This window comes from Strigops habroptila, chromosome 13 (genome assembly GCF_004027225.2).
Source record: "Strigops habroptila isolate Jane chromosome 13, bStrHab1.2.pri, whole genome shotgun sequence".
In the NCBI taxonomy this organism is placed as follows: Eukaryota; Metazoa; Chordata; class Aves; order Psittaciformes; family Psittacidae; genus Strigops; species Strigops habroptila.
Window position 1 is genome coordinate 381,035 of NC_044289.2, and position 284,355 is coordinate 665,389.

The window sequence follows — 284,355 nt, forward strand, 5'->3', positions numbered from 1 at the left end:
TTGGGTTAGGTTTGCAGGGTTTGGAGGAGATACAGATGCACACAGGTTCTGCTGGCCTCTTCTTGTTTATCCCAAACCTTGCTCTTGGCAGGCTGCAGTAGAAATATGCTTCAGCGGCTCTCTGTCCTTTGCAGGCTGAAGACCAGAGGCTGGTCCCCCTTGCCTGCACCTTTGGCTGGATAACCCTTTCCATGCCAGGGGGGTGAAGTGAGCCTTCAGTACCGAGCATACTTTATGTTGGTCCATGTGTGGATGCATGCTCCAAGTTGTGAATGAACTGGTTGTGACTTGTGTTGAAACTGAATCTTTTGAGCCTTACCCAGAGTTTTAAAAGTCCTGAGGAGTGCGGTTATGTACAACCCACCTGTGCTACCTCCTGTCTCAGCTCTCTGTAGTGCCTGGACAATGCAGAGAAAGTTGCTATGATCTGTGGAGATGACTGTAGTAAGCCTTCTTTGGACACAAGAGGCAGTCAGAAAGTGGAATAATTGCCTTTTACTTATAACAAACCAGCAGAGCTGGCTCAGTGTTTCAAGAGAGACAATTAAAGATATTGCATTGTTTTCTTCAAAAGGAGAAATAGACCTGGGGTTTCCCTAATGACCCTCCTGATCCTGCACTGAGCTCTCAAAGTGCCTTGTTGTGGGTTGCATTTATTATGAGCCACTTATTATCCCTAATTATTTAGCAGGGGGGAGGTCTCTCAGTAACAGGCAAAGTTGTGCCTTGATGAACACTCAGCTGTCTGTGTTTAAGATAAAATTACTGTAATTAACAAATCGATCAACCCTACTTTCGCTTTGCCCGGCTGGGACAGAACAAATGGGGAGAAATGAGACCTATTTAGCACAAAGGTAGAGGAAGGGTTTGCAGCCCTCAGGATACACAGGCTTGAAGGCTTTTTCTTGTGGTTGGTTTTTTTTTTCCCCACACAGTGCTTTTAATGTTAATGTCACATAATTGTCTTTTGTTGGGTAATTTTGTCTCCAACAAAAAGCACACGTGCTGCACTTCCTTCAGCACAGCCCAGCACGACAGAGCCAGTGCCTGAACTGCCAGGTGGGTTGTTCTGTTATAACCTAAACCCTGAGCAGGGCTGTGGTGGACCCCCTGGGTGCTCTGCTCTCCTGTGACTCTTGTCCAAAGCCCCTCTCCAGGTTCCCTGGAGCCCCTTTAGGCACTGGAGCTGCTCTAAGGCCTCCCCTTCAGGAGCCTTCTCTTCTCCAGGCTGCCCCAGCCCAGCTCTCTCAGCCTGGCTCCAGAGCAGAGCTGCTCCAGCCCTCGCAGCAGCTCCGGGGCCTCCTCTGGACTCACTCCAACAGCTCCACATCCCTCTTGTGCTGTTGCTCCAGCGCTGGATCTGGACTGCAGGGGGGGTCTCCCCAGAGCGCAGCATTTACCATGATAGGTTATTTTCAGCCACTAATGAAACGAGCCAAGAGGTTTTACCGTATTTTTATTGTTTCACTGAATAAATGGATTTTAAATAAAGCATTAAAAATTTGTAAAAAAGTTATTAAAAGCCAGAATTCAGAAGTAGGATGCACATCAGTGACTGAAAAATTCATACTTACTTTTTGATACAGAAATAGGAAAGAAAAATATAAAAGCACACCTATCATCTGGAAAGAGATGGTTTTTTTTTTTTTACATTTCCTTCCATGTTTGAGAACTGACATTTGTCTTGTGAGAACCTCCCACCAACCTGTTTTTCACAGCATGGATTCACATTGTTTGGTGTTGAAAAGAAACCCCACTCATTTGTTATTTACAGCAGCAGTGATGTAGTGTTTCCCGTTCATGTGCATTGGAAGCCAGTATGCTTAACAGAACATCCAGCATATGAGGCATATAAGAAAATGCAGTGTTATGTGATTTGCAGGGATGTAATTTAGCTTATGAAGGATCTTTGAGCTTACACTGATACGTTTCTGAGTTAGGTATTTCTTACAGTATCGCATCTCTGGCATTTACTCCTTGCTAAGCTCCATCACTGCAACAAAGATTTCCACAAGTGATGAGTGAATAGGTACCATCGATTTTTAATGCCTGATTTTAAAGCAGCTTCGTCTTTCAAGAGACACAAATCAGCCATCCTTAAGGACAGGAATCAGGTCCTTTTGGGCACAATTTCATCCCTGTAAAACAGAGGCACCTCAAAAAGCCTTGATATTGGGGTTCTGGGTCAGGGTTGGGAGGCGGGTTCTTAGCAAGTTTCTATTATGGGTACTTAAAAAGACAGCTATGAAGAGGATCTCAGCACTCAGTGCCATCTGCATCATCTCAACCAAAAAAAAGTAGACAAACGCTCTAATATATGCATCATTTCAATACATCAGCACCACTCACACCACATTCACAAGAAGTGAGGAAGAATATGGGTTACGGCTCACCTGTTCCTCAACCACGGAAAGAATTTAACCAGAGAATGAGGTTCCCTTACAACAGAAACTGGGGCTTTGAGTTAATGAACAGGGGTAGCTATACATCAGCCTGGGGGGAAAAAAAAACAGAGGGGAAGTCCAGACTGCAATGGAAAAAAAATCCTTTAACAGAAGAAATAATACTGGAGATTGTCACTAGTGCAGCTAGGATCTGACAAAGGAAATATTTTGAGTATACACTTGCAGGGCAGCCCTGCTTCTGCCACGTGAATAAATATCCAAGAGTGCTTAAAAACCGTATATAAAAAAAGATGTTGTGATTTTCAGAAATGGTGCATCTTCCATCCCCTGTCACTGCACAGTAGGTTTCCTCTTGTGAGGTATTTCAGCGTCACCACAAAGGAAAACAATACTTCTGCACTCCTCTTCCGCAAGTGCAGTTTGATTTGAGGTCGTGTGATGGTTATGCAGTGATGTGAGATGCAAACCTGCTCTCAGAGTGGTGAAGGCTCAATTCAGTACCCACTGTGCAACCAGGTACAAGCACAGACCTCTTTGTTCAGCCACTGCACATCTTAGGGGTTTTTTGATTTGTTTCTAAACAGACATGTTCACACACAATCTTCCAAAAAGAAGTTCAGTTTCTGTGGCCAGGTCAGATTACTGACCTCCAATTACCTCAGAATATTTCGTTGGTTGCCTCTTGATATATAGGTTGTCCATCAAAATAAATGCAATGGTTTACCCTGATCAATGGCAACCTGTACGTTTGTTTTTGCATCACCAGCAGAGTTGTATGGGACAGGCATCTCTTCTATCATGCACACTGCACATTTCAAAGGCTGCTGTCCATCCCATACTTTTTCCAAGGAAAGTTATTTTTTTGGGTTGCATAGATGTATTTAATGGTAGCCATTAAATACAGGATGTTGGCTTCACATCCTGTCTGGCTGTTTGGAAACATCCTTTTTCATTCTCCAAAGAATGTAAGAGTATCTTATTAGTGAAACCGAGGCTCACAACTTTTTCTGGCGATATGCAAGAGTCAACAGTGGCTCTCACCTACGGGATGTCATTAGTACCGTTGCAGCATTTGACCCCCTCCTCTAAAATGTGGGCGTGATCAAAAGAAAGAGCAAATCCAGAAGAAACAGATTACTTCTACCATCTTCAGGAGGTCATTTCTTATGTTCAATCTTTGCTGCACAATCACTGTAGCTTTCTTTGCAGGGTTTGTTGGGGGCGGGGGGGATATTTCGCTTAAAAGTAATCATACCTCCTGCAAATCCTGCTACATGATGATAATTGCTGCTTGTTATCAACACCCCTGTAGCATGTAGGGTAGGGTACTCTCACAGCCAGCTGTCATGGAAGTAGTAAATAAAGCTGGTTTTCCTTCAAAGACACAAGCATTGTCCAGTCTGTGACTATACCAGGAACATCTCTATAGCTTTTCCACACCTTCCAAAACTTCAGTCGAATGCTTCATTTTGCTCATGCTTTCCTTAGAACACCCGAGGATAAGATGGGTTTTGCTTAATTATCCACTCAGCATGGGGATTGATGTGGTACAAGTCTAAGAGGTAAGTGTCCGGGTCCAGGCAATGTTCACCTATGAAATATCAGAAAAAAAGCATTTCTTATATCCTTAGCCCTATAGTTGCTAGGTTTTGGTGCTTGTTTTTTCGTTTGAGTATTTGTTCACATTAATTTCAATATCACAACCATTCACAAGTTTTTCCACAGATCTGGAAAATTTCTAGTTATTTATGTTTAAATGAATGTACATTTCTTAAAACTCTACTAAGCCCAAGCTTTGACCTTTGTGGAAAGGTTCTCTAACATTAATACTCCATAACTTTAGCACCTGAAAACCATCATGAAATATGCTAGTGATCAAATCCAGAGACTGAATTGTTTCCAATGACTGAGCTTTTCCTCTATAGATGCTATTAAGAGAAATACAAAGAGGCAGCCAAAACACTACAGTAACCAACAGCCTCCAGAAGCAGCTGTAACAGAGCATAAGAATTCCTTCTCATTTCCAGACACCCCTAATCTGCTGCTGCAATCATATTCTTTAAGTATCCTCTCCACTTGATGACATTACCCTACTGACAAGTGGAAACTGGTGACTAATGAACATCATCAACTTGTTTAACTACATGGTTTGAGAAACCTCCACCCAAGTTAGCACAGGCTCTTTTGTGAGGATGTGGATGAAGGCAGACAGGATTCACATCTGGTACAGATGCCATGTGCCAGCCTACCACACTTAATTAAAGCCCAGATAAGAGGCACAGAATTAAAAGCCTAGTGGCATAGGATGAAGTTTCCCCTTACTTAGAGGAATGTAGTTTACTGGTTTAAGTTCTACACTTAATTCCAAACATGAACCTTTATCGTTGTGGGGAGAGGGGCTTTAACACAGTACATTTAACAGAATGGATTGTTTTTAAGATTATCAAAGTTTTGTAAGTCTCTGTCCTCAAGACTTTTGGACTCTGAGTTTCCAGTTTTCTTGACAGGCGGCTTCTGAATAAGATCCATTATTGTTATGTAGAATCCCAGGCTGGTTTGGGATGGAAGAGAGCTTAAAGCTCACCCAGTTCCAACCCCCTGCCATGGGCAGGGACACTTTCCACTAAAGGAGGTTGCTCCAAGCCCCTGTGTCCAACCTGGCCTTGAACACTGCCAGGGATGGGGCAGCCACAGCTTCTCTGGGCACCCTGTGCCAGCGCCTCAGCACCCTCACAGGGAAGATTTATTTTTTCCCTTTGGAAGTGCAGAATTCCACTTTTCCACATACTTGCACTATAAAGGCTTTGCAGTGAGGGCTGGAAGACATATGAACTATCAAATCAAGAGCTTTGCCAGGTGCTGTTTGCTGTGGGTGAGATTGACAATTGTGTTCTACCTTTTGGAGCCCTGCTCCAAATCTCAACATTTTTGTAACTCCTTCCTAAGACAAGTTAAGCATAAATACTGAGTATCAGAGTCCTTATTTTCAGTTACCACTCAAACTTACCAATATTGCCCCCCACTTCATACAGCAGCAAGTTTGTGCACTCCATTGAGTTGTTACTGCAGAGAGAAAAACACACTGAAGTTAAAGCTCTGCAAAAATCAGATTAGGTACTTTAGCAATGTTTCTTCCAAATTAATTGCTTATGGTTCAGAAGCCAACAATGGTCAAGGAAGCTACAGGCCATGGTACAGAGACCTTGCTATTTGTCCTAACAGTGCAGCTCTTGACAGACACCCAAAATTGGGAAAAAAGAAACCAAAGCAGATATTCCTCACTAGTAGCAAGAAGCGCACTATATGCAAACACTGACTATTCAATAGGTAGACAACCAGCATAAATACCAAAGTTCACTGGCAACATTCCTCTAGAGCTGATGGCCTGTTCAAGAGAAGCTCATCTGCAGGAAGACTTTAGCAGCTGTAGTAGCTTATTAGTGACCCATATTCAGCCAACTTCCCATCCACATTCTCTGTCTAGACATCTGCCCAGGGACACAGTCAAGAGATGCAAAAACTAACACTTTACCTACTAAATACAGTCTGCAGGCATGGTGACAAGAGGGGGCAGGAATTCAGCTCATTTTTTTGGTTATTTCAGCGATTCACCACTGAAGCAGAGTTTATTTTAGGAAATCCCTATATTAACATGTTGGAAATACTATTCCAGGCAAATAATTTGCACAGGTCATGTTCTCCTCCAAGAGAGCTAGAGTTTCTTGTGCAGGGTCAGTGTTATTCCCCTTTCCCTCCCTCAGCAAGGATGCTAAAGCTCACCTGCCATCCAGCAGCCCAGAGGGAACTCCTGAGCTCCTGACAGCCAGAGCACAGTGATGGAATCACTCAATTGAACTAATATTTGCTTGCCCCATCCAACACACTATTCCCAAAGCTTACAGTAGAGGAGCAGAGAACAGTCTCCTAATTACTCATTGAGCCACCGCATAAGGTTCCTTCAAGGCCAGGTCAGATGGGGCTTGGAGCAACCTGCTCTAGTGGAAGGTGTCCCTGCCCATGGCAGGGGCTTGGAACTGGATGAGCTTTCAGGTCCCTTTTGACACTAACCATTCTAGGATTCTTTGATCAGCTCTGCCAGAAGACCGAAAACAGCAACTAGACCTCCTAGTGCTTCCTTTTCTTATTTTTTAATTTTTAAAAGCAAAGAAAAAGCTATTTACCACTTGAGGAGGTTGACAGTGTTAACAACGTTCCAGCCACGCTGGCACATGTTCTTTTGAAACTGCCTCAAGACATCAGCAACTCTCGTTGCATTGTTCAAATGCACTTCTAGTGGATCCTTCAGGAGAAGCGACGCATGGACTTTCACAATCTTGCAAGGCTAAACAAGGCAGGCAAAAAAGAAGAAAGTGCTTAAGGAAAGACTTTGTTATCAGCTAAAACATTAAGTTTCAAATTAGATTGGAGAACGTCAAGAATTAAACCTATCCCGCCAGCAGTTCAGAGAATTTAGGATTCTTTCTTATCCCAGACATTCTATAGGCTGGAAGCTTATAGAAGCATCAAGGTGAGCCTTATAAAGAATTCATCAGTACTTTGGTGCTGTGGTTGGGGAGAAAAGCAGCGCTCTCATTCAGCGTGCGCTGGTGCTCCCTGCTGTTCAAATACAGCACCGGCACCAGAAGCATCACAAGCTTTGATGAAAATAGGACTTGTCGGAATAAATTCTGACAAACTGTCAAGCTCTATTTTCTCAAGACTGTTTTCATCTATTCCTTCATGAAGAAACTCCTCAGACCTTTTGTAGAGAACACCAGGATCCCCCCTGATCCAGCTCTGGGACAACAACACAAGAGGGATGTGGAGCTGCTGGAGCAAGTCCAGAGGAGGCCCCGGAGCTGCTGCGAGGGCTGGAGCAGCTCTGCTCTGGAGCCAGGCTGAGAGAGCTGGGCTGGGGCAGCCTGGAGAAGAGAAGGCTCCTGGAGGGGAGACCTTAGAGCAGCTCCAGTGCCCAAAGGGGCTCCAGGAAACCTGGAGAGGGGCTTTGGTCAAGGGCCTGTAGGGACAGGCCAAGGGGAATGGCTTTAACCTGCCAGAGGGGAGATTGAGATGAGCTCTGAGGCAGAAGCTCTTCCCTGTGAGGGTGCTGAGGCGCTGGCACAGGGTGCCCAGAGAAGCTGTGGCTGCCCCATCCCTGGCAGTGTTCAAGGCCAGGTTGGACACAGGGGCTTGGAGCAACCTGCTCTAGTGGAAGGTGTCCCTGCCCGTGGCAGGGGGTTGGAACTGGGTGAGCTTTAAGGTCCCTTCTAACCCAAACCATTCTATGATTCTATGAAACATTAAACTGTTCTAATGGGGTCTGATCTGCAGCAAGTTAATTTTGCAATCCCAAATCCTCTGCAAAACCAGTGTATAACACTGAAACTGAGACCGGTGCTACTTAGTCCCAAGTATTGGTCATCTGTTTGACTGCCTGAACAGTACTTGCACTCTCTGAAATGACAGCTCCTTCCACAGTGAGATGCTTCCTTGACAAGGCAAATTTTAGGCAGATGTCATCTCAGTATCCCAACTCACACAGAAAGGTGGGGGATGTACTCGCTTGTGTGCTGGCTCTCCATGTATCATAGAATGGTTTGGGTTGGAGGGGACCTTTGAGATCATCTAGTTCATATTTAAGCATATTTAAGCTTTTTAATTCCACCTGCAGACTCCATCTAGCTTGTGTCCTTAGAGCATCCCAGTTGCACCACCACTGCTATGCAATACTTAAAATCCAGCACTGCATGAAGTAACCTACTTCCTACAGACCTACTTTTCTTAAGCAACAGTGTCAACCAAAGGAAAAGGCAGAATGACACCAAGGATCTTGTCTCAAATTTGATATTCAGATAGATCTGGTTGTAGCATCTGTTTAAAAATCTCAGTCTCCACCAAGACAAGGAGGAGCAGAACCATTTCATTTATCTCTCCTTTTAAGTGGAAAGAACCTTGTCCCCAAACTCTCCCACATAGATCAGCAGAATTATGGAGTAAAAAGAAAATTAGATGCAAAACATGCTTTTATACTGCTGTACTAGCCTAATTTTTTTCTTTAGGTTCACGAAATTAAGTCTGCATTTATTATGGCAGACATATCTCTCTAAACCCATGGGACACCTAAAGCCAGATGAATTCTGCTCTGCACATGAAGTAAAGACCAGCGTTTCTGCTTCTGGTCTCTTCCCCCCTCACCTGCAACCATGCAGCACCTTCATGAAGTTTTTTGTGGCATGAAATTTACTTAGTGCTCTTGCTGTTAGAATCAGGTTTTGCCACAACCTAGCCAAGAGGGAAGCTCTTTCTCACTGTTCTGCAGATTTTTCTCCCTCTTGCTCTTTAAAGAGCATCGCTCCTTACAGTTTTCCAAGTTCTCATGAAAGCATTGACACTCTTGTGAAAGGGCTCAGTTTTTCCAAGCCCTAGCTCACCTCTGCCTGGTTCTTTTTCACCTTGTCTTTATCAGCATGAATCTTCCGCAACAAATGTTTAATTCGCTTGTCACAGAACTGGTACCTTTTGCTATTGCTCTCGTTCAGCTTTCTCACTTGAGCTACCAGAAAAGAGGAGACCTGGGCAATGGAGAAGGGAATAAATAGGAATTAAATCAAGCAGAGATGAGGATGCCATTTAAGAACCTAAACTTTATGAAGCTCCTTAAGTAGACATGATATCTATATACTTTGAAAACAGTTAGTCTTGGAATTCAGCCAGAGACTTGGCCTATAGATACTTAACTCTGAAATTTCCAAGACTATCCCTTCCTCTATTCCAATTCTAACCAGACTGAGACACTGCTACATCATACCACAAAACACCAGGGCAACTTACTGTCCAAAGCAAATCCTGGTAATGGATCATCATCCGCACAACATCAGCAGCCCCCTCAGCCAGCTGCTTCTCCTTCCCTTCAGGGATCTTGTCTGGCAGTCCCTTGTGCATGAAGAGGTTTGGGGCCATGACTGTGGAAACGTTCCAGAGGTTCATTTTGTTGTTGTTCTCCCTGGCAACCACTTTGCTGAGGAACTCAAGTAGAGCCTAAAGAGAGGGGAAGAGACTTACGACATCCATTACTAATAATGCTCAAGAACTACTGTGGCAATTACTGGAGAGATCACTTAACTAGCGTTTTTTCTTGATACCTATGAGCAAATCCTATTTCTCCAGCCAAGAAGTTCAGTGAATAGTTCCTAACACTAGAATAGCAACAAATAACCACACCAAGCAGAGAGATAGTTTGTCCAGCATTCACAAATCAGGAGACACAGCCTGTGTGGGACGCACATGAGCTCTTTCTTACTCCTTGGCAGGTGGCAATTTACGACAAGTCCAGTCATAAAAGATACGGAATTCAAAGCTGCCCCTCCTCCTTCCCCCAAGTATCCTCTCAAAGCTATTCCCAGATATGGAAAAATAAACTCTTTTAGATCATCTCTTCTGCCTCATGTCTCCACCAAAGCCACGATGAGTGATAGATCATCTTTGACTGGATTCTGAATTCCAGAGTCTGCAGGGTGGTAACTCAGCCTTGCCTTTACCACCTGGAAGCTGAACTACTCAGGAGAAAAAAACCTCAAAGAAAGCAGCAGCACCCACCACATTTCTTCTAAAGCACAGAAGGGCAGAGGCTGTGCACTGCCAGCACAGCCAACCCCATCAGCATCTATTCTTTCAATTGAGAGGCCTCCTGATCAGAACAGGGAAGTTAAAAGCTTAACAGCTTTTTTGGGTTTTTTTGGTTTTTTTGTTTTTTAAATTGAAACTATCTTTCACAGATGATAATACCACAAACCATGATCAAAAGACTGAATTTCTTTCCCTGTACCTTAGCATGCCCACAGACAATGTAAGACCTGTGCATCTTTCACTTCATACTGAAATGCTTTAACACACTGAAGGGGAAAAGCATGTTTCTGAACACGATGCTGGATGCTGCAAGACCACATGGAATCCTACTGCTTTTCAGTTTGTACCTACAAGGCAGACTATGCTTACAGCTTACGTTCTCTGCACAGCCTGTTTGCCTGCTCTCCCCCATCATAGCTGTCCATTCTCAAGCCAGCGAAATAAAACCAAGGAGCATGATGTTTGTTATTTACAAAAACTGACAGTTTCCTCGAATAAAAACCTGGAACAAGACCACATTTTTCCAGTTAAATCCATAACAGGTAGTTACCTTTAGAGTGTTTCTGTTGGGCTCTGGCAGAATCAGGATCAGAAGGTTCAGAGCTTGCAATCTTTGCTTCAGATCTGGAATATCTAATGAGGGAGAGCAACAACTGGACAGAGAATTCAAGCTTCTGACATTTATTTTTTCTTTTGAACAAGGGAATCCCCCAAGGAATATGGCAATTACTTGTAATGTTTGCCACTAGGCTTTGAGGCCTTGTTTTACACAAGCAAATCAAACTCAACCTGCCCTTTACGAAGTGAACTACTTGTGTTTTAGAAGACTGGCTGATTTGCTTTGGAGTACACAGTCTACCAGCAAGTCTGATGCCCGTGAAGGGCACCAAAAGACCCCGTAATCCCCCATTTCTTGAACAACAGAAATTGTGCACTTAAACAGTTAGCTGAACACATTCAAACCATCTATTGAGGCACAAACCTCAAAATAAGGTACTTGCAGAACACTGCATTACTTGCAGACAATCCAAGACCCTGCACCCTGGCCAGTTGCCCCAACTCAGCCTGAATATCATTATATATTAATTTGTCCTAATTTCTAGTAGCAACCTTTCAGCCTCAAATGAAACAACGTAATTTAAGACCCCAGGACGGTGTTCCTATACAAAGATGTATGAAACCAGCCACCAGTGACTATGAATCTCAGGCTGATACACAGTAGTACATACAGCACCAAGCACGCTAAGTTTGGCTATGGTTCATATCAAAGCATCACAGACTGGTTTGGGCTGGAAGGGACCTTAAAGCTCATTCAGTTCCAACCCCCTGCCATGGGCAGGGACACCTTTCACTAGAGCAGCTTGCTCCAAGCCCCTGTGTCCAACCTGGCCTTGAACACTGCCAGGGATGGGGCAGCCACAGCTTCTCTGGGCACCCTGTGCCAGCGCCTCAGCACCCTCACAGGGAAGAGTTTCTGCTTAAGAGCTCATCTCAATCTCCCCTCTGGCAGGTTAAAGCCATTCCCCTTGGCCTGTCCCTACAGGCCCTTGTCCAAAGCCCCTCTCCAGGTTTCCTGGAGCCCCTTTAGGCACTGGAGCTGCTCTAAGGTCTCTCCTTAAGAAGCCTTCTCTTCTCCAAGCTGAACAAGCCTGTCTCCATAGGACATAACGTGCTCTGTATTCCTGTTGAATCCACAGGCTCCCAACACACCTGGCAGCAGAGCACAAGACCAGCAGAGCTCTGCAAAAACACGCAAACCAGCAAACTGATGCTTAACAGCCAAAGCAGGGACTCACTTTGTACAGCAGCAAAAGCAGGGAGGTACTCTGCTGTCAGCAGTGGGGCTGGCAGCTCCCTTATGAATCTTTTCAGTAGCCCAGACACATCATTCTGGTGGACTGCATCCCAGTGGAAAAGGCCAGTATAGAAGTCCCTTTCTAGCTTCTGTTCCAGACTCTATCCAGAAAAGATAGAATTTATTACATGCTTTAATAAGCAAATACAAGGGAAATTCTGTAGCTGAGCACTAGAAGGGCAACCCATCAAGTCAGAAGAGTGCAGAGATCCCCACAGCAGACACTCCCAGAATTCCCTCACAGCAGACACTCCCAGATTTTCCAGCAATGAAAGTTTCAGTTGTATTGGGAAGGGAGACGAGACAATTCAGGTTATTTAGACAACTGCTTCAGCAACATGCTCCCTGATCACCTCTGACACTTTCAGACACTACTGAAGAACTCATACCTTGATTCTGGTCTGGGATCCAGAAACTCTCAAAATGCCTTCTGTTTCAAGTCCTCTCTTTTCCAAGCAGGATAGCAGCTATTAAAGTGGAGGGGGAAAGAAAGCTCTTAGGCACAAATGATGAGAAGTCTGCCTTTCCTTATCGCAGCCTTCCTGACTGAGGATCACAATGAAACCAGAAGAGAACTTACTGCCTGGAGTATCAGAGGAACCTTAGTGTTGGGGAGCAGTTTTTGGTCATTTTCTAATAGGGTGTTGAGTGGAACTCCAAAGAGTCTTTTATCTACAACAGAAACAAGAGGCTTTAAGTCTGTATCACCTCTAATACAGGTGTAAGGAATATATCCACCACTGCAGACTAAGATGACACATCTTGTAAGCACAGAGACTGGAGAAAAAGAGAGGAAGAGTTAAACAGGCCAAGTGCATTTGGTAGGACACATAAATGAAGTGCCAGGTCTTGATGTCATGATCCAGTGACTTCCAAGAGAAATTCTGATAAAGGAAAACACACTCGTCACAGGGTTTCTTATCAAAGACTCTCTCTGTTGTAACATTTGAAACACAAACCTATGACAAGATCAGTGTTAAAATGAAACCAAACACCAAAGGCACACACACACAAAAAAAATTAAGATGACATACAACTAACCTGTTGTTTTCAGCTTTGCTGCTTTGTTTCTCTTCAGCTCAAAGCCCAGGATATCACAGAGAGCTGTTAGTTCAATAAGAGCCAGTGTGGGGATCTTCTTCATGTCCTGAGCAGACAGATCTCCAATCCTGGTTACTCCAAGTCTGCCCTTGGGGATCTTAAATTTCTAAGGAAACACATACACATCCAAAAGGTTCACTGCACGTTATCACTACTAATCCTACCAGTTATCAAGTTTTGCTGCATTTTTATCATTCCTTACTATAACCAGCCACAGAATCATAGAATAGTTTGGGTTGGAAAGGACCTTAAGGTCATCGAGTTCCAACCCCTCTGCCATGGGCAGGGACACCTAACACTAAACCATGTCACCCAAGACTCCATCCAACCTGCCCTTGAACACTGCCAGGGATGGGGCAGCCACAGCTTTCTCTGGGCACCCTGTGCCAGCGCCTCACCACCCTCACAGTAAAGAATTTCTTTATATCCAACTTGAACTTCCCCTGTCTAAGTCTGAACCCATCACTTCTTGTCCTATCACTCCAGTCCCTGATGAAGAGTCCCTCTCCAGCATCCTTGTAAGCCCCCTTCAGATATTGGAAGGCTGCTCTGAAGTCTCCACGCAGCTTCTCTTCTCCAGGCTGAACAGCCCCAATGTTCTCAGCCTGTCTTCATACAGGAGGTGCTGCAGCCCCTGACCATCCTCGTGGCCTCCTCTGGACTCGCTCCAACAGCTCCCTGTCCTTTTTATGTTGAGGACACCAGAACTGTACACCTATTCATTCTCCTGTTTTCAATACCAGACGAATGTCCAAAACTACTTTTATTTCTACTCAACCCACAGTTGAATAAATACTTTCTCTTTTCAGTATTGCTCTTTAATCACATTGGACATCCCAATTTATGTAAATTAAAGACAGCATGATACCCACCCTGATCCACCTGAACTTTGGAAGCAGCCCAGTACATTTGCGAAGAAAAAAACCCCATTAGAATTATGAGTAAGAAAGCCCAGTTATTCTCCTCTTTTCAGTGGGAATGACCTAGAACCACATCAAAATAGCTAGTTTCATGCATAAGCCTTACTTCTTTTGACCCTCCACTACACGATGGTTGTCCTTGCCCAACAGTGCATCGATAACTGCACTACCTGTCCAAAAATACCTAATATAGACCCACTGCAGCACTAGTCATAGAGGATGTTTCCAAGAGCTGATCATACACCTGAATCACGTCTTGTACCCCTCTCAACCAGAAGAGACTAATAAGTTCTAACATAAGAAATTCCTTCAGTGCTTACAGTTAGGGCGTTGCCATCCTTTAACTTCCTAGGTTCAGAAAGGAATGATCCCTTGAGCAGGACAGCTGCTTGCTCCGAGTAGGCAACATCCATGTTGAACATCTCCTCTTTTCCAGGGTTTCGAACTGTGCAGGAGTAATCCTGGGTTTCTGCTACAGAGGAGAAATTATCGTGAATTTCAGAAAGCCAGAAGGGTGAAGCTTAGAAAACAAGTGTGCTAAAAAAAGCTTGAGAGACATTTGGGTGCCACTGCTTTTAAAAAAATCCTACACACTAACATTTGAAAACAGTGTTCTCATCGCACAGTCCTGAGATTGCTCAGTAGGGGAAGGTTAACTTAAAGCCATAACATTACGGCTATAATCACCCTACAATCACCAGATCACTGGTAAGACATGAGCATAGCCTTAAATTAAAGGACATCCTATGGCTAATGTCTCTTCACACAATTGTCTGTGGTGTCTGGAGGATTTCACCACACGATCTTTGCTAGACTGACATTATTTGCATCTTGAATGGCTTTCTTGAAGAGTTATAGTTATCAGTTTGAGCAGCAATTCCTAACAACACTAGAGCCTGGAGAAGTCTGTGAAATCCACAACTGCGGATAACCATGTACGCAAAAATAAATTAACATTTTTTTTTAAAAATCACCAAAAAAAAGCCACCAAAAAACCCCAGAAACCCCCAAAACCACAAACAGGGCCAATGTTTCAGAGCCCAGATTAGTGTAATGTCCCTTCCAGTTCCAGCCCCACTTCAGATCCTGGTCCTGTTCACTCCTATTCCACATTTAAAAGCTTCCTTCTTACTTCTGTGTATATTTGAAGTCTGTCGACTGTGCCACAGCTGATCTGGGCTGGACTCCTTTTTCTCTGCTGCTGTCACCTGAAAAATAAACCAGAACATGTTTACCTACAAAAAAAAGAACTTATTATAAGACCACCTGGTTTTGGCAGAAAATCTGACATTGTCTGTTGGTCTAAGAAAATGCTGCTCAAAGGTCAGGGGTACAAGACCGTTCTGAAATTAAAATCATAATTAGAGGATTTGGCAGGCAAGTGGCAAACAAATGACTATCTCATAGACAGTATTTGTTGTAAATTTGCACATCATTAAACTCGTTCTTCCTTTCACACAATCATTAGCCAATTTCCTGCTACTAGTTCACTCACTGAGGGGCTAACAAACAGTGAACCAACCAAGCTACACAGGATCCACCCACTGCCTGCAATCACAAGATCTTTCACCAGGAAGAACACAAAGTAGACATCAGCACCTAAAAGCTTCCCTTCACTGGTTTCGTACTAACCTACCTCTTCACATCTAGAGAGAGAAACGAATCTTTAAAAGTGTAAGGAAGCATGTGGTGGGCAATTCTGTTAATAAAAACCTTACTGGAACTAGTTAGAATATAGGAAAGCTTATTTTATTACCAAAAGTTAGCAATTTTCCCAGAACCTGCGTATGACATGGAATTGTGGGCTGAGGACTGAGAAGAGAACACTCCTGAAGGGGAGACCTTAGAGCAGCTCCAGTGCCTAAAGGGGCTCCAGGAAACCTGGAGAGGGGCTTTGGACAAGGGCCTGTAGGGACAGGACAAGCGGAATGGCTTTAACCTGTCAGAGGGGAGATTGAGATGAGCTCTTAGGCAGAAGCTCTTCCCTGTGAGGGTGCTGAGGCGCTGGCACAGGGTGCCCAGAGAAGCTGTGGCTGCCCCATCCCTGGCAGTGTTCAAGGCCAGGTTGGACACAGGGGCTTGGAGCAAGCTGCTCTAGTGGAAGGTGTCCCTGCCCGTGGCAGGGGGTTGGAACTGGGTGAGCTTTAAGGAACCTTCCAACACAAACCAGTCTGGGATTCTGTGATGACAAAGTTAAAAGGAACCTGTGCAAAGTCCGTGCAAATAGGCAAAACAGTTAATCTGCACAGATGTATATTTTTAGGGTGGGTGCACAACTGAGGGGCTTGCCACAAAAGCAGAACCAATTCGTTTAGTGTCTGCAGCTAAAATACAGATCATGCAATGATAATGCCAGAGCACCTTCACATCCAGCTGCTGTATAAGCAGACCACAGTGAAGAGTAATACAGGGGAAATATGTGGAAAGGTTCTGATGGAAATACCAACAGCTTTGATGCCCGAGCAGCTCATGACAGAGGTGGATAGAAGGCAAACTGCAAATCCGCTTAAAACACTGATTGAAATAAAAACCCAAATGACTGACATATCACTGTCTAGTTCTTACAGCAATAGCGATTTATCATGTTTTGCGACATGCTTCAAACAAGTGTATATCAACACGAGGCATGTTTTGTCATATGGTTCCTGAACATGTCCTTCAGAGCTCCAAAAATTGTGCTTGGAACTGGGATGACAGAGCAAACCAGTACGGAAAATTAACCAAAAAGCCTGCTTCCCTCTGGGATTGCTCCAGGAGTTACTCAGTGGTAAAGGACTTCTGCTCAAAGCTTACATCAGTGTCATACCCTAACATCCCAAAAATTTACTGTTTGAAATAAAAATCACTCATTTGCCTAAGCTGAGCCTCTGTCACTTCCCATGAAACAAAGAGGGCAAACACCACCCCTTGGTGGTATAAAAGACAAGGAATATTGAGGTTAAGACGCTGGCCACTCAGTGAAGAAGAAACAGTCATATAGACTCATTTAAAATACATTTTCTTACTATCTCTAATTAAAAAGGGGTGAACCCCATCTTTTTTTGTTTCAGCAACATCCACTAAAAACTGCAGATCTTGGAGGCAACTGCAAAGCTTTAAAAAAATCACCAAACCTTTAAAAAAGTTGAGCCAAAGAAAATATGAATAATTCCAGCAGAGTTATTGGAAAAAAGAGTCCAGTGATCTTGCCCAAGTAATGAGTGAGATAAAATGCTTCACTATCAATCAAACTAAAGCTATCTTAAAAGACAATTTTAGCATCTTGGTATATGCTTTCATTACACCAAAATGTCATTTTAAAAGATCAAATTGGATTTCAGTTGCTTATCAAATGCAAATATTCATGACCTAGTGTGCGGACACGTAAGATTAAGAGCTCAAAAATCTCCATTCCTATACAATAGAAAGTAAAATTTTTTAAGAGATATAACAAGCTTCAATTTAATGTGCAAGTTTTAAAACTTATTGAATTTCAATTGAGGCACTTAAGACAACCTTGCAGCATTATTGCTTCTAAAAATGTCACCTTTTTGTCACCCATTCAAGGAGGAATGCAAGTAATGCTCTGCAAAAGAGAACCAACCATGACTCTGCCTCAGTGCAATTCACAGTAAGGAAGTAATCTGCACCTCCGCACTGGGCAGTTACAAAGAACACAACTACAGCAGTTTCCAGTGATGATGTAGACTGTTAGTGTCATTCCCTTAAGGCATTCAAGGGATTATTGGGGTATAATTAATCTCACTATAGTAAAAGAAGTTTCAAGGAGGCTCAGGCTGAGGAAAAGGAGTATTCAGTTCTGGCAGACAGCAAGGGTTCCATGCTACTCAAAAATGTAGACCTTGGTTAAGCTCAATACCTTCTGACTAGACACCTAACTGAGCAGAAAAAGTCACAAGGAGCCCTGAATGGGTTATTCTCCAGCGGCTCCTAGAAGAAATAAAGGTAATGTACCTGTGGCTACAACCAAAAGAGGACCAGCAGAGCAGAAAAGCAGCTGAAAAGCTAACGGCTATGTAGTGGCTAGCAAACACAAGAAAAAGGCAGGGGCTAGTTTTTCTTCAGGATTACCAGCTGCCCAGGGTCATCTTGTCAGAATGGAACTCAGGAAGTTCTCTTTTTCTGGCTAATAATAATTTAACGTGTCACTGGAATAAAGAAAACACAAGAGGGCTCCAAACGATACCAGTGCTCCATGAGGCTGCAGGGCTGTAGGCACTACCTAAGGTCTTCAGGCAGTCTCTAGGTAGCTTATGGAGGTTTTGTAGCAACTTCTCAATGCTGCAACCTGGATGCAGAATTCCTACCATCTCAGCTTCATTTCAGCTCAAGAGATGAAGTCTATTTGGAAATGACAGTAGCCCTAGACCCAGAAAGCCAACTTAGCTACTGCGATGCAACAAAGTCTTTCAGAAGATTCCACTAAACCAGCATACCTCTGAGTTGACCACTCCAAAAATGTCTCTGACATCACGCACAGCATGCTTGTTCCTCCTCCGAGACCGGGAATAGGTGTCCAACCGCCGCTGCACAGCAGCGGCCTGAGTCTTGGTCAGGGTGGAGAGCAGCACAATGTTGTCGTTCTCAGAGGCACAGTCCCCGAGGAGGTCGGACAGACCTGCGTCCTGGAGCCACTCAGCTTCAGCCTCTCCCTCTGCGACGCAAGGGGTGAAAAGGTCGAGTGAGATGCAGAAGGATAACAGCAATTTGAATGCTTGCAACACTTCAGAGGCAGAAAACCAGAAGCCTGAGCCACCCCCTCTCTGGGGTGGCAACAGGACATCACTGGAAGGGACCCACATCTTTGTTAGGAAGCCACTGATGTTCTCAAAGCCTTTGCCCTGTTCCCAGGTTCCCAGCTGGGTATCGAGTGAAACTGGAGGAGACACAGCACTCTAGGCAGCTATAACTGCCCGCATACACCCTTCTCCTCACCCAGGGTGAGGAAAGAGAAGAAAAAGCACAGATATTGCTGGAAATGCAAGCTCCCTCAGAAGCTGGGCAGAAGAGGGGGCACAAGTGTGACTCTGTGTGGTATTTAGCACAGGAATTGAACTCGATGGGGGCTTTTAGAGGATACAGCAGGAAAGCCAGATACACTTGCTTAAATCTGCCTTTACAAAGGGTATCTCTGGAAGCAGGCAACAGCACTCAGCACACTCAGAATGAATAGCAGTGCCTCCCTGGAGCACCCCTGCTTCTTTGGCAGCTTTGGGAATGGACAAAAAAAGATCTATGAGAAGCCACAACATCTGCATATTTGGCTGTAGGACTCTTCTCAATTATTTTGCTATTTATTTTAGTTTCTATTTATCTACATGCAGGCCTGTGCTTCAACTGTTTTCATTTTTCTTTTTTTTAATATCCAGACACTGCTCTGGTAGATTCACAATACATTTGCATAACTATTTGCCTGCACCATTCTCTACCATTTTAGGTGGACTGGTACCTGTACAGTAATCCAACAAAAGCAAAAATTATATTCTCACTCTGTACATTTGCTTTATGTCTGTGCCTATTCAAAACATCACTAAAACTAAAGACCATTTCAGCTCCAGAATGAAGTGTGAGAAGCCTGGAGACAGTACAGCAGCATTACTCAAATAAGCACAATTCCCCTTCATACTTCAATATATATTATGATGCACTTCAAACACAGAAGACAATTTTTTCCTTATAGGCTGCACCCTCTGTGCAGCTGAGAAAATGCCCTGAGCAAGACAGCTACTTGAAAGCCAAGAATAAAAGAAGCAATTTAGCAAGTGGCTTCAACTTTGATACAGTGAACACCACAAAGCCTTTAGCTTTTCAACTCTATGTCCCACATTCATTCACTGCAGGCAGCTCCAACACAGCTCTACCAATGGTTATACCGGGAAAAAGAAAAATCACAACTGCACTGAAACAGAGCTGTTCATTCCCACTTTGCTTTTCCTATGCAAACTGGTATCTCAGTTATCACAGCTGCTCAGGCAAAGCTTTATTATTGCTGCATCTAAAAAAAAAAGCCATTTAATCTCTTCTTAGAATCCTAGAATGGTTTGTGTTGGAAGAGACCTTAAAGCTCAGCCAGCTCCAACCCCCTGCCATGGGCAGGGACACCTTCCACTAGAGCAGGTTGCTCCAAGCCCCTGTGTCCAACCTGGCCTTGAACACTGCCAGGGATGGGGCAGCCACAGCTGCTCTGGGCACCCTGTGCCAGCGCCTCAGCACCCTCACAGGGAAGAACTTCTGCCTCAGAGCTCATCTCAACCTCCCCTCTGGCAGGTTAAAGCCATTCCCCTTGTCCTGTCCCTACAGGCCCTTGTCCAAAGCCCCATCCAGATTCTTGGAGATGAAATAATTTATTTTTTCTGGGGAAACTTCCGTATTCATGCAACTTGCAAAAATACATCGCGACTCCATTAAAACTCTTCTCAGCCTTCAGAGCACACTCTTTGTGCTCTTCGGTGCTGTACTTTTTTCAGCATTAAACCACAACAAATAGAGCTCGACTTGAAGTCAAGTATTTCCTTTAACAAATCTTCTAACAAACTGGCTAGCTTTCCTACTATGGTCTGAAGTTTTGGGCTTTTTCCATGTCTGGTTCTAGAGAAGCTAATACGTAGGGAAAAAATCCTTCCCTGTGAGAGTGCTGAGGCGCTGGCACAGGGTGCCCAGAGAAGCTGTGGCTGCCCCATCCCTGGCAGTGTTCAAGGCCAGGTTGGACACAGGGGCTTGGTGCAACCTGCTCTAGTGGAAGGTGTCCCTGCCCGTGGCAGGGGGTTGGAACCGGATGAGCTTTAAGGTCTCTCCCAACACAAACCATTCTGGGATTCCATGATCCCCTGGTACTGCTTGCTCAATTACAGCTGCTCACACACTGTGGTCCCGTTCCTGACTCCTCGCAGCAATCTGTGCTACACCCGTGGTTTCAGCAGCACAGCATGCAAAAAACTTCTGGTTTATTTTGCCTTTGGAACCAAAGGAAGTTAAGTGTATTGCTTGCAAATTTTGAAAATACCCAATTCCAGTCATAACAGGAAACTAATCTAATACACAGTGCTAAACAGCGGGCCTCAAATCGGATATTGTGTGAGCCTATGCTCCATTTGATGCCAAAGCACCAGATTTTAATTCATCCATTTAATGCTTTTGGCCCAGATACATTTGCCAGTAACACAAAAGGAAACGTGTAAAATAGGTTATTTATGGGGAGAAGGGGGAAATCGAAGAGAAACAGGTCAGAACCAAGAGGTCCACAGAAGCTGAGCTGCAGGTTTAGGCCTGGAGAGCTGCTAACATTTGCCTTGGGCGTTCCAGACAAGCAGCATTTCAGGTGGCCACAATTAGGAATAAATTTGCAAAACTAAAGAATCACCAGTTCCAAAAATTTACTTGAAATGTAAGCTAGCCAAAAATAGCATTTCTAATAACGGGGTTTATTTCCAAAAAGTTAAAAGGACAGCTTCAGTATCCTACAATTTCAGACTAAACATTAAACGCAACTTCCTACATAGTGTTGAAAGATAGAGAAGAATCACTCTTTGCTGACACTTCCCAGGCATGATTACATGCTGTAAGGATGCTAGCAGATATTTTAGTGGCACTACCACACAGAGCGCATACTTTACCAGCATGCTGAACTGCCGGACCTTGGAGAGAGCTGGATGAACAGCAAGGAAAGGACACTGCTGCTCTATTCCAGGGAAAAGCTCCTTCCTGCTCCCTTCAACTGTTAGTGAGGCCACGAGTGTCAGCAGCTCCTTTCAGCTGACCCAGTTCTGCAGAGTCACACACTGGCTTCCAGCTCACACCAGGCCACAAGCAGCTGCCATTACGCCATCCCTTACATGGGGCTCTCCAACCAGGTCAGCATCTCTGCAACACCTTATCCACAGGCAGGCTCCACGCTGCCCCTGCACTTTGCTTAGGATCAGCTCTGTGTCAGCCACGCCATCTCCAGACGGAGCTGCCAGCACCTGCCCAAGCACAACTTCTAGGGCTTTACACAAAGAGCAACGGGGCCTTTGGCTCCGAGGAGCCCTGCAGCCCCTGCCCGGCATTGCCACCTCACAGGGCTCCAACCATAAACTGCAGAGACACGAGAGCCAACAGGCACAAGCCAAACCCTGGATCCGCACCACCTGAAGGTCCCCCTCACCACTATCGCTGCCAGCACAACGCTCATTCGACTATGTTCCCTCGCAGAAGGCATCAGGAGCCGAGTGCGCACATCTCCTGCCCCAGCCTGCCGGGAAGGCTTCGCACCTTTGAGCACTGTTTCAGGTCTGTCTTGTTTCAGTGGCCAATTAAGCAGTCAGCTCTTGCCTGCTAGTTTAATATACAGCATTAAAAGACACTTTTCCTTGTGCCCTTGCTTACACAGAGGAATCATATTGCCTCTAGCATATGAGTCTTTTGGGTATCCCAGACAGTTTTTCATTCATGGCATTGCCTCTTTTCCAGAGTCTTCTTCCTGGCACACTCATTTTCTGAGTCACTTTTCCATCTCCTCTAGTTCTAAAAAACAAATTTACATTCTTTACAGAGGGACACTAACAGCAGACCTTAATGCTTACTGTATCTTGCCTACTATGGCTGACACGGATGGTGATCTCCCCAGAGATCTCTCCCAGAGACCCCTCTATACACCTAGGAGAGCTATTTATCCTTCCCAGGCACGGCAGCACATGGGACTTTCACTGAAACATGTTCCCATTACACCCATGGTTCCTTCTCAAGATTAGCAGTGTCCAAGGCCAGGCTGGACGGGGCTTGGAGCAACCTGCTCTAGTGGAAGGTGTCCCTGCCCGTGGCAGGGGGATGGAACTGGAGGAGCTTTAAGGTCCCTTCCAACACAAACCAGTCTGTGATTCTATGATCAGGCCAGCGCAACAGATGTAGGCTGTACAGGCTGCAAACCCAACCATTCTAGAGCATGTAGAGCCAACTAAACCCCATTCTTCAAAATGGTCCCAGGAAATATGTGATCCCAATCTGCTTATCACTGTTTATCATCCCTCCAGCCCCAGAATGCTGTACCTCCCATGTCAAAAGGCAATTGATCCAGTTATTCCAAAATACTGAATAACATCAGCACTACAGAGAGCCCATTACAAACACCTCATCTGGATGAAGCAGTCCTCAAAAGAAGGGGGGGGGGGGAAGGAGGCATATAAGAAAAACCTTGTATGGATGGACTCAAGTCATTTTGGATGTTTATTATGGCTTCTTGAAGAGCAAATTAGAGGGGGAAATGTCTGCCTCCTACCAAAACAACTCTCAGAAAAGCCACTCTGATGAAGTCTTAGAACCACATACACAAACAAGCCTTCCAAACCACCACCAACTATCATTGGGTGTTCATCACCACACAGCCACCTGCACAGGGAGCAAGAGGCTCCTGCTGGAAAAAATCTGGAGCCTTGAACGTACTCCTGACTGCCCTTTAGAGTCAGCTTTGTTTCAGAAGCTGAAACCAGGCCAGGCCAGCACTTCTCTTGAGCAGGACATTAGCCACCACCCAAATAAAAAGGTAGACATATCTGATTTGACTGGTAATATTCTAGCCATATTGCAACATGCTTCTAAATCATTCAGGTGCATAAGCAAGTTTTGTCTTTAGGATGTTCACCTTCCAACCCAAACCATTCTATGATTCTATGACCTTCCTCCCTTCACTCCCTACATTTTTGGCAACTTACCTTCTTGTGCTTTGACATCTGCAAGGCTGCATTCCTCTTGCTCCACTTCAGTGCTCTGTTTAATGTTCTCTACTTCCAGCCAAAAACTGTCCATTGACAAGTTGTCCAAAGACTCTACCCTGGAATTCGTGCCCTCTGACACCGGGGATGCCAAAAGACTCTTTGGAGGAAGCTGGCTCATTTTGCAAAGGCAATTTCTGGTACTGAGAGAGCAAGAGATAAAGAGAGACGTTAAGCTACATGTATTCACATCACACTACAGCAGCCTTCATTGATTAATGACTGCAATAAAAGCCAAACAGAGGTAAGTGCTAGACTTCGTTTGGTTAGCATTTAGCAATAACAGACAAGGTTGTGACCAAATTCCCTACAGAATGGGAAAAACTGCTGTCCAAACATGTGAAAGGATGCAGCATCAACATGGGTTTTCCAATGCTGTCATTCAGTGACCTCCAAGACAACACCTACGACTCCCACACTTGCTTCCAAGACTTCCCTGCAAACTTGCACAGATACCCTCAACATTGAGAGTAAACCAAGATGTTTCAAGCTTGGTGCACGTGTGCTCTGGTTATCTGGCACGCACAGCGAGCGACAACTCCCAGCCACGGTGGACTTAACCCAGTAGCAAAAGCCGGCACAGCTCCCTCTCCTGCATTTCAGATCATTCAATAAAGTTGGGTGTTTGAGGTCCTCTTTTCCTGCCCACACCAGTTTTTTAGCTGTGAAACCCAAACAGACAGTGTTTTCTTACCACCCTGCTGATTAATTCATGGGCAGCTGAAGTCCCAGACTGGCCTCATTCAGCTTTCAACCTCTGTGCAGAAAGTTGTGAGGTTGTCGCCAGATCATAGAATAATACCTCTCCTAAAATGAATTTTAATTTTCTTCAAAGGGCTCCAAGCCATTTAAACCTGGCTCGATCTGGTGAAATAGCTTTTTCAAAGACTTAAAAAAAAAAAAAAAAAGGTAAAAATTGGAAATTATAACAAAACACCTACAAAACGCAATTTAGCTCCTAACTCTAGAAAGGCTTAGAAAGTTAGAGAAGGCAAAATATCCACAAAACTTTAGCTCCTTTCATTCCAGAAAGCCATTATTAGCATTTTCATTCCAGAAAGCATTATTAGCCATTATTCTGGCACTAACCTGGCTTTTATAAGAATCCCAGACTAGTTTGGGTTGGAAGGAACCTTAAAGCTCATCCAGTTCCAACTCCCTGCCATGGGCAGGGACACCTTCCACTAGAGCAGCTTGCTCCAAGCCCCTGTGTCCAACCTGGCCTTGAACACTGCCAGGGATGGGGCAGCCACAGCTTCTCTGGGCACCCTGTGCCAGCGCCTCAGCACCCTCACAGGGAAGAGCTTCTGCCTAAGAGCTCATCTCAGTCTCCCCTCTGGCAGGTTAAAGCCATTCCCCATGTCCTGTCCCTACAGACCCTTGTCCGAAGCCCCTCTCCAGGTTTCTTGTAGCCCCTTTAGGCACTGGAGCTGCCCTAAGGTCTCTCACGAACCTTTGCTTCTCCAAGGTGATGCAGCCCAGCATCACCTTCTTATATGCTGATGCAGCCCAGCATATGGTTGGCTTTCTGGGCTGCAAGCATACACTGTCAACTCATTTCAACTCAGAAAGGGCTAACTTTGAAGATCTAACAACTAACAGACATGTTTTGCAGTATATTCTCTCTTGTATTTACACATATGCATGCATACTGTGCTCATACCCTTTTTCAACATGCACATAGGCAGCCCTTCCCTTGTAAAGGTCAGAACTAAAGCAATAAGCATCATTCCAGGAACATCTGGAGCCAGCCACAGCATTGAGAACAAGAACAAGGAGGGTTGGTTGGTTTGTTTTAGAGGAACACAAAAGTGAAAGATTGAAAATAGCTATTACACCACCCAGCCCACTTCTGATAAGGGCAGAGGGCAATCTGCTTTCTTAGTATGCACTTTTCCCACCACCCCACTTTCCTATTCCTGGATATCCAAATAACAGGCCTCCAGGTGAGATGCCACTTTATAGCCTGGCAGAGCACTCAAATAATTTAAGATTCTGATTTTTTTTTCTACCTACATAGTTCATGTCCATCTCCCTCAGTTCTGTTACAGTTACCATCTCAAATCATTGTTTCCCCTTTCAACTTTTTATTTGTATCTTTACCCACTAGGAGTTAAAAATTTAGGTCACATCCCTCACATTAACTCTTCATCTTTAGTACCCCTCTCCATTTTCTCACATTTGCTTTAAACAAAGCCGGCTTGCTAGCATCAAAAAGACGTTTAATACCTGGCCATGACATCTCACTAGAATTCTGTTACACACCAGTCAACAGAAATCATCACTTGCAACATGAAACGGACTAGGAGGATGATTTTATATTACCTTGAGGGATTTGGCTTTGGCCATATCAGTGCCAGAAACACTGGAGCCAAACTTACACTAAAGAGAAGTCTCCCAGCACACAACATTACACAGGCTAAGGAACCATCTTACAGGCTCTCTTAATTGCCCTACTGAAGGCACACAGTTACTCTTCTTGCCCTAAGTTACTGCCCTATACTACTGGGGATCTAGGTACTGATCAAAGCGGCTCTGACATACACCTTTCCTTCATGTTCAGCTTGGTTGAAAGCTGGCTCACCTTACACAGCTTACAGAAATCTCCATGGGTTCACACCAAAACAGAATGTAGGTTTGCAGATCCAGCAGAACCTACCCTAGACCTGAGCAGCACAGGTCTGCAGCAAGCCTGTGTCACACACAGCTATGACAGTCCCTTCCCCACATCTGCCACATGCCTGCCTGGAAAAATAACCCAAAATGTTAAGCCAACATAAATAGAGTCTTCAGGTGTTTCAAAAAGAGCGACTCTTGACTTTGATGTTCTGTGAGACTTACCTAGATACCAGGTTCTGAATGCAAGTTTTAGTCCAGGAGATACTACATCCAAGTGGAGTAATACTTACTTAAGGCATCAGGGCATATTCCTGGTGCACATTTGAGAAGGATCACAACATCCTTAGAGTCCTGGCTTCAGGTATAGACTTGCAAACAGCTGGTTTTGATCTACCAGCACCTTCAGTCCACATCAAGACAACAGAGTACTGGTGCAAGAACATAGTTTTGCCAGATGACAGTGAACTGCTGTATCCCATCCCACTCTGACTTGTGCCTCCATACCACCCACAGGTATTTTGCTTCCTTTCACAGCTGGAAATACAGATGATCTAGTAGTGCTTGCACAAAAAGCTCCACCACAGTCACATTATATGCCTACTGTAGGAGAGCCATATTTGAGTAGCCCAAAGCCATCCCAACTTTTTTCCTCAACAACCCCAGAGACTGATGCACTAAACTCTATTTGGACAAGGTGCAGGATGCTAATGTCACACAGCAGCTCTACACTAAGCTAGCGCTCTTGTTCCTGTTTCACAGAACACCACCAAAGCAAAGTCAGGCCTTTACATTTAGAAAATTATTTATTTTCTGGTCTAAATTTTCTTTTTTTTTGAACATGGTGCTTTAGAAATCCAGCCACCCAGGTGGAAGGTTAATTTTAGATACAGAGCACCTGAAAGATTGTTCTTCCTCATTGCATTCCCAAGTCACCAGAGGGCAATCTGTGACGTATAAACATAGCAACAGTTTAGATTGAAAGTGTAGATTGTTGGCTTAAAATGTTAATTGCTCAGTTGCAACTGGGCAAAAAGTAGGTGGAATAATCAAGTTCACTCAGCTGCACTGTCAACACAACAGAAAGCTTAAGATTGTAAAGTTTTAAAAATTAACCCAACAAAAAGCAAACTAGCAGAAAGATCTGGTTAAGAGCAACCATAAAGATTACTCTGTGGAAAGACTGACAACCCTACTGCAATAGTGCAACCTTGTCCTCCTGTTTAAGAGCAGAGCTAGTTTTAATGGGCTCATTCAGCTGACTTGTCTAACACCTTCAGCCTAACCCTGACTTAACAGTATTAACAGAGTTGCAAGAAATTAGGCTGTCACGGATCTTATACAGTTCATTTTCTTATTATTACTTCTATAAATCCCTCCACGCAGAGTGCTGGTAGCCCTGGACAAGCTCTGCATCCTGCACAGTGCTGACTCCAAGCGATGGTGGCTCATCAATCCTGGGCTAGAACCTAGTCTCAGGGTAGTTTTTGATCTGTTCCTAGATACTGTCAATGAATGGCAAATACATTGCAAACACTCATGCAACTCTCAGCCCTCTTGAATATCAAATAAAATAAACACTATTGCTATGCATCTGTTTATTCCAAGCTTGAATCATTCCCATTGGAGAGCTTCTGAAAGGATCTGGAGCTGCCTCAACTACTTCACTGCTTGCTCAACATCCTTCCCTCATTGAAATACCTCTCTAGCAGATGAAAAAATAAAGAGGTTCCTTCTCAAGCATTTAGAACAGAACACGAGGCAACAAGTGTAAGCCAAGAAAATGGAATTCCTTTAAAAGTGTTTCCAGAAAAACTAAGATGAGAAGAAGCCAACAAGAGCAGAAGAATTAAGTTACACAAGCCAGCTCCAGCCCTTTCACACAAGCACTTAGGTTTTTTAAAGACATTTCCAATGATCTAGAGCAAGCACAAAGGCACACATGAAACACAGAAACAGATGGAGCGAGTCTCAATTAACTTCATGAGCAAGTTAGGAGAAGCGCACCAAGTCACAGCATCACAGCAGTCCAGACCACTCACATGAAACACAAGCTCTTTTGAAAGAAAAGAAGGAACGTGAGACATCATTCTATCAACTGGTTGCAGTGTTTTGACAGATAAAGACATAAAGTCAAAGAACAAAATCCACGTCAGCATCTCATCACACATCTCCCCATCTTTCAATGTACTTCAAGGTCAAAAATAACTGTTGGATACAAAAGCACAAGATTAAAATAAACAAACAAAAAAAAAAAGCCCATGCAGGAAATGGTCCCTCTTCACGTTGCTTCCAAGTTGCTACCCTAAGCAAGCAGTTTAAACCCTAATGAGGAACTGTGTAGCTAATACTGAAAAGAGAGAATCACCTGAAGATCAGCCCACCACAGTTCATAACATGACAAGTTATATTGTTTAAAATCATGTAGTCAGATAAAGGCATCAGAAACAACAGAGAGGAGTATTTGAAAAACTGGATAAAATCCTGAAGCAGTAAGTCACATGTCTACAGCTGTATCTACATAAAATATATTTTGCTTACTGTAAGTATTGGAAGTTTAAACCTCAGTCTTTCAAAGCTGTCAATGCTAATATAAGAACAAGTCCCTGTATAGAAGAATTAAATCTGCTTATTATCAAAATCTTGCACGTAATATGCAGAATCAGCTATTTCATTCAGACACACAGAATTACACAAAACACTATTCCCAATACAGATAGCAAATTTATCCAGGAGAAGCCTTGTGGACAAATGCTCCATGACTTTTCTACCAAATGTCTAAAGAAAGCCCGACTGCAAATCTTTAAAGCCTGGCTTTGCTACCCTCACAGTCCCCGCAGTTCTGTACACAAACACCACAGACTACCAGTTCCTCCCTTCTCCCTAGAGCAAGAGGCAAAAAAGCACAACTGAAGTTTACTCTGAGGAGAAAATGAAAAGCACATGGCTGGTTCAAATTCCTTGGACCAGACAATAAAAGCAATGACAGACTAATTCTCAAATTACTGTGGCAGCAATGAAGAGTAACTTACCCCATACACTCTTACCATAAACCATAGCAGCTAAAGAGCCAGAATTAAAGTGATCTTAGAAACAGGCTGCCCCTGCTGACATGCATCTTTGCATATCTCTAACCATAGGGGACTTGGCCATACACCCAGCAGTTTCACAGAACATCTCCCTGTAAGAAATCATAGGGCCTTTAGCCCGGGCTATTTTATATGGCACTGCTGCCAACCACCACTCCTGTTTGAATTAAAGCATTTTATCACGGAATTCACACCCATAGGACAGCACACTTGAACGTTTGTCTCTACAGCACCAGCAAGAATAGCTAGGATGTCACTGCTACAGCTTACTAATAAGATTACAGCTTGTTTTCAGTAACACAGCAATCAGTTCATCAAGATCTTCATTATGCAAGCAGCTCTGGGAGCAGCGTCACTTCAGGTTGTTTTGAAGAAGCCTGTTCTGCAAGTGATAGAGGACGTGCCAGGCAGCTCTGCATGTGTGGAGTCCTTCGCTCCAGCCTCCGCCCCCCTCCACAAGAAAGTGACACTCCCCAGCTCTTGTCCTGGCATCCCCAGTGCCATCAGAAAGACAGAACAGGGATCCTTCACCCAGTGCTATGTGGAGTGAAGGACGCTTGTGTGTAACTCCCTGCTCTGCCTTAGCACCTCCATTATTTTCTGTGTTGGATGCAAACTCCAGACATTACCTCCACCATGGCACTGGAATTCCTTAATTAAACCGAAGTTATAACTTACCTGACAGTAAGTGTTTCTACTGAACTATTTAAGGGCAAAGAAACTCCATCTCAACATCTGTATCTCAGGCCTTCATCTGGTATAGATTTGTCTCCACTTTGTCTAGAAAGCTAAGGACTAGTGAAAGTTGCCTGTAATTACAGATCTGCCTGGAGGTGTCTCAGACCAAAGCTCAGAGCAGAACAAACACCAAATTGATAAACCCATGCAGATACAGCCAAGTTAAAAATGTTCAAAGCCATGTTTAGTTTAGTCTATTAGCCGGGTGTCTGCCCATCATACTAGGGATTGTTTTGGCCTCAGAAAACATAAGCTATGCTCTCTGTACGTGTTTTTTTGTTTCACTGCAAGGTCACTGCCAATGAGCCTGTTGTTCACTTTCCCTGTGTTAGCATGGAAAGCCAAACAGGAAAAGGTTTTTCATGGACACAAATCCGGCTGTGAGAAAGGAGTAGCTGGCCAAAGCAAAGCTTTAGTAGTGCTGCAATCTTTAATGCAATTGTGAATTGATAAGCCTGATATATGGGATGATTAGACAAAAGTCATTAACAAAAAGGTGGCATTCCCATCCCTATTTTCCTCCTCACACACTCCATTGAATCCATGGTCATCTAAACACAAAAGCAACTGTATTTGTCCAGCAGTAACAAGGTACTGCTTTGCCTTTCAACTTGCGCGTATCAGCACGACATCAGATGTCAAACCGCACAGACCATGGAATCATCATAGACTCTTAGGATGGCTTGGGTTGGAAGAGACCTTAAAGCTCACCCAGCCCCAACCCCCTGCCATGGGCAGGGACACCTTTCACTAGAGCAGCTTGCTCCAAGCCCCTGTGTCCAACCTGGCCTTGAACACTGCCAGGGATGGGGCAGCCACAGCTTCTCTGGGAAAAGTCTGTGCCAGCGCCTCAGCACCCTCACAGGGAAGAGCTTCTGCCTCAGAGCTCATCTCAATCTCCCCTCTGGCAGGTTAAAGCCATTCCCCCTTGTCCTGTCCCTACAGGCCCTTGTCCAAAGCCCCTCTCCAAATTTCTTGTGCCTCTTTAGGTATTAGAAGAGGTCACAAGATTAACTTGCTGACCAGCACAAAGCAAGGAAGAGTGATGTGCTGGAATCCAGATATGCTTCACGCATGAGAGGCTTAAGGATGCAGGAAGACAGGAAGCACAGTCATAAGCTCCTTGTTTGGATTTCACAGGTAAGATTTATTAGAAGACAAAGTGCTTGGCTATTACATTGCCATGAAAAGTCTGCCCCTGGCTGAGATTTATAAGTAATTCTGTAACTAATACTGGAGTGCCATCTCTGAGCCCAGCCACAAGCCACCTCAGGTACCAAACCTTTACAAAACTGCAAAGAAGAGCATGAGGGAGGAAGAGCTGGCTTGGCAATGGCTTTTTCTCAACTGCTTTGGAGGCACGACATCACCAGGGCTGGGTAAGCTGGTAGATGCCTTCAAGGGAACCCAGCGAGAACGCCACAGTTACTGCTGCAAAAATAAACACCAAGTCAACTAATTAGCAGACCAGGAAGGGCGGTGTATAGGCATGGTGTATAGGCATGTTTCAGGTCAATCCTAGCAGAAAGGGTTCGTTACACACATACACACAGGACACATTTCACCTGCTGGCAAGTCCCAAATGCACAGACGTGAATTGCCACTTCCCAAGAGTTAAACGTTTTGCTCAAAGTTAGTGAGCAAGTTTGAGGTTCCTGCTGTAGCACCTCTTCAGACCTGACCACAGAGGTGTTCTGGCACCAGCACAGACACTGGAACTCAACAAACTGGTTTTGCAAAACCAGATGTTGTTACTGAATATTTTGATTTTTACAACAGAAGCCCTGCAATACTCAAGGTTTTAGTCCTGTTGTCTTACACGAGTCATTTCAAAGTAATTTACCATAATATTCCTGTGCCAGTCCCCATAAAATTAATATATTTTTTTTAACCTCAAACTTTGCCTGGGATCATTTAAAGATTTCCTTTCTTGCTTCTACACACAAGGTCAAAGCAGACTGGGAAAAATGACAAGTCAGACAGAACCATGAAAATGTGAGCTATGGTTAGAAATAGAATGACTGTGAGTACATTCACACAAAACAAACAGATTTTGATTACTGCAGCATGGAAATGTTCTGAAACTTAATGCAATTCCTAAGTTGATACAAGTATACATTAGATGAAGTCTTAAGTTCTTTAATGTCCAGTAAGTACACAAAGAGTATGGCGTTTGTCAAGCAAAGTTGTTAAAATTTCAGTTCCAGCCTTTAGTACATATGCTTTGCACGATATTTATAAATAAGCAGTTCTTGCCTTCATACAGCTCTGCAAATCACTGAACAGCCTTCAAGCCCCACAAGCTGCCAGGGCAGCATTACCGCTGAATCTCAAGGGAATACACAGTCTGCATTTTAGCGTCCCCCCGGCCCCAGTCCCACTTCCACAGCTTGCTGCACTCATAGAATCCCAGGCTGGGTTGTGTTGGAAGGGACCTTAAAGCTCATCCAGTTCCAACCCCCTGCCACGGGCACTCGTCCCAGTTACAGAGTTAATTGAAAATAAAAAAGAAACAAGAGGGGGGTAACAGGTCTCATTTCAGGGTGAAGACAGTCAAAGCAATGGTTTAAAGATCATACTGTAGCCTGTTCACCTCTAGAAAACCACCTTGCTTCCACGTATCCTGCCGCCGGTGCTGCCCTACCTCTGCGCCCTACCGGGGGGAGGAAGAGGAGCAGCGACCACCCCGTACCCCGCGACCGCGCTCCCCGTACCTGCCGAGGCTGCCGAGCCGGGCAGGCGCCAGCACCTCCCGGGGCCTGGGGATCCCACTGCTGGCTACGCCGGAGCCAGCCGAGCCGCGTTCAGCCATGTCCCAGCGGGGAGGAGAGCGGCGGTCCGTCCACCCGCTCCCCGCCACACGCCGCTGTCGAACGGAGGAGCCGCTGCCAATGCCGCGCGGTGACAACCAAGCGCTGCTCCGTGTCACACGCGAGGTGCCGACCGGGTGGCCGCGAGCATCCTGTCCTTCCTCCGGGCTGCCCAAGCAGGGGCCCGCCTCCAGCGCTCCGAGCGAGCAGAGACTAGCGACGAGTTATTGCCAAGCCCGGGCTGAAGCTAAGGCTTGCTAAACACTAACTCAAGCCTCAGCCACGTGAAAAAGTCACTCCCAAAAGCAGCACTGGGAAGGAGGAGCCAAACAGCGTATTTGCTCCTCAAAACTGTACTTATCTGAAGTAACAGAACATCAAGAAAAGCACAAAGTATCTGCCGGGGAGGGCTGCAGCAAAAAACACCGAGTGCTTTTTTACAAAGTAAATTCAGCATTTCCTGAGTAGTAAGTAAATCCCAGCTGCGTGCAGACACTCGTGTTGAAGGAGCAGCATAAACCAGAACATCCACGGAGAGTATTCAGCAAGATGCAGATCCTCCTTTAAAATATCATCAACAAGTGACACAGAAAGGGTGAAAGAAATCGGATACCCAGAGCCATCTACAACAGGTTTTGTTCTTTCCTTGTTATTTTCTCCACCAAACCTCCTTTCACAGTGTTTCTGTAACTTCCCTTTCTTCTAGTATTTACTATTCCTAATCCCAAAGTTAAAGGGACAAGTCATTTACTTAAAGTCTCCTCAGCGAAGGCAGGCAAAGCTTCTCCAGCACAAGTAATAAGCCCGCTCCAGGTTTCTAATATTCCCAGTAAGACCGAATCTATGGCTCAGTCTCCTCTGCCCCGATGGCTTCAGGGGCAGCAACAGTATTTTAGAGACAATCCCTCTTAAAAGCAATGCAAAGAGGCCAGCTCAGGTTTGTTCCTTACCCACTGACACAGCCATTTTCCAGCCACTGCTTTAGTCCAGCCACTTCCACCCCACCTTGTGAATGTGCAGGCACTTTGCTGCAGAAGGAATGCTGCTCGATCCCAAACTTCAGTCCGCAGTGGCAAGCAGAGGAAGGATATTTGGTGTGGGACGCTCACAACTCCTCACACTAAGTATGCCAAAACATGCATGGGAATCCCTTCCTCTCCCCCTCTTTCTTTTCCTATCCCCAATTCCTGCAGAACTTTTTTCCTCCCCCCAAAAGTTTAGACACGATGAAGGAAAGCAGGAGGAGAGCCCTCTAGCAAGAAGTAACAACCCTGTGAAGAAGGGTATTTCTCCAGGTAACTGAAGGTGCCTGTGGGAAAGCATTTCTTCACACTGGAGTCAGAGCCAGCTTCCCCTGGCTCCCTCCTGTTCCCGGTAAACCCACAAGCTTTGCATACACAGTGTTTCATATTTCTTATTTAGCTTATTCACTACAAGGGGTACTAATGAGAATTATAAGGGATACAATTCCAAGCTCAGGTTATCCATATAGCTCCTCCTCCATCAGCTCCAAAGCAAGACAAACTGCAGGATGTACCAGCTTGTGACATCCACAGTTATAACCAAACCCATCCATGAGCCACAGCTTTTACAACAGCACCAAATTACACATAGGCAGCATATTATCCCAGACTGGTTTGTGTTGGAAGGGACCTTAAAGCTCATCCAGCTCCAAGCCCCTGCCACGGGCAGGGACACCTTCCACTAGAGCAGATTGCTCCAAGCCCCTGTGTCCAACCTGGCCTCGAACACTGCCAGGGATGGGGCAGCCACAGCTTCTCTGGGAAAAGTCTGTGCCAGCGCCTCAGCACCCTCACAGGGAAGAGCTTCTGCCTAATATCTAATTATATAAATTCATGTAATAAAGACCTTAGCAATGTGCACAGAGCAAGTTGAAACAGTTCTGATGCTTTTATTCAGGTATGCAGACAACAGCTGCTGCAAAGCCACATCGGCCATATGCAGACCATCATATGTGCCCATACAAACTGCCCAGGATTTGACACATAGGAGAGGAAGGAGAGACAATAAAAACATCCATAAAAGATGTGGCTGCCCTAAACTTTGCTGGTTTTACACACTCAGGAAAGTGTTATTCTCCCCAGGGAGCACCCAGCCTTTCCAAAGGGCTTGCCAGCAAGTGCACCTTGCTCTCAAACAAGCGGTTGGGTTTCAAGCAATTCCTTCTCCTGTACACAAAAGCACATCTAAGCTGCCAGTACTGCAAGTAGATGGGCACAGCAGCCCACAACTACATTTCTTTTATCCCTCAGTAGTGAGTTCCTTCTCATCACATTTCCTTCAGCCAGCTGCCTGTCCTTTTTGACCAGCAGATCACCAGACTGATAGGCTGTCAGTCACTTGTACAAGTGAGCTTCATAGTAGGGGTCTCTAACACTGGAGAAACAATTCAGCTGGGGTTGTTGCACAACTGAGGCAAATTTAAAGTATCCAGAATGAAAAGAGCATTCTTTAACAGTACATTCAGTTTTCGTTACTCATATAAAGCACCACACAAGCATTACTGAAGGTTTAAGATCTCTGTGGATAACAGCTGCATTACCACCTACAGCCTTTCACACACTCACTCTTGTCTGGACTTCGGTTATTCATGGTATTTGAGAGAATAATCAGCAAATTTATTTCCTAGCTTGTGAGAAAAGATATGGAGGAATAAGACATGAGGCCAGCTGAGTCTGCATTTTCAGCCAGCGTGATTCAGGATAAATATTTCCACTCCAGTTTCGAGCTCTCCAGCATATTTCATGCACTAGGACAGTCTTCCTGGCGTCATTAGAGATGAGCAAAGCTCAGCAGGACAAGATCGTCTAGATCACAGGAGCTGAATCTTACTCAAATACGGAGACAGAGAGACATACAGATGCTCTCAGCAGCCGCTTCACTGAAATGAATCACTGGTACAGGGCCAGCACTGTCATCGTCACAGCTTTTGTGCACAAGTTATTTCTGAAGGTATCTACACATCCTGTCAGACTGACACAACTTGGCTTGCTCAGTAAAACTGACTTTTTCAGAATCAAAAAGGAGGGAGGAAAAACATCCAACATACTTTTGGAAAACTGGGAATTTCAGCTGGGCTGAAACTTCAGGCTGGAGATGAGAAGACTCCAGGAATCCTCTGCCAGACCACCAGCCTGGGAGACCTGCCCCTGAACACTGCCTGGCAGTACTTGGCATCAGGGCCTTCAGGTCAGCTTGAACACAATGTCCACAAGCCGCACCCCAAGATCTTGCAGCATTATGTTCTTCAAGCACCCCCAAAATAATGTGTTACCATGAAAATCAAATGCGAGCAAAAGACACTGCTTTTGAAGACACTGCAACATGAAGTAGAGTGGAAAAACCTGGACGTAGCTGAGCTCCCTAACATATAATTCTGTTTTCTTCACAGATATGTTTTTACAGAGTGAAATATTAGAAAATATTGAAAAATGTTAAGAAGGCTTGAAAATATTTATCCCCCCCTCGACCCCATCACATCCCAAGAAAATCCTCAAGCAGTGTTACTCATCCATCATGTGGACCCATTGAGATCAAGAGATGATTACAGCTTCTGGAGCCACCGAGGCAGGGAGACTACCCAAGCCCCAGTGTGTTGGCAGGCTGTCGGGGAGGCAGGACCCAGCCTGCCACTCAGGTCTGGGTAAGCAGCATGGCCCCCAGCAGCCAGCCCTGCCCTGCCTGAGCCGGGAGAGCAAACCAGCATCCCTCAGCAGAACAGCATCAACAGAGGCTGCAGCAACACTCGGGCCCTAAAAGGTGCTTCTGCTCAAGACTTTACTTCTTGAGACGAGACCTAATTTGTCATCTTGGGGGCTCTTCATTGTAGAGCTGCTGGAGCAAGTCCAGAGGAGGCCATGGTGCTGCTGCGAGGGCTGGAGCAGCTCTGCTCTGGAGCCAGGCTGAGAGAGCTGGGCTGGGGCAGCCTGGAGAAGAGAAGGCTCCTGAAGGGGAGACCTTAGAGCAGCTCCAGTGCCTAAAGGAGCTACAAGAAACCTGGAGAGGGGCTTTGGACAAGGGCCTGTAGGGACAGGACAAGGGGAATGGCTTTAACCTGCCAGAGGGGAGATTGAGATGAGCTCTGAGGCAGAAGCTCTTCCCTGTGAGGGTGCTGAGGCGCTGGCACAGACTTTTCCCAGAGAAGCTGTGGCTGCCCCATCCCTGGCAGTGTTCAAGACCAAGTTGGACACAGGGGCTTGGAGCAACCTGCTCTAGTGGAAGGTGTCCCTGCCCATGGCAGAGGTTGGAACTGGCTGAGCTTTAAGGTCTCTTCCAACACAAACCATTCTATGATTCTGATCCTACCAGGAAGAGATACAAGCATGGCCATGGGAGCATGGATATCAACCCAGTGCAAGTGGAGAGGTAAAGTGACACCTTCCCCAACTGCCCAGCATCACCCCCTTCACCCTTCCTGCTCTATCCACACATTGGGTGGCTCAGACCCAATGATGAACAGTCAGACCTTGCTTACTGTAAAACCCAACCTGCCTGCAGCCACAGCTGTATGTCAGAGCACACAGTCTGTTTTATTGCACCCAAGAGCTGTAAGAAACAGAGGATTACGACTTCAGCCAACAGACAAACAGCAACAACAGATGCTTCCTCAGCTGAGACTGTTTGTATGCAGATGGCTATTAATCTCATGTTTAAGAAATAAACAGAGAACAACACCGGGCAAAGAAGGAACCCCTGGTATCTGGCAGGATGCGATGCTGTAGTAGAGCAGGACCAGTAGGCAGTGAAAGCCAAAGCCATTTCATCATGTCACCATCAGAAGCAGCAGCTGCGAGCAGGGATCTCAACATGACACAGGCCAGTGGTTGGGTACATGGCTGCCTCCAGCTGCATTTGACAATGTCATGGCTTGGTGGAAGCGAAGGAGGAGGGGAAAAATCTAAAATCATCCACTCTTTAGACAAAGATGTATATTCAGATAAGTGAACTGCAAGGTTGCTTTAACCTAATTAGTACTGTAAATGTAATTTAAACCAGCCAAAATATTTCCACTGCTCAAGGAAGAGCTACAACAATAGGAGGAAGCACTAAGACACAGCAGCTATTCTTAATACTCAAAAACACTGATTCTGATGAATAACCAAGACTTGCTTCCTAATTTAAATTGAGTATGTTTCCGCTTCCTGGGCATTTTCAGACCATATAAAATTAGAAGACTGAGCGGGTTTCCAAGGATGACCTTCTTTGCCTCCCTACTCAAACACATGCCTGACACGTACCGGCTCCTCAAATTCCCAAGTTCACAGCCCAGCCTGCTTCACAAATCTCATTCTGATTTTTTCAAACTGGATTTTCTGATCCCTCCTGGGAAATGTATGAGGCAGAGCTACAAATAGGAAGAGCATCAGAAATGGACTATCTTATTCTGCTGTCTCAGTTCTCAGCCCAAAGACATGATATATTAGGTTGTCATCTTGTTTATTTCCTGCACCATAATCACAAGCAGCAGGATGGGCTCCACGGGCTGAACTCGCCATGACTCAGTGTGTTTTCGGGCATCCCACAGGAGTTACTGCCCAAAGAATGACAAACATCCACTCCTGAAAGAAGTCATGCACATGGCACAGCCCCACAGTCAGTGCAGAGTAAACGGTTCAGAGCTTACTAAGGTTATGAGACAACTAAACAACAGCTACTCACAGCTTGACTCAGATAAGCTGGAGTTTTAGCAAGGATGGTAAGACAAGGGGAGGGTAAAAGTAGGAGTGACCTGATCCCAGGTACACAACTAAGCTATTTATTAAGATTAAAAATGAAACACCTAAAGACCAGAGTATGGACAAAGTACAAATGCAATTTTCAAAGCAATGTCTCATTTCGGTGTTTGGGGGCTTTTTTTGATAGATTTTTATATCTTATAGTTATAAAAACCTCCCCAGAAGTTTTTACATTGGGTCAGACTAATGGAAACCTTTTCAAGAGATAAGGCTGGAACTCTCCTCTCTGTGTATTGAAGCTTGTCTTATTGAATGATTACAAGAAAAATTAAATTCACTTATCTAAATACTCCAAATTCAAGATCTAGAGAAAAATACTTATCCAATAGGTCCCCACACATTGTCCCTACATATGTGGATATAAGACATTTACTTCAGAATGCAATACCGCTGTGCTCATTTGTGGGTAGGACATCATCCATCAGCCTCCGAGCAGGGGAACATGACGATTCCTACCTCTCAACAGGAGCAGCATTTTTACAGATCCCAATTGCTCAATCAGCAATTTCCAAAATAAAAAGAAAATCTAATAAAGCCCAGTAGCAGAAACTTCTATTGAGCAGTCAGGCAGGCAACAGTAAGTGCCAATTACCCCACTCACAAGCAAGAGCGTGCTTGTACTCAGAATTGCCATCATTTATCCTAACAGGCTTCCGTTCTACTTTATCATCTCTTTAGCAGTAACAGGTCCATCAGGAGGAATCCAAACTTCTCTGTGTGTGGAGAGATTACAAGTTGCCCATAACTTATATTTATTGATATTCTCCTTGTTTGTCCTTTAGAAGAGAGCTGAGATAGAAACAGAACTGGGCCCTGCTTTAAAGGCTGAGAAGTTAAAGTCAGCTGTCACTAGTTTTGCTGTGCTGGCACCCTGCTCTGAAGTCACCACACAGAGCTTGTTTGTACTAGTTTCATCTATAAATCATGCAACAGCTGGAACAAAACTGGTTGAGATGCTGAACACGATTGCACAATACAGCTCACTGGCTCTTACAGAGCTATTAGTAGTCAGGAATTTGTTAACTCATTAGAGGAGGGCTTGTTTTTCCAAAATATTCATGACAAAGTTTTATTAGACAAGTCTTCATGAAAACCAGGATTGGAAGATTTCAGGCATGATCTAGGACCAAACCACGGGATGAAAGAGTTTGCTACAGACATTCCTAAACAGCTTTGTAGTGCAGAATTTAAAGGAAGAAAAACACAGGGCAGGTGAGCTTAATGGTGCAAGATCGTCTCAAAGATCAGTTGGGGACTAGAGCAGTGCTTATAAATCCCCGCATGCTGTTCTCTCTTGTATGAAAACCCACTGTTCTAACTGCAGGAGATGGGACATTGAAGTCTCAGATGTCAGTGTCAAGAGATGCAGCAAGACAGGTTTTTATTCTTCAGTTTACACCTGGTGTGCAAGTTCAGAGTAATGCAGCGCTATTGCAAATGCAAAAAGATGACATCTCATACATCATCCACTGGACGAGCGCTGTTGAATTCAGCATGTTAAAGAAGCAGAAATCAATTTGGATTCACGGGTATGCTGAAAATTACAAAGATTTCATAAAACTAAGGACAGATACACAAGCAGTGAACTGTAGCAACTGTATCATATTATATATATATTATATCATCTCTCTTATGAGGAGAGATTGCAGGAGCTAGGCCTGTTTAGTCTAGAAAAGAGCAGACTGAGAAGGGATCTCATCGATGCAGATCTGTATCTCAAGGGCAGGTGTCAGGAGGATGGTGCCAGGCTCTTTTCAGTGGCGCCCAGTGACAGGACGAGGAGCAAGGGCCATAAACTAAAACACAAGTTTCACCTCAACATGAGGAAGAACTTTCTGCTGAGGGTGTCAGAGCCCTGGCACAGGCTGCCCAGGGAGGCTGTAGAGTCTCTCTCTCTGGAGACATTCCAAACCCACCCGGACACATTCCTCTGTGACCTGCTCTGGGTGGCCCTGCCTTGGCAGAGGGTTGGACTGGAAGATCTCCAGAGGTCTCCTCCAGCACTAACCATTCTGTGAACTGTGTTTTACCTCACAGCTCTGGCAAGTCTGATGAACTTTTATAACCCAACCAACACTCAGGACTATCTGTTTTAACCAGGCTGGTCTGAGCAACCAAATTCTTGTACAATGGCCATTTTCTGACAGAGGCATCTCTGACTGCGGCTGCTAGCTCAGACTCCTGCTCAGGTTTTGTCCCAGCACAGCCCATAATGACACAGCTCAGCCTGATCTGTGCTGGGAGCAGCACCACGGGGCTAAAGCTAGAGCTATATGTGCACCAGATACAGAGCTGAGGAGAAGGCAAGCCTGCTGTCCTTGCAGCTGTGCGAAAGCAACTGCTGGCCAGTTTCTGATAAGACTTAAACTTTTCAGAATTAACTGGAACAACCCACAGGAATGATAGAAACCAAACTTCCATGGAGGAAAATATAAGTACATCACCTTCAAGCTAACCGATCTGCACTGCTGAGGTTCCCAGGCTTCCCACTGTGATACCTGCACCATGACAGAGGAGGAAGGATGAGCAATTATCACCATCAGCTGGGAAACAGGCTTCCTCTTAAGCACTCAAGTGAGGGAATTTGTGAACTCATGAAGCACTGAATTGGAGAACTAACAAATAACACCAGCCCACTGAAAGAGGACTGAGCCTTGTTTGATTTGTTCCTAACGAGCTCATGTAATAAAGATGGATTCACAGGGTACATCCTCCTGTAACTTTGAGAGGTCCAAATGAACCATGACACTTGACTCAGCACCACTATCAGAAGTACTCCTTGTATAGGATTAAATGATATTCATAAATCCCCAGTTAGCAACCAAGCAGCAGCTTCTTGACCTTTACAAAGACTAGTTTTTCTTTGCTATCTGCTTTGTTAACAATGAGGTAATGCTAATCCTGTAAAAACTGTACAGACCTCACAAGCAGAGTTCATAGGGAAGCCTTACAGAAGCAATTCCTTGGTCCTACTTATAGATTTGTCCCATCATGTGTCCCTCCCACCCGGGTTAGTTTTTCTTCCAGCTATCACAGCCCTGCAACTAGAATGAACTTCCCAAAAGCCCTTCTCCAAGAAGTTTTTCCACAATGTGTGTTGGTAGTTAATAAAGCCTTGAATTTTCCCAACTGACCTGGCAGCTCTGTGCTTGCTCCACACTCTTCCTGGCCTGCAAACATCCGGCAGCTTCACTCCTGCTTTACGCTAGCCAAGAGAGTGTAGGAAGCATGAAGTGAATGAACTCGGCAGCTCTTGGATTTGGGGTATCGTTAGGACTACTCCCAGGAGGTATCCTTCCTCTCCCATTAGTCAAAGGAAATACTGCGTCTAAATACAGCTGTTACCTTTATCTACTTTTACCCTTCTTATGCACAAGCTGGAGTGAGTCCAGGATTCTGGAATATTTTATCAAAACAAGGGTATCTCAGATCAGCTGCAGGGATGTATATATTGCAGCCTCATGTCTACCTTCCGCTATGAGGCATGCAGGGATTTCCTTCCACTGTGTTAGCCCTGCCATTTTCAAACATTAACATTGTCTGAGCTTTACCTTGACTGAGAAAAACAACTTTCATCAGCAAAGCTGTATTTATTCATTGCCTGAAGAGGATATCCTTCCAGTTCCATTATATATTGGCCACCTGCTATAGACCTTGCAAGAGTTACAGGCTCTATTCACTCAAGAGCTTACACACACCTTTGAGGCAAGAAATACTGCTTCCATTTCTAGTGTTGGTCACTTGGTTAGGATTGTTGGGACTATGATCAAGCAGGAAAAATGGGGGTTCAAGCACTGGAGCATGCTTAGTTGCGTACACACAGAGATGCTGAGAAATCTGAGCTCCCAGACTCCAGCATGACCGTTAATTCGCCAACAGCAGTGAAAAGGTTTAGAGAGTAGTTGAATGGCAAGCCCCCATCAGCAAGACAGCCTCCTGCACAAGCTTCAGAGTCATTGTGCAGTAGTCATCTTCCCAAACCAGCAGTGCTACAACAGTCCTTCCAATGCCCCAGCAATGCCACCTCATTAAGTGGCCCAGGTGGGGATAACTGAGAAGCATAAATGTTCACTCTTGGCCAGGAGCCTGCCGTCACTGCTTCATCAACGCACAGGCTGCCTGTGAAACTACCACCAAACCACCAGCATAAAACAGTCAAGCAGCCTCTTGCCACTGCCCTCACCAGCTCCTGGGCAGTCCATTCCAAATACACACATAACATGTGGCAGTACCAACCTCCACTGCCAAGAAAGTCCATCAACCTAGAAGGAACCTTCTATGAAAGGGCAAAACAGGACAAAGGGATAAGTCCATTACCACCACAAAATCAACAAACAGGACTTCACGCACTAGAGGTGTGCTTGCTCACTGAAATGCTGAGGTCTCAACAATTGCATTCAGTGCTTAGTTGCATTTTCAATACTCAGGCTTTACAATAGGATGGAAGCACGTATGTTCACATGGACATCTCACAGACCATAGGCCACCATACTCAAGTAGCCAAGGACACTGCAAGTTATCACAGACGGACTCCAGTTCATATTATATAAAAACTAAACAGCTCTTAGACAACTAGTGAATAATGAGCTTGCCAGATATTGTGCAGGAAGATTTGAGGGTCCTGAAACTTCTCCCTCCAAAACATGAAAAGGACATGAAAGACTGACCAGAATAGTTTATTTTAACAGTTTTTAACCCCTCGATGGGGGTTGCCCTATTATTTTTCTGTATGACAACAGGAAAGCTCCCTTCATGCCTAGCTAGCACAAAGGATTTAGTGAGAAAGATCCTCATTGATCCACAAAAGACCCACGTTTTGCAGACAGCTCAAGAGTCCAGGCACTAGCAGCCCAGGGCCTGATGGAATAAGCCATGCAGATGGAAACAATTATTTAGGAAGGGAAGGACTCCTGCATGCATGGAGCAACATCTCACTAAAACTGAAGCCTCTCACCAACACATTCCAGACTCCTGGAGTAATGTGCTTTGGGGAATACAGTTTAAGCTACATCAGCTTTGTATTTCTTTCTCCAAACTTCTTTGCAATCACAAAACATACTCCTCTGCAAACTGACCTAACGGTCTTGCCAAACAGCAACACATACCAGAAAGTGTTATAAACATCCGAATCTAAAACCTATTTAGAGACCTAACTTTTCAAGCAACAAATTCTGATTTCAGACAAGCTTTTCACTACACAACACACCTGGAAGAGTTTATTCACACCATGAACAATGCTGCAGTCAATGGCTTCTACCTAAAGTCCATGGCATGAAATAACAAATAAATTATACAAGCCATATTTGATATGTAGAATATCAAATTGAAGTGCCTTACATAATTCAAAATCATGTATCTTAGAAAGCAATAATTGATTAGAAATCTTGAACTAAGGGCAGTCTTTTCAAGCCAGCTGCATAAAGAATATTTCATGTAATGTGTTGCAGGAGAAAAATAACTCCAGCAGGTTTCAATTAAGTCTCACTGCCATATGGATTTTACCTCCGCAGCAGGAAGGCTCAAACACCATGTCACAACTAAGACAGTTTTATGTCTCCAACCGAAAGCACTTAAACTGCCTGGAATAGAAACATATGGGCCATAACATCCCAAATTAAGCAAACATTTTGCTGAACTGAGACATACAACACTAGAATATACTGTATTCTTAGTCATACTTGGTAGCCTCTCACTTTTAAAGGATAAAGTTTAGTACCCATCTCACCCAACCAAAGCAGAAGACCCCAGTGCAAGTTACACAGTGGTTTTTAACCAGGCACTAGAGGGGTGGGAGGTCCTTTACTCCCATGCAGAGAAGGACACTGTTTCCCTCAGCAGTTTACATCACAAGAACACATGAAGGGCTCCTTAGGTCACCACCTCATCCCACCTCCTTTAAAGCAGGGTCAAAACAGAACCCAGGCCAGGATGCCAAGAGGTTTGTCCAGTTGGGTTTTGTAAAGGGCTGAGGTGCCACTGCCTCTGTGGGCCCGCATTTCAACACCCCCCTGCACTCACAGGGAGTGGTATTTTTCTTTAAGGCGAGCCAGACCCTCACCCATTTCAATTTATAAAGCTTTGACAAGTGACACGATTCTCCATCCAACTAATTACAGATGCTGTGAACTGGAAAACCACACCCACAGGTTTTTCCTTTCAGCATCAGTAACACCATCTCAAAACCCATGTCTTGGTTAGACAAGAGCTGTGCTGCTGCTGCACCCTCTCGGGGCACAACGGACCAGGAGCCAAATCTTCAGCATTATTTTTCTACATGCAGCTGGATCCAAGAACCCCAAATTCCTCTTTATTAAAAACAGATGTCAGCCAAGTTAAATCATCCCATGACTCCTCCAGGAGAAGGAGTAAACAGCCACAGCTCACCCAGCTGTTACTGAGAGAGGCCCTGCTGACACGTTAAGGGATTCCAGCATGCTGCAAGACCTTATCCCTTATCCTTATGCTCTGACATACTGCTTTCAGATGTGTTTGTCACTTAAATCCATCAGAACACGTTAGGTCACTTGAGTTTATACTAAAGTTTGGGTCTTTTACCAACTTGTTCCAGAGTTTTGAGCTCAAGGGAGAAGAAAACCGGTACCTACGTTTTTCAGTGTACAATACTTCCAAACAGTCCTAATATTCAGCAAACTCCACTCCTGTAACATGCCTGCAACACAAATGCTTCACAAGTAAGATGGGGAAAAAGACTGATAGTGCAAAAGGTCACAAAACATCCATTGTACAGGTAGGTGTATAGAAATGCAGCCTGCTGTCTCCCAGGAGGGCAATTTCAGCCAAAAAAGGCTACCAAAACACAGCTCTCACCAATGTTGAGCTCTGAAGTGTTTCAGCCAGGTTTTGCTATCAAGCTTTTTCAGCTAAGAAAACTATGTACAGAAGGGCCCTGGGACAGAGGCTGATGGACATGGGAGAAATGATGCTTTGCACCAGGTGAACAAGAGATCTTAGAAGTGAATTAAATCCAAAACAACAGAAAAAACTTCAGAAAAAAAAAAAAAACCACAAAAAACCCCCACTTTTTAAAAAGGCATCTGTTTGTAATCAGTGCCAACAACCACACTGGTGGGAGCTTTATGACAATATCTGCAAGCTCTAATGCTCCTGCTGATGCCTGGAAAACAGCTTTTGCACATAACAGCAAAGGGAAATTAAAGCTCACTGATGCTATTCAATGCTTGCAGATAACAAGGCAGCTGAGAGGTCATCTCCATCCACACTGTGAGCTCCAAACGCTCAGCAAAGAAAGGCACAGGGCAGGCATTACAGCTTGATCCAGGGAAAGAAGTATTTTAACAAAGGTGGACCACAACACAAAGCCTACAGGGCTCAACCTGAGTCCCCACATCTGCAGATCAGGACCCATTCTCCAGGTCAGGTTCACCCATCACCAACCTCTTGCAAGAGGCATGGAGCCACAGCAGAGGCAAAACGGCCTTTCCATGCTACTTTTGGCCAAATCCACACACAGAAGTTTTATTTTTAACAGCCAAATATTTAGTCGTGCATTACTACTCAGCTCAGAGAAGGGAAAAACAGGTTTAAACCACTCCTGCCATCAGCATATCTGTGGTACTAGAGAACTTTGCAGGAACTGCTAATCCTCAGAGTAGGTTTCTCAAGCAGGTTTCACATGCTGGCACCAGCCTCCCTGCTATTACAGTGCCATTGCAAGCGACAGCCAGCCCAGCCAAGCCAAAGCTATTCCAAGAGTATTTACACAGACTAAAAATAACTCAAAGCATATACTTTGGTACCACCAGGCTTTAAGACATCACGATGCGATACAAGCAGCAGCAATATTCTACTAGCCCTTTGGATGGTTTACCGACTGACCTCGGTTCATCTACTTCTCTGCAGTGACGATCCCAGTAACACGTTTTTAACTTCAATTGCAGCATTTTGGCAACTGCCTCAAGATAATGAGATTTCTGATTGAATTGAGATTAACAGAGAGACCATCGTATTCCCTGCCCGTGGGTTGGAACTGCATGATCTTTAAGGTCCCTTCCGACCCAAACCAGTCTGGGATTCTACATCCAAGCAGCCTGAACAAGTGAAACCGGCAGAGGCAGGCGGCATCCCCGACGGTCCAGGTGCAAGATGAGGTCCTTCTTGGCCACACGTTCAAGTGTATAAGGACCAGGTAGGAAAGGAAGAGAAAAACCTTGAGCTACCAGACAGCGCTGTTCCCGAGGCGGCGGTCGGACAGCTCAGGGATGCGGAGGGGCTGCGCTGGAACAACCGCCCCGCTCCTCACAGCGACACCGCAGCACGGACGCTCCTCGCAGCGCCTCCGGCAGCAGCACCCGCGCCGGGGGCACAGCCCGTTCCCGCCGCCGAGCACCACCCTACCTGCGTGGGTCAGCGCCGCGAAGCAGAACTGGAGGAGCGCGGACCGGTCCCTGCGCCCGCGGTACCGCCCGAGCTGGGCCTGACCCCGCAGCCCGGATCCCGCCACCCGCACGGCGCTGGCGGGTCCCGGCCGCGCCTCCCCGCGCGGGAGCACCGCGGCCCGGCCCCTGCGCGGGCTCCGGGAGAGGCGGGGCCGTTGCCCGCGCCCGCCCCGCGCCAACGGCGGCTGTGCCCAGCCCTGCAGCAGCGACCCCGGGTACCGCCCCGCCCGGGACACCCGCTGCGGAGCGGGAGGGACGGGGCGCCCTCGGCAAACGGCCGTTTGGGTCCGAGAGGCTTTTGCTAAACAAAGGACTTGTGAAAATAAAGCTGCAGACGAGCAAGTTTTATTTAATGCACACAACTCCGGACGGGTATTTGGACCTGTGGAATTCAGGGGAGGAGGAGGGAAATACAAGCAAACATAACCAAGGCGTGCTTCATCATCAGTGCAGGCGGTGACCATCGCACAGGCAGCGCTTGTGAGGGACACTGCTTCACAAGGGGAGCAGAGGTGTTTTTCACAAGTGGTAATGTGCTCTCTGGGATGTGACCTCCTAATTCAGGTCCTCCTTAAAAAAAGAGTTTGTTGAATGTGTGCAAAGAGCTGCTCTGTTCATAGCCCAACGACTGGATAAACCCTTAGGCCACAAAATCACGGCTCATCCTTGTCCCACCAACCTCACTGTTACCCCTCCAATGGTTAAATCAAGTTGTTGTCAAGTGCCTCCAAGCGGTAATCTAACCTCACCTCAGCCTGCCAGCTGTGCTGAAAAGCCAAGCCCATCCTGAACAGAAACAGAAGAAATGCACGCTCAGGACCTGCGAAGGGCTTAATTGGAAGTAGACTTGCTTCATTTCTTAAACCTGAGCCTTGAAAATTTGTTTCCTACTTTGAGAACTGACAAGTTGGAGATCAGAAAAGTGTTAACTGCAGCATGAGTAATCACTGAGCTGTACTGCATGTAAGCTCCGGTAAAAGCTGCTAGTGAGAGCGCTTGCCTTGATCTTGTCTGAAATCGAAGGTTAGTAGTGGTGAGAGTATTACCGGTCCTTACAAAGGAGGAACTCATCTTTCTGTGAGGTGGGAGAGGAGCAGAGCACGCACCCAAGCACTGCACAAGAGACTGGATGCTGTCATCCATTTAATATTTAGCCAGTCAATACTGTGCAGAGGCGGTTCTCTGACCTTCATCACTGCACTCCAGTTTCCTCTCCAAGACTGAAGCCCACAGCCGTCTGCTCTTCAGCCTCAGGGAGCCCAGAGTTTCCACAAGTCTTCCACCCAGCAAAACAAACAGCTGAGCCATGTAGATAATCAGAGAGGATGGCAGGACATTAGAGATCTGTAGCAACTGGCAGACAAAGTTCCAGGTGAGAGAAGAAAGCATGGTACACAACAGCTGGTGGAGAAAAAGAGGAACAGAATTGTCGTGGCAGTGACATTTTTAGGAGGTTCAATTTTCAGTAGGATATAAATGATTTGAGACAAGTGCTTGTTCCCTTCCCTCACCCACCCAAGCAAGATTTTCAGTACCACCACCTGGTACTGCCTTGGTGGTGTTAATGATACCAAAAATCTTCCAACTTGAGATATTACTGATTCCATGCTAACGCTCAACTTGAGGGTTAGACAAACAACTGCAGCAATTTAAGGTGATACCAGTCCTTTGCTATTCTGGCCTAACAAAGGTTACCCCTCCAGTACAACAGGTGAAGTAAATGCGAGTACCTCAGTTGCTGCAATTCAAAAATCCCAGCAATGTAAATGAGGAGATAGGACTGTGAATAGTGACAGTGGAGGCACAGGCCAGCTTTCCCTTCTGAGACCCTTCTGCAAAGGAACATACAGTCAAGGCACAGGGAAGAAAAAGACACACAAGACACTAAGCTCTTCCATGGCTTCAAATATACCTTCTGGGATTTGTGTAAAGCCTAAGAGGATTGGGACTGGCTTGTCTGCAAAGTGACTTCTGGCTTCAGCTCTTATTAAGTAAGTGAAATACGTTTTTAGTTACATACTCCACTGTAAGAAATCTAAAGCAGCTTTTAAGAGTATATAATGTCAGCTAATATCAGCCATATGTACCAGGAGAGTTTCTATATGCAGTTGAGTTGAACTTCTCTTAGAGAAACAGGTAACAATTGTCACTGTTTCAAATACAATTCTCAGTGACTTTCAAAATATTTATATATTTATACGGTACACACAAATAATAGTTATTCTGTAGAATTCTGTGTTACCTTCACTTTGTCTACAACAGGAGTAATTCCAAATAGGGAAGACAAAAAGAAATCCCTTGTTGGTCATTAAGCAAGCAGAAACCAGTCTTGCAGCTTTCTCTTACCCAAGAAGCCAGGGAGTCAGGCAGAGGTGTTAAAAATCAGGGCTGAGAAACAAAAGTGGCAGATACGCATAGAGGCAGTCTGGTGATCCTACTCACCATCATGGTGTTACAGAAATCACTCTTCTCAATATGGGAATATCTTATCTTCTGGCTCCGAAACCAGATGTCTGGGATCATAGCAAAAAGACTTGGCTTTTGGTTTTCTGGATCTGAACTCAGATAAGCAGGCTTAGGCCTCAGCTTTCCCACAGATGATTGCACCTCCTCTTCCATTTCTGTACTAGATGTGTCATTCTGGTTTTCTTCCTCTGGTGGTTCAACCTCAAATTTAGAGTCAGAATCAGGCTCATCAGAAGACTGTTTGTTTACTTCTTCTGCACTGAGCATCTGTGCTAGAAGGAGGTTTAAAAAGAACATGTAAAATACCGGCACATGGCTTCAATCTAGCTGCCAGCCTTGCATGTTCTATCGAGGTGCTCAGCTAGGTTCTTCTGAGTCTTTTTCAGCTGAAATAAAGGATTTCCAAACCCAAGTAGGCATTAAGAGGCCTGTAGAAGTGTTTGACTTTTACTAATTTTCTTAATCAGCAACTATGTTAAAGAAGGAGCTGAAACACCCACCACTTTTTACTTGTGCCTGCTGTAAACTACCATAAATAAGCAGATGACCGAATTAATTAGGAAGCTATTAAAAAGAACACCATTTTAATTTTCTCTCTTAAGAGTGATTGAGAAACACTTTAATGTTCTAATCCTGTAAACACACTACTATGTAAAAATACAGTAATGGGCCTGGTTTTATTGATTCAAATGGAATTTAGAGCATTTATGGAAATTGTTGGAGGCCTGGTGCTAATAACAGTCACTATAGGGCCAGAAAATGTGAAGGTAAATGTAGTTAAGCATAACCTGAAAGTCTTATTTAAAGCATCAAGAGATTCCAGAGTTACTCTATCCAGGCAAAAAGCTGACACTGAAGTGTAAGTATGTGGCATAGCTACCCTTTATCTATGCAAAATGGGTATTTTATTCTGCTTTTCAGACGTGAGCAGCAAGTCATGCCCGTGCTGCTCAGGGTAGCTTGTACAACTGCCCCAGCCTCTTGTAACCTGCGCTTTCTAATTACTGTTCTTGGTTACCCACAAGGGCACATGTGAAATTGTGGAGGGAAGATACTTCACTACTGAAGGAAGCAGAGGCAGTTAACAGCAATAGCTGTCTGCTAAACTTGCAAAATGGGAGCTGAAAGTAAAAAATCCAGCGTGAACACACATGCTGGATGGGAAAGGAAGGAGGAGTACAAGTCATTATTGAGGTATCTCCTGCTGTGCCTCATTGTGGCTATTCCTGTGTGATCTATCATAGGACTGGCTACCACATTACTAAGAATAGAGGGCACCAAATGAAGGTAAAGCTTACTAAAGTAAAATTCTAATTTTAATTCTAATTCTTATTTTCCTTCCTATAGCTGTTTTGCAAAGGCAGAATCACTGTTTTTGAACTTAGGTTTGATTCCTCAGCTGGGATTGCTTATGCTTCAGCATTAGAGCAAGCTAGCAAGGCTTTATCCTCCTGAGTACATCAACAAGCCTATTATTAACCTAAACCAAAGCCTGTTATCAGTTACTGACATGTTAGAAATAAGAATCAGTGATGGACTGGAAAGAGGAGCAAAATACACCAATAAATGAAAATGCATGTCCTGCTCCCTCCAAAGATTTTCTATCAGCACTGATAAAAGAATCCCTTAACGGCTCCTGGTACCACCCCACACCCCCAAAAAAGGAGAAGTATAAGAGAAGTGTAACGGAAGTGTACAAAGTTAGAGGGTGAGGTTAGCTTTCTGGGGGATTTTTTAATAAAAGTTTACAAACATGGCTTATCCTTTGCCTTTCTTAAATTAAATTACCTCTGAGAAAAAGGGAGAGGGTAAGGAAGAACAGCGGCAGCAGCTTGTCTTATAAGCATTTTTAACAGAAAAGCATAGTAATTTGAGTTTGCTACCAATAGTACTAAAAAAGCCCTTTACTTTCCTTCTGTGACAAGTGGCATTAGTCTAAAAATAGCTAGCAGAGTGCTTTGAAGATGAAGCATGCAGGAGCATTTTATCTGATCAACTGCAGAACTTACCTTCATTAAGTAGAAGCTGTAGCCAGATAATCATTAGGATCAACAGTGTTACAAATGGCAAACAAAACCAGAAGAAAAGCAGAGGAAAGGTCAGCTCATTCACCAAAGGAACCACAGGATACTTCATTGCTTGCTTCAGGTTACACTAAGTTTAGACTAGCTTGCCTGCTCTGCTTTGCCTTTTAATAACTCTTCTTGCATCACCGTGTTAATCACAAGCAAACAGCTGATATACTCTGCATGGTTAGCAAAAGGGACAGCCTTGTGCTGTGCGGGGAGGGAGTGATAAAGATTAAATACGGGGTAAGAACAACTGAGAAAACATCTGATTTGATTGTCCTTCTCTGGCTGCTATTTAAAGGATAAACACAAGTTAAGAAGCTTTCAAGGCTTATGTTAAAACAATAGCTAAAGGTCTGTTTATATAGGGGAGATAACCAAGTGCTACAGCCACTTTGAAACTGGGTAGCCAAGGTTGCTTTTGAGAAGTTAGTAAAACAGGATCGACCCTGCAGTGATGTGTACCATAGAATCCTAGGCTGGTTTGTGTTGGAAGGGAACTTAAAGCTCATCCAGTTCCAGCCCCCTGCCACGGGCAGGGACACCTTCCGCTAGAGCAGGTTGCTCCAAGCTCCATCCAACCTGGTTTGAATATTTCCAGGAATGTGTAGAGGATGACTAGCTAAAAATTACTTCTCCCAGGCTCTCTTATTTGACATGGAGCACAAATATGTCCTATATTAACATGGACTCTATTTTTAGTCCACTCTATATGTTTCCTTCTATTAGTTAATCCATTAGGAAAATAAACCTTTGTATTTTAATTGCCTTTCTATCTCCCTTCCCTGAAGAAAGGCAAGCTTTATAGGATATGTTTTATAGGATACGTGTCTGTAAATGTATTGCTGAATGATAAAGGAGTTCCGTGGTGATCAAAGTAGGAACCAATAGTATGACTTCAGTAACTCGACATTCATCACACTGTGAGTTTCTCCTTTAATAAAATAAAGCCATTATCTATCACTTCCCTCACAGGGGGCTGTTTGGCTAAATTAATCCTTTGTGTAGCTCTCAGTACACCTCAGAAGAGAGCAGCTATGTAAGTGCACATTATGAATTGCATGCAGTTAATACCTTGCTTGCGTGCCTGTGTTTTTATGTAGTAACGGTCCCTTGAAATGAGACTTTTAATCCCAAGATCTAAATGAACTTTGCAAATTTTTATTAACTCACGTTACTAACACGTTAGTATCACTGTGTGATAAAAGCAGCTATTATCCTTATTTTGTGCATTGGGTAAACAAGTAAGAAAAGCCATTAACGACCCGAGCTTCAAGGAGGCTCAGCGGGGCTGCGGGTCGGTGGCGTTTCTGACCATCGCGGGCAGCGAAAGGAGTCACAGATCCCAACGCGGCCGCGGTGACCTCGGTTCCGTCGTCACGCGGCCCCCAGCGGCTTGCTCGGGGCGCCCTGACCTCGCCGTGCCCCGCTCCCCAGGGCAGGGGCAGGGCCCGGGCCCAGCGGAGGCTCTGGGGAAGGCCTCTCGTCCTCCGCCCCGGCCGCAGCGGGCGCCCTTCTTGCCGCGGCCCGGGGACAGCGCACGCCGCGGGTGCACTCGCGGCCGCAGCTTCCCCCTTCCCCTCGGGCCGCCGGCCCGGTGAACTGTCAGGGCTCGGGTGTGACTCGGCGGGCAGAGGGCGCCCCTGCGGGGCCGGCAGCGGGACACAGCCTGCCCGCTCTCCGAGGCCCCTCGCCCCGCCCGGAACGAGTACCGGCGTCCGCGTTCCCGGCCGGAGGGAGCCGGAGCCGCACCATGGCGGCACCCTCGCGGGTTTTCGCCTTCCGCGACGTGCGCTGGGCCCCGGACCCGGTGCTGGAGCCGGGCCCGGCTGTGCGGACGCCACAGCCGGTGCCGCTGGTGATCGACAACGGCTCCTTCCAGACGCGGGCAGGCTGGGCCTGCGCCGACCCCGCCGTCCCCGCCGAGCCGCTGCTGCGGTTCCGCTCGCTGGCAGCGCGCAACCGCGGGGCCCGCGGCGGGGCCGGCGCCGAGACGCAGGTGGGCAACGACCTGGGGAGCCCCGAGCCCCTGCGCTGGCTGCTCCGCTCGCCCTTCGACCGCAACGTGCCCGTGCAGCTGGAGCTGCAGGAGCTGCTCCTCGACCACGTCTTCCAGCGCCTCGGCGTCAGCTCGCAGGTAGCGCCGGGCGGCGGAGGCCCTGGAGCCGCGTGTGGAACCAGGCCCGGCCGGGCGGGGCGGGGGCGCGGTGGGAATGCGGGTCCCGGCAGCGCCCTGCGGTATCCTGGGGCGCTGCGGTGTCTCCTCGCAGGTGCGCGGCCCTGGGCAGCTGCTGCGGTGACGCTGCCCGGCGCTCCCCGGCGGTGCCGTTTGAACCCCGCTGTTCTCTGAACGTCTTCATAGCTTTGTGATAGAAGGAAAGCGGGACGATACACCTGCGGGGCGAGAGGTCTGGACTGCAGCATCTCGTCAGACTGTAACCAAGAGCCAGTGTCCACGGCTGGTTTTTGTGCGGGACATTAAAGATTGCTGGTTTTGACGACTTGTTTCGTATCCCCAACTGGGCAGAGAGTTGCTCCTCTGATTATGAAGACTTTTGCCTGTGTGACCAGGCCTGTTCGAAAGCTTTACCTGGTGCTCAGCTGCGTTCCTCTGGTTTTCACGTGCACTTCACCTCCTCAATGCATAGATTTAAATCTTTAATGATTTGTATATGCTTTTAAAAACCCATTCTTCTCCACCCTTAAGAATTTATTCTTTAGTTGAATGAACATTGGAAGCCTTGATGTAGACAAGACTTCTCTTTTTCCCCCTTAAGCACTAGATATAATTTAACTTACATGATTTGTAGCCTGCACATAAAACACTTTCTCGTTGCGGTTTGGAGGAATCCTTCCTGGTGTTTAAAGAAGAAGCAAGGATAAGTATCCCTGGATATCAAAGAAGATGATCCTGCTCCTCTGCTCTGCTCTCATGAGACCCCACTTAGAGCCCTGTGTGCAATTCTGGTGTTCCCAACATAAGAAGAACATGGAGCTGTTGGAGCAAGTCCAGAGGAGGCCATGAGGCTGATCAGGGGTTGAAGCACCTCCTGTATGAAGACAGGCTGAGAACATTGGGGCTGTTCAGCCTGGAGAAGAGAAGCTGCGTGGAGACCTCAGAGCAGCTTCCAGTGTCTGAAGGGGGCTACAAGGATGCTGGAGAGGGACTCTTCGTCAGGGGCTGTAGTGATAGGACAAGGGGTGATGGGTTCAAACTGAAACAGGGGAAGTTCAAGTTAGATGTAAGGAAGAAATTCTTTACTGTAAGGGTGCTGAGGCGCTGGCACAGGTTGCCCAAAGAAGTGCTAAATGCTCCATCCCTGACAGTGTTTAAGGGCAGGTTGGATGGAGCCTTGGGTGACATGGTCTAGTGTGAAGCATCCCTGCCCATGGCAGGGGGTTGGAAGTAGGTGATCTTAAGGTCCTTTCCAGTTGTAACTATTCTATGATTTTCCCTTCATACCTTTATTATTTTTCTCTTGTCTCTTACAGGGTTGTGTGGATCATCCAATCGTTCTGACAGAAGCAGTATGCAATCCTCTCTATTCAAGACAAATGATTTCAGAGCTCCTCTTCGAATGTTACCAAGTGCCAAAAGTGTCCTATGGCATAGATAGCTTGTACAGTTTTTACCACAACAGAAGGCAGAGCTGGCCCTGCAGTGGTTTGGTGATATCTTCAGGTTATCAGTGTACGCACATTTTGCCAGTCTTGGAAGGCAGGTGAGTGAGTTCTTGGTATCTCGAGTACAGTGCAACCTTTCTTTGTCAGCTATCGACTCTTCAAGTGATGCAAATACCCTTTCCTCTAACATTAGGTATTCCAGCTCCTGCGGTATAAGTTCTTATCAGGTCTTAATTTATACTGAGTTAAAACTAGGTCTGTGGATTTTGCTAAGTTCTCTTGAATTTTGAATTGAAAAAGCAGCGCTGGCCCTGTACACGTTTTATGTTTAGTTATTATTCATGTGTAGATCTGTACTTCCAAAAGTAGAAGGGAATATCTACTCCAAGTAAGATCAGGCATTTGAAAACATATCATAGAATCCTAGAATGGTTTGGGTTGGAAGGGACCTTAAAGCTCAGCCAGTTCCAACCCCCTGCCACGGGCAGGGACACCTTCCACTAGAGCAGCTTGCTCCAAGCCCCTGTGTCCAACCTGGCCTTGAACACTGCCAAGGATGGGGCAGCCACAGCTTCTCTGGGCACCCTGTGCCAGCGCCTCAGCACCCTCACAGGGAAGAGCTTCTGCCTAAGAGCTCATCTCAATCTCCCCTCTGGCAGGTTAAAGCCCTTCCCCTTGTCCTGTCCCTACAGGCCCTTGACCAAAGCTCCTCTCCAGGTTTCCTGGAGCCCCTTTAGTCACTGGAACTGCTCTAAGGCCTCCCCTTCAGGAGCCTTCTCTTCTCCAGGCTGCCCCAGCCCAGCTCTCTCAGCCTGGCTCCAGAGCAGAGCTGCTCCAGCCCTCGCAGCAGCTCCGTGGCCTCCTCTGGCCTCACTCCAGCAGCTCCACGTCCCTCTTGTGCTGTTGCCCCAGAGCTGGATCAGGACTGCAGGGACAGTCTCCCCAGAGCGCAGCAGAGGGGAAGAATCCCCTCCCTCGACCTGCTGCTCAGGCTCTAGGGATCAGCCCAGCACACAGGGGGGTTCTGGCCTCAAGTGCACGCTGAAGCCATGTCATGGTCATGAAATAGTCAGAGGTTAAAGGAAATACTTTCAGCTCTACTAGTCATCACTTGCCTTCTTAAAAATGAATGTTTCTTTGCTGTAGCCAAAATTATTTAATGCTTTTTTTTATTATTATTTAAAGCAGAGCAGAGCCTTTCAGAAAGTATTTGCAATAAACAAAGCCATGGTTATAGCTGTTGTTTGAGAAAAGCAGGTGTGTTAGATTCTCTGGTAGCGGAATCTTGAAATATTTGGGAATATTCATATCTACTTGACCATATCAGAAATTAAATAACGCTGGGGGAGGTAGGAGGCCTGTTTTATGCTGAACTTTGGATCTCTGCACACTCTATTGTATATCTTTGCATTTTCAGACTGGATGCTAAAAACTGCAAACGTATTAATCTTGGAGGGTGTCAAGCAGCTGTGTATCTCCAACGACTCCTTCAGCTGAAATACCCAGGGCATTTTGCTGCCATCACTCTCAGTCGCATGGAGGAAATACTGCACGAGCATAGCTATGTTGCAGAGGACTATATAGAAGGTAAAACCAGCTGTAAATTGCCACTAGATAGTGCTCACCCAAGCTTAGTTTTCTCTTCTATGTCCCTTGTTCTCAAGTTGGCTAGGATTCTGGCAGAAATACTCTACTACTGTTTTGCTTTCTTTATAGCTTTCTGGTAATCTGCCTTGTGGTAGATTACAGTTTCAACAACAGTTTCAAATTTAACATTAAGGTAGAAACAAAACTGAATTACAAAAAAAAGTCTGTATGAGTTCAAATTTCTCTGTGAATAAAATTTGTGATTATTTCAGAGAAAAAGAATTTAAAATTATTTTGTTAGTTATTTTATACTTCCAACAGAACATTAAATTTCCTAGGATGATTCAAGCATCTGGCTGTGTTTCTTATCGGCTTTAAGGTTTCCAAAATTGCAGAGGACAGTTCTCATGACATTTTGTGAATAAAAGAAGTTTTAAAAATTTCCATGGTAAATGTAATCTTAACTAATGACTGAAGAAAAGTGTTTTCATAAATTTGTCACTTATGGAAGAGCCTGCAGTAATCCTTAGACATGTATGAGAACTTGCCCTTACCTTGGGAAGAGGAGATGCTGGTGTGCACTTCCCTCTCAGGTATGCAGGAGATCAGAGCACTAAGAACCATGGGCACCGAATATGTGACTGGGAGGTAGTGCTCTGGAGGGGAAGCTAAACACTGGAGCAGCTGCCCAGAGGTGGCAAAATCCTAGGCTGGACCATTGCCTTCTTTCTTCTAAGTCTGAGCTTGGCATGGAGTGCATACAACATACAAATCGTTGTTTTCAGCCTGGCTAAACCAGTTATTTTGCTTTCAAAACATTCAGAGCTACAGAAGTGGCAGTCCCCAGAGTACTATGAGAACAACATGCACAAGATGCAGCTGCCTTTCTCTAACAAACTGCTGGGGAGCACTCTGACATCGGAGGAAAAGCAGGAGAGGCGGCAGCAGCAATTACGTAGACTTCAAGAACTCAATGCACGTCGTCGAGAAGAGAAGCTACAACTTGACCAAGAGAGGCTGGACAGGTTACTCTATGTACAGGTAATCAAGGCAGAGTTTTCCATGTGGCCTTCTGGGAGGAGGTCAGGCTGCCTTCAGAGCCTTATCAGAACATCATAGAATCATAGAATAGTTTGGATTGGAAGGCACCTTCAAAGGTCATCTAGTCCAACCCCCTTGCAATGAGCAGGGACATCTTCAACTAGATCAGGCTGCTTAGAACCACATCTAGCCTGGCCCTGAATGTCTCCATGGTATGCTGTAGCTAATTTTGTTATTTTGCTAGTTACAGTTAATTTATTCCTTTAATGATTTTAAAATTTTCATTAAGTGTTTTCTGCTCAGGGACTGCATAGAACTGTTTGGGTTGGAAGAGACATTAAAGCTCATCCAGTTCCAAACCCCTGCCACAGGCAGGGACACCTTCCACTAGAGCAGGTTGCTCCAAGCCCCTGTGTCCAACCTGGCCTTGAACACTGCCAGGGATGGGGCCGCCACAGCTTCTCTGGGCACCCTGTGCCAGCGCCTCAGCACCCTCACAGGGAAGACCTTCTACCTAAAATCTCATCTCAATCTCCCCTTCTAAAGAAGCTACAACTATTCTGTGTGTTTTCTTATAGGAGCTTTTTAAGCTTACTTGCAGGATAAAAGGGAGAGATTACTGATGCAGAGGGTGCTGTCAGGTTCTGAACAGTGCTGCTTTTGTGAAGTATTTTGAATGCTGCCAAAGCATGCACACCATAATACCTGGTGATGGAGGCAAAGTACATGCACAGTTGACAGACAGTTGATTGCCCTGTCATCACAGCTAACTCTGTCTGTAGGAACTTTTAGAAGATGGTCAAATGGATCAATTCCACAAAGCTTTGGTGGAGCTGAACATGGACTCTGCGGAAGAACTTCAGTCTTACATCAACAAATTGAGTCTGTCTGTTGAACAAACCAAGCAGAAAATCCTACAGGCAGAAGTCAATATTGAAGTAGATGTTGTGGACAGCAAGCCAGAGGTATAGTGTTTTCACCAAGTTAATCCTCTTATCTCTGAGAGAATTAAGTTTCTACACTTGAAAATGTGCCCTTTCAGATTTTACTGATGAACTAAGCTTTTCCTTTAACACACTGCAACTCATTGTTAATTTGGCAACTGCTTCTCTCTTGTCCAGCTTTCCTATGCAGCTACAGAAAATGACAGTTGAGTAGGCCTAAGATCAGTAACCCTTGTGCAGGTCTGCACTGTGCTCTGGTACATACCTTTAGAGTTTGATTCCATAGAGTTCTAAGCAAAATCTCTAGGCTTCCTGGCAGTAGTTGAAGTATAGCTATATGAAATCAGTAAGTTGCCTTAAAAATTTCTTGCACATCTTTAAGAAGTTGGAGGAGACAAGAGAATAGTTCTGGTTACTTAAGGTTGACTTGCTTGGAGGTTGTAAATGCAGCAGCTAACATAATGATTTTGTTCATACTTTAAACCAACCTCTAACTCTGCTTTTGCATTAATTTTGGTGAAATAAGTGGACCTGGTATATTAAAGATTTCCCCCTCCCCCCAGTGTCTAACGCTTAAATGACATTGAATTTTAAGTACTTAAACCTCAAATGCTTATAATCCTAAGACAACAGCCTTAATTGTGAGTAGCGGTCTATTAAAGATACAGGAGAACATATGAAGCTTTTTGTTAAAAAAAGTATTAGTTTTCCTTTCTGTTCTTCCCTTTCAGGTGCAGAGAACTTCATAGTGAACAGCCACCCTTTGCCTTCATTCTGGCTATCTTTGTTTGGTGCAGTTAAGCAGCATATTCTATTTTGTTTACTTAACAATGAAAGATGGATTGCTGCACTTAATTGTTGGGGTTGTCTTGAAGATGAGGAGCTTAATTGTCTGCTTTGTCAGACTAATACAGACCCAGCGTATAGCTGCTTCTAAGAGATTGTCTAAGGCTGTTCGTGACTTCACTTATAATTGCCTTTCAAGTCACATAAGAGAACTTTCTTAGTTAAATCAGCCTTTCCTTAGGAACAGATAGAGAGAAAAACAGAAAACTGAAGCACAGAGGAGAGTGGTGCCAGGTGCAGGAGTTCATGTGTCTTATATGGAGCTTGAGATGTAGCCAAAACTAGCTGGTGAGCTGATACCTTCTGGGTGTAACATTTTGCCTATCCTTATCAGTAAAGCTTGTGTAAGAATCAGAATGACTGCTTTTGAGTGAAATTGAGGTAGATGATGAGCTTACCATTGTGGTAAAGAATCTTTTTGCCCTCCGCCAAAAGAAATTGTTCTAGAAAAAGATAACTGAAAGACTGTCAGCTTCTTCTAATTTTGCTCAGTGGCTGTGCCTAAGTTCCAACATGTCCATGTTCCAACATATCACATGCTCCTCCTCTTTACTAGGTGTAGTGTTAGGCCTTGGAATGAAGTGGAAAGCCTTTTTGTTTGATCTGTGCTTTGTGAGAGCACCTATGGTTATCACTGAATCCGTTTGTGAAGATGGGCCATCCCTCTGGCTGTGCAAAGGAGTCTGAAAGCTAATTATGTTGTCCTGGGGTCTGTGTCAAGTCTTTAGCTGAGTTTTATGCTTCTTTCTGTTGCTGTTTGTTTGTTCGGGTTTTTTTTTAAAGACATAGAAAGAAAGAGATTTAACAAAGCATAAGCATTGGAGATAAGTTCAGGTGACTTAAGGTTTGTTTGCTGTAAGGAGGAACACTGCTTACACTTCAGTTTGAGTAATTGCTTGGGGTTTAAGTGGTTGTAAGCTAGATACTTAAGAATGCTTAAATAATCTAGCTTTATCTCACCCTGGTATTGCTTGCTAGACATTGCAGCAAACCTTTCAAGTTTAAAATAACAAAACCAAATCTTTAGCAACAAAATACCAAAGGTAACAGTGTACGGCAAAAATAATTAATCCCCTGCTTTTACTTCACAACCATAAAGTACTCTAGGATTTTGAGTGATGCTTTAGGATAGAGCTTTTGGAGCACTTTCATCTCTGTGTAAAATATAAGGGCTTTTGATATATTCAAATGCCAGGCAGTTGAAACTGTCAAACATTGTGTGGCAGCTTTGAGCTAGCAAATATTTGTTTTCCAGTCCTATACAAGCTAGGCAGGGAATTTAATGGTAATTATAGAACAGTTAGAGGTGCTGTGAGTGCACCAAGTTTTAACTAATTTTAAAAGCTATTTTAATAACTTTCAGTATGTTATTATGTGTGGGACATGGCTGGCCAGGATCCTGGCAGTCAGCCTGTTGACTGAGGCCTTTCATTTGCCAGCTAGCATCACGATAAATTTGTTGAAAGTGTTATTTTTTTATGCTGTGAGTGAATGTCTGTCTTAACATCTGCTTTCTGGGGTGTTCACCATTTTGATTTTTGTCTTCAGTGCTAGAGAACAGCATATTTGGTTTCAGACGTGTTAAAAAATTGAAATTTGAGGAAATCAGCGTAGAATTTCCCAAATGTGTTACTAGAATCGAAGTTGTTTGTGCTCAGCACACCTGAGCTAACCTCCCCTAATATATCTTCTTCTGTTTCCAGACTCCCGATTTGGATCCATTAGGCAGTGAGCAGTCACTGGAGGATGTGGAAAGTATTAATGAGTTTGAACCTTTATTTGCTGAGGAACAGCCTGAAGTTGAGAAGCCTGTTGCTGCAGTGCAGGTTTGATTTCTGTATCTACACCTCATGCTAGAGGTTGCTGCCTCCTGGTTGCACAGTTGGTCTGCTAACATTTCTCCAAATGCAGTCATGGTTTGACTGCTCTTGGCAGAGATGCTTAAGCTTATCTTAACAGGACATTGAAGGAGGAGAAGTCCTTGCAGTCTTAGCTGATGGTTTAGAACACGGTTATACCCATTTGGTTCATGCTGCAGGCAGTGCCTGTTTAGCAATGCCATGTTATTAGGGAAAAAAAGTCCACAGTGTTTTTGTGTGTGGTTCATAGCCTAATGTTGCATCCCCGTGGACACAGCTTTCAACTTGTGATATTGAGCCTTGGGTATTGAGTGGCACCAAACAGAAAGTATAGGAAAAGTCCAGCTTCCTTGGCTTTTTGGAACCTTTTACAGCATGGCACTTTGCTGCGAGAGCATTGTAATCTGTTTTTTGTACACATTGTTTGAAAACATTGCTCATTCTAGAATATTACTATTCTTCAACATAAGTTCATCCTGCTTTTCAATCTCATCTTTTCAAAGCCCGTGTTTAACCTGGCAGAGTACCACCAGCTTTTCCTTGGCACTGAAAGAATCAGGGCTCCAGAGATTGTTTTCCAGCCTTCCCTGATAGGAGAAGACCAGGCTGGTATAGCAGAAACCATGCAGTATGTCCTTGAGAGGTGAGTTTACGAAGCTGCTTGGCACTCACTTCAAACAAGCTAGTCTTGTTTTGATACCAGCTTTTGGAATTCTGGTTACTTAGCAATAATTTGAGAAAATATGTTTGAATAGTTCTTCTGGTGGGGTTCAGCAGTGCAGGTTAGACGTGTCTTTCCGTTCCTTGTCTTAAGTCAGTGGGCTCCAAACTTTTTTGATCGATTACCCATCAGTAAAAACTTTCTGAGTGTGCACCTCCACTATATGTATATATATAAATTACAAGTACTACTGAAGATGTACTGTAGGTACATCTACAAACGTACACAAAACCAGAAAGTAAAGAAGGATGAGATAAAAGTGAAATAAACACTGTTTTTGTTTATTTATTAGTGGTACCAAAAAAATCATTTTCCTGCACCCCAGTGGATTGTCCACACCCCACTTTGGAAACCCCTGGTCCAAATTTGTTACAGAGGGAGACAACAACCCCTGGTAATTATCCAACCCATGAAACAGTGAGCTGGCAGTCTCTGTGTTTCTGAGACCAAAATCAGGGGGGTCATTTTTAAGTTATGATATAAGCATGCTTGCTGGACAACTATTTCCAGACAACTTAGCACTGGCAAAATGTCCCTCCTGAACTGTGTGAACATAGAGGTTGCATTTTCTGAACTGTGAGAATTACAGCTGTACTGAGTTATTGATTTACGGGGCACAGTGCACAGAGTGCTTTAAGGATTTTCTCCTGCCACCCCAGAATTTTCACAAAACAAATGAACACAGGTTTCCATGCTAGGGAAGTGAAGGTATTTTCTGAAAGTGAATCCTGAGGACAAGGTATTGGTATTCCCCATAGCTGTTCGGTTCACAGGAGAGATGTCCTTGAGGAGGACTGACACTGTTTCTTGTTCCTTGTAGGTATCCAAAGGAACAACAAGCTATTCTTGTCCAGAATGTTTTTCTCACTGGTGGAAATACAATGTACCCTGGACTGAAAGCCAGAGTCCAGAAGGAACTCCTTGAAATGAGACCATTCCAGTCATCTTTTCAGGTATGTGTATTGACACGATGATTGCATGAACAGCTGGTTCATGTGTGCTCAAAAGTAATTTGGGTTGGGAGGGGTACAGAGCAGGTGGACTTAGAGCATGGGAATGGAGAGTGTTTTATGATGAGACACCGCAAACGGCTTTTTTGACCTGAGAAGGCAGCCGGTGTGAGGCCAGTAGCAGCCCCCTGGCACGTGGGGCCTATGGCTTCTCGGAGTCAGGTTGCTTGGGAATGCAGCCCAAAGCAGGAGGTAAACTCCATCTGAGGCAGATAGTTGTGGTCAATGGCTCAATGTCCAATTGGAGACTTAGGATGAGTGTGGTGTCCCTCAGGGGTCAGTGTTGGGACCGATCTTGTTAAACATCTTTGTTGGCGACGTGGACAGTGGGATTGAGTGCGCCCTCAGCAGGTTTGTCAGAGACGCTAAATTATGTGGTTCGGTTGATTCGCTGGAGGGAAGGGATGGGATCCAGAGGGACCTCGACACACTTGAGAGGTGGCCAATGCCAGCCTCATGAAGTTCAACAATGTGAAGTACAAGGTCTTACACTTGGGTTGGGGCAATCCCAGGCACAGCTACAGGTTGGGCGGAGAAGAACTTGGGGGTGTTGGCTGATGAGAAACTGAATGTGAGCCACTTCAGTGTGTGCTTGAGCCCAGAAACCACCCGTGTGTTGGGCTGCATCAAAAGGAACGTGACCAGCAGGTTGAAGGAGGTGATCCTGCCCCTTACAAAGGTCACTTGTTCCAGATAGTAACTGTCCCAATCTGCACATTTCCAGCTTAACATACTTCTGTGTGCGTGTGAAGCAGGTTTTCCTTTTCCAAGACATCTACCCTGCTTGCTCATGTCTCAGAAAGAGCACCTATGTCTTTCCTTAATCTTTACCTTAGAATCATAGAATTGCAGACTGCTTTGGGTTGGAAGGGACCTTAAGATGATCCAGATCCAACCCTCCTGCCGTGGGCAGGGATGCCTCACCCTAGACCGTGTTGCCCAAGGCTCTGTCCAACCTGGCCTTGAACACTGCCAGAGAGGTGTGGGTTGGGAATGTGATACACCCATTTGCTTTCTCAACCTGTAGGAAAAAAACAGCCTCATAGAGAATTGATCCCAAGGTCAAAATACACTTCAGACCCATTCCTAATACTACTCTTACTGAATAATCAGCTCAGACTTCTGAAATTCAGTGGTTTCTGGCATATACCACTATACTCAGGCGTAGGAGAGAAAAGAGCTTTTCTCTCCTGTGTTGAATTGACATCATTGTTGTTCTTTTTTCCTTCCATCCAGGTTTACCTTGCTTCCAGTCCTGTTTTAGATGCCTGGTATGGGGCTAGGGATTGGGCAGTGGAATATATGACCCGCGATGAAGGCTGGATAACCAGAAAAGACTATGAAGAAAAAGGGGGAGAATACCTCAAGGAACACTGTGCTTCAAATGTCTATGTGCCCATTCGCCTTCCAAAGCAGGCCCCACGGACAACAGAGGCATTAGCACCTAGCAGAGTGCTGACATCCAGCACAGGCAATCCCTGTGAGCAGGCCTAGCACCATGCCTTGGTCACGGACCCTTGGATGGAGATAACAGCACAGGGAAGAGGAGTTACTGGTGTGCAGCATGAGCTGGCGTGGAGCACAGGCCTCAGCTGCTCAGAGAGCCCCAGGCATCCCATCCGGTCCCTTGGACAAGGAGGACAAGCCACACTGGGACGTCAGCTGCATGGTCCTGGCACTTGGAATGCTCAGCACAGAGCATGTGAGTACGCACCAGCAAGGAGGAACACCACAGAAGTGCATTCCAGAGAAAAACACCATCTGAGGAACTTTCACAGCAAGACTCAAGGGGTTTTTTAAGAGTCTATTTTACAGCTTTTTTTATTCAATTAAAATGTTCTGGTTTTATACTGCTTTCATTGCATGATCCAGAAGCTGCACTCGTCTCAAGCGGTCAGCCCAGCAGGCACCCCCCGCACCCGTCCCAGTGGGTGTTTGTCAGGACACATTGTGCTGCTGGAGGCTGGCAGGGCTGAGCTGTGCCTTCCCCTCTGAGGCCGCCTGCACTCCTGTCTGCTTCGATTTCCTGCCTGCTACACGCTTTCTGCTAAACCACCACCGAATCAGCAGTGAGATTTCAGATACTTTTGACTTAAATTAAGTCAGTTATATTGATACCTTGGTTGAAACTGTAGAGCTCTGGTCACATGAAGCACTGTCCAGCCGTAATGACAGGATGCTCCATAAGGTGCAGGCCAAGTGCAGTCAGTCATTAAGTGGTTTTACAGGGGTGGTGGCTAAGCAAGACGGTTCTTGACTGATGGGACTGTTAGATCAAAATTTGCCTTTGCTTTACCACTAACTTATGTGTTTCGGTGATTTAACCTCTTTAAAGACCACAGCAATAAGGATGTGTTTGATAGGTTGTACCTTGCAGGTTTACGGCCAGGCCTCTGTCCTGCTGCACAACATACTCTAGCTTAAATTTGCCTGACGATTCATTTGTTGCACTGAACAACTTGCTTGCTTTCCCAAAATAATAATCAGTGCCAAATGGTGAGCTGAAATCTGAGCAGACTCTATCACTCTGGCAAAAGCTGTAAACTGTTAGGCTGGGAAAGGTAAGACCATGGGGAAAATATCCAGACCATAACTGTATAAAAAAGGTGAAGAGGTGGTGGCTTACTGTCCCCAAGGGCTGCAGAGCATCAACATAAGTTGTCTCTGAGATGGGATAGAGGTCTTGGTGGATGTCTGCTCTGGTCGTAACAGGCTGCTGAACAGGGGCAGAGGAGGAGAAGGCAGCTTGCTACCTTCAGGTAACCTTAAACTTGGACTAATGAGCCTGCATGGAGGCATACTAACCTTCAGGACTGTTAAGGCAATTCTATGGGTAGTAAAGAATGTGGAAAAACATGTTGTGCTGAAACACCAGCATGTCTTTTCTAATACCAGCTCGTATCAGTGGCCTGGAGTATGTGATATCCCGTTGCTGTTTGACCCCTTTCTGACACATCTTTAACTATTGCTACAAGTGGCTACTTAGGATACAGAAACCTGGATTCTTGGTGTTGGTTACTGAATAGATCAGAGGGTGTTGTGCGTAAATCTTTTCCAAAATGAAGGCCTAAAAGGGCATCTGTAGCAGATGGTTATATTACTTTTAAATGTTTAGCCAAATTGTGCCAACCACTTCACTTGCATTAACTCAAAGCAGAGCTGTATAGTTCTGTACAGAGATGCCGGATCAGCTGCTTAAACAGCTTCAAGGAAGCATAATTTTATAATCTCCTAAGTATTAGCTGTTAATTTGTTACTTTATCACCACAATAGCTGGAGTAACTAATGAACTTGGACAATGTCATCAGTCACAGGCTGTTCTGAAGGAGCTGGTGGGCATTCAGTTCCTTGGATTAGCACCATGAGAAGTGTGAATGTTGCAGGATTAATTTTAGCCATTTTAGCCAGGTGATGGTAGGACTGCTGTTGGGTGAGCTGCTGTGCAGGCAGCTCCAGAACCTGTGGTGTGTTTATCCTGGCTGGTGTCCTGCAAGCTGCAAAGTACAGTGGCCAGTTCAGAGGTGGTCAAGTGGTTCCTGTTTGAGCCTCAGTATGTTAAGTTCAAAGCAACTTGTAACCTTATTATACAATTCAGTTATCACCTAATTCAGGTCAAAGAATACAAAAGTACAAGTTTCAGTTTAACAGCTGTGATGAGCTTGGTCTATTTATTGTAAAAGAGAGCTCAAACTGGGTTCCACCTTTCAGTGTCCCTAAGACCTGCTCCGAGTGGAAACACCACGTCAGAGAGAAGCCCTGGAGACTAAACATGGATCACGTGTTTAATGTCCCAGATTTCCGTTTGAGCTGCATTTAAGCCTTGCTTTTGGTCTTCAAGGCTTCTTCTGTTTCCTGTGCCACAGCAACTTCAAACATGAACCGTTCTTTGCTAAATCTCCACTAGGACACCAAGATTAGAACGCTTTGCTCCAGTTACTAATCTCCAAAATACTTAATGTGCTGTGTAAGGCAGCATTCCAGAAGAAAGAGAAGATGTCCATGAGCTGTCACTTGAAATTTAGGATTATCCCTCCAGAGACAGCCTGCAGTGATCCTCTAGCAGTCATACACCAGAAGTTTTGAAGCTTGCGTGGGATGAGCAGGGGAGGGGAGAATGCTGTAACAGATTTAACATTATCCCTAAAGTCATATGGTGGGGTCTCTACTCTGGTTCCACGCGTCAAGCACAGAGCAGCTGTGCTGATTCCCATTGCTCACTCCCACTGCTTTGTGCAGATAGCAAGCTGCTCCCCAAACATCAGCCTCAACAAAGCTGCTTGGTTTTAACCCCTGACATGGTTTGCCAGTTCTTCAGGCTCCTTTTGCTCCTTCCTTAGGGATCTTTCCTTCCTCTTTTTGAGCAGTGGGCTCAGTTTCTTTTTCTTAATGCAGCAGAGTCTGTGATGCGAGCGCTGCACCCAGAGTCAGGAGACCTGCATCTGTTTTTGTGTCCACTCATGACAGATCGTGGCTGTTTGCTCTGACCTCAGTTCTGTGCCTCAGCACCTGTAACAGCAGAGCTAATCCGAGAATGCAGCTAGCAGAGTGTGTAGTTACTGTGAGGACATTAGGGATAGTGGGAAGGCTGAAAAGGGGTTTGTGGGGTAGGAGGGGAGGTCAAGTAAAATGAAGGAGAATAGACCCATCTGTGCTTAATGCAGAGTGGGCCAAGTGGAAGGTGCCTGAATATGGAAGAAGTGTATAGGAGGGTCAGAATCACTCCATGCAGGTGTGCTTTTCTTCTGGAGCAGTTGCTGTTGACCACTGCCAGAATATGAAGCAAGCTGGATTTATGGTCTGACTCAGAAGCTTTCACTCTCTTAAAATTCCCAGGTTTAGGCAGGACTAGTTTTTTAGCTTTTTATTTATTTCAGGGCCGAGATGAAGTATGAAGCATCTTCTCCCTTCATCTCTCTGGAAATAAATGTGCTGTGCTGATGGGGACAGCATCTTTTATGTTGCCAGTGAGATTCTGTGAAGGCATCCAGTTCCCTGCCCTCCCAGTAGCCATAGTTAGGCTGTTACATCAAGGGGAAGCTCACCCCGGTGGAAGCTCGGTGCACTGCTCTCACAGGTCTGGCTGGACAAATGAGCTTTACAACACGTGAGCAAAAAAGGCTTTATTCAAACCTTTGTCAAATGAATTCCGGAGAGGAGAGACCTTTGAATAGCATCTGAGCTCCTTGTGTTTGAACTACTTAGAAACATGGAAGACCCCAGTGCATTGGGTGCCTTCCTTACTTAGATGAAGGGCAAGGGCGTGTGGTGGACCTCTGGGTGGGAGAAGTTCGGAGGGGTGATGGCAACCTGCAGCCCCAAAAGCCTCATAGCTGCTGTGGTGGCCAATGGGGATGGCATGTAAGGCTACTGTGTAAGTGCTTTCATAGAATCCTAGAATAGTTAGGGTTGGAAAGGACCTTAAGATCATCTAGTTCCAAGCCCCATGCCATGGGCACTAAATCATGCCACCCAAGACTCCATCCAGTCTGGCCTTGAACACTGCCAGAGATGGAGCATTTACCACTTCTCTGGGCAACCTGTGCATCTTTAAACAGTTTTGTCTCCCGTGGGTTAAGCATGTGCATTACCGTGGCTGGTGTGGCTTCTCAGGAAGCTATACATTTCAAATGTACAAATGTACATTTGAAATACATTTCAAATCCTCATCCTTAGATTGTCCTTTTTTTTTTTTTTTTTACCACACTACAGCTTAGTTAAAATACACCCCACTCCTCCTCTCACCCCAGATTCCTGCCACATACCTGGCATTCCTTCATCCTTAATGAGATGAAGGAGTGGGGGATTTCACCCTCCTGGAATTTTAGAGGAATACTAAGTGGATTTCTCATGAAAAGCCGTATTTAGGGTACAAATGTCCCTCAAAGAGAGTCCCCATATGGCAAACCTTGCTTTTGAGGGTAATGGTGAACAAAGTGTTTAGGTCCTCGTTTAATAGCTAATTTGGAATATATAGCAATATACATAAAATACATATATATACTTGAAATATATAGCAATAACAATCTGGCACAGGGTGCCCAGAGAAGCTGTGGCTGCCCCATCCCTGGCAGTGTTCAAGGCCAGGTTGGACACAGGGGCTTGGAGCAACCTGCTCTAGTGGAAGGTGTCCCTGCCTGTGGCGGGGGGTTGGAACTGGATGAGCTTTAAGGTCCCTGCCAACCCAAACTATTCCATGGTTCATTGATTCTGCTTTGGTCCTGTTGTAAGTATTGCCATTGATGGAGACCATGTTGGAACAAGCTCCTGGGAGTGTGGATGAAGCAGAAGAGACTTGCATCCTTGCAAATGTAGGTAGGGACACCAGTGGAACTCCTGGGCTGTTGGCACTTGAGATTTTACCAGTCACTACAGTGTGGACAAACTCTCCATAGACAAGGCAACATAAAGGTTGTTAAGTCAAAATAGTTTTCTTCAGGCTCAGTCATTAGTTGATCCTAATAAAGCACAAAGCTGGTTGGATCAAAGGTTCTTCTGGCCTCATCCTGGTAGTGACCTCCAGGAGATGTTGAGGGAGACGTATAAGAATAGGAGCAGTAGTGATCACGTGTGTAAAACAGGAAGAAGATTGTAAATAATTCCAGCTAGTTAACACCACATAACCAGGAAGGCATGTGAATGTGGTGCTCCGGGAGCCTCTCTTTCCATGGGATCCATCACTGTCGCAGGACTTTTACTCGTGTTGAAAGGACAAGTTAAGGCGCCAAATTACAGAAGTCCACATTGATGTGGATTTTTCAGTAGCAACACTGTGCTGGACTGTGACCATGCCTTCGGAGCTCTGTGTTGTGCGTGTTCTTAGTTGGCTGTGATAGCCCCGAACTGTGATCCAGGAGAAGAGCTGGGATAGGACACTTGTGTCTGGTCAGTAAGCCCAGCCCTGCCTCCTGCTCTGGAGAGGGGCTTCACTGCAGCCCCCAGGGCAGGTGCAAAGGCAGCAGCAGCCCTGGGTCTGTTGTGTGACAGCCCCACGCTGCTTTCATCCAGCCCCATGGTGGCAAAGGGCCACGGGCTGTTCTTGCTGCTGGGGAAACAATGGAGAGGAAAGCTTTGATTTCGCCAGTGATGGACACCCTCCTGCTCAAGGGTGGTGCCGATGGAAGGAACTGGGGGCCGGGGCTCGGTTTTTTTGCTTTTATCCTTTGTTAACTGCTGGTAGCTTCTTGTTGTGAGAACTGCCACGACCTCTCTTGAGGGTTTGTTTATGCGCTTTGGCTGACATTGTTCGCAGCAGGACTTTGATACACAGCCCCGGGGGTGTTCTCTGGCTCGGAACAGGAAGAGTTGAGCCCGGCTGAACACCACTGTGCTCCAGCCCGGGAAGAAGAAGGGCTGGTGCCCTGCCATGGTGGCAGCATGCAGGGATGGGACTTCCCATCGCCTGCGGACGACAAGTCAGTCACATGCTATTATGGACTGTCGCCAGGCTGATGGCTTGTGCCCTCCTCCCCTCCACAGCAGCATCTCATGTCCACAGCAGTTATGGCCAGGCTGGAGCAGCGGATGGTGCTGCGCCCCCCGCAGGTGGAGAAGATGCAAAGAAGAATCTGGCGTTTACAGGGATTTGTTGTTTTTCTAAGAGAACAACCAGGAGGCTGCAGGGTCGTGCCTGGAAGAGCTGGGAGATGCCCAACACATGATCTGGGGGAGCTTTGCTCAAGCCTCCTGCTCATGGTGTCCTGGGGGGTTGCTGGCTGCTCCACCAACCCCTTGTCAGGGCTGAATTGAGGAAGGAATGATTCCCAACTTCTGAGGGCTTCACTTCCCAAAGTACTGTAAAACTTACATGTCCATACCTTTTGCAATAGATCCTGTTCACAGGAGGCTTTGTTTCTGCACCTCACTGCCCAAATCCTTCTGGGTATTGAAAGAAAACAACTTTAATAATAATGCAGAAATGGAGAGGATAGTTTCTGTGTGTAATATCCCTGAGCCCATTCTCTTGAATGCATTTTAAAAATCACAGTAAATACTGTTTTTCATGACATAGTGGATTCCCCAGGCAGCAAAGACAGTTCCCAGGAGCCATAACTGCCTGAGTATGTTTACGCAACTCAAAATGCACTTTATAATATTACACTGTGTCCTGGGCTGCACCCCCAGAGCGTGAGCAGCAGGTCAGGGAGGGGATCCTGCCCCTCTGCTGCGCTCTGGGGAGACCCCCCCTGCAGTCCTGATCCAGCTCTGGGGCAACAGCACAAGAGGGACGTGGGGCTGTTGGAGCAAGGCCAGAGGAGGCCACGAACCTGCCCTAGTGGAAGGTGTCCCTGTCCATGGCAGGGGTTGGAACTGGATGAGCTTTAAGGTCCCTTCCAACCCAAACCATTCTGTGATTGTATGATACCACCTTCAGCCTACCCTGCTATCTTCCCTGCTGGCATCTGAAATACGTATAAGTGCTGGTTGTGCCTCACAGGGATTGGAAATGAGGCTTTAATTGCAAACAGGGTGAGCAATGGATGGCAGTTTTTACAAGCAGACATCGTTTCAGTCACAGGAGCTAGCAGTCATGAACAATTGGCTATCAGGGATCAAAGTATACCCTTACAACTGGGGAAGTAGGGCTCATTGAGAGGGGTTTTATCTCAAACTCTAGGCATTAGAGGAAGGTTTAAGTAGATGGTCATGGTTTCAAGGAGAACTTTAACTCTCAAGTGCTCCCCAGTACCTCGCTGCATGGGCCCGCAGCAGCAGGACTGAGCTACACTGAGCCGTGCGGAATGTGGAGCTGGTTCAGATGTGAATGTCCCTGTTCTGGGAGAAGCAGATAGTGAGAAAACAGCAACAAAATAAAAATATCCCCCCAAACCCCAGTGCTCTGATTTGGAATCTGAAACAGCGCTCTGGTGTTTCCCACAGGAGGAACCCCCCACATGTTCCAAGAAGCTGCACTGACAATTCCCTATTTTTCTCCCTTCTGGAAGGGTGTTTCGGCAGCTCCAGGTCCTGAACTGGGGAAGGGTGTTCCTGAAATGCAAACAGGAATTCTCCAGGGTTTTCTGGCTCAGGAAATGGGTCCTCAGACCTGAGCCTGATTTCATGGAGCCAAGGATCCCAGGAGTCCCCAGCAGGTTGGTAGAAACCCAGCAGTCAAGTCCTGCCAGAAGGGACAATTCCTATTGCTCCTGCTTTTCGGATTTCATGTCCTTGGCATATTTTGGCTTTGTGGGCTGTTAAAGGATGCTCAACGAGGCTGCCCCTTCCTTTTTAAAGAAGGTACTCTAGCGTAAATCTAGGCAAAACCAACCCCAAACCAAAATCAGCTTCCCCTGAACTCCCCCTGAGGTTTTTTTCCATAAGCATCCTAAGGACTTTCTTGAAATAAAAGCAAAACTATGTATATTTTGAAAGTGTTTTCTTCCTTCAGCTTCTGCTTCAAAGATAAAAGCGTTGTAGCTCCCTAAATGTGGCATCAGTTTCTTCTGAGATGTATAATTTAAACTTTTTGAACTTCAGTGCAGGCCTTTAATGTCTTAATTTCTTCATACTGCTGCCACAACTGTTTAGGCATATAAGCCATTTGATTACAGTTTTATCTTATATGAGGAACCATAATTAATGTGATCATGTTTAATTTCTTCCTTACTGATCATAAAGATAAAATAATTTCTCTAGAGAAAAGGGAGTTCCCTCAAATAACTGAACAGAAAGAGTTTTTAAATAATTTAGGGTTTGGAAAAAGAAGTTTAAGCCATTAGCTGGGATCAAAACAGGATGTATGGAATGCAAACTGCCTTGCTTGAGACGTGGGGAGAGAATCCCAGGGAGCCTGCACCATCCCCCTTCGCCGTTGTAGTGGGTTAACCCCAGCTAGAAACTGAGCCCCACACAACTGAGCTGCTTGGTCACCCCCATGGCGGGATGGGGGAGAGAATTGGAAGGGTAAAAGTGAGAAAACTCATGGGTTGAGGTAAAGACAGTTCAAGACAAGAAACCTGGAGAGGGGCTTTGGACAAGGGTCTGTAGGGACAGCACGGGGGGGAATGGCTTTAACCTGCCAGAGGGGAGATTGAGATGAGCTCTGAGGCAGAAGCTCTTCCCTGTGAGGGTGCTGAGGCGCTGGCACAGGGTGCCCAGAGAAGCTGTGGCTGCCCCATCCCTGGCAGTGTTCAAGGCCAGGTTGGACACAGGGGCTTGGAGCAACCTGCTCTAGTGGAAGGTGTCCCTGCCCGTGGCAGGGGGTTGGAACTGGATGAGCTTTAAGGTCCCTTCCAGCTCAAACCTCTCTGTGATTCTATGATGATAGATAAACCAAATGCCGTGCACGCTTCCCATGGTCGGTCAGGAGTTTAGCCATCAGGACAACAGGGCTCCATAACACATGAGGGTGACTTGGGAAGACAAAGGCCATCACTCCCAACATCCTCCTTCCTTCTTCTCCTCCCCAACTCTATACACTGAGCATGACCCCATGTGTGTTGTGGGATATCCCTGGGGTCAGTTGGGGTGAGCTGTCCTGGCTGTGTCCCCCCAGCTCCTTGTGCCCCCCCAGCCCATGCAGTGGGGTGAGGAACAGAAAAGGCCTTGGCTCTGTGTGAGCACTGCTCTGCAGTAACGAAAATATCCCTGTGTTATCAACACTGTCTTCAGCACAGGTCCAAAACACAGTCCCACAGTAGCTGCTATGAAGAAAACCAGCTCTACCCCAGCCCAAACCAGCACACCTGGCTGCAGACGAGGTGCAGGGGGAGCAGTGGGATTTTCCTGAGTGGTTTCTTTTCCTTCTCCCAGCACCATTTCATGGAAAACGCAGAGAAGCCTTTGGTTGCCAGAGCTCTCCAGAAGACATTCTCCATTTGTCACTCATCTCTCCCATTTTTTGCCTAATCTCCATTTACTCACCACTTTGGGAAGCAGAAGCTCTGTACAGAAGTAGAAATGTCCATGCTGTCGTGCCCAGCCCCTTGGCTTATGCTTTTCGGAGTAGCTCATTGCTGGTGCGGGTGGCATCATCTTAGCAAAGCACTGTGAAAGATGGGAGCCTGAGCACATGGAGCCGTTCTCACCCACCCCAACGTACCTGCCTTTCAGCATCGAGCACATCAGTGGGGCCATCTAAATGGGGGATGCTCTGGAAAGGTGATTGGTTCATCTTTACAATGTGCACTTGCACAGCCAGGGACATCCTCCATGGCAGTGCCCTGCCCCTGGGTGAAGCAACCCATGCAGCTGGCACTGCTGCCCATCCCTGCAACACCCTGGTATATCTCACAGGGTTCACAATCCCAATAATGATGCCCCATCCCTTTATCTCCTGAACAGCGCATCCTCTGCCATCAAGGCCTTGAGCCTGACAACATTTATCTTCTCCTGAAATTCAGTATGAGCAGAGTTATGCAGCTGGAACTTGCTTCATCCATACCCTGATACGACATGCCATAGCCTTGTCCTCACATCAGTGGTTCATTTCTGAGCCCTCTGCCACCATCGCCAGTTTTTGGTGCAACATAAATGTGTTTGTGTTTTTTTCCTTCTATGTGGCTGCAGCTGACACCCACCTCCCACCTCTCCAGAGGAAAAGGCCACTTTGACACTCACGTTGCACCCTCAGGAGAACGCAGCCAAGCAAAACATCACCAAGAGGCTGTTGAAACAACTCATGCTCTAAGATATGACCTTCAAATTATTTGCTTAAACTCCTGAATGTAGAGGGAGAAGAGTGTCCTTCCAGCTGTCTGCATGTGGTGCTGATAGAAGAAACAAGGGCTTGTTTCTGCCTGCGTTTGCTCCCTGAGCTGATTCCCCAGAAGTGCTTGGGTATTAAATTTCCCTCCTGGACCTCTGTGACATTATTACCGGCAATGGTTACTCAATGGTCACTCAGCTGTGCTGGGAAGGGATGAAGAGCCACAAACAGAGATGTCAATTTTAGCACTAGCAGGACACAGGAAAATGAATTTTTGCCGAGCAGGAAGGCTTCCAGACCCCGGCAGGGGAGGGAGGAGAAGGAAGAGCTGTGAGCCCTTAGAGAAAGAGCTATAGAAAACACTTAATGATGCTTTTTAGGGCTTGTCATAGCAGCAAAGCACATTCCAGCATTTGTACCTGCTGCCTCACAGGGATTTGACTGTGGATTCGCAATTATAAAATGTGTTTTGCAGCCCAGGTTTTAAGCAGGGCCTGAAGGTAAGTGGATCCGGGGGCACTGTATTGTTGGGGAGAGGAATGTGGTTTTGTGCTCTTGATAGAGGTGGAAATTTGCAGCAGGCCAGATCTGGGCTGTTGGAGGATTAGGTCAGTATCAGCTCCCAAAAGCTGCCTTAAGGCAAATTGAATTTTTCACAGAAAAAGAGGAAGAAAAAACCCTGTAACTTAACTGCAGCTTAATCACCTGCCACTAACTACAGTGTATGAGCTGTTCCTCACCTCCACTTTGCTTTCTAACAGTACTGCAGCAATTATACATTTGGCCTGTTTGATTGGAGCAGTTCTAATCCTTGCAGAATAAAAGTGACTTTGAGCAGCTCTGACTGTGCTGGGTGTCTGATGATCTGCTGGATTTGAGCTCTTGGTGGTGGGCAGGCAGAAGGTGAGCTCAGTGGGATGAGTTTGAGCATGGGGAAAACCATAGAATCACAGGATGGTTTGGGTTGGAAGGGACCTCATCCAGTTCCAACACACACCCATGGAAGGTGACAGTCCCTCTACTGTCAGGCTGCAGCTCAGTGAGTCCCCACCAAAACTGGCAGGGCCATAAAGGGACATGCTCAGGTCACTTGCACGCCTGACTAAACCTGTTTGTCCCAAATACTCTGTTTCAGCCCAAGCCTTAACATACCTACAAAACCAACAGACAGGTCCCTGATGTCCTGGCACTAAGCCCATGAGAAACAGGCACTGGTTCTCCTCCAGAATAATCCTTCTCAAAAACACTTAGAAAACGAGTGGGTTTAGGGGTGATGGTTTCATTAGGCTTGCAGAGCATGGGGGGCAACCAGATACTGCTCGAGCTGGCCCCTTCCCTTTGGGTGTGTTTAGTGCCTTGAATCCCCAAGTCAAGTCCTGCTGGTAACCAGCACCGAGTCCTTACACCATTAACTCTGCTGGGATTCTGCATAGAGTGTTCCAGAGAGGACTTGTTTCAAAAACTGGGCTTTATTCCTTCGCCTGTGGGTGGAATTAAAGACAAGAGCAATTAAATGCTAAGCAGTTACCAAAATGTGGGGTTCTCACGTGCTTTACAACAACTCTACACAATAACCTTTTATATTATCATAACGCATCTTTCCTTCTACACTTCTCTCTTCCTAGAACTCGAGCAGTGTGGTGGCTCCCTCTCTGTGTCCTTGCTATTGAGCCAACACCCCGAACGCTTTCAGACTGAAATGAGCATTTATGTTGCAGATGTTTACGTAATGTAAGTGGCAAAGGCTCCGGTTTGTAAGTTCAGCTGCAGTGGTGTGAGTTTTCACCCATACAAACACACTTGTATCAGCTCTGCTCAACAGTAACTGTCTGTTCAATAGTAACTCTGTTACTGTTGAACAAGCAGCAATAGTGCCCTGCAGGGACAAGGGGACATGGGATGTTGGTAAAACCCTCTGTGGTCTGCCTGATCAGACAGCTAACCTATCTGGAATTAGGAAGTACCAGTTTTATTTCTTAGGAAATGGAGGAGTATGTGAACAAAACTCATCTGTGAAATAGCATCATCTTGGTCCTTGTTCCTTTTTTCTCTTAGTATATATTTTTCCTCTAAGTTCATCCTTGTGTCAAAACAGATTAGAAAGACAAACTGTAGGAGAGTCATGTCTGTTATCAGGCTGGCTGCTGCCACACTTAATAAGCACTTGAGCTCTCAGAACAGGAAACTTCCAATTAATAGTGATTAGAAACATTTTTTTTCATTGTAAATACTCTAGCACAGTGTACATCATCATCAGCACTTCTCTGGTTACAGCTGTCATCTTGAGTCTTGTCTGCTCATTAGGATCTCAATGGAAAGATGGCCTTTCATTTATTCTATAACATTAACAAAGCTGATTTACTGGAACACATATGAAAGATCTTAACCTGCAATAGATGTAGGGCCATGCCTGGACTGACTGCTGAATGCATTAAGCAAGGAGAAAACATTCATCTGCTCTGCTAAAAGCTCAGTGAAAGTGGGATAAGTCTGGGGTGCTGCAAAATAAAACCCAAGTTTGTGATAGGAGTGACTGTGCATTCCCCCAACTCTTTACGCACAGGGTTTGTTCTGAGTGTGTTCTGCTCTGTTTGTTGTCTTGATACATCATTAAACCAGGTCTCAAAAGCCTCAGGGGGAAAAAGAAATCCCGGTGTTATGTGAGTTGTGTAATACTGAATATGCAATTAAGGCCAGATACCTTAACCTTGAGTCTGCGTTTCTTATGTCAGGTAAGTTTGGTAAAGGGCTGAGCTGCTCATGCCTCCTGATATTTCTGTTAGTGTTGCTTAGTTCTCACTGTTCCTAACTGCTGATAATTTAAATGTTTACTTATGGATTTAAAGAGCAAAGGCATTTTATCCTCATTTGAAACTGGACATGTGTGATGGGATGGCCTCTGATACTGCTGACAACATAACCCTGGTTACCTGAGTGCTGCTGCAACAGTCACTTGCATTTGTACAGTAACATCACTGTGAGGGCACCTGACGGGTGAGGATGGCCTTTTTAGGGAGGAGAAAGTCCTAAACATGAAATGTCTGTGTTTAAATCCCTATAACCCAGTCCCTGATTCTCACAGCTCTATGTCTGAGCTGTAGCTGTCCTCGTGTGTAGCTCAGCCATGGGTCCAGTCCTGCTAAAACTAAAGGGGAGGACTTTCATTAACTGTAGAAACTAGATCTGGCCCTGAAAGATGGACAAAAGCTTCTAACACTCCTGCTCCTGGTGAGTCTTTTATGCCTTCAGCTATCAAATGTGTACTGTGCTGAGCAGCATCATTAAAGATGCATGAGCTGTCAGTGTCTCCGTTTCCTGACAGGGCAGGCACGTGTTCTGCCCAGGGCTCTGAGCAGCAGTTCCAGCATTAACAGTCTCCTTGTGCTCTTGCGCTTCACAGACAATCAAGACCTGATGAATTTGGAGCATCTCTGAAGTCAGACCTACCAGGTACAGCTGTCTGGCACACCGATGGCAGGACTTGGAGTCAAGGGGGGGTGATGCTGGACATGGGCTGCTCATTGGGTGCTGGTCCAAGGAACCAACAGTGTGTGGTCACCCTCAGGAGAGGAGCAGGATCTTCATGAAAGCACCGCAGCCATGGGAACACATGGAGAGAAACTCCCCATGAATAAACTCATCTGGAAAATGGAAGATGAAGCTCCTCAGGCAGCAGAACTGGGGACTGAACAGGCTTCAAGATGTAGCAGGGCTGGTTCAACTCAAGGGTTGGGTGATGCAAGCGTCAGACCAAACCAGGGGCTTGGGGCTGGGATTCAGGAAACCTGCTTCCAGTTTTTCTGTACCAAAGGGCTCTGAGGCCCAGTTTCTCTCTGAGATTGGATTCAAAACTACACTAAACTGTTGTATATCTGAACAGAAATGCCAGGCGCACCCTTAAACACTTCAACTTGTCAAATACCCGAATGCCACAAAGGATTGTTTGGCTAAATATCCCATGCACTGAGTGTAAGCCAGATTATTGTACAATATTTGCTTCAACTGGAGAGAAAGCTCTCCATTGATGATGAATCACTGATGAGTTTCAACTGGAGTGCAACAGGAGATATTTTAATTAACTGACAATCAATGGCTGTCCAACAGAAGGCAGGAGGCCCTTTAATGGGATCAGTGTGTGACAGTGGGTAGAAGATGTCATGTTTCTCCTCTGGTAGTGCTCTGACCTTCTCTCTAACTGCCACAGACTTCTGAAAAACTGGCATTTGTCTTCAAAATCAGAGTTGCTCTTTGTATTTATCACATGCTAATAACACGTTCCTGTGATCTGGGCGTATGTTGTTGGGTCTGGTCTATTTCCATACATTTACTTTTTGTAATGGTTTGAAGAAACCAGAGGCCAGAGAAACGTGTCATTGTGCGGGTGTTTCTTAGGATGCAGGAGACCCCATTTTGCAGCTGTACCAGACTTGCTGGCACAGCTCCACTCTGGGTTTCTGTGCAGGTCTCTGCCCCAGGCTGGGCAGCAGGAGCACGGCAAGCATTTCCCAAATTTCTCTCAGCTTTGTGAAATATAATGTGAAGGAAAACCCCCATTCCACAAGTGAATTATGGGCTGGCAGTGTTCAAGGCCAGGTTGGACAGGGCCTGGAGCAACCTGCTCTAGTGGAAGGTGTCCCTGCCCATGGCAGGGGCTTGGAACTGGATGAGCTTCCCACCCAAACCAGGCTGGGATTCTATGATTTCTTCAAGGCCAGAAATTGAGAAATTCAAGGACACTATCAGAAGTGATGGTTTATTTCAGTCAAGAGAAGAAAGTGGATGTGACTGCAAATGAAATAGCATCATCTTACCCAAAAGCTAAATAATTCTCTAGTCCAGTGCTGAGATCTTTCAGGATCATCTTATTTTGCCTAATGTGATCTTTTCTTCCTAAAAGCCTTCAGCACTGACCCAAGGACTGACCATAAATGCCTGTTCTCAGGCAGCCAAAGGGTCTTGCTTCTGATTCAAAGTCCTTTTGGTGGTCATTTTTTGACGATGCCCTCTTCATGAGTTGCTGTCACTTCTAAACTCACTAAGACAGCATCTTTTGATAATATGCTAGTACAAGGAGCTTGTGCAGTACCAGGAGCGTGCTGTGCTTTTATGTTTTGACTGCAAGTTGCATCTAGGCCTCAGAACATCTTCTCAAAGCTTCTCATAGGTGCAAAGATATTGAGTTAAAGCAGCTTAACTTCTGACCTTCAACATTTCCAGCCAGATGCAAAGTTTGCGCCTTGAGACAATCTTTCTAATTAATCTTCCCAACCTGCTGTGAGGCAAGTGAGTACCAGGCACTAGATGCCCTCTGAGAGATGGAGGAGAGAAACAAGATGCAGAGCTGTGATAACAGAAATGGTTTTCAGCCCCCAAACTGCAGGCACAAAGAAATGCTGTGCTGTTGAGAGGGTCTTCCCCAGGAACCTGTGGAGGTGGCACCGGCCCCACAGGTTTCTCTGTGGGAGGCCATGGCAGGGGCCTTGAAGCATTACAGAAAATGGAGGGAATAATTCTGAGATTAAAGCCTCTGTTACTGAAGATGCTGCTGTTGCCCTGGTGGGCTCTGAACTGCTGCACTGCCTGTGAGGCGCTGGGAGGAGGAAACCGCCGCCAAGGCAATCCTTCCTCCAGAGAGCTGCCTTTGTGCCCCCAGGGAAGAGGAGGAAGGAGTAGTAGTAGCCTTTGATAAGGGTGAGCTCTCTGAATAGTGGGTGTTGATCAATTAATCTTTTTTCTTTTGGTATATTTACAAGGTACAAAACGCCACAGGCACCACCCCAAGGCTTGCTGGGTTTTTTGTAGTGGTGCTGATACACTTTGATAATTTGTTGGGAAGTCCTTGTGCCAGTTTCGTGGCTCCTGCCCAGTTTGGTGTAGACTTTCCTAGCTCAGATGGAGTAACAGTCCTCAAGGCCAAGGCCCCTCTTTGCAAAGTTGTTTTTTTACTGATTTGATGCTCAAGAATGGAAGATGAGTTACTCTTGACTTGTCTTGCTGCAGCACTTTTTTGTTCTGCTGTACCAGATTGGAGCCAGATCTGTTGCACCCTCTCTCTTTGCCTCCTAGTTTATTCTTCATCTAATCTTTGATTTCCTTTGATTTGCCTTCTACTGAAATGAAGATCCCAGATATACCCCTCTATCTCTTTTAGCCCCATATTTCTGCTGCTGCTTTCAGCTTTCCGTTGGTATCCCCCTGTGTCCTTTCTTCTCTTACTGATTTCCTTCCTCTAATTTTCCTTTTTCATTCAGCCCCTAGTTATTCCATGTGCCCTTCTGTAAGATGTTTGAGAGCTTTTCCATATCATCTTCAGCGCTTTCCAAGACCTTGAATCTGTTTTTTTTCCCTTGTTTGCCTTTTTACAGAGAATAACCAATGTCAGTGTTCTGACTCATGTATCTTTCTGAAAGATCATGTTTCACCACTGGCAATCCCTTGATTTAAACATAATTTCCTTTTCTTGTCCCTTGTTGCTTCCTTCTTGCCAACTCACACCCCACAGCTGAATCACTCCTCTCCTGTCACCACCCCACAATTCCCCTTGTGCTGCACTGCTCGTTTCCTCTTGCTATCTCTGTTTGAAACCTCTTGCTTTCACCATTAAGACTGTAAGATTGCCACTTCCTTCTGTTTTCTCATCTCCTGCACCCTCCTGCTGCTTTCCAAGCCTCCCCTGCCCAGTCGACTTTACCTCCTGCATTGGGCAAGCCCCAGTGCTCGAAGCAGCCCATGTTCACCAACTGTGACCAACTTCTGCCTTCACTTCTCATGCCATGGCTTGCTTCTTCTTATCCCAAGCCCTTAGTGTGCTGCCAGATGTTGCCCATGAGCACTGACCAGCTGTGCCCTGCTATTGCATAGAACACCAGGGTTGCTCTTCTGCTTTGCAGAGGCTCGTGCTCATTTGCAGTAGGTTTAAGTATGGATATGGTCTACTTCCTTACCATGCACATTGCTTCTTCGCGATGGTAACTCTTAGCTGGGACAAAATACATTGGGAGACCTTGAAATATCATGGAAAGAAAACTTTGCCATGGAATTAAGACTGCAGAGATGGAAGCATAAGTTGAGGAGGCGAGAGGAGAAATGCGGCAGCACGTTCAGCCCATGCATGGCACTGCTGTCACAGCTCCTCCTGTGGCACCCGGCTCCCCTGCAGCCTGCCCACGCTCAGCCCCTGTCTGTTTTGACAAGTTGTCACCACGCTGGTGGCGATGAAGCGGCGACCACAGGCACACGATTTACATGCCCCAGAACAAGGACGTGAGGTTTACTGTCTCCTTACTTCTACATTCTTAAGCTCATAGCACAGCCCAAGACTGGCATCTCTTTGTGAATCCGAGCTACAGGGTCTGCTGAGTGTCCTTCAGTCACTGCAGGTTTCCACCTATGATTTTAATCCAGAAGATTCAATTTGGTGGCCAGCATCTAGTCTGACCACTGAGTAAGTTATGTATTACAAAAGCACAAGAGAAGAAACCTGTTCTTGGGCCCAGGTGAAATCTCTCCAGCAAACAGTGAACTTGTTAAAGAAAGGAATTTGGGGGACCAAAACTACCTGTGAAATTGAATTGAACACTGGGTAAGGAAGGTCATGCTAGGAACTTGGTCTCTGAAAATGCTGGATGTTTTAGTAGTGCTTTTTATGAAACTTTACTTTTGAAACATCTTTTTTCTTAACCTGGATCTCTAATCTTTTAAATTTGTACCCCAAAAAAGTAAAAAAAAGAATCTTGACTGTATTAGAGAACAATAAATTGTATTTCTAGTCTGGCTTCAAAGCTTTGCATTGGCAACAGAAGCAAGAACTTTGATTTGCCAGCAAAGCTGAGGGTGCTGTGGATGCCTGCAGGCACTCAGACATGCGCACCCTCCCTCTGCCCTCGATCTCCACCCTCTCGGTTCCTGAGCTCTGGGCACCACAAGAGCCTGCTTATGTGGTAGCTGTTCCTTATCTTCCCAATCACAATGCTCATACCCAGATTTGAATAGAAAATGAGTTGGTTTTGTTGTTTGGTTTTGATCCTCTAGCTGTTCGGATGCATTTCAGTTCTTTGCGTTGACTCACAGGTTTGGAGTGGAGCCAGTTTTTGTGACTGTCCCATCATTACTATACATGCCTCAGAAAGCAGCTGTGCTTACAACACATTTTACATAAACAGACAACTGAATCAGGGACTTCAGAGACTGGTCCAACATTGCTCAGCTCTCCAGTGCCCTGGGCTGAGCTCCAGCTGCCAGACTTGGGCTTTGGAAACCCGCCTCTGCCCTGTGCAGCCCAGGGCTGCCAAGGTCTCTGGCTGGTGAGGATCTAAGTCTAGTCTGAGGTCTAGAGGGGAGATTGAGATGAGCTCTGAGGCAGAAGTTCTTCCCTGTGAGGGTGCTGAGGCGCTGGCACAGGGTGCCCAGAGAAGCTGTGGCTGCCCCATCCCTGGCAGTGTTCAAGGCCAGGTTGGACACAGGGGCTTGGAGCAACCTGCTCTAGTGAAAGGTGCCCCTGCCTGTGGCAGGGGGTTGGAACTGGATGAGCTTTAAGGTGTCTTCCAGCCCAAACCTCTCTGTGATTCTATGATCTGTTACTAACCTGTAACTTGGATAAAAATTTCCCCTCTCCTCCCATTCTGCACCTTGCACCTCTGTGGATCCAGTGAAGAGGAGGACACGGATGTTCTTCTCATCAGCTTTGTTTTCCAGGTTTTTGCATGTATGAATACAACAATAAGACAAGCTTGTACACAATAAGATATGTGCCACTTGGTGACTCTTAAAACACGGTTCTGCCATGTTGCATCAGTAATATATGAATCCTGACAGAGCTCCCAGACAGTCCTTGGAGTAAACTCCCACCTTAAGCAGACTTTCATGCCCTGGATGCTCTCTCACACTTCTGTACAATTAATTGCAAAGGTCCAGGTTTATTACCCATAAACGCTTACCCATATGTTGTCTTGTTCAAAGGAGCGAGTTGCATTTCAAACCAAAAGGCATTTGTTGAGCAAGAACGTTTGAATGAAACCCTGCAGCTCGATGACCAGAGCTGTCTCCCCACTGATCTGTTAGGTCTGGGTGGAGGCTCTTTCCCTAGGAGGAATAGGGCTGGTGGTGATTAATCCTCCAAACCTCATGAAACCTATTTCACCCTGGAAAAGGCAGCCGGTCCCAGACACACAATCTGACAGCAGCATCAGGAATCCTCTCTGGACGGCTCCAGCCTGCGCATGGTAAGCGTGGGTTCCCAGTGCCGCTCCTTGGCCCAGGAGGCTTCTTGGCTTCTCTCCCAGCTCTGGAGAGAGGTTTGCCTCCTGGCAAAGACTCTTATCTTCCTTTCTTTGTCCGTCTATAAAATGGGCATGAGGCATTCTTCAGGAATGGCGTTTGCTGCCAGCCTCAGTCACTGTGCTTTAACAGCCTGACGTGAATGTTACATTGGTTACATGCATTGGGGATGGCTTTTAGTTTCTCCTAAAAAGTGCTCTGGAACTTCATCCCTAGCATCGATTCACTCTGTGGCATACAGGAGCCTGCTGCGGGGCTCGGCTACACTGGACCAAGAGCAAAACAGCTTCTAACCCAGCTCCCTCCCCAGCCCTTCCACTGTCAGCACAGGCAGCAGCATCCTGTAGCTTGTGCTCAGCCAGCAGTCAGGGCAAATCTCGGCTACAGCCACACTCGGCAGCCCCAGGAAGGCCGAGGTGTGATGGCTACCTTCCACCAAAGCTTGAAGACCTTTTGTAACTATTTATTTATTTATAGAATCATCATGGAATCCCAGGCTGGTTTGTGTTGGAGGGACCTTAAAGCTCATCCAGTTCCAACCCCCTGCCACGGGCGGGGACACCTTCCACTAGAGCAGGTTGCTCCAAGCCCCTGTGTCCAACCTGGCCTTGAACACTGCCAGGGATGGGGCAGCCACAGCTTCTACCCCCGCCCAGCCCCAACGCGACCGGGCCCAGCCCGCACCGCTGCGGCTGCCGCTCCCCGCCCCGCGCCTCAGCCACCTGCGGGCCCCGCAGCCCCTCCACGGCCCCTCCTCGGGGCGGAGCTGCGGCCGGAGCCGGAGCCGGGCGGGTCCGGGGCTGCGCGGCGCCGCTGCCTGCCGCCTGCTGCCGGCTGCCTGCCGCGCCGGGCCCGCTGCGCCGCAGGGAGCTGCCGCGGGTGAGTGCGGGGCCGGGGGCGCGGGGCCGGGTGTCAGCGGGGCGGGGCGGACCCGGCTTGGCCCGGCCCGGTGCGGTCCTGTCCGGGAGGGGCAGCGGCTGAGCGGGGTGCGGCGTGGGCCTCCCAGCGCTCCTTCCCCCGGCGCGGGGGAGGTGTCCGTGTGCGTTCCCCCTGTCCGTGTGTCCCCCCGCGTCCGTGTGTCCGTGCTCCCCGCCCCCGGCGCTCCGCGGGGTCCACGCCGCGGCCCGGGCAGCGGCTGCAGTCGCGCCGCGGAGTTCGGGTAACTCCCGCCCTGCGCGGTCCTGGACTGGTCTGGCCGGAGCCGCCTCACTGGGGTCACCCGCTGCCTTTCCCGGCAGCGCCGGGCACACCTCGGTACATGTGGGCAGCGTACCCCAGCGCAGCTGATGGTGAGGACGCAAGTACCCCTTGAAGGCGTTTTTTATTCCATGGAAAGATTTCGTTGTTGTTGGAGTACGTGTGTGTACTGAGGGTCATTCTGCAAAACCCAAGACGTTAATTTCTTGCGTTTGTTCGTGGATGGGTTTTGTTTATTGCCTCTAGAAACCCTCTCCCTTTTGGCATGATTTGGGTGTGGAAGAAACGCACTGGAGGTAGCAGAAATACAAGCAACCGTAATTCCTGAAATGGCATCAGGGTTGCAGTTGCTGGTTTCTGTGGGAGATGAAGGTCTTTCTCGAAGAGAGTCACATTCAGATACAGGCAGACCAGACAAACTTCAGCCTGAACTTCAGCCCCTTCTCAAGCTCCAGGGTTGAAGTGGCAGTGCTGCCAGATTTGCTTTTGGTTGACTTCTGTTGACAAGCCAACAAGTTCATGTTTAGATCTTTGCTTACTTATTCTGAAAAGATCTTTTCTGCACTGTGATAACCACTTGGGGAGGAGGATGGAGGATGCTTCAGGCTGCAACAGAGCCACAGAAAAAGTGGCTTTTCACAAATGGTTGGGGAAAGGAGAGGGTTCACAAACCTGGGTAAAACCCTGGATGAACCCTGAGCCCTCCTAAGGAAGCCTCGGGCTCCTGCCTGCCCTGCCTTCCACCTTGACCCTAAGCCCTGCCGTCACTGCTCTGTGCTTTTTCCAAGGTGGAAGGGTTATGGCTGAGAGCAGAGGTGGGTTTTCTGGCTGCAACCAAACCGAGTCTGGAAGGGGGTTGTGTTTGTTGTGAAAGATGTAATGTATTAAATCCTGAATGTGAAGAACATGATTTAGTTTATGTTTTTCCCTTCCTTTTTTAATCTCTACATTATGGGTTGGACTGATGCATGATATTGAAGATACTTATTACATTATTTTTATGGGTTTTGCTTTGTGTCTTGATATGTCTCATGAGGTTGAAAAAACTAAAAAAAGGCAAAGCAGTTTGTTTTCCTTCTGATTGGGCAATGTGAGTATCTCATAAGAAAAATCAGGTTTAAAGTGTTGAACTTCAGATATCTGTGGTGGATGGGATGAAATGCTGAGATACCGCGTCATCGTCTTGCCATCAAGACCACGTGTCTGGGCTGCCTATTCCTAACAATGTCTTGTTGTTGAGTCAGTTGTTGCATGAAAAATGACTCTCTGTGAGTTGCTGGTACCAATTGTACCGGCTCCTCGGTGCGTCTGCAGCCACTTTGTTGGAACCTCATTTTCCCTTGGTTTAATAATTTATAAAATGCCTGTTGCCTCTAGGCACGTTTCATCCAGTAAGAAGAAAAACATCAACCAGTGTTTACTGGTTATGGAGCCTGAGATTGACAAATAATGAAGCTTTTGTGGCTGAGGGGATGTCTTAATTTTTAACTTACATAAATAAGAAAATACGGGGTTCGTGCTAAGTCTTCTGGGGATGTTGCTCCTTTTTTATCCCCATTCTTAAAAAGGTCTCTTGCTCACTGGTGGCAAAGTGTGACCTTCCTTAAGATGGTTTTGGCTCTGCTTCTCCTTTTTGCTTTTACCTATGTCTGACTCAAGTTTGGGAGCTCTTGGGTATTTAATGATTGTAAAGTAAGATAGTAAAATCAGGTCCTACCTCTTCCCAGGTTTAGTTTCGTCGGCGTGAAAGAAGTCAGTCTCTTTTTGGGCAGTACATTGCCCTCTCAAGTCCTCTGACAGATGCTTATGAACCATTATCATTAACTGCGTTTTGAATCACTCATTGAGCTGGAGGGGGAAAATTGGCTTGCAGTTCATCATGTCTCCTTTGAAACTGCTAGATGGTGATTCAGTGACCTTAGTGGGCAAATTATATTACCAGCTAATTGGCCTAAGAAGAAAAACTTGCCTGATATCAAACAAACTGGCTGCTGCTCTTCCTTGTGAAACCCTCTGCTGCCCCAGGTGATACCTCCAGTTTCAGACACTTACGGGGTTTTTGTTGTGGCACTGGAAAGGAGCATACTAAACTCTTAGTCATGTCTGTGCATGGTATCCACTCCAGCTGCATTGGGTTTTGAAGGTATTGTCCCTGAAAGTATAAAAATCATAGAATCATGTAATCCCAGCCTGGTTTGGGTTAGAAGGGACTTTAAAGCTCACCCAGTTCCAACCCCCTGCCATGGGCAGGGACACCTTCCGCTAGAGCAGGTTGCTCCAAGCCCCTGTGTCCAACCTGGCCTTGAACACTGCCAGGGATGGGGCAGCCACAGCTTCTCTGGGCACCCTGTGCCAGCGCCTCAGCACCCTCACAGGGAAGAGGAGCTGCCTCAGAGCTCATCTCAATCTCCCCTCTGGCAGGTTAAAGCCATTCCCCTTGTCCTGTCCCTACAGGCCCTTGCCCAAAGCCCCTCTCCAGGTTTCCTGGAGCCCCTTTAGGCACTGGAGCTGCTCTAAGGTCTCCCCTTCAGGAGCCTTCTCTTCTCCAGGCTGCCCCAGCCCAGCTCTCTCAGCCTGGCTCCAGAGCAGAGCTGCTCCAGCCCTCGCAGCATCTCTGTGGCCTCCTCTGGGCTCGCTCCAGCAGCTCCATGTCCCTCTTGTACTGTTGCCCCAGAGCTGGACCAGGACTGCAGGGGGGGTCTCCCCAGAACGCAGCAAATGGGGAGATCTTAAAAATCTTGACATTTCAAGCTTGCCCTCTGCTGTGGATAGCGCTCTCCGCCTTGTCAGGTGTGAAACTGCTCACCGGGGTGTAATGCTTTTGAAGGACTTGGCTCTGCTAGGGGTCCCAGCAGAGCTGAGTTTAGGAAGGAGGCTAAAGCGTGATTCAGGGGCCCCGCTCATCGCCTTGCCATCCCCATCCCTGCTTCAGCAAAGTCCTTTTCCAGGGCGATGTGCCTCTCCGCAGACGTGCCTGGCAGCTTGTGGCTGGTTGCTGGGAACGTGGGTCAGGATTAGCCCCAGCGTGGGCAGCGAGACCTGCTGAGCGGCTGGTCAGGGCAGGCAGCCTAGGACGGGGTGTGCTGTGCCCGCGGTCAGCCTGGCCGCGCTGCCTGTGCGCTGTGGAAAGCAGTTGAGGCTGGTGGCTTCTCGGCAAGGAGGGCTGTACTTCAGGCAGGTGCTGGTGTAGAAGTATCCAGGCACGGTGCACTCAGCTTTTCTTGCTGGAAGAGCTGCAGGAGTGAGCGGGGATGTGTGAAAGGGGTCAGCTGGCGGCTTTTTGCAAGGCTGTTAGTCAGGTTACACCACCTCCCAGGATGGCCCTGCCAGCTGGCTCATCTTTTAGGGAAGTTTAAAGAGGCTTATCGCAATCTTACCAGAAATCTGTCATCTTCTATTAATCTCCTTGTCTCTCCTCATCTCCTCTCCACGTGCTCCCTTGCTCATTCATCTCGACAGCACCATCCTGCCTGTATTGCTGCCGGTTGGCAACAGCTGTGTCACTTGCCCAAGTCTTGTTTTAGGGCATGTTATTTTGTAGACTGTCATTTCTTGCTGTCCAACGTTGTTTTTCTTTATATGTATATGTTCTAAGTTTTAAATCATTTTTCTTTGAAGGTGACACTCAAGCTGTGCCAGGGGAGGTTTAACTGGATATTCAGAACAATTCCTTCCCCAGAGGGTGCTCAGGCATTGGAACAGGCTGCCCAGGGCACTGCTGAAGTCACTGTCCCTGGAAGTGTTCACACACCGTGTAGACGAGGTCCTCGGTGACATGAGTTAGTGGTGGCCTTGGCAGTGCTGGGGAATGGTTGGACTTGATGATCTTAAAGGTCTTTTCCAGCCTGATTGATTCTAGGATTCCTGAAAGGATGGCAGAGCCTGGATGCTTTGCTGGCTGGGGTGGAGGTGCAGGAGAACCATGGTACCCAGGAGAAGACTCCAGCTCTGAGTATGCCAAAGCCCACTACTCTGCCAGGTCCTGCTCGGCAGCGGGCGTAGCGTGGGGCACAGCACGCCTCGCCACTGGCCGCAGCGCAAGGGACTGTGGATGCGAATCACTGGCTGCTGGCACCTTCCTCTTGGCAATCAGGACAGTTCCCACTTCGGGAGGTAGTGCTGCGCTTGGCTTGGGCAAAGAGCACAGATGAAGGGCAGTGGAAAAAACTGGTGAACTTTGGGAGGTGAGAGGAATGAAGAGGAATGAGACTCAGGTGCACCCTGAGTCTCATGGCAGAGTGGGAAAGGGTTCGTCAGCTTGAACTGGTGATACTGGACTGAGTCTGAACTTGGCGGCACCCCTCAGCACCTCCGTGAGCTGGGGCAGGTGTTACTTTCAGAGTAATGCCATTCTTCCTAATGGACCTTTTCCTTGCAGGTCTCTCAGGCGTGTGTCAGTGCTGTTAACAGCCGTGTAGGCACCAAGGGAAAGAAAAGAATAGCTTGAGGAAGGCTGAGCCTTAATACCCCGACAAAGCAAACAAGTGGTGTATCGTTTGGCCTGGATTAGGTGAGCTGTGAGATCTCTGGCTCTGCAAGCCTGGGCAGGGAGTGCCAAACCTTTGGCAAAGGTGGCTTGGCTGTCCCTGCTTCCAGAGACAGCATCCGCGTGCTGATGGGAGCTACCAGTGCTGCTGGGGGCTGCCTCTCTGCCTCTCCTCTGGACATTCCCAGGGATGCTCTTTCTCCTGCACAACACGTTTGCTATCCGTGCATGTTGCTAGCTGGCAGGGAAAGAGATCAGTGTGTTTTTTTCCAGGAGAGTCAGCTGATTTCATCCCAGGGGAAGTGGTTGAAAAGCAGGAGACAGTTCCTGCTCCTTAGCCTTCCATAATTTCAGCAGGAGAAGGATAAAGGAGGAGTGCAGTTGCCGGGTACTTCTCTGTGTTTGCATTTGAAAGAGCTTTGATAGGCTGTGATTAATGAGGCTAAAGGGAAGCTTGATAAATGGTAAATTCAAATGAACCTCAAACAAAAATGGCTTTATAAGAACGCATTTGGTTGCGTGCAAAGTGCAGCTCATGGGTTTCACGTAGCACTGTTTGCTTTATGGCTGTCAGAGTGTGTTGCATGTCCCCCCACCGAGGTGTGTCCCCGTGTGCCTGCTGCAGGAAGAGCTGCTGTGCAGCAGGTCCTGCCCAAGCCGTGTCCATGCAGACCCTCCCGCAGGCGGTTGTTTCTTTCGTGGGTTAGCTTGATATGTTTCCAAATAGAACTATCTGCATCCTGCGGCCTCCCATGTCCCCATATCCAGGCTCTAATTAAGGATGCTGTCAAAGCAGCAGGCCAGCTGCCATGGCCTTGCAGATGAGAACCATTGGCCTAATCTATTTTTCAAGTGAGTAAAACTAGGAAAAGGTACCGCCACTCTAGAATAAGAAGTTACCTGGGGAGTTAACCCAGAATAGTTGTTCTGCTTTGAATTCGCACCCTATCTCACTTCAAAATAACTTTCCTCTCCATTTATGCAAGCTCTGTAAGCACAGAATACAGGGCATGACTTAAGCAAGATCACCCAGCAGAGGTAGGAAAAATCTTATTTTTCCTGAAGTCTTCTCTGTGTTGCCTCCTGGTGATCCACACACGCTCCTTGACATTGTCATCCTTTTCTGTAGGAAATCTGCCCTGTTTCTTGCTCCATCCCCAGGAGAGATCTGCACTCCTGTCCCGCTCCCAGCTCTGTGGTTTGCTCTAACACCCTGACTGGAGCTTCCCACAACCACCTCTGCTCTCCTCCTCTGGCTTCTGTGCTGGTCCTGCACAGTGACATGAGCATCCTGAGTGCTCGCCTCCCCTGAGGACCATGGAAGGGTTCCACAAAGATCTTTTCTTAGGCTGGATGGGACCTTATCCCCTTTCTGAGTGAGTCAGTGAGAGCGCTGGGTAAGAGGCAGCATCAGGTGCCTTCATGTGAGCTGGGGCCGATGGTCTGAGCTGGGCATAGGTGACAGCCGTAGATGATGTGCTGCGGCTGCGCTGGGCGCTGCTCCTGTCCTGCCTGGGCTGGGAGGAGGGGGATGTTTGCATAGTGGTTTGGGTTGTGCTGAGGCACTCTGCTGTTACACTGCTCCTTTTGGATTTGACAAGCTCAAGTTCAATGTATATAATTTTAACATCTCATGATTCCTTAGGGGCTGACTCATGGTTTTTTGGCCTGAATGAATCATAGCTCTTGAACTCCATTGCTAAATTCATTATGCAGCAATTACAGGGTTGGAAATGCCACCCTAAGTGCACACAAACAAGCTGGCAGCAATTTTTCCCTCCTTTTCTCTCACCCTGTGTTGCCAAGAGACCTTCCTTGTGAGTTTGCTTATCAGTTCTTCCCTCTGCTCTGTAGCTGAGGGGCTGCATGGCCACATCTCGACGCTTTGCCCTTGAGCTGGAAGGGGCAGGAGTTGCAGGTTGGGTATTTCTGGAAGAGAAGAGAGGGGGGGCAGCCTTGGAGGGAAGGCTGGAGATGCACAGCTTCACTCATCGGTGCCAGTTCCCTTAATTTTGTCCCAACTGCTCCATGGCCATTATGGTGCAGTCATGGCATTTCTAATGATCCATATGGGAAAACTGCAAGTATGAGGCATTGCTCTGCAGTGGCAATACTGGATGTTGGCAGCACTTCACAAGCACAAATTCTGCTTGGTTACTTGCTCAGCAGCTCAAATACCCATCAGAGGAGAAAGACCAAGGGAGGTGTGAGCCCCATGCTGGCTGTGAAGTGTCTGCTAATATGCACCATTGTTTTCTCTGCTTTATGGTACTAAGCCTAGATTTGGGGATTTGTGTAGGACTTGGCTTTTTATTAGTGAGGTCTTGAGCAAGAGCTCATCTGGTATGTTAAATTAAGACGGGCTTTGTACTGGGTGGGCTTTGCTTGCTGACTTCCTTAACCCACCAGAGCAGCTGGTGGGAGCTGTGCTGTAGATGTGACAGCAGGATGCAGAAGGGCCATCTCCACCATCTGCAGGATCAGATCAGATCTCTGTCTTTTAAGATGCCCCCACTACCTGCATTCCATTTTCACTGCCAGAACACTGATTTTTCTGCCATCCAAATAAAACTGCTTCTCAGAACAAATACTCAGCTGAGGTACATCCCGAGTGGCAGGGTGTGTACCTGTGCTCAGTATGCCCTTCAGAAAGTCTTCCTTAAGAGCAGCCATTCTTCCCAGCTGAGTTCCGGCCCTTAAATCTCGATATCTTTGGGAACAGTCTCTGCCCTGGGCGGGTCTGGCTGCCTGCACATCCAGGCATGGCTGCATATTAAGACAGCAGAGAAGGATGGCAGAACCCTGTGCTCAGGCGTTGTGAGTTTCTCTTTGGTTCTTCTTGGCCTGTGGCAGCAGAGCCCTAGTGCTTGTAATCCCAGAAATGGCAGAAGCAAAGTAAGAGCTAGACTGATGAGGAGCAGAGCAGTACCAGCAATTCTGGTACCATGGTCATAGTGAAGTTAACCTACAGCATCCAAAATCATCTTTTCAGGCTAAGAAGTGGTAAATATTTGATGAAACTGAATTTCAGAGCAACTGTATTGTCAGAGCAGCAAGTCAAGGCAATGTACCATTCCTTAGTGTGGTCAAGAGTAGATACAGAAAACACAGAAAGTAGGGCATGTATGGTGACGTGCAGGTTGATAACTGTGCCTAAAAATAAGGTACTTTAGAAACACAAAATCTGCCTCACCAGCAAGGCAGTGGCAAGCTGCTCCGAGTGATTTAAGACTGAAACTGGTGATGTTGGCACTGCAGAGACTTGTGCTAATATTTTGTTAGCATTTTGCTAGCAAAACATTTTGTTTCAACCTGATGACCTGTGTCTAAGATAAGGCAAGTTACTCTGGAGCTGTGCTTGGGCAGAGGTGGAAGCGAGGGGCTGTTGGTGGAGATGCTTTTCCTCAGCCAAGCCCTGCCAGCCACAGTCTGCTTCCTGTGCAGGGTTTCTGCTGATCTGCATTTTAAGAAGCCTTTGTCCCCTCGAAGTGTTATGGCTTAACTTTCTTGAAGACGCGCTTACCATGTTCCTGCAGGCTTCAAGGAAAATGGTCTTGATTGCTCTACAGGAACAGCATTTGGTGGTGCTGATCTTTGCTGCTGTTGTGAATGGGCTGATGCTGGTACCCTATAGCCACAGTACTATGCTGCTTGTTGGCATGTGCAGGGGAGCCTGACCCACTGTGCTGGAAGTATCGTAGTGTTGGATCAGCAGCATCAGGGAGAGCCCCTTTCATACATGCTGGTGGCTGACTTTGACCTGCACAGGCTAGGTGGACAGGAGGATGAGCTCTTTGGAGTGGAAGGGTCACATGTCCATGGTTTAGCAGTGGAATAATCATAGAATCACAGAGAGGTTTGGGTTGGAAGAGACCTTAAAGCTCATCCGGTTCCAACCCCCTGCCATGGGCAGGGGCACCTTCCACTAGAGCAGGTTGCTCCAAGCCCCTGTGTCCAACCTGGTCTTGAACACTGCCAGGGATGGGGCAGCCACAGCTTCTCTGAGCACCCTGTGCCAGCGCCTCAGCACCCTCACAGGGAAGAGGAGCTGCCTCAGAGCTCATCTCAACCTCCTCTCTGGCAGGTTAAAGCCATTCCCCCTTGTCCTGTCCCTACAGGCCCTTGTCCAAAGCCCCTCTCCAGGTTTCCTGGAGCCCCTTTAGGCACTGAAGCTGCTCTAAGGTCTCCCCTTCAGGAGCCTTCTCTTCTCCAGGCTGAACCAGCCCAGCTCTCTCAGCCTGGCTCCAGAGCAGAGCTGCTCCAGCCCTCGCAGCAGCTCCGTGGCCTCCTCTGGCTTCGCTCCAACAGCTCCATGTCCCTCTTGTGCTGTTGCCCCAGAGCTGGACCAGGGCTGCAGGGGGGGTCTCCCCAGAACGCAGCAGAGGGACAGAATCCCCTCCCTCGACCTTCTGCTCACGCTCTGGGGGTGCAGGAACAGCACACGGTGGGGTTCTGGGTTGCAAGCGCATGCGGCTGGGTCATGGGGAGCTTCACCAGGGTATAAGGGCTGTGTCTTAGAAAACAAATCTGAATGTTTGAGCCATATGGAGCAAAGCCTCCCACAACATAGCATTGATAATTAATTTTTCCCCAAATCTCACCTCTTTCCTCTCCCAGCGGAGCCTGCGAGCACCCCGCTGGTCCCTGCACAGCAGAGGAAGGTGGGCAGCACCATTCTGAGTAGACATACAGGTGTCTTGATGTGTGCAGGATAGGTTAGAGGGCATAGTTTTGTATTATTTGGTAAAGAGCTTTTGAGGATTATTGGAGTGGTTATAGATATGCTCAATAGTGCCTATAAGCATTAGAGTTGAAAGCAATTTTTTTAGCAATAATTAAATACAACTGCTATTAAAAAAGGATAAATGGGATTTTTGGGAAGAGCACCCTCTCCTAAATCCACCACAAAATCAATATTCTCCTGTGAGGTGTGTAGCAAACACTTCCAAATCTTGCCAGTTGTGTCCAAACCCACCGTGAATCACCACGTCATTCTGCCAGCAGCACTTCTTACGAGTCTCTCAACAGCTCTCTCGGTGCCTTGGCGGGCTGTTTGACATGTTTGGCTCTGGCACTTGGGTGCTTTAAGTTGGGCGGTGGTTGTGCCCAGCTGGTGACATCTGTCCTATGGCCAGGGGCACATACCTGGCGCTAGCAGGGTATGTGGTGTTTGTGTCTGTGGTCTGGTAGCCTGAGCCTGCAGAAGCCCTGCTGCTGACACATCCCATGTTGGCACGGCTGGGGTGCCTAGGAGCTGTAGATGGAAAATCCAGGCACTTATCTGCCTTGTTGCTGTGCCAGAATAGGGCTGTTCCCAGGATTTTTTTTTCTGTTCCCATGGGCCATAATGTGTGTAAGTGACTTTAAACAATGGAAGGATTTCTGTTAAAAAGACTGGGGTGCGGGTGAGCAGGGCTTTAATTTGTGTCTTAAGGGAAGGGTGTGGGCTCTTGCAATGGTGTTTTTGAGGTTCGGTTGGAAATTAGCTTTGTTTTTTCCCCGTGTCTTATTTTAAAACCTGTTTTAGGGGAAAATTTGTTGTTTTCCAAATTATATTTCTCTAAATGTGTAGTTTAAAATGTCAGGAAGGGGAGTACAGTTTTGGAAGACTCCACACATCTTCTGTTGCAGGGTTGATAAAACCCAGAATCTTTAACCAGGAAAAAACCAAAAAACCAATAAAGGAGGTAATATCTCTGTCCCGGATGGATTGGGCTGCTTTCCCTGCAGGTGTCTGCCTTGCAAGCCATGCTCACATATAATGTGCTGTGGAAAAAATAAATCGAGAGCCGAATCAGAGACTTATGCCCTCAATTAATTTTTGTTCCACATAATTGGAGCTGCTGCATGCCTTTCCTTCAATATTTAACTGCCTGGCTCAGAAGATGGGGCTGCTCTCGTGCAAGGGAAGTTGGGATTCGGTTCATGTTTGCACAGAAATCCTGTTCTGATCTTTCTTTGCCTAGGGGCAGGGATCCTGCTGCTTCTCTGATACTAGAGATAAATTTTTTTAGCAGATGCTTTTCTGCTAAGGAGGGCAAAGGGGAGAAGGGAGAGGTATGTAATGAATTCTTGAAGGAATAAAATTTCCTGGTCTTCAAGCATTGTCTTCTCTGGAGTCCTCTGTGCTGCCTCAAGCCTGTGTCTGTGCTGCCTCGAGTGCAGTCAGTGGGGAGCAGAGGGGAGAGCTCTACTTGTGGCTTCATTTGTGCAGTCCTCATCTGTGGGAAAAAATGAATGAGTACAATTAGTGCATGTTCTCTGCAGATGTACAGGCGGTTAAATGGTTTTCTCTATTGCACTAGGTTAGAAGGGGATGGTTTGTTTTGGGGTGTAGTTTGAAATTGAGCCCCAAACTTAGTTTCTGATTTTTTAACTCATTTCAAAGTCACAGTTAGATTTTCAAGTTCAAACTAACTGCAGTGTTCCTCTGACTTCTTCGCGTGGCAAGGCAATGGCCAAGAGCCCGGGGTGTCTGGTTTTAATGATTCGCTGATGGACCCAAAAGCAGGAGGTGAACCCACCCTTGAAAAGCAAACGGCAGCCGAGCAGTTGCTGCTGCTCCAGGGTACCCTCGAAGGTGCACCCAGCACCGCCCGGAGCTGCCCCTCAAACCAGGGGCCAGCAGAGCCTACTGTGCCCATGGATGTGGAGGGAGAGCCAGTGAGAGTGGAGCTTGGCCACCTTGCCTTGAGAGCCTGTGGCCAGGAGGGTGCTGGGGAAGCTCTGGGCCCCCAACACAAGAGGGACGTGGAGCTGTTGGAGCAAGTCCAGAGGAGGCCCCGGAGCTGCTGCGAGGGCTGGAGCAGCTCTGCTCTGGAGCCAGGCTGAGAGAGCTGGGCTGGGGCAGCCTGGAGAAGAGAAGGCTCCTGAAGGGGAGACCTTAGGGCAGCTCCAGTGCCTAAAGGGGCTCCAGGAAACCTGGAGAGGGGCTTTGGACAAGGGTCTGTAGGGACAGCACAAGGGGAATGGCTTTAACCTGCCAGAGGGGAGATTGAGATGAGCTCTGAGGCAGAAGCTCTTCCCTGTGAGGGTGCTGAGGCGCTGGCACAGGGTGCCCAGAGAAGCTGTGGCTGCCCCATCCCTGGCAGTGTTCAAGGCCAGGTTGGACACAGGGGCTTGGAGCAACCTGCTCTAGTGGAAGGTGTCCCTGCCCGTGGCAGGGGGTTGGAACTGGATGAGCTTTAAGGAACCATCCAACCCAGACCGGTCTGGGATTCCATGAATTAAAATGGAGGGGGAGGAAAACCACGAAACTTGTAGTGAACATAAAAACTATCCACATGAAATTTCTGGATTTAGAAATCTACCCTGGCAAGGACAGTTTGATGCAGAAAAGTGGCAGCCTCGAGAGCACCGTGTGGAGTGGGTGGAGGAAAGAGCATTCCCTCTGCACAGCTTCTAGATAAAGGTTTTCCGAAAAGCCTCCAAGTCCCGCTGCCTTGCACTGGCAGTTGTGCTTAAGGAGCAGCTTTGCACAAGAGCCATGTGGAGGGAAGCAAGCGCTGCGTTTGTGTGGTTTTAATGCTCTGGTGTGCTCCTAAATCATGTGTGTTCTGTGCCTGGGTTTGTGTCCTACTGAAGCAGAGCCCACGGTGTCCGTGTCCCTTGAACAAAGACCCAGCTCTCTGATAGGAGGTATATATACATCAGAGGACCACCACCAGATGTGTTCTGCTCATCACTGAGGTGCCACTGGAAGGAGCAGCATGTTTCTAGCATGCTGATGTGGGGGAAGACTGCTTGGCACAGGTCTTTTCTCAAGGAAGCCCACGTTAAAATATTGATAGGAAAAAGAATGTATATTGTGCTGTGTGGGGTGTTTACGGGAAATATATAGTGAAAATACTGAAGGGCTTTCCTCAAACAACTGCCAGTGTTGTTACAAGTGGAACAGTTGCGGGGAGGAAGGAATGAGGCACTTCACATGTTCTGTTGCAGCACTGGCTCCAAAGAGAGTTTTTTTTGACTTGCTGTTTTGTTTTTTTCCCCGTGCTCATATTTCATTCCCACTGCTGGGAAGGAGCTCATTGAAGAGGGAGAGATCATCAGGAACTAGAGATAAAGCAGCCAAGCCAAAATGTTTTTAATTCTCTGGAGAAGAATTTAGCTTTAAATTTTGAGCTTTCCATTAAGCTGGAAACATAAGTGAACGTTGATGCACCTTCAGCACCAAAGTGACAATGAAACTCACAGTGAAACTTCCTTTGCTGCAGACGGGTAAAACAGTAACTTCAAGAAGGTAATTGGGGCATAGATTAAGTTACTTACTTTGCATGCATGAAACCTGTGGAAAGCCAAGAATCTCTCCTGAAACTCCTGTTTTCTGATGAGATCTTTCTTGTACCTGCTCTTCGTCACCAGCACTCCAGGGCAGACTGTAGTAGCCCTTCAGGGCTCTTGGCTGAAATATCTTATTTTTCTTTTTTCATGGAGGTGATGTTTCCTGACACTTTCCTCTTCATTCCTTCAGGAGGAACCATTCATCTGGTAGTGCTGAGCATCTGCTACTTAAAATTCTGCAGAAGCCCTGAGTGAGGGAAGGAGCTATTTGCTTCTGAGATACCAGTGAAACTAAATCATGCAGCAACAGTTCTGATCATTTTCACTCCTCTATGTGGTTAAGGGTGCTGTGGGGCTTGCAGCATGGTGCAGGGAGCATCACATGCTATGTGCAAGAAGAATTTGCTACCAGAAGCAGGATCCAGAGCTGTTAGAGTAGCACCAAGGGACAAGTAGAGTTTCACTCATGGCTGGAGCACGGGACTAGAAATAATAATCCTGAGGTGGGAATGGAGCTCGTGCAGTGAGTTTTCTGCCTGGAGTCAGGCAGGTGACCTTGTTCTGCATTCATCTGTTCATCACTGGATGCTCTTGAGCCCTGGAGGAGGGTTTGTTGCATATTATTTTGAAAGTATTGGTGTAGCTGTACGTCAGGCTGTGGTTTAGTGCCCAGCCCTGGGCTGGGCTCAGGGGGTGTGTGTTACCAGTTTCTGACTTCAGCTTTGCTGCCAGCCCTGGTATCCCGGAGGAGACGGTGGCCAGTGCCCGCTGCCGGACAGGGGATGTGGTACAGCCTGTCTGGCAGGGTGTGATATTAGAGAATCACAGAATCCGTTTCAGAAAAGAAGGCAAACCCTTTGGGACGCTGGAAATGCAGCATTTTGAAATGCTCACCACTACAGCCTCTCACCGCAAGCATCCTCTCCTCCTCCTTCCCCGGGCTCTGTAGGAAATGTGACTGTCCTGGAGCACTGCAGGTGAAAACAAGTGTTTTTGGACCGTTATTGCTCAGAGGGGCAGATATGTCTCTTGTGATTTGAACTCCCCTTCACAGTCTGCTGTATGGTTGCTGTTGGTGTCTGACTCTCTGTCTCTCGTCATATGTAAGACCCAGTAGCTGAGTCCCCTGCTGTGGGTGTATAAGGCTGTAACAGTTTGGGTAGTTGGGTGGTAGGGCTCGATGCAGTGTCCTTGTGGACCATGCTCTAATGAAATGTTTTTCCAAAAGGCAGGAGATGAGAGAAGCAGTTGTAGTAAGGAAGGAAACCCTGGCTCTAGGCTATGGTTGTCTTAGCGTGAGAGACCCTCTTGTCTTGCTGCACCAACCCAAACAACTCAAACCAAAAAACCTACAAACCCCAAGAGCTCTGACTCCAGAGCAGGGCTCGGTCTTCTCACCACAGGTCACAGGGCAGCTTTGGCTTCTCATCTTCCTGAAGGTACTATAGGTTGCTGCAGGGAGCAGCTTGTGTGAGGGTGGAGGGGTGGGAAGTGCCTTGGCAGAGCCGGCACCGTTACGTGCTCAGCCGGGATACGGTTCAGGAAATGACTTGGAGTGTGTTCCTCTGGGGAGGGTGGGGGGGACACTGCTGCCCTTCTCAGCCCTGGTCTGGCTGAGGGGAGGGAGAGGGAGGGGATGGACCTCGGTTCTTTGTGTATGGCCAGCCTCATGGCACATCCCAGCTTTGGGCACCCCCCCTGCATCCCCTACCTTGTTCTCCCTTGGGGAACAGTTGAACTCCTGTGCCTGCCTTTCCCTGCTGCTCCTTCCTGTCACTCCATCTGTCATCTCCTCTCGCTGGCTTTCTGGCTGTCTCTGGACAGTGTGATGGCTGCTGGGCTGCCGATGAGCTCTTCCCTTCACTGGGGATCAAGCAATGAAGAGCTGCTCTGCTGCTTCCTCCAGACTTCTGGGTGATCCTGGCCAACAGCAGAAACGGTGATACAGAACATGGGTCTTTGGCCGCTTTGTGTCACCAGTGACAATCCTGGGCGTGATGCCTGACAGAGAAGCCTGTGAATTCTTTGTGCTCATTGCCAGAGGATGGGTTCAGCAAAAGGCTGCAGTGGGCTGTCAGCTAGCATGTCATGGGGCAGGAACAGCACAGCTTGGCCTTCGCCCTCATAGGAAGCAGAAGGGGTAGATCTGGCAGTTCCTCACCATGCCATGGGGCAGGAGTTGACTGTTGATGAAACAAATAAATTGGGCAGCCACATCTCCTGCAGGTGCTTATGTGCTCCTGTCCCTGCTCTAGGCTCTCATGCTTGGCTTCCAATTCCAGTGAGAGAAAATTAGCTTGGGGTGTCGCTCTTCATGCCACTGACTTGACTCTATGCTGCAAAGGCAGATGCTTGACCTAATTGGCTGGGCCCAATCCTGCAGGTGCCTTCCCACAAGCAATCCAGTGAATGGGAATGATCTCTGACTTCAGAAGTGCCTGCTCACATATCTGGGTCTTGAATTTTATCTTTGCTTCAAAGATGCACGACTTAGAAGAATTCTTTAGTTGCTGAACTATTTCATTTCAAGGTGTCCCAGTCAAGGGTTGCTCTTCCATGGTTTGTATTCATTCTTAAGTGGAATAAAACCAAAGTCAATTGATGACACTTAAGTGAAGGACTCTTGAAGTGTTTGTGTTCTGCTTCAGTGTCGTGCTGTGTTTTAAGTAGTGCCCTGGGGAGATGTGAGGGAGGATTTGCAGGTCTTTGCTCCAGCTTCATTGTCTGGTGGGGAGATGAGGAGGCTCTCCAGCATCCCTCAGCAGTGTGGCTGGTTTAACGGATCCAGCTCCAACCTCAGCAATGTTATGGCAACGTGTCTGCAAGTTGAAAGCTTTGTAGGAAGGTCGAGGGGGGCAGCTCCAAGTGTGTGCTGGAACACGAAGATGAGTGCACTTGGTTTTCTGCTTTGTGGGATGCAGGTGTGCCAGCCTCTAAATGTGACATGGAGAGAAGTATGCATAGAGGAGCTGAAGGACTGCTCCAGGCAGGGCTGGTGGTGAGGAGCTTGTAGCAACCACTGGCTTGGTAAACTCTCACTTCACAGCATTGCCATCTCTTCTTGCACTGCAAGTGAGTAACCAGTGCCCCGAAAGTCCTCGAGCTCAGTGAGGTGAATCCCATACTAAGGTGAGACAGAAGATCGTGTTTGCCCGTGCTTGCGTGCCTTTTGTAGGGGCTGATCTTTGACATGGTTGAAGTGGGTCTTGCTCTGCCACAGCACCCAGAGGATGGCAGTGGCACAAGCACAATACAATAGAGAGCATCTAGTCTTCCTCTTGACCCTTGAAGTCATCGTCCATTGTCGCTGTGGGGCTGTGTGTGTCTGGCAGGATGTGCTCGGCATGGCAGCTCGGATCTGCTGAGCTCGTGGAAACTCTGCTCTCTCAAACATGAGGAGCAACACTTTTCTTCCCTCCCCCCCCCTTGAATAAAACAGAAACCAAAATGCGATGCCTTGCAAACCACAGGCACCCACACAGCCAGCTGCTGTGTCGCTCTGCAGGTAAACAGATGCTGGGGCCTGAAACTGTGCTGTAGTTACACCCACCAGTTTGTGCCATGAGAAGTCAATGTGGCATTTGTTTGGTACAGGAAGAAACTAGGTCATTGGAAACAGGCAGCTGGAGTGATGGAGCCAGTCTCTCTGAGGCTCTGGAGTCCATGGATGGTGCAAGGGGATTTGAACCTCAGTCTGGAAGAAGTTGAGCGGTGTCTCCTGCAGGAGGACCTCTCGGAGTGACCTCTCTGCTTCTTTAGAGATTCATTTGCTAGTTGGGTTGAAGAGACACTGGTGGCTGGTACTTCCAGAAGTCTCTTGGTGTTTGTAGATCTCTCCATTTTATTCCCCTCTGTAGGCCACTTGAATCTCCCTTTTGTTCTGTTGTGAGAGCAGAGGAGCTGCTAGAGGACAAAGTGTGTGCAGGAAAGCTGAAACACAGGCAAGCAGAGCAAGCCACACTTTTCCTTTCCTTATAAATCAACGTCCTGTTGCTCTTTGCAAGGTGCAGTCCTAATACCACCAAGAAATCTTCCAGCTTTTTTTGAGCAAACACGGAAATGCTGAAATAAAGTTTCTTTGCTTTTAGGAAAACCCACCCCTGCAGAAGTAGGTCCTTGTTTCTACTTCAGGTGTGTTTTGGAAAATATTTGTTCATCTTTCAGCGAACAATGGCAGAAGTGGCCTGGAAAAGGAGCAGGGTGGGAGTGCCGCATATTTTATGCTGAGAGGCATTTCCTGCCCTTACCTCCCCTCCTTCGAGGTATTGTAAACGGGGCTTCAGATCTGCAGCCTGTGTTACTGGAGTGGAGATTGCCAAAACAGATACCTTCCTAGGAATGCCTGCGAGGGGCAGAGCCTCTGCGCAGCCGAGTTCACGGGAGGTGCTGAAGAGCTTTCCAGCCAAGTGCCTGTCCTTGGAAAATGTGCCTGCCCCAAAAGAAAAGCGTTTTGGAAAGCTGCATTTCCACTGCTTGTGTGGGCAGGGTGTCTGGGGGCTGTGGTGAGTCCCTGCAGGCAGGCAGAGCTGTGCAGGGCTCTCGTGCAATGGAGCAGCCGTGGAATACTTTTCTTGCTTCCCGGCATTCCCAGTCATGAGTTGGTATTTTCCATCTCAAGCATTTGATTTCTAGGTTGGTGTTTCTCTTATGAAAAACTTTGCAAGGATTTGGGTTTGTCACTATGAGGAGCTAAAACATTTTTTGGGTTTTTTTGCAATCTTAAGTTCTTAAGGGGTGGAACACAGTTGTTGAGTTTTTTGTTTGAGTTTATCCTGAAACCCTCAAAATATGGTTTACAGGTCCTGCTGAAGCTGCTCTTGGCCTTCTGTTGGCCTTCTTGCTCTCTACAACAACCTAATCTTAAAGGTCTTTTCCAACCTGGTTGGTTCTATCATTCTGTAATGCACTGGATAAAGAGACTGCTCAGACCTGCCTGTGTGCTCTGGCTGCGTTTGTTTGTTTTCAGTTATACCAATTATCTCTTGGAGGAAATGGTGAGTCTTGCTGTCAGTCAGCTGAGATATTTATAGGTAAGGTTAAACCACTGTGAAAGGTCTGTAGCAGTGTTTGGAAGGAGTGGGTGTCTCAACCTTGTGAAGTTTACTGGGACGTGGTGGATGTGCTGCATGGCATGGACATTTCCCTGCAGCTCCTCAGGGTAAAGCCTCTCCGACTGGGCTACTTCACCCTCTGAAGCACTCAGGGATAAACAGTGGCTTTTCCTGGCTTGGCGGGATGGGGTAAGGTCTGTATCCTCACCATGTCTCTCATCTTGTTTTAATACCTCTCTTCTGCTGCTATTTTACCCGTAGATGCTTTGTATTCACTGCTTGTGAGGCTGTTTCTTCCTCCTCTTTGGAGCAGGATAGTTGAGAAAGCAATGGCTTCAGCTACCCCGTTGGTGCTTTCTCAGGTGCTTGTGAATATTTAAGCTCTCCATATTCTCTCTTCCCCATCAACTCTTGCCTCGCTTCCCTTCCTTCAGGCTGACTGAACCATAAGAGCTCTCATCTCCTATGTGGTTATTTGCAGCTCATCTCGCTCAGGCACACTCACCTGGCCACTCAGTGTGCTTTGTGCAGGTCAGTTGGGAAAGGATTCATGCAATTTGCTTGTGACATTGCTTTACTTCAAATGCACCTTTCCTTGTTGGGCTGCTCCTTAAATCTGGGGCATGTTTCCTGCTCCTGTGCAGCAGAGGATGGGTCACCTGGTTGATGGCTTTGTGGGTAGCGCTGCTCAGAGGCCTCTGGTGTTGTGGTCACACAGAGATTCTGGGGCTGTGATTGACCTGCTCTTGTTGATGTGCTTATGGAGTCTGTACAGTGAAGCCAGAATGAGCTGGCATGTGGTAAAGAACAAACCTGAAGGAAGAGAGAAATGAACACAACCCCCCATGTTTTTAAGTATTTGAGGTGGTTTAAGTGTTGGTAATGCCTCCCTGAGAGCCGTATGCTATCCGTCTGCCCTTGACTAGGGCTGGGGTGAGAAGGGGCTGTTGGAGCGAGGCCAGAGGAGGCCATGGAGATGCCGCGAGGGCTGGAGCAGCTCTGCTGTGGAGCCAGGCTGAGAGAGCTGGGCTGGGGCAGCCTGGAGAAGAGAAGGCTCCTGAAGGGGAGACCTTAGAGCAGCTCCAGTGCCTAAAAGGGCTCCAGAAAACCTGGAGAGGGGCTTTGGACAAGGGCCTGTAGGGACAGGACAAGGGAGAATGGCTTTAACCTGCCAGAGGGGAGATTGAGATGAGCTCTGAGGGAGAAGTTCTTCCCTGTGAGGGTGCTGAGGCGCTGGCACAGGGTGCCCAGAGAAGCTGTGGCTGCCCCATCCCTGGCAGTGTTCAAGGCCAGGTTGGACACAGGGGCTTGGAGCAACCTGCTCTAGTGGAAGGTGTGGAAGAGCGCAGACGATGCTCCTGGTGGGTAGAGCTCCTCTGGGATAACCTTCTAGGCTTTGGTGCACTGAGATCTCCATTTATCTCCAGCCTTTTGCTTCTGGGTTATTTGTGCTGGGATGGCTCTGTCTTGTGCCTATGTCTGCCCTGGGCTCTGCCACTGCAGCCTTGGTCCCCTCTGCTCTGTGTGTTGCTGCTCAATTAAAGCAATTAAAGTGCAAATACATGAGCTGCCTTTTGAGCTGGTAGGTGTTGTCTGTCAGTTTTCCAGCAGGCTGGTCTTGGTTGCTGTTCCGCAGGGATGATGAGAGTTGATCCCTCACGTTCCTCTTCGTTTCAGGTTTCCAGCACATTTCATCGGTCACTGCGATGGGCCTTTCCCTGCCTGACCCCAAGATGATGGTATAGCAGCGGGTGGCTGCGATCCAGACCTGCAGTGGGGCATTGTTTCCCACTGGGACATCCTTCGCCCCACTCCCCCTCTTAGCAGAAGCCATGGATGCCCATGTGGACCTCCTGACAGAGCTGCAGCTGCTGGATAAGGTGCCCACACTGGAGAGGCTCCGGGCAGCACAGAAGCGGAGGGCTCAGCAGCTGAAGAAGTGGGCGCAGTATGAGAAGGAGATGCAGCATAAGAAGCGGAAGCATGAGAAGAAAAGAAATGCTGTTAACCGAAAGAAAGTGTCTTTTGAAGCCAGCGTTGCTCTGCTGGAGGCTTCCCTGAGGAATGACTTGGAGGAAGGTATGACACTTGGGTCTGGGAATTGCTTTGTCTGGCTGTGTGTGAGGTCCATGTAGTGCTGTGGTGTTCAGAGGCATCTGTGTTGACATCCATGGACTGCACTACCCTTGATGTGCTGTTGGTCTCTAGAGTGTTGTTATCTCTGATACAACTGTGCGGTGCTCAAAACACTGTGGGACACCAGCATTACCTAGATTGACATCAGGAGTGGGCACACAAATGCCAGGATTGGGCAGGAGTTATGACTGAGGTCTGGGGAAGGGGAGGCAGCTTTCATCTTCTCTTTCACACTTTCTGCTTACAGAAGGTGTGAATCATTTCTTTGCCTTCTGGGTGTGCCTGTTTTAGTGGTTTTTATAGAAGTCTGTCACAGAGATTTACATGTCAGTGTAAATCTCTTCAGCTTCCCTGCTTGGGGGGATTGAGAGCTACAGGGATGTATGATTTTTTCCCTCCCATTCAAAATAGCACAGCTTTGCTTAATGCTTCCTATAGAAGAGAACTGCAAATTGTTCACAATTTGGTTTAATTGCACCACTTCAAAGTGGATCAAAGTGCTTTGCTTTTGCTTCAAAATCTGAAGTGAGGAAGGAAAGAAAGTCTAAAAGTTGATCTCCATTAACCTCAGCACAGTGTGGGGGAAACCTGTAAGCTTTGGGGAGCTGGAGCTTTCTTCTTTGCGGAGAAGTATAAACCTTTCTCAGAGGAAAGGAGCAGCCTTTGGGGTTGCAGCTCTGCCAGGCAGCTAAATTGGTGTGATCTTCCTGATCCTCTGCCATGGTGGAGACAAAGGAGATGCCAAGGAAATGTGACCAGTTGAGTTGCATCTCTGCTGGGGAATGTTGCTCTAGTTTCCAGCATCTTTTGCAAGAAGCAGTGTATAGTTACCTCATATGTGGATGGAAGGCAAAGACCTTGTCTTGTGAGGAATCTCCCCAAAGTCATGTCCCTGTTTCTGAGAAGGCCTTTTGTGCACCATAACCTGTCCTTGTGTGCATGTTCTGCAGCTGTTTGGGACTGGAGCACTGTGGTGGTGGACAGTGATGGCCTGGGCAGTGTGTTAGAAGCATTTGACAAGCCCTGCTGCACATCTGTGGTTTTGCTGCATTTGTAGCCTCTCTGAGCGAGCAGACCTGGGATAATGCCCTGGAAATTGCAGGGTTTTATTTGTTTCTTCCTTGCTATAAGGGTTTAACAGTTGTTTCCAGCTCTTTGCTCCAGTGAACCTGTTTCTCTGAGCTGTTGTAGTCTTCTAGGAGAGCCCCAACAGCAAAGCCTCCAAGAGCCCTACAGAAATCGTGTCTGTAGATGTTGCCTGACATGACAGATTTAGGACTTGTACCAACTCTGTGCTGGCAGATACTTGGCAGGGTATGGCTTTGGGTTTGGTACCCAGCTGCTTGCCTGTAAGTGACAGCTCACAGTGTTGGAGTGAATAATGAGCATTTCATCCTCCTCCTCATGTGGTGATGGTGCCTCTGCTCAGTGCTTGGGCTGGAGGGTGTGATGGGGCCACGGGTCTGCGAGAGGCCCAACCATGTACTTTTGCTTTCTGTGCTTTCTGGCTCTGAATCTGGGCAGTTTGGAAGGGAGAAAACTCCTTCATTGTCTGTCTTACAAATACTTTCATATTTTGTGAGAGATGCACAAATGGCAGAGGCATCTGCAAATATGGCACTGCAGGAGGTTGGTTGTGCACACTGGTGACAGTGAGCAGGGCTGGTGTGTTAATGTACTGGTGTCAGAGGTCTTGTGGACAACAGTCTTGCACCATGTGTGGACACGGATACTTGGCTGTTGGGCATGCAAGAGTTGAGCTTTCAGCTCACAACTTCACTCTTTTCTTCCTGTAAGGCAAAATCCATTGCTGCAGGTCTCTCTTGGTACTGTAATGACAGAATCGCAGACTGGTTTGTGTTGGAAAGGACCCTAAAGCTCATCCAGATCTCCTCCCTCAACCTGCTGCACACACTTGACCTCTTTCTATATGCGAGCCCATGTAGCCGGCTTTAACCATCGGTTGCTCTTTGAAGTGATACTGGTTACACCAAACCTGATAAAGGCATTTCCCTGTTGGTGGAAAATCAACCTCTCCACACAGCGGGGAGGGCAGGAGCAGGATCCCTGTTCCAGACATGCTTCCCCGCTGGAGCTGGGTTTTTGAGATGCCTCAGGTTTTTAAATTTGATTTGTTTTGTGGTAATTTAATTTAAGTCCTACAAATAGTGTGTGGGCAGTTTCTGTCCCTGCTCCGTCCCCTCTGTGCTGTGGAACCAGTGTGAAGGGGAGGAGGGGACAGAGTCAAACCCAGATCCCAAACTGGCAATATTCCTTAGCCAGCAGGTGAGGCCAAAGCGGGGGAATTCGGGAATTCATGGGCTCTCGGAGGTCCCAGGTAATTATTTTGGTGTATGAATCATCTTTTGTTTCATGTGGGAAGTGGAGGGGGAGGCGAAGTATAAGTGATGAAGAAGTTGAGTTGGCGTGAGGCAGGTTGGAGAGCCGGGGGTGCAGCTGGCACGTGTCTCCTCTGCGGCTGTGCATTTCCATCCTGTGTGACTTCTGTACGTGTGTATTTACTTTGAACATTCTCGCTCCTGCTGTGGCAGAAGGGATGTGCAATGAAAGTGGGGAAGAGACAGTGAAGTTGGTTAGTGGTTTGGCTCTTTGTCCAGAAGGTGCCTTCTGCTGCGGTGTAACCTCCTCATGGAGGCAGTGGATTGAGCCCTGTAAGATGGAGTTGGTGGTGCACAACCCTGCCCTGCCCTCCAGGGAGCAGCCCCGTGTCCCTCAGGACCTGGACATCCCAACTTCACTGTCCTTTGCCTGTGCCCTGCCAAGATGCAATTGAAAGAGCAGCTCTTGTTTTGCTCAGGTCTTGCACACCCATAGGTACCTGCAGCACTGTCCCCAGCCCCCGTTTCCTTCTGCCATCTATGGCACAGGCACTGGGCTGGGCCACCCCAGCTTCCCACCAAGCCCGCAGCAAATGTGACAGCCTTGGGGAGAGGACTTCTTTCCTGTATGAGAAATGCAGGTTTCTTTGAATCACAGACTGGTTTGTGTTGGAAGGGACCTTAAAGCTCATCCAGTTCCAAGCCCCTGCCATGAGCAGGGACACCTTCCACTAGAGCAGGTTGCTCCAAGCCCCTGTGTCCAACCTGGCCCTTGTCTGCGGGTGACTGGGGGTGTTGCAGAATTGCTGTTTCTCAGCATGGTGGCAAAGCAGGACTGAAGGCAAGAGCTCCTGGAGAGCATCACAGAATCATTAGAGTTGGAAGTGACCTCTGGAGATCGTCCAGTCCAACCCCCTGCCAAGGCAGGGCCACCCAGAGCAGGTCACACAGGAATGTGTCCAGGTGGGTTTGGAATGTCTCCAGAGAGAGAGACTCTACAGCCTCCCTGGGCAGCCTGTGCCAGGGTTCTGACACCCTCAGCAGAAAGTTCTTCCTCATGTTGAGGTGAAACTTGTTGTATTTTAGTTTATGGTCCTTGCTCCTCGTCCTGTCACTGGGCACCACTGGAAAGAGTCTGACACCATCCTCCTGGCACCTGCCTATGAGATACTGATCTGCATTGTTGAGATCCCTTCTCAGTCTGCTCTTCTCCAGAATAAACAGGCCCAGCTCCCGCAATCTCTCCTTGTAAGAGAGATGCTCCAGACCCCTGATCATCAGCCCCATGATGGGCAGGAGCTGTGAAGGGGTGATGGCTTCTGCCTGCTCGTTCTTCACATCTTCTGCAACAGGTCTGTCAAAACATCCCAGGTTTAACAAACAAACTGCTCTAAAAATCTCCCTTGGATCTCTGCCGACAGAACAGGGTAGGGAGCACACCACAAACATGCTGGCAGATGTGCGCGGACAGTCGTGCTGGGGAGAGGGAGATGCTGGGCAGTGACCCCCTGGGCTGCAGCGTGCTGGCCAGGACCTGCCATTGGGAAAGCTGAAATACCTCAGACAGTTCTTGGGTGAGCTCCAGGGTTAGAGCAGAGCACTCCCGGCTACCACACGGGACGCGCGGTGCCCTCCCGGGCGCAGGGGCTGTGCAGGGGCATCACCCACCATCACCCGTTTGAAGTGCAAATAGGTTCAAGCCCTCACCCAGCTCTAGGCACGATCTGAGCTGGTTGCAGGGGGACAGCACAAAGGGAAGGACACTCCATCCATGCAGAGCTCACAGGCAGCAGCAGTGTTGTATACAGCCTCTGGGCTGCTCTAGCGGCTGCGAAGAGTTGCTTTATAATGCAATAAAGCAATGCTTTGTGAACTCCTGTACTAATTGCAAAGAAATTGTGACGGGTGCTGAAGGCTGTGGCCCTTCAAGCTGTCCTGCAAGGTGGTGGACTGAAACCATGGAGAGGAGGCTGTTCCCTGGGCAACATGTCGGCCCCAAAAGCAGCCTTGGTGGCTGCAGGGCTGTTGTGTCCAGGTCTTTCTGCATCACTGAGCTCCTGTAAAAGCAGCTCCTGAGCAGGGGCAGAGGAGCTGGTGTTTCATACATTGACATCCCAGAGGTGGGTAAAGTGGCTGCCAGTACAGATATGTGGCTCTGGGGAGACCTTCTAACAGCCTTCCAATACCTAAAGGGGGCTGGCAGGAAAGCTGGAGAGAGGGGCTTTGGGCAAGGGCCTGTAGGGACAGGACAAGGGGAATGGCTTTAACCTGCCAGAAGGGAGATTGAGATGAGCTCTGAGGCAGAAGCTCTTCCCTGTGAGAGTGCTGAGGCGCTGGCACAGGGTGCCCAGAGAAGCTGTGGCTGCCCCATCCCTGGCAGTGTTCAAGGCCAGGTTGGACACAGGGGCTTGAAGCAACCTGCTCTAGCGGAAGGTGTCCCTGCCCGTGGCAGGAGTTGGAACTGGATGAGCTTTAAGGTCCCTTCCAACCCAAAGCGTTCTATGATTTGCTGCCTGGCAGTCCTTTACACACCCAGCCCGTTTGCAGGGGAAGCTCCCACCTGAATGGCAGAAGCTGAAGGTATTTGTGTTAGCTGGCAGGTGAGCTGTGTTCTCTTCAGCAAACTAACAGTGAAATAAAGCCCGTGAAGGACTGGTTCACCTTCAGCAGGGCTGGAAGTGCCCTGGTTTCTCCTGCTTTTAGGTGAGAGTTGCCTCCTCTCAGCCATGGCTCTGGGAAGCATCACTGCAAAGTCCTTCAGTTCCCACCTTCTGGCACTTCATCCTGCAAAACTTTCAGAGCCAGAGCGTTACATAAAACAGCATCTCTGCAGCAGTTTAACCATGCACACACTGGTGGTTTGGGCTGGTAAGCAAAAAGTGAATGAAAACTCGGGTTTGATGACCTTGGACTTGGCATCCATCAGAATGGTCCATTAGCAGAGCAGCAGGCGCAAGCTTGGGGCTGGCTGTGTTCTGCACTAGTGTGGGGAGGATTTCCCTGGGGAGGGTTACAGCCATTGCACAGCTTATTCGTATCAATGCATCCCCTATGTTTCATTTCTTGCAGACCCTTAAATCTCCTGTAGATTTGTGGTAATGACGAGCGTGGTAAACCTTTTACAAGCCATCTCCAGGCAGCTCCTTCCGCGCTCCCTTTGCACCCTTCTGGAATAAACCCAACCTTGTCATTTGCAAAGGCACTTTAAAAAGAGGCCCTAATTAGTGTCTATAAATTGCTTTCTTTAACCTTTACAAGGTGATGTGATCTGTTCCCTTGTTACTAAAAACCTTTTATGAGGCGCTTTAATTTTCCACCCACATTATTAGTCTCCTGAAGCTTTTTACATGGAGTTCCTGTGTCCAAATCTATGAGCAAGTGCATAGGGAGTTTTTCTGTCTGAGATTTTTCTCCTGGGTTTGGTGCCCTTTGAAGGGCTCTGGGGACAAAAAAACCCAACAAAAACCCCCCAAAATCTGTTTTTTTCTCTCTCTTGCAAGCAGCCGGAGTGCATCTGGGTATTTGGGGAATGCCTTGAATCAGAAACGAAAAGTTTCAGTTCAATAACAAAGGTGTTTCTGGAGTTTTAAACTCCATAGGTGTGGAAATTAAGGCTGTGGTCCTTGGGAAGCTGGGTGTGGGAGCCCTTGGCAATGATGGATCTTGTTAATTTTGTTAATGGTGGTTGGTATGTTTTCCAAAAGCAGATTCACATATTTGGCCACATTTAACTTAGCTTTTTCATGCAATCTGGATACGATGCCAACATGGGGTTGCTTGCATATGGCACTAACTAGCTGGCATCTGGGAGCATGAGCAATATTGAGAATGCAACTTTCTCTGTTGTCATAACAAGTAAATAATCGGGGGTTTTTTGGGTTTTTTTTTCCTTGCTTAGTGGGATTTCAATCCCGTGGGATGATTATTCCCATTTCTGTAAGAGCTTGAAATGCCAGCTCTTCTGTTTGGAAATTAATGCTGAAAGTCCATCTCGGGTTTACCTGGGATGAGGCCCTCCCCAAACCAAACTTTCTGTTTCAAACCCTTTCCTTAATCAAAAAAGTTTGATCAGAAATACTTAAAAAAAATGAATTGAATAATGAAATGAGATAAAACACATTCCTTAACTTCCATTGTTTTATAAAATGTGACAGCAGCTGTTGTAGAAGAACTTTGGTCCTGTCGTGGTTTGAGCCCAGCCGGTAACTCGGAACCACGCAGCCGCTCGCTCACTTCCCCCCTTCTTCCTCCCCCCGCTCCCGGAGGGATGGGGAGGAGAATCGGAAGAATGTAACTCCCACGGGTTGAGATAAGAGCAGTCCCGCAACTAAGGTATAACACAAAACCACTACTGCTACCACCAATGATAATAATGATTAGTGAAATAACAAGGGGAGAGGATACAATTGCTCACCACCCGCCGACCGATACCCAGCCCGACCCGAGCAGTGATCTGGGCCTTCCGGCTAACTCCCCCCAGTTTATATACTGGGCATGACGTGCTGTGGTATGGAATACCCCTGTGGCTAGTTTGGGTCAGGTGTCCTGTCTCTGCTTCCTCCCGGCTTCCCCTCCTCCCTGGCAAAGCATGAGACTGAGAAAGTCCTTGGTCAGAATAAACATTACTTAGCAACAACTAAAAACATCAGTGTTATCAGCGTCGTTCCCAGGCTGAAAGTTAAAAAACACCGCACTGCACCAGCTACTAAGCAGGAGAAAAATGACTGCTATAGCTGAACCCAGGACAGGTCCCAGTTAAGCATCTTTGTAATCCCTTTCAGGAGGCTCGAGGTGTCTGTTCTTGGGCACTAGCTGTCACATGCACTCAGCATTGCTGCTTGCTGTTTCAAGATGCGTAAGTTGAGAAACAGACTCATTCCAGACTAGAAATGGTGCATCTTTTGAGTTTCTCGACTCCAAGCAAGGCTCATAGCACAAGCGGTCTCCCTCCGGTGCACCGCACAGTGAGCAGTTGCTTTCCTTGACTAAGACAAGACTTGAAAACATGCACACAAATGTCCTTGCTGAGAAGTGGTGATGTGGGGATCCTGCCTGGAACTGTTTTGATCAAAATTTAACCACCACCCCTACCTCCATGGGCACATCTCTCTGTATGCACTTTGTCTGGGCAGCACACATGTTCTTGGTTTGTGTGATGCAAGTGGGTTGATTTCATGTTGCTTCAGTTTCTGGCTTTTACATATGTGCCAGCTTCTACCAGTTCTGATACCACTGAAAATGTTTCTTATGTACCTTGTAATAGCATTACAAGATAACGCATAAACATTGGATTCAGTTACTTGTCCCTCCAGTAAAGACGGTCTGTTTGGATTCAAGGTGTTTTAAAATCAAACAGGAATTGGCCAATGACTGTTGCCAATCTCAGATTTTGTTTTTTACTGGAAGAGGCATAAATAACTTAGTTGGCTTCTAAAATTTGGCTGCAATGTGTTTAGGAGGGAAAACTTTGGAACCTAAATGCAAACTGAGCATTTCTTTGGTTTGTTAGTATTTTCAGTGGCTGCTTCTTGATGCAACTGTGAGTAAGGAGTATTCCCTTTTGAAATGAGATCTGTGCAGTGGGGAGCAAGAGTTCCTAAGTGGAACTCTTAGGGTTGTGTGTGCAAGGTGCGGTAGGTAGGATATGTAAGGTCACCATCTGCTCTGCAAACCCTGCCCAGCCAAATCACAGCAGGGAGAGCTCAGGATGCAGTTGCTGCCTTCACCGGGAACGTCAGGACATGGTCAGCCAAAGGCAGATTATCAGCGGAACCTTAATTCAGCCAGGAGATGTTCCTGCCTACAACCAAGTGCTAAATCGTTGGTGCTTAACCTTTCCCTTCCCTGTCCTGGCTGCTCTGCTTCCAAGGGTGTGGAGGCAGCATTTTATGGCTGCTTGTTTTCTGATAACTACAGGCTGTCAAATGTCAAAGCCAGAACTTCCCAGTCTGAGCCTGATAATACTTGCTGACATATTGGTCAAATGTCAAAGCCAGAAACTTCCCAGCTTGGTTGTCTTTGTGATGTCCCAGTGGGATCACTGCCTGCCATCCGCATGAGGGAGACCAAGGCATGTGAGTGTGGAGATGGGTATGGGTTGGATCAAGCACTGAAAGCACTGCGCTTTGCTGCCTGCTTAGTAGGATAATGGCATGGAAGAGCTGATCATAGTATCAGAGAACGCTTTGGGTTGGAAGGGACCTTAAAGCTCATCCAGTTCCAACCCCCTGCCACAGGCAGGGACACCTTCCACTAGAGCAGGTTGCTTCAAGCCCCTGTGTCCAACCTGGCCTTGAACACTGCCAGGGATGAGGCAGCCACAGCTTCTCTGGGCACCCTGTGCCAGCGCCTCAGCACTCTCACAGGGAAGAGCTGCTGCCTCAGAGCTCATCTCAATCTCCCCTCTGGCAGGTTAAAGCCATTCCCCTTGTCCTGTCCCTCCAGGGCCTTGTCCAAAGCCCCTCTCCAGGTTTCTTGTAGCCCCTTTAGGCACTGGAGCTGCTCTAAGGTCTCCCCTTCAGGAGCCTTCTCTTCTCCAGGCTGCCCCAGCCCAGCTCTCTCAGCCTGGCTCCAGAGCAGAGATTCTGATGTACAGCCCAACCAGCTCCTTGCTCCGGGGGCTGTGACATGGGGTTTCTTCCAGGCACCGTGTTTCTTGCCTGCCTGGCTGCCCTCCAGGTGCTGTTTCCTATGCTCCAATGAACCGTGTCTTTTGTCCCACTGCAATAACAAGAAACTAGAGAGTGTAAATAGTAGCTCAGTCGGGGACCTCTGGTATCTTCTGTGTAATAAGCAGTAGCAACCTGGAATGAAATATCGTCTGTCTTCCCACCTTGGCTGTGACCTCCCATAGCCAAGGCTCTGTCTTGCTATGGTGCTGTGTTATGATATTTAATACAATTCTGGCAAAAGGATGTACGACACATGCCTGATCACTCCTGAGGGCTTGCTGGTACCTGGCATTTTGCAGCATCATTCTGTTTTCAAGTGTATTTTGTCAAAAAAGAAACCCCAAAGCTCTAAACCCAACCCACAACCAAAATCACAGTTCTGCAGCTAAGCACATAACTCTGCTTTGCAAGTGAATACTGGTGGGGAAATTGATATTTTTGGAGGTGAAGGCTTCTTGCAGAGCTAAACCTCACTTGGCTGCTTTACCCTGACACAGCTGAAAACACGTTTCCGTCCGGGAAGAACTTGGCTGTGCACTGTGATTGCCGGCTTTGCTTTTTGTCACTTCTCCTGATCAGGGAGAACTTGAAAAGTGGATTACATCTATTTCTCCCCCCGCCCCCGATTTAAATTCCTGCCTTTCTGGATTTGGGCCAGCTCAGCTCAGCTGGTGTAGATTTCTTCCTCCTGAAACCATGGAAAATAGAGTTTGAGAGGGCCTTGGGAGGTCATGTAATCCACCTCCTGCCTCAAGGCAGGATCAACTCAATCTAAAATGCTTGCTAATGAGGCTGGAGTTAGGTATCTTAGTGTATTTATAGGCATCTCCACAACACAAGAGCACATACACCTGTGTGAGTGCCCCTGCTTCTCATTCAGTTCTGCATATTTTTTCTACTTGCTTGTCTTTATCCTCCTGTTTTCTTTGCATCCCATCCTCATGCTTATTGACTGCGAGTTTTCCTACTTCCGTGGAGAATGCTCTAATTCTTTCTTTAATAGCAGTTGCTATGGCAGCTGCTTCAGGCGGTGCCTTATAACCTAGTGCAGAGTTGCTTTTACATCCACTTTCCCTGCATGTTTTTCCCCTGGAGCCTGGCCAGAGCTCTGAGGAGCCTCATCACCCGCTGCCAGTGTCCTGACAGAAAATAAAATGAAATTAAAAAAAAAAGTCAGATTCTGGCACGACTGTTAAAAGCCTCTTCTGAGCCCTGCCTACCCTCTAACCCATCACCCAGAGGGTGCTGCGAGGCCAGGAAGCCAACTGTTTAATTCCGTCTGCTGATGCATTTGCAATCAAGAGCCAAGATGCAATCAAGCAACCTGTGCTCCTTTGAATTCAGGGAACAAGAGCCCATGTGCAGCTACTTGCAAGCAAATGCAGTTTCCGCTGAGGTCCCTGCAATTTGCAACTGCTTATTGCTGAATTTGGCTTCTGGATTCCCCAGAAAGTGTGAGGTAGAGACTGACTGTAAATGTTACTTGTGTAGGAAACAGGCTTTAGTTGCTCTGTTGTGTTTCTCATGCTCCGTATGCGTGTTGTAATCTGCAGCGTCTGTCAGTTTGGCCAAGGATCTCAGGGTAGGTCTCAGTTCCCTTTTTCCTGGTGGTCTCATCTGCTCTGCCTAGCTTTGCTTTCAGAGTGGCACAGAGGAGGGGTCCCTGTGTTGAGTGTAAGAGCACCAAGCTCTGAATTGTGATGTGAAACTTCCAAAGTCTCGTTTATCTTTGTGTGCCTTTATCTGGGCTGACAAGTGAAATCCTGTTAATTATAAAAATCAACCAACACCTGTGAAACAGAACCAAAAAACCCCACTTTTTTTTCCTCCTTAGAACTACTACTGCAGTGTCGACCTCTAAAAAAGGGAGACTAGAGCAGGAATTACCCTGACAGTCACCTAACCCTGTTTACCATGGCTGGCAGCTGATGGTTTCTGCAGTAGAGAAGCGTTATCTGCACACAGCGTGTACATCATCCCCTGTTACACCTACCTCTGCCTGGAAACAGCCACCTTTTGAGTGGGTGGGGGAGATTCTGGCACCTTCAAAGTATTTCCAGTCTGGTCTGATTCAGAGCAGCAAAGGTTGGAGATTAAGTGCTGATACTTACATGGTTTTCTGGTTGATGATGAATGTAGTGAATGTAGCTTGAATGTAGTGAGACATGATTTAAAGTCTTTCAAATTATCCAATCTGAAGGATTCTCTGTACCAAAATGACCTATTTCAATAAAAGCAAAATTTTAACGTTCAGAATATTATTGAATGGAAATCATGAAGTCCTTGCACAGGCATGAGCAGCTCTGCTGCACAATGGTTTCATTGCTGCGGGACATCTACAGTCTGCCCAACAGCTTGTGACAAGGAAGTTGCCTGGAAATCTGTCCCAGCTCTCAGCCTGTTGGAGTTGGAAATGAGCAATGACCTTGCAGTAGAAGACAGCTATCTTACTCATGTTAAGGATGTGGAAAGAAGAGCACATTTTCCATCTGTCTACCAATGTTGGGTTCAATTCTCATGTGTTGTCAGAGGAGACAGGTGAGATACAAACTGGGGTGCTGTGATTAACCCTCTCGAGAGGTTGCGAGAGGTTGTCAGCTCTACAGAGACGAGGACCTAACTTAGACACCTGGAGCTGGACAACACAAAGAATGAGTTCTTGGGAGTTCAGACCCTTTCCATTACTCTTGATCTGTTCAGATCTGGTTTCTGTTTTCACTTTAGATCCTGTCAGTTTGTCTTTACTTAGCAAGGCTAGAGCAGGGCTCCACAGGAACTTAAATGGGACTCTTTAAATTAAAATCTGTGTTTGGTAGCCTGAAATAGCAGTCATTAGAAAGAGCTAGAGCTCCAGCCAGTCCCTGTGGATCTGCAGTGACATCCTCCTGGCTGTCAGGCAGTTGATCGCAGGGTTTTCTTTCCTCCCAAAGCTGATGCTGTCAAAACAATAATGCGAGTCCTGAATATGATACGAAGCTCCAGTCTAAGCTGTAACCAGTCAACTTTCAACCTGCTGCTGGATGCTGTGCCACAACCATAATGTTGTAGGTGACAGTGGGTCATGGACAGATGCTGGAAATCCATTTTGCTTGTATTAGAAGGGCCAGTGAGTTTAAAATTTGATCTTAAAGGGCATCTAAGCAGGATTTGCAGTGCGCTTTCATAGTAAATTTATTCTTGTATCACTTTAATCATGTGGCTGTGAAATAGCTGTGAAGAAGCTGCTGCTCTACCCCCTGACCCAAATTATTCTCATCTGTGTCAATTTTCCATCACTCTTCAAAGCAAGGCAAACTGTCATTTGAGATTTGGTCAGCACTGAATCTGTAGTGTGGGTTCAAGGTTTGGGTCATCGTTGCATTGTATCACCCACTGCTCTAAGATTTCCCAAGTGTTTAGTAACAGGAATGTTTGCAGTGTTGATCTGTCCTGTTATCCTAAGGAGAACAAGAGAATGGGAAGTATTCTTGTTTCACTTATATTCAAAGACTTGTCTTCTAGTTGAAGGGCAGTATTTGTTGACTGACTTCCTCATGTGAAGTGGAGCTTCCTCAGCTTGAATTGCAGCTAGAGGTGGAAGGGCCTTTGGGTTTTCCAGCCATGGAACAGGAAGGAAATGGGGATCCTGTTTACCTACCCACTCAGCTGCTCACATCTATTTAAAACCTCTCCTTGTAACACGCCGCTTATTGCGGTGGCACCTTGTTTGCTCACTGGCCTGTCTCTGCTGTGCCCTCTGGAAATTGCTCCTCCGTGGAGCATTGTGTGTGGAGGTCTTGAGGTGCCACAGCTGGGATGCCGGAGGCGGCTTCAAAACCCAGCAGGCTGATGTGAGGGGTTGACACCAGCACTGGTTGCTGTGTAACTGGGAGATGAAGAATAGCTCTATCACCCATGGACCATGGGGGCTTGGGGCTAGGGGGCAGGAGACGGATATTTTGTTCACACTGCAGTGGACAAGGCTGCAAGACCAGCTTTGCCCTGTCCCAAAGCAGTTTCTGTGTTCCTAATAACGTCCAACTCAGTATAAGCTCTTTGGGAGGTGTCGGATAGTGTCTGACCCATGTGTGAACATGGAGGTTTGGTGAGACTCGTGCAGAGCCTTGCTTACACTTACTTCTCACCAAGACATGAGAGATATTGGGTACCGGCTGTTTGGTGGTGAACATCCCTTTGCTCTCGTTGGGGATTCTGAATTCTCCATAGCTGTGGTAGAAGCCTGTAGGGTAGCAGACCTGCTGTGTGGGAGGCCACCTTCCTCTGGGGACGGGAGAGCCAGGAGTGGGGATGGGAGAACCGGGAGTGGGGACGGGAGAGCCAGGACTGGCTCCTGGGCGCAGGACCTGGGAGCGCTCTGTGCTCTGCAGCTCCACATGCTGTAGGAGGGTCATGCTTCTGCATAGGAGCAATTTGTCTCATCCTTACAGCTCCCATGGCTCTAGCAAAGCAGGAGGGTGGCAGAGCTGTGACCGGAGAGGGTTTGCTGGTGGAAATGCTCATGGGTGAAGGGAAGGCTGGAGCAGGACATGCATGATGCAGGAGCAGAGCGAGCAGCCTGGCTCTGGCATGTCCTCCTGGAGCAGTGCAAATCTCCTTAGATTGGGCACAGTTTTGGTGTAGAGTGCTCATATAAAATGCTGACTTGTGGGTTTAGGCCTTTCACTGTCATGAGACCCTGGTGGGTATTTGCTTTGGAAAGAAAATGTTTAGCTGTGCTCCTGCATTCCCTGGGACGTGCACAGCTCTGGAGGCAGTGGGACACGGCCAGGGCAGCCTCCTCCAGCGCTGCTGCTGCGGGAGCTTTTTGCCCCATCATCACCCTTGGGGAGTGAGTTGTTTCCAGGGGTTTTTGGGAAGGTGGGTACACAAGGGGCTCCGTGGAGCATTTACCCATCCCTGGCGCATCTCCCTGGTGGCATGAGAAGCCTGGCAGCTGTGTGGTGTGCAGCAGAGGGAGTTCAGGCAGTGGTTAACGAGTGCAGGGCCTGTTGCAATAGGACAAGAGGTGGTGGTTTTAAACTAAAGGAGGGAGATTAGGGCTGGATGTGAGGAAGAAATTTTGTACAATGAGGGTGGTAAAACACTGTCACAGGTTGCCCAGAGAAGTGGTGGATGCCCCATCTCTGGAGACTTTCAAGGCCAGGCTGGATGTGGTTCTGGGTGACGTGATCTAGTTGAGGAGGGGGGTTGCACTAGGTGAACTTTGAAGGTGCCTTCCAACCCAAACCCTTCTATGGGTGACCAGTGGAGCAGGAGCCCAGGTACCTAGCAAGTCAGTGAGAGGCCACGTTTAGCCCACAGTAGCCCTTTGTAAGCAGTGGTGGTAGCTGTCCATGAGCTAGTCTCATGGGAGAGATGATTTGATGGAGGAGGTGATGGCTTCTAGTTGCCCCAGCTGGTGCAGGTACCAGCATCCATAATGTGTTTTGGGCTTCCCTTGGGAAGGCAGGCATGGTGCCCCTGGGGTGTGTGCGTGCATCCTCTTCCTGCAAGGTTCAGCGCTGCAAGCATCCCAAGGGGAGCAGCAGCATGTCCTGCCTTAGTCCAAGTGCTGGCTTCTATCAGGGACCACGTCACCGCACTGGTGTGCATCCTCTGGGCAGGCTGCTTGGGACCCATGTGTGGGCACAACCAGTGCTGGAACAAATCCATCCTGTGGGGCTCTTCCCAGTGGCTAACATGAACTGTGCCAAAAGCCTGGGTCTGGCGGTGCAGCTTGGGCCTGCCCGTTATCAGGATGAGCTGCCCAGTGCCAACAGGCAACCAGCATCACTTACTTGATTGAATTAAATTGGGGCAGGGGTGTGTGTGTGCTTTTTTCTTATGGCCTGTTTTTTTGGTTTTGGACAGCTACTTAAACTGGGAAGGTGCACTGGGGGAGAGAGGGAGCTGGCCTTGTTTAAAAGGGTCTACCCTTAGCCTGTAAATCTGGGCCAGATCCACTGGTACGTGCTGGTTGCTTTCTGCCACGCTGGGAAGGAAAGAGACCATAAATGTCACTTCACTGTTCTGCTTTGCTTGATGAATCTGGACCAGTGCCTCTCTCCCTCCTAATCGAGTTAGTTTTCTTTTGATCTACCTTTGTCAGGGAAACCTAAACTGATTTAGCTATTCCCATTCATTTTCCATTTGCCTGATGCCACTTTCCACAAGGCTATCTTGGCTTTACTCTAATTACTGTTGAGTTGTCTCATGCTGTAGCCGGTGACACTCCGGTGTATAACTTTGTAAATCTTAGCCAATATTCATTGGGATTTTTTTTGCCAGATGTTTTCTTTCATGTTTGGACAGATTAGTTTTAAATTGGCAAGTGCACGAGATTTAAGGAGAAGACAATTGCTACTAGCTGTCAGAAAGAAAACATTAATTGTCAATCATGTTTTACTGAGCCTCTGCTGAACTGATTTGCAGTAGAAAACATAATTTTCTTGTACTCTTATCTTCAGGAAATCTGATTTTAGTGAGTTCTGCTCTCCCGATGATAGTGATGTATGCTACAGGATAGAAGAGAGGAAAAATTAGCTCAGGATTAAAATCTGTGACAGCCTGGAATTTAAGTCGCTGGTTTTTAGGAGCATAAAACCATTAACTGTGCTGGTATGCCATAAAATCATTGCAGATGTGTGTTCCTTGTCTCTCCTGCATGTAAACCCTGTCTGTGCATGTGATTTACAGCGCTTTCCCGGACGCAGCAGGGGTTAGTGAATGCAGCAGCTTGTTTGTTTGTTCTGAATAGGCCTCAGTTCTGAGCCTCGAGTTACTGCGAGACAAGATAAGAATAGCTGGGGGAAATCTCGGTGTTCCTGCTGCCGCTGCGCTTCCTGTCACCCGGAGCGGCCACCCGGCACCGGCTTCCTGCCGGGCTCTGCACCGCTGCCGATGCGGCCCTGGGGTGAATTGGGTTTTGAGCGAGTTATTCTCTGCTGCAGTCTCGTGTGATGCCTGTTATACCTGCCTGTGCTGCTGTTGGCTGTACCACATGCGAACTGGCTGCCTGGAGAGGCAGGTGGAGGCAAAGGGGCATCTTCCAAAGAGGCTCCAGGCTCGTTTGACTCTTGTGATAAGTCAAACTGGGATCAGCAGTTTTTATTAAGCTGTTTTTCTTGTGAAAGGGAAGTGTTCTCTGTGAGGGGAGGTGTCGTGTCCTGCATGATATGGACACATGGAGCTGATCCAGAAACGTGGCCAGATGGGACCTGTCAGTGGGTCAATGTAGCCTGGCCTCTGTGTCTCGCTGCTGGTTTAGTCCTGGGGGATGTGCACCGTCAACAGCAAATTTCTGCTTCTTTCCAGTGAGAATACTGGAAAGGAAGGGATTGCCAGCCAAAAAGTTGGGGAAGCCTTGTCACTCACATCTAGTCCACTGTCTGAAGAAACTCCTTGATTTAAATACTCTGGGTGGAGGAAGGAGGGACCAGACAGTTGCAAAGCATCTCAAAACTGCTGACAATGCAAGGTCCTCCTTGTAAGAGCTCCCCCTGCTCGTCCCGCAGTTCCTTGAAGAACCTCTTTGTAATGCTCTTGGAATTTCACTGCAGAACAGGAATCGAAAGAGGGGTTGCACATCTCACCAGTTGCTCTGGGGCTCAGGTCTGCCCAAGTTGCCACCCGTCTGGGGGCTGGTGCAGCGGTGGAGGAGGTGGCTTTGCCTTATGCCTTGTCCCCTTCCCAGGGTTCCTCTGCAGATCCCAGCTGCTGTGATTTATTCCTCTCCCTGTGGTGAGGATGGTCTCTCCTCAGCGTGCTGAGTGTTCATCTTTGCTTTTATGATTGTTTGATTTACTGATCCCTGGTGCGTCTGTGCTCGGTTTTAATCTCTCTGATGCTGTTGTGCATTACAGGCACAGAACACCTGAAACCAGTTTGGTTTAGTGGGTCCGTCTGGAGAAACAACCCTCTGAAGAACAGCCCCGCTGGGGAGCAAGGCTTCAGCAGTGAAGAGGTTAATGGAAAATTGTCTGTGCCTCATGCCAAGCCTTGATTGTCATCTTGCTCCTTTTAGCCCCTGCAGTTGTTCTGTCTCCAGAGCACCGTATGCGACCATTTGATCTACAAGGGATGAATGTTTGTTGGGAAACTGTCCCTTCGGTGCTCCCAGTACCCTGTTAGGTGGAAGAGGTAGCGCCAGAGCCTTCTTGTGTCTTTCAATCGAAAGTAGGTGGTGATGGATGGAGGTCTTGGCCGGCAAAATGTGCTCCATTCCCTACTAATACGATGCACAGATTATGCAACTTACACAACCAGGACCCATTTTAACTCTCTTTTTGCTGGTAATCCCCTTCTTTCCAGGTGTGCTGGATGGAGGAAAGGTGATGGTCCTGTCCATGGAGCCAAGCCAGAGGTTACAGCTGTAAGAGCTAGCCAGAAGCAGTGTTCAGCTTTCACGTGCTCGCTTTTCAAAGGGGAATAGCTAGAATTTGGTTCAAGGTTTGTAGGTCAGGTTTCCATTATACAACTGTACTGATTGCAGCTGCTTGTGGGAGATCCAGACCTCATTGGGTGCTCCTGGTCTAGTTGGCTTCTTTCCCTGGGAATTATTCTTTATGATGAGATGTACAGAGAGAAACAGGATTTCTCTGTTGTAACACTACCTTGAGTGGTAATGGAGGCTTGGAGTGGGATTTGCTTCAGTCTGTGAAATGTGGGAAACATCTTGGAAGTATTTGTCACAAACAGCTGCTTGGAAGGAAGTAATTTTTTTAAGACTGTGTTTTTTACAGACAAAGGTAGGACCAGACACAGTTGAGGAGGGATCTTATAATTGATCACAGACGTAGCAATGAGGATCAGATCTCCTGCATCTCCAAAACAGGTACTTGTGCTCTTGGCACGAGTCGCACTGAGCATGTGGATCTCTGCCTGTGTCTGAAGGACAGGACTGTGTGTGTGCGGAAGGTTATACCTCTGGTTTAGCAAGTGAGAGTGCAACCCTCCTGATTTATTTCATGGGGGATAAAATGGTCTGTGGTATCTCCAGGGACCAGAGTGCTTTGACTCCTGTCCTCACACTGGTCTGCAAGGGCTGTACACCACAGCTAGCCAGCCTCGCTCCTGTTCTTGAGCAACTTGCTCTTGAGAAGGACGTTGAGCAAGATGCTGCGGGCTTCTTCGACTGGAGGGCAGTCAGCAGAAAAATACATGTTCCTTCACCAGAAGCTGCCGAAGTGGTCAGTCACACTGGAGATACTGAATTTCAGGTTTGGTAGCAGGAAAAAGTGCTGGATCTGGCCCGAGCGGTTGCATGGGACTGCACATCATCCCAGGACCAGCTCCTGGTTCCCTGTGCTGTCACTGGGATCCACCTCTGCAACCTGTAATAGTGCTGTCAGCGGAGCAGCATAAGCAGCCACTTTAGCATTAATTAATGAACTTACTAAGTTGCTGGTAGCTACTAAAGCATTTTGTTGTTACTATATGTTTTTAAGTCAAAATATTAGACTGTGGAATTGATGAGAGATGCCGCAAAACTCAGGCCTGGCTTTCCTCTTGCCTTAATGTTCAAAGCATGGGGTTTTTTTAGCTAATTTAATCGTGCAGTGATTTCTCCTCAGTTGCGCAGAAGCAGCCATGGCCCGAGAGCATGAGGAGGCTCTCGCCCTGTTTGCTCCTGTGTAGGATGCAGTGAGTACAGGGTAATCTGCCATTCAAGCCCAGGAGATGGATGTCACCTCTCGTGCATTGTGACACCTAAAAGGTGGCCCGTGCTGCTTGGGCTCTTGCAATGTTAAATATGTAATGGAAAAACTTTCTGATGTGAGGGAGCTCTCTTAGAAGCAAACAGGGTGGAATAAAATGGTTCATTAACAAAACTGGTTTTAATACAGAAGTAAGCAGAGTTTTCACCACTGTGGAGAGGAGAATGGTCCTGCCATTGCTAGTGGCAAAACTTAATAGGGAATTTTAATGACTGTTAATTACTTAGAAAACTGCAGTTTTCTTGGGAAATGCAATATACTTTGGCAAACCGAAGCTGTTCTGCTCTGTTGCAGAAAGGAAGACTGTAACTCCTCTGAGCTAACTGTTGACGAAGAGGATATGGGAGGTATTTGACTTGCAGTGGAGAGTTGGACAGGGTCTTTCATCCCAGGATAGGAGACATATTGAAAGGAAAGAAGTGGGTTATATTGTTCTCTGCTCCCTGCTGTTGTCTGCAATGCCTTGTTCCCAGCATCCAGGAGTTAATGTCTTCAATGTCCACAGGTACTTCTGATAAATGGGATGCTTTAAACCTGCATAAGAGCTGTAGGATTTTTTTGCTGTGGTGCTTTAACCCATGTATTGTGTCAGTATCAATGAGCTCAGCGTGAAAATACAAAAGAAGAAATAATAAAAAATCAAATCCCTCTCTGTGCTGAGGTGGAAGTGCTCATCTCAAACAGAATGAACCATTCAAGGCCAGGTTGGATGGGGCTTTGAGCAACTAGATGTCCCTGCCCGTGGCAGGGGGTTGGAGCTGGACTTAAAGTCCCTTCCAACCCAAACCCTCTTGTGATCGGTAACCTCGTCTGAGGCACTAAGGCAAAGCAGTTTCTGGAGGAGAATTTCAGGTCTTTTCTTCTTTACATTAAGTGAAAGACTCCTCAGCTGACCCCAAATGCTGTTGTGGGTAAATGTTTGGGGGTCCTGATCTGACATCCCTGGTGTGAGCTGTGCCTGTGGCAAAACTCAGGGTCTTCCCATCAGGGAGCATCCTTCTTCCTTTGCCATGGCGTACGTAGAATTATAGGATGATGAGGATTGGAAAGAACCTTAAGATCATTATGACTCCTCGGTGCTTTGTGTGTGGGAGCTGGTTTTCTTTCTCTACCCAGCTCTGATCTGAAGGGTTTTGCCCAATTCAAGTCGTATTCTGCAAATGAAAGGTTTAAGCTGACTGAGATGGCTTTTGAAAGTGAAGGAGCCACTCATTAAAAAGGAATTTGCTCCCGACCCTGTGCACAGGTTCTTTCTTCCTACACTTTGATGCAGTAAAGCTCAGCAGAGCAGAGCTGGCAGCACAAGCTGTGTCATTTTGAGTTTGTACAAGGCTGGTGCTTTGGTGTCTGTGGGTATGGCAGGGATGGGGAAAGGCAACAAGTTGGACTTTTTTTTTTTCCTTCTGAAAAGTCTAAATGACCTGTCAAGCTTTGAAGCTGCTTCCCCGTGGGCTGACCTCCCAGCAACCCATTTAGTGCATCATCCAGCCTGGGAGCACTCAGAATCTCCTACCTGAGGTGGTGGGAAGCAGAAGTCATGTAGAACTTGTGACAGAAGAAGTTTGAGTGATTTTTCACGTTTGTGGGATGAAGCAGGTAAGATAACTATTAAACAAGGTCTGTATGCAGAGCACTTGACAGTCAGGGTGTTGACCAACCCAGGTCATATCACTGCGTGCCCAGTTGTTTTGACCTAATTTAAAGGACTGATATGCACTCCCTGAGGACTCATGGAAGGGGATTTCAAACCTTCTTCAATGAAATTAAGAAATATTACAGAAATTAACTTTTTGTCCACTTTTTTTTCTTTTAACTTGGATGCTCAAGATAACGGGTGTTAAACTTGCATTGCACAACTAGCAACCTGCAGCAAGCTTGTGCCGTGGTCTTTACTGAGCAGACCACCCTCAACTGGATCAGGCCCAGGGCCCTTAAGGTGGATGGTCTCCAGCTTCAGCCTCTGGCCTGGGGGATGAATGTCCTCCGTGCACAGGAGCTGTCACACAGATTTCTCATGTACCTTCTGTCTGGCCTGTCTCAGATATTGTGAGTATTATTGTAACTGTGAAAACCCTGCATTTCTGCCAAGCTCAGGTGCTAACTTCTGATTCAATTCTTAAATGTACAAACTGGCTTCCATGCAGTGCTGGATACCTTTGAGGATGATGTTCACGAATAAATTCTCTTGACTTCTCTGACAAGGGTTTGTTGGTTGCCAAGAGCTAGGAGAGAGCTTTGAAGGTCCCTTCCAACCCAAACCCTTCTATTCTATTCTATGATTTTAAAGATCTTTTCCAACCTAGTTGATACTGTGATTCTAACAGAGAAAAGGGGTCTCTGAAGTGGGGCTGAGGAGCAGCAAAGGGGTGAGTCCAGTCTGCTGGTGAGCTCCTGGGCTGCGGTCAGCAGGCTGTCACTGTGGGAATCGCTTGGTATTAATTCATGGCAGCTTGAAAAGCAGATGTGTGTTTCCCCACTCCACCACCAGCACCTCTTCCGTTACTCTAAATAGAAAGTTTCCTGGTTTATAATTGAGACTCTTAAAAACATTCATGTGGTTCAGGTCAACATACAGCTGCTCAGCTGAGGCCATAGGGTGCCTGAAATACGAGCTGGGGCAGAGGCTGTTGGCTCTGGAACCTAATAACACTTTCAAATGACAATATGAACTATTCCCTGCTGCACAGAGCATATTAGAGTATCTTCTTGCAAAGACTGGCCAACTGGCTTTGCGTGGAGCGTGGGGGTTATTGCAGTGCTGCTCCTCAGATCATCTGTTATGTTGTTGTGCTAATGTGACTGGGGAAGCTCTTCATGCACTCAGACAGCTGCACAAGTTTACCTCCTGACACCATTTCTCTCTTTAATCCGAACACTTCTGAAGCTGTAATTTCTATTAAAGACTATTTTTTTGTTTCTCCTGCATTTCCTTTTTGGTAACTTTTTTGGATTTATTTTCTAATAAGCTTAGTACAGATATCACAGGTGAAGACTGCTGCATGTCTCAGAGAATCGATTTTGGTCTACTACATCAAAAATAGTCTCTGAACAGGTATGTGAGTAGGATCCTCTGTGCTACTCGGATAAAAGGCTTTGATGTTGTGTTGTCTGGGTGGATTTGCAGCTGTTGTCATGACTTCCAAGAAGAGCTTTTTTGTAGGAAGCAAGCTGAAAGTAGCCAGAGCAGTGGGAGAACAGGAGGTCCTGGTTGAGCCTTTACTGACTCTGTAGGTGCCCTTCATCTAACTCTGCCTGAAACACAAAGAGAAGCAGGATGTATTGCTTGCCTACTTGCACCCACCATTTCAGGTGCAAACTCGTGAGGTGGGGATGTAGGTTGCTACCAAGCTGCTGCTGGAGGATGTGGCTGTCCCTTACCCCTCTCTTTCTATTGGTGTTCCCTGCTCAGGCTGCTGGCTTGTGTGGCTCTGCCTGCAGTGGGACACTTCCCTCTGCACCTGGTCAGTGCTTTCCTGCTGAGCACCACTGCACCCTAAAAGCCAGTATGGCTCTGCTCGTTGCTACAGCTTCCGAGTCATCCTTGGGAAACTTGGCCTTGGTCTCCTTGATCCATACCTCCATAAGTCTGACTTAATTATTACTTTTTAAGTACTCTAAATTTGCACCATTCACGTACCTGTTCTAAAGAGAGAAGAGGCTCTTTGGCAGCCCAGGTGTCCCTGCCACAATGATGTTGGGAATCTGCTTTCCTGGCTTCCTGCCCACAGGAATCCTGCTGAAGGCAGCTGAGCTCAAAGGTTGTGTCATCCCTTTTAAAGCCCATCATCTGTTTAAAAACCATACTGACATGATTTATTTATTCTTCCAATAACAGATGAGGAATGGGAAACCCAGAAAATCATCTCTGACTTCATTTTTCCCTTATGTGTTTGGTATCTCCTGCATGGACTAGTTTTACTGTTAGTCTGAGCAGGAGGAAAGGATGGTGATGCTTTTGAACATGATGCTTAGAAAGGCTTGTCAGATGGCATCATCCTCTAATTTTTATTTTCCCTATTGAAATGAATTTGGCTTTGTATCTGCTGCGTCCTTTGAGCATTGCTGGTTGCAGATGGGTAACTTGCACACTGTTACTTATCTGAGCAATCGCAGGTGGATAGCAGCCACTGAAGAAAGAGCTTGAAGTCCTGTTAGATGCAGGACAAAGAAATGTGGGATGCAGTAGGATTGGACACCTGGCTGTGGCCCATTCATCCAAGACACTGCTATAAGTAGTTGTCCCTTTATAGCATTCTTGTGCTGTGGATAGGGGTCAAAACATAAAGCAAAAATTGTTTGAAACAGACACAAAGAGATGAAGAAAGAATTGGACCCTGTGGGTTAACTAAACATAGGAGTTGTTGACAGTTCTCACTTGCTGGAATACAATGTGTCTGAACTGAGCCCCAGGCTCTGTGGGAAGAGCCTCCCGACTCCCTGGGGCTCAGGAGACGAATGCTGCTGTAGGCAAAAAGCATCTCTTTCCAAACTTCCCAGGTTTTGTAGGCATATAAACTAGGCGGGAAGTGTGTTAACAGGCTTTGAACCTTCCAGAGCGAGCTTGGTGATCAATGCTGAGGGGCTGTCTCAGTTGCTGGCTCAGCAGGCAAACTGGGCTGTATTTATTTTGAGGTGTACTAAATGTTTGAACTCCCCGAGTGTGGGGTTCTGTTTGCAGAGGGGGGTTTTGTCTTTCAAAAAGCTTTAGGAAGCTGCAGAGTTTAACGATGGGCCAGGATGGGCTCTCAGTTGTACGTTGCAGTGACTGGAGGATTAAAGCTGAGTAACTTCATTGTGTTACTCCTCAGGGTTTAGATATGCTTTTAAATATGAGTATCCCAGTATGCTGAGTTAGGAAGCTGGATGCTTTGCTGGCAGAGTGCTCATAGCTTCAGTGCTGTTTTCCTGGCAATGTTTCTCCTGTGTAACAAATATCCCTGCAAAACCGTAGCAGTAAAAATACAGCTTTGAAGTAGCTGAGTCCATCTGCAGGACCGTGCCTGGCTGGCTGGGATCAGCCTTTCACACCTCTGCCAACACCGATGGGGCACAGACACCACCAGTGTCTCACTGTAAGTAATGCTGGGAAGAGTTGGAACCACTACGCTGGGATTTTGACTAAAGCTACGTTTGGGTGGAAGCGACTTCCAGCAATGTGTAAAATCACACTTCTTAATCCAAGTGACACGTCATATTACTGAGTATATAACAGGTATAAACATACAAGAATTATTCTACTGCCACAGAGCCTCAGTGTAATCGTAGCTTTTAAAGGTGGTCTGAAACTGGGAGGTGAACAAGAAGAGTTTAAGTATTTTCAGGAAGTGATCAGCAAGTGAAAGGGTCAAAATAAACCCGGATTTGTAAAAACGAAGGGCCTGTGTGTGTGTAAACTTCGAGCACCCAAGGCAGCCTGCTTACCAGCACGGACAGTTTGCCACTATGCAGTTCTGGGGTGAATCAGGACCTCCTATCAGAAAGGTGTGTGTTTGCTGGGGTTTTTTCCCTCCGTGGTATCTGTATCAGTTTTAGTTGGCTTTTTCTCCTATGAGATACTAATACTTGAGGTAGGCAAATGCTGGGTATAGATGGGAGCGTAACAGTATCCAGAATTTTACGGTGTAGCTTATTGACTTAGGAGGCACTGCACTACCAAAGGCGTTTTTTTCTCCACAGAAAAGTCTTCATCTGGTTTAGGAACTTTTCTGGAAAAGCTGTTTCCAGTGTAAACTAAGTGGGAAGTAACATCAATGAAAAGCGATGGTGCTGTCACCTCTTGTCAGGTGAGAGCTGGTTACCCCGCACTGAATTTTCCTTAGGGCCTGAGCAGTGCTGGGTTTTTTCTTCCCCCTGATTTATAGGTTTTGTGGAGGACAAGTGAGGCTTGGACATGCCTGGGAGGAGAGAGAGCTCCTGAGACGGGGGCTGCTTGTGTTCAGGGAGGAAAATCTGTCTGAGGCTGCCCCAGGACACGTGATGGAGGATGACTTGAAACCTGGGCTGTATTATCACAGCTGCTGTGGGGGCTTTTTCCATTTAACACAGCACAGATGTGAATTATAAAATATAAATTGAAGACTAATGTGCGCCATTGTGGCATGTGAGAGGTTCAATTATAGGCAGAGCAAGCAGAATAATGGAAAATACATTTGAGTGATTGTTCAGTTAATATAATTTGCTATGAATTATTCACAACAATTTGTTCACCGAGCTCTTATTGTAATCATTTTCATTCCTTCATTTGCTATGCATTTGAAACTGCTTCCCACCACTTGTGCTTGACATGCAATGAAGTATATCCACGCATCCAGCCCCTTCTGCCCACCTGCCCCTCGCCTACATGCAAAGGACAGATTTTGAGCTTGGTATTTTAGTCACTGAGCTCTCTTTAAGAAGTTAATGGTAAGTGTTAAAGGGGAGGCTGCTGTCTGCTGAAGCCTCTGATGTGACCCATAAAAGCCTGTTCTGTTGGGCTTGGAGTGACCTGAGCTTGCAGAAGACCTGTTTCTATGATTATGTTCATGGCGTGTGTGGAATTTCCTTTCACAAGTGCCCTGCTGAGGCTTGACCTGACAGAAGGTGACAAGTTGGTTGTGGCCTCGTGAGCTGAAGCGCGCGCTTCCTGCACGGCATTGTTTGTGCTGGAGAGGTGTTGGGCTGCAGTGAGGCACATGGCACTGACAGGCTTGAGGAGAAGCGCTTTGCTTGCTCAGTCCCTGTCCCTTATGTTGTTTCGTACTGTAAGCAGTGGAGACGGTTGGTGGGTCTAGCTCCCAGCGCTGCAAAGCGTCACAGTTGTGACCTTCCGTTCTGATTCTTAAGGCACTGGGAAGCCCACAAATGTGCATTTCATAGAGTCATAGAATGGTTTGGGTTGGAAGGGACCTAAAAGCTCTCCAGGGTGTAGTAGAGGGGGAGAATCTCCTCCCTTGACCTGCTGGTCATGTTCTCTATCCTGCCTGTGTTTGTGCTTGGGATTACCCTGACCCAGGGGCAGGAACTTGCACTTGGCCTTGTTGAACTCCATGAGGTTTGCACTGGCCCAACAGAGAGGGGCTGTTCCTGGTTAGTGGCCATGGGGAAGATGTCCATGTCCTCTTTCCATGTCCCTCTGTAGGTCTGCTCACAGGGAGCAGGGGGTGATGAAGCTGTATTTGCCACCCCATGCCCTGCTGCTGGGAGTGGTGGGTGTGAAGTGGGGTTGCATCCTGCTGTGAGCTTGTTGGGATGCTGGGTAAATCACCTCACTTGTAAAAGGGGGCATATGTGATAGGAAATCCCAGTTCTTGGAGGCTTCTGCCTAGCTGTTGGGATTTGTTGCAGGAGCATGAGGAATACTGAAGGCAACATCCCCCTGACTTTAGACAAAGGAGCCAGGACTAGTTGCTGGCTAGCGCTGTGTTCCGCAGGTACAAGCTTCAGCTCAGGACTGGTTGGAAAGGAGTTTGGTCTCTTCTTCAAGCCATGTCTGCCTGGATTCATTGATACCACAACCCTTGCTGAGCTTTATTACCTGGCTTTTCTGTGCTGTTTTCTGGTGTCTTGTGGTTGTCAGTCTTTGGTGCGTTGGGAGATACTGGGAAATGTTTTGAAGGCTGCAGTGAGTGGGTCCCACAGGCAGATGGGAGCAAAGCGGGGGTGCACTGCCAACATGAGGGCTGCTGCAGGGGTTAGTGGAGAATTCAAAGCTGCTTTAGGGTAAGATAAATGATAGGATCATGGAATGGTTTGAATTGGAAGGGACCTTAAAGCTCATCCAGCTCCAACCCCCTGCCACGGGCAGGGACACCTTCCACTAGAGCAGGTTGCTCCAAGCCCCTGTGTCCAACCTGGCCTTGAACACTGCCAGGGATGGGGCAGCCACAGCTTCTCTGGGCACCCTGTGCCAGCGCCTCAGCACCCTCACAGGGAAGAACTTCTGCCTAAGATCTAACCCAAATCTCCCCTGTTTCAGTTTGAACCCATCACCCCTTGTCCTATCACTACAGTCCCTGATGAAGAGTCCCTCTCCAGCACCCTTGTAGCCCCCTTCAGACACTGAAAGCTGCTCTGAGGTCTCCACGCAGCTTCTCTTCCCCAATTTTCTTAGGCTTCAAAAGTCTTTCTTTGAATCTTAACCCTTCAGGGACTCCTACAAGCTCTGTCAAGCCATGATCACAGAGCCTTCAACACAAACCCCCATACTCCATAACAAGCTGAGATTTTTGCTACTGCTTCTTCCCATGGAGGGACAGCACTTGTAAGGTTAATCTAACAGCATCTACTTGTCCAAAGCTCCATAATCAGGCAAAACATGATTATGGAGCTGCAAATCATTAGTACACAATGGCTTTTAAATGACTGAGATTGAATTTAAATCCTGGTGGCAGAGGATCCGAAGTAAATAAGAGACAACCAGACCCACTGGTGACTGACTCTCCTATTAACCAGCTTGGATGAGGAAAGCAGGAGCTTGGGGCTGGCCGGAAACAGTAGAAGCACAGTCATTAAATCGGACCAGCGCTGCTGTTCCTGTGTGGCAAGCAGTGCCGCGGTGAGAGCTGGGTGCAGGCGTGCTTCCGGCCCCGGCCTCAGGAACACCTCAGACAGTTTGGGCTCGCTGCGGGGGATGAGTTCTGTTCTCTGTTGTTTTCTGCTGTTTTGTGTCAGTTTCATTGAGCAAGTGTCAAAGCTTTGACACTATCTCCACCAAACGTGGATTCCAGTGGAACAGCCTGTGATGTGCTTGGTTTGTGCTGTGTGGCACTGTGCTTGGTTTGTGATGTGTGGCACTGTGCTTGGTTTGTGCTGTGTGGCACTGTGCTTGGTTTGTGCTGTGAGGCACCGTGCTTGGTTTGTGATGTGTGGGAGTGTGCTTTTGTTTCCCTCCTGTGGGCTTTGCTGCTGTTTTGATAATGCCAGACCAGTGGCTTCCAAACCAAATTCCAAAGAATTTTGCTTTGCTTTCGGTTTGCGTTACTCGTGAGTGCTTTTTCCAGCTCTTTTAAACAAAGCTTCATAAATCAGCATTGATGGTGTTGTGGAGATGTTTTCCATGCACCACTTCGGATGCCAGAGGTGCTCTGTGCCCAGGGACAGCCCTGCCAATGGGTTTCCCTGTGGATGTGCTGGGGAAAAAGCTCACTCTAACAGCGTGTCTACAGCAGCAGAAAGCAGAGGCTGCAGGAGGCTTTGGGAGTCACCAGCCCTGCAGCTGTTTCGATTGCCAGCTCTGAAGATGGTTATTGCCCTTCCAGCTTTGCCGGTGTTCCTTATTTTGCGGCTCTGGTTTCACTTACTGGTTGCATCCTTGGCATCAAATGAGATGGGACTTGGATATCTGTTGCTACCATGGCCCAGGGAGATGATTATCAACTTCTGGCTTGTGTCATAATCTCTGGCTGGTTCATAATCAACGCCACTGCGCTGTCAGTGACATTTGAGGTGGGAAAAGCATTAGATAGATAGTGAAATATCTGGGGGAAAAGCAGGGAATGAGGAATTAAACAACAGAAGATGGGTATAGATCATAAAGATCTGCCAGCAGTGTTGAAGAGTTCCTGGTGATGCTATTAATTTATGTCCTGTGCCAGGCTTGTTGCTATTACCCCATGCAAGATCTGTGCCTCAGAGCAAACCTTATTTCTCACCTCGGGTGAGTTCTCACATGTTTCAGAAATTTACATTTCTATGGAACAAATCTTATCTTTTCCCCTCAAAGCAGCAATTTAAAAATAAAGCCTCTGGGAAGCTTTCTTCAAATACCCAACAGCTTACGTGCAGTGTCCAAAGCAACCCTGGTGTATCTGAGGTGTGGCAGGTTCCTGAACTTCCCAGACTGATAACTTCCTGAGGGAAGACCTCAGCCTTCCCTCTGTAAGAGTTCTCTTATGGTTTTAATTCAGAGCCCCAAATCACCGATTGCCCCGAACTCTGCCGGGCTGCATGTGCAGAGGTTGTGCTCAGGTGTCGCAAGCACAAGATCAAAATGTAGACTGTTCCAGCACAACCCTGGCTGTGGCAGCAGCCTGTGCAGAGGGCAGCTTGGGGAAACTTGTATGCTGATGCTCTCTGCTGGATAAAACCGAGAAGGCTTTTTTCTGACCGGCACTGTGTTGGGCTCTTGGCTGCGAGGTCTCCTCCAGCTCTGCCCACATTGGAACACCCTGATGGTTATGGGTCACCTTTGTCTTGAACTGGCCAAGGCTAGCTGAGAGAGATGTTGTTAGGATTAGTGATCTGACTCTCCCTTCCTCCTGTTTCCTTCCCTTGCAGTGTGTTACTTGCTGAAGAGCAACATCAGCCCAGACCTGTGCAATGAAGATGGATTAACTGCGCTGCATCAGGTGAGGAGGAGGAGGACGCAGGTCCCTGCTGCTCGTGCTTTGTGCCTTCCCACTGCCCTCTGAGCAGATCTGTTAGGGTAAAAGGAGAGAGCTCTTGTGTTTCATTGTTTTGCTCAGTTAAAGCAGTGAAGCTTCACTGTGTTGTGCTGGCGATGCCGTTTCTTGGGGAGCAAAGTGAGATCAGACCCTTCTCTTGCTGTATCCCAGGCTTTGTTCGGTGGTAATAAATGCTCAGGAAGCGGGGCTGGATTTCAGGCATGAACAACATTTCTCCCACCCTTTAATCTTTGCAGGGCCAGGTTATAAACTCTTAAAGCAGATTAACTCACATTTAGAGACTTTGGCAACTGATGAGTTTTGAAACTGGTTTGAATAAACGATGCCCAGGGTGCTTGGAGAGCTGGCTGATGACCTCTGTAGGCTCAGGGACTCCCCAAAGCTTGTGATATCAGCAGTAAAACACCGACTTGCTGTAGTGGTGTGTGAGTCTGTGTCCTTCCTCAGAGCCTCTGCACTGATCCCATAAGGGTTGCTCTAGTGTTCCTAAGGCCCCATCCCCACCCCTCCTCATGTGTCCTCATTCTCAGTGCCTGCAGAAGGCCCATGGGACTTGCTGTGCCTGGAGCAGCCCCCTCCGCTCCCATTGGAAACAGGTACACGGTTGTCACACTCTGAGAGCGGGACAGGGACTCATGGGTTTCTTGCCATTTGCCCCTGCTGTAAATGCTACCATTAACTCAGGGTTTTTTGACTCAAGTCACTTGCTCTCTTCAAAGCTGGATGGATGTTTGCTTAAAAATGCAAACTGGCTTCTGGAAGAATAAAAGGTCCCCACCACCAGCACCACCTCTCCAAAGAGATGTTTTTCTGCACATGGAGAAATGCTGGCAGCCTCATCACTTTCCCCACTAGGTAGTGAAGCCATGGAGACTCCCACCTTGCCCACTGAAGGTTCAGTTATTGTAAAGGTGCATTTGGGAGCTGAGGTGGGAATTTTGCATCCACAAGAATTAATTGAATCACTGAAGAGAGGGGAGCTCCTAAGTGAACGGTATTGCCCATTAGGAGTTGCTTCCAATGAAGGATGCAGTTATACTCCTGTGATAACTTGGCTGTGTGACAGGCATGATTTTAACCTCACTTCCATATCCAAATAATAAACAGAAATAGAAAGGCATAAAGGGTCCTTGGCACTCAGCTACTAAAATGCTTGTTGTGGGTTGTAATTCAGCCCCATGACAAGCCCACCCTGCAGTGCTGAGCTGTGAGTCTCCTGTGGGGGTCTGCAGTAATGCGTAGGCCATAAACAGGCTTCTTGCGGAAGAATTAATCTTAGTTTAGTGTCTTTATCGTACTCATGTTCGTGTCAAGAAGTGAGCACAAGAAGGATCAGAGAGCAAATTCCGTCTTCCCTGAAGGAGAGTGGTTGAGCTCCTCCTTGCAGGCTGCCCCTGGGACTGTGGTGTAGATGCATCAAGGATGCTGATTTTTCTCAGGAAATGAAAGTTGCCCTGTGAAGTATCTCATAATCTGGGAATCCAACTTACATCTCTTCAGGTAACCATGGTAGGTAGTGTGAGCTGCTGAGAAGATTTTTACTCATCACATGCCGGTGTGTGGGATTTTCCCTAAGAAAAGGGAATGTCAGCTTGTCAGCTCATCCCTTGGTATGTGGTTATACTGGTTATGGTGAATTTCTGCTATGTTTGCTCTTGAATATGGAAGACCGAGCGAAACAGAAGCTGTGTGCACATTTGCTATTATTCCTTACTGGTTCTGTCCCCAGGCCAGAAAGCCCCGTAAAACACCAGTGACCTTCAGTCTGCCCAGCATAGGTGTTCTGCATGGTTCCTTTCTCACCAGCTTGTGCTCAATTTGGTGTTTAACTTGGAGATGCTTGTTGCCAAACGCTGCAGGTTTCCATGTCTAGGTACCCTGGTATGAGTGAGCAGGTGGGAGCCCTCATCTTCCCAAGGTTTAAAAAACCCAATCTGTCTGCACCTCTTCCTCACCAGTGCTGCATAGACAACTATGAAGAGATAGTCAAGCTTCTCCTCAGCCACGGGGCCAACGTCAATGCAAAGGACAACGAGCTGTGGACTCCATTGCATGCAGCAGCTACGTGCGGTCATATCAACCTGGTGAAGATCCTCATCCAGCAGTAGGTGGCTTTTCTGTGTCCCTTTCTACAGATCTGATTCTACCCACAGCTTCTGTAGATGGAAACCGAGACTGCTTAGATTGCCAGATTGTAGCGGTGGTGATTATTCCCTGCTTTCAAGCTATTCATTGGACTCCTTCCTGCATGGGGGAGAACAGGGTGGAGGAGGAAGAGCAGAAAGGTTGAGGACACACAGTAAAACCCTAAGTGACTTGACTCTGTTTCATAAAGCTTCTGGAGACTGGGCCAAAATTTGCCACAATTTGCCTGTATTCTGCTGTGTCTGTGTGCTTGTTGAACCATGCTGGATAGGTAGAAATAGGAGCAGGCAGCAGGATGCACCTGCAAGCTCTTAAACACGACTTCAGGTCTTCCAGCTGTAGTCAGAGAGACACTGATGTAGGAGAGCAGCATGTTTGTGTAGCTCAAAATCTTGAGTGAACTTTCTGACCTGTCTTACTGGCTCTTAATTAGTAACCTGTTAGCTTCTTGCAATGCTTTTGTTTCCCAGGGTGTGACATGAGGTGTTTGCACTGGACCTTCCGCTTGACTTGACCAAGGCTCTAAAGCCGCAAGCCTCTTCTAGACTTGTCAGTAAGGAGGAAGAAACCAATGTGCTTTGAACTGTACCATGTGCAGCATTTAATGGGCACCTGCTGTGAATCCTGTCTGGAGCAGATAGTCCTGGCTCTGTATGGAGCCCTCTCCTCCATTTCCTGGAGCGATGGTGTAGAGAGCAGAGTGTGCTTTGGGAGTGTTAACACGCTGCCTTGCACAGCAGTGCCTGCTGCTCCTCCCTTGATGCTGTCATCAGGGAGGCTGGCGTTGACAATTTGCCCCTTCTTTGGCCTTATAATGATGGAAGTGGAGCAGAGGATGCCAACAATCATGCCTTGGAGGATGTTCTCACTTGGGTTAGGCAATTTTTGGATGGGGGCATAAAAGCGGAGGAAATAAATGTGGAACAACATAGTGCATTCCTGAGCCTTGAATGGAGATAAGGGAGCATCACAGGGAGGTCTAGGTGAGGAACTAGAGCTTATGGACTTAGTTATTGTAGGCTGCCCTGTAGTGAGTAGTTGCCATCAAATTCAGACTCTGGTAGCCTAATGTGATGATCCCAAGCTCAGAAACAGTCTTCCCCCGGCCTTTTGATGAATGGGGGGGATTTAAATTGTTTTGCTACAATCAAAGTTGTCCTTTACAGGAGATCTCGCATATCAGATGACTGGCTAAACATTGCCATTGGAGGTAGTGTTACTGGTGATGGGACCTGGAACTCTTGGAGACCATCGGAGGAAGTAGCCCACAAAAGATGTCCAGTTCCTTGCTTTTGTATTTCTGATTAAACTAATGCTGGCACTTTGCAAATGTGAATTTCAATGTAATTTGCTCTGCTCCGGCAGAGGGGTGTGGAAATAAAGAAACAGGAATCTAAACACAAGTGAATACTGTCCACTGCCCTTCCAAGGCTGGTAACTGTCAAGGTAGATCAGAATTCAGCTGTGACTAGTTAACAGCTAGCTAAAACGGCACAGTTCAGAAGGTGCTGGAAATTTTCTACTATGTGGGAATATGGAGACAGTGATGACTTTAACTGGCAATTTTACTTGCAAATAGTGACGTCCTGGAGGTCACCAGAGCACTCAGAGAAGTGCTTTTGGACAATCAGAAAGAAAAGTTCACCTGTTGACAGGACTTTTTTTCTTTTTTTTTAATACTATTTTTTGTCAGTGTGCCCTTGGCTGGATGGAAGGGTCCTGGCACCCATCAGCCCATGTCATAGAATCGTAGAATCCCAGACTGGTTTGGGTTGAAGGGACCTTAAAGCTCATCCAGTTCCAACCCCCTGCCACGGGCAGGGACACCTTCCACTAGAGCAGGTTGCTCCAAGCCCCTGTGTCCAACCTGGCCTTGAACACTGCCAGGGATAGGGCAGCCACAGCTTCTCTGGGCACCCTGTGCCAGCGCCTCAGCACCCTCACAAGGAAGAACTTCTGCCTCAGAGCTCATCTCAATCTCCCCTCGGGCAGGTTAAAGCCATTCCCCTTGTCCTGTCCCTACAGGCCCTTGTCCAAAGCCCCTCTCCAGGTTTCCTGGAGCCCCTTTAGGCACTGGAGCTGCTCTAAGGTCTCCCCTTCAGGAGCCTTCTCTTCTCCAGGCTGCCCCAGCCCAGCTCTCTCAGCCTGGCTCCAGAGCAGAGCTGCTCCAGCCCTCGCAGCAGCTCCGGGGCCTCCTCTGGCCTCGCTCCAGCAGCTCCACGTCCCTCTTCTGTTGTTGCCCCAGAGCTGGCTCAGGACTGCAGGGGGGGTCTCGCTAAAGTGGATCTTTCCCAACTTTTCTCGTCCTTGTGAACTTTCATTGCAGGACTGCATGATGCCGGATAACAAGCACCTGGTAGTTTCTTGATACTGTTATCCATGAACTCAATAAATAAATCACTTCTATCACTGAGAAGCTGCCAATCTGTCCAGTGCCAGGGTCACGAGAGGACAGGAATGGCTCAGTTGCTCGTGTGCCCAACAGCCCATGAAGGAGGTTGTAGCATGCTGCCTTTCATTCACTTCTGGACTTTGTCTTCCCCATTCATAGCTCCATGGCTTTACTTCAAACCTTTCTTATCTCATGTGTATCTTGGTGACATTTGGGCAACGATTAAACCCCAGTTAGTTTTTCGTAAGCATTTATCCTGGTGTTTGACACTGTCTGCTCTAGGATGTCTGAAGTCCTTTCTTGTGTAACTCAGTCTTGTCCTTGCAGTGGAGCAGACTTGTTGGCAGTGAATGCTGATGGCAATATGCCGTATGACCTCTGTGAAGATGAGCCAACTCTGGATGTCATTGAGACTTGCATGGCCTACCAAGGTAAGGAGGCTGAGTTCATGTAAAACACAAAAATGGGTCAGTGTAGTACTAAAAATTACCTTGTTTCTCAGCTCGTGATTTGCCCCTGGAGAAAAGCAGGGAGCTGCTGCCTGGCATAATTTCTTAAGCCTGACTCTGTCTAGTTTCTCTAATTCCTAAATAATGATGAGGGTGAAGGACAGCGGACAGTCCCCTCAGCTACACAGCCTCTGAAAAGGATATGAGGTCCAGGAATCGTAAGTCTGATTCTACTCAAGCAGTGCAGAGACAGACCTTTCCAACTCTCTCTAATTGAAATTTTAACAGGGATTACACAGGAAAGAATCAATGAGATGCGGGCTGCTCCGGAGCAGGTCATGATCTGTGACATTCATGACATACTTGCGACGGGACAGGATCTGAACAGGACTGATGCCCAAGGTGCCACGCTGGTGAGTGAAACTCTGGTGGCCTCAGTTTTGCCTTCCTTCAGCCTGGAGGTTACGAAACCTGCCCTGTGGCAGGAGTTACACAAAATGAACATGCGCAGGTCACTGAGAGAAGTGAGGAAGCTGTTTGGATCTTGTTCCGTGCTTTAGTTTATTGTCACGTAGCTCTGTCCATGAGTACAGCTGGCATAACTTAGTGCCTAACCCTGCACTTTCTGAAGCAAATCCGTTGTTTATGTGAGCTCTGTCAGTTGTCCAGCAGCTCAGGTCCTGCAGCAAGGGTCCTATCTGACAGTGGCTGTTAGCAGCAGCTTCCAAAGAAAGATGCAAGAAGTCCCACAGTGGGGAGTTGCAGACTGCAGCAGTTGTACTTAACCCATGGGGAGATGGGACTGAAAGACATGCCAGTAACCTCTTGCTTCTCACAAGTCACGTAGTCTGATCTGACTCCTGTGGAGCAGGCGTGAGTCCTCAGGTCTTCATGAGAGCAGGATCTGGTGTTGGGCAGTCTGAAGACTTCCCACCTCTTCTTCTGCTTTGCACAACATCTGGCTCATACATAGTCGATCGACTATGACGTTTATTCACATAGGATGGCACCTGCCCCTGGGCAGCGGAGAGCAACCAGACAAAAGTACAGCACAAAGCAAGCTGGCATCTGATTTGACTGGATGCTGTCATCCAGGGATCAAGAATGCTGAACAATCCCAGTCCTATTCCCTCCTTTTTCAGCTGAAAGTGTCTCTTAAATCCTTGCTTATAGAAGGCCTACCCCAGGGAGAGTTCAGTAACGCTGTCATACATGTTGGGACTTTCATGCCTTTCATACCTTGGTCATTTGATGCTTGGGTGCAGACATAACTGATATACAGTGACCACATGTGAACATCTGCTTGATGGCCAGACCATGGCAGTGCATTCAGGTTTCTTAATCTAAATTGTCACCTATAGCATATACCAGAAGTGTAAGGGGAGGGCAGGCTCGCTGCAAGATAAACTTGGATGACTGAAGCTTTTATTACAGCTTATTTTTTAACATGTTTTCCCCCTCAACAAGGGTTATATACATAATTTTAAGCAGACCTCTTGGCTTCCCTTTTTATACCACCCTCAAGTGATTCCTTGTTAATTCACGTGGCCTCTAGAGGGTATGACCCAGTGCTATAAAATTTATGTAGCAATTAGTTGAATTGCCCGAAAGCATCACAGTTTATTTCCATGTGGGGGTTCAGCTTTGTGTGGTGGAATCCACATGGGAATTCTTGAGAAGAAGCTTTCATTCTCCTCTTCAGCACAGTTGAAACAGGATGAGCACAGAGTAGGGCCTAGGTTAGTATTTTGCTCAGACATGCAACAGCAGACCACAGTTATGAAAACCATCAGAGACATGAAGTGGTGTGGGGGACTAAAGGAGTCTATTATTGATGTCTCCAAAGTGGTGGTTGTAGTTGGAAGCCAGTATCTGAAAAATCATATTCCATTAACTAGAAGTAGCCAAGGATTAAAATGGTTTTGGTTTTGAAATGGTGAAAATAATTATAGCATGAGTGGAAGCACAATTGCACAAAGGGAATCCTGACCAAAGCAGGCTGAAAATGGGATCAAAAATTATACCCATGGCACTTCAACAGGGAAGAGGAGACATTCTTCTGTCATGAGAAGTGCAGGTTGCAGTGGATGATGTTCCCCATTGCAGGCTTGCATTTTAATGGTGCTGTTTCCCTACAAATTGGGCAGCACTTAAAAGCCCATGTTTAAAATGGAAAAGCATTATTTTCTAACCTGTATATGTAAGTTGTTTTAAGAAGTGTGAAGCAGTTTCCTCTCCAGACAGAGTTACATGCAGGTAATACTGAGTTTTAGTAACAGGAACAACCTGCTTTTGACCTGATGGCATCTGCCAAATGTGGAATGTGCTGCCTGTCCAGATCTAGACATTATCCAAGAAATTCCACTGAAACTTGGTGTATAAAACCATTCGTGGTCCTTGCAGGTGGTTCATGCTCTGTTCCTTATCTCCTAGCTGCATATAGCTGCAGCCAATGGTTATCTGCATGCAGCTGAAGTCCTCCTTGACCAGGGGGCAAGCCTGGATATTAAAGACTGGGACGGCTGGGAACCTCTTCATGCTGCTGCTTTCTGGGGACAGGTAATGATTTTGTGGCAAATGCCATGTATGAGGGTGACATTTCTTTTTGCCTGGGCAAACTATAAAGTACTCTGCACATAGAAGAAATCTGTACTAGAGCCGGACTCTCTGGACAGCATCAGATGAGGTCCTTGGGGTTCCAAAAAGAACCTGCTGCTGAGAAAGTTCAGGGGAAGTATGTCCATGCAATTGAGTGGTAGGAGCAATGTTTAACATCACACATGTACCAGAATAATGTGAGGCGAGTTGAGCATGCAGGCCATTGCTTTTTATCTTACTCCAACTTTTCAGCTTTGAAGAAAAAAGCGATTGCTTAAAATGCCTCTATCAGCTTGGCTTTCTTTCCCTTCCTGTAGATGCAGATGGCCGAGTTGCTTGTGTCCCACGGGGCTAGTTTGAGTGCCAGGACATCTTTGGATGAGATGCCAATAGGTGAGTTTATTAAGCTTAAAAAAAAAAAGAGACAAAAAAAACCACCTTCTCCCCCTGAGTGTGCTGAGTCTTCACATGGTGCTTTCAGAAGCATTAATGTCATTTTCCAGGTGTCTTTAGAATCAAAATTGCTGTTACTTTAACTGGGACCAAAGTTTTGAAGCACCTACTCTGTTCCTTCTGAAAATGCTTCTTTGTGCTCATAAACCCAAAAGAGAATGCATTTTTCAAGCACTAAGTTTTTTTCCTGTGTGTTTCCACTCATGTTATCCCTCTGTACCTGTGCTGGGGAGTATCCCTGCTCTTCCATTGCAGTCTTTGATCTGAGCAGCCCTAAGAGTGCAGCCCTAAGACTTGGGTGTCTTTGCCTTGGTGCGGTGAAGTGTGGTAAGCTCTGCAGGGTTGGAGAGGAAAGGGAAAGCACACACAAGTGTTGGAACAGATTGGAAGTACAAATGCTAGCATCTGGCCATGTGCATTGTAACCTTGTGCCATTTTTGCTTTTTGAGCATTGATTGAAAAATCTGTGCATCGCATTTGGAAGGTTGGAAGTTCTTGTCTTCTGTCCTGCTCTGGTTTAGGGGTTTTTTTTTTGGTGTTTTAGAGGCTGAAGTAAAAAATGCTGTATTCAGGGGAGCTGCACTCTGGTAATTACAGAAATTTCCTTTACTCCCATCCTGAAGCATTGGTGCAATGGTGAACTCTCATGTTTCATGGGTAAAGGCACAACATCCTGTAAGAATGGGACAAAACCCAGCTGAATAGCTGGATCATTGCAAAGCTGAGCCCGTCACAGTCAGCAGCTCTTGTTTTCTGCTCCTCTTCAGGTGTCCAAACCATTCTGCCTCACCTTGTCTGTTTAGAGATTAATGTGCTTAAGCATATTCTGCTTATATTTCCCTTCTCTTTCTTCTAGCATTTGTAGTTGTATATACTAGGAAGGCAGACTGTGTAATGGTACCACATTTGAACTGTCTGATTAACAGCTTGGTTTGTGTGTGCCATAGATCTATGTGAAGAGGAGGAATTCAAAGTATTACTTCTGGAGCTGAAACACAAACATGATGTGATCATGAAGTCTCAGATGAGGCACAAATCCTCCCTGAGTCGAAGGACGTCCAGCACTGGCAGCCGGGGGTGAGTGTGGTGTTCCCCACAGGGTACCAGCTTGGCCACCCATATGTGGTTGCAGAACACCCTGGGGTCGGTGAGAACAACTTGTCTGTCCTTCCTGAATGAACTCTGAAAGGCAGAAGCTGACTTCGGTTGCTGAAAGCAGAGCTCCTTTGAAGGGTGGCTCTTTCACTAGAAAGAGGTGTTGTTTCTTGGGGGGAAAAAGGCTTTGCACTGCTACGGTTTAAGAACTGCTCCAAGCAGAGGAGCAAGTGGTGAGAATTTATCCTGTTAAACCACTGATACTGGTGCAGGAGAATCAGTGCTTCATGTGGATTAACTTGAGCTACTCAATAATATGTCTTATGGCCAAGATACTGTGCTCAGATACAGGTTTTTATAAGATGTTTACTAGGCACCAAAGCAGTCCTGCAGACCACAAGCTCTCTAAAGAGCCCATGGCCTGTTTCCCTCTACATTTCCTCCACTGGTTGCAGAGTAGATCCATTGGGTGAGCTGTCTGAGATCTAACACAGATTTGCAGTTACTACTTTAAAACTCCTTAAAATTCCTCCCACCTTTAATATCCACACCAGTGGCTTTGCTTTGCGTCTGTGCCAAGAAGCTAATTTCACATTCCGTTCCAGTGGGAGAGGCTGTGAAGCATGAGGAGGAGGTGTGAAGAGCTATGGGGTAAGAGGAACTGTCATGTCCTGCTCACGGCTTCGATGCCCTTTTCCCCTGTCCCACAGGAAGGTGGTGAGGAGGGCCAGCCTTTCGGACCGAACAAACCTTTACAGGAAGGAATGTGAGAAAGAGGCCATTGTCTGGCAGCAGCTGGGTGCAACAGAAGAAGGAACAAACTCGGGTCTCGTTGGAGAAATTGGGGAGACTCGGTGTGACCAGGAGAATACAGACCCTGTAAGGAATCTCTTCTCTATTCTGGGAGTCACCAAGGAGGGCTGGGAGCACAGGTTCAGTAGCAGTGGGTGCCCTGGGATTGAAGGCGGCTGAAAAATTTGTAAACCTCATCCATCGGATGTAATCAAAAGACCCAATTCTCATGTGGTATCAACTGTCATGTCCCATTAAAAGCGGAGAGACGGTGTTAGATTTACAGCTGCCTGGTTTTGAGATAAGGTCCTAGTGAACTTGGAAGTTCAGAAGAAATACCATGTGCATTTCTCTTTATAGGTAACAAACTGGTAATCACAAAAGAATTGTAACCTTGCTTTGCAGTTATTTGTTTAATTCGGTTATTGTCATGTTAATTAATATGCTTATTTAACTGTAGTTGGGTTTTTTTCAAAGTGAGTCCTTCTGAGTTAATGTCCCATGTTCCTGGTGGGGAAGCAGCTCCTGGTTGGGGCTCACAGTATTACAGGGTCCCGTTAAGTGGGTGAATTCAACATCTGTGCTGCAGTACCAGTCTAGTGGAAAAGCTGAGTGTGAGCAGGCTTAGGCAGTTGTCACAGGGATGAGCTGTGCTATGGGGGACGGGAGAAGATGCTCTTCTTTCATGTCTTCTTGTTACAGAATTCACTGCTGGAGAACTCTTCCCTCCTTCCGGAGTTAGCAAACAAAAGCACGCAGTGTGACTCTGAAATCCCCCTCCAGAATGGACTCATGGCATCCGCCAGCACTTACCAGTACACCTTTTCCAATGGGGACATTTGGAGTCTGCACGCTGACCCTGAGAGCAACCCAGGCCACATGTTGCCCTACGGCAACCCTGGGCTCCCTGACACGGAGCAGTTCTGGGGTGCCTACAAGGAGCACAACCATCAAACGCTCTCTGAACTGAAGCGGCAGCGGGCTGCAGCCAAACTCCTCAACCACCCTTTCCTCAGCACCCACTTTGGCAGTGGCATGGGAGGTGTTGCCGAGAATGTGGGTGAGGCCAAGTCGCACCTAATCGAATCCAGGACTTCTCCCTACAGCTCCAATGGGACCTCAGTGTATTACACAGTGTCCAGTGGTGACCCACCCCTCTTGAAATTCAAAGCTCCCATGGAGGAAATGGAAGAGAAGGTGCATGGGTGCTGCAGGATTTCCTAGACTCATCTGTTTCTCACCCTAGAGGAAACAAGACGTGGGTAGGCTGGTTGGATCTATCGCAGAGGCCAGGTTGTTTGCATTCCAAAGGGAGAATGTGGTTATGGACATCCTGACTGTGGCAGCCTCGTTCATCTTGAATTGTACTTTATCCTGCCAGTTACTTTCATTGCAGATGAATGAGTAATGCAGGTGGTGCAAGGCTCTTAGGAGAGGAAGGGATGCACATTGATGTGATGTAAAAAGAGTTGCCCTAGTCTTCCTCCCTGGGGAAGAAGGTATGGTGCACTGCCTCCCTGTCCTTGGGAAGTCATGAGATGCCTTGGCACAAAGAAAGGATCTGAATTAAAATCTTTGCATTGGAGCCTCTTGCTGTAAATCACCAAGGAAGGTGACAGATCAGACCTGAATGTTCACTCCTGGGTGATGCATATATCCTGGAGGGGAGATCAACCCCAGCATGGGTTTGCAAGAATGGACAGAGCTGTGTTCCGTACAGCTGGATCCAGCACTTACAGCCTGAGCAATGAGCAAGCATTGTTGCTGCACTCGCTTTAGGAAGTTTGCAAGGTGCTATCTCCTTGCAGTGACAGCTCACCAACAAAAACTGTGCACTGGCTGGGTCCCATTCTGCTCATGTACAGTCGTCACTGCAGACTGCCATCAGGTTTGAAGCAGAACTCTTCCTGAACAGGCTTCACTCTACAGGCTTTAAAACTGATGTTGCAATAAGGGGCCCTGGCAATAGAATTTTACTGCAATAAAATACTGACAAAGGTCTATATTGGGATAAGTAATTTAAACTTATTTGTACTATTTAGACTTAATTTGTTTAAAACTGAAAAGACTTTTGATGATCTCACATTCCTATTGATTCTGTTTGTTTACTCTCTACTCAGCACACATATTAGGGGCAGTATGCTTTGTGTTCTGGTTTCTTCTGGGTTTCCAGAACCACAGGGGTTGGCAGGGATGAGGAGGAAAGCCTTGTGACGCTAATCCAGAAGCACCGTGAAAGCATTTCTGATCTCCCTAGGGTTACAACACTTGCGTTAACCTGCAGTCTTTGGCTGATAAAATAACTGTTAAAGCATTGCTTTCGTAGTTGAACACTGCAGCAGGGCAGGAGGTTTCTTTCTTTTGGTCTGTTTTCCAGCTCCCATTCTGAAGTCATCAGTAGTGGTTAATAGCTGTCAGAAGAGGACTTAAATGCTCTGCATAAGGGAGTTGTCTAGCACCATGCAGTACTTAGCAAAGCTTCTGCTGTAGAGCAGTTGGCCCACCAACACTGGTGGTTTAGTTTAGTTCATGTGAGCTGTGACAGGCTGCAAGAGAGACACCAGCATGGTATGACCTGCGGCGTTGGCACTTGCTCTTCTGCAAGTTAAGTCTTTACATACCTGGGGAGATGAGAGGAGAGTGCCCTGGGGGGCACAGCTCTGAGGAACTGGCCACAGTTGAGTCTCAACAAGTTGTATCTAGAGAAGTAACTCAAATCTTCAACCCTTTTTCTGCACAGAGGGGCTGTTGCACACATAACTATTTGCCTGCATGAATATATATCTTCTTGAGCAGTTTAAATTTCAAACTCTGAAAACAGATGCCTGTTTGGGTCTCTGTAAGCCATCAGTGGATTAAATCCAGCTCACATAGTTGTACTTCAGCCAGGCAACTGCAAATGCAGCTTCCACCCATCTTCCCTCAAGCTGGCAGCTATTAGACATCAATACTACACTTCACATGTGGGAATCCTCACAGCCTTGCCTTTTTTCTAGACTATACAAAGATGGCTTAAGCTGCCAGTGACTGTCAAGGGCTACCCTCTGCTCCCCAGCAAACCTAGCCCATCGCTGGGGCTGGATATAAGGTGATACAGGGCTCTGGGCTCCTCATTCTCAGCTCCTTGAGGCCGCAGAGGTGCAGGAAACTCTTTTGGACCTGTGAGTTTATCACCAGGCTGACCATTTACTCTTTGAACTCTAAGTCGCTCCAGCTGTGATCTTGAGCAAACCAACAATTAATTTACTATCAGGCGAAAGATATTACAGGTTCTAGATTACAAAACATCCCCCTAATTGGACTTTGTACTGTAATTGTAAAATTGGCTGTAATACAGCTCTTTTGGCTTTGTCACTGTGAGCTAACAGGCTCACCAAAGTCTAGTGGCATCTGATCAAATGTCATCAATTCTTATTCAGATGAGAGAGTCAGTAATGGATAAATCTTTCAGGGTATGTTTCACAGCCATGCCAACTACTTATTTACCACTGGCTTTGGGTTGAAGTTGCATCAGAGTGGGACCTGGAAGGCAGCTGAAGGGTGACCTAGTACGGATTCATGCTTGTGTGTTGGTGACATTTGGGATATAACAGCCACTGCCTGTGGGGCACTGGCAGATACGCTCAGGGAAGGAGCTGGCAGTCTGTGCCACGTGCAGAGTTGTTGGTTGTAGGTATGGGATGAGCAATTCTGTAAAGTGGGTATTTAACCTGCTTTTGGTGAACTATTTTGTAGAGACAAACAGGCTTTTGGGGGAATAACAAACACATAGATACTCTTATATGTGCATTGTAGGAGCCTACCTCTGGGAATAGGGCTTTTTATTATAAAATTTAGCAGTGTTACAACAATAGTGTTTTTTAAATATCTGTGTGTTTTAAAGGCTGACCCAGTGGAAAGCTCTGAGGTACATAGCTCAAGGCACTTGGCTATTTCATTCAATCTTAACATTGCTAAAAAGCTGTAGAAACTAGAAATCATGTTGTGACTGGTATATCTACCACATAGAATCATAGAATCAACTAGGTTGAAAAAGACCTTTAAGACATCAAGTCCAACCATTACCCCAGGAATGCCAAGACCGCTTGGCTTATTAGAGGAAGATTGGGAGGAAGGGAGGGGAGAGTTATGCTATACTCTGTTTTTAGGCTCAATAAACATCTAAGTTGTACTTAGATTCAAGATCAGATCAGAGTCCCACTTCTGTTAGCAGTAAGCCAAAGGCTGTAGTTGTTCATACACAAAGATTAGAGAATGTGAGTGTATTGCTGGGTCAATTGTAGGCAGAGCTGCATTATGAGAATAACCCTTCTTGCAAAATCATGTATGCTGGAGTCACACTGTTTCTAGCAGGCTCACTGGTTGATGACAGCAGCTTTATTTCCATGTTGAAAGACTTTGTTTAGATGGAAAATAAAAGGTGTCTCTCAAAATAGTTTTTCTACTTTATTGAGTTCAACCAATCCCAAAATGTTAAATAAGGGCTGAAGTACCATGGTTGGGGTCTGTTTGTCGTCAGACCTGGCTCTGTATTTCACGTACCAAGTGATGTGATTTTAGCCCACTTGGTCTCATTTCCGTGGTGCTCCAGAATCATCAAACCCTCCCAATTTTGGGAAGGACTGGCTCTAGATGATGCGATTCTGTACTATCTTGAAGATAGTGGTTGAAGAACCACGTGGATGAGGAACGCCTGGTAGGGAAGGAGAAGAGCATTGCAGGGCAATAGCAATAATGAATAAGTGCTGCAATACTCAGTGGAGGTGGCGAGTTCTCTAGCTTATTGGGTGGGGTCTTGGTTCATGGTGTTGAAAGCAGTTGCAAGCTCCCAAATGGCATTACAACTTCTGTTCTGTGTCCTTTTGCTTTAATGTCGGAGCTCTGTTTACCCAAATTTTCTCTGCTGAAATTACATCAGCAATACCATGAAGTAGGAATACCTTAATCGAGAAGGCAATAGCACTGGTCTCCAGTGAGCCATAGATGAACTGGTGTCCATCTGCTGGAAGGGGTTCTCCCTACGTCGGGATATTTCTGTGCCTTATCATACTTGCTAAAGGTGACTTGGTGACTGGAAGTTGCCAAGGTTTGGTTTGGTTTGTGGTGACTGTAGAGGAGACTGTTTTGCAGGTAACAGTTCAGAGCATACCAGATTTTGAAGTTTTTATTTGCTTTTTCAGTTTCTTTCATGATCACCTCCTCTCTCTTCCTCAATACACAGAAATGAAATGCACAGGGTCTTCATTCTAATTCAACAAATCACATTGACCTACTTTGTTATAGCAGTTCTCTGCAGGCAGAATCCAGAATGCGCTTGTAGCAGCAGTCTCCCCTCTTACTACAGAACACAGCTAAGATGTACATTGTTTGTTTTGGTTTGCCTGTGGCTGTACCACAGAACTTGTGGTCCCTACTTGTTCTTAGCTTTATTCTGCTCTTCTCATGTTAGCCAAACTGGTAATGGACTTCCCAGTTCCTCCCCCTCAGCTCGAGTATCGCTGCGTTCTTCAGGCAGCACTTGCAGCACAGTTATGACCTGGAATATTTTGCTGTATTTCAACTGCGGAAGCAGTTTCAGTGGTTGGAGACTTCGCTCAAGACACCTGTTCCCAACCCTACACCAATGCAATTATCTCCACCCGCAGCCGGGACACATATACGGGTTTTTAACTGGTGCAGATGCAGCCTCAGCACTGTCAGCTCTGCGGCACTGTCAGCTCTGCGCCTTCAGCCTTGAGACTGCAGCGTGCGAACAGGCTGTGGGAGAGTCGGTGGCCCTGGTGCTGCTGCATGTCCGGGGTAGCCACAGATGACAGCAAGCCCTCTGCAATAACGCGTGATTCCAGCGATCTGCAGTAAATGATGTACAAATAAAACTTGATGACATGTATTTTATGTGAAAAAAAAAAATACGTAAGAAGTGTACATGGTATTAGCAGCTTTGTGTATAAACTGGCATTTTGGCAATCAGAGTCTAATATATTTAAAACTTTTTTTAAAAAAGGATATTTGATATTGTATGGAATTGACGCTACTCTAAGTATGAAGATGGTTTCTTAACATGTTGAAGCAATGCATAAAATCTTACACTGTATGTAAAACTCATGCCAAAAGGGTATCTCTGACAGTATTAGCACTTGACTCCATGTCTTTAATAGAGAGATTGATTTTTTTAATTTAAAAATTATATTAAATTTGTTTTAATAATACAGAAATGCCACCGAGTTTTATTTAACGGGTTTACGGTTTGGGACTCTGTTTGAATGTCTGTGCCTCCCTCTCAGCTCCGGGAATTGTCTGGAAGAATAAACCCAGACAGGGGGTAGGTAGAACTTTTAGCTCTCAGCCGGCAGCAGCAGCGTGTGATGGGGACGAGCAGGAATGCCGGAACCGGGGCTGCCCGTCCCGGGTTTCATCTTGCCCCGGGGCATCGGGCGTTCGTCAGCGCGCTCCTAATGAGGGTCCTTCGCGGGGCGCTGGGTTCGGGCGAAGGCAAAGGGCCAGCGGCACGTGGCGGGTGAGGGGAACCGGGCCCCGGCGCCGCTCTGCGCCGGGCCGTGCAGGCCTGGCCCGGGAACCGCGCCTCGGCCGGGGCGGCCCGAGCAGGGCACTGACGGGGTGCGCGGAGACGAGCCCCGCGGCAGCAGGAACGACCCCGCCGGAGCCGCCTGCTTCCCGCGGCCGCAGCGGGCTGGGCCTGAGGGGCGGGGCCGGCTCCGCCGCAGCCAACCGGGGCGCGGGGCGGGGCGCGGGGCCCCCACTGGCGGCGGCGGCGCGGCGCTGTTTGGATTCAAACCCGCTATAAAGGCGCTGCCGGGGCAGGGCCGCGCTGTGCCGGTCCGCGACCCGCGCGATGGCGAACCTGTCGCAGTGGCTGGAGGAGGGCGCCGGGCGCTGGCCGCCGCGGCCGCCCGGGCCGTACAGCGAGGCGCAGCGGCTGGCGCTGGAGGAGCTGGTGGCGGGCGGCCCCGAGGCGCTGCGCGCCTTCCTGCGGCGGGAGCAGCTGCCGCCGTTCCTCTCGGAGCCCGAGGTGCAGGCGATCGCGCGGGGCGCGCTGCCGCCCGCCGCGGCCCCGGAGCCGGCGGCCGAGCCCTTCGCCGGCGCCTCCCTCGACGCCTCCTCGCTCACCTACTTCCCCGAGCGCTCGGACCTGGAGCCGCCGGCGCTGGAGCTGGGCTGGCCGGGCTTCGCCAGCGGCGCCTTCCGCGGGCTCACGCGGGTGGAGGCGCACTTCCAGCCCGGCTGCGGGGACAGCATCTACGGCTGCAAGGAGGCGGTGCGGCGGCAGATCCGTTCCGCACGGCAGGTCAGTGCGGGCTCGGCTCCGCCTGGGGCCCTGCTCCAGCGGGGCTGCGAACCGGGACGGGCATCGGCGACGGCATCGACGTGCGTCCTCTTCGGAAGCCACTCGGCGAGGCCAAGCGGCTTTAGAACCCCCGTCGGGCAAAGAACGCTTCGTTAGAAGCAGCTCTGCTGTGGAGCCAGGCTGAGAGAGCTGGGCTGGGGCAGCCTGGAGAAGAGAAGGCTCCTGAAGGGGAGACCTTAGAGCAGCTCCAGTGCCTAAAGGGGCTCCAGGAAACCTGGAGAGGGGCTTTGGACAAGGGCCTGTAGGGGCAGGCCAAGGGGAATGGCTTTAACCTGCCAGAGGGGAGATTGAGATGAGCTCTTAGGCAGAAGCTCTTCCCTGTGAGGGTGCTGAGGCGCTGGCACAGGGTGCCCAGAGAAGCTGTGGCTGCCCCATCCCTGGCAGTGTTCAAGGCCAGGTTGGACACAGGGGCTTGGAGCAACCTGCTCTAGTGGAAGGTGTCCCTGCCTGTGGTAACAGGTTGGAACTGGGTGAGTTTAAGGCCCCTTCCAACCCAGACCACTGTGGGATTCTGTGACAGTCTTATAAATACACGAGTGGTACTCATTCCTCCATGTGTGTTGATGTGCTACACTCATGATATCTTGCTATCCCCATTATTGTCGCTCCAGAGGTGTTGGACCAAGTGTTCCCTGTCCCCAGTACCATGTGCAGATCCCCTGCTGCTCTTCATGGCCAAACCACCCACCGCTTACACGCTGATCTTGCTCTTGTTCATGGTGGAAGGTTTCCTTTTCTGAGTTCCTTACCAATGTGCTATGCAAGACAGATTTGCTTGCAAAAACTTCCTGCTGTTCCTAAAAGGATATGACAAAAAAAGGCCTTTCATAAAAGAAGTTTACTAAGAGATAACCCTATGATTATATCTTCTTTCTTCACCTCATTGACTGTTCCTAAGTAATGTGCAGAGCTGCTCTTAGCAGGATTCCCCTCCTACAGGAGTGGATGGTTTTGATCAGGTACAGAGTATGGCTTAAAGGTTATGCAGCGTACTGACTTTTAACTGTTCTCTGTAACTCATAACATTACCTGAGTTTATAGCCTCCAACTGTAATCCCCAGGAGGGAACCACCCTTCTCGTGAGCAGCCATTCAATGGGCTTAGCTAAAATTTAAATGTACAGCTTCCTCTTCAGTGGGCAGGTGAAGCGAGCCCTGCTCTGTGTAACGTGTGCGCACAAAGCACACCCTGAACAGCAGCTGAGCTTAGTCCCAGCCCTCTTCTGAGCGCAGGAGCTTAGGGTGTGTATGAGGATGACATGAACGATGGGCTTCTCGCCAGAAACGTTCACAGAGGAAGCGCTGTTCTCAAGGGATCGCTATCAGGTGGACGGGACTGGTCTGGTGACTCAGGAAATTCCATGAAAATACCTGTTTATCCAAAAAGCTGTACTCGTTTGTAATGTTCTTGCTTGTAGCATCCTGCCAAATGCCTTCTCTCACACCAAGCCAAAAGCCAGGGGAACCGTTCCTGCCGCTGCTGTGCATCTGTCTGTTCCAGGGAGCCTTTTTGTGGACACAGAATGGAGAGAAATTTTGGCTATCAGATGCAGTGTGATATTGCTCAGTCATGTCTGAATTCTTCGAGTTAATTTGAGGAATGGGAAAACCTCAGATGCTGTACGGTTTCTTCTCAGCTCACTCTAATGCAGTTAGTTGAAGTGATTAAAGGGGACCCTGTTGCTATCTTGCCTTTGCTATCCTGAATGGATGAGTGTAGAGAAAAGGGTTTTCTCTCCCTCCTCTAAATGTAACTGTACTTTTGCACATTTTGAGTAGAAGTGTATTTCTTTTCAGCTGCTGATTCTGGGATTAGAATCTAAGTATATTGTTAATTGAATAGTCATTTGAAGGCACCAGTGCTTCCAAGGGGTTTAGTGTAAATTTTTCTGGTTTCAGGGGTTATTTTCTTACTCATCTGTTTTTTTCTTCGTCTTCCTTGGCACTTAGACAAGTAGTTGGGTGGAGAAAGCCATGGGAGAGATGTAAGAAGTACAAGCATAAACTAATACCAACATGCCTGTGTACGTTATGCCCAAGAACTCATCCACATGGAGCCAACCCCTTAAGGAGCAGAGCACAGGTGGGAATGCAAAGCTTAGCCAGTTCTTGTGGGAAGTGTCTCCTCTGAGCACAGGCAATACCACACACAGAGCAGCTGTGTTGCGAGCAGGCACACCTTGTGCAAACGCCTTATTGATCTGACGAGGGCAGGCGCTGGGTACCAGCAATGGTTGTGTCATCATGGTCCCTGATGCTGCTCTGACAGAAAGAGAATAGAGAAGTCATGAAACCAAATCCTTTGTGTCCCCACAGCGATGTGTGTTCCTGATTTTGAAGGGTGAGAATTCTAGAATCAAACCAGTGTGCGATCTGGCTCTGAATTATCTAGAGAGGTGGTTCATAAACACAGGACTGTCATCTTGTCTTTGGCCTGTTGAAAGAAAATCTCCCCATCTTAGGACTTGCCTCTTGTAAAGAACAGTTGAGTGAGTGGAAGGATTTCTTGTGAAGGTGTGCAGTGGAAACCTGGAACACGCCTGGTAAGAGCCTGGAAACTGTGTGTTCAGTTTATATGTTGTCACAGAAATAGCTTATGTCTTGGTAGCTTATTTAGGGACAGCATTCCCTTCCTATCAAATAGAGGAATCAGCCAGGGGTTGTGAGATGCTCAGCAGTGGCAGTGAGGAGGCGAGACGAGCTAACTCTCCTGCAGGCAGTGGCTCCCTGTAGCAGGTATGTCACACTGGGAGAACAGGAGATGGAGGTGGTTGGTCTGGAATTCCATTCTGCTGTGATGGCTTCCCCAGTGTCACCCAAAGGCCAGATTAGAGGAGATTCTTGTATGAAATCAGGATGTGAAAATGTACAAAAGCTGCAGCAGAAGCAAGGAAAACCCTCTTCAGACTTACACTTTTCTATCCAGGGACAAGGAATTTACAGAAACATTGTGGGAACATAGAAATCTTTTACAGGTTGCCAGCGCCTGCACAGCAGGACAAAGAAATGTGCATCTGGCCTCAATGGTGGGAGCAGAAGATGGCTGGGGGAGGCAACGATCTGGCCTTGTGTAAAGCAAAGCCCTTGAACAAATGCTGTCACTTCTCTTGCAGGTGATTGCCCTTGTGATGGATGCCTTCACAGATACTGATATCTTCAGTGACCTTCAGGATGCCTATAACAACCGCAAAGTCCCTGTCTACATCCTTCTTGACCAGGGCTTTCTACCCCATTTCTTGGAAATGTGCAAGAATTTGGGAGTGTGTCCCAAGCAGGAAAGTGTAAGTACTGACTGTGGGTGCCTGGGAGTAGTTTGGTTTTATATTTTGTGGTACAGTTTATGGTTATGGATGTCAAAGTTACGCTTCTGTAAACCAGCAGGCTCCCTTGAAAGAGTACAGCCTCCTGTGTGTTTGGTAACTGGTGTAAAAGGGGATTTTCTGACATGTTTCTCGGCTCCTGAAGATCAAAGCTCAGTATCGCATGGTTTCAGTACAGTCTAATCCAACATGTGAAAGTGCTCACAAACTCAGCGAAAACCGTGCAGAAAAGGCACATGTTCCTTCGCTATGCTCCCTGTGTGCAGGAGCTGCAGCTGTGCCCTGCGCTGGGTCAGGTGTGCACTGTGATCCACATCCTGAGGGAGCAACTGATTTTGCAAGATGTAAGTAGCTTTATTCTTTGGCTCAAGGAACTGCTTGCTAAGGAAGCAGAAACACGGCTCAAGGGCGGTATAGCTCTGGTAACGTCTTGTTTCTTTCCTAATACGTAGTTTCTTTCTTTTGAAAGGGTTTGGATGATGTGACCCAGGTGATTTATTAATTCCTCTGAATAGAGGCTGACATGACTGTTACAGCATGGCTTGGAATGGCTTATGTTCACTCCAGTGAGAGCTTCTCTGGATGGGGAACACTTCTAGTCTCCTGGGCAGTAATGAATCAGAACTGTTCTCTCCACAGACTCTCCTAATCTAACAGAAATTTAACAAATAACACGTGCAGACAGTGTGAGGAAGTTCATTTCATTCCCATCTTCTGTAGTGTGCGTAGCTGCTTTTAGGTAGAATTGGTAATCAAAACTTTTTGGAAGTTCACTTAGATCTGATAATACTTTTTCCCTTTTCTGAAACAGCTGCTGAGAGTTCGAACCCTCACAGGGAGCACGTACTACCTGAGATCAGGTGCCAAAATTGTTGGGAAAGCCCACGAGAAGTTCATGTTGATTGATGGCATTAGAGTGACAACAGGCTCCTACAGGCAAGTATTGGGGTCTGATGGTGCTGGTGAAGCTACAGAAAGGGGGAGTTCTGCAAGAAGGACGTATGACCTTTGCTGTTTGCCTGGTATTAATGAAAGCCAATGGCAAGTGGACTGGCTGAGTCCAGGTGGGGCTCATGCACCTGGAAACAGCTTTGGAAAACTGTTTTGCACAACTTGTTGCTAGCAAATCACTTGGCCATGGCTAAATAGAGCTTTTCCTGAAAAAGAGAGAATGAACAGTCTGTCAACTTTATACCCTTCTTTGTGCACAGCACTTCTAAGCTAAGTCTTGCTATCTGTAACTGTATGTGTTGAAATGCACTGGAGGTTAACTGTGGCTCTTGTTTTTTTTCCGATAGTTTCACATGGTCCGATGGGAAGCTGAACAGCAGTAACTTGCTGCTATTGTCAGGGCAAGTGGTTGAACACTTTGACCTCCAGTTCAGGATTCTTTATGCCCAGTCAATGCCCATCAGCTCTAAGTGTCTGTCCAGCTGCAGGAACAGTGGGATATTTGATCACCTGGTGAGCAGAATAGAGTCCTCTAAAGAATACACTGTGGAAGGCAACTTGAGAGCAGAATTTGCCAGATTGTCTAGTACTCCTAAGAAACTATTGAAAGAACCAGATCAGGCTGAAGATAGTTCTGGAGAAAACTCTTGTAACCTGGGGCATTCTTGCCTCTCTGAAGGGGAGTGGTTCAGCAATCAAGTGGCCATTGTGGAATGGAGAAGCACATCAACTCAAACTGGCCCATGGGAAGAGAAGCCAGCTGTGACTGTGTGTAATGCTGCCACGCAGACCTATTTTGTGACAGCAGAAACTGGCACGCAGGCATCAGTCACTGCTAGAATGATGGGCACTCAGACTTCAGTCTTGTTGAAGACTGCAGTGACACAGACAAGGGAAGATGAGTACACAGAAACACCCCTGCTTCACAGAAAGTTGTCAAAAGAAGGATCTTCTCTGTCTGGAAAGGCTGTATCAAGTTCTAGTCTATGGTCATTGTCTTCATCCTCATCCCAGTGCTCTCTTGCCAGCTCTACTGGCTCTGTATCTTCTCTCCGGTCCTTTGAATATCCTTTTGGTCACAGGGCAGAGTATTTCCAAAAGCTGCACAAGGAGAGGCAGTTCCACTACTCCTCTATCAGGTCGAAGCTGAGCCACATGGTACATATCCTGTCCCGGAAGGGACATGAGCCTGAAAGCTACATGTCCCAGTACACAGGAAGGTGCCACCTGAAACAGAGGCGTGACATCAGTGCCAGCCTGCGCAGCCTCCGGGACCTTTCCCTCTATTCTCTGAATAAACGATGACTACACTGAATGCAGAACACACATTCTCAAACTGCAGTCACTCCGTTCCTGCTGATTATCCCACTGCCTTCCAGGACTTTTCCTTTTTTTAATACACGTGTACATCACCCTCCAGCACTTTGTTTTATACTATGCAGTTTAAGCAATAAGAAGAAGAGGTGGTTATTTATAGGGTGACTACTTATATGGTGACTACTTATATGGTAACACTCTTATATGTGTTAGTGGTGAAGGTTCATTTTAATTCTGGATGTATAACATGCAAAGTAAACTGATTACTGCTTTCTAGGATTGGTAACGCTCTGGCTTTATGTACATTTGGGAAAACTCGAGTCAGACAGGTCCTGCTCGAAGGCAGATCCAGTGACGTCAATGTATACTTTTTTTTTTTTTTTTTTTTTTTTTTTTTAAATGGCTTTTTTTCCTACTTTATCTTTGGCATGAGGGGAAACAACCTTTATAAAGAGCCATAAAGCTGATTTTATTCTGACTTCAGCAATATATACATTACTCTTCCATTAAAGTTGTGAAAGGGTCTAATGGAGCTGCTGCAGGTTCTTATCTTCAACAGTATCCTTTGCCCATTGCTCAAACCTTCGGAAATGGGCTGAGCTAATTTAGCTCTTCAGTTTGATCATCCCCTCATGCTTTTGTGTAGATACATATATACGCACACACTTTTGTGTATATATATGTGTGTGTGTATATACATATACACACACATCCTCAGAAGAGCATCACTTTAAAACCAGGATGGGAAAATAGCAAGTTAGCACTCCATTATAGCTGTACCCATTTTAGAGACAGTAAAACATGTAAACGCTTCCAGTATTTGGAACTAAAAGCTGGATCTATTGGACCTGTACCACTACTGAGGGGAAGGTGTAGCTGAAGTATTGGGTTTTGTGCTTGTGCGCAGAGCTGAGATGGTATCTGGAGTTTGTATCTTGCTGCTCCACACCTGGTTGACTTCTCTTTTGGAATGACTTCAAGGATCTTTGTTTCTTGTGCAACTTCTTACACAGAGTTAAGACTTTCAGTCCTAGCACTGTAAAATGAGCTTCCAGCTCTGGCTCAGTCTAGGAACATCTGAGCCATTTTGCTTCTATGAAGAGACCTGTACAAAATGTAGAGATGAGCCAATTGCTGAGGGCACATGACAAACCCCTGTTTAAAAGCAAACTGATGTGCACTACACAATGTTATGGGCTATGTTTGGTAATGTTGTACAAGTGTGAAAGTGAGAAAAAAACCACCCCCAAACCCACCTTTGTTCTTTAAACTGTCCTACCTGAAATATCCTGTTTTCTGCTCTGCTTATCCTTTCTCCTCTACTAACTTGGTTTAAGGAGCTGCAGTACCACTCTAGTTTTTCAATATATTCTATTTTCAGTACTAAACGCATCCTAGGTTAAGCTGCTTTGCAGGGACGTGACATGGCTCTGCGAGCAGCAGTCTGTGTGTGTGCGCTTGCCGGATTAGTCGTCTGAGCAGTGCGGAGGGTCTCTGACACCTGACCTGTGCTGTTCCCCTTTGGCCCTGCATGTGAATGGCCAACCGGACTGTTCTGCCAAGTCAAACCAGAGTCTGGGTTGTGTATTTTCCTATTTATCCACACACGTGTCCAGTAGATGGCACATTTCAGCTGTTGTCTTTAATATTCCCATAAACAGCAAAGAATTGGGGAATATGCAGAAAAATATCCAAAACACAAACAGGCTGCAAGTGCAGTGTAGAGAGCAATGCTTTTTTCTACTAACTTAGGCGTTCCTAGCTCTGAAATCATATAGATACGCATGTAGCATAAAGAGGCTTAGCTACTTTTATTGCTTGGATTTCAAAGCAGCCACTCCTTCTGTGAGGAAGGAAGCAGATGTACAGAGGGGTGCAGGTTCAGGCAGAAAAGCTCTGTCTGTGCTTAAAGAGGTAAGAAACTGGTTCCACGAGCTGGAACACGGGGAGTGAAGTGAGTAGCAGAAAGGGAGCTGAGATACACTGTCAAAGCCAATTTCGAGTGCCTGTGCTCAGCAGTGCTTCAATGTATGTAAAATCAACTTACGTGCTATGTACCTTTATTACACTGAGCAGCTGTTACGGTGCTCTCACAAGAACAAGAACCAGTTTACAAATAAACTCATTTTGCCGTGGGGTTTTTCACCTGATCGCTGCAGAGCTTTGTTTTCTGTTTGGTGTTTTGGACCCAGATGTCTCTCCAGCACGTCCCTGTGCTTGGAGCTCGCCGGCTACCCCGGGCTCGCAGAGCGGGCTGTGCTGGGGCGCCTGCCGGGGGCGGGGCTTGGCCGTCCTAAACCTTAGGAGCAGCCCTTTGATCACAGAGGCAGCAGCGCCAGGGCTGTACTTCCTCTCTCCGCTTAATGCGAGGTTTGAGTGTTTGCGGATGCTTCTTCCCTGGGCGGCTGACCACAGCCGCCTCCGCCACCCGCGGCTTTCCAGCGGCCGGGCCGGGCGGAGCGGAGGCTGCTCGTCCGCCAGCTGCTGCGGCGGGGCCGGGCGGGAGGCGGGGAAGAGCCACAGAGCGTGGGGCCCGCCCGCGGAGCCGCTATAAAAGCGCTGCCGGGGCAGGGCCGCGCTGTGCCGGTCCGCGACCCGCGCGATGGCGAACCCGTCGCAGTGGCTGGAGGAGGGCGCCGGGCGCTGGCCGCCGCGGCCGCCCGGGCCATACAGCGAGGCGCAGCGGCTGGCGCTGGAGGAGCTGGTGGCGGGCGGCCCCGAGGCGCTGCGCGCCTTCCTGCGGCGGGAGCAGCTGCCGCCGTTCCTCTCGGAGCCCGAGGTGCAGGCGATCGCGCGGGGCGCGCTGCCGCCCGCCGCGGCCCCGGAGCCGGCGGCCGAGCCCTTCGCCGGCGCCTCCCTCGACGCCTCCTCGCTCACCTACTTCCCCGAGCGCTCGGACCTGGAGCCGCCGGCGCTGGAGCTGGGCTGGCCGGGCTTCGCCAGCGGCGCCTTCCGCGGGCTCACGCGGGTGGAGGCGCACTTCCAGCCCGGCTGCGGGGACAGCATCTACGGCTGCAAGGAGGCGGTGCGGCGGCAGATCCGCTCCGCACGGCAGGTCAGTGCGGGCTCGGCTCCGGCTGGGGCCCTGCTCCAGCGGGGCTGCGAACCGGGACGGGCATCGGCGACGGCATCGACGTGCGTCCTCTTCGGGAGCCACTCGGCGAGGCCAAGCGGCTTTAGAACCCCCGTCGGGCAAAGAACGCTTCGTTAGAAGCAGCTCTGCTGTGGAGCCAGGCTGAGAGAGCTGGGCTGGGGCAGCCTGGAGAAGAGAAGGCTCCTGAAGGGGAGACCTTAGAGCATCTCCAGTGCCTAAAGGGGCTCCAGGAAACGTGGAGAGGGGCTTTGGACAAGGGCCTGTAGGGACAGCACAAGGGGAATGGCTTTAACCTGCCAGAGGGGAGACTGAGATGAGCTCTGAGGCAGAAGCTCTTCCCTGTGAGGGTGCTGAGGCGCTGGCACAGGGTGCCCAGAGAAGCTGTGGCTGCCCCATCCCTGGCAGTGTTCAAGGCCAGGTTGGACACAGGGGCTTGGAGCAACCTGCTCTAGTGGAAGGTGTCCCTGCCCGTGGCAGGAGGTTGGAGCTGGATGAGCTTTAAGGTCCCTTCAGCCCAAACCATTCCATGATTCTATGATTCTTTTCAAGCTTTTCCCCCACACTGATGAAAACACAGCTTATGAAGCTCATTCAGGGAGTTGGCACCTGTGAGTGACAGGTTCCTGGCTCTGTTAATCAGTTGTTGCTTCCACATCCTGTTGTGGGTACAAGCAAACCTTGGCGATCAGTCCATGTGTTTCATTGGTAGTTTGGGTTTTTCTTATACTGTTTCTTTTCATGCTTGACAAGTTTGATAGACTCTGGAGAGCATATGCTTTAGAAATCAGCTCATCTTTTTCTTCTGGCAGTGCTTTTGAGGAAAAGACATCTGTTCCTGGGGAAAAAAACCCTCTTGCTGAGGAATCAGAGACCAAATTTGTCTTGCACAGAAGTAGACCCCTGGTTTTCCCATATGTCAGGGTGAAGAAGAAACCTGACCAATGCACTTATTTTTTCCACTGTTCTGGTTCTTCTGAGGTATTCCAGCACCCCAAATGTCTCCACATTGAACTCTGTGCTCCTGTTACACCCAAGTTATTGATGTAGGTGAAGAAGACTGACAGCAAAATGTCTTTCTTTTTTCTCATGCAAAATACTTGTTTATGAGCTCACTTAAGTTTTTGGAGAGGTGTCAGTTCTCTCTCTGCCTTTGTAGGTCTTGGCAGTGCTCTGGAGGTGTGGGGAAAGGAGCAAATGCTCAGTTTTCTGTAATTTTTCCTGGAAGGCGAAGTTATGCAGTAAGAAAGGGAAGGCTTTAGGATGACCTTAATTAAAACCCATGAGCAACTGACTAAATGCAGGAGCTATGATTGCTGCTAATTAGTGATGAACTCTCTTTTTTAAAGAGAGAAAAGGTGTCTTTCCACAATAGGCTTTCAGGGTAGATTGTCCATAACTATGGAACCAAAAAAGATACAAATCCTGGCAAAAGAAGCTTCAGTGTCCACTGTTGAAATTACAGGATGATCTTAAGGTCCTTTTCAACCCAAACCATTCTGTGATTCTATGATAAACGAGTCAAGCGACAACAAAATTGGGGCAAAGAATCTTTAACAACAATTTCTGCCCATAAACTCAGTTTCTTTTTCCCTGATTTGTATAGCACAGGACCATAGTGAAGGCGATGTATATTTTATCTCCTGTACCTCAGTGTACTATACTCGGTAACCGCCTTTACTAAAACATCCTTCTCTTCGCAGAACTTTATTGTAATCAGTTTTTTCCTTTCTATTACATGTCTGTTAAACATTCCAAGAGTCCTGTGAACAACAAAAGGATCACAGAATTCTGTCCCATGTTCCATAACCACCAGGAAAAAAAAGAAGGGGGGAGAGGGAGATAGGGGATATTTAATTTGAAGGTTAAATTCCTCACATGCCGTCTCCCTTGGGGTGCTGTGGAACCAGCCTAATGATTTCTTCTGAAACTTGTTGCAGATGATTGCCCTGGTGATGGATTCCTTCACAGATACCGATATCTTCAAAGACCTCTTGGAAGCTTGTAGCCAGCGGCAAGTTAAAGCCTATATCCTTCTAGATCAGTCTTCATTTTCCCACTTTCTAAAAATGTGCAAGGATCTGGGAGTTGACCTTGAAAAGGAAAAGGTGAGCCTTGTCATATTCATGGGACAGACTTGATCCTCTTGTGGCTGTGATCTTTGAGCTATCACAAGAAGAAACAACTGTTGTTTCTGCTGCCACAACTTAAAATTGGGTTTATGTAGCTCTAGCTCTTTCTTGGAAGCTTTAACCATAAGAAGCAAATGAACAGAGAAACTGAAATCTTTGTAAGTGGATGTTATGTGTGCTTTCTGAGCACAAATGCTAATTGAATACTAAAGGCGATGCAGGAGGAATGTCCAGTTCCTAAAGCATGAGTGGAGATGGTCAGGCTCGCTGAGACTTTGCGGGCTGGTGGAGAAGCAGGTTCTCAGGACTCTGTGGAACTTGGGTCCCTCCGAGGTTAGGTGGCAGGAGTTTTTACAGTCATATTCTGCACAATTAGTTTATGGGTTTGCCCCTTAATGCCACCTCTTTGCCTACTAAAACTAGACAAAATTATCATTTGGTTCCTAGAGGGTGGATCTCATGCCATTGTGCAGCAGCCTTTGCTAGTTCATCGGTGATCATTGTTGTGTGTTACTCCTTTAAACACAATCATTGACCTTTGAAATCCACATGATACCGTATCTTTAACAGTTGATGAGAATTCGAAATATCACGGGGAACACATACTACACGAGGTCGGGTGCCAAAATTGTTGGAAAAGTCCGTGAGAAGTTCATGTTAATCGATGGCATTAGAGTGACAACAGGCTCCTACAGGCAAGTGCCAATTTCTTTATGTTGCTTCACATGATTTCTTTATATGGAAAGGAAAATGAGCCATGTTGCAAAACTGCTTTCCTCGTCAGAGTAAATGTGTAATGTTTGTCCTAAAAAGTGCACACTGCCTATCGTTTGGATTATAGGAATTATTTAACTTAATATGATGAAAGAGAATTTTCAGTTAATATTTTGCTTGCTATTTATTTTGAATTAACTCAAAATTTTCTCATCCTTCCTTTGCTAGTTTCACGTGGACAGATGGGAAGCTGAACAGCAGTAACATTTTGATCCTGTCAGGCCCCGCAGTTGCACACTTTGACCTGGAATTTCGGATTCTTTATGCACGGTCAAAGCCTATCAACCTCAAAGAGTTAGCCAGCTGCAGGAAGAATAAGGTGTTGGACCAGGTGGTCAGTATAACAGTGGCTTCCAGAGACTTGACCAGGGAAAACTTCCTGAGAATGGAGTTTTTGTATCTTAGAGCATTTGTAGGGAATCTCAAAAGGAAGCGAAGCTGGCTGCATGCCTCAAGGGAGGCTGTCTACGTGTCAAATAATGCAATGCATGTCTCTCCTCCACTGACTAAGAGGAATGGTTCCCTAGTTATGAGGCCACACTGGATCATAGAGAGATGAATTGCATGTTCACTCGAAGCGAGAAGCAGAACCTCAGGAGCCACGTCCAGTTGTCCATGTCCAGTGCTGTCTCACAGAATGTTTGTGAGAGCAGCTGGGAAACAAACCTTGAACTGAGAGAAGTGATACTGTCATTGTGGGTTCACTCACAGACCACTATAATGCAGATCAACACATACAGTTAGGGTATTGTCTTCAGCTCAGATGTGCTTTTAGAAAAAAAACAAAACCCCTCTTAACACTTGGAAAGCCATTACTGACTTCTAGGACCTGTCTTCTGTCGGATTGTCATTTTTCATTTTTCAGCTATTCTTACATGTATTCAGCTGATGGGTTACCAGCGGCTTAGCTCAGTAACTCAAATCTTTTTTTAAAGTAATTTAGGTTTGGGAAATATGTTGCTTAAAAGTCTTCCAGAGATGAATAGCAGGACTGCTGCACGGCTCTGAACTGAGTCTTGTGTGGCATGAACTCACTATGAATGTTTTTATGACACAGAACTGGAGTAACCATAACCTAGAAACTAGTAGATCAGTATGATGCTACTAGTCCTCAAATGTTACGTTTTCTTTCTGCAAAGCTGTGCTGCCTGGCAGGATGAGGTAACATCAGGCGAAGAAGGGTTTTGATTGAATTTGAAATGACCTTAATTATAAGAATGCTTGGGTTGCTGGACATACATAATCCTGCAATAAATACCTATCTAAATAGACAAACATTTTTACAAAAAAACCCCAAACCTTTTCATAACACCTAGAAAGCCATTATTGACTTCTAGTCAATATCTAGTCTATTTAAGTAAATATTTAGATGAATTTAGATAAAATCAATCAATAAATATCTAAAATACTATCCCTTGTGTGCAAGGGATAGCATTCCTAAGAACCTGTTTGCAGCAGAGCCAAATGAGATCATTTTCCTGGCATTAATATATATATATTCAGGTTGCTACTGCTGTCTGATCTTATGGGAAAAGTTGAGTAGATCTGAAATTTGTGAAGCTGCTGCTACTTCTCAAAAGCCTGACTTCAACCAGAGATGCAATGATGTAAAAATCAGAAATTGAACCATTTATTCTTAAAGTTTTATGCAAGTTTGATTTTTTTTTTTTTTTTTTTGTCCCCCCAATCCCTCCATTTGTAGAGAAAAACAAAAACCCCAAATGAATAGGCTGTGTGTATGCTCCCAGGCAGCTGTGCATGCAGGCACTGAAGTGCCAGCAGCCTGCCAGTGCAGAAACTCGTTAGTCCAGCTGTGGCAGCTGTAGCAAAAGCAAAGGCACACCATTCCTCAGGTTGTTCTTGAGGCTCTTGCTACTGCAAAAACCTCAGGTGTATCCTTACATAAGTGTCGTGTGGGTTCTGGGCTTCAAAGGGGAAGGTTAAAACGTTGCTGGGGCATTTCGCGTGCATCTCTGCTAAATCTCACCAGGATAACATTAAACTGGACATGCGGAGCTTACAAAAATGTTTTTTTGGACCATTTGGACTGCAATGATGTACTAGTTAGGATATGACTAATCTGTGCCCCTTTTCTTCTTCTTTTTCTTACGCTCATGGAAATGTAATAGTTCTGACTCTCCTAATTTGTAAATGTTCAACAGTTCATAGTTCAACAGTCTTAGCTTTTATCCAGATGTAAAGAAGTTTGAAATACATGTGTTTTTATTCTTACCTGTATTTTTCACAAACCAAACCCATACAGTGTTGTACTCTATGCACAATATTGTTTGTGCAATCCTGTTTTCACAATAATTATCTGTATGTTTTCTCAACTATAAGGTTTTAACTTTGTTATTCATCTCATGATTTAACAGGTAACTCTTCCCATGTGCCGTTAGTAGGACTTTTTCTCAACAGTTGCTTAATATCTTGATGATACAAAATACTGTGGTAATAGTTGTGTTTATTTTTGATAGAGTGGACTTAATCTGAAAAATACATAGCAATGTATAGCTAGAATTTTAAGAATGTCTTTAATTCTAACTGCATAACCTCTTTTTCAAGTGGTACCTAAACTTGACATAAAAAGTGGCCATGGAGGTACAGTGTTGAGAAGTGCGGTTTTGTGTAATCCACAACTGCACCGCTACTGTGTCCAGTCATTCATGAAGAAGGAGAATGATTAATAAGTATGTAAAATGTGATTATTTTCCATAAGCATTAATTTTGACAGCATTACTAAACTTATTGGAAGCTGTTTCTTTTTTTTTTTTTTTTTTTTCCTGCAGCCTATACTTAATTAACTCTAAATCTACATTAAATTTGATTCACTAACAACTGTCATGGGCTGTAATGAGCCAGTGGTAGGGCACCACTGGAGCTATTAATATGACTGTAATTGTTTTCATTCTAGTCCTTCAGCTTCCTGGTGTAGAGTGCCACAGCTGTGGTGCACATAGTGTGGAGGCATCCTTCATGTGGAGCAGGGAAGCCATTAGTTTTACTTAATTAACAAGACAAGGACTTTCTGGAGGCAGTCTTTCAGTCCTGTTAAATCCTAGCTTCTCCCCCAGGTTATACTTTCCAGTAGTGTCTGGAGGGCTTGGCTCAGGCTTGCCCTGGGCCTGCAGTATCTGTGTTTTACTGTTTTCCTCCGGGCTTGGAGGGGAAGGGTGGTCCTCAGCAACATCACTTCTGTGTGTGGAACTACTAGCATGGCACTTACACATGGTGCTACAAATCTGGAGCCCTTCTTGCCATTAATACAGGGAAATGCCCAAAGCTTCAGCATTTCATGGTTTCCCCATCACATGCAGGGTTGGGATCTGACGGGGCCCTTCGCCTGCCTGCAGACAGCCGGGGCGGCGTACTGCTCTCCTGCTGCACCAGCGGCGCTGCCCCCGGAGCCGGCTTTCACATCCCGGCTGCATCCAGAGGAGCGTGAGCAGCGGGTCGTGGAGGTGATCCCGCCCTTCTGCTCTGCTCGTGTGAGACCCCCCTTGCAGCACTGTGTGCGGTTCTGGTCTTCTCAGCATCAGGAGGACATGGAGCTGTTGGAGCAAGGCCAGAGGAGGCCACGAGGATGATCAGGGCCTGGAGCTCCTCCCGTATGGAGACAGGCTGAGAAAGTTGGGGTTCTTCAGCCTGGAGAAGAGAAGCTGCATGGAGACCTCAGAGCAGCTTCCAGTGTCTGAAGGGGGCTACAAGGATGCTGGAGAGGGACTTTCATCAGGGGCTGTAGCGACAGGACAGGGGGTGATGGGTTTAAACTTAGGGGAGTTCAGGTTGGAGATGAGGCAGAAGCTCTTCCCTGTGAGGGTGCTGAGGCGCTGGCACAGACTTTTCCCAGAGAAGCTGTGGCTGCCCCATCCCTGGCAGTGTTCAAGGCTAGGTTGGACACAGGGGCTTGTGGAAGGTGCCCCTGCCTGTGACAGGGGTTGGAGCTGGATGAGCTTTAAGGTCCCTCCAACCCAAACCATTCCGGGATCCTGTCATTGGCTGCGCAGGCCCCGGCACCGCCTCTGGCCGTGGACAGGCCCCCGGGGCGTGCCCTCTCGGTCACCATGGCAACGCACGGCGCGTCACGTAGGCCCCGCCCCGCCGCGTCCGGTTGCCCTCTCACCCCAAGATGGCGGCGTCCGTGGGACCCGTGAAGTTTTGGAAGCCGGGTGAGGGGCCGTGGCGGGGCTGCGCGGGCCGGCTCCCCACGGCGGGCTCTCCCCGGCGGGCTCCCCACGGCGGGCTCTCCCCGGCGGGCTCTCCCCGGCGGCCCGAGCCGCGGCGCTGCCCCGGCGGCCGGCGGCGTCTGGCGTTCTCACGGAGTTTAGACGCCGAGGGCAGCGGAGAGCCGTGCTGCCTCCGCCGCCGAGGCTGGAGGGCGGCGCGGTCTCTGTGGCTCCAGCCGGGCGCTGCCGGTACCGGGGGTGGCGGGATGGAGCCCCGCTTCAGCCTGGTGGGGTGGATGGCTCGGTGGGGGTGCTGCCCTCGGGGGTTCGGGGAGGCGCGCGGGGGAACCCCAGGGAGTTTAACAAAGGCAGGTGCGAGGTCCTGCCCCGAGCGGGAGTTGCCACACGCAGGGAGAGCCCCTGGGCGGGAAGGAGCGCGGGTTCTGGGGGCTGTGAGCCCTGGCAGCAAAGCAGGTCGCCGGCATCCCGTGCTGGGCGAGGAAGAGCATTGGGCTGACGGGGGTGATCCCTCCCCTCAGCACTGGCTGATCCGTGAGCTCCCCAGCACCGGGACATGGACTTACTGAAGGGGGTCCACAAAGTGAAGGGCCATGAGTATGGTTGAGAGATTGGAGCATGTGATGTGATGGGGGATGCTGAGAGACTTGCAGCTGGGGACTGTGCAGCTTGTAGGGGTCTCAGGAGGATCTTTTCAATGTATATGAGTACCTCATGGGGGAATGTAAAGAAGATGGAGCCAGACTGTTATTGGTAGTGCCTACTGACAGCACAGGAGGCAACGGGCACAAGCTGAAATATGATAAAATCAGGTTAAGCACAGGAAGAACCTTTTCTGCTGTGCGGGTGGTCAGGCTCTGGAACAAGCAGTCAGGCAGGTTGTGGGGTCTCCATCCCACTGACTGAGGACCTGAGCAGCCCCCTGTAAATGACCTTGTGGTCAGGGGGGTGTTGGTCTAGAAGGTCTCCAGAGGTCCCTGCCAGCCTCTGCTGTGCTGTGGCTCTGTGATCATTCCCCTGGGGTCTGGGCAGTTCGGTACCTTCCCATTCGCTTACCCCAAGGGGAGCTTGGTGGGTCTGAGTTTGGCGCGCATTAAAACATTGAGCACTGCGTTGTGGTATGCTGTGGCTTGCAAAGCTGTTTCAGAGTCAAGGTTAGTTTAGTAAACAGCTTCTTAATCATTTGACTATTATAGTAATATGTTGTAGATACAACATGTATATGTATAGCAATACGCTGGCAATAGTGTATTAAAAAAAAACCCCATATAAAATGCTGTGAAAGCAAATCGGTAGGTGATGAGCAGCAATGTTCATTAATTCTGCTGATTTGTCAAGATCCAGATATCCAAGTTCCTGATTCTGAACTTCACCTGTACAGCTCCTAGGAAGTAAATTAACTATCCCAACTGAAACCAGGACACCTGGGGAGTGTATAGTTACTGGAATCATTGCTAATCACTCTTCTAATTCAATCAGTTTGCTATAAAACTTGAATAAAGACTAACTGTTTTTAAACAGTGGGGAAAATAGGAAAAGCCCAAACAAGCAAATCCTATGAAACATGGGAATCTTCTCTTTGCCCTCAGACTTTCCCAGTTGAATCTGTAGCTAGAGATGATACATTCTGTTATTGACGTGAAGTTTTGTTTCTAGTTCACTTGCATGATTCAGCATTTTTGATTGTCAGTAGTTTTATGGTAACCTGCCACAGGAATAAATTAAGTTTAATTTACTGAGGTAAATTCAGATATGAAGCAACTGGTATATCTCGTAAGTGGGCAAGGCTGAATGTTTATATGGTTGTTATTAGTTAAGGGAAGTTCTGTTACCTGAACCATGAATGGCTGGTTTAAAATTCATGGACATACTTCTGGGAAGCGTATTGAAGTTGTATCTGAACTGTTGCACAGAAAAAGAAGAAAGTTCCCAAGATCTTGCTGTATATTTTTCCTATGTGGTTTTTCCCTCAATTATCATCTTTTTAAAATCCAGATACTTATTCACATTAGATTTCTATTTAACCAGCAGGAGGCACAGATTTCATCTGAAAGAATTTGTTTACTGTAGTTAATATTTTGGTTGTTTTCATAGGAAAGTTAGGCTTTTGATATATGCTGCCACCCATGATTCCTACTCATCAGGAACATATTTATTTCAGTTGTATTGTGACACACTAGGGACAAGTGTATTCTTCCAGTTAAAACTGACTTATGTCATCTAGGCACGGAAGGTCCTGGTGTCAGTATCTCAGAGGAGAGACAGAGTCCTGCTGAGAGCAGTGGCGTAACTGTCATCTATAATCCTTATGCTTCCCTTTCTGTTGAGCAACAAAGACAAAAGCTGCCAATTTTTAAGGTAAAGAATTTCTTTCGGGTATATTAAATCTGTTGTATGATGTCTGTCTCATGTCTTTTTTATGAAAGAGCAATATAGAATCACTTTACAATATAAAATAATAATTTTATGACCTTGATTTCTTTATTTATTGGAATTGATTGTCCTGGTTGACAACTGTTACTGACAGTTTTACAGGCTTTGTTGATTTGTGTTATTTACTGTATGTTCTGTATGTCTTTTATGGATTTCTAAAGGACTGTTTGGCTTTTGGCAGTAAATCCGCATAAAATGAATTTATTGTCTCTGCCTGATATGTAAATATTGTCATTAATTATTTTCTTATTTTTGTACACATCCACTCTTGATACCTGAATGTCATCTTCTCTTTCAGCTAAGAAATCACATCCTTTATCTAGTGGAGAACTATCAAACTCTGGTGCTTGTTGGGGAAACAGGTTGTGGGAAATCAACCCAGATTCCACAAGTAAGTGTCTGTTTAACTTTGTAAAATCAGGTATTCCCTTGGGGGATTTTACATGAAGCGTTAAAGCAGCAACCCAGAACTGCACTGTGAGAAGGGAAGTCCCCTGTGCTTGTGTGTGTGACCAAGAGGAGAGAAATAGAAGAAGCTGGTTTATCTGTAATGTAAAACCTTCTTCCACTACAGGAAAGGATCATATACAACACATAAGTTTATTCTGGTACAAATAGTAGTCACTGTGCTACAGTAGGTGTTGATTATCAGTATCATGTTTAAAATTTTGTTGAAAATATGTCTTTAAGAAGGAAAATAAAGTACACTTTTCTTAGGAGCTTTTCTGTGGAGATTTTTGGAATGTTGTGTTTTTCATGGGTTTGCAAAATGTTCTCATTTGTGAAGGGAATGAAGAAAGTCTGAGAATGTTTCAAAGTTGGTTCTTGAGTCTAACTTGGAAAATTGCAGGCTAACAATGAATGTCATCTGCATCAGTATGACTGCAGGGCTTGTGCTGCTTAGCTTTTTTTCTTAAAGGGGTTATAAAATAAAGGAGATAAAAATGAAGAAGTTAGTTAAAAAATATTTAAGACTGAAAGAACTGGTCTTAGGTGCTTTCTGAAAGCATATGTGTTTAGGAGGTTTTTCTAATATTACTGTGTACTGTTTTACTTTTAATGGTGAGATTAATAATGCACAAAATCTCTTAAGTAACTGATTTGCCCGAGGACGTGCATCAGATGGTGTCAGAACCAGCAAAAAGCACATAGTGTGGAGAACTAACACCTCACTGCAGTCACAGCATGACCAGTTCATTTCTTACCCTCAATATTTGTTTGCAGTACCTAGCAGAAGCTGGCTGGACAGCCGAAGGAAGAGTTGTTGGAGTGACACAGCCTCGTCGGGTTGCTGCTGTTTCAGTGAGTTTCTCCATGTCCTTATTCCCAGTTTAATGTCATTATAACCTTCAGTTTATTAGCAGGAATGGTGCTGGCATGTGCTCCTGAATGAATAGATGTTTCCTTCCTCACAGAATTGCTGGTACTATATGCTGAATTCAACTAGATTAGTAGGTCTTGCCAAAAATTCCAAGTCCAGAATTGCAGATGTAGAAGCTTTGAAATAAAATTGGGTGGAATCAGCAGAACTGTGTATGAAAGCTAGAGCTGTGCAGGGCTGAGCTGTGATTGATTCTGGACTAGAACTGTGTGTGACCCTTAACTTTTTCACAAAGTAAAGTAGTGATGTAAATCTGTCTCCAGTAATGTAGCCATTGGAAGAAAGGAGGTTGTGTACCTCTTTCTAGCAATTCACACCAAAGTTTTTTTGAATCTCTTTTCTCTATTATTTTTTGGTTGTAGGTTTTTGTTTGTATGTTTGTTCTGTTTTGTTTTTTCCTTGTACGACTGTCACAGAAAAGAAACAACAATTTTATTGTGAGAACTCTTTTACTATATAAATAGATATATATGTCTTTTCCTATATAGACATATATACATAAGATGTCTAGGAAAGCATAATGTCAGCTAGATGTACTAGGAGAAGAAGAAGAGGGGATGCTGAGGGCAACAACTTGTACTCTCTAGTAATAAAGAATAAGTATAAAAAAAAAAGTCTGTACAGAAAACATCCAGTGCTCCTTGTTTTCATAACTGCTGCCAAACACTGACTTGGTGGGCTGAAGTTTCTGCTGCAGCATTCCTTTTACAGAAAACTGTGGTGCAATTTTGTAACCCTCATTTTGCTTGCTCTTTATAATGTATTAAACTGTACCTGCAGCAAATCAGCTTATGCCTCCGATGAAAGTGTAGTAGACTGAGCAGCTGTACAGCTTTGCCCTTTCATCTCATCCAGTATTCTTTGATCATATCCGACATGGAGAGGGAAACAGCAGTGATCTGCATCTTGTGCTTTGGGCAGTCTGCCTGCAGTGTCCTCCCTTTTCTCCTTCACAGGATATCCAGCTGACAGTGCATGGTTCTACAGGAGATGTTGTGTATGCTGCAATGTTTTCTCACAACAAACTTAGTTCTCTTTTCCCTTTCGTGTCTTAGCAAATTATATTTAAGCCTAAAATAAAAAGATTACTTAATTAGAGCTTAGTATATAGACACAGTAGGATTTTCTTTTGAAATGTTGTTGCAAACTGCATGGACTGTATGGCTCTTGCAGGGAGATGAGAGATATGGTTGATGATTGCTTTGTCTTGAATTGAAAGTGATCTTTTATTTTAATAGGCGTGCTTATCTGCTTTCTCATCTAGAGTATGGGGGGAGCATCAGAAGTAAAGACAAGTTGTTGCAGAGGCATAAGGCACAGTTCAGAAATTCCTGAACTTCTGCTTGGATTACCCAGACTGACAATTATCCTGAATGCTTGGGCTGAAAGTGACTGAGTGATAAGTTTCTAAGTGAAATCATGAATTCACTGCCTGTGGGTATGGTTTAGAATGTCTCAAATGCCTGAAAGTAGCTTGATCTTGGAATTCTACTAGGACTAATGTATGTATTGTGGAGTTTTATTGTACCTTTACCTATTAAATGTCTTTATAGCTTGCTGAAACCATGGCCTGATAATACCTAATATTCTGTAGAATAAGTCTAAATAACTCAAAAGATTTTTAGCTAAAGGAGCTATTGGCCTAAAACTGGTCCAGGGTAGTACTGTCGCTTCTTTTTATTATTCTGCCAGTTCTCTGTCTGTTTTCTGCATAGAAGATTCTGTATTACTAAAAGTACAGTAGCATCTTTGTTTAAAAAAAAAATAAAATAAAAGAAGCTTGAGTATGTTGAGGGGCAGATCAGCTTACCTGATAACTTCTTTCTGCATGCCAAATACCTGTGTTCATTCCCTTTTTGCATGCTGACTCTGTTCTTAAATTGCATTCCCACAACTGCTGGTGGGTGGTCCTTTCTCAGCATTGTGACTGCTGGAGTAGCTGCCTTTGTAGGTCTGTCAGAGTGCTTATCACAGAAAGGTACCTCTGTAGCTTTCCTGATTAGAAGCAGCGTAAAACATTTACTAAGTTACACTGAAATATTTTAAAGCATTTACCAATTGTGTGTTCAGTATGTACTGTTTATGTCAAACAGAATTTTGTGTTAGAATGAGAACAAATAACTCTTTGGAAACATCAGCTCTATTTCTTCTTTTGATGCCAATTCTCTACAAAATAATGATACAGTGAAGAAATGTGCTGTGAGCTGTCTATTATTTGTGAGAATCTCTTTTCTCAGATTGCAGGCAGAGTTGCTGATGAAAGAGGTGCAGTGCTGGGGCATGAAGTTGGATATTGTATTCGGTTTGATGACTGCACGGATCCACAGGCTACAAGAATTAAGGTGAAACATGAACAATGTGTGGTTACTCTGAAAGGGTTAGCTGAAACTCTCCAAGTACTTTTACAAAATTAATGAGAACCTTATGATGCCCAGTAAAGAGAATCCATTGCAGTTTTCAAGGTGGGTACCCCGAAAGTGTGCTTGAAAAGGCTGTGGCTATCCAAACCTTACTAAAGCGTGTACGTGTTCTTTTCTGCTAGACTGACAGCTACCATTGTGAAATTAAAGGGGATTTTCAAGGGAGGTGTGACCAGATGTTGGTACAGTGCTAGTGTGACCTGAGGCATCACTCGAAGTCATAGGGAAAGGCTGCAGTGAATCACAGCTGAAGTATCCCCACCACCCTAAAAATAGATTTTGGTTAAAAGCGCAGATAAAGCATGAGATGAGGAGGCAAACTGAGTGCAATGTGATGAGGATTCAGTAGTAAGCTTTGCAGCTGTTCTTCAGTGCTGTGAGCAGTATTAATGTTGCTTGTGTTGGTATAGATGAGAGTTTGCTGATGCTGGAACAGCAGTAATGATGAATGAGACAATTTGCTTAGATTTTTGATTTCTGAGGCTAGTAGCTCTTTTAAAAGTGAAAGAACTGGAGATGCTTGTTCCTTAAATGCAGCTGAAATCTTCAGGTTATTTTGGGTTTTGGGTTTGGTTGGGTTTTTTTGAGCATGATGATTAATCATTTGGAGTTGGAAATCTGGAGATTTTTACCTTGCACACCAGTTCTTGCCTAGTTCAAGGCCACATTTGGAATCCCAGGTCAAACTATTGATGACTACATAAAGCTGGTTGGGTTTCCATGGCCTAGTAGGAAGCAGTAAATTTAAATGTTGCATTTTGTTGGAATGTTAAGGTTTGTGTTCTGGTCAGATATTAAGTGGTCTACTTTGAGACCTTTTGAGAGGGTCAATATTGCATTGACATGCAGGATGCTATTGCTAGAGCTGATTTAGCTATGTTACAGACAACAGTGAAGAAACTTCTATTGCCACATTCCAGTGCTGCCAACCTGTTATTTTTATTTATTTTTTTTCAATACAAAAATAACTTAAATACTGATTAGAAACCAGTCAGTCTGATCATCCCTGGGTTAGCATTCAGAAATACATTGACTTCCCTAGCTGCAAATTGATCAATTTAATAGATCGTGAGAAATTTAAAGGCAAGGAAAAATTCAGGCAAAAGCCTAGAAAATAATTGTCCTGGGTTCAGCTGTAACAGTTATTTTTCTCCTTCTTAGTAGCTGGTGCAGTGCTGTGGTTTTGACTTTAGTCTGAGAACAACGCTGATAACACACCGGTGTTTTAGTTGTTGCTCAGTAGTGCTTAACTCTGATGAAAGACTTTTCAGTCTCATGCTCTGCCAGGGAGGAGAGGAAGCCGTGAGGAAGCAGAGACAGGACACCTGACCCAAGCTGGCCAAAGGGGTATTCCATCCCACAGCACGTCATGCCCAGGATAGAAACTGGGGGAAGTTACCCGGAAGGCCCAGATCACTGCTCGGGTCAGGCTGGGTATCGGTTGGCGGGTGGTGAGCAATTGTATTGGGCATCACTTGTGTTTATTGTTTTTTTTTTCCCTTTCCCCTTTTAGTTTCATATTCTCTCCCCTTGTTTTTTCCCTTATCACTATTATTTTTAGTGGTAGTAGTTTTGTATTATACTTTAGTTATTGGACTGTTCTTATCTCAACCCGTGGGATTTACATTCTTTCAATTCTCCTCCTCATCTCTCCAGGAGGGAGGAGGGAACAAAAGGGGAGTGGGCGCGTGGCCGTGTGGTTCTGAGTTACCAGCTGGGCTTAAACCATGACAATAATCTATAAAAATCACATGGCTAATTAACACTACTTGGTGGTTTTTGTTCACATTTTTCTTTGCATTCACTTTTAGTTTCTAACTGATGGTATGCTGGTGAGGGAGATGATGGCTGATCCTTTATTAACAAGATACAGGTAAGGAACCATGGAATGAATGGTTGCTGAAGTGTAATTTGATAAACAACTGAACTTTTTTTAGGCTGAGATATGGTTATTATAAATTAAATACCAAAAGAGGTGAAAATTATTTTAGGAGTTTGACTTCTTGATGTTGTAAAGACTGTTAGAAAATCAGTTGATGACTGCAACACCAAACTCAGCAAGATTTGGTGCTGTGGTTTTGGAACAAAAGCTAAATGGGCTTCATCGCGTCTGAATAGTTTAATTTACTAGTTTTAAATTAACTTTCCTTTCTGATGCTAATCAAATAAAAGACTAAAAAGTCACCAACAAGCCCAGGCATATTCCAGTATGCAGACAAGCCATGCAGTACAGTAAAGCCAGACCCGTTTTTTCTACTCTTTTCCAAATCTAGCCTGAATAAAGAACAGCATGTATGGGTCACATGTTGTTATCTACATTTTTCTCCCTACTTCGCTCTGTGCTTTTTTTAACTTCCACAGTTTTCTAAGCGAATGTGCACAGTAATAATCCAGCAGCAGATCTCAAATAATGGTATTTCTAGAAGATGGGAAGACACTGATTCTAGTCTCAATCATCAAACCATTTCTGAAATCTTATCTTTCTGCTTTATTCATAGTGCCATCATGCTGGATGAAGCCCATGAAAGGACTCTTTATACAGATATTGCCATTGGCTTACTAAGAAAGGTTATTTAATTTAATGTTCTCTGTAACCATTTTCATTTTCATCCTTTTTGTTAAACCTCTGATCCTGATGGCTGATTAGCAAATCCATTTGAGAGAGGGTGGTTTCTGATCCCTCATTATCCTACAGCCCGTTGTACATGCCCAACTATTTACTGTAGACATCTGTCATTCAGGATCCTCATGTTTCCTCCCCCTGATGCTGAAATGTCTCCTTATTAGCAAAAAGGTGGTCTTCATTCTGCTGCTGCTGATCATGTGAAGTGATCTGATAGGGAGTTATTGTTGACTTTCAACCTAGTGAAGATCTGACTCCCACCAGAAATTAAGAGTAAACAATAATGATTACAGACTGAGTGCCCTTAAAACGAATATGTAAACCTCCAGTCATCAGGCTGTTAGATCTATGGAGTGATGAGCGTGCTTCAGTTCCTCAGCTGTTTTGTGTTGTCAAAGTGTTTTTAAAGAGAAGTTACTGGTAATCTGAATGCTCTAAGACTTGGTTTTAGCCTTATATCTCAGAAAATAGTTTTTACTCTGGATGTTCTTGGTCTCTATCCTAGGTTCAGAAGAAGCGTGGGGATCTTCGACTGATTGTGTCTTCAGCCACCTTGGATGCAGAGGTATAGCTCCAATATGGTTTGAAATGAAGTTACCTTAACTGGCAACTCCACTTCTATATATATATCTCTTTATCCTCTGTGGGGCTTGCTTCTTGTGAGGCGTTACTGCTGTTTGAGTGGTGGAGAGGAAAGAATGCAGGAAAAATAATCTGCTGTAGTTAGGTTGCTGCGTTTGGTTTTCATTTTGCATTAGCAAACTTTTTTGGAAGTGAATTTAAATAGGAATCTGCTTTTCATATATTGATGTCTCTTTTTTTCTTCCCTCCCCCCCCCACTTGGTATTGGTGTATGAAAAGATGTTCACTTGGCTTAATCTAGTCTAGTAAGAGACATTGGTTTAGCTCTGTTTTGCTGATGGCAATAATTTGAGACAACCATAGGCTAGTAAAAATAAGTGATAAATGAGTAGATTCAATGTGAGTGAGATCCTGCTAGTTCCCTTGATTGACTTGTGGCCTGTGGAAGCTTATGTAACTTACTAAAAATGTTGTTAATTTAATTTTGAGTAGGAACAGAAAAAATGCTCTCCTAGGTCAGAGCAGTGTTTCTTCCAGCCTGGTGTTCTGTCTGGAGCAGCAGCAACAGTAGGAGATGCTGGTTAGGGAGAATGTGTGAACCTGTCCAGCTGCTGTGAGCCTGTTCTCTGTGAGCTGCCTCAGCACCTGCAGTGGTTGCCATAGAGATATTAGACAGTGCATTCCTGCGGTTTCCTTCTAGTGTGTGTTTATGGACCTGCTGTTTGTTAATTTGTCTTTGAATCTGCTTGATGAAGCTGCAAGTCTTCAGGACATCACGTGAGAGCAATTTTCAGTTTGCCACCTGCTATGTAATGAAGTACTTTATTTAATTTCTTCCTTTTCTGCTCGTTTCATCAGGGACCTCCTGGTTCTATTAGTGTGGGATTTATATTTTTTTTAAACACAAAAATAACCAACACCAGTTTTACATTTACTTTATTTGTCACCTTTGATTCTATACACCTCAGCTGTGTTGCTTTTCAAACTTCTGCTCTCCAAGCAGAGCCACAGCCTTTTCAGTCTCTCATAAGGCAGCTGCTCCATTTCCTTTATTGTGTTCTTTGCTTTTCTCTGTACTTTTCCTAACTTCCCTGTGTCCTTCATGAGATGTGGTGTTGAGAGCTTGTGTGCAGCACTGAAGATGTAGGTGTACTGAGATTTCCTTTAGAGGCAAATACCATGTGCCATAAATTTATGATTGTAAGCTCTGGTAGCACTTGTACTGCTGTGTATTCTGTTCATTAGATGATGTTACAATACTCTGCTTTTGCAAATTTTTAACTGCCAAAAATAGCACATTTCAAATAGCTTACAGGTAATGTAAAAATAATAAGAGCAAAATTATTAGTATGACTATATTAACGTTTGTTTAAATGCAGAAAGTTTATGGTGTCTCTATAATGGTCATGAAAGTCGAGATGGATTATTTGGGTTCTTAATGTTCATTCTTTTGCTATTATGCATTTAAAATACTTTGTGGCAATAAAACTAAATTTATGAAGGTGTCTCGCAGTGCAGAAGACAAAAACCTTAAATCAGCCTTAACTGCTTTTACCAAAACTTTGAGGACCAATCATTTCTAAGTTCTTCTTAGCTTTGGCTTTGCTACTGTTATAGATCCATAAGAAGTTTATATATCTTCTTTTTCCAAGAGATTCTTCTTCTAGAAGATCAGTTCTTCTAAGTAACTTTATTACCTCTTTTTGATCTTTGCTTCTCAAAAGCACTAACCATGCAAGACACTCTGTGTGCCAAGTGCCTGACGCCGGACAGGAGAGAAGGCAGCAAACCCCACATTTAAAATTTTTAAATTGGCACTGTCAAATTTATGAATAAAACACCCAAGTCCTAGTAATTGAACTTCTTCATGTCTTGAGGTTTCTCCCTTAATTCTTTGAAATATCAAACTGAAAGTGTTTGTTTTTATTTTAATGTAGAAATTCAGGAATTTCTTTAATCAAAACAGTACCGGTGACCCCAGCAAAGATACCAGTGTGATCCTTACTGTGGAGGGGAGAACGTTTCCAGTGGACATCTTTTACATACAGAGGTGTGTTCCTGTTTGATCTTGTCAGTGGTGGCTAGGAGGGTATGCCGCTGTGGTATCATTTGGTCTAGGTTAGAGCTCAGAGGTTCCCAGAAGGTGTAACCTTCAATCTGACAAACATTTGGATATTGCTTATAGCAGCTGACATGTTTTTAGCTTGCTGTAGTGGAAAGGAAACAAATTAGTTGCTGAAGGCTGATTCCCAAGGACGCATCATGAACTAAGTGTGGTATGGCTGATGTGTAGTTTCCAAAAGCTAGCTTGCTTTTTGTTCTTTGTGGAAGTGAGGAGTCTGTACCTATTTTTCTGCTAACGTCTCTCCTGTTTTCTCTCCCTGTAGTCCCGTTCCAGACTATATAAAATCAACTGTGGAAACTGCAATGAAAATTCACCAGACGGAGAATGATGGTGATATACTGGCATTTTTAACTGGCCAGGTACAGACAGCAATATTTTTGCTTTACAACACTGAATTGTTGGCTTTGTGAAGTGGCCTCAGTCTCCTGCTTTCCTTAGCTGTGCTTCTTTTAATCACATTAAAGATGACAGACATTTTTGCATTGATGGGAGCAGAATTAGGCCAGTCCCAAAGTCTTGTAGAAAATGTATGGCCTGGATTTATCAAAGCTAGTGATGAATAGTTTTTCTCATTTAATTCTTTCAGCCTTGTTAATAAACGGAATAGTGTGGGGGGTTTTGGTGCTAGTCACACCTACAAAGTTGTTAAATTGGCAGTGAGTCATTGCTAATGGTTAAGGCAAATGGAATTTACATTTGTTAGGCTTAACATCATTAACATGATAGACAAACAAATTGCTGCGAGATACAAATTTACTTGTCTTTTCTGCTCTATTTGTGCCTGTCAGCTCACTTTGCAGCTGAGGAGTAGTGTATCCTTTTTCCAGTAAGGAGCTACGTTGAAGAGCTTCAATAACATCTTGCCTATTTTCAAAAGAAAATTCTTCATTACTAATGTAACTTTTGGAAGAGTGAATTGGGTATCTCATGAGGCAATGTCTGATCCTTTTGTTGTCTAAGAGTGAGATGCCACAGTTGATCTCCGAGATTAAATGTGAGGTTGAGCAATACGTGCTAATGAAGTTACTGTGTCATTCCTGATCAAAACCCACAGCATTCTGCACTGTCAGAATAGATTGGCCTCCCATTTTGCTCTCATAAATTGAGATGGAGAGGAAAATATGCCTGCTTCCTCCTGAGCTTTGTTCAGTCCTTCCCTGGTGATTTTGCTCATGTATTTGTGGTGTGACATTGTCTCAAATAACAGTGAACAAAAATATTAATATAAACACATATTTATTATGAATAGCAATTTATGTAAGAATATTATAAAATTGAGGGAGCTAGTCAAAAGATCCCAGAGTTTGAACAATTTGAACTGTGGTGTTTTGGTGTGGTTTTTGTATGTAGGTGACAGCTATGTGGTATTAAAGTGAAACCTCTCACATTCTGTCCCCCGTTGTGCTCTGGCTCTAGGAGGAAGTGGAGACTGTTGTTTCTATGCTCATAGAACAGGCTCGGGCGCTCTCTCGCACTGGAATGAAAAAACACCTCCGTGTTCTTCCCATGTATGCTGGGCTACCTTCTCCTGAGCAGATGAAAGTGTTTGAGAGGGTTTCTCGCAATGTCAGGAAGGTAAGGCTGCTGCGTATGTCTCAATTTCTACCACCCAGAAGGGTATCTGCATTACACAGATTGCATATATCTGGCTCACATCATGAGGCTATTGCAGACACTTACTGAGGGAGTCTTTCTGCATCTCCTAACACTACCTGTCAGTTTTCAAACTGTGAACCAAGAGCATGTTCTCTGGCTTCCCTTACCATCTTTGATCAGTCTTAGACATGTCAGTTCTAACTCTCCTGTTTCCCTCATCAACTTTCAATTTTGAAGAGTCTTTCTACAACCTTGTATTTGCCTATGTCCAGTTGCAGCTTCTTAACACTCTTAAGTCTTCTACTTTTACCTGGTTTTATTTCTTTTTGTGATCTAAGTGTCTATGGCTGTTTTCCACCTGTAACGGAAAAATTAGTGACGGGGTGGGTAAGTGCTGTATTTTCACCTAAGAAACAAGTTAAAACTTGCCTGGTTTTAGTAGAAAAAAAGCTTTTTTTTTTTTTGACTTGTAACAGTCTGGTTAGATATTTAATGTCACAGAACTATATAATTGGTCATGATTAATGCTTTCTGCTTAGGCAGAGCCTATGGTGGGGCTGAGATAAGCCCACAGAATTACACAGGAGTGACTTGTTATAATTCTTGTGCATGCTGCAGTCTAAAAAGTAGAATCGTTCATCCTGTGTTGGAGAACATTGAGTATAAATAAACCACAGAATCACAGAATATTTCTTTTCTCTCCATGATATGACATTAGTCAATTAATGTCCAAGATTTACTTTTTTAATTTCAGGTGATATAAGGACTAGGCTTCTCTCTGTCATCTGGGAACAATTCTTTTTTAATATTTTAGGACATATGTGTAAGTGTATCTCTCCAGGGATACTGAACATGGAACACTTAACTCCGTTCTCCTCCTATCCCCTGCCTTGCTCCAGTCTTACAGGGAACAGCTCAATGTAACTGAGAAGAAGAAAATAGTTATTCTTATGTAGTTTGTACGTAAGAACACCTGATTTACAGTCAGTTAATGATTTTCTCTGCAAACACTGCCAAATTCTTCTTCTATGACGAGAATAAATTTGGATAAGAAAACAATTGTGAAGCTGTAAAAACTGGGCTATTTCAAGCTGACAGCTCTATCTGCTGCATGTACTGTATCCTTTTGTGCTCCAGAGTTTGTTTACTGGAACTGTCTGTTACTGAGATCTTTCACTTGGCTTGTATTTCAGTCCTGGTGCACTGATGCAAGGCCCCGATGGTGTAATTGAGCCTGGGGAGTTCACCGTATCCTCACTGTGTGTGTCTGTAGGTGATAGTTGCCACCAACGTTGCAGAGACCTCCATCACAGTTCACGGAATCGTATTTGTAATTGATTGTGGGTTTGTGAAGCTTCGTGCCTATAACCCCAAAACAGCCATTGAATGTCTTGTGGTGGTTCCAGTGTCTAAAGCTTCAGCTAATCAGAGAGCAGGACGTGCAGGACGGAACCGCTCTGGTAAATGTTACAGGCTTTATACAGGTCAGTAATCTGATATGTTGGAAGGTGAACTTGCTGGTGTGACTTCCATTTTGCTTTACGGTGGTTTTAGTGTTAGATAAAGAACAAAACTGTGTTTTTTCTTTCAGCAAGAGATAGGAGAATGATAAGAGATGCTCAAGAGAGTCCAGAGAAGGGGCCACAAAGATGCTCCAAGCGCTGGAGCAGCTCTGCTCTGGAGCCAGGCTGAGAGAGCTGGGCTGGTTCAGCCTGGAGAAGAAAAGCTCCTGAAGGGGAGACCTTAGAGCAGCTCCAGTGCCCAAAGGGGCTCCAGGAAACCCGGAGAGGGGCTTTGGACAAGGGCCTGTAGGGACAGGCCAAGAGGAATGGCTTTAACCTGCCAGAGGGGAGATTGAGATGAGCTCTTAGGCAGAAGTCCTTCCCTGTGAGGGTGCTGAGGCGCTGGCACAGACTTTTCCCAGAGAAGCTGTGGCTGCCCCATCCCTGGCAGTGTTCAAGGCCAGGTTGGACACAGGGGCTTGGAGCAACCTGCTCTAGTGGAAGGTGTCCCTGCCCATTGCAGGGGTTAGAACTGGATGAGCTTTAAGGTCCCTTCCAACCCAAACCAGTGTCGGATTCTATGATTCTAATATAATGACTGCTGGAGCTGCTGCTGCAGATTTCTGTGAAGATGATTTCGAACAGAAATACTTGTGGGACAACTACAGAATCAGCAGTGTAGCCAAAACCATTGAATTTTCTGTTTAAAAGAAACCATCTTAAAATACAGTAATTGGAGAAAGATCATCTTTGAGTTAGAGTTCTTTTAACACCTGTTAATTCATACTTCGTAATTTCAACTTGGAATGGGTATGATTCTATCTTGTTGGCTGTACAGAGTGGGAGTTGAAACTCAGTCCCAAATGGCTTTGTTTTCTCCTGCTACAGAGGAGGACTTTGAAAAGTTGCCCAAGTCCACTGTTCCCGAGATGCAGCGCAGTAACCTTGCACCTGTCATCTTGCAGCTGAAGGCTTTGGGAATCGACAATGTGCTCAGGTTCCCCTTTCTTTCGGTGAGTCCTAGGCTGTAAAGTGTGTCATCTTTCCTTACTGTGAAGGAAAATCGGTAGATGACTTGTTGATAACTCACAGAACCATTAACCAGTAACCATTGCCCTGTTAATTTGGAAAGCATAACTCATTGTCCACTTTGGGCAGCCAAGTGTGGTATTGGGAATCAACTAGTGCAGGTAATGTGTGTGACAACTTAGAAACAACTGTTTGTGTTCTAGAGATTGCTGTTCAAAGTGTTGGGAAGTCTAGAAAGGCAAACAGATTCTGCAAACTAACTGTAGTCCCTTTGCACTGAATTTATGAAGAAAAAGGTGGGGAAAGAAGATATCTACAGAACTGAACCTATGCTTGTCTGTTTTGTTAAAAAGAGCAGTGTCAAGTTTTAGATTTGCTTTCTGTAAAGTTTCTAGCTACTCTTGTATTGATGTGGAAAACTCACATGGTGGCATACGAAGAGTAAGTTGAGCAGTTGTTCTGATCTGACAATGGTGAGCCTGTTGAGATGGTTCTGACTCGCAGCACTGCAGTCAGCGGAAGGGTGGAAGGAAGAGTCTGAGGCCTCTTTCCTCTCTATGCAGAAGTAGGAAGATAGGTAGTTAGAACTTCAGGATTTTGTGGAAGAGGAAGGCCTAAGAATTTCTGTGATAACTCGTGTTCTGTGATGATAACTTTAAACAATGAGCTTTTTTTTCTCTCCACAGCCACCTCCTGCCCAGTCAATGGTGCAAGCTTTGGAATTGCTGTATGCTTTAGGAGGTGAGAATATTATGCTTTGCTTTATTTATAGTTAAGTTACGTGAGTTATGAGTTATGAGGATTTGGTGATTGGATGGACATTAATCAAACTTGCATTTGAGAACTGTGCTTTGAGAAAGAGATAACGCAGTCTTGACTGGTGGAAGCTTTTTGTTGGTGTGTTTTTAAACTGCACCTCCGTCTCCTGTGAACTTGCTTTCTTTTCCTCCAGTTGTTTCAGACAGGTAAGCAAGCAAAAGGCAGCAGTAACTTTCTGGAAGCAACTATAAATCTATTTCATAGAGTATAAACTACAAGTTAACTGTTTAGATTCAGCAAACATATTTTATAGCTATTGTCTGTGTATTTCCTTGCACCTTTATGGGAGGAACCAGCTATGTATCTCTGGTAGGAACAGGGCTCTGAGCTGATGAGGGTGTTGGTGTGATTCTCTTAGGCAGATCCTCTGTGTTTCTTCAGACCTTACAGGGGGTTGGAACTGGATGAGCTTCAGCGTCCCTTCGAATCCAGACTGTTCTAGGAGTCTATGAATTACTAATCACAGCTTGTTCTCAAATTCAGTAGAGAGTCTGAACCACGTTCTCAGTCATATGGTTTAGTGTTAGGTAGTCCTTTGAGGAGCAGGGAGCTGGACTCAGTGGTCCTTAAGGTTGAGTCCCTTCCAACTTGAGGTATTCTATGATCATAAATGTGTTAATTTCTGTTTTATTCTTTATGCTGCTGTTGGATACCTGTAATGCTCAAGTCACACTGTAGTAATATTTTTATACACAGTTTTTGATTCCTTCTTGATGTGAGTGGAATGTATGCTGCTTGATTTTGTTTATAGGAAGGGCTGTGATATTGTTGGGTTTTTTGACAGCTGTTTAATCTTTTTGAATGCAGCAAACTTAAAGAAAACAAACTTGACACAAGAAGTAGTAATCAAAATGAAACAATTTGACTCTAACTCAATGTTTTTGGTTAATTCAAAGTTAACAATATTTGCTCCATAATGTAAACCTGAAGAAAAGGGTAGTGTGAAGGAGGCTGTGTAAACTTTGGAAGCACCCAGAGGTTTGTGACTATTTTGTCATCACTTACAAATGCTGTGTTGTAACTTGTGGCAGTCTGCTCTCTTATTCTCATGGAGCTGTTACTCTCTGCTTGGCCATGATTTTGCTCTGTGCTGATTCAGTTCCATCTTGCAAAGGAGGGTTTTGCTTCAGGCACTTGGTTCTTGGCAACCTTTCCAAGCTTGGAACAAGAACCTTCGCAGTGGCTCAGGAGCATGTTGCAAGGATGAATTCACAGCCAAAACCACCTTGGGGAGATGGAGAGGGAAGGTCAGAAAACTTACTGATTAGCTGTTTGATGTTTTGGCAAGAGTGTTATGCTCATGGTAACTTCACAGAGCAGTACAGAGCTGTTAACTCTCCTGGCTGCCCAGCTTTTGTAGCAAAGCAGAGGAACGCTGATGTTGATGAAGATGCGAAGAAATGTGTGTGGTGTTCAGATTCACTCTTAAGCATTGCTGAAGTTTGAGGTTTTAGATGCTTTATTATGGGGATTTTCTTTAAGTTGCAGAGGTGAAGCTGCCCAAGCATTTGCAGCTGCAGTAAGGATTACATTTCTCTTATGCAAGTGTGAACCTGTATTTCAACACTTGCATTGTAATTGCATGCAAATGTGCAGTTTAGGGTCAGGACCCTACTGTGCCAGTGCAGTGCCAACAGAAAAGCAGATGCTCTTCAGGCTGAGATAGTTCTGTTGAATAAACACATCACTGTTTTTAGACTGATTATTTTTACAGGGGTACAAACTGATAACATCAGGAATATCTCTTCTCAGCCTTCTCCTTTGATGCTTTGAAAGTCTGAGTTGTCGGAGTTTATTGTTTTTAAGCATAATTTAGGAGGTAAATAAGCAGGTAAAAAGTGGATTTATTTTCAGCTTTACTTCAGATCCAAGGTTTTGTTGAAGATTTGTTTGTAAGTTGTCACCTATCAGAAACAACCACTCTATCTAAAAAATAGAGTGTTTTGATCCCTCAGCCTGTCACATGCTAGTGCTACAGTACTTGAATAATCTCTTCTGAGCATGTTCAGTAAAAATCTTTGCAGTATCTTTTTCTAAGATCTCCAATTTCCTGTATAGATACAATACAGTGGTTGCTTCCAGGATGATTTCAAGACAACTTTCACCTGTTCCGAACTAGTATCCATTGCAGGCTTACTGCTACAAAGACATCTGTGCACGAGCTATATGGATATACATGCAAAACTGCATTGAGATTTGTAAGATTAAGCAGAAGCCAAAGGATTTTGGCTTGATGCACATGTAGAAAGTTAAAAAGACTGTAATTTATCCTTTTTCCTAGTAGTAATGCAGTTACCCTTCTGTAGATGAGAGACTGCGTATTCTAAGCTATTAATTGTGGTAGCACTTAAACCTCTCGTATTGCACTGGTTGAGTGAAAGCTATCAGTCCTTCATTTTTGCAGTGTCTGTGACTTGGTGTTTATATCGCTTCATAATTTCACACAAGCTTCCTTTCGTACCTATTTCTGAGGAAAATATTGTGATGTTATGTGAAAGGCCTATTAGGTTTGGTTGGACAGTGTAAGGGTGTGGCAAATGAATTACTACGTTGCCATAATAAGTGAGATGATAGCATATCAAATAATAAAGTAAACACTTGATAGAGGTATCTGTGGTTTTAGATATGCTGACATGAGTTATAAAAGATCTCATTCCTTGACTTGATTTGTGGTTTTGCTTTTCTCTGGGAAACAGAGCTGAAGTACGACTGTGGGGGTTTTGGCACCACAGTTTGACAAATAATGTTTATATAATGTGTAGGCCACAGTTGTGTTTCCTCAGTCCTCTCTGCTGTGGTTACTTGTGCAGTCGGCAGTGCCCCAAAGTCCTATTAATGGGCTCTCGTTCATCCCTTCTTGTGTAGCATTTCTGTTGTGCTCTGCCTCCTTGTTGTACCTCATACAACTTGGTTGACTTGCAGTTTTCTTTTGCAATTCTTACTCTTTGCTGCCTTTCATAGTGAACTCTTTCCTTCTTGCTGTTTTTATTAATTCTATTTTCTATGTCCTCTTGCAAAGGGAATGTTTTTCCATTTAAATCATTCCCTGAAATTTCAGCATAGTGCTCTGGATTGGAATAGGACCTAGTGGCTTGTGTGGGTAAACCTTACTGCAGGTGTTTGACTGTAGGAAGCTACACAACTAAAATGGTAGATGTGCAGGGTTGCTCAGTGATAGCTGGGAATCAAAAAGCAAGCTGTCATGCCTATCTCCTGTCCCAACTCTAGTAAAAAGCTTGCAGCTGGAACGTGGCTGACAGTTCAGTTACTGATGCATGAGGCAGAACTAAACCGTAGACACTCTTCATCAGCTGTACATCTCTAGTTTAGATTATATTAAAGTTAAATTATTTTCCTTCATGGCCTAAGTGAATGTGACTCAGAAAATTTATGCCCTACCCCACCACCCCATCAGTGCTTCCTCTTTCTGCATTTGTGCCTGTTCCATAACTATGCCTTTTTTTATTCTCATCAGGACTCCTTCTGCTTCCCATCCCCATGAACAAAGATGGTGCTAAATACTTAAATAGGAAATGCATAAGTCTAACAGCTAATAGGCACTCTGGACATTGCATTGACTTTGACTGCAGATTTGCTAAATCTTTGGTAGTAGCAATGAAACTTGGTCAAAATGAAGAAACTTGGGAGTTCAAGTATGTTTGAAAAAAGCCAAAACAATCCACTGACTCATGGCAGAATAAATGGGGATTAAGGAGTGCCTTAAAGCTTAGTTTAATACACATTCAGCACATTTTAGGTGCATTTGGTATATTTTAGCTTGTAATTTCTGCTTTTTAGTACATATTAAATCCTTAAAGAAGACTTTCTGTGCTGTTTTGCCTGTATCATTGTTACATTGATTAATATGCTGCAGGTTTGGATATGCACTGCCGTTTAACAGAGCCTCTTGGAATGAGAATAGCAGAGTTTCCTTTGAATCCTATGTTTGCAAAGATGCTTCTGGAATCAGGTAAGAGGAAAAAAAATAAGATTTTATTCATAGTCTTGTGATGAGGAGAGGACACTGCCTCTTGTAATGGTAGTGTAGTACTAGACATTTGCTAAACTTGATACAAACTGTATGCTTCGTCTTCGTATAATGTTTAGTGATAGTAATTGGTTAAACTTGTGGCTGTCTCTAATAAATAAATCTAACACAATTGTCTTCAAAGTTTTCCATTAAAACATTCACAGTTATACTAAAAAAATCCAGGGGTTCACGTAGTTTGGTTTTATGTATTATAAAAATATATTCTTCTTTTCCTTTTTATACTGTATGTGGGTAAGTTGAATGGAAGATGATTTCCTTTACTGAATTTCCCCTCAGGAAATTTTGGCTGCTCCCAGGAGATTTTGACAATTGCTGCCATGATGCAGATTCAGAACATCTTTGTGATTCCTCCAAATCAAAAAGCTCAGGCTGTAAGTTCAGTCATGTCTTATTTTCTTTGGGTTAGTTCCACATTTTGGAATTCTGCCAAGTATTTTATTGAAACCTGTTACAGACTGCAAGTTTGTATGAAAATAAAACAAGGTCTTAAACTGTACCTGTTAGTTTTAGGTAAAAGAAGAAGCTGAGTAACAGTGGGAACGTTGGAGACCTTTACTAGTGTTAAAAGCCTCCTTCTGAAGCCTAGAAATACGAAAATTTATAAACCAATATTGGTCAGCATATGGGTTTGCTAAAAATACCCAAAGCTCCCCAAACACCACTTCCTTTTAAGAACAAAGAAGAAAGTATTAGGATGTAGCAAATTCTTAACAGGTAGCAGGAGCCTAACTTTAGTGCATCCTTCTCTTGGATTTTGACTGATTTTCAGTCAATTTTTCTAATTTCAGTTTTAGAAGTGCTGCTGAATATAGGTGGGCTGGTAAAATATTGCTGTTGCCTAAAGCAACTACCCTGTATGGTAAGAGTTGCAACGGTCACCGGGAAATAGGGACATTAAGGGAACTGATTTTTGCAAAAATCAGTCTGCTTATAAAAAACTATTTCCTCTTCTCTAGGCCAGGCATCACAGAAAGTTTGCTGTGGAAGAAGGTGATCATCTCACTATGCTTAATGTGTATGAAGCCTTTGTCAAAGTAAGTCAGTTCAAATGTATGTGGATTTGCAGGAAGGGGAAGAACTTGAAGGGTTCTGATTGAACTCAGTTCTGATTCTGGAAGCTCTGGATACAGCTTCCTCAAAGCTGAGGGCATACCAAATTTATTAAGTGATAATTCTGCTTTAAAAGATATTCTGGTCATATTTTGTCACAGACCTTCTGTAGTTCCTCTGAACAGGGAATAGAAAGAATTTGGTTTGGATACAGCACAGAAGTCTTACGGGTAGACAACTGTTTCTCCAAGGAGATTGGGATTTTTAAAAGGGCCTTGAAAAAACAGGTATCCAAATTCCTAGTGAAGTTCATACTCTCTCGTCTTTTCTTTTGATATGTCTGAGTTTTACTGATTATAAACTGCATCTCAATCTAGCAGTCTTTCGTAAAAAAATTGCCTCGTTGATCATCAATATCCTTTTCCTTATTGTGACCGTATGGGTTTACCCAAAGGTTTGACACCAATCTCAATACTTCCCTGTAAGCTCAGGTTTTACTTAACTGTTTTGAAGTGCTAGACCTGTTTGGGAGAAGTATTTTGCTGGTGTAAAGCACTTCTGTGTTAATATGTTTGCAGTATAACCACGCAGGTGTTTGACTTCTCTCTCCCCAGGCCCAAAGCAATCAGTCAGGCACCAACTGAAATTTCGCCCTTTAAATTTTATATCTGCGTAGTTCTCTTAGAAATAGCCAAATGCAGAGAGAGGCTCTTGGAGTAAGAACTGGCTTCTGGAGAAATAGCTCATTGCATAGAGAAGACCAGTGAAAACCGTGCACCGAAAAGGTTGTTTACATTTTGAGGTTGAAAACGGACTAGTTTGAGATGATGCATTTGTGTGTGAGAAAGGAACGACTGATGCTGTTCTCTTTCACCACGTATGAAGAAACGAAGCACATCTGTTTGAAAATACCCCGTAGTATTTGTTCTGCTACTATTCAGAAGTTGTTTGAAACATGTTTTGTAGTTATTTGGGCTATGTACCCTTGTTAGTTTCTGTGTAAATAGGCAATTTTCAGGGAAAACCACAATAAATATGTTGTAGGAGTCAGAAGAAAGGCAGATCCAAATGTGATCTGAAGGGATTGGATTTTGTTTTGCTGATTGTATCTCATTGTAATTTTTCTATTCTTCTTACTGTACAGCACAGCAAGAGCTCTCAGTGGTGTCAGGAGCACTTTCTGAACTACAAAGGGCTTGTAAGAGCTTCTGTTGTAAGAGAGCAGCTGAAAAAGCTTCTTGTCCGCTTTAAAGTGCCAAAGAAGTCCAGTGAAGGTGAACATTGTTTTTAACCTGTTATCCAATACATATTGATTGTGGTCTCTCAAATTGACCGTCGCCTCATGCCTTTCTTGTAACCTTTGAAGTCTTTTCTCCCTGGCCTGAAAATAAAGTTAACTAAAACCAGATTTTTCTCCTAAAAATGACCACAGCAGAGCGTTTTAGCCTATTTTTGCAATTAACCTTTAGTTCGGTCTTCATTAGTTACATTTCCCAGCAAGAGATTATAGCCACAGATTGTATATTGAATGGACAGATTTACCAAAAGAGTCATGAGTAGATCACCCTGTTCCCTCTTTTGGGTTTCCAATAAGCCATATTTCTAGTACATTCAAAGTGATGTACAGTCATTGGGATCTGATTGCTGGCTGTGCTGTGCATGCACGGAGGCCATGACCAGTTCTCAGCACTTGTCTCTAACTGCTCTGAAAAATCAGAGGTTGATTCTTAGCTGTCACACAAGGTTGCTCTTAGGACTGTGAAGCTATCTACGGGGAGACACCAGCGGCAACAGTAGATTTTTATGTGGTAATCTTGATTTGCTGTGAAATTGAAGTCAAAGGAGATTGCAGGGTTTGTCTTCCTTCCAGCCTTTGTTATTAAAGCATGATGCATTGTAAAAAGTTGTTTGAGATGATTAAGTGGTATGTTAGGGATTTTTGCCATTCCATTGACTTATTTTACAGGAAAAGTTTTCTTTTCAGGTGATCCAGATCCTGTTTTGAGATGCATAGTTTCTGGGTTCTTTGCCAACGCAGCTAAATTCCACTCTACTGGAGCTTACAGGTGAATATATATAGTTTCATTACAACTGTTGCTTAGTTGAAAAGCTCCTTTGACTGGATAGATCTAAGTGTAATCAACAAACAGATGCTTCTTTAGACAATTGCAATAAGAAACGTGACAATTGATTTACTAAATATATGAAGTTTTGTATTTTCGAACTGCTTTAGTGTTTATCTCCTTTGCAAACATAAAGTTACTGATAGTGGGAAGCTGTTTCTAAGAGTAATTAGTTTTTGTTAGTGTAAGCAAGTACAGCTGTAGTGCAACAGCGTTGTAGCACTTCCCAAGGCACTCAATAAAAGTCTGAAATGCTAATTTTTCATTTAATATAGGTAGAACTCCTAGGACATTAAATTATCAATTGTTCCTTTGCCCAGGATTTAAGCCTGGTTTCATCTGTTCATTAAACACAAATGGTTTTAATTTGCTCCAGCTCTTTTGTTGTTGCCCTTTATTATCATTCTTACTGGGGATGAAAGGAACCAACTGTTAAACAATGAATAGATGTACAGTCTGAAATGGTGTCTTGCTTTCAAGGACTATACGTGATGACCACGAACTTCATATCCACCCCACTTCAGTGTTGTATGCAGAGAAACCTCCACGCTGGTAAGTTAAACCTGCTTTCACTTGTTTTGTGATCTTGGAAAGACATTTTCAGCATCCAGACACTTTCATGAATGACCTTTCTCCATCAGAGGAGGAATAGATGTGGAAGGTCATGGTTCCCCCAGTGAGAATTCAACTGCTGTTTCCTTTGCAACTTTTTGTAGGCAGTGCTCAAATAAATCAGGGAAGTAGAGTGATATTTAGCTGCCAAAAAAACCTGCAGAGGTTGGGAAGCAGTCAGGTGACCCTGCCTTAATGGGCACCATGTCTTGCACTGCAAATTGCTCTCTGGGTAGTCTCTGTACCTATATAGAACTAAGGTTAATTTACTTTTATTAAGCCTATTAGGGATATGATTCTATGAAATATCCTGTCAAATAGGTGCTGCAGTAATTGCAAATGGCTGATGTGACAAGTTCTGGCTGTCTAGCAGATTGAGGAAAGAAATGATTGTACTTTTGTGTTAGTGGGGATTTTTCAGTTTCATTTTGTATGTCAGAGATGCTCAGATGACAAATAGATGCATTCCTAACAATCAGGCAGCATGATCAACCTGAAGTGTTTGGACTCTTGTCCTTCTTTGCCTCTTGCTGAGACTTTGAAGGATAAACTTGGCCAGTGTCATCTGTTATCTTTGAATTGGATTCCTCCACCTGGTGCGTTGGGTTTACAGAAGTATAACTGGTTGGAACTTGGCCACCAATTACATTAGCTCACAAAGTAGAAATGAGTCCAGCTCACTGTACTAATTCGTAAGGGCTGAGTTAAGCAGAGGGTAGCTCTGTAGATTTTGTGGTATTGTCACCACCAACCGAAAGACACTGCTAGCTCCTGGCATCCTGTGAGACAGGAGTTTAACTTACAGGAACTCTAATTTTAGTGCTACTACTGCCTGGGCAACCATCCTCTGCTGCAGGCTTCAATTGTCTATCTGTTACAGGTGTATATTAAATGTGTTCTCGTTCTTGTTTGTTTTCCTCAGGTTTCTCTTTAGTTGTATTAGTTTGTGTGTCTTGGCTGCATTTGGCAGAGAAGAGAATTTTGGACTCTTTCCTCTTTGCTTTTGGGAGCAAAACACCAATTAATGAGAGACCACAAACCTTGTGAGGTTGCAGCTCTGCCGCACATAGAGGGCAGATAATGTGGCTTTGCACCTCCTTGGTAAAAATTACTTTTCCTGCTGACAGGTGACTGCAGAAATAGGTTGTCCATGCTGGCAAGCTGTTCATGCTGGCAGCAGTGATTGAGTCCACAGGGCTGTCTGTTTCTAAATCTCTTACAGGAAATGTTCTAGCAGTAGTTAAAGGTGTTTTCTACCTCTGATCCTTATCTTGACTGTCTGCAGACAGGCACGAGGGATAGTCATGCTGTGGTTTGTGCCCTACTTGTTATAGGTCCAGGGTTTTGGTGCTTTTGAATCCTTATTCATGGTATCACAGAGTAACTAATATTCTCTCTTCCAAAGCAGCTGTTAAGAGTCCCCCTTGGCTCCAGTATAAGAAATATTCTTTCTTCTATACCTTGCATCCAAATGTCCTAATAGTATGTGAAGGTGTTTTTAATGGTAGTCTGAAGCTTGTATTAATGTAAAGTACTCTGAACAACCAGAGGGAAGAAGGTAAGAGCTTGTATTATAACATAAAGACTTTCTTCTCACTCTGTAAGTACTATATCTATCTGTCAGGATATATGTGAAACTACATACTAAATATATGTGTAAATATCTAGTCTAAATATAGAATCACAGACAGGTTTGTGTTGGAAGAGACCTAAAAGTCCATCTAGTTCCAGCCCCCTGCCACGGGCAGGGACACCTTCCACTAGAGCAGGTTGCTCCAAGCCCCTGTGTCCAACCTGGCCTTGAACACTGCCAGGGATGGGGCAGCCACAGCTTCTCTGGGCACCCTGTGCCAGCGCCTCAGCGCCCTCACAGGGAAGAGCTTCTGCCTAAGAGCTCATCTCAATCTCCCCTCTGGCAGGTTAAAGCCATTCCCCTTGTCCTGTCCCTACAGGCCCTTGTCCAAAGCCCCTCTCCAGGTTTCCTGGAGCCCCTTTAGGCACTGGAGATGCTCTAAGGTCTCCCCTTCAGGAGCCTTCTCTTCTTCAGGCTGCCCCAGCCCAGCTCTCTCAGCCTGGCTCCAGAGCAGAGCTGCTCCAGCCCTCGCGGCACCTCCTTGGCCTCCTCTGGGCTCGCTCCAGCAGCTCCACGTCCCTCTTGTGCTGTTGCCCCAACATAATGCTGTTACCATCTCTCTCCCTCATTGCTATAAAGCAAACACTTTTTAAATTTTTCTTTCCTTCTCCTAGGGTGGTCTACAATGAAGTCATACAGACTGCGAAGTACTACATGAGAGATGTGACTGCTGTCGAATCTGCGTGGCTCTTGGAACTGGCACCTCATTTTTACCAGCAAGTAACGTTACGGGATCAGAATAAAGCCCAAACGGTACCATTGCTGTATTAGCAGCTCTTGTATCTGAACTTTCGTTTTGGTTTTGTTTTCGTTTTTTGTTTGCGTTCACGTTTTGTTGTTGTCTATTTAATGGTACAAAAATAATTTGGTTTTGTTCATTGTAGTGGTTATAATATAAAAAAGAAGATACTAAATTGATTAATAAAAGCTTTTTCCTTATAATTCAGCCAACAGACATAATCTCAAACTTCTAAAATGCGGAATCACTGGTAAATGAAGCCTTCAACCATTTTACGCTTGAATATAGGCACTTGGTAGCACTTTTCTGAGGAGCTCCATGGCTAGGCAGTGGTTATAGTTTGCGTAATAATTTTAGCAGAGTCTTTACATGCTTGGCAAATTTGAGCAAATTCAGAGCCTTTTTTTGAGCATTAATTGTATTTACTAAAAAAAAAAAAAAGATCTGCTCTTTTCAAACTTGAAATGGCAAAGAAAAGCTGCTATTTGTGCAAAGCTTTATTACAAACTCTGTTGCATGTACATACCTTTTAGAATCACAGACAGGTTTGTGTTGGAAGGGACCTTGAAGCTCACCCAGCCCCAACCCCCTGCCACGGGCAGGGACACCTTCCACTAGAGCAGGTTGCTCCAAGCCCCTGTGTCCAACCTGGCCTTGAACACTGCCAGGGATGGGGCAGCCACAGCTTCTCTGGGAAAAGTCTGTGCCAGCACCTCAGCACCCTCACAGGGAAGAGCTTCTGCCTCAGAGCTCATCTCAATCTCCCCTCTGGCAGGTTTAAGCCATTCCCCCTTGTCCTGTCACATTCTGCAAGTGTGGTGTAAAAAGGAAATGAGCTAATGTTGCAGTTGTATCAGGTCTGTTCCTGGAATAATTAGCCCTTTTGACTCATGTATTTACATGTTGTAACATCCCATACACAACATCCCATTATCATATGACCTCTTCATGGGCTAAGTTTGGGGTGACTTCTTTCATGTTTTCATTCCACACTTCAGTAGGCCTTTAAGAGCCTGGAGGTTCAATGGCCCAGTGGAACTATAGCTGCAGTGTTAATACATTAGTTAAAGTCTTGTGCTTCGTGTACCTACTCCTAGTGTGTGTGTAGCTGTGTTGTTGGGAGCACACATACCTTTATCTGCATTTTTACAGAAACACTAGAAGATTGTATTTTATACCAAGCCAGGATATCACTGTAGGTTTTGGATTTCATGGGTTTATTTTAGCTGTATCAGTAACAAGCAGAGCTTGGGGGGGGTTGTCTTTGATATTTGTATAAGAATTTCTTTAATTTGAAATGACTTTTCAAATGACTTTTCAGTGAAAGTTGAACTTTTTCCCAATTGTGCTGTGTATGCTAAGCAGTTTTTCTTTTCTTTTCTTTTCTTGCAGCATCTTTCCTTGACAGCAAAACGCGTTAAAGTAGGAGACCAGTGATTTGACATGACTTAAGTCTTGTGTCATCAGATGCAGAGCCTACCAGTGATTTGAAGCTGGCTACAGTCCCGTCAGCAGTCAGTTCATTAGCAATTTGATCTTCCATCAACTTAAATGTTTAAATGCCTGCCGGGATCTGTAGGGGTTTATGCATGACCAGTACATTGTAAACCTATGTAGAGCTTGCATTGTGGACATTTTATTCTTTGCCTACTTGACCACCGTTGTTAATCTGGGCATGTTGCTCCTTCTAAATAGGTAGAAATTTTAAAAAGTAAGAGGACATACAAGACCACAACAACCTGAAACCTTCAAGAAGGAAACTGATTTCCTAGAGTGGTACGGCTGCCTTATGAGATACGGAACAGGGTACCCTGCCTCCTATTACCTAGAGCACTGTGACTACTACCGGCCAAACTGAGCCTGACTCCTGAGAGCAGGAGCTCAGGGCAATGAACTAGCCCTTGAAATACAAGGTGCTGCCATCAAAGCGTTGATTCCATATTGGACCATTCCAAACTGGTGCAGCAAAAGTCTCCTGCCTGTGGTCAGGCTGCCCCTGGCTCCCTGTGCTGTGACAGTCCTTCTGTAGGACAATGTCTTGTTTCCATACACGAGAGTTGCTGTTTGGGGAGAGGGAGGAGGAGCAGCTCAGTATTTCTTTTGAAAGGATACATTTTTTGCTCAATCAGGGGACTACACATGTGCACCACATGTGTGGTGCTTTGCTTTTTCTTTTTAATTATTTTTTCTGAACAAGTGAGAATATGGAGCTTCACTGCTTGGAAATCCGAGAAGATTTCAGCAGGAGTTTATCATGCAACACTTTTTTTTAGCAAAGAAGAAAATGCTCTGTTGTTTCCTCTGAGGAACACAATCCTTTATATTTCTTTTAGCAAGAGTCTGTTCTTTGTTGCTTGGGACTCTCCTTCATGTGTTATTGAAGAGAAAGATGTTCTGAACAGTTGCTGCTTTAGTCAGACTCCATGGCTACTTTGCAGTAAGGAACTGCACATTTTGGATACATGTATTTATTGTTCTTTTCAACCCTATTGGTATTTATTTTAGAAAGACATTGTTTGAAAATGTTATTTCTGTGAGGCAGCTGATGTGATGGATGGGTTTGGGCATGTCAACTAGAATTTTTTCTTTTTTAAAAAAAGAGTGTAAATAGGCAAAAATTTCTACATAGAACAAATGCCTTCCTCATCACAGGGCTGCCTTGGAAACTTTCTTGAGGGCTTCTTTACCCTCTCCCTTCCAAACACCTGCAGAGAGATGATGTTGTGTCATGTGCAATGTGAGGTCTGTTCAGTGTCTGTGTACTGACTGCCAGCACAAAAAGTTGTACCAGTCTCCATGTATGGCACCAGCAGCATGACAAACCACATCACCTTCCTTCTTGTTTCCCTGTGAACCTCACCTTTGGGTTTCTCTCTCTTAGAGTGGAAGCTGTTTGGGGCAGGGACTCTCCTAGCCAGAGCCCAGAGCCGTGTTGATACTTACTATAAAGATTCAATTTGCAGGGGTTTTTTTTTCCTCTCAAAGGATGGGGGAAAGAACTGAAGATGAAGATGTGTAAAATGTGTGTGTCTCTGTCCTCTGGAAGTATTCTGAAGAAAAATAAAACCATTGAATCAAGGAAGCTTGATAATGCATCACTTCTGCTTGAGTAGTGGGTGATTCCTCAGCATACGGGACGGTTGTAGTGAGCTGGTCTGGCCTGGGCTGGGATGGCAGTGGATGGCCACTTGGCTGCTGGTTCTGGGCATTTCTGGTGGTTCTGGAGAACTCTCATCTCTAGGTGCTCTCTTACCTGGCTATACAGCTGCCAGGTTTTCTCTTGGAATGATTGTGACTCCTGCTGAGTTCAGACCCAGGGATGTACAGGCTTTGCGCCATGCTGCAGGCAATTGTGCTTTTAGAAGAACAAGTGCAATAGGTCTTTGTAAACAAAACCAGAAACTGAGCCTTGTGTCTTTAGCAGTTTTACAAACTACTGAGGCTTTGCCAGATACAGAACAGGTGCAGATACAGAACAGGCAGACTTTATACTAGAGAGACAGACTAGAGAATACCTTTGGTGAGAAAGCACTCTTTGCATCAGAAATGTGGACCCTTTGAAGGTGTTTGAAGACAGACACCCAAAACTTAAAAGACCTGAAAATCTCTTTACTTTGTAAAATGTTGGTCTGCATCTCTCGGCTAGATTTGTGCATAGCATTAGGCTTTAAATAACTTTGATTGAGAAGATGAGTAACTGTGCCTTGTTCTTGGCTCTTTGCTGCATAAAAAGTCTGTGCTGTTGTGGGGGAGGCCAGAGTCATTTGAAGATGATTGTCAGGAGTTTATGAAACAGATTATGGATTTTAGAGAATGAAGTTAAAATACAAGGCTTTTGAATCAAAAGCGTTATATTGGCATGAAATAGAAGTCATGCCACCACTGGCAAGGAGACATATTGTTTTAAACAGTAAATTTACAATCCATTAATGTCAAATTACCATGGGGGGGGAAAAAGAAGCTATACTCCTCAAACCCATCAGGAAGTGCTTTCGGTGCTCCTACTCATGACCTTAATATTGTCTGTTATAAAATAAGATGTAGCTAAATTGGAATAAAATTCAGCTGAGACTATTAATTGAACTATATTTCTCATCTTGTAGATTAAAAATTATTTTGATACACTGATGGGAAGACAGTCACAAATCTTCCTGGTTCCTCTGGAGACAGAGACAAGTAATTAAATGACTAAAATGAAAAAAGGGAAATAAATAAGGGAGAGGTGACTGCCATTTCTTCTTGGTGCATGATGGTGAAAGTGCCTGTATAATACAATGCCAGGTTGGACGGGGCTTGGAGCAACCTGCTCTAGTGGAAGGTGTCCCTGGCTGTGGCAGGGGTTGGAACTGACTGAGCTTTAGGGTCCCTTCCAACACAATCCAGTCTGTGATTCCATGATATGTAATTGAGCCATCACCCAGCCATGTTCTCTAAAGGTACATCAAGGTAACGTGATGTAACTTGTTTTTCAGCTGAGTTTGTTTTATGTATGTGTTACGAGAAGCATGGATAGGCACTGGGAAAAGAGGTAAGCAGGTGACATGTGTCTTTAACCAACCCCCTTAGTTTAGCAGGACCAGGTACCTGTGTAACTCATTTTATATCTGGTGGTTCAGATCTCTTCTGGCTCGTGGGCAAGGGCAAACAGTGAATAGTTTCCTGACCCAGCAAATGTTAAAACAGGACAGAGGTGGGAGTGCTGGAGCAACATTTCTGCATGGGGAATCTGGGGCTGTGAGACCCTAGAAGTGTTCTTCAAAGCCAGCTGTATTCTTCACAAACTCTTTCTGATTATGAGGGAGGGATGGGCTGCTCTGGTTCTGCTGGGAGCCCTGGTAGTGGGGAAGGCGGGAAAGGGAAGAGCAGAGCAGCAGAGCGGTGTCTGCAGGGAAGGGGCAGGATTTCTTCACCATGGGTTCACGCAGGGCATTGCCTGATGACTCCTCTGAGTGCTGTTGAGCAGGTAGTTACTGAGCTGCTGGCTTGGTCAGTGGGAAACTGAACTTCCAGAAGCTGATTGGGAATTAATTAGCAGAGCCAGTACTGCTGTGCTCGTGCCCTTTGGGTGATTGTTGTAATAGAACCCCCAACCACCAGGAAAATCTGTCCTTCTATCCAGTTTCTGGATGTTCTCAGACTTGCAGAGCTTTTGTCCTTGAGAGCTTGGACGGGGTTTTTCTTCTGCCAGTTAAAAACTTTATCTTTCTCTGGAAGCTTTCTCGGAGATGAGCATTTTTGGCTTAAGCCTGGCTGCACTTTGAGCAAGGTGCCAGTAGGTGGCAGGCGGCGGTTTCGAGTGGTTCTGTCTTGTAGAGCAAGTAAATGGAAGATTCTTAGAAGTCTTCCTCCTTCTTCAGTTTTAACATTTAATTGGTTTAGTGATAAGTGGTATGAGAAAGGGCAAAGAGAAAAGCTCTCGACAGTGTAGGATAAAGTGTCGTTTGGAGTGTGATGATCAGTGGAAAAGCCCAGAGCGCTGTGAGCCCCACTCATTTCCCTGCAGCGCAGAGGCATGAGTCCCTGCTTTGCTTACGCAGCCTCTGCCTGCGAGGGTCCTTGTAAGGTCAATGGGTCTCAGACTTGACCATGGGGTTGCCCACCGGCTCTCTGTACGCTTTCCATCCTGTGCTACTTTGCTGGGCAAAGTCAAAACTTCCAGGAGAAAGAGCAGGACATATAGAACAAAAAATTGCAATAGCTTCTGGGCTCCCTTCAGGCCAAGAAATAGGTTGTTCATTGCAGGTGACTGTTGGCACAAGGATAATCCCTTTGGACAGGGAATGTTTTGATGTTCCATCTTCTATGGAACTTGTGCTGTTTCTCTTCTCAGTATCTGGTTAGATATCAGGGTTTCATAGAATCACAGACTGGTTTGGATTGGGGAAGGGACCTTAGCACTCATCCAGCTCTAGCTCCCTGCCACGGGCAAGGACACCTTCCACTAGCCCAGGTTGCTCAAACAGGTTGTTCATAAGCGACCCATGAGCTGTGCAACAGCCAGGCTGAAGCGAGAGCAGGGAAGGAACCTTTTCAGATGACCTAGGACCTGAAAGAGGCAGGCACATGTTCAGTCCTCCTGCTGAGAGCAGGATCTGTTTGTAAGGCAGAGTTAATCCTCTCTCCTTCTTATTCTTCCCCTTGCCTATTAATGCTCTGGGAGGCCAAAGACTGTTTCCAAGTGTGTGGGTATGCACATGAGTGTTTGATATCTGGGACAAGAGGGCACAGACATGGCCATGGTGAAGGCATGCTTGTCCTCCAGACTCCACAGGGAACCCCTAGGACGTCACTGTTCAAAATGTCCCCACTGGTGCTGTTCTGTGAGCAGGATTTGTGGCACGTGAGCATGTGTGTAACGCACACTGTGGGGAGATCTGTGTATCATTAGTGTAATTCATCTTTGCACCTTTCTATTTAAGTGCCATTTGAAGGCCTCCTGAGAATATGCTGGACCACAAGGAAGACTTACGAAGATAAGGGAGGAAGTCCAAGTGGAAAACACTTGTCATTAAATGAAGAATGAAGGGAAAAACGGTGAGAGGAGGGCTGCAGATACATGACTGGTAAGAATTGCTGCTGCTCTGGATCTGCTCTACATCCTCCTGCTGTTCCCCATATGAAAGCTTTTTATAGATGCCTCCTAATTCTTGTTCTTTTGTCACCGAGTCCTTTTGAGTCTATTTAAGGGTTTTCTTGTCAGTATGCGGAGTGGAATACAGAGGGAAGATGTATTGTAAGAGGAGATCCTAGGGACTAGTAAAGCTGGAATATATGGGAACCCACTACTCAGTTCTTACTCATTTGAGTGAAGTTCCCATTAGGGTTTGGAAGCTTTCCAGGAGCCTTTGTACCTCAGCAAGCAATAATTTCTGGCAAGATGGGTATTTTAGGTTTTACCAGAGTTCCTGCATCAGGTGCAGTGAGAAGAGTTAAGCTGAGCCTAATGGGGCTTTGGGCAGGGCAGAGCCTTGCTGACAGCACCCAGTGGAGTCGTGGTGGCAGGCACAGTGCCAGCGCACAGCACTAGCACAGGCATCCCGAGGTGGGCTCTTCAGGGAGGAACACCTTTGTGGAGCCCAGGGGTATAACAGACTGCTCTGGAGTGGGCTGGTTGTGTATTTGTTTGTGTTTTGCTTTTACAAATGTTAGAAGATAAACACTGTGTATCCGCCTCCTCCCTCCAGTGTTTTACTGTGGAATGAGTTTTCTGTTGGAGACAGAAAGAATTGGAACATCTGAATTTTGCTGTTGGCTTTGTCTCTCGCTGAGTAAATCCACTTGTAATTCCTTTTACTGAATTGTAAACACGGGTAAAATTGTACCTCCTACAGCAGTAGGAGACTAACGTCTGTCAGATACACTGACATCCACAAACACGATGCTTTCTGGAAGGCAGAAATGATTTTGGCAAGTGGGTTTGTGTGTTGGGAGTTTTGTCGCTAAAACTGGCTGAAATGTTTTGAGAGAGAACTCCTCTTTCTAAAACTGGCATTAGCAGATTGCTGACATCTGATGTTTCTCGGTGCTGACTGATCTTTCAGTGCTTCATTTGAATTGCACTTTTTTCCTCACTTCGATTTCGCTTTTGTATTTTTGGGTTTATTTATGTCACTTGTCTCCCTTTAATTCCTTCTTTATGGTCACTGAAGGAAAAGTAGTAAAGAAAGTGAGTCTCCTACCTCTCCTTTCTCCTAACATAGTTGAGTGGCAGAAAGCAGTTTGCTGCGTATCTCTCCTCCCCGTGCTTTTCCTCTGCAGAAAGGTGCAGCCTTGCAAGTGTGGGTTGCTTCCCCTCTCTTTCTATATGGGAAAAAAGGAAACAGAAACAGAGAGAAACTTCAAAGCATTTTAAATAAAGTTTTAGAATCGTCCTTGGAAAAAAGATAAAAATCTTTTTAATGAAAAGTTTTCCAGGAGTTGGGGTAAAGAAGAAAGGTTCTGGGCCCCTCTGCAGCTGCCCAGCCATTCTGGCTTTGTCTCTCCAAGCTGTGCTCTGCACACACATGTGCACACTCACAGCCCTTCATTACAGAGGCCCTCCACAGGCCTTTATAATGAAATGAAAGGGCTCTTCTTGAGACCTCCAATGTTCCTCCTTTCCTGCTTCATGCCCACGTTGTTTTGGCTGAAGTGCTGGTGTGATGCAATGAAGGTGGGAAGGATCGGAAAGCTCCTGCTGCCCACAGGCTGTTGTTCAAATCTTGGTGCTTACATGATGCTGAATAAGCAATATGGAACTCCCAAGTGGAGCAACATGTGGTAAGTACCTAAGGAAAAATGGGAAGTGGATCAAAATTAATGATTATGAGGAACAGCTTTTCCAAGCAGCTTCTTGTCTGAGTAGCAAGTATGGTTCAGTGGTTTGGAAGGTCTTTTAATGTCTTTAAAGATTAAAGCCTGCCATCACTGTAGTGTAAACTTGCATCAGTTATTTACAGCTACGTGCATGAAAGGGCTCTGGGTGTGAGTCAAGGATCTGCAAGGTCTAACTCCTGGACACCTGGCTCCAGCAGTGGACACCACAGCCTTGTGTAGGTGCCTCATCTTCCACTCAATGCAAAGGAACTGTTAATGCTAAAGGGTAAGTTTCAGTTTGCTTAATAGGATAGCCACCTAAGATAGCCAGGGAAAAGTGAGTTTGAGGTGGGGTCCCAGTGGGAGCTCAGCTCTTTGGGGTACTGTGAAAACTCCCCTGGAACTGAGTTTCTAAAAGCCTCCTGTAAGGTGATATAGACATACATGAACCAGTTCCGAAACTGGAAACCCAGAACTCAGACGCCAGTGGGAAGCTGATGGCCAGCAGTGATTCAGCTGTGCTTGAGTTGCATGACAGAGAGGGACCTAGTTACACCGTTTCATTGACCTTTGCTGGTAAGTGTGCAAAGCTGTGAGGATGCTGAGCTCCTGGCTCTAGCTCTTGGGACCTCAGTACCACTCTGCTGCAAAACAGTCAAAATTATAATTATAGGATGAGATAGATAATAGGTAAATTCCTGCCCTCTGTGATGGCTCAGTGCTTGCCTTAGGAGACCGTGGTGGGGCTTCTAAGGCCTCTTCAGTTGAAGGTGGTAAAACTCCCCACCACCATGAGAGAGTCCGAGGGTGCCAAGGGGTCATACTGCACCCTCTGAGTACAAACCAGCTACCTCTTGTAAAAGGTAAGTAGCATTGCATTGGCCTGGGGGAAGGAGTGTGACTGCAGCTCTGTGACAGCAGCTCCCCAGGGAGCAGGGAGATCCAAATCCTTGTATTTGTATGAGAGCGGCATGGGGCAAAACACCTTGCTGGGGCTCTGCGGCACAGCAATACCCGGGACCAGACAGCCTGTCCCCGTGGGCCGGGCACTGAGCTGGGCCAGGGGAGATAGGCATGGGCTCTCGGGTCCATGGTGAAGGCTGGAGAGTCCATGATGCTGACAGCAGGGACAGCCGGGCTCAGAGGCACTCAAGTAACAAATTGAACAGTGAATATCTTAAGATGACTTTGGTTTATTGTCCAGATCAGGTCAGTGGAAAAAAATATTGGGAGACTGAGCAAAGAGACAGGCTGCTTTAGCAGATAAATGGACTGATCATTTCGTATTGAGGAACAATCTCTAAAACATAGTTTACTGCACAGCTGAGGGCTGAAGCATTTGCTGATGCCAAGAGCTCCTTCTTTGACCCTAGGCACACGTGGAATTAAGTGGCGCGGTGTTTTTTGATGGTTAAACTCCCCGAAGAAGACACTTCATTTGTTACTGGGGCTCTGATGAAGTAAAGTGTGGTTTATATGTACAAGGCCGGCCTTCAGCTCATCTCAGAATGAATGGAGAGGTAAAATTGAATTTTACACTCCTGCTGCTATGATTAATGTAGGGGTTCTCGGATCGGTGGCTGGCCGCAGGAGGGCAATGCAGGCTCGCTCTGCAGGCGCCTGCCTGCCTGCTTGCACTTATGCAAAGGGATGCCAAAGAGAGGGATTCTGCATAAATGAATAGCTGTTGTAAGAATAAACCTGTTATAGCAATAAATTCCCCGTGTACCCATCTCAGCGCAGCCCTCTGATATGAGGCTGCACCTGACAAAGGAATAAACTTGTTAGATGAATAAAAGAGCACATATGCATTAAATCAGAGAGTCTAATGTCAGGAGACTAAGAGAGGGCTCTGCAGCACTGGTCATGCAGCTTTCCTGCTGCGCCTCACTGAGGAATGGAAACACGGGTAAAGCTACTGGAGGGAAATGCTCAGTGTTGGTGGGGATGTGCAGGGCTGGAGAGCTTCTGGTGGCCCTTCAGTCATCTTGCTCCGTCTTCTAGGATGGCTTGGAGGAAGGCACAGTAAGATCCTGGGGGTTTTGAAAGCTTCTCTCAGGTAGGAGAGGGACAAACTGCCCAGCAGCCCTAGAAATGTGTATTGTCATCATCCACTTAAGGAGCAAAGGAGTGGGTGAGACCTGTTTATAACTTCATTTGGGACTGAATGGCTTCTTCAGCAGCAAGCTGGGAGGCCAGGATCCAGAAAGCATCCTTGCACTGAGGAGAGATACTCTGCAGCACTTGCCATTACACTGTTCTTCCACTCCCTGGGACTCTGGTTTTCCTGCTGGGCAGAGGGTTGTTTGCTGCTGATTCCTTTCCCATTAGTCCTGGTGGGGAAACAAGCTTCTGCGAAACCTGTCAATACTAAAAGTTGTTCCCTGCCCCTCCTGCATGTCTGATCTTCTGGGGGAGGTCCATCTGCTTCATCTGCAGCATGGTGATACCTCCTCCACCTCAACCCTCAGCTTCCTTAGTGAGAGCTCAGCTGCACGGTCCACAGCTAAAGCCCCCCTTGTGGTTTATCCGCAGGCAGGGGGATGATCTGGCCCCACTCACAAGGCAGTTCCATCCTCCTTTTGCAGCCTTTAAAACAATTCTATGTCCCTTGGCCCTGCACAGCGGTACAGAGCAGCATTTGCCCAAATGAACACTCACAGCAGTGCTAGTGCTCACAGCACCAAAGGGGAAAATACAATGAGAAGTCAGAGAGAACTGCTTCACTCTGACTCCCAAGATAGAAGGAATCTCCTACAAGAAGCAGGACCTCAAGCCTGATAAAGGGAAGAGTTGATGTTTGTTGGGTTTTTCTTTCCTGCTGCTAAGATTTTTGTTCCTCCCTTCTCCCCCCCCCGGTGTTATCTATTAAATATAAGAACTGTTATCTATTAGATATAAGAACCAGCCTCCTGAATGCTTGTAAAGGATCTGCAGCACTTGCTATGGTTAGATGGAGAACAAGCCCTGTGGTAAATAACTGCAAGACTAAAACTGTATCATCTTAGTTTCGGTAGGAAGACACTCAACTGCTAAAGGGTGATGTGTTTATTGAAAATAAGTAAAAAGGTATAAATGGGGAAAATGCTTGGGGGACGTACTGCAGGGGGCTGTGCCTATGTTAATGCAGATAACCACTCCAACAAGTGGAGCGGTTGTCCTGAAATTCACTGTACTATTTACCTAAAAATGGAGCAATTCAAGCCAGTGACGTACAGTAGAAATAGAACAAGATAAGCAATTGCCTGTCACCATCTCTGCAGCTCAGGACTTTGAAAGGCTAAATATCAGAGTTTGCAACAGGAAAAGAATATGGAAACCTGTTCATTCTGGTCTGGTAAAATCAATGGACTCCCACCTCTGTGGCTCTAATGGGACTGAAAATAAAACTGTGTAAATCATTGATTTTTTTTTTTTTTTTTTTAATTTTAAGCATCAAGGTGAAACATCTTTTACTTTGTATTTGTTACTGGAATGCAAAATCGGAAATACCGATTTTGATCTTACCAAGTTTTTTATTCTAGATTAGTTAATTCTCAATTTAGATACAGTTGTAAGATTCCTTCACTAGAAACATTTCCCAGCTAAAGGTGTGAACAGTACCCACTGCTAGTGAAGTGTGCGGGAGAGAAAGCCAAAGCTCTGGAAGGGAGCCTGGCTGGAGGAGCGGCTCTTTCTGTACCTGGGAATATTTCTCAGATGTTGAGCATGGAATGAGCTGACTCCCCTCAGGCAGCACCTTGTTAGTCTTAAAATGAGCTACCTCCTGCCAGTGGCATGGCTGGAACAGCTTCTCCCTCCTCTAGGCAGGTACAGAGTGATTAAACACCCTGTGTCTGCAGAAGGGCTGCCCTTTGCAGTGTTCCCCCAAAACACCTCTGGTGTTTGATATCATTTTGAGAAGCTGTTGCATCACTGTTCATTTTTCTATGCCACACATAGAATTTTATTTTGCTTTTTGAGCTACTGAGATGGGAAGAAAAGTTTTACTTTTGGTGATGAAGGTGCTTACGAACCTCTTAGCTCAACTAGTGAGAAGGTGTGTGACTTTAGGGGACAGAGTTTGTATAGAGGGATCTTTTGAAAAAGCTTTGATGTCAGGAAAAATCCACAAAGAAACCATGTCTTCAGCCCAGGGGTGAGATGTCTGCTCCAGAGGAGGCCCCGGAGCTGCTGCGAGAGCTGGAGCAGCTCTGCTCTGGAGCCAGGCTGAGAGAGCTGGGCTGGGGCAGCCTGGAGAAGAGAAGGCTCCTGGAGGGGAGACCTTAGAGCAGCTCCAGTGCCTAAAGGGGCTCCAGGAAACGTGGAGAGGGGCTTTGGACAAGGGCCTGTAGGGACAGGACAAGGGGAATGGCTTTAACCTGCCCGAGGGGAGATTGAGATGAGCTCTGAGGCAGAAGCTCTTCCCTGTGAGGGTGCTGAGGTGCTGGCACAGACTTTTCCCAGAGAAGCTGTGGCTGCCCCATCCCTGGCAGTGTTCAAGGCCAGGTTGGACACAGGGGCTTGGAGCAACCTGCTCTAGTGGAAGGTGTCCCTGCCCGTGGCAGGGGGTTGGAACTGGATGAGCTTTAAAGTCCCTTCCACCCCAAACCAGTGCAGGATTCTGTGATTTGTGACCCTTTCCACTGTCAAAGGCATCTGTATCAGGTATGATTATGGCCAGCAGTATTAAAACCATTACTGTTACATATGGAACTTTGGTAGCTGTCAGTCACTTCTCTGGTATCAAGAGGTGCAAAGTGTGACAAGCTGCTTTGTGGAGCCTACAATAGACTGTCGCTCACTCCAGACCCAGGCTGGGATGTAACGCATGGCAGCGGTGGAGGGCTGAGGGTCCCTGTTACCTCCTGCAGTGACCCTGAGCCCATCCAGGGTGGTGTGGCGGGAGGTGGTACTTTGATAGGTGCTGTGCAGTGGTGGGCGCAGGGCACGAGCTGACAAACAACAAACAGCTGAGGGAAAACAGTGAGTCAGGTGGGAAAAGGAAATTGTGTTTTTGACAATCTGCTACTGGGGGTGGGGGGAGAGAGACAGGACCAAAGACCTCATAAGGATGAGGAGCCAGGGAGAAAGGGATAAGTTAACATTAAATGGGCATGCAGTGACAGAGGGGGAGATGGTGGGACAGCTGGAAATGCAGCAGGAGCCTGGAGAAAATCGATACGAGATAAGCGTTGCGGGGTAGTGCTGTTCATCAGGTGACAGAGTTAAAGGCAGCGAGACACTAAAAGTCAGAAAATATCACTGACCCCCTGCAGTATTGATCAAACAGCTGAGACACTCAAGGCCAAAGTCACTAATAAAGTGAGACATATCAGCAAGAAGCCCATGAGAGCAGATGAGTTGGCTTCCGAAGGTCTTAAAAATAAAATGTATCTGCAAAAGTTCTTGTTAACCATCTTCTTTGTCTTGTTAAGTGCAAAGGACACTGTCCTGGGTTCAGCTATAGCAGTCATTTTTCTCCTGCTTAGTAGCTGGTGCAGTGCTGTGTTTTTTAACTTTCAGCCTGGGAACAACGCTGATAACACCGATGTTTTTAGTTGTTGCTAAGTAATGTTTATTCCAACCAAGGACTTTCTCAGTCTCATGCTTTGCCAGGGAGGAGGGGAAGCCGGGAGGAAGCAGAGACAGGACACCTGACCCAAACTAGCCAAAGGGGTATTCCATACCACAGCACGTCATGCCCAGTATATAAACTGGGGGGAGTTACCCGGAAGGCCCAGATCACTGCTCGGGTCGGGCTGGGTATCGGTCGGCGGGTGGTGAGCAATTGTATCCTCTCCCCTTGTTATTTCACTAATCGTTATTATCATTGGTGGTAGCAGTAGTGGTTTTGTGTTATACCTTAGTTGCGGGACTGCTCTTATCTCAACCCGTGGGAGTTACATTCTTCCCATTCTCCTCCCCATCCCTCCGGGAGCGGGGGGGAGGAAGAAAGGTGGGGGGGGGGGAGTGAGCAAGCGGCTGTGTGGTTCTGAGTTACCGGCTGGGCTCAAACCACGACAGTTCTTTTTGGCGCCCAACGTGGGGCTCGAAAGGTTGAGATAACGACAGATCTGACCAGAGTGTGTTTAATCATATTTGTGATAAGCATTCATTGTTACTACTCGTCACAATGGTGATTATTTGGCTCTCAGACGTGTTGCGCTTGATCTCAGAGTTTCAGCATGTTGTACCTTACTTACAGCCACTATTTGCTGTTTTAGTGTTTATCGGCTGGGGGGCCTGGGCTAAGGTTCTTGTTTCACTGTACTTCATGGTAATGACTTGTAGTACAATAGACTCATTGATCACGAAACTGGTCTGGTTTGTGCTTCCAGCGTGGCCATCACCACTATACATTGGGAGGTATATAATGAAATATTTTAGCAATTGCATATCTTTTTTTTTTTCTCCTCGGGGGGTAAACTTACGAAGGAAGCATTCTCTTTCACCCCCCGTTCCCCCACCAGCCTATTTGCAACAGCAATTGAGAGTTCTGAAGGTTTTAGATGGCCTTTGAGTACCCTTGAAACCTGCCTGCTGATTGTGCTGGGGATCAGCATGTTGGCAAACATACGGAGTGTGTTTTACCCACGGCCATCCCGTCGTAGGAACATCCTATTTCGTTTAATGTCAAAAATTCAGCAGTATCAGGTTCGAATCTGGTCTAGGGTTAGACGACGATATAGGAGGACCACCAGGAGATTTTCCCTGAGGCTGGACAGTTATGAGTGGCAGGGTGTGTGGGATAGTATGGGCAAGTACCTAGGCCAGTGGGCCCCTCCAGTGCTTTGGAACTTCACCACTGAACAAGTGCAACATCCGGAAAAACTAGTAAAACACTTAAACGAGGTGTGCTGTCATCCTGGTTATACCAGAGAGGGACAAATTTTGGCAACGTGCTGGGGCTTGGCTTATGCCTACAGAGCCCTGCTCAACACTATCCAGCACCTTCAAAGGGAAAAAAATGTCTCTGGATCTGATGGCAAAGCAACAGACAACGCAGCTATGCCAACTACAAGCACAGCAGCTACTCAGACCCTGACCACAACAGTCAACACAGCTACTCCAAGTACAGCAGCTACATCAACCCCAGTGACAAGCACAACAGCTACTCAAACCCTGACCACAACAGACAACGCAACTACTCCAACTTCAAATACAGCAGTTACACCAACCCCAGTGACAAGCACAACAGCTACTCAAACCCCGACAGCAACAGACAATGTGGCTACTCCAAGCACCGCAGCCACACCAACCCCAGTGACAAGCACAGTAGCTACTCAAACCCTGACAGCAACAGACAATATAGCTACTCCAAGCACCGCAGCTACACCAACCCCAGTGACATGCACAGTAGCTATTCAAACCCCGACAGCAACAGACAATATGGCTACTCCAAGCACTGCAGCTACACCAACCCCAGTGACAAGCACAGTAGCTACTCAAACCCCGACAGCAACAGACAATGCAGCTGTTGGTGTCACTCAACTCCCAAGCACAACAGCTGCACCAACCCCAGCAATAGACATTGCAACCACTCCAATCCTAGTGGCAGACACTGCAGCCACTCCAACCACAGTGACAAACACTGCAGCTAAACCAAATGTCCAGTTTGTGACAATGTCTGTTGCCCCTGTAAGCAAAAGCAGACGAAAGGCACAAAGAGCAACCCGCGAAGCGAAGAAAGATGAAGACCCAGTGCCATTACTATATGCAACAGCACCTGAACAAGAGTTACTACTACGTGGGTCAGAGGAAGAGGAAGAAGAAGAAGAGGTCACTTCTCGACCCCGGACCTCAACCGAACTACGGAATATGCGAAAAGATTTCACCCGTCTTCCAGGGGAGCACATTGTCACCTGGTTGCTCCGGTGCTGGGACAATGGGGCCGACGGTCATGAACTAGAAGGTAGGGAAGCCAAGCAGCTGGGATAACTTGCTAAGGAAGGAGGAATTGACAAAGCGATTGCAAGAGAGAAGCGAGCCCTCAGTCTTTGGAGGCGGCTCCTGGCAGCTGTGAAGGAAAGGTTTCCCTACAAAGACGATATTACGAATCGCTCAGCCAACTGGACCACGATAGAGAAAGGCATCCAGTCCCTGAGGGAATCAGCCATTATAGAGATGATCTATCGTAGGCCGGATTCCAGGAACACATCCGTAGACCCAGATGAAGTCGAATGTACACGACCCAAGTGGCGGAAACTTACACGGAGTGCGCCATCATCATATGCCCACACATTGGCATCAATGACCTGGAATGACGGAGTATCACCAACAGTGGATTTCCTGATTCGTCAACTCCGAGAGTTCGAAGACAATCTCACCCCTTCCATCATTTCAGCTGTGGAAAAACTGTCCCAGGAGTTCAAACAATTGAGAGACGATTTATCCGATCTATCCAGCTCTCCACGCGTACCAACCCATGTCTCAGCTATCAACAGAAGGCGCCCTACTGCTCGAGAAAGAAAATATAGGAGGTACACGCCACGGGCCACCCTATGGTTTTACCTGCGGGATCACGGAGAAGACATGAGAAAGTGGGATGGAAAACCTACTTCAGCTCTGGAGCAACGGGTGCGTGAACTGAAGAGGAGAACAATGGTCAAGGATGATCCTCCCAGGAAAGCTGCTGCTCCAGTCTCTGGCGAGCAGTTTCCCAGATGGAGCGAAAGAGCTGATTTTACTCCAGCTCCTGTGATAAGGAATACTAATCCCTTTCTACAAGACAGAAGTGGAGAATTTTGTGATCACTATTAGAGGGGCCCTGCCTCCAGCCAGGTGGAGGAGAGGGATAATCGGGTTTACTGGACTGTGTGGATCAGATGGCCTGGCACATCAGTCCCACAGAAGTATAAGGCTCTAGTAGATACCGGTGCACAGTGTACTCTGATGCCATCAAGGTATCAAGGGGTGAAACCCATTTCTATTTCTGGAGTGACAGGAGGATCCCAAGCGTTAACTATGCTGGAAGCTGAAATCAGCCTGACTGGGAGGAAGTGGCAAAAGCACCCCATTGTAACTGGTGCAGGGGCTCCATGCATCCTTGGCATAGACTATCTCAGGAGAGGGTATTTCAAAGACCCAAAAGGGTATAGATGGGCTTTTGGTATCGCTGCCTTGGAGACAGAGGAAATTAAGCAGCTGTCCACCTTACCCGGTCTCTCAGAGGATCCTTCTGTTGTGGGGTTGCTGAAGGTCGAAGAACAACAAGTGCCAATTGCGACCACAACAGTGCACCGGCGGCAATATCGCACCAACCGAGACTCCTTGATTCCCATCCATAAGCTGATCCGCAGACTGGAGAGCCAAGGAGTGATCAGCAGGACCCGCTCACCCTTTAATAGCCCCATATGGCCAGTGCAAAAGTCTAATGGAGAGTGGAGATTAACAGTAGACTATCGTGGCCTGAACGAAGTCACACCACCATTGAGTGCTGCCGTACCGGACATGTTAGAACTTCAGTATGAACTGGAGTCAAAGGCAGCCAAGTGGTATGCCACAATTGACATTGCCAATGCATTTTTCTCAATCCCTTTGGCAGCAGAATGCAGGCCACAGTTTGCTTTCACTTGGAGGGGCGTCCAGTACACTTGGAACCGACTGCCCCAGGGGTGGAAACACAGCCCTACCATCTGCCATGGATTGATCCAGACTGCACTGGAACAGGGGCAAGCTCCAGAACACCTGCAATACATTGATGACATCATCGTGTGGGGTGATACAGCGGAAGAAGTTTTTGAGAAAGGGAGGAAAATAATCCAAATCCTGCTGAAGGCCGGTTTTGCCATAAAATGGAATAAGGTCAAGGGACCTGCACAGGAGATTCAATTTTTGGGAATAAAATGGCAAGATGGACGCCGCCAGATCCCCACAGACGTGATCAACAAGATAACAGCAATGTCTCCACCAACTAACAAGAAAGAAACACAAGCTTTCTTAGGTGTTGTGGGGTTCTGGAGAATGCACATCCCAAATTACAGTCTGATTGTAAGCCCTCTCTACCATGTGACCCGGAAGAAGAATGATTTCAAATGGGGCCCTGAGCAACAACAAGCCTTTGAACAAATTAAACAAGAAATAGTTCATGCAGTAGCCCTTGGACCAGTCCGGGCTGGGCCAGATGTGAAAAATGTGCTCTATACCGCAGCTGGGGAGAATGGTCCTACCTGGAGCCTCTGGCAGAAAGCTCCAGGGGAGACTCGAGGTCGACCCCTTGGCTTTTGGAGTCGGGGATATAAAGGATCCGAGGCCAGCTACACTCCCACTGAAAAAGAGATACTGGCAGCCTATGAAGGGGTTCGAGCTGCCTCAGAAGTGATCGGAACTGAAGCGCAGCTCCTCCTGGCAGGCCGGTTGCCTGTGCTGGGCTGGATGTTCAAAGGCAGGGTCTCCTCTACACATCATGCAACTGATGCTACATGGAGTAAGTGGGCCGCACTAATTACACAACGAGCTCGAATAGGAAATCCCAGTCGTCCAGGAATTCTAGAAGTCATCATGGACTGGCCAGAGGGCAAAGATTTTGGGATGTCACCAGAAGAGGAGGTGACGCGTGCTGAAGAGGCCCCACCATATAATGAACTGTCAGAGAGTGAAAAGCAATATGCCTTGTTTACTGGTGGGTCCTGCCGTATTGTGGGAAAGCATCGGAGATGGAAGGCAGCTGTGTGGAGTCCCCTGAGACAAGTTGCAGAAACTGCTGAGGGAGAGGGTGAATCGAGTCAGTTTGCAGAGGTGACAGCCATCCAGCTGGCCTTGGACATTGCTGAACGAGAAAAATGGCCAGCACTTTATCTCTATACTGACTCATGGATGGTGGCAAATGCCCTGTGGGGGTGGTTGCAGCAATGGAAGCAGAGCAACTGGCAACGCAGAAGTAAACCCATCTGGGCTGCTGCATTGTGGCAAGATATCGCTGCTCGGGTGCAGAACTGGTGGTGAAGGTACGCCACGTAGATGCTCATGTACCCAAGAGTCGGGCCACTGAGGAACACCAGAATAACCAGCAAGTGGATAAAGCTGCTAAGATTAAAGTGGCTCAGATGGACTTGGATTGGCAACATAAGGGTGAATTATTTTTAGCCCGGTGGGCCCATGACACCTCAGGCCATCAAGGCAGAGATGCAACATATAGATGGGCTCGTGATCGAGGGGTGGACTTAACGATGGACACTATTGCCCAGGTTATTCACGAATGTGAAACATGTGCTGCAATTAAGCAAGCCAAGCGGTTAAAGCCTCTCTGGTATGGAGGACGATGGCTGAAGTACAAATATGGGGAGGCCTGGCAGATTGACTATATCACACTCCCACCAACCCGCCAGGGCAAGCGCTATATGCTTACCATGGTGGAAGCAACCACCGGCTGGCTGGAAACATACGCTGTGTCCCATGCCACTGCCCGGAACACTATCCTGGGCCTTGAGAAACAAGTCTTGTGGCGACACGGCACCCCAGAGAGAATTGAGTCAGACAATGGGACTCATTTCCGGAACAACTTCATAGACACTTGGGCCAAAGAGCATGGCATTGAGTGGGTATACCACATCCCCTACCATGCACCAGCCTCTGGGAAAATCGAACGGTACAATGGGCTGTTAAAAACTACACTGAGAGCAATGGGTGGTGGGACTTTCAAACACTGGGATACACATTTACCAAAAGCCACCTGGTTGGTCAACAGTAGGGGATCTGCCAACAGGGCTGGCCCAGCCCAATCAGAACTTTTACGTACTGTAGAGGGGGATAAAGTTCCTGTGGTGCACATAAAGAATTTGTTGGGGAAGACAGTCTGGGTTATTCCTGCTTCAGGTAAAGGCAAACCCACTCGTGGGGTTGCTTTTGCTCAGGGACCTGGATATACTTGGTGGGTAATGCGGGAAGATGGGGAAGTCCGATGTGTACCTCAAGGGGATTTGATTTTGGGGGAAAACAGCCAATGAACTCAATTGTACGCTGTTGCCTGCTCTATAACACTTTTATAGCCCACCAGCTAGATATCTTCAGGTCACCAGCCATTGACCCTGACTTCCCTCCGATCATCACCTCAACAAAGAATGAATTTTGAGGAAACCAGACGAGCTCAGCAGTGACCAGATGAGTTTGGCGGTATCATCAGCAGGCAACAACCCAACACTACATACCGTCCCTCCTGCCCTGAAAGACTATTACAAGAGATGGAGCCTGACATCATGGACTGGATGAGTTCAGCAATTTTACAGGGATTGGTCCATGGACTAGGGAACGATATCTTTCTCTGTGTGTGGGTGTGGGTGTATATATATGTGTATATATGGGACAGGGGTGATGGTGTGCTGAGAGATGTGGGATCTGAGCATGACGTGAATGGTATGGAATAAGGGGTGGATACTGTCCTGGGTTCAGCTATAGCAGTCATTTTTCTCCTGCTTAGTAGCTGGTGCAGTGCTGTGTTTTTTAACTTTCAGCCTGGGAACAACGCTGATAACACCGATGTTTTTAGTTGTTGCTAAGTAATGTTTATTCCAACCAAGGACTTTCTCAGTCTCATGCTTTGCCAGGGAGGAGGGGAAGCCGGGAGGAAGCAGAGACAGGACACCTGACCCAAACTAGCCAAAGGGGTATTCCATACCACAGCACGTCATGCCCAGTATATAAACCGGGGGGAGTTACCCGGAAGCCCCAGATCACTGCTCGGGTCGGGCTGGGTATCGGTCGGCGGGTGGTGAGCAATTGTATCCTCTCCCCTTGTTATTTCACTAATCGTTATTATCATTGGTGGTAGCAGTAGTGGTTTTGTGTTATACCTTAGTTGCGGGACTGCTCTTATCTCAACCCGTGGGAGTTACATTCTTCCCATTCTCCTCCCCATCCCTCCGGGAGCGGGGGGAGGAAGAAGGGGGCGGGGGGGGAGTGAGCGAGCGGCTGTGTGGTTCTGAGTTACCGGCTGGGCTCAAACCACGACAGACACAAAGCAGCTTTGTGGAGAGGCACAGCCAAGGAGCTGAGATGCATGAAGGTTTGCTGTATTATTAAAAGCGGGGTTGAAAACTAAGTGGATTTTGCAGTGGAGAGAAGAGAGGAGTTGATGGGGAGGGACAGCAGTTCTGCAAGCTACTGCTGCAGCTCTGCCAGGGCACCTGCAGGAGCCAACCTGCTCCGCTCAGCAATTGTACATGGATTCATGCCCCAAAATTCAGGCTACAAAACTAAATGGGTGCTCTTGTCTCAGCCCGTCTGCCTGAGCTCCTGAGGTGGTAACATTACCCATCTGCTAGCAATGTCCCACAAGCTGGAGCCTTAAATCTGGCCTTAAATCAGTTTACATTGGGAAGCTGGGGCTGTTTGTGTTGAAGTGCCTGAAACCGTGCCTGGAGGATTTGATGCTCTCATTTCTTTTGCTTTTTGATATAGGTTCAGGTCAGCTTGTTGTGTTGGTGAGACCACAACCCTCAATATCCTTTTTTATAATTATCCTAACACATCGTCATCTGTTCACAGTGTTGTCTTCATGTACTTTCTTTTACCTGCCTTGTTTGTGGTAGGTATGACCCTGAGAACTGTGAAAGCAGAGTGGGGGGACGGGGGGCGGCTCAGAAAGAAAAGGAAAAAACTCACACTTTTGGGGTTTTGGGGGTTTTTTGGGTTTTTTTTGGTTTTTTTTTTTTTTTTTTGAGAGAGAGGGATTTTGCTCCCACTGGTTCCCGTCTTTCCTCTGTTTTTTGCTCACCTTCCTTATGGAAGAGAGAAGCAAAGGAAGATGAAGTAAATACTAACCTACTGAAAGTGTACATGAGATTCCTGTTGCAATGATGGTGAGGTGTCCTAAAAGTACATGGACCGTGAATAATTTTAGCATAAGGACTAACAGGTCCTCACGAGGAGTTTTCTTGCGGGGAAGAGTCCACAAAGGATGCTGACAGAGGAGAAGGGGTTTGTGTAGCTCAACTATACAGAATAGAGGTTAAAGCAGCTGCTGCTTTATCAGGTTTCTATATGATGGCAGAAACAGCTGCACCTTAAATTCATACCTGAAGGCGTTCAAACCAGAAGACTTTGTTCTGATGGATGTGGTTACCATTGGAAATGTATTGCAAATTTTAACCAGGCCATTGACTGTTTTACATGCAGCAAGGACAGATCAGCAAGCAAAGAGATTAATTTAATTAAATCAATATGATCACTAAGCCTCATAATAAAACCTTAAATAAGAACTTTGGGGAGAAAAATTGATTACCTTTGCTGAGTATGAGATGGAACAACTGTTTGTTCATTAAATACTTTTTCCAGCAGTTTAAAACTTGATTGACATCTCCCTCTCCCCATTTCCCCATCCTGTCACACGAGAATAAAACTGGTAACTGGTACTGCAGAGTTTTGTTTTTCTTTTGCTGTTAGCTCTTTCAGTGTTGAAGGTTTGAACACGTGGCAAAAGAAGGAAACCCCACTGCAACCCTTTGCAGCTCTGTCCCTTCAGAAGGGCACAGTTGTGCCTCTTCTGCTGTTTCCAGACATTTTCTTTCAACCAGATTTCTTTTCCTAAGTAGGAGCAATGATTGAGATTTTTAGAAGGTCGGTGATCTTGGGCATGCAGCTACTGGATGCGCAAGTGCTTCTTGCACACCCTGTTGGGTTTTATACTCTGCTGAGCCTGTTAAGTTTTATACTCTTACTTCCTAGGAAATCACCAGCTGAGATACCTCGGCAGACAGGAAAAATTATGAAGGAGATGGAACATCTGCCAGGATGACACGTGTGACAAGGTGCGCGCCACTGCCTCCAAAGAGCCTGTGAAATAGGCTTTTTCTAAAAACATCTGAATCTGGCTTGCTAACATTGCTGGCAGGGTCACAGAGAGTGTTTGTTATGTCTGCTCTTAAAACAGAGATGTTTCCCTTTCAAGCACACATGTATTCATGCAGCTGGGTGGTTGCTGTAAGCATGCTGCACCAAGAGACTATTCATAGTTATATGGACTCAGAGCATCACCCGACTGGTGGTTCCTCTGTAAGTGATTGCTGTGTCCTGTGACATAATGAAGCATTTTAGGCTTTCAGCAAGATCACCTTGGTGGACCTGTGTCACTGGACACATGAGTAATCCAGCAGATCTGCTGTTGCAAGGACCAACGCCACCAAACCCTCTCCATCTTTCTCCCTTCCAGTTCATCAGTGTTCTTGCTATAATTTCTGGCTTTTTATAGAAGACACACCAATTAGACAGTTTGTCTACAGATGTTGAGCAGCACAGGTGAGCGTGTGGATGTTGCACGTGCCCTTCTGGACCATAAGTCCATCCTGTCTCCATAACTGCTTACTCTGTCTCTGTCCTCCCTCCCGAAGCAAAGCTGAGCCACCGCAGTTTGCTGCTAACATAGAGGCTTTTCCTGTGCTGCCTCATGAGGAACACTGGTGCCTCCTGACTTAAACTGATGGGGCGTGAGGACCTGGGCAGCGCCTGGTGGCTCAGTGAGGCCAGCCCGAGCAGTGGGATAACAGATGATGTGCCAGTGCTGGAGCGCCTGCAAGTGCCATCAGCGCAGCGCTCGTCGTGCTTGTTGGTATGGTAACAGCCCGTTATTTAGTGGAAGGCACCATCCATAGCACCGTCCGGCTATTTGTACTTGTCTAATTATTGTAACTCTTTGCATTTGCTTCCAGCGGTTGAGTAATGGAAGAGGGTTAGAGGGAAGGGAAGGTGCAGGGGGAAGAGAGCAGTGATTTGCAGGAGAGGTATCTCACCTAAGCGAGGAGGACATTCATCTTGCTGAGCATCCACAGGCAGACCCAGCAGTGACTGACAGGGCTTGGGTGGGCACCGTGGTAGTATTTAAGGTTGTTTTGATCTATGAGCACCAGTTACTCATGTTTTGATTTCTAAATATTCACCAACAAGCTAGTTGTTCTGAAAGCGAGCCATCTCCCAGTGAGACATGAAGAGATGAGTCAGGACTTCTCAGATCCTGATCCAACCTATTGTGTTCATGCTTGATAACTAAAATCTCCCACTTTGCATAAGAGTTAGTTTTAATTAATTAAATTAGATTAAACAGTTGCTTTCTCCTCCAACACCCAAAGATAATTCTAGGTTTTTCAGTGCAGAAATCTTTATCCCAACTGGGACAGCAGACATACATAGCTTTATAACAAGCATTCCTTCGGTCCAGCATGTTTATGACTGCAGTAAAGTACAGGTGCCCCTCAGGGCACAATGGTTTTGTTGGGAGATTTGTCTTGTCTAGGCTGGGTGTAATGGTGGGTGGGAAATAGACCCCTGATGCATCTTTATTTGTATGTGTGTGTACGTGTGTACCTCCCTCCTCATAGAAGTTCCCAGAATAGTGCTGCTTACCTACCAGAGGGATTCTCTCTGTGTTTTTCTACAGTCTAATTTAGAGTCAGTTAGCCTGATTTAGTGGAGTACAAAGTATTTTGGCCTCCTGGAGGTTTACAGGAGAGAGAACAGAATGTTCTGTGAGGGTGGAGAATGAGGTGTTTAATTCCTACTTTATTGAGAGATGCATAAATGGGAACTCTGGATGTGTCAAAATAGAAGACGTAGCCCAGTATCAGCTTGAATAGGCTTCTGTTAATTGAACATTTTAATTTGTGTTTCACACAGATTATCTGTGATATATTTAAACACTGCACACTTCCAACAAGTAACCTAAATCAGCCTGTCAACAAGTGGGTTGGATTTCTTTGGCCACTGCCATGTAGCAAAGAGCGGTTTGTACCTTCTGTAGTAGAGCTTGTATTTGATGCAACAAATCTTCCCCTTGGTTTGAGTGATACTTAAACATCTAGAACCAAGAAAGCCCAACAACATGTTGTCTGGCTCCTGTCGTTTCACAGGTGTACATTACACATGAAGTATTTATAAATGCAATGCAGGAATTCTTTCCAGGGTCACCTTTATTGCACACTTTGATGCCGCTCTGCAGAGGGCTCTATGCTGATAGTTTTGTTTTGTTTTTTTACTATCTGTGGGTTTTTTTGCCAGCTGATTCCTGAGAGGAGGTTTTTTGAAGTCTGCGCAAGCTCATATCATGCCCTGACCTGTGATTATAGAGAATTTCATGCTTATATTGCTCTTTAGGCTGTTCTGATAGCAGAAGCTTCCACTGTTGATGCAGAGCCATGTTTAGCAATGTGAGGCCTTTGCAAGGCAGTCAAACAGTTCTTTGCTCCGGAGAGGGCAATGGGTAAACCCAGCAGCTGATGTGTTACCCTTCAGCATGCTCTTGGTTTCTATGAAAGAACAGTAAGTATGTCCCTTCAGTAAAGAAACAGTTATATGAGAAGGAAGATGCTGGTCCTGGACCAAAACTAGAGGGGCTCTTACCAGGGGTAGCACCAGCTTTCTCTTTGTACTGATGGTATCGTACTTTGGAGGATGTTTGGGAACCAATACAGCCAAAACCCAGAATGATCACATACATTTTTTCTACAGGTTTTCTACAGTGGAAGTAAAACTCCTCAAAGACCTTTTCCTCAATTCTGGAGGTGTGCACTGTATTCCCAGTAACACCCTGATCTGTCAGGACCCTAAATCCACCCTGGGGAAGGCCACTGAGGTGCTGTGTTGGGAGTTTGCTGTGGTAGGGATGGGAAGCAGTTTTGTTCTTTGTCCCCTTACAGAATCTTAGAAAATGATTGCAATCCCTGGTGGCGAGCCACCAAATCAGGGTTTCTTTCCCCTGAGGAGTCTGGTCTGTTAATTGCTAACAGACTAGTAAACCAAAGCCATTCTTTCTTTTGGGGAAAGGAAGAGTTTTGAAGCTCCAGAACAGTAAAGGTATATTGTCTCTCATGGTCAAAAAATCAATGTGCTCAACCATAAGACCTGCTCATGCTTGAATGTTTCTTGGTAAATGGATTAGAAGATGTTTCTTGGCTGAATTTCCCAGCTGTTCCAGCTCGTGACCATGTATCCCTGTCCTCCCCTTGCTCTGGTGTGCAGGCAGGCCCTGATTTGGGGAACGCTGGGGCCGCATTTAGCCTGCTGCTTCAGTTAAGTGATCTGGGAAGGGAAGAAACAAAAGACCACAGCTATAAAAGGCCCCAGCACAAGCCAATCCAAGGGCATGTGGTGGTAACAGCCAGTTATGATGGTATTATAAAAGATAGCATTACAGTACTGAAAGTATTGACTGAACCTTTAGCCATTGCAGACATTGAAAGAGAGAGAAAGAATGAGTGTGAGGTCAATATATGCATCTTTAGACCTATTTATCTCTGGGTGCTTTTTCCATTCCCCTTCCTGTTCAATATGGCATAATTTACCTTCATAAAGTGTTCAGCATCAGGGGTCCATTATCAGAGTAATCAGTTTTGATTAGTAGAGAAAGGGTACAAAATTGTTTAGCCTCTAGATAGAACTGTGAAGAGTGAGTAAACTATGCTTGACAGCACCTAATGCAGTTAGAATGCAGACTTAATTTGATTCCAATTCTTTATGGCTTTCCGTGATTTCAAGCATCTATTGGTTTGTTAGAAAAATATAATAGGAAATGGGCCGTGGCAGGTGGGAGGGGAGAGGGAGGAGAGAGATAATTTAAGTTTGCAGGATGCAATTTTCCTCAATATAAACATTCTAATGCAATTTGATGCCCGTTGTGTTTTGGTGCGCCAGGCGGGAGCTTCTATTTTGTAGCTTTATTTTTGGCACTTTGAGCATATTCGGGATAACCCAGGCTGGAGGTTGGTTGTTTATTCCCAGTGCCACAAGCTGAGCTTCAGAAATTCTGTCGTGCACTACGGAGCTGGGAGGCAAGGCTCTTGTCTTTCCTTCCCCACTCTTTCCCTCATACAATATTACAGCACGAGCATCCTCTTAACTTGTACTTGCTCTTTTTGAAATGCAGTGGAGAATCATGTAAAATCCATTCATGATGGCAGAGCTCTTGGAGATCCTCCAGTGAAATAAGTCTCCTGCTTTGAAGCCTATTATTAATCAGGATGTGATTAATGCTACTGAGTATACCATCAGTGTAAAAGAAAAGTCAATTATGATTTTACTAAGCAATGACTTCACCCTGCTCTGATTCTCAGGACAGCTCCCAGAACAGCAGTACGGAATGCTGGAAAGGATTAGCTGATTTCCCAACCTTCTGTAATTAGTTGGTTTGAATCCTTAGCCCCATCTTGGTTATGCCTAAGGCAGCTGCTTTCAAGTGATGTCTCTACCTCTCCCACCTGGAAGCAGAGGGTAGTCAGTTAACAACATGACTCAGTTTTTTCCATCTCTAATTTAGCTTAATGATGTTTGGGGAAGAATTGTGAATTGCAGCCTGCCTTGCTCCTTTTGAACCAGGGAGACTGATGTGGCAACTTAGATTAACCCCACCGCAAGCACGAGCATCGTTGCTTAAGGACTTTGCTCGAGAACCAGATGTGCTTTGGTGTTAAAGTTTGTAAAATTACCAAGCATTTTGGTAATTGAATGGAATAGTTCTGTGTATCAGTGTAAGGTGAGAAAGGGAGCTCTGGTCAGCACTGCAGATTTGGGATCATGGAGCAGAAAAGTTTGTTTTCTTTTGAGGGGCCAAAGGCAAGAGACTAGACTATGGACACACCCTTGATATACTGAAATAAAAGGGCTTTAGCCTGCATTTATCCATGATGAATTCTACAGGAACATCTCTCATCTCCTGGTCGTTTTGTTTGCTGATGTTGCTAAATTTGACTTTACTAGAAAATTTAAGCAGCGTACTGTTTAAATGCAGGAAGAGATGAAATGAAAGGAGAAAAGCCTTTGTACTTGTGCAACGTGTTTCTTCATCTACCTTACTCCAAAGGCCTGTGGAGCTCCTGGCCAGAACCTGAGCCTGCCAATTCCCACTGTATTTAACTGAAGCTTTTAAACCCTTCTCAGACACCCTCCGTGTTCTAAATTTCCCCCCTACCTGATTTTTTCCCCTTTTCTGTCTCCCTCCCTTTTTGTATTCCAAGAGAAGTCAAGGAGTTAGAAGAAAACCAGACAGATTTCTTGGAGTTGGCCAGTGAAGTCCAACAAGAGACCAGCCTGGATCTTGCATCCACCAAGCCAAACCAAAGCACTGGAGCTTGCACCAAGTTGCACACAGCTTCTGGTACCGCGTCTGCCTCTGCCATCGATGCTAGTGTTACTTGCCCCGGGTGAATTGATCAATAACCTTTTACATGGCATATTCTTTTTCTTTGAGCTTTATCTATAAAGTTAGAGCTGGGCAAATCAATTTGCGTAATAGGATCTCTAGTCACAGATCCTTTAGTATTTGGTTTATACCCTCTAGTGACCAGAGCTTTTAATATGTTTTAATGCTTTGAAATAGAGACAGTGCTGCCTTCTCTTGTGCTTTTACTGAGCCTTAAGATATTCGGTCTTGTGTTTATAGTTTCAGCTCCTAGAGGCAAATGACTGCAGGAGAATCTTGGCTTTTGTTTTATAGCATTTTTAGTAACTGTGATTTGAAAGAATTGGCTTTAAAATGTGATCTGGCTCCACTGTAAAGACTCAGGAACTAGAAAGCAAGTAAAAACTTAAGTTAAAAATACCATAACCCCTATTATTTTTTGAGCTACTTGTGCTTTTCTTTGGGGAGTGGACAACTTATACATATGATACATGTCTGTATATCCAAATCTATGTATTTGGAGATGTTCACTTGTAGTTTTATCGTTTGGAAGCTTGGGTTTAAGTAAGGAATTGCAAGCCGTTACCATCAACTACAACAAAAATATTTGAAACTGCTCTTCTCTTGTGTTGCTTCACTTGCTGCAAATCCAATGCAAGCCAAAAAGGCAGAATTCTGGGCTGTGGAAATAGCTTTTCATGGTGAATATATTTCCACTTTGAAAAGCTGGAAGCGCCTGTAGGAATTTCTGCAACTGGAATGAAGGAAATGCACTTTGGGCTCTAAAAGGATGGGCAAGAGGTGATGTGACACTGAGTGGTTTGGATGATGGTGGTGGTTTATCCATCAAAAAAGGGGAGGAAATGACTGTCAATATCTGAAAAGTCTTAACTGTCTCTGGTTTTATTTTTTTTTTTAAAAGTCATGAAAATTGTATAAATTTATTTTTATTTCTATATATTTTCAGTCAAGCCAATGTGTTACACTTTGTACAGCCCATCTGAGCTAGCTGAAGTTTTGCTGTGTGTCAGAGTAGCCTGCTGGAGTGTATATACTCGTGAAAAAAACGGAATTGGTGCAATTAACTGTTCACAGAAACTTCTCTGTGAACTTCTTATGTTCACAGAAATGCAGTTGTCCTCTTTCACTCCCTGGGAAAGCTGCAGCGCCCATGTTCCTGCTCCCTGTGCCTGTGAGCATCACCGCTGCTCTTGGACACGGCAGTAGCCTGAGCTGCCTGTACGTTAGAGTCGCCTGTTCAAAAAGGTATGTTGAAAACAGGTTTTGATCTCTAAACTACAGATTTTGAATTCTCAAGAGAGAAACAGGCTGAATTTGTGGGGTATTGCTGAAATGGGACACGTCACACCACTTGTCATCTCTTTGATAGCAGCTAGCCTTGCCCGGCCGTGTAAATGGAAGGGGAGAGTTTTGCGGTGGACACCACCTCTGTTACTGCAGGTCTCTGTTGGAAACTTCAGCCTGCTTGTGGATGGGCCAGAGGTACTAAAACAAGATTTCAGAGTGAATAAAAAGGATTTCTGAGGCTGTTTTTTTGGTGCACAGCCCAGCAGAACTCTGAAACACGTGTGCAATCTTAAGGAAGTGTGTAACATCTTAAGTGAATTTGTTTCAGCTGTGTTCATGACTTTTTGTCAAGTACTTCCCATGAAAATTTGGGCTATAAAATCCTGCTGGTATGAAAGCTTTTCTTTTTCTGTAAAGTTTAAAGTTGTGCACAGCAGTTTTCCATAGCCCAAACCAGTAGTTTGCATGTGCGAGTTCAAGTATTAAGTTCACAGTTTTTGACCAAAGCTGATGTTTATTATGTGACACAACCAGTGTGTCACTTACCTGTTCAGTTACAAAGTTGCTACATATGTTGTGGAATTATGATCTGTGGAGTGGCAAGACTTGTTCCTGAAAAGAGGTCACATTAATGCCATAATTTGTCTGTGGTAAATGATACTGATTAACACGTGATTCTTTTTTTTTAGCAAAATTAGGTTCTAACAGGTGGCTGCTTATCTCGATGTCCACATGTATGTGTGTACATCGTGGTGGTTCAGGAAATTCATCTCCAGTGTAAAAATCCACAGATTTCTTTTCTTTAGGCTGGGATAACTCAGATTTCTGGACACAAAAGCAATTGCAGACAAAGTCCAAGAAAATGGATCTTGTTTAGTATCTGAGGTCATCAGCTGTGTTGGGAAAGGGTCACTACATCTGTCAGCAGAGTTACCAGGCTTTAAGCGTATCTGGGGCTACATGATTTAGAGAGGTAACATTTTTCAGTAGTTAAAAGATGCTGGTGATTAAATAAACCCAGACCATCGTGTACAAGTTCTTCTGCTTCTCGAAGTTCATTAGTGATAACAAGACTCTTGGCATTTGGATAATAAATTCGTGATCTAAGAGCTCTTGTAAGCAGGTTGAGGAACTCAAATGGTGACATTAATAGTGCAAATACAATAACATTTGAAAAGAAACTTCTTGGACAGGGGAGGAGGAAAAAAGGGCAGCCAAGAGTGGGAGATGGGGAGAGAACTTCATCATCACATCCCTCTGAGCAGAGTGCATCCACCCACCACATGCTGCGTGTATTTTCTGTCATTTCTTTGGAATAGCTCTTTTGAAATAGTTCTTCGAAATAGCACTGTGAAGGGCATATACAAGATAGCAACAGGTAAGAAATGGGTTTATTACCTGCCTGAACTAGTTTGTGTGCTCACATCCGTTACAGCAGTCAAGGTACATGGCCTCAGCGAGTTGCTCGCTGTCAGACAAGCCTCAGTAGCTGCATGTGGATGTATGTGCTCAGTTCTTCCACCCTCACACATCACACTGCAATGACTTGCTTTGCAGTGAGCTACCTGTGAGCGTGTTTGGATTGTGTGAATACATCCCAAATCCCATTGCAGCGGGAAATACTTCTTGAAAATCTGTGCAGGGAAATGCTAAAACTCCTACAAAAATAGGTGTAGATGTGGGGGTATTCTGGACCTCACAGGGTCAGGGGCTGCTTGTGATTTTTGTGAATGAAAGCCCTTTTCCTTGCTTTATTATTAAATACCAGCTCCTCCATCATGTATGGAAAGTCTGTATGTCTTCTTGCTGTATTGATCTAATAACATCTGGCTCTCCAGCAGCCTTCCCCTTGGCCAGCAGAGCAAACAGCACAGTTCTGAAGCAGGCCAGTGTTCACTGCATGTTTAGAGCCAGCTCTCCTGGCTTTGCTGAGAATTGTAAAGCGGCTTTAGACTTTAATTGTTATTGTTCTGAGGAGCAAGTTACATGCTTGCATGGGCCAGCTTGTTTTCAGCCATTAGAAATAGTGTATTTACCTCTAAAATGCTCCAGATTCAAGAGGCTTATCTCAGGAAAATGTTAATTGCTTGAATGTTTCACACTCTTGTTCAAGGAGCTTTACTGAGATTCAGCTGTAATGTAGCAACTGTTTAAAGAAGAAAAAAAATCCTCAATCCAAAATGGAAATCATCTCAGCATCTTCATGGGGGAAAAGCACAACAATGTATGACTGAACCTCTCCTTCACTTAGAAATACTCAAAAAATAGTTTCTGTATTTCTGCAAGGTGAATAAGGATTTTGCCTTAATAGGATTGAAAATTTATGAGTGTCAAAAACTTAGTTTACCAGACACAAAGTAGATGCTTCTAGTAATTGCTGTAGAGTGTTTGTAGAGTACCGGGGAGGTTATCAACTTCACCCAGCCATGTTTTCTGTGGGTAGTAGTCAACTTCTTGGCTCTTTCCTTCGGTGTGTTGCAGCTGAATGAATGAATTTAAAAATCTGGGTCTCTTCCTCCCCCGGTTTTAGGCCAAGTGTAAATTAGCAATGCAGGTGGCAGCTAATACACAAACTAATACGGTTGGCTTCCCTCTCTCCTCTACTCCCTCCCCAATTTACAACTTACTTTTGGCAATAGCAACCCATGTCAAATGTGAACTGCTCTCTGATCAGGTTACAGACTAGGAAGGAGCACGAATTATCTTTTGCTCTCATAGGACTATGGTGGAAAATAGAATCAAAATTAGCAGATAAATGAATAAAATCTCTAGGACAATAACTGAATAAACATGTCTGCTAAGCAATTTTCTAAGAGGAAAATCTGGCATCTCTCACTTAAGGAGAAATACTGAGGAGGAAAGCATGTGTGGAGTCCTTTACTGAGACTGCACAAGCAGAGTGGTAGAAGCTGGTTTGCAATGTCAAACACCAGGTTCTTGTTGTAAGTAATCTAAACCTTTGCACACCACAATGTATTTCCTTAAGCCGGTGTGACTGATATATCTCTCTCTGCCAGTCTGACCTCAGTGGAGTTTGCTGCAACGCTCTGCTGCTCATGGCAACATCGAAATTACCAACCTGAGCCAAAATCACACAGCTTAGGAGACAAGGTGAGTGGGCGCAGTGCACCAGTTTTCTTGATGAGGTCCCAGAAAATGCCCTCCATTCCCTGTCCTCAGTGTTTTAAAATGGAAATTGGAATAATATTAAAAAACATGCAATGCTGATTGAAGTTGCAGAATAATGTGTATATAGGCTGAGAGAGCTGGGCTGGGGCAGCCTGGAGAAGAGAAGGCTCCTGAAGGGGAGACCTTAGAGCAGCTCCAGTGCCTGAAGGGGCTCCAGGAAACCTGGAGAGGGGCTTTGGACAAGGGCCTGTAGGGACAGGACAAGGGGGAATGGCTTAAACCTGCCAGAGGGGAGATTGAGGTGACCTCTTAGGCAGAAGCTCTTCCCTGTGAGGGTGCTGAGGTGCTGGCACAGGGTGCCCAGAGAAGCTGTGGCTGCCCCATCCCTGGCAGTGTTCAAGGCCAGGTTGGACACAGGGGCTTGGAGCAACCTGCTCTAGTGGAAGGTGTCCCTGCCCGTGGCAGAGAGTTGGAACTGAATGAGCTTTAAGGTGCCTTCCAACACGAATCCGTCTGTGGTTCTATAATTCTATGATATAGACTGGTGTGCAGGGCCCTTTCCAAGGGCAGTGCTGTTGTAAGTCAGTTACTGTATTTCCTTAGGTTATGATCCCACATTCAGAGTTATTCTCAGACCATCAGCCCACGTCCAGCCAGACCAGTGCCTCTTACAGCAAGAGCTCTCAGCAGGCTCTGGTGGGGCCCAGGAGGACGTATGCTATTATGGGCCAGGAGCAAATGGCAGGATGTGTCCTGCTTTTTTGGGGGACTGAGGAGAGTAAGGGGGCCCATAAAAATAAATACATTTACAAGCACAGAATGAAACAACAAATTGGAATTGTGCTGAACTCCAGTTCTGGGGTTTTATAATCCACAGAAACTTATTAACTTCAGAGACCTGTGCAAGCTAGGAAAAAAGTAAGCTTTTCATTCCATCCCCAAAACACAGAGAATTTAGAGCATTTTTATGGTGCATTTTAGGACAATGACCTGGGCAATGTGTTTAGCTGCTTCACTTGCCTCATAAAACCCAGTTTATACAGTCTTGGAATCAATCCTGTTCTGTTTTGGGCTTTCCAGAGCAGGGACTGCCAGTGGAAGCATTTGATGATCTAGAGCTAGTGTGTCAAAGGGACATAGACCAGAACTATTGCCTTCACCTCCATGGTCAATAGGAAATAGATATTTAGACATAAATAACCTTCGCTGTGAGGTGGGGAGAACATCTCTCTGCTGTCCAAGGTTTGAGGACACTTCTCTGTTTTCCAGGACCTGGTCTTTCAAGTTTATTTACACTGGGCAGCACAAGCTGAGCAAGAAAGATACCCTGGTGTTGAATTTTACATAGTAGTGTTTGAATATTGTTGGGCACTTATTCCTCTCTGCCCCCCCCACCCCAAAAAAACCCTCATTTGGAAATACCAGATGCATTTTCATTGCTTTAGAGCTGCAATAGTTTCAGTTGCATAACTTTGTTTTTCAGGGAATACCACTACCACCACCACCACATTTCAGGATCTAATTCTGAATTGTATTTTAACTGTTTTCCAGCTCCCCATGCTGAAGGTGCAGCTGGAGCAAAAAAGGGCCAGACAGTCTGAAGGATGAAGGGTAGGAATGTGCCAAATATTGCATGCTTGGACGTGAGCAAAAGCGATGTGTCCTCAAGCCAGATCCCTCACTCGCTGCTTGTGTCTTTACTCTGGACCTTTGGTTTCTTTGAAGGCTGGTTAGTTTTCCTGTGACCTTCTGGAGAAGCCTAAGGAGGAAAATATCTGTGGCATGGAAGTGCACGGTTTGACCTCAAGAAGAAAAGAAGGTAGGTTTGTGAGAGTTAGTTCTTCACCCACCCAAATAGACATATTTCTGAATTAACATTCGAACGCCTACTTGTTTTAGCCAAAGGTGCCTGCTTGTAGTTAACATCTCTGCATCTTTTGCGAGTATTTAGCTCTACAGAGAGCAACTATTATTGCTATTTCTTTTTGCACTGATAGGGTAACTTGCACTGTGGCCACGGCTGTCCCTGCAGCCGCGCACTGCAGTGTGCACATCACTGGCCTGCCACAGCCCAGGCAAAGGAGAAAAATCAGAATTCAAACCCTGTCTGAAAAGTAAAAGGGACAAATTAGTTTCTTGTCACTGCACTGCAATAAATACATTGTCATTTTTATACCCCAGTGAATCATATTCTCCATTTCCCCCGTAACTATTATACAGTCTGCTGGCAGTACATCATTTTTTGGTAATTTTATTTTCACCAATTGTTTTATGAAATTTTTGAGTTTTATGGACACTAAAACAAATCTAGCCTGCGAGTATTATAGCCCTTTAAATCACCGGCAGGAAATCTCAAGGTTCCTCCAGACTGTGAGAGAAGGAAGCTTTAGGAAAGAAAGATTGTTCCTAGCTTATAAACTGAGCAAAAACCCAGAGATAAGTTTGTAAAAGGGACATACATCATCACTGGCAAAAGTAGGACGTAAAACAACATCTCTCTGCTCAGCTCCCTTAAGAATAAAAATGGATTTTTATTTAGCAGAAACACTAAAGTAGTTGGGGAAAGGAACACACAAGCTTTTCCATGCTTTCTTAAACATAACAATCCTTATTTCCTACAGAGCCACTGTGTCAGGCACTACCTTGCTAAATTGCAGTTATTTGTAGTCTCAAACTAGTGGGAACCTGGCAGGAACCCTAATTCCAGCCTAAATGCATAGAGTGCTTGGCTGAATTTGGTCCTCATGATGCTGAAGAAGTGGTGGCACCTGGCACAGGGGAAAGGGATCACCCAAGTTCTCCCCTCTTATCTGTAACCTTTGCTAACCCATCTGGACCAGGTTTTTTTGAGAAGGTTTTGCCAGTTGCGCAAGATTTCAGACAGCGAAGGGAGGCAAAGACCTGCAGAGCCACCCTGCACACAGGCAGCTTGCTAGGAACCCCCAGAGGCTAGGAAGGCAGATAGAGACCTAGGGAAGTTGCTGTGGTCCAGCCTCTACCTGACATCAGCAGAGATCTCTGTCCTTACCAAACAAGCTACTTGGCTTTGGCTTTCTGAGGAGCAGTAGGTTATGGTTTCCAAAACTTAAATCAAAATTGAGTCATGATGATATGATAAAAGCTGATGATTTAAATTTTTTCTAAGTAAGGTCTTTGTTCTTGATAGATTGTTTGATGCACTTTGCATATCTATGCATATAAGAAAGTAAAAGTAGGTGAGATGGTCTTGTTTAGGTGGAAACATCGAACAAGAGCTTTTTAAACTGGAAATCTGAGAGATTCAGATGGACAAGCTCTCGTCCCATTTCTGACGCGAGTTTTGCAGTCTCGAAGGAAGTACTCCTTTTACTGTTCCCTTTTAATTTACATCTAAATATTTTTAAAGGCTCTGAAAATACTGATATTAAATATTCGTTCTGAGAATTGGATGAGACTTCTTTTGAATCACTCTTGTTTCTAAGATTTATTTTATTTTTTTTTAAAGGTAATGGAAATAAGAAATTTAAGCAATAATATAAAAATGGCTGCTCTGTCTCAGACCTGTGGTCCACTGTGGCCAGAAATGGAACCCTATAATTGTATATGCATATCGTATTTTTCTTGGTATATCCTTCCAGCAATCTATTATGTAGGAACTTATGAGCCACAGGGAACACATTTGTTAATGGCACTCGACGGATTTTTTCCTCTGTGAATTTATTGATTTGAACATATGTATGCTTATGACTTCCACAGTATCATGTGGGAATGACTTCCGCTCTGTAATGTATGTTGTCATGGAAAAAGAAAAGTCTAATTTTTTCTACCTTTACACTCCTTGCTTTGCTCTTTTTTCATCCGATGCCCTACTTTTTGCTTCACAAGAAGCTGTGAGTTACCACTGCCCATTTACCTGCCCGTGATGCCCATGAGCTTAAAGATTCCTTCCCACATCTTAATCTGGGCACCCTTTTCCCATTCAGAGAAGCTCAGGTTGACCTGTAATTTTTGGACAAAAAAAAAGCCTTCCAGAGGGAATGTGGGTGCTGCTCCAGAGCAGGGTTGGGTTTACACACTGCGGATTTGGGAGGCTGCAACGGTAACTTTTATGTGTTGGCTAAAAATCAAGGGTGGGTTGAGGCCCTGAAGGAATTAACTCTGTAAAGATAAGTCCCTGAGTAGTGTCTTGGTTGCAAAATGAACCTTTCTGAAAAGTAAGTACAAGGTAAAAATCTCTATTTGTTAAGTTTATATTCCCAGACTATGACCTTCAGACTGTACATTCTGAGTAAATCGGTAAAAAATAAACTTGGAGCTACTTTTCCAGTTCTATGTTTGTATTACTTGAAGAGAAGGACGTACAGGTTTCAAAATTGACTGTTTGCAGTCCTGGTTTTAGGCTCTGCCATGCATTTTGGCTGTTTAGAACATGGCAATGCTGCCTCCCGTCTCTCTTTGGGTGTTTCAGGGGAAGATCTCTTTAGCAACCTGAGGATCACACCCTGCCCACATGGGTGGTGATTTGTCTCCTGACTCCAACACGAGAGCATTTTCCATCCTGAGGATTTATAACTGGTTTCTAGCCCAATAGTGGCCAGACGGATGTTAGGGGTGAAGCACTTCGTAATGTGAATGGTTGTGAAGAAAAGCAGAGAGGACAACAAGGTATAGTCAAGTGGGGCGTGAGTGAGTAGATGCGCTCAGCGCATCTCGATCTCTTCAGGAGTGCCTGTTGAAAACCAGGGCATGGCTGGACAACGGCCACGACATTTGGCTCAGGCTGTTGCGTGTGTGCTGATGGACCAGCTGCAGGATGATTGCAAGGAGGAAAATGTCTGTGAAAGAGGGGCTTGAGTTCTATTGGCAGTGCTTGGGAGAGAACAGGAAGCAATAGGAAGAAGCCCCAAACCTGCTGCGGTAGCTGGTGTGGGTGTAGGGGCTGTGCCCCAGCCTGTGCTGTCTGATGGCTGTGGGGGTCCCATTGCAGATCTGTGCACCCCGTTCACATCAGGAACGTTCGGCTGAGCCAGATAACAAATGCACATCTCAGTTTCTTTCTGCTGTATCAGCTCTCTAACACCACCTCATTGAAAACAAACCCATGTCACTGCCTCCTCACCGCACTCTTTGCTGCTTTCTGCTTTCTCCTCCCTCCCTCTCCCCTTTGCGCAAAGGGCAGTTCTTACTGATCTTTTTCTCTATGTAGATAAATCTGCTTCTTTTTTTCTTTTTTTCTTTTATTTTTCCTGCCATGCTGTTTAATCTCAACTCGGAGCCCCAGAGCTGGTGCAATGTTACAGCAGTTTTGTCATGTTGGCTGTCACCGTGCTGACAGCCCCGTGACAGCTGGCAGATGTACAGATGATGGATGTTTTCTCCCTTGTGCAAGGACGATGGGATAAAAGTGCAAAAAAACCAGGTAATAGATGGGAAAAGGAGAGCAACATTGATAAGGCCTGGTCCTCACTCTGTGATGTATGGGAAAGCAAGCTGTGGGCAATTTGTTTCAGAGAAATGAGGGGCTCTTTGTAGAAAGGGACACAAGGAAAAGAATTAAAAAAGGAGAGAAAATAAAGAAATAATAATAAGGAAGGTGAGGGGTGGTGGGGGAGGAGGGGTGGGGGGAGAGGAATACCCAAAGTTTGTCTTTATTGTGGCAGCACCAGCCCGTTGTTATGGCAATAGGCAAATCTCATTTCAAGGCCAGGCCTGGGGTCCCTGGCTCGTGCCTGTGCCTGGCATACAATGAGGGACCCCACAGGAGGTGTCTGGGCTGGGAACACTGTGTTTCGCTTTGCTTGTTTCTGCTGCTTCACCCATCTCTCCGCTGGCTTGCCCATGGCACCTCCTGTTATTTGTGGTACTGAGGCACTGTCTGAAAGAGCTAACAAATGGCTGCACTGGACAGAGAAACTTTTCAAGCTACTTGCTTAAACTGGGTAGTTGAGAAGTTTCTTACACGTGTCCGGATTCACATGGGAAGTCTGCTGATCTCTAAAGCATGCGGGGGTCCCATGCTGGGCTTGGCTCTGGTGGCTCCTGCATCCACAGAAGCCTCCCCCCAGTTGGAAAGGGGGTGATGCCACAAACGGGGCACTGGTACAGGTGGGCTTGAACAGAGGGTGATGTTCACCTTGTCCCTGACAGCAGAGACCTCTAGGCTGGGTCGCAGTAAATGCAGGGGATGGGGCTGGAAGAAGCTGCCACTACAGCCCAGCGTGTGAATCTGGCTGGTGGAGAAGGTCAGACATCCTCCAGCAAGTGTACAAGGCAGGAAGGAGGGCGTGTGTGTTACAGCCTCTGCCATGTTTCTCTTTAGAAGAAACTGAGCACTGAGAGGCCCTTTAAAATGCAAAGAATGTCTTCCAGGGATCCCATGTGTATCCTGAATATTAATACCTCGGTGCCATTATTGCTAACATGGAAGTACATGCCCTCACACACCCCCATACTGGCATGTACATTGTAGGATGCTGTTGTCTCCCCTCGCTTCCCTTCCACCTTTGGTTCCTTCACTGTCAGGGACTTATTTAGGCCCATAAAAGTGATAATTTATTACAGCATACTTCCTACAGTGAGTAAATAAGTCTGTCTCCTTTAAACTCCCTTGGTAATTAGAAGAATGAAAGACTGTACCATGTATTAGCATTTATTTTCTCCCAACATTTATACAAGGCCATTTTCTTGCTGACAAACTGTCAGGCAAATTGTTCTCGAGAAAGTCTGTCAGATGAAAAGGTGTTATGATTAAACTGTTGGCATAAATTTGGGTGACAATAAATCCTTTTATTGCATTAACTGGATTTATTTGCCTGTAACTACCGTTAAGGGTTTGAAGAAACAATAATAAACAGGTTGATTTTGCACCTGCTTAAAGGTAATTAATATGCTTGCTAAAAATAGAGAGTCTGCTTTAAAATAAAATCCATTTAGTGATCTAGAGGCTGCTGATCAGGAAATGCATGTAAAATTAGCTGTATGTGTATGTTAGCTCTGCATTAACAAAAATCCTCAAACGCAGTGATGATGCAGTGTATCTGGGAAGTGCTCTGTTCAAACACAAGCTGGAAGGGCGTGATTCTGCAAACCCTTTCATGGGCAAAGACTGTCTTGCTTGAGCAGCCCTTTCTGGTGTATGAGGCCAGTAACCCAGTGGGTTTAGGCCTTATGAGTGTGCATCAGTTATATGTGTATGGAGAGGACATAGAGGTGGTAGCATCAGATCTGCTTTGTGGACATGGTCTGGGACCAGTGCAGAGGACTAGGCTTTGGCTTAGGGCTGCTCTGGTATGATCCCTCTGCTTAGAGCCAGCTGAGAGTAAATTTGGCAAGGCTTATGAGCACTTCACTGTAGTGAATTCCAGATGCCATGGCTTGGAGTTAGTTGCTGTGCTGCAGCTCACATCTTATTACGGTGTTTTTCTGGCTGTAGGGCTATAGTGCATTACATGTAGAATTCTTTTTCTTTAATGTTTTTAATATTTTTCCACATTTTTAATATTCTCCGACACTCTAAACAAGAAGACCAGTATGTTTGCTGTCACACTAATGGCTTGTGAACACATGTCATTGATTTTAAATTTATGCATTTTGGGGAGTGATTTGCTGGAGCAGTATGTAGAGAAGGGTTGAGATGATTTCACAGCCACTTTCCAAGTCAGAGAAGCTGCTTTTCATCTGCATTTGGCTTAGATGTTGTGGGTAAGGTATCCCTCTCTCTACAGAGAACCACCAGGTTTGCGTTAGCATTAGTGCACCTCAGTCCCAGCCGTGCTGGTGTGACCTACAGGGCTATGAGGGCAGAAGAAGATGACCTTGGCCACTGATCTCAGGGTTGCCTACAGGTCTCCCACTGTAGCCAACCCAGCTGTTGGATTTCTCACTGCCACCCTGACAGCCCATCAGCCTCCCACATGCCCAGAGCTAGTCAGAAATATTTTAGTAAAAACAAGTTTAAGGAAAAAGCTGACAATTTGTAACAAGGTTTTTATCCAGGAACGTATTAATTTGAGTAATGGCTTCAGTTAGAAGCTTTCTTAGATACAGGATTGCATTGAATTAGGTTCTGCCTTCACCCGCCTGGGGCAGGGGGTCTGGCTATCTGAGATGCTCAGGTGGGACGAGGGCAGGCTGCGTTCAGAGTCATGCTGTCAGAGGCTGTTGACCATTCTGGGCCAATGGCACTGGGTTTTACTTCTGGTAAGTTGTGCACAGGTAAACTATTCAGAACAAAAAAAGCAGCAGTTCTTTTTGGATTTTCCATATATGAACTTTTCTTTTTTTCTTTTATTTTCTCTTCCTGTTTCTGATTCTCATTCTCTCTTGCTGAGGGTTTCCCTTAAATTTTTATTTATTCCAGCTCCATAAAACCAACGCAAAATATTAGAAGCACCATGGACTGCATCAGTGCGTGTTCCCTTCCCTCCTGCCATGCAGCCTGACCTGCCTGTTGAGACCAAAAGGGATTTTTTTGCCATACAGGGCTTCAATCTGCATTGACCCCTCATCGTTATTGTAATAAAAAAAGATTAATAATACAAACCATAAACTATTTGCTACAGTGTTAAATATAGAGTGCAGTTTTTCTGTGCAGTTTTTCTTTGCTTTTCTTACAAAAAGCAGGATTCAGCCTCTTTATGTGTGAAATGATACCAAATGATACCAAACCATAACTACATTATTCTATAGTTATAGTCCTAAACTCCCCAGCTTTTGTCAATTTTACTGGGTAGGTTTCATTCTTGCCATAAACAAACCACAGTAGTTTTTAATAGGGGTATGTGGTGGCAGAAGAATATGACCCATAAAACAGTTCTGATGGACTTGTCTGTACAAGCCTGGGGCCCAAGTCTTCCTTGCCTGTCTTCTGAAGGACATTAAATGCTCCATCTCTCTGTGCTCTCAGTAATCTCTCCTTTGTGTGCGCTGTCCCAGAGACGTCGGCAGCCAGAGGCTTTCTGGGTAAAAGAGAAAAAGCCAGAGGCTTTCTGGGTACACCTACAGTTGGGGTGTACTTTGGATCAGGAAGACACTTCTGAAACAAATCTCTTGGCTGTCTCCACTTACTGTATTTTGGTTTGCTTTCATGTCTTGGAGTGTCTGACCTAAATTCCTTTAAAACCAAGTGAAATGGAAAATACTCCTCAAGAATGTGGCTGCAGCCATTAAGGGGCATTTAGGCCATGGGAGCAGGCTGGGAATAATCTGGAGCTAAGAACTTCTGAGCTGTGGGGAGTGTGGATGTCAGGTCCCCAGGAGTCTGGCTGTGCAGCTCCTTCTTGGTCTGGCAATGCAAATGGGATGGGGACATCACCTGCCAAGTTCATACCTGGAAGGGAGACCTGATGGGACCATCCAGTTGGTTTTGGGAGTCACTTGCACCCTGATTTGGTGCATTTTGGGGTGCAGGCCCCCATTCCAAAGGACATGTTTAAACAGAAGAGGTTTATAGCTTCCTGCTGTGGGCTGATTAGGAAAGCACAAGCACTCAGTGGCAAGAAGCTTTCTCAGCAGAGAGACATGTGCATGGCATTATAGCAGGCTAGAGCCATCAAACACACAGGCAAGCCCTTTGCCAGAGTCTTGGGACTTTTTGCAAAGTTTGTCTTACTCATTCATAACATATGTAAAAGTTTTGAGATTGTTGTTTCTCTTCTGCTTCCATCCCCTTGCTCACCCTCTGCTCCCTTTAATGCTCGCTTCCCCTTACAAACCGTAGTGATCTACAGATGCTTGGAGCCGCAGCTATGTTAATGGAGAAGACCCTGCAGCAGTGAAGCTTGAGTTCGGTGGAACTTCTGTCCATTTAATTAAGAAACGCTACTCATACAGAACTGAATGCACTAACCTGATTTACTGCAATGTCTGTCTGTCTAGCCTTTTGTCTCTCTCCGTATCCTTTACAGTCACATTATATCTTATTACTCGAGGTAGGTAGATTCTTGCTTGGCTGAGCTGAGATCAAAAAGTAATTTTTCTTTTTGCAACAGCTGATTAGAAATTCATTTATTTTCACATTAGACATTTGACCAATATCTGCCTCCCCCAAGCAAACAGATCCCCCCCAGCTTCAGCAATTTACCTCCATTTGTATAGTCTGTATAATGGAAGACAGTGAGCCTGTTAGAAAAACATGGCCCAGGGCAAAAATTAAATGCAGAATCATGTATCAGAAATGAGATGTATTTACTATTGTTTTTGAAAATTAATGGTGCATTTTTAGTTTTTATAATGTAATTTAATGATGCAATTCATCTAATAAAAACCCACATTTGAACTCAGTCACACGGACCCACTGGGGCAGGACAAGATGTACATTTCAGATGTAAGATTTTAAAAAATGCTTCGGGCTCTTTTCTTGAATGCAAAAAAAAGGGACCTCTCTGCATGCTTTGGCTCACAGCTGGGCTGCCAGCGGGAGCCCAATAAAAAGGACATTTTTCTTTCTAAATATTGGTGTTTGTGCAGCATACAATAATATTATAAATGCAGCAGTGGGTTTGAAGTACAATGCTGCAGCTGATTATAGAATGCCATATGGTGCTGGCATGTTAAACTGATACAGATTGAACATGGACTGTAGCTTTAAATGCTGTGGACTAGCGACTGCGCTACACCAGAATAAGTATACTGTAGAGTGTCAGTGTACGGAGCTGTCATGTTGGGCAGCAAAAAGCAAACCATGTCAAAATAATGTAAACTGATCGAAGAAAACCCCATGAGAGTCAGCCTTGAGCCCACTCTCCTTTGCGAGAGTGGATCATGGGTAGAGGAAAGTCCTTACCCACCTTCTCGGAGCACTGTTTGGTCTCAGTAAGTGAGGAGCAAGGGCTGGGAGGAGCCCTGGTTGCCCTGTCACTGTGTTTTACTGAGCACTGACAGACTGCAAAGCATAGGTTCTGCTACAGCTCTGTTGTAGGCGAATGCCCGTTCCTCCAGTTTTTTGCATTTAGAGCTCTAAACCCATCTTTGTCCATTTTGCGTCATGATTTTCATCTGCTTTGTGAGGTTCTTGTATTACAGGGCTCTTGTAAAGGGAAAATTTGTCACAGCGCAGTTCTGTAATAGAACAGAGCAGCTGAAGGAGTGCTCCCAGCCCCGCCACTGCCTGCCACACACTCCCATCAGCACTGCCAGCTCCCTGGCATTGTAGGGATGCTGGAAGTGGGCCTGGGCAGGACACAAAAAGGGAGGTTTTGCCTTAAGCACTGAGCTGGAGGTGAGGGGAGTGCAGAGGCCAGAGGGTGGGGCTGGAACAGCAACAACAGAGGTTTATGATCTACTTCAACTGATCACAATAATTCCCACTTACTTTTTTAAAGGTGCTCCTAGAAAATACATTCAGGTTTGATTTCCAGCTTTAAAACATGACCTCATCTGCTTTTGCAAAACCTTTGACAGGCAAAACTTGAAGTTGTAGCTAACATGTAGTACCTAGTACTGCTTTAAGATAACCTCCTTCCTATATATGTTAAAATTTACGTTTGCCAGGAAGGGATGAACTTAACTACATCAAGACTACCAATTTCACACCAAAGTAGATTTTGGTACGGAGCTGCACAAGAAGTCTATTCATTTGTGGATGACTTAAACATCATTTTTCTTTGTTTCCTAACTCTGGTGCATGTTTTCCCAGAGGGCACAAGGAGATGGCTCCCATGACAAGTAAGAGAGCAGCTCTCATAAACTCTGGCATGGTGCTTCTTGAGGGATGCCCTTTGCTGTTTACATGAGGTTTACTAAGGTATCCCAGGCTTTTTCCCTTCCCCTTCTGGCCCATCTATGTTCCTACATGTTATTCAGCCTTAGCTTTAGACCCAGTGGATGGAGTTTTGTACGGTCCCAACCAGCACATCCTCATCCTCAATCCTGCTTTCCCCAGCCAGCCTCAAGCAGACAATCTCTGTGTTGTTCCTATCCTTTCTGGTTTACAGGCACAAGATGCAACTTCAGAGAGTGGAGCACAGCAGGAACACAGTATCAAGCCAAAGATTGAATCATCTACAAGGTTTCTGCTGGCTTATTGCATGCTGAAACTCAACCTACAGTCCAGGCAAGTGAGCAAAAGATGAGGATCGTGATGTCTTTTCAATACTAAGACTGTGTTTGAGCAGTGGCAGAGGTGAGAAGATTTGACCTTGTGCATGGTTTTCCTGTGCCCCATAATTTAAACAACATAAAGGAATACGCCGAGGTTAGAAATGTAAGCGATCTTGTTAAATTATGTTTTAAATGGAGTGAGCCAGATCACTTTATGACCATCATCATGTTTATAGTTTGATGCAGGGGGGGCTGGGTTGATTCCAGCACTGGATTTACAACTGGACAAAGAGGTCACTGGCTCCTGCAGCACTGGTGTCCTGTGCTGTCTGGTGATGTTACAGCACTTGGGCTTTACTCTGCCTCCTTGATGATAGGTGCCAGATGCAACTGGTAGTAATGCAGTCTCAGCTGGCTGGCAGCAGAGCCTGGGCTTTGAAGGACTTTTGAGTATTGTGGATTGATTTATTTTTTTGTTACCTGTATTGGATTTAAAAGCTGGTGAGACGGAAGTGTGATTTGATGTGGCAAATGCTGTATAGGCCTTGATATTGGGAAATCAGTGGTGCTTATGAACTTAAGCTGGTAATAATGCTTGTGTTTTACAACTGAATAGCCTCTGACTCAAAAAGGCTGCAGACTAGGTAAAGTAAAAATGTTTGAAGTGAGGAATATCTCAGGTTGATCTATTCCATAAAGAGGTAGATCACTGCTAGGCTCTGACCTCTAAGTGTATTTTCTATTGTGAAAGAAACTAAAAAAGGTTTATTGAGTGTTAGTTTTTCATCGCTAGGTCTTGGTGTAGGGTTTAGCAAGTAAAACTGCTCAGGACGGAGATCTGAAAGTGAGCAGGCTAGAGTCATGAGAATGATACACAGAGAGCAAGTTACACGGGGAGACAGAGGTAGATGATAAAATAAACACATTTCTTACAGCTGAAGGATTCATTGACTTTTAACATGGTATACTGGTTTTGGCTGGGATAGAGTTAATTTTCTTCCTAGTAGCTGGTACAGTGCTGTGTTTTGGCGTTAGGACGAGAACAATGTTGGTAACACGGGGATGTTCCAGTTGTTGCTGAGCAGCGCTCATACCAAGTCAAGGATTTTCCAGCTCCTTGTGCTCTGCCAGTGAGCAGGCGGGGGGGCACAAGGAGTCTGGGGGGACACAGTGAGGACAGCTGACCCCCACTGACCCCAGGGTATCCCACACCATATGGGTGCTGCTGAACTGTCAAACCAGGCGAGTTGGCCGGGGACTGGCTGGGCATTGCCCAGCGAGTGGTGAGCAATTGCATTGTACATCACTTGTTCTGCATGTTCTTTTATCATTGTTATTATTTTCCCTTCCTTTTCTGTCATATTCAACTGTTTTTAACTTAACCTGCAAGTTTTCCTTTTTTTCTGATTCTATTCCCCATCCCACTGGGGTGGATGAGCAAATGGCTGTGGGGTTTAGCTGCCTGCCAGGTCAAACCATGACACGTGGTGAACAAAAGAATAGACACATACCTTACATGATAAAAGAATCAAAAATGAAGCTGATTTTGTGGAGGCCTCACGATTTGGTGCAGGTTGTGCATCCATACATTAGCACTGCGTTGCCAAAAAAGCATCACAGCATTTTTCAATGGGAAATCAGAGTGCCTGGGAGAAGATGTTCTGGTGTGAATTACACTGCAGAGTGGTTGTCAGCTGTCCCTGTCAGCACTTTCACAGATGCCATAATGCGCAGTAAATGCTGTGGCTGCAGCTATTTAGGTTTACTGTGGTGGTGGTTTTAGAAGCACCACAAATTAACAGCTACAGAAAACCATCCCTTTTTCTTGAGCTGTCCTTTCCCTAAAGAATGCCTCATGTGCTGCAAGCTGCCACTGCTGTACCTATGGCTATTTCTTCTCACTTTCTAAAATTAAGCATGGGCATCCTTTTCTACTTTTGCAGGCTTACCAGAAGAGCAGTGTTTGGGCTGACTCTCCCGTTAGTGTGCTGATAGTAGCACAAAGGATGGTGAAAATATCACCCTTCTTGAGGTTACAATTACAGGCTCCGATTGCCATCTAAGTACGCGCAGCCTGCTCCACAGACCCCACCTGAGATCAGGACGCTGTTATCAAGAACTGCAAGAGGTAGTGTCCCTGCTAGACAAACTGCAGGTTAAATCAGCAGGTCAAAAGTGTTTATTCTGTTTTTCAGATCAGGAACTGAGATGCAGGAAGACTGAAGGACTTGACATACGGATCTCTTGCAGCGCTGTTTTCCCAGTGACTCCTGCAGCAGTTTCTTGGTGTATCAAATAGCACCAATGGCAAAAATCCCAGGTGGGATGCAGGATGAATAACCTGGGTTCCCTGGACACCTGACAACCATTCAGTAAGTGACCCTGCTATTAAAATGTTAATTAGAGGTAGTCTCTTTTGCTAAAATATGGAAAAGCTGGCAATGCACAGCTTGCCTTCTCCTGGAATGAACCTTTCCAGATCACTTGTATATGTTGTACACACCAGGCAGAGTGTCTGTGGCCTCAAATAGGGGATTGCCCTGGAACCTGCCATGACCATGTGTGCACCATCAGTGGGATGTTAGTGTTGCATACAGTCTTCTGAGGTTACTGAGTCGTCTTTCCTGCCCCATCAGGACCCTTGGTAGGTGGGTGAGCTGATCTTACTGCCAACGGGTTTGCCTATGCTTGCTTCCTGCTTCTTCTTATGTATTATTCAATGAGAGAAAATGAACCAGGTGAGCAACTGATTCATCTTTTGGGGGACCTGCCATCACCTTGCCACAATCAAGGCTGATGAAAGTGCCTCAATGTCTTAAACTGTGCAGCTTACAAACACATTTCATTCGTGGTTCTGAAATAGTTTATTGATGGCACAAATCTCATAGTTTGTAATGAACTACCTTGCTATGGCTGTTTCAATACTACAGAGAAATTCTCTGTCCAGGTTACATCTTTTACCAGGATATACGTAAATGGGTAGCAAACAAATTTAAGAAACCTTTGCCACTGGTCTGCAGCCCAGTTAAACAGGTCACAGCTATAACAGTCTTTCAATACCTAAAGGCGCCTACAGGAAAACTGGAGAGGGGCTTTGGACAAGGACCAGTAGGGACAGGACAAGGGGAAGGCTTTAACCTGCCAGAGGGGAGATTGAGATGAGCTCTGAGGCAGAAGCTCTTCCCTGTGAGGGTGCTGAGGCACTGGCACAGCGTGCCCAGAGAAGCTGTGGCTGCCCCATCCCTGGCAGTGTTCAAGGCCAGGTTGGACACAGGGGCTTGGAGCAACCTGCTCTAGTGGAAGGTGTCCCTGCCCGTGGCAGGGGGTTGGAACTGGATGAACTTTAAGGTCTCTTCCAACACAAACCATTCTAGGATAATATGATTATATGAAAACTCTCCTTTCTTGCAGTCAGCAAGGGAACGAGACTCGATCCCGTGCTCGTGTCCAGTTAGTCCTCCTGTTCTGAGCTCCTTCCACTGAGTCCCTGCCCAGATTTACTCTCTCCTGTGTCTCCCAAGAGCACATTGTGCATCTGTGGGACTCTGGGCTGAGGTTTGCAGGTCGAGCTCTCAGCTAGTGACAACCTGCTCACCACTCTGCGGCTCACGTCTGGGCTTCCCATCCTCGGGGACATCTAAAGACTGGTTTGTCATTGTATTTCTTTTTAAAAGCGCTCTCATTAACCTGTTTTCAAGCGAGTAAAGCAGCTGGTGACTCAGTAGTGTGAGCTGGAGCCCACCGGAGCCCACTGGCTTCAGCAGCAGTGCTCCTGCCACCAGGTACCTGGTGCAACTTCTCCTCTCCCCCGCAGATGGTACTGTTCGACCATCCTGCAGCCACCCAGGTCACAAAACAGCAGATACTGGGGTGCGTTTAACAGGCGCGTGCAGGCACATGGACAGGCCCAGCAGCAGCACCGCAGCGCTCATCATTCGCCTGTTCCCAGGTGGGTGCAAGGGCAAAAGTCTTGCCTTTACCCGAGGGATACCCAGTTTCCGGGTGGGTTTGGGTAGGTCAGGCACCTGCACGTAAGTGGGAGCCCAGCACCCTCCTGAGGCAGTGCCAGGGTGCTGTGTAAGAGGGATTTTGTAGGGAGAACCCTCAGCAGCAAGGTGATGTCCAGCATTAGGGTAGCCTGGGGTGGCGGGCAATAACTTTACCCTGGTGGAATTCCACAGCTTTATCTGAGCCGGAGTTTGCGTGTGATTGAATCAACTCTTCATGGGCTGAAGCTTCAGCGCTCCTCTGTTTCATAGAATCCCAGACTGGTTTGTGTTGGAAGGGACCTTAAAGCTCACCCAGTTCCAACCCCCTGCCATGGGCAGGGACAACTTCCAGCAGGTTGCTCCAAGCCCCATCCAACCTGGCTTCTTGTCGGCGATATAGACAGTGGGATTGAGCACCCTCGGCAAATTTTCCTGATGACAGCAATGCAGTTCTGGTGTCCCCAACATAAGAAGGGCATGGAGCTGCTGGAGCAAATTCAGAGGAGGCCATGAGGATGATCAGGGGCTGGAGCACCTCCTGTGCAAAGACAGGCCGATAAAGTTGGGGCTGTTCAGCCAGGAGAAGAGAAACTGCGTGGAGACCTCAGAGCAGCTTCCAGTGTCTGAAGGCGGCTACAAGGATGCTGGAGAGGGACTTTTCATCAAGGACTGTAGCAACAGGGCAAGGGGTGATGGGTTCAAACTGAAACAGGGGAAATTTAGGTTAGATATAAGGAAGAAGTTCTGCTCTGTGAGGGTGCTGAGGCGCTGGCACAGGGTGCCCAGAGAAGCTGTGGCTGCCCCATCCCTGGCAGTGTTCAAGGCCAGGTTGGACACAGGGGCTTGGAGCAACCTGCTCTAGTGGAAGTTGTGCCTGCCCATGGCAGGGGGTTGGAACTGGATGATCTTAAAGTCCTTTGCAACCCAAACCATTCTATGATATGATTCTATGGTTCTGCTTAGGTTTTTGTGATAAGTAACTTGATGTTTTGCTTGTTCATGAGCCTGCATTAGAGGCCCTGTTCTAGCCCTGGAGTTACTCCTGCCTTACAAAGCTGTGGGAAGAACATCGTGTCTTTCCTGTGTTTAAATACCTGTATACCCATACCAGCAGTCTGCTGTGTCCTCTGCAGTTTCCCTTTCCTCTGGGAATGATGCTATACAGAGTCAGCGATGCTCAGCTCTGCTGGGAGACACACAGTTGTGTTTCACCTTTTCTCTGCAAATACCTATGTTTCAGTCCTGAAATCACAGTGCTCCTTCAAAGTCAGTGATGTGGCAAGTCACAGTGATGCGGGATGGCATCAAGTACAGCTGTTTGCCCCGTGCTTAAGTGACAAGGCAGCGAGCGCTGGCGCAACAATGTGTGTGTAGTACATGTGTACAGCGTGTGCACATTCACGAGGAAATGTCTTTGTAAAAAGGGCCAGAAACAGGCACCTTTATATCTGGCAGAAATTCATTTGGCTTTTGATTTCCTTGCAGGCTTACCCTGTGGATGAGGTGTCAGGAGCTTTGAACTTCTCCAAGCTGGAGGCTTTGGGTCTTTGTTAGCGGCTCGTCTTGTTTGGTTCAGAGGCTGTGCCACTCCCCCCACTTCAACTGCGCTGCTGAGAATAGCTCCCATATGACTGCATGGAGCAAAGCAGCAACTTCAGGCTGGATTCTCAGAATCATCTCCTGGTAGACCTATTGCTATTTCTGTCTTGTTGCCAGGCACTTCATGCTTCAGCTTTCATCAGATCAATTTTCTTCTTTTGAAAGAAAAGTAGCAGGTTAACCTGTGTGCGAGGGAAATAGGAACCAATCCTCTGCTTCTCCCCAATGTGCTGTGCAGGTGTAGAGGGTCTTAGAAAAAGTGGTAAAAGCTATTAGTCATCTGTGGAATCTGTGATGGTGAGAGGAGGAATAGCATCCAGCTCAGAGGTTTGTCTGGGTTCACTGCAAACCTGTTAAGATGGGCTCATTCGTTGGATGGAGGCTTGTGAAGGGTGGACAGACAACGCAATGTTGTACTGGGTGGCTTTTATGTTTCCACTGTTTTCTAGAGCTTCGTGTCTTCTATATGGACTTCTCATGCCCAGACGCCCTGCTTCAAGAAGGTGAAGATAGGGAAGGAGGGGTAGGTAAATGAGGATTGATCTTTTTGCCTGTGGGAATTCACTGGGTCTTTGGACTCTGGAGAGGTCAACTGTTGGGCATGGGCTCTGGAAGCAGGACCAAACCCAGATGGTGGGTTCCCTCCCCAGCAGCGCTCCTGCAGCATTTTGCCAGTTTGTGTCCACAGCTCCAAAGTCCTCCCTGCCAATAGGTCTCAATTTCTCTCTACTGACCACTCACTGCTCTGAAATCTCCATGGAATAGAGCAACTCAAAGACAACAGAGGCACAGGATAAATCATTCCCCTCCTCCCTTTTCCCTCGTTCCCCCAACCCAAACAGCTAAAGTGTCTTTATTATTTAACCCCCTCCCACACACACACACACACACAAGAAAAGCCCTAGCGGGAGAGACAGACACAAAGCAAAGGAAAAGGAGAGGTTTAGGCAGCAAGCCACAAATAAGCACCATCAATCATAGTGCAGTCAAAAATGTACATGTGTTGGTACCTGCTAGTTATTGGCAGTATTCAGGAAGTCTCCTGAGTACAATCTTCAGGGCTCCTTAGATAAATAAATAAATAAAATTCCATGTTCCTCTGAAAAACTGCTTGTCAGCACCGGAATGGCAGGTGCATTCACTCCCTAAGAACCAGATTATGCCCTGCACGGCAGAAAAATGCAAACACAGAGAAATAAGATGTCAGTCAACCCCTGTATCTTCTCAAGTTCTTCTGATGGGAAGTATTTTGAAATATACGTACAGCCTGTTGTATAAATGGAAAAAGAGGGATGTGAATATATGTGTGGTTTAGTTATCCTGTTTGCATGTTAGCCCCAAATTTACATCTGTCCGACATCGGATGTTTTCCTTCTCTTCATGCTCCACAGGGGTAGCTGAAACATTCAGCTTTCTTTAGTACCACAGCCCTTGCTGCGGTTGTTCCCTGTCTGCACCGAGGCAGTTTGCCTTGAGGAGTCAGCCCAGCGCTGCCCAACCTGCTTGCAGCTGCAGGGCGCCCACCACAGGTCTACCCACACCACCTCCTCCTGCTGCTCCCACCCTGACCCCCTCCCCTGGGGCCTCCTCTCCCTCCCGGGACGTTCCCAAGCCTTGGCAGATGCCATGCTGGTGGCATCCGACTGCCTGCTCACCCCCCGCTCCTCCACACTGTCACTCTGAAATGTTTCCTCTAAAAAGAAAATCCATCTCTGAGCACTGCTGTTCTTTCCCTTAGATCTATACTGCACTCTCCCTTCTCTTGGCTTTGCTTTTATTCTGCTTAATTGTGGACTTCAGGTTGCTGGTGATGTGGCCTTGGCTGGTCAGCGGAGGTCCTCTCTCCTCTCTGGAGCTGCACGCCATCCTTCTGCTCCTCCCTGCTCCTTTTCATACTTTATTTTCTTTTCAATCCAGGAGAGTGACATTATTGCCAGTGGAAGTCCTGAATGAGCAAAGTCCTGTCCTAGGATGAGTAAAGGTTGCATGATGCAGTGCCAGAAGACAAATGGATCTGGGGAAATGGCCATTAGCCCTTCCCTGAACCTGACAATGTGTTTCCTAAGATTCCTATCACACAGAGGAAGACACTGGTTATTTTTAGCTGTGGGTGAGCCAGCTGTTCCTGGGCTGACCTTCAGCCCTCCCAAGGACAGCAGAGATGTCTGCCTGGCTCTGCACAGCCCTCAGCACTGCAGTGGGCCACGGCCAGGCTCTGCCTGGTGCAGGAGTGGAGGGAGCGAGCTCCTGCTGTGCCTGCCTGCAGGGAAGCGCTGCTCGTCCCTGCACTGCTAAGCTCCAGACCCTGCAGGATGGCTTCGTTTTGTCCAGCACCTTGATCCTGAGGGATTGAGAGCAGCCCTGAGGAGAAGGACTTGGGGGTACTGGTGGATGAAAGACTGGACATGAGCCAGCAGTGTGCGCTTGCAGCCCAGAAGGTATCTTGGGCTGCATCAAAAGGTCAAGGGAGGTGATTCTGCCCCTCTGCTCTGGTGAGGCCCTACCTGGAGTCCTGCATCCAGCTCTGGAGTCCTCAGCACAGGAAAGACATGGACCTGTTGGAGAGGGTCCAGAGGAGGCCGCAGCAATGGTCAGAGGCCTGGAGCACCTCTCCTGTGAGGAAAGGCGGAGAGAGTTGGGATTGTTCAGCTTGGAGAAGAGAAGATGGTGAGAGACTTTTCAGCAGGGCCGGTGCAATAGGATAAGGGGTGATGGTTTTAAACTAAAAGAGGGAGATTCAGGCTGATGTGAGGAAGAAATTTTGTACAAAGAGGGTGGTGAAACACTGGCACAGGTTGCCCAGAGAGGCGGTGGATGCTCCATCCCTGGAGGCATTCCAGGCCAGGCTGGACGTGGTTCTCGGCAACCTGATCTAGTAGAAGATGTCCCTGCTCATTGCAGGGGGTTGGACTAGATGAACTTTGAAGGTCCTTTCCAACCCAAACTATTCTATGATTCTATGATCTTACTCAGGAGACTCGCACGTAAGATCTGGCTGACTGTCAGGGTCTCGGTTTCAGGGTAATCACTTCAAGCAAGTGGAGAGGTTTCTCTGCTGAGTGACTCCTTGCAGTTCATTACTACCTCTCATCCCTTAGTTTCAATGCAGTCAGTCCCCTATTTAGCTCAATTCAGATCACCTGGGCTACATCCATGCCTGCTGCAGTCCTGTCCTCGTGTGTGAATTAGCTGTGGCTGGAGTGGGGCTGGCTTTCCACCTCTTGCGCATGATACTGACCTTGAGTGGCAACCAGGCCAGTCAAACGGGTCACCTGGAGGCAACAGACACTTTGCTTCATTGCAAATTCATAGAGCCATTTGTTTCTCCACGGGGGGTATTTTGATAAGATGCACAGTATGTTATAGGCCTGGTACTGCCTGTTCTGTCACATCATGGGGATGTTTCTTTAAGAATTCACTATTTTTTTCCTGGCTTGGTTTTGAATTAGAGGCTCAAACATTTATGAGCCTCCCCAAAATATATTTTCAGGGATGCCCTTGATTGGACTGAACACAGTATGGAGAGCTGAATTTTGAGCATGTTTTCATATGGGAAACAGATCAATAGCCTCCTAAGGAGGATCCCTTTTCAGAGTGGGGCAACAGCAATTAAGTTGGGATTTACCTGTTACTGATTCAGGACTAAAAAAACCCCATACCTGTTACAAAAGCCTACAGGATCAGACTTGTCTGCTTTATCTGTGTTTGAGTGAAGTCTCAGCAGAGCCTTGCATCTCCAAATGCAGCAAAGCTGGATGTCGCAATATTGAAACAGCACCATTTTATGGCAGAGCGAGAAGCTTTTCTCCATCAGATAAGCAAGTTGTGCCTTCTTAATTTTTATTTATCTTTTATCATCTCTCCTCTCCCCCACAGCACCTACAAGTTCGCCCTTGAGCTCCTCATGGGCAGCAGAGCGTGACTGTCTTTGTAGCAGAGGTTGCAGGTCAGAGGAGCGAGCAGAGCTGGAGGCATCCTCACAGCTGGTGCAGCTCTTGTGCAAGGCAAGAACACTGAGTTCAGAAACTGTCTGGTAAATGACAAAAGCAGAACATAACTGTAGGGCCCGGGATGGAGGAGGTCTGTCCTCATATCCCTCGTTTTTGGGGGATTAAGGAGGGTGCTTGTGGAGAGAGAAGCAGTTACACCACACAACTGCAAACTGGTTTCAGTTGGGAGCTGTGTGGCCTCTGCTCCATGCTGTTGCATGGAGCAGAGTTGCCCTTCTCCAGCCCGGAGCTGCCCTTCTCCAGCCCAGCAACTTTCTCTTCCAGACCACAGATTTATTGAATTTAGGTCCTGCTGTTGGCAATGGTTTTGCAATGGGCTGTGGGTTAGGAAAAAGCAGACAATTTTTCCTTAAGCAAAAAAGGAGATGACACTGCACAGCAAAATAGAGCAAAAAATAGTTTGTTGGCTGTTTTTCTTCTCTGCCTTGCTTCTACGTGTGATGCCAGCAAAAGAAATTGCATTTTAGAGTGATTTAATAAAATTACTTTTCTTTTTAATTCTTCTGCTTTCCTCCAAACAGAAAAGCCACAAGATGGAGCTCTGGGGCTTTCCACTGGAGCCGGGCTTGGTTCACAAGGAAAAAGCCGTTCGGAGACCTTGAAATTATGGTTTTTATTAATTTTTCAGTCAGTTTAATTTTTACATTCATTTTTAAATGGTAAATGTTATAGATGTTATAATTATAAAATGTAATCTATCGTTGCTAGTCGAAGGTATTTACTTTTCCTTTTTAAGCTCAGAACTTTTCTTTTTACCTTTACGATAGTAAGAGGGTAACATATTTCAATCTTCTGGGGCGCTGCATCCCAGGGACGGTGTGAGGCCATATCATTCTTCTAAATGACACCCGGTTATGTTCCAGAAGCTCTTGAACCTACCCAGCTCTACATGCAAATATTAAGCACTGGTCTTCCTGCGTGTGTAAAGGATTAAATGATGTTTTGAAGTGCTCCTCTTCCCTTGTAATCAATGAACACTTAGCTGGTAAAATTTAAACCAGACCAGTGAATTAGAAGTGGATTCTTCTATTAGAACAAAAGCATTTTGCATCCTAAATTATATAGAAATTATAAAGGAATTAAAGAATTAAATATTTTGCTGGGCAAAATAATAGCTTTTCTTCCCACTTTTTTACTCTCTTTTTTCTCTCCATCTTTCTTTTTCTCTTGAAAGGGGGTGAGCTCTCTTCTGCAAAGTGCTTCTTTTCCAAGCAAACTGGTGCTAAGGATGTCAGATCTTTTCAGCTGTGACTGCTGTGACTGCTGTTATGACAGGTCTTGAGTGTTTAATTATGATTGTATTGCATAGACAGGGTGATTCTTTTGACTCGCCGGAGGTTGGATGTAATAGCTGTGCTCACATGCAGCTTCAAGTGACAAGAAATGTATTTTTTTGTATATTTATACGCTCAGCTCACATGCAGAGGGACAATGAGGTTCTGGTGGCTGATAGCCTCCTGGAATATTGTGATTTACTCAGCTGACACAAGCAAACATTTTATCTAAAGTGTATGACATGCTTCGGGGCCGGGGCACACTATCCCGGTTACTGAAAATGTGCTTTCCTCCTTTATGGAAGTTAACATTGTTATTTAGGAATTTGAACCACTAGACAGAGGCTTCCAGGGAAATAAGTCTCCAGTGCAACACTGAGCGCGGCCGAGGAGCGCTGCAGTAAACCTCCTCTTACAAGTGCCATGAACTTTATGAGGAGTTGCATTTGTTCACGTGGAAGATAAATTTGGTCCAAGGTAGAACTGACCACATCCTGAATAATGCATCAAACAAATTTATTCCCTTTCTGTTTGCAAACTGCCCGAGCAGTCTGGGTTTTGTGTGTGTTCCTGTTCGTTACTTGCTGGATGCTTAGTGACTAACCCTTTTTCTGTGAGTTTCCGACCTGTTTCTCCGGGCTGACTGAGGGATAGATCACCTCATGTTCCTTTTCTGCCTTGACAAGTCAGAAGCAATGTGGATTTTTATGTTCAAATCCAGATTCCTCGAACTGGTGATACTTATAAATACTTGTGCCTGGAGGCTCCTGTGCTAGAAGTTGTCACAAACAGCAAAAGGAAAGAGTGAGAGCACTGCTTGTTTCACTTCGATTTGCTAACTCAAGGAAATGGTGGATTTATTTTTTTACTGGGCACTTAGTTGTGGGCATTATTTATTTTATAACTCCAATAGTGTCTGAAAGGACTTGGAAACATACCAAATTCCGTTTTTTTCCTTTTGTTCTTTGAGATGTTAGGAAAAGAACAATTTGAAGGTCTGACTGTGCTTTGGGTTGTTAATAGAGGAAATTGACTGAGGTGGAAAAGGCTACAGCTTCCTGAGTGGTGGCAACCAAAAGAAAAACGAGGTGACACTTTGTTCAAACCTTTTCAGTTCCTTTGTAAAACTTCACTTCCCCTTAAACAGAACTGAACTGCTCTTACACCCTCCTCTGCTTCCACTGCAACCTATTTATAAGAAACATCAACGTGGCCACATGCGCTAAGTGCAGCAGGGGCAACTCCTGAATTGCCCAGCGCATCCTCCATGATGCTCAGGTCCCTCTTAAACAACTTCTTTTTAAGACTGTCAATGTAATTCTGACTCACGGCATCTGTTACTTGCCTTCTACCCTTTGAATCAGAGCCTCTTTCTCTCTCTCCGCCATCCCTGCAGTGCCCGAGGAACCCGTTTCTCACTGTGGTGCTCCCCGGCTGCTGCTGCTGCCGCCGCCGCCGGCAGCTGAAGCTGCGCCGTCCCCTGGTTCTCCTGCATCCGCTGTGGACATTTCCCGGTAGGAGCAAGGGCTGACACCACTGACACAAATAATTGCTCAGTCCTTGGGCAGCAGCAGGAAGCGCGGTGGGGCTCAGCCCAGCCCTTGGGATGGGGATAACAAATGCTTTCCAACTTTACAGAGATTGTCAGTGGGGACAGGAAACTGATGGATGTCTTAATACATTTATTTGTGGCATTTTGATCAAGTGCCGTGCTGATGGGAAGCGATATGTTTGCAATTAAAGCAATGAGTTAACCATAATATTCCCTCCCTCCACCCCCATCTTTTAGAAGAATATATGTGTTTGAAAGGAATCAAAAAGAAAAAAGAACTTTGGCATTTTCAGTTGTTTTGGAAAGGAAAATCTGTCAAACCAAGAGCAGCTACTTTGCAAGTTGCTGCAAGGAAATAAGGAAATTTAGACTCCCGTGTTCTTTTTCTTCTCTCAGTCATCAAACATTTTGATTTAAAAAAAAAATAAATTTAGAATTATTAAAACCCAGTAAAAGAAATCCTACTAAATGTAGGAATTAGAATGTAGAATTTTTCATCTGCTCTTGGGAATAGTTCTCTCTTCTTTCTACTTAACAATTCAAAGTTCTCATTTATGGGATTTTACAACATACATTACAATATTTTGACAATTAATTTGTTACTCTTTTTCAGTAATTAAGCAAGTTATTAATTATACTCTAATGCAGAAGTCTTAGTAAAGCTTTAAGTTAGTGTTTCCCAACAGGCATTTAATTCTGATTTAATAAGACAATTATTGTATTATAAACAAATAGCAATTGATTATTAAACACATTTATTTTGGATTAACAGCAATTCCATTAAATATCAATGAAGAGTCTTTCATTAACAAACTGATTTATTTACGGTGGCATAAGTGTCCTGTTCAATCTAAATTAAATATCTGTTTGGGATCCTCAGCCTGTAGTGTTACCAAAGGCATCTTCATGTTTGAACACTGCACAAAAAGCATTTCTGGTTCAGATTTGCAAGATGCAATCTCAAAAATAATCAATCCATGTAAAAAAGACTTTGGTTACTGCTAGATAACTAATTATACAGAGACAGCCGTTGTGCATGTCTGTATGAGAGATTCTTTGTTATTCTCTTTCTTCTGAACTTTGATGCTATTTAAAAATAATTTTAATTACTCAGTGGTTATTTACACTGCATTTATTTCTTCCATATCAAATTCTTTCAAATTTAAAACCTGAAGGTCACTATCGTTTTCGAGCAGTTTATTATTCATGGATATTGCAACATTTCCAGGGAGACAAATGGCTGTATTTTAAAATTGGAATGTGAGAAAAGAATTGCAAGATTGGCTGCAGTGTGCATGGTCCTGCACTGTGTTATAGCAGCTGGTTTGTTAAATAAAAACTGCAATATTTTTCTCTATTAATAACAGTAATTTAAATACTACCTTTTAAAAAACATGTTTAGCTATTTATGAAAAGGTGACAGGGTATCTATCATCTTCTAAGGGTTTTCCCACAGGATTTTATGGGCCTTATCTGGTAAATTCACACAAGTAAAATTACCCACATGTACAAGTGTTAGCAGGGATGATCTTTGCGTCTGGTTTTCTTTGTTTCTTTTCTTAAAGGCCGGATGTTACACGCAGCTGCAGACCTCCTTAACCTAATAAAGCAATTCATAGGAGCTTATATTTGCTACATCACTGATTTTTTAAAATAAGGCATTTTTTAAAGAAGGTTTAAAGGTTTTTCTCTATTGCAATAACCCACTTGGATGCACAGATGACCTTAGAAAGAGCAACCAGGTTTTGCTACTCAGGAGTCCCCAGACAAGGTTGTTAAGGCCAGGACCTTGCTGCCACATTTAGTTTCAGGTGTGTAAAGAGAGATGGGAGAAACTGGGGATTTGCGTGCTCTAGGGGACACTTAATTTGGCTCCTGCAGATTAGAAGTCTCCTCTACACTGAACTGCAGCAGTGGAGGGGTGGGGTGGAATGTTGTAAGGTGTTGAAGGGCAGCAGAAGAGTGAGTTCCTCCTGGCACAGGGCAGAGGAGTAAGCAGCATTGCTGAATGTTAAAATCAGAGCAGCAGAAAGAAATGCTCCCGTGGACAAGTGCAGCTGCCTCGTAAAACCCACTGCTGGGGCTGGGAGAGGGGCTGCTTCAGCTCAGCAAAAGCAGGGAAGGTGATGGTGGTGGATGATGTGGAGTCAAAAAAAGGGTGATCTTGGTCCTGCTTTGCAAGGAACAGATTTATCATTCTCTGGGTCAGGAAGAAATGCTCTGCCAATGCAGAATGCCTGGTGCATGGTCTTGTGCTTGGAGCCCAGCAGAGCACCCAGGTGTTTGGGGATAAATGGACATCAGAAATGATGCACTTCAGCTGTCCCTACTGTGGTGGTAGTCCTGTCTTCAGGTTGCACAGCTTTGTGTTCAGCTGCTGGCACTTCCAGGGATGGTAGCAGAGGGCAGCCCTATCTGGGTGCTGTGGAGATCTCTGTCCCAGCTAGATGAAAACACAGAAGGAGATATTCTCCCTTTAAAGCAGTAAAGGTGGCTGGGACTGGAAAAGTAGCAGAGGTTAAATGAGCTGTGCTAGGATTTTTGTACTACGGCTTTTTGTTTCCTGAGGTCACATGTGAACACGGTGGTTCCTATCTCTGGTCTCCTTCCCCTACAGCTCTGAAAAAACTACTCTGGAAAAAAAAACATGAGGATGCTCATATGGGGATTCCTCTGGCTTGCACTGGGGCTGAGGGGCAGCAGGTGATGAAGGAGATGGGATGTTTTCTCTGGGACCGGACAACATTTGACCCCAACAAGTCTTGGGGTCTCCAGTCATTATCCCCAAAAAATCAGACCTGACCTACAGCCACAGGTTCGGCAGACTGCGGTTTGCTAGATGAGATGTCTCCTCCTATAACTGTCCATTGACGGGCCTCCTCTTTGCTCAAGAGATTTTAAGATGCTCTTAAAACTGAGAGAGAGGTGATGGGATTAAAATGAGAATTAATCAGGTGCACAGCTCCCTTTCTCCTTCCCCAAAGTTGCTGAAGATACATTGTACGTAGAGCTCCTTGCTCTATTTGTCTCTGCTTTTAATAAAGATTTTATTTTAAGTCAGATGATCAACTTAAAAATGGGGGACTCGCCAAAATGTAGGCAAACCTAAGTTGTGATGGGAAACACTGATTTGGGTAAGTTGCTGTGGATTGTGTAATCAGGGCCGGACTCAGAGATTTTCATTTGCATGGAAAAGCTGGAATTAGCCAGGAACACCTTCCTTGCTTCAACATTGTGGTTCTGCAGTGTGATTCCTACATGGCTGTGTGCAAGTTGTTACTGACAGGGATTTGTGCTGACACCACCATCTGACAGCTCTGCTTTTCGTGGGGCATCTGAATTACTTTCCCACACATTTTCTGTATCTTCTGTACTGTTGTTTTTAAATCATTCTTCCTTTAATTGGCTCAGGAGAAAGGGCTCATTCCTTTGCCTCTAACTTTTCTTTTTCCCCATAAAGTATTTAGTAAAAAGAATTGCCAAGTGTGTGGAGCAGGGATCATTAGGGGCTGCAGGGTTTGTTGCTGTTTTGTATGTTTAATTTTGTTTTTAAGACTAGAATCAGCAAAATATTGTTTCCTCACAGGCTCTGGGTCTCTATTTAGATGATTTTTAGCTCTGTTATTTATTTATATATTTATTCATTAGATAGGCCCACAGTCAAGGAGAAGGGGAACTCGGGGTTATTAATCTTTCCTGTCATCCATTCACAGATGTGAAGTTCACACCACAGCAAATGTGAAGTCAGCAGTACGCACCCACAAGGTGGAAACTTCAAGCAAAACAGGCAGGGAGGAACAGGGGTGGGAGAAGGAGAACGGGGGGGAGGGGGGGGGGATGAGGGGGGAAAAAGGGAGAAGGGAAAAAAAAAAGGACAAGGGAGTGATGAATGACAAAAAGGGAGAGGAGAAAGATGGATGAACAGGGGAAATGGAAAGAGAAATGAGACAGATGGAAAAGGCTAAAGAGGAAAGGCAGATAAGAGAGAAGAAAGTCAGAGAAAGACTAGGGAAGAAATGAGAGATACTGAGCCAGAGTATTTCAGATAGGCCTGTCTGGGTGCTCGGATATCCTGAAGATGTAAAGTGTAATCACTGGCTCAGCATGTATATGCTATTGATATGTTAATATCATTTTCTTTTTCATCTGAAAGCAACGAAGTTTTCAAACTGGCTGATTAACTGGGTCTGGCTGGTGCTGGGTACATACATGTATTCACAAACACGTCATGGATAAATATTTATACTCTACACACAATAGTGTCTGAAAATTCACATAAAACAGCAGCCAGCATTAGAAGTCCTATTAGTATTGATGTGACATTGGACAGACATGTTTGTGCTGATACAACCTAAAGCAATATCAATCCCAATAGAGCTTTTTGGGAACAGAAAATGTAAACTGGCAACATCTGTAGAAACATGGAATATATTATTAAGAACAAGCCTGTGATAATGCAATATGAGGGGTCTCAGATCACATTTGGCTACAGGTCATAGAATATGGACAGTCTCAGTCATCTTTACAAATACGTAGTTCATCTTGTAGGGATTTTAAATGTGAGTAATTTCCCTGTTGTGCTGTGAGGCTTAACTCCTAATGTATGCTTATAAATTCACATGTCCTACAAATTACTTGTGAAATCACTGTTTTAGTTAATTTACAGAGACAGCCATATTGAGGGTTGACTCATTAAGTAAATTAAAAGATCATTTTGGTCAGCTCACGAGCAGCAGTGACACGATGCCCCAGCTTGGTCCTGGGCTGGCTGTTCCTCCTATGGTTCTTTTGGGAACTCAGCAAGTTCAGCAGCAGTTTTAAACCACAAGTTGCACAGTTTAGGGGGGGGGCTCTGAAGCCAACTGTGGAGTCAGGGTCTGTGTGTGACTGGGGGAGAGATGAAGAGGAGCAGGAAGAAAAGCCTCAGCTTCTCTGTGAAAGTGAGCAGAGAGCCTGGCAATAGAGCTTGCTTTTTGTCTTTGAAAAATGTGAGAGCTCCTCCTGCTTATGATGGACAGAGAGCTTGGGTCTGGCCGAGCCTATAGCAAAAATCTAACCCTAAGAAGTACCTTCAGAGTATTCACCCCTTGACTGTGAGCTAGGAAAAAAACATTTAGGGTAGTTTACAGGAATCTTACTGACGATCCCTGGAATGTTGCTGTGAAACGTCACTGAAAGGGTAATTTGGTTTTTTTTTTTTTAGTATTTATTTATTTATTTATTTTACCTAAATGGGCTGCATCCTACACCCAGATACTCACAGAATAACTTGTACATATGACTTGCATTTTTGTTGATGTATCTGCTCACCTCCTGTATACACTTGTTTACTGGTCTTCCTGTGAGCAACTGTGTATCCATTATTTTTGTACAATGTATCTGGGATCAGCAGCTTCAGGAGTTAAATATATCTGCTTTGTTCTTGTATCACTTCATAACCTTAGCATGCTTGGGTAAATCAAGGAAGTGGCTGTATAATTTATACCTTATGCTAATATTTACTGTATGGGCCCCTGCTACAAAGTGACGGAATCTTTCTGTTGCTGAGCTCACAGTGGGTATTTGGGCTGTGCAATCAGACTTTTCCTTTGCTCTATGCACAAGGGGCAAGTGTGGAAGCTGTGCCTGTGTGATTGTGTAGGGGAGAGCCTGTTTTAGTGTCTATTAAAAATCTCATATGTAATATTAACACTGCTCATTAGGAACTGAGGAATGTCAGCTCTCTTCTGCCAGGATCCTTACAAAATGGGAATTTCACAGAATCATACAATGGGTTCGGTTGGGTTCCAACCCCCTGCCATGGGCAGGGACACCTTGCACTAGAGCAGGTTGCTCCCAGCCCCTGTGTCCAACCTGGCCTTGAACACTGCCAGGGATGGGGCAGCCACAGCTTCTCTGGGCACCCTGGGCCAGCGCCTCAGCACCCTCACAGGGAAGAGCTTCTGCCTCAGAGCTCATCTCAATCTCCCCTCTGGCAGGTTAAAGCCATTCCCCTTGTCCCGTCCCTACAGGCCCTTGTCCAAAGCCCCTCTCCAGGTTTCCTGGAGCCCCTTTAGGCACTGGAGCTGCTCTAAGGTGTCCCCTTCAGGAGCCTTCTCTTCTCTGGGCTGAACCAGCCCAGCTCTCTCAGCCTGAATTTGTTGTTCTTACTTAAAGTTACGTGCTCAGAGCGGATGTATTCAGTGCTGCTGATTGTGAATGGGCCAGAAACAATACAGGAGATTTTGGGGTAAATCAGTGGAATTAATTTGTCTTTGGTTATTTTGGTTTCATTTACCAAACTTGGGAAGTTGGCCCTTTTCACTTGAATACTGGATTTCAGCAAATCAATTCAGAAGCCTCCACAACCAGGAACATTTGTCTCCAGCTCTTCCTTGCCTAATTCACAAATTCCTGATTGAATGCCACTTTCTTGTGAATTTCTGGCTTTGGAATGTGTATGTAATGAAATTGGTTTTCTTTTTTCTAAGCAGGGAGAAAGTAGAAATGCGACAAACTACCCCCCCGCCCCCCCCCCGCCAAAGGACTTCCCACTGACTATATCATTATCTGTCTCATGTAGGATATTGGATTCAGGATCTATAGCAGTGAGCTCTCTTAGTATTGAATCTCATTTGATTTAATAAATCTCCCTTCTCCCTTGGCTGCTCAGCCTTTCCAGACCTTTTCAGGCATTAGTAGCTCCCCTATAGTTTTGGCCGTAGAGAGACACAGTGCATTGCTCTCTTTATACAGCATTGTGGGGACTTTCATCCTCTGGTGGAAATGCAGATTCTTGTTTTGCAAATATAGCCCCTTCCTCCTTCCCTCCTTTCATGCACACATGGCACATGGCCCACTCTATACGTATGCTGTTTAGTTGTTTAGTTGTTTTTATTCTCAATAGTTGGACCCAGTTACAGTGAACTTGGTCAAAATGAAATATTTATATTTAGCAGACTGAAGATCTGGAATTATTTTACATTTCTCCAGTGTATGAAGTATAGGTCTGGAGATAGAACATTTTTGGGGGAGGGATTTTGGGGAAAGGGAGGATTTTGGGGGAGGGAAGAGAACGAAGAACAAGATTCAATTTAAAGTGAAAAGGAACATCAAAAATGTTGTCAATGGACATTTTCAATGTATTAGAAAAAATAGAATATATAGAGTAAAAGTTCAAATCTTACAAAATTAACTGCGTAACAAAATCTATGCTTCAGGAAGAGAGAGCTTTTGGAACCTGTCTTTAATTTTCAAATGGGAGTTCTTTTGCTGGATGTGATGAGGCTTGGCATGTCTTTTGGCATCTGTATGGATATGCAAACTCTGTGTCTGTGGGCTCTAATTTCCCTAGAAGAATTTAAGTAAACCTTTCTTAAGCCAATAGGAGTTAACTGTATAGTCAGAAATTGTGCTCTATGTCTATATTGGAAAAAATGAAATGCTGTTCTCTGCTTTAATATGTCAGGCAAAGCTGGCTTCAGAGAATGTGCAGAGGCAAGATTTCATTTTGAGAACGGGAGAAGGCTGAAGCTTGATTACAGGGAGGAAAACTGGCAATCCTTTTTAGCTTGTTTTGAGCATATACTGTGATGCTGTCTGAAAGACATTAAGCTTCAGTGAGTTTCATTAAAATAAGGTGCCCACTATTAGAGGATTCTAATTACAGAAAAACTGTATCAATGTGTACAACACCTTACTAGACTCCAGAGAATCCACAAGAGCAAGTGCTTACCGAAACCTAATTTGAGCCTCATCACATCCAGCAAAAAACTCCTATTTGAAAATATTTAAATATAATATTTAAATTAATATTTAAATTTTAAAATAACAGGGGGAATCCAAGGTGCAATGTTAATCTGTAGGGTATGATGATGGATGCAATAATTTGCTTTGAAGATAGGATGCTGTGGCCTTGGAAGTTAAAGTCCTCTACGTCCATGATGGCTCTTTATACCAACTGGATTTCTAAAATTTATCTGTTTCTCTCATAGGTTACTAACTCAGAATTAGCAGTGAAACCAAGGGGCCCAGCGATTTCCAACATACTTTTTTAGACCACTCAAATACTAGAAGTGATTCTTGGACAGTGTCCGGGGTTCAGCTATAGCAGCCATTTTTCTCCTGCTTAGTAGCTGGTGCAGTGCTGTGTTTTTGACTTTCAGCCTGCGAACAATGCTGATAACACTGATGTTTTTAGTTGTTGCTAAGTAATGTTTATTCTGACCAAGGACTTTCTCAGTCTCATGCTTTGCCAGGGAGGAGGGGAAGCCGGGAGGAAGCAGAGACAGGACACCTGACCCAAACTAGCCAAAGGGGTATTCCATACCACAGCACGTCATGCCCAGTATATAAACCGGGGGGAGTTACCCGGAAGGCCCAGATCACTGCTCGGGTCGGGCTGAGTATGGGTCAGCGGGTGGTGAGCAATTGTATCCTCTCCCCTTGTTATTTCACTAATCATTATCATTATTAGCGGTAGCAGTAGTGGTTTGTATTATACCTTAGTTACTGGACTGTTCTTATCTCAAACTGTGGGAGTTACATTCTTCCGATTCTCCTCCCCATCCCTCCGGGAGCAGGGGTAGGAAGAAACGGGGGAGTGAGCGAGTGGCTGCTTGGTTCTGAGTTACCGGCTGGGCTCAGACCATGACAGACAAGAGGCCCAAATCCCTGCCCTAAACACAGTGATAGCATTTGGGGTACCTTGACCACACTCATCAGTTCTTTTGTCTCCATAAAGGGTGGTGTGCTTGTCAATCTCAAAACCTACTGTATCTCCTAAAGTATCAACCAACCATGCCAGGCAATGGGAAAGGTGAGAACTGTTGCTTTGCATTGTAAAATCACTGCATCCATAAAACATGAAAGGACCTATGCCATAGCACGGGGTTTTGGTCCTCCTGCAGCTCCGGAAAATTGGACAACTTCATAGTCTTTTATGAAACTATAATGTACCTTTGCTGCCTTTTGAGTAGTAAATTATGAATTCGAAAGTGACAAATATTAGCAACCTGCCTTTATTGATAACAAAACTTGGCAGGAGAGAAAAGAAGTCTGCAGAGCCTTTGACAGAATGTTTAATAAGTTTTGTGATTACTGTTTCCCAGAGGTGATGTGTATAATATATATTTTCCCTTTTTCATTTTATCATAACATCTATGCTGGAGACTGTTGTTTTGTCCCTGTATTCCTGAACTTTTTCCTCAGTTGGAGGTTAGAGTGATTTGAGCAATCACAGTCAAAGCAAAGTTATGAAGCCTTCTGCTTGCTTTAGTGGCAAAATTGCCCTGCTTTAGCTTGGTGCAACGGTATGAAAATGGGCCATGGCCATATGATAAACCGACAGTGAGGTATTAAAAGTCTGCAGTACTGGGGCAGCTGAGAATGAAACTGTGACAGTCATTCTGCAGGTGGATGGAGACTAAGCACAAAAAAATTAACAAACAGACAAAAGTAGACACCATCCCAGGTGCACTTTGCTGGAAGGGATTTAATTTTCATTGTGCGTCCCTTCCTGCTCCAGAAACAACATTTTGGGTAGCTGTGGTACCTCGGCATGGAAATGTTCACAAATTTGTATGTAAAAATTGATCTCCAGGTAAAATTTCAAGAGGGAACATTCTTAACTTCAATTGAAAATCAGTATTTGGACATGGCAGCTAGAGCACACTTTTTGTTAATGTGAAGGAAGAACGGAAGATGAGAAAGGCATGTGTGTCCCTTGAGAGAGATACAGCCTGGGAGGTTTTCAAGGATACAGGTTGAGAATTAGGTGCCAACAGGCTGAGGTAGCAAGCTGTGTTTAAGAAGACTTTATGAGTAATGGGTGGCACTTCTCCTTCTGAATGAAAACACCAGAGGTGGAGGGAAAGCTGAGTTGCCACTGCACTATGAGAATCGGTCCCACAGCTTCTAGACTGGGGGGGGGAGGATCTCATCTGTTCCTTTGCCTCTGTTTTTGTAAGCGCAGAAAGGACTTCTAAGACTGGTTTAATTTCAAGTGAACTGTGCTTGGACGAAAGCTGGTATCAGCAACAGGGCAAGGATGTAGTCCAAACCATCAGGAACCATCTCTCATGTCAGGCCAAAGCTCTGGAGAGCCAAGCATAAAGACTAGCCATGTTACAGAGAAATGATGGAGAAGTTTTCATCATTTCACTGATCTATCAGCTGCAGAACACAAGGGCAATTCAATCATGTATTAAAAGAGTGCATGGGTGAATACCCCTGTTAAGGTAGTGCGCATGTGCTGCTGTTCTCTGTGTCTTTTGCTAGGTGGCTTCCAAATAGAAGTTGGTTGGATCCAAAGCTGAACTCTCCCTCTGAAATCATGGCTGGTTTCTTGTAAGAAGCTCAAGCTACAGCCAGACAAATATGCTGAAACTTAGTACGAGCTTTTACTGCCTTGAGTTTGGAATGGGCTGTCTTTAGCTTCACTTCAGTATTGAAAACTATTCAAACCCTGACTGTTGCCTTCAGTGTGATCTTTAACATTTGTAAAGCGATCTTAAGCACACCAATGTGCGTGCTCTTCCTGCTCTTCAGCTTGCTCTCTCTTTACTCTCATCTTAGTTTCTTTCCAGACATGGCTTTGCAGTGCACTTCATGCCACCTTCAGGTGAGAAAAGATATTCTAGCTTCCATGACCAAGTGTTTCTTTTCTCTTCCTTCGAACCAGACTTCGGCACCTCTTTTCCTAATCTTCTGTATCTTGTCCTTTGATATTTTTTTTTTTGGTTCCTTTAAATGGTCAGTGAGATGAGGGAAACGTGGTCTTATCACAAATGTTTTCTGGTTTCAGGTAGAGTGGGTTGATACTATTTTGCTGCTTAGCAATTTGTTGATAATCTCATATTCAATATTATCAAAAAGCAAATTATTTGTAAGTTTCACTGTCTCAAAAATGAGAACAAGTCACAGGAAGGGTGATAGTGTCTTGAACTCTATTTTTCGCTGGCTGTAGAAAGTCCAAGAAGTGTCCAAGTTTGGAGATGACCAAAGTATGGGAAGTGAGAGCACAGGATGATATTTTTTTTGGCTGCTGTCCTGAGAAAGGAACAACCAATGTATGAATGTGCTTATGTCATTGGAAGTCACAGGAACCCGGGATACTCAGTCATTAAATCATCTTGAAAATAGGGTTAGGGGCTCAAAACTGCACAGGCTCTTCTGAAAAGTTTAGTTTGAGGGAACTCCTTGGGATTTTCGCCCAGGAAGCAGCCCCCAAAACTTCTCCTAGGTTAAGGGTGAGGAATCTCCAATCATCACAGTTCACAACAGTGCAGGTTGGAGCTAGTTATAAAATACAAATAGCTTTTTCACTGTGAAATATTTGACATTTTAAAAATTAAGACAGGTTATTTACTCTCTTCCCCTGCCCACCCCCCCATGGCTGGTGTTGCTTATATGCTGTTGGCAGATGGGATGTTGATCATTTTAATTAGATTTTATTGGACTGTTATACAGCCCATAATTGTGATCATTACTCATTTTCACTGTGGTTCAGACAGGTCCTCTATTTAGACATGATGATATTTTGATGAGACAAGTCCCATGTAACTTGTTATGTTAGGGGCCAGTAGCCAAAGCAGTGGAATTAGGTCTTTCACAGCATAAAAACTGGAGTATATTAATAAAGGATGTAATGGTCAATTTGTGTTCCTAATTGTACCCAGATTGTGGATGCTACGGGCAGAATGTCTCTTTAGGCTGCTAGGTCCTGCTGAAAGCCGCAGGAAACAAAGACCCCCTTGCTGCTGAAGCCCAGGTCGCAAGACATGGCACAGAGAGGGAGCAATCCCCCATTTCACCTATGGGGAGAGGGGCAAACCAATTGTTGGTATCAACAAGTGACCTTTTACCAAATGAAAGCTGTTGTGCCATTCGCACCAGCTCTGTGTTTGGTCCCACATGGTTTTATGGCTGCTCTTGCAAATCACTGCAGGAGACTGGGAGCGGAGGCTCAGTCTGAACTGAGAATGAATCTGTTGTAACTCTCTACAACTGGAGGCATCTTTTCTTTTGCTGATGGTCCTCTGCTGCTTTTTGAGCAGCTGTGCTCAGGCACTCAAATGTACCCTTTACTTCTTACACAGCATCTCTTTGGGAGGCTGCGGCATCCAGCCATGTAACAGTAATGACAGTGTTCTGGCAAAGCCTTCTGTAGGAGCTGTATTCTATTGTCAGACAGAACCATCTTCTCACGTGTACCTTCTTATTGTTTAGTGATCAGTCGTCGCTTTTTCCTCTTAACTTTCCAGAACCATAACTGCTATTTGGACAAATACTTGTAGAGTACAGATGTAGCTCTCCCTTTGTGTCCTGAGGAACACTGGTCAGTAGGAAAGTCCTAGACTACTGCCAGGAGTCATGGTTCAAGGAAACTATCAAAAATATTTGGAAGAAGTATTTAGATTTTGAGTTTCCCCCAATTTGTGAATAAAGTTGCCTTTGACTAACTAACTTTTTAAAAAATACTTTACTTTTTTAAAATATCTCTGATCCCAACTACACTGCAATTGCAGATGCCAGAGTTGTAGAATTGAAAATGTTGAGGCTCATGAGTTTTGGGTTGCAAATACTAGCAGTTGCTTGTGCATAAATGTTATCTAAAATGCACCTGTCTCTATCCCAGTCACTAACTTAGTTTAATATACAAATCAACTACAGCTGAGGAGAGGGGATGCCTCAAATAGTTCCAGCTTTCTGCAACAGAGTGGGAGGTGTTCCAGTGTCATTGCCACACCAATGTGGGACACAGAATTTGACTCAGTCTGCTTATGTTCATCTGGACACACACCTTTAACGGATTCTGCTAAGGTACTGCCTAAGATCATGATTGAATTTAACATACATCTCAAGTCAGATTTTAGTAAGAATCAACTCTGATTCCACTTTGCATATGCGAATGAGGCCAGTTATCCCTCCAGCTGCTCAGCTTGTGTACATCAGCCGTCTTCAGGGCTGCCTACAAATCTGTGTAACCTGGGAAGGAGCTGAGCAGCAAAATAGAGGAGAACGCAACCTAAATCTAACTCTCTGATCCATGTGGTATTTTTTTGTCATCTTCTTCCTTTAGTTAAACATACAAGTAAACAAAATCAAAATATTTTACCATTTCTAAGCAGAGACACAAGCTGTATTTCTCCTCTCCTTGTCCAAATAGATCCACTGAGATCTAGATGCTGCTCCTGATAGGGCTGTTGTAGATTCCTCATGTTATTACTTTTGTAGCCTGTTAGAAACCAGGACCTAGTTTAGTGCTGGGTAACCTACCTTAACTTCTTGCTTCATTATCTCCTTCCACTCCCTTACAGCTGGAATTCTTGTATAGACGCACTGTATGATGAAGTCTCACTTCTCGCCTCTGCGGAAAAATAAATGTGATGATCTCAACAGGTCCCTTTCTACTTTTTCCTTCTTTTAAATTATGGATGTAACACAGCAGGGTATTAAAACAAATGGAAAGATGAAACTAACCAACCTACAGATCACTTTATTGGCCATTATGCTCTTGCTTATGTTCAATGATACAATGATAGCTGAAAAATATTAAAGAGCCCAAGTCAAATGCTCCTTGTAAAGAATCAGTTACGTATTCATCCTTATTTTTCTGTTCAGTAAAAAATGTACTAAGTTATTAAAATGCACTTATCTTTTGGTAAGTGGTTTTTTGTCAGTTGTTTTTTCTGGGATTTGGACCAGCTCACCTTAGAAAATTTTCTCTTTCAGTTAATGTTAAAGCACTCCAAATCTGTGTTGCTCCATGGGATGAGAGAACCTTTCCTAACAAGAAAATAATAATCACTGAATTCTGGTATAAATTTTTACAGAAAGAACGTGTACTAACATGAATGTAACATCATGTTTTATTTTCCCATGCTGATTTTTCAAGTGAATAATTGCAAGCCATGATTAATGTCACCCCAGAAATCTGGCATGCTTATTTGTGAACATATTAATGAGTCTAGTTTTATTGGTATTCAACCAACTCTAATGCCTTAGCTTTCCCAGCCTCTCTACCCTTACAGATTTATTATTTATTTATTTATTTTTAATTTGCTTTACAATGTAGATTTTAAGGACTGTAGACTTTGACTTTTCAAGCTTTTCAGAGTTCCCTGTGTGCTTCTGTTTCTGGCCAGGTGAGACTTTTGTTTTGTGAAAGCCATTTTGTCACTGGTTAGTGCTGCCATTTCCCAGTGAGAGGGTCAACACAGAATGAACTGCGATCAACTACAGCATTACACTGTACAAAGAATTCAGAAATTCTTCGCCTGCTGTAGGGGAAGATCAGGTTTGCGATCATCTAGGGAACCTGAAGGTGAACAAGTCCATGGGACCTGATGAGGTGCATCCGCGGGTCCTGAGGGAACTCATGAATGAAGTTGCCAAGCCATTATCCATCCTATCTGAGAAGTCATGGCAGTCCGGTGAAGTTCCTGCTGGCTGGAAAGGAGGAAATATAACCCCCGTTTTTAAACAGGGGAAAAAGGAAGACCCAGGGAACTACAGGCAGGTCAGTCTCAACTCAGTGCCTGGCAAGATCATGGAGCAAATTCTCCTGGATCTATGGTAAGGCACATAACAGTAAGGGGGCAATTGGTGACAGCCAGCATGGCTTCACTGAGGGCAAATTGTGCCTGACAAATTCAGTGACCTTATACGTTGGGGCCATGGCATTGGTGGATAAGGGAAGAGCGACTGACATCATCTAGATTTGTGCAAGGCATTTCGCAGTGATGTCCTGCATGGCATCCTTGTCTCTAAACTGCAGAGGCAAGGAGTTGACAGATGGACCACTCAGTGGATAAGGAATTGTCTGGGTGGCCACGCTCAAAGAGTTGTGGTCAATGGCTCGATGTCCAAGTGGAAATTAGTTGCGAGTGGTGTTTTTCAGGGATCAGTGTTGGGATCGGTGCTGTTTAACATCTTTGTTGTCAACATGGGCAGTGGGATCAAGCACCCTCAGCAAGTTTGCTGATGATGCGAAGCTGAGTGGGGCAGTAGACATGAGGGGAAGGAAAAGGATGGGATCCTGAGGGACCTGGACAGACTGGAGAGGTACTGTACCTGGGCTGGGGCAACCCCCAGCACAAACAGTGGCTGGGAAAGACAGGATGGAGCAGCCCTGAGGAAAAGGACTTGGGGGTGTTGGTCAAGGAGAAGCTCCCCATGACCCAGTTTCAGTGTGTGCTTGAGCCCAGAACCCATCATGCGCTGGGCTGTACCCCCAGAGCGTGAGCAGCAGGTCGAGGGAGGGGATTCTCCCCCTCTGCTGCGTTCTGGGGAGACCCCCCCTGCAGTCCTGATCCAGCTCTGGGGCAACAGCACAAGAGGGACGTGGAGCTGCTGGAGCGAGGCCAGAGGAGGCCCCGGAGCTGCTGCGAGGGCTGGAGCAGCTCTGCTCTGGAGCCAGGCTGAGAGAGCTGGGCTGGGGCAGCCTGGAGAAGAGAAGGCTCCTGAAGGGGACACCTTAGAGCAGCTCCAGTGCCTAAAGGGGCTCCAGGAAACCTGGAGAGGGGCTTTGGACAAGGGTTGGAGGAACAGGACAAGGGGAATGGCTTTAACCTGCCAGAGGGGAGATTGAGATGAGCTCTGAGGCAGAAGCTCTTCCCTGTGAGGGTGCTGAGGCGCTGGCCCAGGGTGCCCAGAGAAGCTGTGGCTGCCCCATCCCTGGCAGTGTTCAAGGCCAGGTTGGACACAGGGGCTTGGAGCACCCTGCTCTAGTGGAAGGTGTCCCTGCCCGTGGCAGGGGGTTGGAACTGGGTGAGCTTTAAGGTAGTTCCAACCCAAACCATTTTATGATTCTATGACTGGGTGGAAGGAGTCCCATGCCGGGAGTGCTGGGATGGAATTCTCAGGGAGCCAACAAAGAAAAATGCCCTCCTAGGCTTGCTAATTGTGAATGGAGAAGGACTGGTTGGACTGGGGTTTTGTCTTGGCTGGTGGTGACTTGGCCCCGGGGCTGGCTCGGTGCCTTTTGGGGCTCAGCAGCTCTGATGTGGGGCTCAGCAGCTCTGATGTGGGGCTCAGTGGGGCTTAGGTGCCCCCTGCACTCTCTCCCCTCCCGCACAGGCATGAAGCGGTGCTGGAGAAATGGATTTTAATGGAAAAATAAGAAAAAAAGACTCATTAAGTCTACCAGCAAGTGCTGCACTCATTGTGTTGCTTGGGCAAGGTTGTCAGCCTCTACGCAGTCTCCCTCATTTCTGCACCAGCAGGCTGGGATGGTTCCAGGTCCATCCCCAAATCAGCCCACCACCCATAGGGCTCCATCTCAATTGTGCTGGCATCTTCAAAGCTCTGGATGACTTTGGCTTTTTCAAGGACACTGTAGTCGCAGGTGAGCAGCTCCTCAGGCAGTGAGAGTGAGGTGAAGTCGTAGAGGGGGATTTCTGTGTCTGTGCCACCAGGGTCCTCAGGCATGGGGCTGCTGCTGGGACCCTCTCGGCTGACCCCCTCAGTGTCCTCATAGCAACTGAAGAACCTCAGGGCCTCCTCAAGAGGCACTTCCTTGTAATGTGCAAGGCTGTCCCTCAGGTCTCCAAGGCCTTGGTTGTGGGGGTCAGCAGATGAGCTTGGAGGGATGTCGCTTCCTGGGGGGATGTTAATTCCCAGGGTTGTCCCTACGGAGGTGGCTGCACTGGGGATGTCAGGCTCTGCAGACACCCCCTCGATGTTCTTGTTGCTGGGGATGGAATTCAGCAAGTCTGAGGCATCTGGGGCCAGTGTTCTACCTTTTCTGATGGTATCACCTTGGTCCTCAGGCATGGTGATGCTGCCAGGACCATCCTGGATGACCCCCTCTACGTCCTCGGACATACCAAAGAGCCTTAGAGCCTCTTTGAGGAGCATCTCCTCAGTGACTTCAATGTCCCCAGCTGGCTCCCCAAAGCCTGGATTCTGGTGGTCAACAGAGGGGCTGGGAGGGATGTTGCTTCCTGGGGGAATGTTGGTGCCCTGGGGTGTCCCTGTGGACGTGGCCATTCTGGAGATGTTGATGCCAGCAGACACCCCCTCGATGTTCTCATAGCCAGAATTTGGCAAATCTGAGGCAGCTGGGGCCAGTGTTCTCCCCTTTTCAATGGTGACACCAATGTCCTCAGTCACGGTGACACTGCCGGGACCATCTTGGATGACCCCCTCTATGTCCTCAGACAAACCAAAGAGCCTCAGAGCCTCTTTGAGGAGCATCTCCTCGGTGACTTCAATGTCCGCATCTGGCTCCCCAAGGCCTTGATTCTGGTGGTCAGCAGAGGGGTTGAAGAGGACATTGCTGTCTGGGGGTATGTTGTTACCAGGGGCTATCCCCATGGAGGTGGCCGTGCTGGAGATGTTGATCCCTGCAGGCACCCCCTCGATGTGCTGGTTCACGGGGCTGGGCGCTGGCAGCACCGGGGCCGCTGGGGCCTCCGCTTCTCTCCCCTGATGGTTATGGGGTGCAATGTGTTGCGCTGGGCCCTGGGGGGTCCCGGGGGCTGCCCAGGCCGGGAGGGTCCCGCAGCCCCCGGGGCCCAACAGGGCAGCACCCGGCAGAGCAGCAGCGCCATAGCCCAGTGTGGAGGTGTCTGCTGGAGGCACGTTGGGGCTGGTCCACTGCATAGAGAAGAGCTGGGGGTTGAAGAAGCATCCACATGGAGCTCTCTGCAGCCCTGTGAGGGGGAGTGGGAGCCGTGCTGAGCCGCGGGGACCTCCAGGACCACCCGCTGAGCCGGCCCGATGGCCGACAGCCCCCGGCTCTGCGGCAGGCACGGGGGGAGCTGGTGGCCGGGGCGCTCCCCACGGGCGAGCTGCTGTGCCGGCGGGACGGGCTGGGAAATCAGGAGGAGACTCGCTTCTGGGAGGTGGGAGGGGAGAGACGGCCCCGAGCCTTTGGGAACGTCTCTGGAAATGGGATTTACTGGGCACACCCCAGCCAGGCGAGGGGTTTGCTGAGCCCCTGTGCCGGATCTGCCAGGGGACAGGGGCTGGGATACCCCAGCACCCGGGCTTGGGGATGCTGAAGGTGCGGAAGGTGCCGGGGTGCCAGAGGAGACAGGGGTGTCAGACCTGCTGGTGGTGCTCGTGGGGCTGGGGGTGCCCATGCTGTCCAGGGGATCCATGATACAGGGAAGGACTGCTCCTGGCTAGGCAGTTGGCACAGGTTGGCTGAGCCTGAAAAAGAGACAGGAGCCATGGCCGCGGTCACCTCCGCTCTTGCCCCCAGCAGCGTCCCCGGCTGCGGGGTCGGTCCCCACCTTGAGGGTAGAAGTTTTCAGGGAGCACAGAGTTTGGAACGAGCTGGAGCACCAGCGGGGCCTGGGGAACATGCAGTGGGAGCTGCTGTGGTGGCAGCGCCATGGTCTGTGCTGACTGGTGGCTGTTGCTAAGGACTCTTCTCTGACATCTCCCCAATAGAATGTTGGGGCTCCCCGTGTTCCACCCCGCCCCAGCAGTGTCCCCAGCTGCTCCTGGGGATGGAAGGGGTTAAGGGGGGCCAAGGGTCCCCCAGTCCCTGCCAACGGCTCTCAGGGGCTGTGGACAATTATCACAGAATCGTAGCATTCCTGAAGTTGGTGGGAAGAGAACGTCTTGTCCCAGGTTCTCAGGGAGCCAACAAAGAAGAATGCTGTCCTAGGCTTGCTAATTGTGAATGGAGAAGGAGTGGTGGGACCAGGGTTCTGAATTGGCCACTGTGATGCTGATATGGTTGAGTTTAAACTCGTATGTGTAATGCAAAGAAATGACAGCAAAGTTGCTTCTCTGGAGTTCAGGAGAGCTAAGGTTCTGCTGTTCAGGGAGGTACATAGCCGAGTCCCAACCTTTATGCTCAGTAATGGGCATTGAACAAGATATTACTGCTGTGGAAAGCAATCTGGGAGTCATTTCATAGAAATATCTGTCTTACCAGCTCACTGCAGGTATCTTTAGTGTGTCCACTGTCTGAATAGTCTGTGAGGTTTTTTCTTCTTATCTCAAGCACATTTTTTAATAGAAAAGGTGTAATAAATGGCAGTAAAGGTGATCAAATGTGTGATATAATTGTTCACATTGGATACTTCAGCTTTAAGAAGGAAACCTGTCTGTTGACCCAGCTGTCACAGTTGTGCATAAAAACCTGGGCTTCCAGGAGAAAGTCAGTAGGGAATGGTTGATCTGTGTTTCTCATAAGGTAAAACAAGGGATGTCAAACCAATTTATAAAGTCCTAGATTTAATGTAAACAAAAGAATTTACTTTATCATATTATACATAGTTATACAATGGGATAATGGGATATGTGAAATTTACCTGGGTTCAGATAGCCTAATTCGTGGGGAAAAACCCAATCACTAGATACCGAATATATTTTTATACATTCCTCATAGCTAAGTCTACTCGTTCTCACATTTTGTTTTTCCAAGCAGGCTGCTATTGGAGAAGGGTTACAGGAGCAGCTAGACTTTTAACCTGCCCCTGTTCTATCATTATGTTGTAATGATTTCAGGAGGGATGCAAAAAGGATCCCAAAGACCTGACATGTCAATTAATTCCCCTTCAGGGCACCAAAAGGGGGCCAAAGCAGCAGTTAACTTGTAAGCTAACATTTTCAGGCCTCTACTGGTTGTCACCTGGATGAATTTATTTCAGCAAAGCCCTGCTGATGTCTCTAAGAAATACCTGCATGCAAGTTGCTGTAAAATCTGAGTTTGTCTCTGTGTTGCCCTGGGCAGGAATGAAATGAGAAGTGTAACATTAGGAAGGCAGAAAGGAGGGGAAGGAGGAAGGGAAAATCAGCAAAAAGAAAAGTCCAGTTTTACCTACGGAGGGCAAATGAGATAAGGAAATGTCTGGCGACGTTCACAATAATTCAGACATTGTCCCAGACCTTAATTACTGGCATAGGCAACTGCGGACCTGGTAGGAGGGATGTGGATCGTGTCTGTGTGCTCCATCTGCTGCCTGCAGAGATGGGAATGTTCCAGGCCAGGTGTTGCTGAGCACTGCTCTTGTCTAACAGCAATATAAGTTTAATTAAAGGGCTAATTATTCCCACTCTGGAGCGGACCTATCGTACCTGCGATCACATTCTCAGTCTTTTTCCTCTGGTGTTCATGCCTTCTACATTTATCTTCCATTATCATGTTACTGACTCGTTTTGCTTAAGTGAGGAGAAGTCTTCGGTGCATGTGAAAATTGGAAACAAAGGGAATTGGCTAGGCTTGAGTCTAGGTGATACTTCATTGTAATGGTGTTTGTCAGCATAAAAAGGCATTTCATGCTGGTTTTCTGACTTTCTTGTGAAATAGGTATTTTACAGTTGTGATAACTAAGGGCTCTGATCAGTGGGGAATTGGGCTCAAATGTTTGTGTGTTGCTATAGCTATAGAGAGCATCAGGCAAAACTTCTCTTTCAGTTAAACCAGGAGTAACCAATTCCTGATTTCCAAAGAGTTGCTGAATTTACTTTAGAATAACAGACCACGGGATTATGTCTATTAAAGTTTTATGCTTTTTTGCTTTCAGTTTGGAAACTGTGGTGTAACCCGTGCTTGCTTTCTCTGGCAACTCTGGCTCTGATTTTCCCAGCGCAACTCTGCATCTTCTCACTGCTGATAGCAGAGAGCCTTCAGGCTCTCAGTATTAGCAACTTGCTCTTCAAGATGTGATCTTACCTTTCCTTTGAGACTTTTTAACCTTACTTAAAAGCAGTCTATTTAGGTAAAACCTTAGTTCTGAGCCAGGTCTTTTTCCTCAAGCTCCTCAATTTATTGTCCTTTCATAGACCAAAAAGGCTGATGTCCTGTTTTTACAGGGTCCACAGAATAGAGGGACATGGACCACCCCCTGTCAGGCAGTAGAGAGCTATCTGTTGAAAGAAGAGCACTTCAAGGAAATCCCATCTTTAAAAAGAAGCAGCTTAATTGTATTTTTATTCTCCTGGTTTCTACAATTTAGTGAGGACTTTGGGGTCTGCATATGTCCTCACAGAGCGGGAAGAGAGAGGGAATACTCCTCTGCCTAGTTTTGTGCCTATCAGGTTTTTAACGCAAGTGATTGTTTCCTCCAGGCTAAGACCCTTATTTTACGCCATTTCAGACCTTTTGTTCATTAAAGCCTTGAGTCAGGTCAAATTGATATGTGAGATTTCCCCCTGCTCCTCCTTCTCTTGTGACCAATCTTCAAAAGATATATTACTCATCCCACTTTAACATCCAAGGCTTGCATTTATTACCCACCAATGGCTTCTTTTTTTTGCAGGAAGCACTTTATATTTTACTCATGGAGCCAGGAGTACTATCACTAGGATGTATAACAATATACACATAGTTTTTGTAACTTTAATATAATCTCTGAATATTCCATGATTCTGTAATGTCTGTCATGCTGGGCTTGAGCCCTGTTGCTGATGAACTACCTGGGGCACTGTGTAGCAAATGCATTCTTTCACAGCTCAAAACAAAGCAGAGAAAACCATATAATGAATTCCAGTTGTGTAACATTACGGGCTAAGTAGAAGTGCCACTCCTTTACGAGGGTAGTTGTAAGAAGGCATTTTTGAAACCACATAGCTTAAGTGATAGCAGCCACCAGCCAAAACCCAAACATGTGTCTGCGTATGAAACAGGCACATGTGGAATATATGCTAAAGCTTTGGAGGGTTTTTGTAAAACACATTAGTAGAAAGGGCATGAAACCTCAGAGATTGCAGTGCAAAATACATGGTGGAAGTAATCCCAAGAAAACCCAGAGAGAGATTTTTGGGCTGGGTGCTGGTCAGACAGGCAATGGTGTGCACAGCTCTGTAGAACAATCCTTTCTCACAATTTATGCCATGGAAGGAAGAATGGGACTTCTAATGTCCTTTGTAAACAAACAGGATCTGCTCATTCACTCCACCTTCAGTTATTTTCCCTTACACTAGAAAAACCATGCAAGTACCAAAATTTTTTGGTTGTCAAGGTCAGAAAGGGATAATAATAATCTACAATCTCTTGAAGCCTATGCAAACTATTTAAGATTTATTATACTTTGATAGCAAATAATGAGGCTATGAGAACTCTTACCAAAGTTTCCAATATAAACATGTCTAACTTGCATCCCATAAGCATGATCGAAGGGCAGGAAGGGGGAACACCCCAAAACCACAATTAGATATTTTCATTCCACAGGGAGACCTGCAAATGTAAACCGGTGGCAGTGGGACTCAGACTTGGCAACGTTCATCTAAGGGGATGTTCATTTGTTTTAACTTAAATCTCGAAAACACAGTGTTTCAGCAGGAGTATGTTGTGAAACCAAAGAAAAGGTACATGTTCTTGTCAAAATCAACATGGGAAGGAAAAGGGCAGTCAGCAGTGGAGGAAATATTTAGGGACTTCTCACGGAAGCTGCATGTATTTGAATTTATGGGGTTAAATGGAATTCAGCCGAAGGTAGTGAAAAAGTCAATGTGATTGTGAGGCTGCTGTCTATGGAACATCATGGTGATCTGGGGAACGTCTCTGATGACTGTAAAATGGCTGATGCTACTCCAGTCTGCTAGAAAGGCAATGAGCAGGACTTAGGCAACAGTTAGCCCAGTCAGTCAGTCTATAGGTCATGGAGCATGTCTTCTTGCAACCCATTTTAAACACGGGCTTGAAAGGACAAGATGGCAGTCAGAAAGATCAGCATGAGTTTATGAAAGGCAAATCATACTTGAGCAACGTGACTGCCTTTGATTAAGGAATATCTGCTTGTATAGCACAGGATATAGAGTGTTTGTGGAAACACAGCCATGGGTGATCTGGCCTAAGGCTGGTGATAGTCCCTCTTCAAGCAGGAGGTGAGGCCTGAGATATCCAAAGGGCCCTTCCACCCACTGCTTCTGTGATTTTGTGGACTGCAGTAAATTAGATGCTGGACTGAAGAAAGTGAGGAGCTATCAAAACAGATGTAATACATTTGTATAAGAAGAGGGGCTATCCCGTAACATTCAGAGCATAAATCAACCTTCTCTAATTCAATGTGGTCAGAATGAGAGTTTACAATCAAGAAAGGTGCCTAGTCTGTAATTGGTCAGCAATGTCCAAATCTGGGGACCCAAGAAAAAATTTCTATTTCCAATGTCTTAAAATAATTAAAACTTCAATCAGTTTTCCAAACCTGAAACAGCCACAGCAGCGCAGATCTCAGAAAACATCCCACTGATTTTAATTTTCCCAGCGTGTGGTGCCCAGTCTGGAGCTTGCCTTCCCTTGTGCTGAGCAGCTGCACCAGATCCGATGGTGGCTGTGTGCCGCACTTGTGTTTTGCTTGTGGTGGATGGCAGAAGCCATACGTTACTCTTCTGGCATTGTCTGATATGGCAGTTTGAATCTGGGAAGCCCAGAACCTACACTGAAGCATTCAGACTGTAATTCAGGAAGGACTGATGCATCCAGCTGGCTACAGCGCGGACCAATTCTGCAGCGTGCCTGGACAGCCCTCGCTTTGTTTTGAACTTTTTCAGGATATCAAAGAAACCTGTAGAGTACCATGAATTTTACAGCATCCAGGAAAGCCAAGCACCTTGCACCAGCTTCAGGGACTGAGGAGCTGTTTAAACCAGGCTTGTGCTACCAAAGGGTTCTTCTGTGTCATTCTTACAATGCTTCTCAGCTTGGTCAGCTTTTCTGAACTGGTACCTTGTATACCTAAGTGAGTACTGCATGACAAATACAACTGGAAAGCCCTTTAACAGCAGCCTCTGGCACTGAGTAAGCACTGCCCTGATGGGTCTGTCAGATCCTGCATGTGGAAGCCTTTTGTGTTCACTATTAATGAATATAGTATGGTGTGAGGACCTGTGAGCTTTATGGACAATGAATTCTGAACTCCCTAAGAGACAATATTTGCTATAGAAACCTGAGGCCAGGAGCTGAACTTACCCAGCTGGGGAAAGCACACACAGAAATAGTGTCTCATTTCTGGCTGTAGGTTATACAGGCAGAGAGCTTGTTTACCTAATCTGAATATTTGACTTTTATACTCTTTGGAAACAATATTTTTTTCCTCTTAATTATGTGGAAGGAGCACTTCCTTTCAGAGCTCTGATGGACTTCTCTATAAATAGCTACTCAAGTCCCAGAACCTCAAACTGGAGCCTTAAGCAAAGTCAGCATCCCTAGGACTTTTTACGCCTGAGGTAGGAACCAAGTGGAGTTTAATCATTAATCACCAGTCTTTAATTAACAGCTCTGGGCTTTGAACAAAAGGCACTTACTGCAAGGCTGCTGAGGGGCCCTGAGCTCTTCAGTGCACTTTCATTTGAGGGACCTGGTGGCCCTCCAAAGGGGGCTGGTGGAGCTACCTTCTCCTCTTGGGAAGCGTCATGCTTCCCAGGAAGAGCAGATGTTTGTGGCTTGATCTACATTTTCACAACTGTCCTGTTGGCTCGCTGCAGGCTTGAGCTGTCTCAAAACAAGGATGCTGCCAGCCCTCTGAGCTGGGCAAAAAAGTAGAACATCTCCAGAGCCCTGTTGCCTCCACCAGGTGAGGTGGGTTTTAACAGGAAGAAGGAGGAAAGTTGCTCCAGGCTTGGAAAATGTTATAGAGGAGTGTTCAAAATCGAGCACTCAAGAGAGAAAGAAAACATTGCTATAAAAGTTGACTCAGCCAATATTTTTTCTGCATTCCTGCTGCTGTGATTGAAGATATTTGTTTTTAATATAGGTTTCTCCCATTTGTAGTTTTGCTTTCGTGTAGTGAAAACTAAAGGGCAGATCCTCAGATGATATAAATTGGCTCCACTGAAGTTAATGGAGCCATGCCGGTTTGTACCAGCTGAGGGATCTGGCTCATGCTGCAGAGTTCGATACCCCCATTATATTGCCATGATTATGATACTAATTCAGTAAAATGGCTTCGCAGTGTAATAAAACCAACCCAGAGCATGGAAGATGAAAGGGCTTCCTCTCCAACCGACCCAGGCTTACTCGTCAAAATGTTTTTTTTATTTTCTCTTTTGTCAGAAAACACTCTCAAACAAAACTTTTTACAGCAAATATACCCACTCTGCCAAAACTCCCTGGGAAAGGCTCCTTGGCTTCAGTGTCCTGCCTGCCTGGGTGCGGAGAACATGTATGGCAAACTCAGTGGCTGTGGATCAGGGCTTGTGGAGGCTTGTGAAAGAAAATGAATTGGATCTTTGAAGGGCAAGAGTGTTACTGCAGAGCAGTTAAGGCCCAGAGGTAACCTTGACTTCTGAAAAATAGGAGTTATCATACTAGTGGGTAGAACATTGATCATTTTGCTCATGCTCTGCCCTGTCTAGTTTTTCTTGCTCTGTCTGCACTGCGAGAGGGAGCCAGCAGAGTTGTATAAAGCTGTATCCTTTCCTGTCGCAGGGGGAAATGTCGTGTTGGTGGTTTTCCTCCTTGTGATCGTCTCCTCAGCAAGTAGCAGAGATGCTGGGCTTGAGGAGTGGGGAGCATGATATCCTGTGCTACCTTATTGCTTGGAGCTGTTGAGCACCAAAGGGAATAAAAAGACACAAAGATCTAAATAAAGGCAGATAGATCCCTAGGATGAAATATTTTGTTTGCCAGAGCACTACTGAACTGCACACAGTTTTTTTCTGTGCCAGAAGGGTTTTTTACAGGGACATTGCTAAATGGAGGTAGTAAATTTAACTTTAAAGGACCATGAATTGAAGCTTTTGGCTAAAATCTGAAATGCTGTTACTCTTTACCTGGCCCTTTTAACTTCACTTGGAACAGGACAGTATATTTTACTTCTAAGGCACTCAAAAGTTGAAGGCCCTGCCTGTGGCAGGTCTCATTCAGCTCCTTGGAAGCTGGGGCCTTGTGGAGCAGCAGTCCAACTCTGTGGTGGACCTTTCAAGGTGAATATGAATGAGCCCAGCTTTTCTAGGTAAAGGTGAAATGCAGTGGGTTGAGGAGAGCTGTGTGTTACACTTCTGCCAGCAGTGAGGAGCACTGTGCCATTGCAAAATTAAATATCAGTACAATTTTAAGTGCCAGAAAAGCTAAGGGATGCACACATGTGTTCCAGAGGCAGAAAAGGCATGTCCAATGTCCTGAATTAGCAGGTTTGGTTGAATCCTGCTTCTACACCTGAGCTGGTGCCATAGCAGCAGTCATAAAAATGCTGGTTTGAAGAAGCAGTTTTCCTACATACTCAACACTTTGAAACAACCTAAAACTATTCCTGGTTTTGACGCCCCTGGTGACATGATCCAATTTTATCCTACTTTTATACTCTCTGCTTCTTTTCAGGAAAAAATTTTGCTTCTTCTTTCCAGAAGAAAGTTGCAACTTAACTGTAACTACTTCTGATATGTGTCCTGGATGTTAGAATTATTCCTGAAACTGGGATGTTCAGTGTGTGGATGATAGACTGCAAGTCCCCAGTAAAGGTGGAATTTGGCTGCCTTTAGCATCCACATTCTCCTCTTCCAGGTCTTGATGAAATATCAGAAATGTCTGCACTTGTCGCAGGCAGACAGTGGAAGCTACCCTGGCTGTCTGCTCAGAGGCAAGGCTCTTGGACCAAGAGAGAACTCTCTCTCATCACAAGCATTGTGTGCTGGGGTCTGAGTACCTTGGCAGTGGGAGGCTCTGGTTACCCAAAGGAACCAGGAATCTTGCACTAGCAGCTGGTATTTAAAAGAAGGCTTTGAAAGAAGAAAGCAAAGCTGGCAGCCTGAGGGGTCAGGAGGATGAACGTGGATCTTACTTTTGGGATAGATGTGCCCATTTCTTCCATTAATTAGAGAAAAGGATGATTGATCTGGAAACCTTTGCAGAACCCAGGTGTCTCTGCTTCCTTAGCCAAACATTTATAGCCAAGTATCTACTTGGAGCCCACAGAGCCTCAGTGCTCCCTCTCCTGAAGCGGAGGCAGGGCCTATCACCACAGCTGGAGAGGTGGGTGAAGAAAGTTGTTGCTAGATCTAATCAGGCAAAGAAAAGCTTTGGAGCATATGGACCCCAATGTGTGGTCCAAGTACAACAGCTTGGTGAGTGTCCTGCAGGGAGACTTTTACTAGCACTGCAACAACAATTCATCATTGCCTGAAGGTTTGATGGGTCTGGTACTCCTCGTCTTAATTGACCTCGGCTGGAGACCTGCATTTTAGTCCAGGTTAGTCACAATGGACTTGGTCTGTGCTTGGGCCTTAAAGAGGATATTTATCAGAAAATCACAAGATTAATGGAACTGAGTGATCCCTGTTCAGGAGTGGCCAGGAATTGAATTAACAGAGCAGGGATTTTGGCAGATGTGGAGTGCCGGCAAAGCCGAGACCCAAGTCTGGGCAGGCAAAGGCCCCCTGGTCTTGGTGGGTGCAACCACTGCTGGGAGTGCGGGGCAACTTTGGGGGGACAGGGAGGAGGCGATCTGTTGTCAGAAATGGAGGCACAAAAGTCTGGGCTTGTGTTTGGATAAAAACACCATGTGTGGATTATTAACCCTTCCCATAGCAGCACCAGAGTTAGGATTGCCCACAGTCCTCTGGCAGAAAGGGCAAAAGTAAATAGGATGTTAACAGAAGTTGATATCCCTAAGTAAATGGTGATAGAGTGAGGAAAGAATGAACAAATATGCAGAAAGAATCAAATGCTTTCTTTCTTGCCTGCTTTTTTCCCCATTCTTATTTCTTTTTCCCTCCATGTCAACACCAAACAAGACAGACGAAAATTAATGGGGGAAGCAGCAATTAGCAAATTAGGTTAGCGGCGTGTTGCAGTGTGCCATGGCTGCCAGGTGTGAGGGGCTCTGGCAGTATATTTATTAATGGCTGTCAGAAAAGTGACACTTTGATGAATGAAGCTGGGTAATCAGCACCCTCCGACAGCGAGCACTGAGAGACCTCAACATGCTAAACTGCAAAATCAAACCTTTTTTAACCCCCTTACAAAAATACAGCAACAAAGATTACTGCAAGAGGAGTGTGCTCTTCCATCAGGAATTGGAGTTCACATTCTCCTCTGAATACCTCTTTTTTTTTTCCTGTAACTTGCTGGGGAGGAGCTGTCAGGTTTTAAGGTTTTTTCTTTCCTTGGAATATGGGACTCAAGAATTTATAAACGCACGCAGCTTAAAACTCTATGGCCTGCTCTGTGTTATGGGTAGATCTCATTAGCACTATCAAAGCTACACTCCTACCTTCTGGGCTTTGCCCTTTAAATGTAATGGCATTAATAACCCATAAATCATAGAATCATAGAATAGTTAGGGTTGGAAAGGACCTTAAGATCACCTAGTTTCAACCCCCCTGCAATGGGCAGGGACACCTCACACTAAACCATGTCACCCAAGAGTCCGTTCAACCCGTCCTTGAACACTGCCAGGGATGGAGCATTTACCACTTCCCTTGGCAACCTGTTCCAGCACCTCACCACCCTCACAGGGAAGAACTTCTTCCTTATATCTAACATAAATTTCCTCTGTTTAAGTTTGAACCCGTTATCCCTTGTCCTATCACTACAGTCCCTGATGAAGAGTCCCTCTCCAGCATCCTTGTAGCCCCCTTCAGATACTGGAAGGCTGCTATGAGGTCTCCACGCAGCTTCTCTTCTCCAGGCTGAAAAGCCCCAACTTTCTCAGCCTGTCTCCATACGAGAGGTGCTCCAGCCCCTGATCATCCTCATGGCCTCCTCTGGACTCACTCCAACAGCTCCATGTCCTTCTTGTGTTGAGGACACCAGAAGTGCACACAGTGCTGCAAGGGGAGTCTCACAAGAGCAGAGTAGAGGGGCAGGATCACCTCCTTTGACCTGCTGGTCACGCTTCTTTTGATGCGGCCCAGGATACAGTTGGCTTTCTGGGCTGCAAGCGCATACTGAAGTGGCTCATGTTTAGTTTCTCATCAACCAACACCCCCAAGTCCTTCTCCGCAGGGCTGCTCTGAATCTCTTCTCCGCCCAGCCTGTAGCAGTGCCCAGGATTGCCCCGACCCAGGTGTAGGACCTTACACTTGGCTTGGTTAAACTTCATAAGGTTGGCATTGGCCCACCTCACAAGCGTGTCAAGGTCCCTCTGGGTCCCATCCCTTCCCTCCAGTGTATCACCCGAACCACATAATATAGTGTCGTTGGCGAACTTGCTGAGGGTGCTTGATCCCACTGTCCATGTCGCCAACAAAGATGTTGAACAAGATCAGTCCCAACACTGATCCTGATGAACACCACTGTCCACGAGCCTGAGTATGGGAACAGGTAAACTGTAAGAATCTATCAGGTGAAACACCTCTGACACAAAGTTTCACCAGTGGTGTTGTGGCGTTTTCACTCTTGATAAATTTAGCTCTGAGTCTCTCTGGTGAATACGTTGCTACTGTTGGAAATCAGTTAGGTTAGTGATTGTTTAGGAGCATCACTGTACAGTATGTGATAGGCATTGGGCGCATGACGCAGCAGATCTGCAGGGGAATGTGAGTGCTGCAGTTGCTGTGTGAGGTCACAGGTCTGAACCTCTGGCCAAGTGTTACGGGTAAGTTTTCTTTGAAAGTTTTATATTCTTTTTTTTTTTTTCATAAAAAAGCTCTCCAGGAGGTTAATCTTGCTGCTGGGAGAGCATCTGGGCAAAAGATCGCTCTGCGAAATGCTGGGGACATGGAATGTCTTCCCCAGGTTTTCAGATCTGGTGTTGCACACTGAAGGTAGCATTTATGCAGGACTTCAATAGCTCAGCACGGAGCTGCTCAAATCCCCCAGTTCCGAGGAGAAATAGAATACATTTTAAAAAACCTAGTTCTGGTTTTGGCCAGCTAAAAAGACTGTGTAAGTTTTGATTAAAAACACGAGAATAAATGTAAATCATACTCCAGACATTCATCTGTTCTTCTAGTTTGAAATGAAGCTGAAGGATCTTTCTGGAATTATCCATCAGGATCTGTGGGCTTGTTAAATTTGGATTGGCACTTGAAGCAACTCTAAAATTGTTCTCTTATGCTTTAATAATTGTACTTAGTTTCCTAATTTGGCTGGTAAGTTTATCAGAAAATAATTGAACTTTAAAAAACGTAATCTGACCAGATGGTGGAAAATAGTTTAAAATAAACTTTCTTTCTGAAACATTGCTCTGTTTTCACGCTCTCTCATGAAAACGGTCTGTCTGCACAGCCCCGACCTGTGGAGGTGCACGTTCTTAAAGCAAACAACTCCTGAACGAAACCAGGTTATTCCCTCAAAGTGGCAGAAGTCAACACATCTGTGCCAAGAAAAACCATTTGAGCCACCAAGTGCAGCTGGCTACTTGCACGCCAGCCTGCTGCCCCATGCGCCCAGCCATGCTGTGTTTGTGTGTTCTCATGGGTGCTGGACTCCACCAGTACCATTGTTCCTGTTTGTGGCCTCCCCAGCATGCAGCAGCAGCTCTGTTGGCAGAAGCCCAGGTCTACCCTCCCTGTAAGGATAATGCTTCCAGAGCTTGGCAAACCAAAGGTTGCTGATGGGTTGTGCTTTCAGGTAAAGGTGGATCTGGTTTAAACAAGGTATTACTCTGAGCAGTTCTAAACAAAAAAAGGAGGGAAGAAAAGCAAAAAAGCTTCGAAATGCTTCCAGGGAACAGGAGAAACTGTTCTCAAGTTGCTTTTGTCTCTTAATATAACTTTTATTTTCATTACTAAAGGACGCATGAGGGTCTTGTTTGCTCACACACAGGAGAACTGAACAACCAGAAGCAGACTGGTTGATTGGTTGTCACAGTGTTCCCACCAGCAGCATGCACAGCACGCTCCAGGCTCGGCAGCCATGCAGCGGCTCCGGTAGCTGCTCCCGGCCATGCTTTCTCATTCCTCCTCCTTGCAGGCAGACGTGCAGATGTAGCCTGCGCTCGAGCAGCACCTTGCCAACTCCATCCACTGGGTATCTCATATTCCAAGCTGGTTCACAAACACTGTTGATTCAGGTGATAGTTCCAATGAAGTGAGCGCGTTTTCCACTTTCAATGAGATTTAGCCTGACTGCTAAAGTTCTTGTAAGTGATTCCTGAGTTTCAAGGGAAGTGCAGTTCTCCAGTTTCACTGGTGGTGTGTAGAAGTTTATGGGTACATTGTGGACCAGTAAACCCAGTCCTTCATTAGCATGTGAATTTACCAAGCTGTTTTTCCCACCCTGCCACTCACCCTAGCCAGTTTCTTTCCTGTTATAAAGGAGTCTGCAAGGGGAAGACTTCTGACTTTACTCTTAGTCTGTCATGATGGGGAAGCCTCCCAGCTCCAGTAATCAATCATGCTACACTGATAGCAGCTTAAAGAGTAAGCAAAGATAAATGACTTGGCCAGGCGAAGCTTGTCTTGCCTTTACAAGGGAAAATCCTGCTGGAAGTTCGCTCTGTGTGTCAGCTGAGTGTGACGGGAGGGTACCTTTACCCATTGCTTGCTGTGGCTCCAGTGCAGAAATGGTCTGCTAACATCAGTGTTGCTCCTGCTCCTTGCTGTGCTCTGGCATCCTCCGCTGTATGAAGACAAGTATTTTTTCATGACAGTGTGTTTGGTATCCACCTGCCCAAGCTGTTTTCTGTTTTCTTGTTGGTGTCTGCTTGGCAGTGCTGTCATTTTCTGGGTACATGGTGTGTAATTAATGAGAATGTCATTTCCAGGTTGTTTTCAAAGATAGTCTGAGAGTCTGAGAAATTGTTTCAGTCAATGTATTAGGATTTTTTTAAATTATTTTTTTAATTAAGAAAACTATCATCTTAGGCGCTTGGTTTGGAAATACAGCCAGAGGGAAATCACTATGCTTTTATCTTCAAGGACAGCCAGACTTGACCTCTTAGTAAAGATGCAGAACTCTGGTTCACATGCCACCAACCAGGAAAGCTGTGTGTACTGGGCTGCCTGGCTCTTCCTCAAATTGCGGCAGCACTGGCACTGCCAGCCTCCCCTTGCATGCACTATGGAGGATGTTCTCCTTGTGATGGTCTCAAGAGGCAGTGGTTGTTAGTGCTACAGGTCAGATCCTGCCCTGAGGAGCTGGAGGCATAGAAGGAAGTGCTGTGACTTGGCCTGGAGTCCATCTGGAGCTCCTCACTGCTCCTCGGGGCTGGCTGGGCTGGGCAGAGGTGTTGGCTGGGATATAAGTATTTTATTATACCTGTTACTTCTTTCACAGGAGTAATAAGTCTGCTTTATGGGAGACCCCAAGTGACTCCACAAGGAGCACAGAGATTGGTTTTAGCCACCTTTGCTCCCCAGGACATTGCTGTCCCAAAAACTGGATCAGAGTGCGCAGGCACAGGCTCTGATGATGCACAGTGTGCGTCCTTAAGCACTGGCCTTTGTGCTCATTTGGGGATATCCTCTGCCACTCTCCTCCTGAGCAGCTATCCCCAAGAGTCTCTGCTGAGCCTTGTATTGCTATAGAATTTTAGTTTGTTATATGCAGAAGAGAGGGGTGAAGGACTCTCAGGCAGCAAATACTTCTCTTTGCCTCCTTTCTGCCTCAGGATTCTAAAGAGAAGTTAGCCTGTTTCTCCTTGCTGCTCATTCTGCCAAGCCCTACAGCAGCTCCACTTTGGAGTAAGGCTCCCTACAGAGCTCGTGGCTTATGGGTTGGCCAAGGGAATGGGTGGCTTCTGTTCATGGCAGTGTCATGATCCATGTTTCTAGGCTGCCTCTTTCACCAGGGACTGTGGTACACTCTGCCTCCACACACTGGGCAGGTTTATATTTTGATTCTGTTGTGTGTTTTTGCTGTTGTTGTTTTTTAAAGGGTAAATATGTGAAAACATGAAGTTACTGTTCACCTCAGTGGATTTTCTGAGTATTGCGAATGTTTTATTCTTGATATTCTGCAGGCTTCTCTTGGTGGGTGAGATGCAGGCAAAGCTTTGTATGTGCATGTGTATATGTCTCCTGTGATGTACGGAGATTCAGCGCTGCAGCTGCCATTAGTGTTAATGGGCTAAAACCCTTCACATCAAGCTGAGAATATACTCCTGCTAATTGTGTACCAGCCACCCCCAGGGACCTTTGTGAAAATGATTC

At 45.9% G+C, this 284,355-nt stretch overlaps 6 protein-coding genes and 2 long non-coding RNA genes across 10 annotated transcripts; 6 read left to right on the top strand and 2 right to left on the bottom strand.

The window, feature by feature from the left end:
- Window positions 1-1,439: 1,439 nt before the first annotated feature.
- Window positions 1,440-47,227, bottom strand: ARHGAP40 (Rho GTPase activating protein 40). 2 transcript variants are annotated; one of them, XM_030503380.1, is made up of 15 exons: window positions 47,039-47,227; window positions 23,594-23,796; window positions 18,344-18,561; window positions 15,040-15,115; window positions 14,228-14,379; window positions 12,928-13,093; window positions 12,467-12,558; window positions 12,276-12,353; window positions 11,828-11,987; window positions 10,582-10,664; window positions 9,237-9,443; window positions 8,837-8,977; window positions 6,587-6,747; window positions 5,413-5,468; window positions 1,440-3,996 (listed from the first exon to the last, which is right to left on the bottom strand). In XM_030503380.1, the coding sequence occupies exons 2-15, from the start codon at window positions 23,772-23,774 to the stop codon at window positions 3,890-3,892; spliced, it is 1,878 nt and encodes a 625-aa protein (XP_030359240.1). In that variant the 5' UTR covers window positions 23,775-23,796; window positions 47,039-47,227; the 3' UTR covers window positions 1,440-3,889. The 2 variants fall into 2 exon arrangements, with proteins under 2 accessions (XP_030359240.1, XP_030359241.1); XM_030503381.1 differs by having other exon boundaries at window positions 14,228-14,376; window positions 47,039-47,221.
- Window positions 47,228-47,408: 181 nt separating this feature from the next.
- Window positions 47,409-50,442, bottom strand: LOC115615250. The gene is made up of 3 exons (XR_003993997.2): window positions 49,522-50,442; window positions 48,810-48,911; window positions 47,409-48,480 (listed from the first exon to the last, which is right to left on the bottom strand). It is a non-coding gene; the product is annotated as an uncharacterized LOC115615250 (long non-coding RNA).
- Window positions 50,443-53,321: 2,879 nt separating this feature from the next.
- On the top strand, window positions 53,322-67,003 carry ACTR5 (actin related protein 5). Its single transcript, XM_030503338.1, has 9 exons — window positions 53,322-53,751; window positions 55,107-55,336; window positions 56,656-56,825; window positions 57,649-57,866; window positions 58,649-58,831; window positions 61,360-61,482; window positions 62,019-62,158; window positions 63,057-63,189; window positions 64,483-67,003. The coding sequence occupies exons 1-9, from the start codon at window positions 53,368-53,370 to the stop codon at window positions 64,738-64,740; spliced, it is 1,839 nt and encodes a 612-aa protein (XP_030359198.1). The 5' UTR covers window positions 53,322-53,367; the 3' UTR covers window positions 64,741-67,003.
- A 17,958-nt stretch (window positions 67,004-84,961) lies between these two features.
- On the top strand, window positions 84,962-148,765 carry PPP1R16B (protein phosphatase 1 regulatory subunit 16B). Its single transcript, XM_030503365.1, has 11 exons — window positions 84,962-85,045; window positions 104,861-105,262; window positions 134,279-134,349; window positions 136,365-136,510; window positions 139,271-139,374; window positions 139,681-139,805; window positions 141,826-141,951; window positions 142,308-142,383; window positions 143,391-143,520; window positions 144,249-144,417; window positions 145,033-148,765. Exons 2-11 carry the CDS (start codon window positions 105,016-105,018, stop codon window positions 145,552-145,554), a joined length of 1,716 nt encoding a protein of 571 aa, XP_030359225.1. The 5' UTR covers window positions 84,962-85,045; window positions 104,861-105,015; the 3' UTR covers window positions 145,555-148,765.
- Window positions 148,766-151,168: 2,403 nt separating this feature from the next.
- On the top strand, window positions 151,169-159,433 carry LOC115615317 (protein FAM83D-A-like). Its single transcript, XM_030503366.1, has 4 exons — window positions 151,169-151,636; window positions 154,809-154,976; window positions 155,827-155,951; window positions 156,314-159,433. The coding sequence occupies exons 1-4, from the start codon at window positions 151,184-151,186 to the stop codon at window positions 157,269-157,271; spliced, it is 1,704 nt and encodes a 567-aa protein (XP_030359226.1). The 5' UTR covers window positions 151,169-151,183; the 3' UTR covers window positions 157,272-159,433.
- Window positions 159,434-159,802: 369 nt separating this feature from the next.
- On the top strand, window positions 159,803-166,060 carry LOC115615296 (protein FAM83D-B-like). Its single transcript, XM_030503324.1, has 4 exons — window positions 159,803-160,338; window positions 162,315-162,482; window positions 163,077-163,201; window positions 163,449-166,060. Exons 1-4 carry the CDS (start codon window positions 159,886-159,888, stop codon window positions 163,837-163,839), a joined length of 1,137 nt encoding a protein of 378 aa, XP_030359184.1. The 5' UTR covers window positions 159,803-159,885; the 3' UTR covers window positions 163,840-166,060.
- Window positions 166,061-167,371: 1,311 nt separating this feature from the next.
- On the top strand, window positions 167,372-197,280 carry DHX35 (DEAH-box helicase 35). Of its 2 annotated transcripts, none has more exons than XM_030503325.1 (22): window positions 167,372-167,449; window positions 169,689-169,822; window positions 170,196-170,288; window positions 171,122-171,199; window positions 173,516-173,620; window positions 175,510-175,571; window positions 176,197-176,266; window positions 176,827-176,886; window positions 178,841-178,953; window positions 179,291-179,387; window positions 180,445-180,603; window positions 181,898-182,108; window positions 183,015-183,139; window positions 183,842-183,896; window positions 187,849-187,944; window positions 188,302-188,396; window positions 188,982-189,059; window positions 190,220-190,349; window positions 191,048-191,141; window positions 191,679-191,750; window positions 194,058-194,196; window positions 195,575-197,280. In XM_030503325.1, the coding sequence occupies exons 1-22, from the start codon at window positions 167,410-167,412 to the stop codon at window positions 195,617-195,619; spliced, it is 2,151 nt and encodes a 716-aa protein (XP_030359185.1). In that variant the 5' UTR covers window positions 167,372-167,409; the 3' UTR covers window positions 195,620-197,280. The 2 variants fall into 2 exon arrangements, with proteins under 2 accessions (XP_030359185.1, XP_030359186.1); XM_030503326.1 differs by having other exon boundaries at window positions 191,060-191,141; window positions 195,575-197,243.
- Window positions 197,281-226,686: 29,406 nt separating this feature from the next.
- LOC115615285 lies at window positions 226,687-228,802 on the top strand. Its single transcript, XR_003994013.1, has 3 exons — window positions 226,687-226,807; window positions 226,883-226,976; window positions 228,720-228,802. It is a non-coding gene; the product is annotated as an uncharacterized LOC115615285 (long non-coding RNA).
- Window positions 228,803-284,355: the final 55,553 nt, after the last annotated feature.

What these genes read in the sequence shown, in the direction of transcription:
- ARHGAP40 (XM_030503380.1), bottom strand. Translation starts at nt 23,774, where the DNA reads ATGAGCCAGCTTCCTCCAAAGAGTCTTTTGGCATCCCCGGTGTCAGAG. An exon ending in TGCTTTTGCTGCTGTACAAA is followed by an intron (nt 10,665 to 11,827) that starts GTGAGTCCCTGC and finishes CTCCCTCATTAG; the next exon opens with ATATTCCAGATCTGAAGCAA. An exon ending in ACCAGGATTTGCTTTGGACA is followed by an intron (nt 8,978 to 9,236) that starts GTAAGTTGCCCT and finishes TCCATTGCCCAG; the next exon opens with GTCTCCTCTTTTCTGGTAGC.
- ACTR5 (XM_030503338.1), top strand. Translation starts at nt 53,368, where the DNA reads ATGGCGGCACCCTCGCGGGTTTTCGCCTTCCGCGACGTGCGCTGGGCC. An exon ending in AGCCTGTTGCTGCAGTGCAG is followed by an intron (nt 61,483 to 62,018) that starts GTTTGATTTCTG and finishes ATCTTTTCAAAG; the next exon opens with CCCGTGTTTAACCTGGCAGA. An exon ending in CATTCCAGTCATCTTTTCAG is followed by an intron (nt 63,190 to 64,482) that starts GTATGTGTATTG and finishes CCTTCCATCCAG; the next exon opens with GTTTACCTTGCTTCCAGTCC.
- PPP1R16B (XM_030503365.1), top strand. Translation starts at nt 105,016, where the DNA reads ATGGATGCCCATGTGGACCTCCTGACAGAGCTGCAGCTGCTGGATAAG. An exon ending in GTGAAGATCCTCATCCAGCA is followed by an intron (nt 136,511 to 139,270) that starts GTAGGTGGCTTT and finishes TTGTCCTTGCAG; the next exon opens with TGGAGCAGACTTGTTGGCAG. An exon ending in ATGCCCAAGGTGCCACGCTG is followed by an intron (nt 139,806 to 141,825) that starts GTGAGTGAAACT and finishes CTTATCTCCTAG; the next exon opens with CTGCATATAGCTGCAGCCAA.
- LOC115615317 (XM_030503366.1), top strand. Translation starts at nt 151,184, where the DNA reads ATGGCGAACCTGTCGCAGTGGCTGGAGGAGGGCGCCGGGCGCTGGCCG. An exon ending in AGATCCGTTCCGCACGGCAG is followed by an intron (nt 151,637 to 154,808) that starts GTCAGTGCGGGC and finishes CTTCTCTTGCAG; the next exon opens with GTGATTGCCCTTGTGATGGA. An exon ending in GTGACAACAGGCTCCTACAG is followed by an intron (nt 155,952 to 156,313) that starts GCAAGTATTGGG and finishes TTTTTCCGATAG; the next exon opens with TTTCACATGGTCCGATGGGA.
- LOC115615296 (XM_030503324.1), top strand. Translation starts at nt 159,886, where the DNA reads ATGGCGAACCCGTCGCAGTGGCTGGAGGAGGGCGCCGGGCGCTGGCCG. An exon ending in AGATCCGCTCCGCACGGCAG is followed by an intron (nt 160,339 to 162,314) that starts GTCAGTGCGGGC and finishes AACTTGTTGCAG; the next exon opens with ATGATTGCCCTGGTGATGGA. An exon ending in TTGACCTTGAAAAGGAAAAG is followed by an intron (nt 162,483 to 163,076) that starts GTGAGCCTTGTC and finishes TATCTTTAACAG; the next exon opens with TTGATGAGAATTCGAAATAT.
- DHX35 (XM_030503325.1), top strand. Translation starts at nt 167,410, where the DNA reads ATGGCGGCGTCCGTGGGACCCGTGAAGTTTTGGAAGCCGG. An exon ending in ATTGCTGTATGCTTTAGGAG is followed by an intron (nt 183,897 to 187,848) that starts GTGAGAATATTA and finishes AATATGCTGCAG; the next exon opens with GTTTGGATATGCACTGCCGT. An exon ending in AAAGATGCTTCTGGAATCAG is followed by an intron (nt 187,945 to 188,301) that starts GTAAGAGGAAAA and finishes ATTTCCCCTCAG; the next exon opens with GAAATTTTGGCTGCTCCCAG.